The sequence below is a fragment of the Vulpes lagopus genome, chromosome 23, assembly GCF_018345385.1.
Source record: "Vulpes lagopus strain Blue_001 chromosome 23, ASM1834538v1, whole genome shotgun sequence".
NCBI lineage: Eukaryota > Metazoa > Chordata > Mammalia > Carnivora > Canidae > Vulpes > Vulpes lagopus.
In genome coordinates this window covers 13,415,193-13,703,550 of record NC_054846.1, presented here as the reverse complement: position 1 = coordinate 13,703,550, position 288,358 = coordinate 13,415,193, and the positions used below count along the sequence as shown (strand labels likewise).

The window sequence follows — 288,358 nt, the reverse complement described above, 5'->3', positions numbered from 1 at the left end:
TCTCTTCATAGTTATCTTTGCATTTTAGCTGAGACTTCCCTTTCCTAGACCAAATAGTCTAATTTGTTAGTTTGGGGAGCTGTAGATGAGAGCTGTAGATCCTTGTATTTATAGAGTTTCATCTACTACCTGCCACACATGCTTGTGATAATTTTCTTAAAAATACAACTAAGTCCCACAGGGAAAGATGGAAGTGGTGAAACACTGTGGGGCCCCTGGATTGAGAATAAAAGGTCTGAGACGCCAGTCTTAGTTCCTTCGCTAAATGGACTCTCTGGGCCTCATCTGCTTCATCTCTAAAACAGTAGAGTTGACTAGATGCCCTCTCAAGTCCCAGCTCTCATAGTCTAGGAGGCTACGGATTCCTTTGGAGGCAGGCAGGCTCACAGAAGTATTTTCAGAGGAGAGCTGGACCTCTGATTCCAGAGACAGCACCTGCTGACCAACAACCCAGTCCAGTTCTCGAGACCTTCCTTCACCACCGAGGTTCGGAAGCGCAAGTGTGTATTTACAGCCACGTAGCAGGGCTGGGCTGGATAGAGGTGGAGGGCAGGGGACCGGCAGGAATCCCAACAACTGAGTGTCACTGAGGGCGACAGGGCAGCTAGAAACAGGGTGGCTTGGAGAGGCATGACAGTTGTGCCAGGGGGCGGGGGGACAGGAACAAGCCGGTGAGGGCGCTAAGACAGGATGGGTCTCCTTCACCCGGCATAAAGCTGCAGGCTCAAAGCTTATTTGAGGCTGGGGACAAAAGCCCTCAAAGCCTGCGGTTATGATGATTTCAGCTCCAACCACACAGGAGCACAGGGCACGGGTGTCAATACCACGTGCCAGTACCCAAAGGTCAGCTACAGCTCCACTGCCAGGAAGAGGTCACTTGCTTGTGTAACTCATTGTTAGGGTCTCTCTTTGTGAAAAACAGCAATGCCTTATAACAGTTTGGATCGCAGTTCCCAGAGCTTTATGCTTTCTCTGAATTGCATCAATTACATCATGCCCGGGACGCCTGGGTGGCTCCGTGGTTGAACGTCTGCCTTCGGCTCAGGGCGTGATCCCTGGGTCCTGGGATCGAGTCCTGCATTGGATTCCCTGCAGGGAGCCTGCTTCTCCCTCTGCCTGTCTCTGCCTCTCTCTGTGTGTCTCTCATGAAGAAATAAATAAAATCTTAAAAAAAATTATATCCATGCCCTTCTTGGCAGTTCTGTCTACTGAAATAGGCAGAGATTATTTCCCTGCCTTAATGATGTTGGGCCAGGCCACGTATCCCTTGCTCTGACCAAGGAGATATTGGGAGGGAAGAGGTAGGATGCCAGGTACAAGCAAATTCTTTAAGAGCCATCGCGTAATCTAGCTTGCCTTCCTGCATTTCTGTGATCTTGCATTTCTGTGATCTGAGATCATGAGCCCCATAATGTGAAGCAGGCCTCAAGAAGGTCAGAAGCCTGGAATCCAGCCCAGCTCAGCCAAACCTCAGCTGACTTAAAGACCCAAGGGCATGAACATGAAGGCTTATGATTATAAGGTATGGAGAGATTTAGGACTGTTTTTTATATAGCGTTAGCGCAGCTATAGCTGACTCATGCATCCCTTAAGATTCTTCATTCACAAGTTGCAAACCCGAATGGAGAAAATCAGAGAAGAAAATAGAGCTGTTTTTGGCAAAGCTGTGAGGTTTTGCATAATGCGGCTGTCACACCAGACTGTAGACAGTAATGAGATAGGGCTTGTAAAGATAGGGCTGTTCGCACCTAACTCGCCACTGTCCTCGTCTTCCCTCCCACTGCAAGGGCCACTGCTCAGTCCAGAGCCAGCAAACATATATGCCTGAATCATGCTATGTTACCATTCCTAATATGCCTGGATCTCTGAGTTCCTGAACAGTTGTGCTAGAAACACTGTTCGTGGCAGTGATTAGTGGAGAGGAAGTATAGTGACAGCACCTGCAGCCTTTTAGCTCACTCATGACCTTTATCACAACAGATTTAGATTTTATAATTTAGACAATCTCTTTCTGTCCTAATTGACCGTGGGCTTCTGGAAAGCAGGAATCATGTCTGAGTTAACTTAAGACTTCCTCTAGCTCAAAGCTCTGTGCCACAAGAGAGCCTAAAACCAATTAATACATGTTGAACGAACAAAGGAATTAAAGATTCTAAAAACAGCCCTTATTTAAATGGGATTTTTAAAAATCTCTTTATTGCCTTTATAGATGGTCACAGGTTACCAAATCAGAAACAAAATAATCCTGTTCCCCACAGGAGTTTAGATTCACAGAACCTTTGCAAGGGAGAACGTATACTCCCCAATGCATACTCTGCCTAAATTTTCCTCGTCTGGTGTAGTTGTTTTTCCCATTGCATTAAACTGTCTGTCCTCCATCTTCAGGGTTTTGTTTTGTTTGCAAAACACATTGCCTCTTTTTTTTTTTTTTTAAATAAATCAAACACAATAGAATGGAGGTTTTACTCTTTGGGGGTTTGGATACGAATACCTGAAAGTGTTCACATGGTGATTCCTGGAGATTTGCTTGGGCTGATCTGAAGGTGACTGGCTTGCTCATGCGGTTGGAAAGTGGAGTGTAAGGTTGGAAAGGAAGGCAAAGCCAAGGTTCTAGAGGAATGGAACTGGATTCCATCACCAGTGCAGTAGCAATATGGTTCGACTGGCATTCTAGTTGAGCCCACCCCATGAAGAACATTTTCTTTTAAATAACATTTATTCCCCTGCCCATGTTCCAAAATAGGTTGCTTTTAAAAGCATTGCATTTGATCTTGGTGGGTTTTCACTGAAGACTGGGTGGTTTGCTACAATTTGGATAAACAAGTTAGGGACGAATTGGAGGCAGATAAAAATAGCATCGTGCACAGCTGTCCTTTTGGGTGCAATCTAAATACACAGCAAGTGAAGTCATAGCACAAATACTCAGAAGTAGCCATCATCTGACGCTTACCCAAATGGTTTATTACCACAATTCTAAATCCAAATGAATCAAAATAGGCGACAGTGTGTTCCCAAGGTATCTAGTGTCATTTACATGTGCTAACTCTGGAATGGAGCTAATCACCTTCAAAAGCATTAGAAAAGAAAGCACTTATTTACTCATGGCACCACACTGGGCACTATACCAAATAAATTCCTTTATTTTCCTCTTACTTAGTTACAGTTTATACATTAATGTAACATTTTAATATATATTTTTTAAGGATTTTACTTATTCATTTGAGAGAGAAGAAGAAAAAGAAAACACGAGCAAGAGGAAGGGCAGAGGGAGAGGAAGAAGAAGATTCCCCACTGAGCAGGGAGCACCCAGGACCCTGGGATCATGACCTGAGCCAAAGGCAGATGCTTAACAGCTGAGCACACAGGAGCCCCAACATTTTAATATTTTTGAAGTGATATATGGTCACTGTAGAAACATTAGAAAATGCAGATCAGTAGATGGCAGAAAGTAAAAGCATCACCCACTATTTCTTTCCAGAGTTTTTTTTCAAATTAATAATGAAAAATTATCATTTTTTTCAAAGAATAATTCTGAAATCACACTTGTGTTTTTCTATTTAGAAATTTTTAAATTTCCTGGAAAACAGTCTGGAGGTTCCTCAAAAAGCTAGAAATAGAATTATCCTACAATCCTGCAATTGCACTACTAGATATTTACCCAAAGGATATAAAAATACTAATTTGAAGGAACACATGCATCCCGATGTTTATACCAGCATTGTCAACAATAGCCAAATTATGGAAAGAGCTCAAATGTCCATCAACTGATGAGTGGATAAGGAAGATGTAGTATAAATATAATGGAATATCATTCAGCCTCAAAAAGAATAAAATCTTGCTATTTACAACAATGTGGATGGAGATAGGGTGTATTATGGAGATAAGGGTGTATTAAGTGACATATCAGTCAGAGACAAATACCATATGATTTCACTCATGTGAAATTTAAGACAAACGGATGAATGTGGTGGAGGAGGGGGAAGAGAGGAGAGAAACATACCATAAAACAGATTCTTAACTACAGAGAACAAACAGGGTTGCTGGAGGGGAGGTGGGCAGTGGGATGGGCTAGATGGGTGATGGGACTAAGGAGGGCACTTGTTATAATGAAAACAAGGTGCTGTAAGGAAGCGATGAATTGCTAAATTCTACATCTGAACCTAATATTACACTGCATGTTAACTGTAATTTAAATAAAATGAAAACAAGAAAAAATAGAAATTTTCCATTTCATCAGTGCCTGGGTGGCTCAGTCAGTTAAGTGGCCAACTCTGATTTCAGCTCAGACGATGATCTCAAGGTCCTGGGATCAAGCTCTGAGTGGGGCTCCATGCTCAGCAGGGAGTCTGCTTGAGGATTCTCTCTCTCCCTGTCCCTTCCCCCGCTCAAACCCTCTCTCACTAAAATAAAAATAAACACATCATTTAAAAAAAAATGTTTTTCCCATTTAAGTCCAGGAACCTTATCTATCCTCCAGGTAACTCTTTTTTATTCTTGGTGAAGTTGATGCCAGTATGATAACCTCTTGCTCTGGGAATATAATTACATGTACAATAATATTTGGCTGTCAGGAAAAGCAACTCCAACAGTGCCTCATATACTGTCTTTTATCCTAACAAGCTATTTTAATATTTCTAAATATTGTTAGTCTTTTAGAAATTATGACACTGTGGACTGATGGTTTGTTTCAACAGAGCACATTTTTATTTTAGCCCTGATAACTTAGTTTCCATATACTTTCCCCAAAACAAGTTAAGAATCATTACTGGGACGCCTGGATGGCTCAGCGGTTAAGCTCTGTTTTCATGATCAGGGCGTGATCCTGGAGTTCAGGGATCAAGTCCCACATCAGGCTCCCTGAGGGGAGCCTGCTTCTCCCTCTGCCTATGTCTCTGCCTCTCTCTCTCTCTCTCTCTCTCTCTCTGTCTCTCATGAATAAATAAATAAAATCTTTTAAAAAATCATTACTAATTTTTTTTTAAAGATTTCTTTATTTGGGGCACCTGGTGGCTCAGTGGTTGAGCATCCAGGTGGTTGACCTGACCTTTGGCTCAGGTCAAGATCCCATGGTCCTGGGATCAAGTCCTGCAACAGGCTTCCCCCAGGGAGCCTGCTTCTCCCTCTGCCTATGTCTCTGCCTCTCTCTGTGTATCTCTCATGAATAAACAAATACAATCTTTTTTAAAAAAAAGATTTCTTTATTTATTCAAGAGAGAGAGAGAGCCACACATGAATGGGGAGGAGGGGCAGAGGGAGAGAATCCCAAGCAGACTCCCCTCTGAGTGCAAAGCCCAATGTGATGCTCAATCCTACGTCTCTGAGATCATGACCTGAGCCCAAATCAAGAGCCTGACACTTAACTGACTGAGCCACACAGGCATCCCAATAATCATTGCTAATTTTAAAAGAGAGATGTAGATTCTGTTTTACTCCATTCTTTTGATCTGAGGAGGTAGAGATCATTAAAAGCACTCCACGACATGGCAAACAGCTAGCACAGTGAAGGTGTTGCAACAGCGACTAAGGATACTAGTTCTGGAGTTGTTTTCTAAATAAGCCTTTTAAACCCTTTAAACACGCTAATAATGGTACTTTTCATTCCTCACTTCCTCTTAGAGTTTGGGTACATCAGAGTATGTTATTGTCTTGAGGTAGTCATTGGCTGACCAAAGATGGTACTTGACCCAAAGCGGTCCAGTGATCATGAAGTGCTGGGCCTGAGAGCTTTTTCCCGTAAAGATTATAATATACTAGTATAAGATAAACTTGTCCCTCTGAAACCTGAAAGAATTGTTGCCCCTGTGGCCAGTCGGTTGGTGGAAAGAGAAGGCTAGAACTCACAAAAATAAAAGGAGAGGCCCATGTGGGTCTGATAAGCCAGAGGCAGGGAGAGGACAGGCTCAGGACTCTGAGATGTGAGAGGTCTATCCACACACATCCTCACAATAACTCCTCTGTCTCTAAAGGTGGTCAGATGTCCCGTGTTTGTTTTAAACAACCAAAAGCTGTATGTGCATATTTTCATTTTAGTGTTCCAAGTGATGAGCATAAGCTTGAGACAAAGTAAATCTTTAAATCTATGGAAAAGAAATAATTATGGCAATGAAATAATTAATTTGTTCTCTCAAACTATGTTGTATTTGAGACTGTGAAAAACTTCTGCATAAAATGTCATGAATACAACAGACAATACTAAGAGAGTTGGAAGACTGGGAAAAATATTTGCAAAAGACACATCTGAAAAAGGACTATTATCCAAAATATATAAAGAACTCACAAAATCCACAACAAGAAAACAGCCTGTTCGAACGATGGACCAAAGACCTTAACAGACCCTCACCAAAGAAGATATCCAGATGGCAGATAAGAATGTGAAAAGAAGCTCCACATCATTTGTCATCAGGGAAATGCATATTAAAACAACAGTGAGGGGCAGCCCCTGTGGCGCAGCGGTTTAGCGCCGCCTGCAGCCCGGGGTGTGATCCTGGAGACCCAGGATGGAGTCCCACGTCGGGCTCCCTGCATGGAGCCTGCTTCTCCCTCTGCCTGTGTCTCTGCCTCTCTCTCTCTCTCTGAATAAATAAATAAATAAATCTTTAAAAAAAATAAAATAAAAAAATAAAACAACAGTGAGATACTACCACATACCTATTAGAATGGCACAAATCTGAACCATTTGACAACCCCAAACACTGGTGAGGATGTGGAACAATAGAAATTTTTACTTATTGCTGATGGGAATGCAAAATGATGCAGTCATTTTTGAAGACAGTTTGGCTATTTCTTAGAAAATGAAATAATATCTTACCATATGATCTAGCAAACATGCTCCTTGGTATTTACCCTCCAAAATTGAAAATTAATGTCCACACAGAAACTTCCTGCACACAAATGTTGATAGCAGCTTTGCTCATAATTGCCAAAACTTGAAGCAATCAAGATGTCTTTCAATATAGATGAGTAGATAAATAAATGAACAATAGTGCCCCCAGACAATGGAATAGTATTCAATGCTAAAAAGAAATGAGCTATTAAGCCATGAAAAGACGTGGAGGAATCTTAAGTGCATATTACTAACTGAAAGAAGTCAATCTGAGAAGGCTACAGATTTTCCATTCTGGAAAAGGCAAAACAGTAAAAAGATTAGTAGTTGCCAGTGGTTGGGCGGTGGAGGGATGAATAGGCAGCGCATAGAGGATTTTTTAAGGCAGTGAAATTACTTTGTACGATACCGCCATGGTGAATTTATGTTATTATACATCCCTCCACACAACACCAAAAGGGAACCCTAATGTAAACTACAGTCTTTTAGATATCAGTGTAGATTCCTCAATTGCCACAAATGCACCACTTGAGTGGAAGAAGTTTTAATGGGGAAGGCTATATATATGTGGGGGCAGGGATTATACGGTTAATCTCTGCATTGTCTTAATTTTGCTGTGAGTCTAAAATTACTCTTTAAAAAAATGCATTTTGGAGCACCTGGCTGGTTCAGTCAGGAGGAGCATGCAACTCTTGATCTCGAGGTTGTAGGTTTGAGCCCACGTTGGGTGTTAAAGATCACTTAAAAAGGAAATCTTAAAAAAAAAAAAATGAAGCATTTTTTTAAATACAAAAAAAAAATCGTGATTCCTGATCTCAAGAAATTTAAGATCCATACACAAATATCTGCAGACAAAGAAAAATATAATAATATTCAGATGGCTAAAATAACATACCATTTAGGATGCTTTTGGCTCCAAGAAACAGAAGACTTAACTTAAAATACCTTAAAAAAAAGAGAATCTCACATAACCAAAAGTCTGGAAATAAAGTGGGTCCAGGGTTTGTTAGCTCAGTGGCTCAAGGACATCATCAAGGACCTGGTTTCCTTCCACCTTTCTGCTCTGCCATCTTCAGGGGATTGACTTTGCTCCTGAGGCTTGATCCCTCATAGATGCCAGATGGCTATTTCTTCTCTCAGGATCAAACCCGCACGCAACAGTCTGAAGCCTGGCACGCAGAATGTTCTTGATTCCTGTTCTAAGAAAAACTTTCCCAGGGACCACAGGCTGACTTCCCTTCACATTTCCATTTTTATGCTAGTTGCCGACAAGGAAGTGGAATTATCTTTATTGGTTTAGTCTAATTAAAAGTCACCCCTGATAACACTGTATGGTATAACTGAAATTCGCTAAGAGCGTAGAACTCAAATGTTCTCACACACAAAAGATAAACTTGTGAGCTGATGGATGTGTTAATTAACCTGATGGGAAGAACCCTTTCACAGCGCACACGTACATCAATGTATCATGATGCACACTCAAGTATCTTACAATATAGTTTGCCAAATACATCTCAATAAAGCTGAAAAAAAGATCACCCTTGAGAATTTAGAGGCTCTCATGAGGCACATGACTACTCACTTTTAAACAAAATTGGATGCTGGTTAACAGGAAAGGGGGATATAAAATGACCCTTGAAAATAAATAAATAAATAAATAAAATGACCCTTGAATGGGCAACTAACAGTCCGTTACATGGGCCAAGAGGACAAAATTTTAAAATATTGATAAAATAAAATGGAGTATAAATTAGCATCAAAGGTAGTAAGAAAAATCTAGATAAACTATAAACTAAGGGGCACCTGAGGAGCCCAGTCAAAGATATGACTTTGGCTCAGATCCTGTATCTGGCCAGTACCCGGGCTCTGTGCTCAATGGGGAGCCCGGCCTGCTTGTCCCTCTGCCCCTTGCCTCACTTGTACACACACACACACACACTCTCTCTCTCTCAAATGAATAAATAAAATCATTTTAAAAATACCTATAAATTAAGAAAAAATATAGCATAGTTTAATGGGAAGAAGAAAACAACAGCTGAGGAAAATCAAGATCTAACTGAAATACTAAATCCAGAGAACTAAAATACTAAAAGGATGAAATGACAAAATCAGACCAGCAGTTCTCCAAGTGTGGTTCTTGGAGAGGCAGCGCCAGTGTAACCCCGGGGAATTATCAGAGATGCAAAAAATTGGGCCCCACCTCCAAGCTCCTGAATCACAAATTCTGGGAGTGGGGCCCAGCAATCTATTTTAACAAGTTTTCCTGGTGATTCTGATGTGGCTAAAATTTGAGGATCCAGGGATGCCCGGGTGGCTCAGCAGTTTAGCGCCTGCCTTTAGCCCAGGGCGTGATCCTGGGGTCCCGAGATCGAGTCCCACTTCAGGCTCCCTGCAGGGAGCCTGCTTCTCCCTCTGCCTCTCTCTCTCTCTCTCTCTCTCTCTCTCTCTGTCGCGTGAACAAATAAATAAAATCTTACAAAAAAAATTTGAGGATCCAAAAGGAAAATAGATATCTTAACCCATTAAGACTTGCAAAACTTTAAAAATCGATAGGCAAAAAGGGCAAAACAGAAACCAGTGCCTGGACCAGTTCCAAGGTTACCACCCTTGTGCTGGGCAAACAGGTCCTCTGAGCCTCTTTACTCCCCACCCCGTCCCTCTTCCTCTCCTAACTGACCACCTATTTGGTTGCCTCACCAAAGGTAAAGTCAGTGGTTGTCACCCCAGGTACACTTCAGAATAACCTGGAGAATATTTCAATAATGTGGCTGTCATAAATAAACCAAATAAGCTGGAATCCCTAAAGGTGGGGGCCTGGCATTTGTATTTTTAAGAAATCCTCATGTGATTCTACTGTGTACAACCATAGCTTTGAACCACTGGTTTAGCGGCTCTGGGTTAAGAGCTGAAGGTCAGAGGGGCCACTTACACTTTGTGGCTCCCTTCACTTCCTCACATTTGCTGCTCATATCCCACACAGCCTGGCTGAGAACGATTAGAAAAAAATGAAGCCAACATGTGAGCAGCTCATTTCTTTTCTCTAGTAAGTTTACATATACCTACCCTACTGACACACATCTAACCCTCAAATAAAACCACCCAGCATGGGAAAGCATAGGCCAAGGCTGAAATCCTTGACTGATGTCTTGTGTTTTCTAAACACCTGCTGGGAACACAAGGTCCTTCCTCACTTTCAGCCAGGGCTGGTTCCCTGGCTCGCCAGCAACCTCCCCATGCTGTCAGAGCAGGGCAGCTGCTTTGGATGCCACAGCATGGGCCCCACAGAGGCTGGGCATGGCCATTAAAAGCAAACCATGGTGGTCAATAACTCAGCCAAGCACTCCCTTCAAAAGTGACCCTACCTACGCTCATCTGCTACTTTGCTTTCTCACCAAAAATGGGCAACCCTTTTTTTTTTCAATCTTGGTCATGTGTTTTAGCGAGTTTTCCTTCCTGGCCCATTTTCATCCTCTCCCTGACATGCATGATCACTTATCCCTTAATCTAATGCAGTGGACTCCAGTGGCCCATGGCCCATTCCACTGACTCTTTATTGAATCACCAGTGCCTACAGGGTAAGGCACTTCCCATTGGCTTGGAGAAATGTTTCTGGAGTCCTGAACATTAAAGGACCAGAATCCAGGCCACTGGTCTTGAGCCATTTCCTTGACTTACATGTCTCTACAGACAGATTCCTTCTCCTCTGCATGCCTTATTGCCTACCTGCCCTTACCCACTCTGTGGATAGGACCTGCGGATTCATGTCCCCAGTGTGTCCTTCAGCTCCCTTCACCTCCCAAGGTCCTCCCATCTTAAATGTCTGTATCAGTGGTGATCAATCATAACCTGAGATTAGGTAGATAGACCATGCTTTGTAGTAACGTTTCTTAAGAGGGTGAGGGCAGAGAAGAAACAAAGAAGGCTATAAGAAGGTAACTTAAGGAAATATATATAGAATACATAAATAATGTATAAAGGGATCTATATTAACATATTATTACATATAATATGTAAGCTCATACACATATAAAGGAATTTATGTATAGAACAATTATATATAAATTCCTTTATTTTATGTAATGATAATATCTATATATATGAATTCCTTAAAAATGTATTATATATAATTTTATGTTTTGTATATTATATGTAACAATATAGCTAGTATATTACATAATATATGATATTAATTATATATGTAAAATATACATACAATTACATATTACATGTAATTGTATTATATACAAATTCCTTTAGATATTACATGTAATTATGATATTATGATATTTGACATAATCTAATTATGAAATTAGACATATGTATGAATTCCTTTATATATATCCTTAGGAAATTATATATATGCACAATATAATTACACATATAAAGAAATTTATAGAAAGTGTGTAATATATGTTAATTACATATGATTACATACTATGTTATTACAATATATAAAATTCGTTTATGCAAACTTTCACGTGTAAAAACATACATAAATCCCTTATATACCACTGAGCACCATTAACAGCTCTCTTAGGAACATTGGCTCTTCCCCTGAACCTTTATCTTTTCATCATGTCCCAAAGGCTTTGCTCTCACTCGCTGCCTGGGGAGTGAGCACAGTTCAATGGCCTCTTCACATCTGCCCTCTACTTTTAAGTCTCACTTGAACCAACAGACACAAATGATGCTCCTGAGGCTCCTTCCTGTCCTTGAGCCTCAACTGAGCTGAATCTCCCCAGCAAAGGCAGAGCTGGATACAGGAGAAGAGGATCATAGAAAGACCAGAAGGTGGCCATGGTAGATCAAGTGAGAAGAAGAAGATGGAGAGGACAGGGAGGTGGGTGACCAGCTGACCTGATTTGCCAAGTTTCCGTGCTAAAACTGGGACAGTCTTGGACAAACCAGTCTTATGGCCAAGCATGGCTTTGTATTCTTCTGGAATGGAACCTCGGGTGTGGCAGTGAGACCTTACTTAACGCAAGCATTTCCTATTTGTTGCCCTGTGAGCACGCAGGGAGTTAATTTCCCAATTTTATTTTTTGCTTTCTAAAAAATTAAGCAACTGAAAAAAAATTAAACAACTGGTGCATCAGTCATAGAAAATTTAAATATTCAGAGAAGCAAGAAGAAAACAAATGTCATTGCTTGTAATCTCACTTCCCAAAGAAAGCTGTTTTTATGATTCTGGTGTTTCTCCTTCCAATTTTCTCCCGCACATACATTCTAATTTTCTGTATATATGTAAATATGCTAAATTTATTGTTTTTATTAGAGAAATCAAAGGTGTCAGGGGAGTAGCAGAATCATTGGGCACAAATAAAAGTTGGCATGCTAAGGGAAATGAAAAATAAAACATGAATGATTAGGTAAACTAGCATAAAAATGAAGAGCAACTGAGCTGTGTTGGGGGCCATGGCCTTGTTCTGATTCATCAGCGGAGCCCTGTGCTTGTGGAGGCAGGTGTTCTAGAACCATGCAGCCACGCTCCTAGCACTCTCTGGTGGTGACCTGGGTTCTATGTCCATTCCTGCACTCCAGAACTCAAGATGCCTGGGCAGCACATTCATGAGAGGCTGTCTCATGGAAAGAGCTCAGAGAACTTAAGCGAAGGTGACTAATTGGGAGTACAGAAAGGCCTTGGGGCAGGGCGGGGGGTGGTGGGAGGAGAAAGCAGAACTATTCATCCGGAAAAGCCAGAAGATCTGAAGGACAACTTTTTTTTTTTAATATTTTATTTATTTATTCATGAGAGACACAGACCGAGAGAGAGAGAGAGAGAGAGAGAGAGAGAGAGAGAGAGGCAGAGACACAGGCAGAAAGGAGAAGCAGGCTCCATGCAGGGAGCCCGATGTGGGACTCGATCCCAGGACTCCGGGATCACGCCCTGGACCGAAGGCAAGCGCTAAACCGCTGAGCCACTCAGGGATCTCCTGAAGGACATCTTAATAATGCTCTTCAGGTAGATGAAAAGGCGGCAGCCACAGGGCAGTGACCCACTGTTCCCCATTTTCCCCAAAGTCTGAGAAAGGAGAACGAATAACATAACATAACAAATGTTACCTCTCTTGCGGACTTTTTACTTTGCCACAAAATTTTCATGCCCATTGGATGATCTCATCATCAGAACATCTTTGAGACACCAGAGGTGCATGCACAAGTTGATTTTGATCAACACAAGAGAAAACATTGTGAGGGTTATGAAAGCTTCCAAGATTTTTCATGAAGGACACAGACTCTTCTTTGCATGGTCAATAAAAAATAGAACCATTTTTCTTTAAACGGGGATGCTTTCTACAGTGCCCTGCCTGAGGACAGGGAATAATAAGTATACCTTCCATTTATATAATACATTATCTGAATAGCTTTCATCCTCCTAAATTCATTGTCTTTGAAACAGTCATTTGAGATGGCAGGGATATATTTTTTCCCCATTTTCTAGATGAGAAAATGTAGCATTAAAGAAATAAAGAGATGATGAAATGAGTACTGGGTGTTATAAGTTGGCAAACTGAATTTAAATAAAATATTTTTTTAAAGGAAAAAAGAAAGAAAGAAAGAAAGAAAGAGAAGAAAGAAAGAAAGAAAGAAAGAAAGAAAGAAAGAAAGAAAGAAAGAGGTAAAGTGACTTGCTGAAGATCCCACAGTGAACTGGAGAGCTAGGGTATATACTTGACCTAGGAGTCTCAGTTCCCAGGACTCTTGCAACACTAGCTATTCAGCCATTAGCACACACTGAAATCACCTACAGGACTGGTGAAAACACAGATTGCTGGATCCACCCCCAGATTTTCTGATGCGGTAAATCTGAGGTGGGGCCTGAGAATTTGCATTTCTAAAAAGTTCCCAGGCAATGTTGCTGCAGCTGTCTGGGAACCACACCCTGAGAACCACCATGTTACACCATGCCCGCCAACTAGACTGGCAACGGAGAAAAATTTCTTAAAAGCCACAGGCCCATAAAAGTTGCATTTAACTTGAAAAATCTCCTCCATGGAACTCACTAACTTCCGACCACCTTTACAAACATCTGGCAGCTGTGTTACCAGAGCAACACAGCACATGCATCTGCTCCCAGGTAGGGGGCCAACTCTTCTCAGTTTCCCATCACACAACACAGAAGTGGAGCAAGAAGTTAAGAAATATTGAACACATATTCTACTCTATGACAGGCTTTCTTTAAGGTATTTTATAACACCCTATTTTGTGTTCCTAGTTACTCCTTGATATAGAAACAGTTATTTGCATTTTACAGATTAAGAAACCGAGACTCAAAAGGTTATGCACCTTGAAAAAAGGAAAGAGAAGAATACCCAGCTTCAAAACAATGTTTTTCTTTGACATCATTAATTATTTAGATCCATTACCTGATGTCCATTATACTCATCCTAATTTTTGTTAGGTCCTCAGCACGTTAGTCAATGTGTCTTTCCCCTGCCCTACATAGTTATTCTCTCCCCAGCCTGTGGCCTTATATCTAACTTCTTCCTAACTCATAAAGATCTTTTCTGAACTTTGGTGCCAGAATCAGTTAGAACTTGTTAGTTGACCAATTCATTCGATGTGAAAGACCTACTTAAGAAGGAATTAGTTGGGTAAATTTTGGTTCTCATGATGCTGTTTCAGTACATACCGAAGGATGTGATTGAAGGATTGTGATAACAGAATCAAAATTTTTTTTTATAAAAAGCAAGTTACAAAGGCAAATACCATATGACTTCACTCATGTGTGGAATTTAAGAAACAAAACAAGTGAACAAAGGGGAAATAAAAGAGAGAGAGAGAGAAACCAAGAAACAGACTCTTGAGTGAACAAACTGATGGTTAGCCGAGGGGAGAGGGGTGAGGGGTTGGGTGAAATAGGTGATGGGGATTAAGGAGTGCTCTTGTTGTGACCAGAACCCAGTATTGTATGGAGTCTTGAATCATTATATTGTTCACCTGAAACTAATATCACGCTGTATGTTAACTAACTGGAATTAAAAAACTTAAAATATAAAATTTTAAGAGCAAGTTGAAAAACATGAAAGGTATACCTTTTTTGGTAAAAATAAAATCCTGTAAACACACATGTACACACGTAAATGCACAGACTCACATTTCAACACTCTCAGGAAGAGGATACATCAAAGATATTCACAGTGATTATCTCAGAACCGGAGGCTGAGATATGGTGACTTTTTTATCTTCTACAATTTGCTTTTCTAAAGCTTATCATTTTTCTTCCACGGGTATGTATTATTTTGTGTTAAGAAGGCTTTCTTTGCCAATCCTTAAAATCTCCCTCTTCACACTAAGTTCCTTTTTTTTTTTTTTTCACACTAAGTTCTTTACATTTTCCTAGTGTTTCTCCTCTTAATTAACTCTTCGGCTCTATCTTCCTCTCTATGCCAGAAAATAAGAGTTCTTTGGGAACAGAAAGGGGGAAAAAATCCAGCATGCCACTTACGTACAGTTCAAGGAGAAAACAGGACAGCCACCAAACCTCCCTGGGCTCACATTTTATCTGCGCAGTGAGAGCACTATTCAAGGGCATCTAAGAACTGAACATATATAATAATTATTTCTTCAGGACTCTTGGGCTCTGCAGGGTATGATCAAGAAGGGACTACACCAATTCATAAATCTAGACGATTTATAACAAGAGCGAAGTTACTCTAATAAATACTTAGGGAAATCAATGGACAAAACTTCTATGTTGTCGCAGTGAGTAAACAACATGCAAAAATTAATAGCTGAAGCTTGAAGCCCTCGATAGAGTAGTAAATTCTCTAGCAATTCTCTGCCCCATTGAATCTGCTTGAGGCTCTGGGACGGCAGGACTCAAAGCTGTGCAAGTTTGAAGAAAGATCGTGCTGCGTGAAGCCAGCGCCCTCTGGGGAGCGAGCCTCGGGGCCAGGCCTCTTCCGGTCAAGACCTTTTGCCAGTGAAACAGGAACCACCGGGTGATGCCCCGGGTTCCGATGAACTCGCTCAGTCACACCCGGGTGCCCTGAGTCAAACCACCACCCACTTAAAGGGAGTGAGTGGCTGTCCTCTGTCCCCAAGAACAGAACCACCTCTGTCCTCTACGGACATTCAAGGCAGGAAGGGAAGGAATATGTCTTCTTTCATACGAGTTCATGGGAAGGATGGAGGGGGCGGGAGTCATTCACTGAGCAAAGAGAAGTACTTGAAGCTGGAACATCTCGGAGCCTGCAGATAAACATCTCTACGCCTTCAGAATAAGATCACGAAAGTGAAGGCAACGTCTGGCCCCAAGTGCTTCACCCAGACGACCCTCCTGAGGAAAGGAGAGGAGCCACCCCTCCTGAGGCCTAGCGGGTCTGGCCTGAAGGCCGGTCGCTTAAAGGGATGATTGTTTTCTAAAGAGCCTCAGGGAGAGCCAAGTAATGAAACCCCTTCATGTTTCCTATCCCGAGCCTTGGGCCCTGGCATTCTGGCTGCTTCTCCCCAGCCTCGCCCATCACTGTCAGCATCACACCTGCCGGGTGGGAGCGGGGAAAGCAGAAAAGCCACTTCCCAGCCCTTGCCCTGAGCTTAGGGCGCATGGTGACTACTGGGACACCGGAGGGCCAAGGGCCAGGCACCACGTTGCTGCATCTCCACTGGAGATGGTGTCCGGGGTGTCTCTCCTCGGCCCCGTGGCTGGAATAACTGTATCCCACACTCACGTCCGCTTTGAAGTGATGTTTTGGGGCGTGTGCGTGTGCGTGCAAGGCTCCTGCTGCCTCCCCAGCCTGCCTTCCAGCCCTGGGCTCCAGCCACGCCACCAGCCACCAGGGCGCCGACCATCGTCCTTCTCCTCCCGCCAGCACTCCCCAGGCCCCAGGGAGACCGAGGGGCAGCACCTCGCACACCAAGCCCCGGGCACCGGCACCCTGAGGACGCTTCCTGACCAACCTGAGGTAAACGCTGAGCGGGGCGGCCTCGGCCTCAGCAGGGCCCCAGGCCCGCACCTCGCACCCGCAGAGGGGAGCAGGTTCCTGGAAAGATCCCTTCGGAACCTTGACCAGAAGCTAAATTCATGAGGCGCAAAGTGGGTCTGTGGCCACAGTCTCGCATCCACAGCCACGCCTGTGTGTGAGGTGCCTATCGGCCCTCGCCTCCCACTTCTCCAGAGAGGCCCCGGGAAGCACCACCTCACCGAGCCGGCTTCTAGAAGAGCGGGCCGGTTCTCCCCTCCCCACGCTGGAGGTAGCGTGCCTTTGGCCCCCCTGCAAGAGGGCCAGGCCTTCCTTCCCCCTTCCCGTCCTCCTCAGGGCTGCAGAGCCAGGTGACGAAACACTTACTCTGCCCACCCCCCCCCTTAAATATTTTATTTATTTATACATGAGAGACAGAGAGGCAGACTCCCCACAGGGAGCCCGATGTGGGACTCGATCCCAGACCCTGGGGATCAGGCCCTGAGCCAAAGGCAGACGCTCAGCCGCTGAGCCCCCCAGGCCTCCCTCACTCTGCCTTCCTACAACGGACTGACACACCCTCTCTTTTGGCAGCATTACGCTGATTTGGGGGTTTATTTGTTTGTTTTAAGATTTTATCTATTTATTTATTTGACACAGAGGGCACGAGCAGGGGGAGGAACAGAGGGAGAAGCAGGCTCCCCGCCGAACAGGGAGTCCGATGCAGGACTCGATCCAGGGACCCTGGGATCATGACCTGAGCCAAAGGCAGACGCTTAACAAACTGAGCCCCGCAGGCGCCCCTGCACTGATCTTTGTTATCCACTCTTCCCCCCCCCCCCCAGTTTCTCAGGGGGCACTGTTTCCCCCCAAGTTTCTAAAGCTACTTGTGGAGGCAGATGCAAGGGGAACAGCCTGGTGTCTGAGGAGCTTCAGCCTCACTACAGCAAGTGTAGCTAGAGCCAAACATTTGAAAAGGTCACCTGATAAGCAAGGTGGATGGCACACAGGCCCATGGAAAACTGCTCAGCATCATCTGTTATTAGAGAAATGCAAATTAAAGCCACAGCGAGGTACCACCACACACCTATTAGAATGGCTTTAAGAACAAGGGGCATCTGGGTGACTCTGCGGTTGAGCGTCTGCCTTTGGCTCAGGTCGTGACCCTGGGGTCCTGAGATCGAGTCCCACATCGGGCTCCCTCTGCCTGTGTCTCTGCCTCTCTCTGTGTGTCTATATGAATAAATCTCTACGGAGGGGCCCAACGAGGCAGGCCACCGTCCTACTGTGGGGGCTGGAGGGTACCAGAATCCGCCTTACCTCTGGTTTCTGCCTCGCCCTGGCTCCAGGCCTCCCTCTGTCCATAATTCTTCTCATCAGTCTTTCCTGGCTCTTGGTTACCCTGACCAGCAGCCTCCCCCCAGTGTTACTGATGTATGACTGAAGCACCATAAGCCACATATTCTCAAGTATACAATTGGGTAGATTTTGACACGTACATACATTCAGGAAACCATCACGAAAATCAAGATAGAAAACGTGTCTATCACCCCAAAAACTTTCCTCATGCTCACTTTGTAATCCCACTCTCCTGCCCTTGCTTGCTCACCCCTCATTCTCAGGATCCACTGATCAGCTGTCACCATAGACTACATCACAGTTTTTAGAGTTTTATATAAATGCAATTGTACGAGTATCTCTTTCCCTCTCTCTCCATCTCTCTCTCTCTCTGCTTTCAGAACAATTATTTTGAGATTTATCCATGTTGCTGCATTTATCAAGAATTCATTCCTTTTTATTGCCAAGTAGTATCCTCTCATATGGCTATACCACAATTTGTTTGCTCCACCATTCATTTGCTAGTGGATATTTCGATTGTTTCCAGGTTTGAGGCCACCTTTCTCTTAAGCCAGCTGGGCTGGCAGTTCTTTAGGAAACATCCAGGCTTCTAAGGCTTCTAGATGCTCTGACCTCTCTGGCCATGGTGGGAGTGGTGGGAGTCAATCCACAGAGTATGGGCATAATTGTGGGGAGAACTGGCCTCTCCATAGACCCTTCAACTTCTCCCCTTCTTCCCCACCACCTCCATGCCAGCAGCCTCTTAAATCACAATAGTCCCTTGATTTGAGCCAGGAAGGGCGGTGACCATAGGTGTACTGGGAGGAATGGACAGTTTGATAACAACATCTTCCACGGTGATACCCCCCACCATTTCAACCCTTTCAGAAAAAGGCAAGTGAGTCTCTGCAGTATGGTAGGTGGCTGACAGCTTTTATAATTCTGGCTCTTAGAACATGTTTTTAAGAGGCCAGTATAAAATACCTATGGCAGTGCTTCTTAAACTTTGATGTGGACCCAAATCATGACAGGATCATACTAAATTGCAGATTCTGATGCAGTAGACCTAAAACGGGGACCTCAGGTTCTAGATTTCCAGCAAGATCCTGGAAATGTGATGCCACTGCTCTTCAGACCACACTCTTGGAAGGGTATGTAATCCCTCACAGGTATGTAATCCCTCACAGGTATGCAATCAGTTAATAATTGCTTTTTAACAAGTGTTTAATCACTACCTATAAAACTCCACTAAATATAGGTTAATTCTAGTCCTCCCATCTCCTGAAGATCCCTGCAGCTATTCTGAATTGGCCAGGGCCTCTGACCGAATGCCTCTAATGCTCTCTGGAATCGATGCCTGGCATTTGAGCTAGGTGGAATCAAAATATCTGATGCTTATCTTGTTTTCTTCTTTATCCCTTAGTTTCTGAGAAATACTAAGTTCTGGAGCTAAGATGTTACAGAAATGGGTTATGGGATAGGCTGAGAGACTGAAAAAGAGAAAAGAAACAAGGGTACAAACAGGAAAGAAAGGAACTCCTAATTACGTTCCCAAGGCTGTTCCAGCTAGGGGCCCAAGGACTGGATGGTGGTGAATCTGAGCCATGCGCGAAGTTTCAAGTTGAGCCTAGATCTCCAGAAAAACTCCACATGGGTCTCACCTGGTCCTCTGTTCCCACAAAATACCCCTACCCTTCCTTTCATTGGCCCTCAATAATTCCCATGTTCAAGGAATGGCTCGTTCATTAATTTGACTTATCTTTTTAAAGATTTTATTTATTTATTCATGAGAGACACACAGAGAGAGGCAGAGACACAGGCAGAGGGAGAAGCAGGCTCCCTGCAGGCAGCCCGATGTGGGACTCGACCCCAGGACCCTGGGATCACAACCTGAGCTGAAGGCAGGTGCTCAACCACTGAGCCATCCAGGTGCCCCAATTGGACTCATTTTTTAGGCTGTATACGCTTCCCCAGAGCCTAACTCTAATGCAATCTCTTTTTCTGTAGGGACCAAGTATCACGGACTTCACTAGAGTGGAAATGAGCTGGTGATGGTCACTGTGGAGATCACAGATCTCTTGAGCACAAAGTTTTGATAAGGTGATTCATTCAGTCATGCAAATGAATATCCCCTAAAATGTGCAAAAGTTCTAGGGCTACTGCCCCGTCCATCAAGGGAGGATGAGACAGAAACTGAAATATCAACTCTCACTCGTGTTGGGAGGCACAAATTAAACGTTTGAGGAGATCAAGGAAGTGTCACTTCTAGCCGCAGGAAATAGGAGAAGGCAGCCTGCAGCAGGTGGCTCCTACCTGGGTGATTGCTGGGAACTTGTTAGGGGGAAAGTCAGGATGCTCCAAGTGAAAGGCGCAGAGGTGGGAATGCCTGCTGTCTTTAGGGAAAGGAGGTCACCCAGTCTTTGTGTTGGGAGGAATGGAACAGGAAGACGGGAAGGGAGGCCAGAGGCCCACCCTGACTCTATTACTCCCTGAATTCTATTAGGGGTTAATTGAGGATGCAGAAGTAACAGAACAAAAATGGAGCTCTCGGGTTGACTTGGCCCCCACATGCTCTGATGAAGCAGAGTGAGGTCAGTTGCGAGGTAAGGAGTCCAATTAGGAGGCCACCCTATCAGTCTGGGTAGGAGGGCCTTGGCCAGCAGGGAATAGAAAAGGCAGGTTAGATAAAGGAGTAGGGAAGTAGGATAGCCCAGAATTGGAGGCTCTGAATGTCAGGGACGATGGACGATGGAGAGAAGGCAGTGGTCACATTGTGACTTTGAGTCTCTCTGGGAGAATGACAATCCTGAACCACGAGTTTGGTTTTAGTTAAACTGAGACATTACATGAAATTGTCCAGCAGGCAGTTAGGAACGTAAATCTGTAGCTTTGAAAGCAAAGGCCTTCTGAAAACACACATTTTGGTTATGCAGAGGCCCTTCTAGAGACAAGCAAACAAAAACATGAGAACTGGAACTCCACACAGTGCTACTCACTGGGGCTGAAAAAGTAACAAAGACGAGGTCTTTGCCTTGTGCAGTTTTCAGACCCATGGGGGAAACAGGCCCCTCCTGCCATAACAGATTTCAGTGCCTGGGATGCGGGAGGTGCCGCAGTAGGGGGGCATTCGGGGTGCTGCCCAGGAGGAAACCCCCGGAGTGGATAAGAATTCTGAGGAGGCAGGGGCATGAGGAAGCAAGCTCTTCTCCCACTGGCTACATTTGGGGGGGGGCGGGGTGCTTACAATGTGCCAGGCACGATGTATAGACTTGTGACCACTGTGCCACACTGTCCTACTAAGTAATGTCTGCACTCTGCAGGGAGAGGAGAGAAATTATTTATTTAATTATTTTTTTAATTGGAGTTCAATTTGCCAACATATAGCATATGACCCAGTGCTCATCCTGTCAAGTGCCCCCCCCTCAGTGCCCATCACCTAGTCACCCCAACCCCCCGCCCACCTCCCTTTCCACTACCCTTTGTTTGTGTGAGAGGAGAGAAGTTAGAGGACGTGGAGGAGAAATCGAGATACCAAAATGCCCCCGAAGTAAAAAAAGAAAACAGTTTCAATGATAGCAGTGGTCATCGGTGTTAAATGCTACCAAAAAGTCAAGAAGGATAAGGACTGAGCAGAGATGGGCTGCCTGGGTGGCTCAGTCGGTTAAGGTCTGACCCTTGATTTTGGCTCAGCTCATGATCCCGGGGTCATGGGATGGAGCCCCGTGTTGGGCCTGTGCTGGGCATGGAGCCTGCTTGGGACTCTCTCTCTCTCTCTCTCTCTCTTGCCCTCTGCCCCTCACTACCCCTGCTCCCACATGTGCTCTCACTCTCCCTCTTAAAAAAAAAAAAAAAAAAGAACTGAGCAGAGATGACTGATTTGGGGACTTAGAAGGCATGGTGACCTTGGGTGGTAATTTCAGTAAAGAAGCATCAGAGGAAGTTATATTCTAAAAATTTAAGGAATGAGCTAGTTAACAGGAAGTGGAGGACACTGAGTAGAGAGGTCTTTTTTGAGAATTTTGGTAATCAAAGAGGAAATTGAGTGCTGGTAGTTCAAGGTGAGAGCAATTTCAGATGTGTTTTTTTTTTTTTTTTTTTTAATTTTATGGTAAGAGAGCCTGGGGCATGTTGGTACTCAGAGGAAGAGGGAACCAGTGGAGGGGGAATGTTTAAAGATTGGGGAGATAATAATGACCTAGATCCCCGCAGGAGGGGATCTCAGCTGCTGGCCTCTGAGGCCTCTGCCCTGCACCTGGAATCACCCAGGTGGTGGTAGCCCTTGGTGGGGAGAATGGGGCCCCCCGTCGGTTGGACCCTCAGTCCTTCTGGAACCAGCCTGCCCTGAGCAGTGGTTTCTCCCTTGTGCTCCATTCCCCTGAGGCTGGGTTAGTGCTCTGACACCCAGTTGCTTCTGCCTCTCATCTGTAAATAAACTCTTGACCAGTCGCAAAGATCTCCAGAAACTGGTTTCCCTAGTCCTAAGCACCAGGTTACCCCTGGTATCCAATGACAGCTCCTCACCATTCGTCTAGATTTCTATGAACCCCAGCTTTATTTACACCAACACCCAGGATTTGGGACTTGCTTTGGAAATTTGGCTAGTTGCCCTTCTCCCAGAGACTTGACCGGGAAAACACCTTTTTAACCCATAGGTATTAACAACCTGCCTTATTTGGACCAAATAACTGGCGTTCAGCTGCCTCCAGATTAGCTGAGCCTGCTGTTGGCTCAGCTTCGGTGTCGAGAGCGGGAGAAATTGTGACAAGAGCCTTGGGACTGCGAGAGGGGCTGCATGCCTCCCTTCCAGCAAGTTTAGAGGAGGGAGAAGAGGAAGGAGTTCAGGGGTCTGCCTCCAGCTCCCGGGTCTGCAGCAGATCCACCGTCCACCTGCTCATTCCTTTCCTCATCCCCTCAACCACTTGTTTAGCTGTTTACCAGTCAGCAAGGTTCGTGAAGCACCCACAGTTTTGCCAGGTTCCAGAAACCATAGGCAAAAAACACCAAGAAGCCTCAGGAAAGACTGAAACCAAGCCCATTGGTGACTCAGAGACCTAGACTCACCCAAATTTGCCTTGCTTTCAGCCAAGGAGAAAGGGAAAAACCTGTTTTATGTGTTCATCCTGCGGCCTCCCTTAACCAATTAGGATTTCAGGCCTCTCTCACCTGCCATTCCCCCCTGGGAGGTGTGAACAAAGCCATCATTTGGCAATTCGGGGCCACCCAGCAAGCACAGGGTGCCAAATCATTTAAAGACCTTGCCCTGGTTGCCAAAGCTAGAGGTGGGGATGAATGCTACCTGCCTAATGCATCTTGCTGTTCACCAAGGCAAGGGGAAAATGGGTGTTTTCAACATTTGAAACTCAAATGTAACACCAGGCTCTGCTCCAGCAGAAGCCCCTACAGCCTTCTCAGACTTCCACCGCATAGCGTGCAGAAACCAGTGGTGGCCCCAGTCCCCATTCCCACCCTAAAGATACCTGCTTCCAGCTCCCCTTCCTTCCCACGTGGGACCCAGAATCCTGCCAGCCTTAGGGGCTCCTCCAGGACCAGAAAGGAGCCCAGACTTGGGCCAGGGAAAGGAAGAGGCGAGGCTACCAGCTGCAAGGTGGGGTGAAACTCAAGACTTTAACAAAGGAGCAGGAAGGGTGTTCCACCCCACCCCGGCCCTGTCAGACAAGGGAGTGTGCAACAGGCCTACATCCGAACGTGCTTGTTTAAACATGGATTTGTATTTGTTTTTAAATTTCGGATTAAAAGCAAAAGTATTGTTATGGTGGAAATTTGTAGGATATTGAAAACGATTAAGAAGAAATAAAAGTCACCCAGAAATCAGCACCGTTCACATTTGGTCTGTTTGGTGTGCTTTCTTTGCCTATATACACGCGAATTAGGTATTTACAAAGTTGTCTACAACATAGTTAATGGCCGTGTGGTATCACGGAAAGAAAAGTAATGATAACAGCAGCTGGCCCATAGAGTAAGCAGGCTTACACAAGAGCAACCCATTTAATTCCGGGACTTAATGAGGCAGATGCTATAAAATTATCCTCAGTTTACCAGTAAGGGGAAACTGAGGCACAGAGAAGTTACTGAGTGAGGAGCAAGGATATGAATGCGCTCAGCCACTTACTTGTCATACCACAGTGTAATTTACTGAACCCAATCCCAGTCGGTGCTTCATTATCATCCACAATCCTGTGTCGAACATCCTCGAATGCACACTTTTGTAAATATGCCAATTATTTCTTTATGGTAATTCCTAGGCCAAAGGGAAAATTTACTTTTAAGCCTTTTGATACGTATTGCCAAATTTCAGGAACCTACCAGGTTATATTCTGCATATATGAAAATACTGCGCTTTTTTTATGAATGCTTACCAATGCTAGTAATTTTTTTCTTTGTGGCTTATTTGGTGAAAATGTTCCTTATGGTTGTTTTAATGTACATTTACTTGTTTACTTGTTGTTTCTTTTTAACTTTTTATTTATTTATTTGTTTGAGAGAGAGAAAGAGGGAAGGAGAGGCAGAGGGAGAGAGGAAAAAATCTCAATCAGGCTTCATGCCAGCACGTGAGCCCTAAGCAGGGCTCAATCTCATGACCCTGAGATTATGACCTGAGCCAAAATCAAGAGTCAGATGCTTAACTGATAGAGCCACCCAGGTGCCCTTTGTTTACCAGTTTTATAGAATTTTTTTTCATAAAATTATTTATTTGAATTTTTCTTTTATAAATAGCAGATTTGTTTATTTACATATTATTTCCTATTAGAGTCTTCTTTTATTTTATCTATATATTAAGATTTTAAATCTCATATCTGCAAGGTATGTTGGAAACATTATTCAAGGTGGCCATTCGCTTTTTAATGTTATTTAGAGGGTTTTTAAAAATATACACAGACATTTTTTAGTTTTTACTGTGTCAAATCACTGATCTTTTTCCTTATGTTCTATTTTAATGACATATTTAGAAAGAATTTCTCTATCTCAAGAGTGGGTGAATATTCACTTATATTCTCCTGCAGTTCTTTCTAAACAATGTCCATTCATGACTTTATGGTCCAGTGAGGAAAAGTGCAGAAAATCAGAACAACATATCCCGTGACTTGATTGATTGTCCAGCTCAATATCTACTTTGCTGCCATTTTGTAAATGTTCCTCTCGGGAAAGACAGGACTCAGAGCCGTTTTGTGGGTCTCCTGGGAGCAGCCTATCATTCTGACTCAGCTTATATTCCTCATTCTTACGAGGCTTCATTTCCTATCTCAGAGGTGGCCTGCTTGAGTCCAGATGATTTCTTGCTGCTGTTGATGGGAGCTGTGGGTTTACCATCTGTGTGCACTTGGACCACTTTTCTTTCCTCTCCAGGCTTCTCCAAAGAATATGTTTAAGAAAAACAAATACTTAGAGCTTCCAAAGGCGTTGGAAAACTGGTCCAAGGACTCCATTTCCTTTCTTAAAAAGGAACAAAGAGAGAGAGAGAGAGAATTGCCTTTGTAAATGCTTGGTAAACCTTGTTCCTGCACAAGCAGTTCCACCCGGGGAACTGCCCCTCTACCTGGCTGTGATCCTCACAATAAGGTTTTCCAAGTCCCACCAGGCATTCTTGCTGAGTGATAGGAAGACTCGGTGTATTGAGCTGCATCTTCTCAGCAGCCACTGGAAGTAAGAAAAAGATAATTTAGGTTCATAAGAGTCCCACGCTGTTGGCAGAGACTATCTTGCTAGACAAACATTACCAAGTGCAGAATGAACAAGTTACATCTGAAATGCCTGAGCAAAAAGCTAGCAGTCAAGCAAATGGACCCATTTGTGGGTAAAGAGCCTGCAAATTCAGCCTTTCTCTCTCTCTCTCTCTCTGTCTCTCTTTCACTCTCTCTTTTTCAAGTCTCACAGTTTATTTGACAAAGGGATCAACTGTATATCCCAAGAGTTTTCCAGTCTGGATTTTGCAGACAGCATTCCTGGGATGTGGTTCAGTATTCCTCTGGCCTCTGTAGTTCCTTTAAATTGGTGGTTGGATCCAGAATGATTAGCAGTTTTTAAAGCAGACATCAATTGTCAGTAAATGATGAAACAGAAGTTATCTTTACCTGTTAGTGTGACCAAGGATGGAGATGCTGGTCCGGGCAGAGCCACATTCAAGCCTTTTACCAGTGTTGCCTTGAGGTGGGTAAGTGCTATGGGCCTTCAGAACCTCGTCCTTGCCTGAAGCAGCCTGAAGAATGCCTGCCAGCCATTGCAAAGTGCTATCATACTCACTTAGCACACTCTAATAACAGAATCCCCATAGAATTCAGATTCAAAGAAATCTGCATAGATCTAAATCTCCCATTTCTGAGAATTTTTTAAAGTTCTTGAGGTTCTTTATAAGTAGCTGCTGATACTATTAGTTTCTTAACTGTTAAAATTCCTGTGACCTGTGATCAGAAACAGCTACATAATAGGTATGAAGCCCAGGTATGAAGACATGGGGTCCCTCATTCAAAGTTATTAAGAATTTCAAGGTGGCAATAGCAGAGCATGAAGCTGAGCATCAGATCCCTCTGATGTCAGAGCCTATGTGACTGTGTGGCCTGGGCAGCCAGTCCCACCTGTGATGTTCAAGAGTTATATGGGAAGATGGCTACTTATGTTCATCCCTTATACAGGCGAAGGAAAGGTGTCTCTACAGAACAGAGCACTGCCAACCCCAGAACTCACTGACTTCTTTGTGGAACACCATGGGACACAGACACATTACATCCCTCCACAACAAACCTCTCCTCTTCTGACTCTTGGACACCCAGATGCAGTACTGCAAAGACCTTGGCTATGCATCCGGAGCATTCTAGAACTATTTCACAGCTGCTTGCACTGCATGGCACCAGAGGGGTTCAGGTTCCAAGACCATTATTCCCAGGATCCCTACTTGGTTACATGGAGAAATTGTCTTGTTCTGAAGAGATACGTGCTTAAGTATTTTGGGGTAGACCATCAGAATGCTTGTGATTTATTTTCAGATAGTTCAGATGTGTGTGTGTGTGCATACAATATATTACTATACACATAGGGATATGTGAGCTTAATTATGCACCAGGTATGTGGAAATGTGGGCCAAGAGCATTCTGAGACAGGGAACCACAGGAGGAAAGCCTTGAACCAGCGTGCCTAGCCAGGCAGCCAAGGCAACAGAGCTAAAAGCCTAAATTTCGGGTTCCAAACCCAGGGTACCCTTTACAGATCCCACTTTAAGCCATCATAGCAGAATTTACCACTATATGAACTTACCCTGTCCTTTAATTTGTTTGCTTCTCCCCCAAATAGGATGTAAACTCATTAGAGTAGGGACCCATATTTTCTCATTCACCCCACAGCCCTGTACCCCAGCACCTAGAACAGTGCAACTAGAGTAGAAACTCACCAGGTATTTGTTGACCGAGTGACAACATGTGAGCAAATGATCAAAATGATCGTTTGCCTCAAGAACGTCAAGGGCCCAGTGCTCCATGGTTCCGCAGCTGCTGCCCTGGAAAGGCGTGAAGGAATCAGTGATGTCGGTCATACAGATGGTCAAATGTCCTGCTGCTGCTTCTCAGGAGCATGAGACATTTCAAAGAAAGCCAAGCGAGAGGCTAGCGCTGTTGCTAGAACGGCAAACATCAGTGGAGGAGGTGGTCGCAGGGGGTGGAGTAGGATGAAAGAGGGGAGCTTTCCTGCTTATCCAATCATTCCAGATCAATGGCATTTGGGGTTCACCCTTCCTTTCCCTGGGTGGGCCCTCCTACATGTGTGTGGGAGGGGAGGCTGCAGGAATTGCTGGCGTGGGGGGATGTAATCAGCAGCACTCTCTCATCAGAAACAGGAATTCAAAGATCCGAAGGTTAAAATGCCACGAAGACCCCTCACCAAGCTCCCCAGGGGGCTTCACAACCTGTTGGAATTAATCGCCTAAGGTTTAGCCATAACCCGCTGCCTGATTTTATTATTAAAGTTCTTCACTCTGAAATGCACAGGACATTTGCACTGCCCTGCCTAGAGTGCTGATGATTTAGCAGGACACAGAGGAATCCGGGGCCACATTCTTTCATCATTTTTAGCCTATTCTGGCGCCAAGAAAAAAAGGGAAAGAAAAAACCTGTCTGGGAGATCAAATAAAATGATAATTTTAATTCTTAAAAACCGGAGTTGGATCCATGCCATGGGGCTGAGCACTCCCGTCAAACACGTTTTAGGAACAGCAGGTTTCTTAAGCACAGCACCACATGCGGTGTTGGCAAACCTGCGAGGCTGCTTCCCCGCCTTGTGAAATGTGTGCATTTATTCATCTTAAACCACATTGAGGTTGTCAAATATTTAAAGTAAAAATAGGACATGTCGTGTCATATAAATAGGATTTATGAACCAAATATGATTTGGATGTCAGAGAGCACACACTGGAAGTATCTAGGGAACTAGCTAGAAGCTTGCAAGTCTAAAGGGTTTTTTTATATATATCGTTCCCCAAAGCCAGGAAAATAAAATAAAAATTATGCCAAATTATTCCAATGTTTCTCTCTGGTAGTGAGTTTGAAATCTTTTTAGGGAACAGTCCATCTGTTTAGAGAAAAAGAACAATCCCTTGGCCTTGACACAGGTAAAGCTTCTTAAGAGAGTTGGCCCTTTGCCTCAGGTAAAAACTAGGCATGCCAAGTGCACAGACGCATCAGAAATGGAGGTGATTGCCTTCCAGGAACAAATATCAGTCTAGTTATTTGGCAAATGACTGAGTAAGTGTCCTGTTGGCAGATAGATAAAACTGAAACAAACAGACAACCTAAAAGTTTCTGTAGCTTCTCTCAGAATCAAAGAAACAGAAAGTTAGTTCTATCAACCGGCCCACTATGGACTAGAAAAACAGGCTTTCGATAACCAAGTGCAGCAGAGCCCATGTCACACAATGACCAATGTCACCAATCTAAACACATCCAACAATAGACACCTGCTTCAGAAGAACCGTCATCTAGCTTTCATCAGAAGTCATTGTAAGTTTTAAGAACAAACTTAAAAACTACTAGCAAGATTAAGCAGATTGCTTTAGACGGTAAGCGAGGATCTAGAAAGCACGTAGGAAACTTAAGGCTGAATTCACTGGGTTCTTCTTCTTTGGGTCATTACTTCTGTCTCTTTTGCTTTCAGGTTGGGACAAGTCCTTTCTTAAGAAACTGAACAGGTAAGAACAGATGTGTAACATATGCTGTCAAGATGGTTTCTAAAACACGTGATTTAAATGATAACAATATTTCCAAAAATAGTTTGAAATCTAAAACTATTTTCTAAGACCTATGTTCAGGTATTAGTCATTACTTTTTCAAAGACCAGGCTTTCACTAATTCACTTGGAGGGGGGGGAAAGTGTTTGTTACATATGTAGGTTGGAAGCAAATAACACCTTTAAATTTTAATCCCTTTCCTTAATTTATGAAAATGAAGTGGTAATTTCTTTTTTAATTTTTTTAAAAGATTTTATTTATTCATGAGAGACACAGAGAGAGAGGCAGAGACACAGGCAGAGGGAGAAGCAGGGAGCCCGATGTGGGACTGGATCCCGGGACTCCAGTGTCACGCCCTGAGCCAAAGGCAGACGCTCAACCACTGAGCCACCCAGGTGCCCCTGAAATGGTATTTTCTATCTCATTGTTGCTGCTGGATAGAAAAAATGCCCCACACAAAGATTCTCAGCAAAGAGGGCTGATGGCATTGCAGTTCTGGTTTCTTGTGCTTGTAGTATACACCATTCATCCTCTGACTATTTACAAAACCTACTATGTGCAAAGGAATGAAATAAAGGCTTCTGTGCACAGAGAGAGGGCTCTCCTGTGGATCATTTTGCATGGGATGTCTATGATAAGGAGCACACAGGAATGGGGAGACTTGGAACAGGAAACTGAGTTCCAGTCCCGGCTCTGCCACCAGCTATGTGACTGTGTCACTCTTGTCAAATCACTTCACCCCTGGAGGCCTCACTATAATCCCCTATCAAATGGCAAAGAAACTGTATCAATAATTCTTAACCTGGGGTCCAAGACCCCCCCAAGGCTTTCAAAGGGAATATTTGGGGTCTATAAACTCGTATGGGGGAAAATATTGCATTTAGTTTCCAGTAATCCTTAAAAGAAAATGGGCATTTTCTGTCATTGTGAACGTAGGCAACAAACCACAGTAGTGTTTGCCTTCTATTAACTGTGCTTTGTCACCAACAGAAACCATAGGTATAATGGGGTGCCCGGGAGGCCCAGTTGGTTAAACACCTGCCTTAGGCTCACGGTCCTAGGATTGAGCCCCTCATTGGGCTCCTTGCTCAGTGGGGAGCCTGCTTCTCCCTCTCCCTCTGCCTCCCACTCCCCCTGCTTGTGCATGCTGTCTCTCTCTCTCTGTCAGATAAATAAATAAAACCTTAAAAAAAAAAAAGAAACCATAGGTATCTTCAAATTATATGGCAATTGTTGCAGGTATCTTGAAATATTTCTTGGGCTCATTGTTACTTTGAAAGTCTATGATAATTGTTAGACTTTTTTCGAGTGTTTAATATTAATATGTTAATGAACAGCATATATTCATTACTATACAACACATTTTTTAAAAGATTTTATTTATTTATTCATGAGAGACACAGAGAGAGAAGCAGAGACACAGGCAGAGAGAGAAGCAGGCTCCATGCAGGGAGCCCAATGCGGGACTTGATCCTGGGACTCCAGGATCACGCCCTGAGCTGAAGGCAGATGCCCAACCGCTGAGCTACCCAGGCAACCCACAAATCTGTTTTTAAAAATATGTTGAAAACTCCATCTTATACCCATTACGATGGCTATTATTTAACAAAAACAGGGGGTCTGGATGGCTCAGTGGTTGAGCATCTGCCTTTGGCTCAGGGTGTGATCCTGGGGTCCTGGGATCGAGTCCCACATCGGGCTTCCTGCATGGAGCCTGCTTCTCCCTCTGCCTGTGTCTCTGCCTCTCTCTCTGTGTCTCTCATGAATAAATAAATAAAATCTTTAAAACAACAACAACAAAAAATAAGTGTGGCAAGGATGTGGAAAAATCAGAATCCCTGTGCACTGTTGGTGAGAATGTAAAATGCTGCAGCTGCTATGGAAAACAGTACGGTAGATCCAGTTAAAAGAATTACTGTATGATCCAGCAACTTTACTTTAGGGTATATACCTAAAAGTATTGAAAGCAGGGACTCAAACAGGTGTGTGTACACCCGTGTTCCGAGCAGCATTACTCACAGTATCCAAGAAGTGGAAAAAACCCAAATGTTCATCAACAAATGAATGGGGACACCTGGGTGGCTCAGTGGTTGAGCATCTGCCTTCAGCCCAGGGCATGACCCCGCGGTTTCAGGATCGAGTCCCAAGTCGGGCTCCCTGCATGGGCCTGCTTCTCCCTCTGCCTATGTCTCTGCCTCTCTCTCTCTCCCTCTCTGTGTGCGTCTCTCATGAATAAATAAACAAAATCTTTTTAAAAACAAAACAAATGAATGGTAAGCAAAATGGAATATTATTCAAGCATAAAAAGGAGGGAAATTCTGACCCATGCTACATACAACATGGAGCCTGCTTCTCCCTCTGCCTCTGCTTCTCTCTCTCTCTCTCTCTCTCTCTCATGAATAAATAAATAAAATCTTTTAAAAAAATTATTCTGGAAGGGATCACAAGAATGCCAAAGGGACCCATGATATAAAAAGATTGAAAACTTGGGACACCTGGGTGGCTTAGCAGTTGAGCGTCTCTTTCACTCAAGGTGTGATCCTGGGGTTCCAGGATTGAGTCCTGCATTGGGCTCCCTGCGGGGAGTCTGCTTCTCCCTCTGCCCATGTCTCTGCCCCTCTCTCTTTTTCTCATTAATAAGTAAATAAAATCTTAAAAAAAAAAAAAGATTGAAAACTTAAAAACTTCAAAAGCATTTTTCAGTTTCGAAATTCTAAAATTCTCTGCAATGGAAAAAGAAGAGAAAAAAATCGTTGTTTTAGAAAATGGATGAATGCAGCTATATGTAGAAATAGTTAAACCTCTACTATACATTAATATCTTTTTTCCTAATAAAAATTTTAAGCTGGATTCAGAAATATTAAAAATGTCTTTAAGTCCCAAGAAAGGGCAATCATAAGCTGCCTTTTTCTTCAAAATGCCCACCTTGGGAGTCTGATCAGGTGCTCTATGAACTATGTTAATTACTTATTATAACTAATAAAGTCAGGGTTTTTAACAACATTTAACAAGATACAGTAGCAAGCTAAGAACAGGACTTTTACATCATTCTGCATATAGAAGAAAAGATCACCTCCTACTTTTTTTAGTATCTTGACTTCAAATGGTAAGAGGAAAGCGTCTCAAATCCTGAAGGCATTTTATCTGCTCTGACACTACTCAATACAGGAACTGGGTATGCTTGGTCCAGCCTCCCATCTCCTGCCCCAAATGATCCTGTCACAGGAGGCAGGGGCAGAGTAGGCAAAAGGTCAGAAGAATTTCCTTCCTCAAGGAGAGGCAAAGGCCTCTCTGTCAATTCTGTTTCCCTTACCTGACCCCTGAGGTTTAGGTCTAATTACCTAAAGCTGCAAGTAGGTCATTCTTGGTTGTAAAGGATTTGTATGTAAACTGTTAGATAGTATGTCATTTGTATAGGCTCATAAACCTTATCTCAGTGGTCTTAACCAGTGTGATTTTGTCCTCCACAGGAGACATTTTTGGGTGTTAGGACTGGAAGGTAGGAGCATGCTGGTGGCATTTAGTAGATAGAGGTTATGGCCAGGGATGCTGCTAAGCTCGCTACGACGCACAAAATAGCTCCCCACAATGCAGAATTAGGCAGCTTAGGGTCTCAATAATAACAGGGTGGAGAAACCCTGCTTTATTTGGTTTTGTTAAGAACAAAATGATTCCTGGATATCTCTCAAGAGCCATCTTGGATGAGGGAAGGTGGCAAGGGAGGAGAGCATAAAATCATACTGAGCACTTTAGGCTTTATCATGAGCACTTTAGGCTTTACTCATGAGCACTTTAAAAAATATGTCTTATTTTTAAGTAATCTCTATACCCAACGTGGGGCTTCAACTCACAACCTCGAGATTAAGAGTCACATGCTCTCTTGACTGAGCCAGCTGGGCACCCTTACCTCTGAGTACTCAGTGCTCACAACCATGTGTCTTAGGTATTTTCTCCATTTGTACAAGCAAAGAACTCGGCTCCGCAAACAATCACTTATTTGGGTCATAATGTGACAGAACTAGAATGAACTGGCCTGGTCTGGCTCTGAAGCCTATATGCTGTCTGCTATTTGAGTTGTAAGTACTGAAAATTCAGCTGGAGTGTGATAGAATGGACCTAGTCTTTATTCAGGCCTACCATGCTGTGGATGGAGCTTAGGCAATGTGCATCCTAGCCTAACTCTTTGTCGCTAAAGCAGCATACAGAAGCATGATTAGATTACACTGGGGAGCAGAAATGAATGGAGAAGGAAAAAATGAATCTACATGAAGCTACTGAATAATACCACAATTTATTACAGCACAGTATATTGAATTGAAATAATAGCACAGTATATTGACAAGTGTTGAATTGCTTGGCATCAGCAGTGAGTGCTATGGGAGTTGACAAGGGGACTGTCAGTATGTATTGGAGTGGACAGTGAGGCTTCATGAAGGAACTGAGAACTGAACTTTCAGAGAACACAAGGGTTGAGGACGGAGTTAAATTCAGGAGAGTCAGGCAAGGTATTATCGTGATGAGCGTGGGGTGCTCGGGAATCAGATTCCCAGGTTTAAATCCTACCTCTAGCACTCATAAGTGGTGTGACCTTCGGCGAAGCAGTTAGCCTGTTTGTGTTTGTTTGTTCATGTGCAGAATCCAGATATTACATTTTCCATTAGGTTGTTATGAGAATTAAATAAGTCATGCGCGGAAAGTCTTAGCATAGTGCTCACCCCATGGTTCAATGTTAGTTTTTTAAAAAAAGCAAGATGTGTTTGTGTGTGTGTGTGTGTGTGTGTGTGTGTCAGGGTTCTTAACAGCAACAAAAATCTAGTTAATTTAAGCAGGAAATAATTGTGTCGGAAGGATACAAGGTAATTTGAAGAATTGACAAACAGGAAGACCAGGATCAAGAAACTAAGAACAGCTGGGTCACTAAATAGACAATCAAATCACGTGGTGATGCGCAGGGTCCTGCCTTCTACAAGACTCACATAATGAGGAGGTTTCTTTTTCTTTTTTAAGATTTTATTTCTTTATTCATGAGACACACAGAGAGAGGCAGAGACATAGGCAGAGGGAGAAGCAAGCTCCTCGCAGGAAGCCTGATGTGGGACTCGATCCCATAACTCCAGGATCATGACCTGAGCAGATGCTCAACCACTGAGCCACCCAGGCATCCCTGAGGACGTTTCCAATTAGGAAAGGGATTAAGATGTTAGGTTATCTTAGGTTAGGTGCCTGGGTGGCTCAGTCAGTTTGGCCTCTGGCCTGTGATTTTGGCCCAGGTCATGATGTTGGGGTGGTGAGATCAAGTCCTGGGTCCAGTGAGTGTGGAGTCTGCTTGAGATTCTCTCCCTCTCCTGCCCCCCCACTCTCTCCCACACATTCTCTCTCTCTCATAAATAAATAAATAAATAAATAAATAAATAAATAAATAAATAATTTTTAAAAAGATGTTAGGTTATCTTAGATTAGCAAACACCTCCTTAAGTGGGTGTTGTTTGGGGGAAATAAGAATGGAATCTAGGGGTTTGAACTTGATGGTGAGGATAATAGGAGAAAGCCTCGATTACTGAATGGGCACAGGTTCAGTGGGGAGGTGTTTGGGCGTCCAGACAGAGCCTCCCAATGGTGCTTATGTGAACAAGAAAAATGAAAAGTGGCATGAGTGGAAGGTAGACCTTCTAAATCTTCCACTAAGGCAGCTCAACCAGCAGCCAGAAGAGAATGACCTCTCGCCTCTGAGGGACCAGAAGAAGAAGCCCAGAGGGACCGGCCACACGCTCAGAATTTCTAATAAGCATCCTGTTTATTCTTTAAAGTTCTTGTGAATTTCATATTCTTTTTTTTTTTTAAGATTTTATTTACTTATTCATGAGAGACACACAGAGAGAGACAGAGGGAGAGGCAGAGACACAGGCAGAGGGAGAAGCAGGCTCCATGCAAGGAGCCAGACATGGGACTCGATCCTGGGACTCCAGGATCATGCCCCGGGCCGAAGGCAGGCACCAAACCACTGAGCCACCCAGGGATCCCAATGAATTTCTTATTCTTGTTCACAATGTGTTTGTTTTAATATATTATTTAGGTTACATACTCATTAGATTCTTTAATATTTTCCCTCTCAAAGTTTCAAGTAAAATGTGTGACTTCACACATCCTCACCCAAATTAGCCTTGTACTCTCCAGAGGAATGTGCAAATTTTCAAGCATTCATTCAGGAAATGTTGATGACACACCTCCTATGAACCAGATGCTAGGTACAGAGACGTGAGTAACAACCCTTCTCCCTCATGGAGTGGTAGTCTGTATCCAGTCTAAAGAGCGTAAATCCTAGAGGGCTGTGCACAAATGTGGGTTAGGAAATATGGATGGAGTCAATTTAACTCAACAATCACTAGGCCTCAAAGGGAAAACAGAGGGATGCCTGGATGGCTCAGTGGTTGGCTGGGGTCACCATCCTGGGGTCCCGGGATTGAGTCCCGTATCGGGCTCCCCACAGGGAGCCTGCTTCTCCCTCTGCCTGAGTCTCTGCCTCTCTCTGTGTGTCTCTCATGAATAAATAAAATCATAAAGAGAGAGAGAGAGAAAAAACAGAGTTTGCACCAAGTAAGAGAGGCAGACAGGAAGAGGAGAAAATCAGACTCAAAAAGTGGGCAGAAAACACATAAAGACAGATAATACGTACGATGTAGCTCCTAAAGGATGTATGTCTAAGAGAGAGAGAAAGAGCACAAGGGAGGTAATAATCGACTCCACAGGGGAGGAGATGTTGCCCCGAAGAGGATTTTAAGGGATGACGAGGAGCTGACGAGGCAGCCGAGAAGGGAAGGGAAGGGAAGGGCAGGGCAGAGAGACTCAGCGTTGAGAAGCAGCGTGGTGTGCTGTGTTTCTTAAGTAAGGAGGGAGTGGAGGAAGAGGCCTGGAGAGATGAGCATGTGCCACATGTGGCCCCTTTGTCTGTGACATCAGTACCAGGACTTTATCTGAATGCAGTGGAGAGTCACCAAAACATTTTTAAACAGAGGAATGAAAGAAATCGAATTTGTTTTCAGGAAGCATAACTCTGGAAACAGTGGGTAGGTTGGTCTCAAGGTGGCTGGAAGACAACTCTGGAGACCAGCGAGCTAGTCAGGCAAGAGATAGTGAGAGTCTGAGGGGACAGCTGCAGGGATGAAGAAGATGACGGTTACAGCAATAAAAATACCAGTGAAGATTCATAAAACTATTGCTATATGCCAGGCACAGTTCTAAGAGCATGATGTGGATTATTTTATTAATTTACTCAGTAAATATTTGAGTACCTACTATATCCCAGACAGAGATCCAAATACAGCAGTGATAAAACCCACAAAAATCCTTGCTCTCATAGAGCTTACATTCTACCGGGGGAGACAGACAATATACAGGCTAAATAAATAAAATTTAGTAGCATGTTAGATAGTGCTAAGAGCTAAGGAGGGAAAAAAAATGCTACAGGAAAAGAAACACAGTGCTGAAGAGGGGTGTGAAAAATTTAGATGGCAGAGCCAGGAGAGGCCTCAATAAAAGGTGAGATTTGAATAGACTTGAAGAAATGAGGGGCCGAGCCACAGAGATCTCGGGGAAGAGCCTCCATGCAGAGTGAATAGCACGTGCAAAGTCCCAGAGGCAGGAGCATATATATATATGGTCATTTCCAGTAGCAGAGGGAAGGTTGGTCTGGCAAGTCTCAAGTGAAGGAAGGAAAGATAAATTAAAGACTTGGTAAAATCAATAATAGGGCCCTAATCTCATTGGACCGTGAAAGCTATAATTAGGACTTTGGAGCATCCTGAGCAGAAGAGTGACATGATGGAACTCAAATGTTACCAGGATCATCCCAGATTGCAGGGGACAAGGGCAGGATCAGAGAAATCACCAGTGCTGGGATCCAGGAGAGAGAGGACGACGGCTGAGAACAAAGCAGTTGCAATGAAAGTGGTGAGAGGCAATCAGTTTCTGGTTATAATTTGGGCATCTAGGTGGCTCAGTCGGTTAAGCATCTGACTTCGGCTCAAGTCATGATCCCGGAATCCCCAGATCGAGCCCCAAGTCGGGCTCCCTGCTCAGCGGGCAGTCTGGTTCTCTCTCTCCCTCTGCCCCTCCTCCCAACTCCTGCTCTCTCTCTCTCTCTCTCAAATAATAAATAAAATCTTAAAAAAATAGTTTGAAGATAAAGTCAATAAAAATTGCTGATGGATCAGGTACAGTGTGTGTGTAACATATATATGATCCATGGAGAGAGAGAGAGAAGGCCAAAGATATTTCTAATGATTTTGGCTGAGCAGCTGAAAAATAAATGGAATTGCCCTTAACTGACATGGAGAACACTTTAGGAAGAGCAAGTGACTTTTGCAGGGAGGTGGATATCAGGAGTTCAGTTTGGGACCTGTTAGGTTAGAGATGTCAAGCTGGCATTTAGATAATTTGGGCTGGACTTCAGAGGAGTGGTCTGCATTGGAGAGAAAAACGCAAGGATGATCAGAATGTAGGTGATGTCCAAAGCTATGAGACTAGGTGAGATCAGCTAAGGAGTGAATAATAGAAAAAAGAAGAAGTCCAAGGACAAAACCTTGGGCATGCTGATATTCAGAGGTTGTAGAGTTGAGGAAGAAGAAACTATTATAGGAGATGAAGATGGAGCAGCCAGCAAGGTGGGAAGACAACCAGGCAAGTGTGCTGTCCCGGAACCAAGTGAAGAAAGTGTTCCAAGGAAGAGTGTCAAGCAAGCCTACAATGCTGCTGATCATTAAGTTAGATGAGGACTGGGAAATAATTACTGGGTTTAGCAAATGGGGTCACAGGTACTGTGTTAAGAGCAGTTTCTGAGTGGAGATTTAAGCAATCACAAGAGGAAAGAAGTTGATGTCTGTGAGTGTGGATCATTTTCTCAAGGAGTTTTGCGCTAAAGAATGAGGGGAATACAAAGTGCCAGATGTAGAGCTGGGGTCAAGAGAGATTTTTCTTAAAATGGGAGAAATAACAGCATGTTTGCAGGTTGATGGAAATGACCTTGTAGAAATGGAAAAACTGATGAAGAAAGGAGGGAGAATTTAGTAGTGAGAGGGGTGGGCTCTAAGGCGCTAGGGGTGAGTTGGCCTTAGCTAGGAGCCAACTTCAGGGATACAAGCAGGAGAGCACAAGAACACAAGCACAGAGAGTTGCTTTACATTTAAATTAGTTCAACATTAAATAAAATTTAAAATTTGTTTTCTTCAGTTGCACTAGTCACATTTTGAGTATTCAGTAACCACTTGTGACTGAGGCCCTATCAGAAAGAGTAGAGAAAACATTTCTGTGTTTTCTTGGCAGGAGTTCTCTTGGACACTGCTTGTCTAGGGTAAGGCCATGGGAATGAGTAGCTGAGGTCAGGTGGGTAGAGGACAGGGTCATTGGAAGAGAAGTCAAGGTGCTGGAAAGCTGATGCATGGGTCCTTGGAGATAGCTAAGACTCAAGATGGGGTAATACTGGGAAAGTGAAGGTGAGACAGATTAAAATAATCAAAATGTGGTCACAATAACTGGAGATTGTTACAGTCTGTTGATAAGATCATCAAAGCTGAGTGAGTGTGGTCTAGAGGCAGCAAGGAGGAACAAGAGGAGCCCCATCCCCCCATCTCAGCCCCAGGGGAGAGATCCAGCCACCACTGCACAGGGCCATGGGGAAAGCAGCGTCCCTAGGGGACAGAGCCAAGTTTCAGTTGGGGAGGTGAGAGGAACACTCAGAGAAGCGATAGAGGGAAAGGAAGATTTTGCTGATGACTGACCCAAGTTCCAGAGGGCAGAGGTTGGAGAGGAACACCGGGTGAGGAATGCCAGATGAGGTCAGGAAACAGGGTGGGCGGGGGAGAGGGGGTGCACCCTGGGTGGCACAGGGGTTGAGTGTCTGCCTTTGGCTCAGGTCATGATCCCAGCGTCCTAGAATCGAGTTCCACATTGGGTTCCCCGCAGGGAGCCTGCTTCTCCCTCTGCCTATGTCTCTGCCTCTCTCTCTGTGTCTCTCATGAATAAATAAATACAACCTTTTAAAAGAGAAAGGAAATAGGGTAGGGACTAGACTCTTGAGGATGAGAGGTCACTTGAGAGTCCTGGGTCTTAGAGGATAGAGGACATGGTGAGTCAGTCCTGAGGCTCACATGGCAGATTGGCAGGGACCAAGGGATCTTGACAGGAGCTGGACAGGTTCTGGGATCCCCCTAGATGGCTGCTGGGGAAGGTGTGATAGTGGCACAGGGGTAGCCTAAGACTGGGCATTCTCCTGGCTGCTGCCTCACAGTAGCCTTATTTATCCCCACAGCACTATGAAAAGTATACAGTTGTTATCCCGATTGTACAGAAGAAGACATATTCAGAAGGCAGGTAGGATATAAAATGAACAGGACTTGGTGGATGGAGGGCCTTAATTTGAAGACTGAATCTGGCCTTAATCACTGGTGAGAAAGTTGAGAAGGGAATCTCTTTGGATGTGAAATTGGAGGAGACAGAGGGTCTGGGAAGCGGATTCCCAGATTCCTGTTGAACAGGTTTGGAGTGGCAGGTGCAAGCAGGGGGTGTTGACAAATGGAAATGAGTTGAAGATGCTCACAAATACACAAGTAGACCTGGCTCTTGTGTCAGGGCAGGAGAGGTTGATTTGGAAGTCAGCAGTTCAAGCCAGAGCAGAGTTCTCAGTCTCAGGTCTTCCCAGGTAGAGGTCTTACTACCACAGGGAAAGCGGAATTGTTTTCTAAGGGTGAGAAACAAGAAGAGATTAGAAGTGGATTTCAATTTAGGAACTTGACAAAATTCCAGCTGCTGCCCTCGAACTATCCATATAATCGTGCTCTGAAGGATTCTATCTCAATTTTATTGCTGATGCAAGGCTTATGCTTTTGAAATATTGCTTTAACAGTGACCTCTAGTGTTATAAAGAGATCTCTGCTAACAGACTGAGGCAGGCTGAAAAAAAAATTTCTTAACCTAAGAATCATTGCAGAGATTCATTTTGCCAGAAGGTACCTTAATAAATTATTCAGCCCAGCTTTCTCCCTTTAGGGAGGACATCACTTGGACAATTCCAGGTCACTTCCCTTCAAGGCAGATGTAATGGAGTTTGAGAAAGTTCAGAGAATGGTAACTAGAGTAAACAAGGAGGGAGATGTATTTTCTTGCAAGAATACATTTTTTTTAAGATGAAAAGGAATACACCACAGACTAGAAAGCTGTTGCATCTAAAACTCCAAGCTAATAGAACAAACGGATCTCCAAGTGCAAGATCTAAAAGGCACCCCTTTGAAACTGAGGAGGTTGCTTTAGCATAATATTGGCTACAACTTTGGGCCATTTATTTTGTACCAGGTACGCTGACAGCCACCCCTAAGGTAAGAACTTTTATTATCTCCATTTTACAGATAAGGAAACCAATGTAGAGCAATCAGTTAATTAACCAAAGCAGCACAGCTGGAAGAGGGCAAAATCCAGAAGGGAACCCAGGCTCTTCCATTCCAAGTTTGTGCTTCTAACCTATAAATGCAACAACCCTTTAATAACAAGAATTCTAGTTTAGAAATAGGATACACGTGAATTAGTAAATTGGCAAAAGCTAAAAACATAAATTTGTTCAAGAAAAGTGTGGATGTGAACATGGCAGTTTGGGAATGCAGAGGATCTTTTCTGGCATGGGAAGGGGGCTCTCTTTCTTTTCCTACCCAGAGTTCCTTGGTCCTAGCAAACTCCTGATCTGACCCCATGTGCTGGTTCTCATGTCCTTTTTAAGTACCACATCTATGGGCCTTCAGAGAGGAGACTCCATGCAGACTGAGCCCTGCACTCAATGTTTAAGAATCCTCACTCGCAGAAAAAGATTTTATGTCTACTGGAAATCCCCCTTGTTGATGCTCATTTTCTTTTATTCTGTCATCAGTGAAGATGGAAAGAGTTGACCGTAATCCTGTCTAGCCTTTTCTATAGGTGAGCACCATTGTTAAGTCACTCTCCAGCCTTCTGGTCTATCTGCCTTTGAAATACATAATCCTCATCCTTTTGAATATGACCACAGGTATCATTGTCTACCTTGAGGCTTGGATGCCTCCTACAGGAGTATTTCCAATCTTAAAGAGATGCTTGTACTTATGGACTTAATAAACTATAAAATGTCTTCCTCCATAATGTTTATACGACGCCTCTTATTTTTAGAGGACTTCTATATACCTTACCTGGCTTGATTCTCACTTGTGTGTCCCTGTTTAACAGAAAAGAAAGTGAGGCTCCAGAAAGTGAAGTGATTTGCCCAAGGTCCCCTAAGGGGATAGTGGTAAAAATAACAAGGTTGTCAAGAAAAGATGGTGCATGGTGTCTGATGACTCAGAAAACTAGGGACAACTTTTAGAAGGCATGTAAGGTTGAAAATAATATCTTTGCCTTTTCTGTTTATTTTGGTAGCGATCAGCATCTAGCCATATAAATATCCATTAACCCAAAGCAAACCAAAGTACAGCCTCCCTATCTGCTCATCCTCAGTACCTTCATCTTGAGACTAGAGCCTAGAGCCTTTCCTTCAACTTCTAGGAGAAGTGGGATCAGAACTGTGGGGAAAAAAAAAAAAAAAGAACTGTGAGACAAGACACCCAGCCATAGCAGACCAGGAAAGTCATTAGCTGCCAACTCAGGGCCAACTCAATAGCTGCCAACTCAGAGCCGCCTAATGGTTATTATGGTGCCCGTCACTGTTTCGATCACTCTACATGTATTGACTCATGTCAATGTAATCTTCACAAGGACCCTACGAGGTGGGGGCTAGTTCTACCTCTTGTTTACAGATGAGAAAGCAAGCATAGAAACATTAAATAATTTGCTCAAGATCATTCGGATGGCCCTGGTAAATATAAAGGCAAAGTTTAAGTAAAAGTCATCTAAGTTCTGCTGTTAAGCAGTATTCATTATGGACTATGACCTATTAGGACGATGTAGGGAGGCAGGACAGATATGCTTCCTTTGACACATGAGAAATTTGGATCTCAGCGAGGTTCAGTTATTCAGCGTTGGCTGCACAGTGAGGTGGGGCTGGTATCCATCAGCACCCATCAGTGTGGCCATATCAATCATTAAAAAGATAAATGTTTCTCTACAGGTTAGCAATGGCTGCTGCCCCAGCTCCTTCAGAATCCCACATCACCCCTACTTGGGACCACCCTCCCTGCCAGCCCTCCAGATCTGCCTGTATCCTGGCAACTCTAGGGGTCCCCACACTAGTGGTGGCTGGCTCAGCCCTGGCAGGCTGCTCTGCTGGGAACTGGTGTGGAATGGGGGTGGTGTGCAGAGGCAGGGCAGGAGGCCAGAGAGGACAGCCCAGGACAGGAGGCCTTAAGGTGTGTCTGCTGCATAGCTGGTTGGAATTAGTATCCAAAAGACAAAAATAGGGCTCGGGTACAGCAGAGAACATATTTTCTCCTCTGTTTTTACATTAGCTGGAGGAACTCCAGTGTCTAAGCAAGGAAACAGCTCTGTTTGTGGTGTGATGATACCCTGAGGAATTTAGAGGGCCAGCATTTGGGGAGAGCCAGAGGGCTGGAAAGGAAGACTAAGGGATTTCCCTCCTTTCTAGTGGTGGATACATGATGATTTGTACTCATGAAACCCTCCAGTGCAGTGCTGGGCCCTTACCTGGTGCTTAGTAAGTATGTGTGTACTTTCTTGACTGATTAAAGTATGATGTGAGCTGTTTTAAAAAGAGCAGTGAGAGTCTGCCTTCAGCCTTAAATTTAGTAGGGGATTACTATAGCTCCAGAGCAGACATACAGGGGCCAGGGTCACCAAATAAGGAGACATTGTTTTGGTTAAAAAGAGAGAGAGTCAAAAAAAAAAAAAAAAAAAAAAAAGAGAGAGAGTCTCTGAAGTGGGCCAGTAATTATATATACCGGTGGCAAATGCCTATATACTGATATAAGAGGATGAAAATTAAGAGCGTAAATGTCTTAGAAAAAGACCTGAACATAACTGATTCATCCAAACATAAACCCACTGAGCCGGTTCTGAGCCTCCTCAGGCATTACATGTGGGAAAGAGCAGCAGACAGGGCACCCATGTGCCTGTACAAACACACTCCTGCTAGTTGTCAGGCCACAAGGAAGCAAACCGAAGCAAAAAGCAGGACGAATCGCCCAGGGTGAGAGAAGTCAAGATGATGAAGAATGACCCACAGATGGAGCCTGAAAACCAGTAAGGGGGTTGGTCAACAAAGAGATTAAAGTGTCACTTGGTCAACAAAGAGATTCCACACAGAATCTCTTGCTTAATGTAACAACCTGGTTCCCCGCAAAGGCTATTGAAGACAGAGAATTGAGTCATAAAAAGCAAAAGATGTTTGGATGACTTTCCTGGTCTGCTATGCCTGGGTGACTTAAACACAACAAAAATGTCTTGTCTCACAGTTCTGGGGGCCAGAAGTCCAAAATCAAAGTGAGTGGAGGCTCCCAGGGCCTCCAGCTGCCCAGCCTCAGCTAAGAGTCACTGGATAGGAGTTCCTTTTAGGTACCTAGATCCCACCCCACAGATTCTTTAGGACCCAGGAATAAGGACAGCATCAGAGCTCAGTAAACAGGCTTCAGTTTACACAGAATATTCCATATTGAGGGAAATTCCATTAAAAGCATTATTCCAGTTTTGTTGACAAATCTGTGAGAAACAGAGTTTAATAGAAAATGATAAAGGTAAAATATGAAAATAAATTGAACATTTATATTCTACTTTGTGGTAGCCCATTGAATATATAACCACAAGCATCAAACTAATGATTATATGCAATGTCATCCTGTAAAATAAGATTTCAGGTTGCAATTCTTCTAAATGCAAAAGTGTTGTGTATATTTGTAAAAAAAATATATTTCATCTGTGTTTGTTGTCAGGCTACCAAGTGTCCTTTAGGCTATGCCCTTTTTACTATTTAGATGTCAAATTCTTATTTCCTTTATGGAATAATAGTTAAAATAAATTTCTACCTCACAAAATATAAAGGGGGAACCTTTCTGTTGGATCTGTACTTGAAAAAAATATTCATTGAATATATCTTATATTTCAATGATTTATTAATCGATTGCCTAGAAACAGAACAATCTCAGAAATACGTTTTAGAATATAAAGGTATTTATTTCACTCTAAGAAAATCTGCCATTTTTAAAAAGTCAGACTCAAAGAATACATTCATTACATTATTTATTTAAATAATTTAAAAGTCAAACTTAAAGAATACGTTCATTACAATATTATCACCTGTATTGTTTTTCTTTTTTCTTTTTTTTTTTTTTTTATTTACTTATGATAGTCACAGAGAGAGAGAGAGAGAGGCAGAGACACAGGCGGAGGGAGAAGCAGGCTCCATGCACCGGGAGCCTGATAGGGGATTCGATCCCGGGTCTCCAGGATCGCGCCCTGGGCCAAAGGCAGGCGCCAAACCGCTGCGCCACCCAGGGATCCCATGTATTGTTTTTCTTTAAGGTTAAGAGTTTGCACTTGGAGAAATACACCATAGATGTCCTTTTATACAACAAACTTCGAAAGTGCATTTATAATATGATTTCATCTTATACTTAAATCCAAAATTTCAAGAATATAGACATTTTGCAAATCAAATCCTACCCCTTTTTCCCCAGAGGCAGCTGTCAGTAGGCGAGCTATCCCAAAGGCACTTTAAGATCAGGCGAATAGGGTGGCTGGAGAGGTGGGAGCCATACGCAGACTGGACAAGGTCATTCTGCCCAGGACATTGGCTTTTCCTTTTCCTAGGCCTTTACTCTGACTGACAGCCATGTGACAACAGCTGAGAGCAACGTCAGGGTCACTAGATCCTTATTACAATAGCCTTTGAATGACAGAAGACTTGTCTTGCTTCAGATGGAAACTCTCAGCTCTGTCATTTAAAGGAAGTATTGAGTCCCTACTCTGTCCAAGTTGCTCCAAGGGGAATAGCATACAGTCTAATAGTATGCTTTATCTTCACTACCTCCTTGATGCTTCTCTTGTGCAATTATTTCTGTGCTTCCTTCCCTGTATGCTTAGGGAAAAAAAGATAAAAGTTTCAGATGCCTTACTAAGAACTGGTTTTGTCAGCTGCTTAGAATTAGAAAAGCACTATGTCATGTTTTCTTCTTCTTCTTCTTTTTTGTCGAGCTTTTAGAAATCACGGTCTTATTCATTGTATTTAAAATGTTTTGAATGATAACCTGAGGCCTTGTTTACCAATAACCCAGTATAAAGTCATATTCTTAGAAATACATATGTAACATATCTGATTTTCTTTCTAGTCGGCTCTCACGGAAAGTTAACTGTGCACTGACATATGGGGGTGCAGGTATATGCATATCTCTGGCTGATTCCCAATGGCATTTTTTATCTGCCTCCATGGAGAGACACAGTTTAATATCATGCATCAAACTGCTTGAGTCCTGCATCCCAGAGAAGGAGTTGGCACAGACACAAGGATGGCAAGAGTCTAAGAAGATGAAAACACCAGTTTCTTTTTGGTCTTTCTTGTGCTTCTGCAGTTCATACACAAAATGTATTACGTCCTTGGAAACGTCCTTTTCCCCCTCTCCCCTCCTACCATCGTGTCAGAGTCTAATATATCATACTGTAAGCCAGATATAGGCATCCTTTTGGATTGAGCTGGCCAGTAAATTAACTTATGCTAAACGGCTGTCTGCCCATGACTGTCAGCCCTATCATCCTTGTCTTCTTTTCCCTTTCCCAGACATTGCATTTCACTGTGGATGACATTTCATTTCATTCTCAATACTATTTCATCTCCTAGCAATGTATGAAATTCTTCAGTGAACGGAATACTCATTGACCCTTCTGAAACTGACAAGGATACTTGCGCACTCCAAATAGGTTCATGATACAACACTGTTGGGCTTCTTTTCCAGTCTCTTCCAAGCTAGTCTACACTTCAGAGTTCCTAAAAAGGATCACCTGTCCTACCTGTGCTTGACTTTCAAACTGAACTTAAGCCTTCATTACAGACACCCACCTTCAAGGTTTAGTGGTCACAGGAAGGACCTTTGCGGGCTAGTGAGCAGAGGTCATCTAGGAATGAGAAATCAATAGATATTTCCTAAGGACTTGCAGTGTGACCTTGGATGTTGGGCGGATCGCATAACCACCTTAGGAGCATGTGATTTCTTCCTGCCTTATGAGAAGAGATCCGTATTCTTAGCATAGCAACTTTCTGGAAGTCTTCTACAAATATACTAGGGTTCTAAGTTCTCCTTATCTCTTTAGTTCCAGATACAGAATCACTTTTTCACACAACTCTTTATTGAGGTCCTACTAAGTGCCTGAATATCTGTTAAGTGCTGAGAATACAATGCTGAAAAGGTAGGTATGGCTGGTGATCTGGTTGATGTTTCTTTAGTGCAATTGCTTTCACACTTCTCAGAGCTGGTGGTCTGGTTGAGGAGCTGGATAGAGAAAACTATCAAGAAAAGGGGATGGAAAGAAAGTACAGAACGCTGTGGGAGCACACAGAATAAGCCCTTATATGGGTCTTGGGAATTAGGAAAGTCTTTTGGAGGAAGCAATATCCGAGCTGAGACCTGAGGTAAGCAGGATTTAGATTAGGGGATGTGAGGGACCATGTTAAACTCTTCTGTGGATTACTCACTCACTCACACATACCCGCATGGTTCTCTAAGTATAACTGACATCCTACTATTTCATGCTCTCCTGAAATCTGAGATGCAGGGACTGGGTCCATCGCCCAGTCTCTACAGCTCAAGCCTGTCCTCATCCACTCCTGGCATTATAGATCAGGAGCTCCTCTGAGAAGAAACAGCTATGTCTTTTGTAGAGCAGCAGTTGGCAAAATGCCAAGAACAAACACTTGTAATAGTTTCTAATCTGATGTATGACTCATTTCATTGGATCCTGGCAATTTATTACCCTCATTTAATAGATAAAGAAACTGAGGCTCAGAGAAGTTCACTGACTTGACCATAGTCTCATAGTTTATAAATGGAAAATTGGGACTCAAATCAGGAGTCAGAAGTTAAGAGGGGTTGGTATTTGTAAAATGCTTTGAATAGTGTCTGTATCATAGTAGGTGATACATGGGGAGGGGTTAAGGAAATCATGAAAAATGTTAATAAAATAGGCTTCCTGACTCCAATAACAAAGCTTTTTCTCTTGATCACAATGGTTTCTCTTGTATCCTGTGGAGTAGTAGAGTTCTTTGGGGGCTTATTAGGAGTCACTTTAGGGACTTTGGGAGAAGACAGAGACATTGGGCTTGAAATCCATCCTACTCTACCCCATGCCCCCAGCCCGAATAGTTCCCAGAATAGTTTATTTGCTTGAAGACTTTCCTGTGGGGAGGAAGGGAGCAGCCTCACCAGTAATATAACGTGCATATATTCTATGATTACTATCTGAGGGTGATGGTGGAGTTATTGGGAAATTGCAACCTAAATATGAGAAAGAGAATGAAGAGCTTCTAATTTCCAAATGCATTAAGTCCCATGGGGAAGAATAGGTGCTATCAGGTGGATCACAGACAGAAGTAACCTTATTTCCTGTAAGAGAGAGACCTGGAACTTTTAAATTCGAGAGAATTATATTTTAGCCTTAAGCCTTTCACCAGCTGTGTGAACCCCAGTTTTGTCATTGGCAATAATGGAGCTTACAAATCATTTTTACAGGATTATTATGATGAGGCCCTTGTTTTCAGTGAATATCCCCAATGCCTAGAACAGTACCTGGCATATAGTAGGCGTTCAGTAAATATTTTTTGAATGAATGAAATGGCAATTATAATACTTTCTAGCCCAGCATCTGGCTCATGGAAGATGCTTTATTTTCTTTCTGGGAAGATGAATCAACTGGATAAAATTGAGAATTTGAGGGAGGTGAGCAGTAGAAATAGTAATAAATAACATTTGCTCTGTGTACTAGCTATGACTACATATTCATATTAATTCTGTGCCCTAAAGAATGTTATTTAACTTCTCTCTGCCTCAGTTTGCACATCTACAAAGTGGAAATAATACTAGCTCTGACCCCATAGCTTTGTTGTGATCATGAAATCAGTTAATCCACACATAATTATTGGAACAATTCCTTGTACATAGTAAGTACTCAGTGTGCTGTAACTGTGATCAGGTTGTGAAATCTCAAGTCCTCCATGTTTAACTAATGTGCTGTTCTTCTGAGTTCAACAAATAGATGCTTTATGAGTTCTATGATGAGATCAGTATAGGCAGTAGGAGTATTTACCAGAGGACACAGGATTTAAGCTGGGCCTTCGCTAAATTTGGTTGGGCAGAGTGGAGTGGGAAGGCATTCCAGGGAGGAGGGAGATACATACCTGGGAATGGGGTTAGAATTATCCTCTAACTTTATGCTTAAATTCTAGTTTGAATGTTCACTGGTTTCCCCACCTGTAAAATCATGATACTATCTGCCCAGGGTAATTGCTATTCTGATGTTTATGAACATAAAGTGCTTAGCACAGTTCCAGGCACACCATAAGCACCCAGGATAGTATATCATCATCATCATCATCATCATCATCATCATCATCATCATCTCATCATCATCTTCTTCTTCATGATAAAAGAAATGGAAGGGCAGAGATTGAAGTTTGTGAGACAGTGAGAAAACCAGCTGATTCCATCCAAGAATTCAGCTAGCCCTGACTCCTCAGAATCTATCATTAACTTAGAGATTTTTCACCTACATCAGACCTTATTAATAGCACAAATTTTCTTTAAGTGGAACCTCAAGTCTTAGTGGCTTGCATTTGGGGCAGGGGAGTGGGAAGTGGGTTTGAGTATACTACTTAGGATAAATGTTGTACTTAAATTGGTAAATATTAAAGTTACTGTGAAACTGAATTATTGGAAAGTAAGCCAAATAGTGAGTTTAGTGGAGAGGTGGTTTGTTCTTTCTTCACACCCTTTCCTGCAGGCAGAGTTGTGCTGCTTTGAAGTCACTTGTGGCTGCTGGGGCAGGCAGCAAGGAGAAACATGAGCCACATTACTTTCCAGCCACTCCTTGACATGCTTGATATAAACTTCTAGCTCCCAAAATAATTTTCTTGACCTCAGTGCTCTCTGGGACTCTGGTGTTCCTCACTTGATCCTTTCATGCTAGCTATCTGAGATATTTTACATTCGAAAGCATGAGTCGAGGACTGACTTTCTTTTTATGTCTATGGCAGGAATTGATATTTTAATTATTTGTAAAGTTTCAAGGATTATATGCACATTCAGAAAGGAAAAGCATTTAGAATGGAAGGGCAATTGGAGCTTTATGTAATCAAGGATGGAAGTTGGTGGCTTTATCTACAACCTGCACCAGCCCTAGGAGAATCAAGAGACTCATCTTCCACAATCTACATTTGGAAGCCTTGTAAATGGACTTTCTTTATATCTGACACAGAAAATATCCAACTAAAAATCTTTGGTAATTCTTCCAGCCTGGATTGATTACCCTGCACTTCACCTAAGCTCACACCATGCTCTTCCCGCACTCTGGGAATTCTGTTGTCACAGGGATTGGACACTTAGCATATAATGGCTTGCATCAGCTGGTGTGTTTATTCTGTATTCCCACCTGGATGGCAAAATCCAAGGGTGGAGACCAGGTCTTTAACTCCTCTACCTCACTCCCCACAACCTAAGGCAAGACTGCAGAGAAGGCTCTCAAAATATTTTACCCCTATGTGACATTCTTCCTCCCGGTTCTGAAATAGCTCTGCTAATAATGCTTGTATGACTGAATCATTATTTTCTTTGCTCTGAAAATAGAACACAAGTCATTCCTGGGATGTTAGCTTGGAGTCTGTAACTCTCAGTGATTAAAGCTTGTTGTTTCTGATGCTTCAGTAGAGGACACTGTCAGAGAGTGTCGCAATGAGCCAGCCCTGGCTCTAGAGGTTCAGCCTGGTACACATTCTGGACTCTGTGTTCACCTTCTAGAGAGTACAAGTCCTCAGACTGTCCTATTTATTAGTTGGATTTGGCAAAGGGAGTTAATTCCTTGTAAAAAATACACAAACAAGCTATTAAAATTAACATTCAAAGAAGATAGCTAAAAAATAATGTGCAAAAGAAGAGGAAATTGCTTAACTCAAATGCAAGTTTAGAAAAAGAATTCTATTAAAATGTCTTTAGGTATTGACTGGAAACATTGAAGTGTTTAAAAAAAACAAGAGTCAGATGTGGGATGTGAGCTCAATCTCCTCAGAGACTGAGTTTTTTTCTTTTTAAAGAAAAGAAATATATATATTTCTTTAAGAAGAATATATACATATAATATGTATAGCTTTTAGTGATGAAGACTATATATGATGGGAAGGTGAAGCAGGGTTTCTTAATAGTGAATCTTCTGACATTTTAAGAAAATTTTACATACATGTCCTTTTTTCTGGAGAAAATCCAGTTTTATTTGGATTCTCAAAGGGGGCTATTAATCAGAAGAGATCTAAAAGCATGGGTGTTTTTCCTATCCATTACTCTGAGCTTAACAGGAAGGATGAAGACCCTTCCAAATTACCTTTATTCCAAGTACATCTCAAGTCTTGATGCATTTCTCATCTATTTCCAAGTAAATTTTAAAAACCTCTAACAGTCTCAAAATGAAAAAGAAAAAAAATCCATCGGTGGTATTTATTCAGAGGCTAAAACATGTACCAATCCCATGGGCCTACGGAGCATGACAAGGATTTCTGAAGTTGCTCTTGAGAGCTTTGAACATCTGGAGCCCTTGTAGAAGTGGGACTGCTAAGTTGTCAAAAAAGTGTTAGCTTTTTAGCTTGCCTGATTAAAAATGTAGTATCATTGCCCCTATGTCCCACAGAAATCACTAGAACTACTTAATAGATTCCCATATGGTGAAACCATTCTCTGGGCAGTTAATTAGGAACTGTGCCTTTCCTAGATTCAAAGAAGGTTTCAAACTGCTCAGCACAATATGTCTATTACACACATTATTGAAAGTTAAATTTTTTTTTACCTAAACTTGTGGGAAAAATTCTTAAAGAAAAAAAATCAAAAGACCATCCTCCAACCGAGGCATCATGTGAAATAAATTTAGTTTTTAAGAAGTCTGGTTTCTTGTTAATTAGATATATTGGAAGTAAAGCGCTGTGAGAAAAGTATGTTTTCAGTGGAAGTGATTTTAAAGATTCCTACTCCTGTTAATGTGTTCATCATAAAGCAGCGAATGACACTTCTGGCTGAGAATAGTGGTCACTCCAGTGACAAGAGTATTTGGAGAGGTCAGCAAATCATTCTAAAAATATTTTCTCTATCTTTTATGCTAAGGATAGCTGAAGAATAGGATTAAAATGCCAAAGAAAATATGCCCAAATAAAAAATTAGAGGAAAGAACCTTGCCTGTGATGACTTACCTATGCTAAAACATACTTTTTACTCTTCCTTCTCGACTCCTGAACCGTCTGTTGTATAGAATAGCATATCTTGGTACTACACTAGACAAGAAAAAAAAAAAAGAAGGGGTAAATCATTTATTAGAGAATCCTTTTTTAAAAATAAACATTTATTTTGTCTTTTGTCATTTTTTTTCTCTTTATGTGTTTTTAAATCCCCCTTTTGAGGGTAGAACCTTAAAATATACAGCTTTTAGGTGGATTACTTATTTTTCTTTTAATAGTGCTGAAGATGTGTTATTCTATGTGAGATGTTAATTGCCCGTGAAGCTGTCTGAGAGCATTGGCCCAAATATAACTCAAGCTGTCCCATGAAAAATCACACCTCAAGACAGAGAGTTAGGGAAACCCTGGCTATTATTCTAACTGTGCTTCTTTATTATGCATTATAGTTAAACGTATCTATAGAGAAGTGGCAGAAAGGGAATCAAGAATGTCATGAGAGACTCTTGAAATCAATTGTTTTTGTAAGGATATATGTCTTATAGTATGACCTCACCTCTTTGTTGCATATATTTATTCTTTACTTCTCAGTTGTAATTTATATTATTAGCACAAAGGAAACGGCATCACTATTTCACCATCTCTAGAGGGACTAAAACTGGCATCATCCCTGCAAGGTGATCACCAAGCAAAGTATTGGCCTCTGCTGTCAGAGGAAGGAAGACTTCCCTGAGCAGGTGTGAGAAGGGAGGACAGCAAACATAAGCCCTAGGCCCAGGCAATGGACATTGCCCATTCTGGTGCTCATTCCAGTGGGGTCTGCACGGTCTGCAAAGCCAACTCAGCTCTCATTGTTCTTGACCTTCAAAGAATGTCCCTCCCAGTGATCTTGGCTGTCACCTTCCTCATTATCTTGTGGTCGTGTTGATGTCTCTGCTCTCAGGCTTTTATCTCTTTTCTCCCTGTGGCAGGGACTGCTTTTTATCTTGAGACTCCACTTCCTTCAAATTCCATTTTCTTGCTAACATTTTGAGTATGTTCTAAGTCTCACTACTCTGCTTTGGCCTAGGCTTCGGAAGACCAAGACGGAAGATGTCTTTTCCTTCTACATTTTTTCTATAAATGCTTACCCAGCCCCGACTATAGGACAGTCCCTGCAAGTCCTGGTCTCTACCTACCTCACCACAATTTTCTTCACTCTAGATTCTTTCAATTCCTTAACCCATTCGGACTCCTTCTCTTTCAGAGCCGTTGTCCAGAATGGTCTTCTCCTCTCCTCTCCTTTGCCTAGTGAACTCCTACATAACATTCAAATCTTGGGTCTCAGCTCCTGACACTTCTTCAGTGACTCCTCCCTGACCTTAAGACTACATCGAATTCCCATGTTATATGATTTTAGAGAAACAGGCACTGCCCCTTCAGAGTATTTATTGCATTCGCAATTTTATGGTTGTATCATTTTTTTAAAAGATTTTCATTTATTTATTCATGAGAGACACAGAGAGAGAGGCAGAGACACAGGCAGAGGGAGAAGCAGGCTCCACGCAGGGAGTCTGATGTGGGACTGGATCCCAGGACCTGGGATCACACCCTGAGCCAAAGGCAGACTCTCAACTGCTGAGCCACCCAGGCATCCCTGTATCATTATTTAATAGTGTCTGCCTCCACCACTGATTCCATAATGGCAGGGAATTTTTTTCAGTCTCACCATTAAATCCTCAGTGCCTAGCCTAAGGACTGTGATAGGTTCTTGTGGGATAAACAGTCATTTATCCCTTACTAGAGTATCTTTAGAGTCACTAGGATTGAATCAATTTTATTTGGAAAACTCCTAGAGCAACTATATTAATTAGGTAAAATTAACCTGGATTTCCTAGGATTTTGTATGATTTCTCTAACAGAATGAATGTGACACGACAATGATCAGATTTGGAAGAAAAAGTCTCAGAGTTGAAGTTCTACAGCCTAAGTATAAGTAGATGATATAAAAGATTGTTAGCCTTGTAGTAGATTTAAATTGTATACCCTACAGCTCAGGAATGCAAAAATAAATTTTCAAAAATATAAGCTTTGAGGGGCACCTGGGTGGCTCTGTCGGTTAAGCATCTGCCTTTGGCTCAGGTCATGATCTGGGGTCCTGGGATCAAGCCCTGCATTGGGCATTCTGCTCAGCAGGGAGGCTGCTTCTTCCTCCCCCTCTGCCTGCCACTCTCCCTGGCTATACTTGCTCTCATATACTCTATCTCTCCCTCTCTCTCTGTCAAATAAAATCTTAAAAAAAAAAAAAAAAAAAAAAAGCTTTGATGGACACCTGGTGACTCGGTTGAGTGTCCAATTCTTGATTTTGGCTCAGACCACAATATCAGGGTCATGGGATGAGCCCCATGTCAGTCTCTACGCTCAGTGTAGAGTCCCTCTCCCTCTGCTTCTTGTCCTGCTCGCGCTCTCTCTCTCTCTCTCTCTCACACACATAAATAAATAAAATCTAAATAAATAAATAAATAAATAAATAAATAAATAAATAAATAAAAAGCTTCAGTGTGCCTGGGTGGGTTGGTGGGTTGAGTGATCAACTCTTGATTTCGGCTCAGGTCATGATCTCAGGGTCATGAGATGGAGCCCCAGGTAGGGCTCATCACTGAACATGAAGCTTGCTTGGTATTCTCTATCTCCCTCTTCCTCTCTCATTCCCCCACTCCCTGTTCCCAGGGGGGCAAGTGTGCCTAATCTCTCATTAAAAAAAAAACAAAAAACAAAAAACAAAAACCCTTAGTTTCCCACAAGTCCCCATTTCCATTCAGCAGCAAAAAAACAACAGATTTCATCTTTTCATGTAAATACAACTTTCTTTTGGTTTAAGACTTCATTTCTTAGAACTGATTCAGACATCATAAGATTTAAACTCTTCCCCAGAATTATCTCTTGATGCAGGTGCAAGAAGTTGTTATGAATAGCAAAGGTATTACAAAAAATTAAACTAGTCAATACATAAGAGGGCTTTCCCCTTAGGAAAAAATATGATTAGATCCTTGCCTCTACCATACATAAAATGAATTTAAACATGAAAACAAAACTTGTAAGCTAGTAGAAGAAAATATAAGAATATTTCATGGCTTTCAGGAAGGAACAAGAAAAATAAAATTAGTATAAAGAAAGAAAAATTAAGTGATTTCTATTTATAAACGATAATGAAAAGATCTGACTGGAAAACAGACTTGAATTTATAAGAAACTTTGGTAGTGTAACTACATATAAAGCAGTCAAAAATCATTCACTTTTTTTAGTAGTAATCAGAAAATTGAAAGGAAAATATTCCATTTGCAGTAGCAACTAAAGTATAAAATACTTAGGAATAAATTAAGAAAGTAAAGCATGTATATGGTAATCTGAAGTAAACATGATAATGTTAATTATGTAAATTGGTAGATATTTGTAGTATATGTACTTTTCTGTACTTTTTAAAAAATTTAGAGTATGGGGACGCCTGGGTGGCTCAGCAGTTGAGCATCTGCCTTCGGCCAGGGCCTGACCGCCGGAGTTCTGGGATCGAGTCCCACATCCGGCTCCTTGCAGGGAGCCTGCTTCTCGCTCTCATGTCTCTGCCTTCTCTCTGTGTCTCTCATGAATAAATAAAATCTTAAAAAAAAAAAAAAAGAGTTTTAGAGGATGTCAAATTAATGATTAACACTCTTGTGATATCATACATGAGGTTTTTTCCCTAAGTTTATTGTTGGCTGACTTTACATTTATGTAAGAAATTAACGTAAGCATAAGCCATTGCATAAGTCTGAGTCTTGTCATTATTTCCTTTATTTCGTTTTCTTTTTCAGTAACTAATTTGTTGGTTTAATTGAATTTAGTAATTAACTGTTCATTACATGAATAATACGAAATTCTCTTACTCACTTTTGAGTGTACAAGTGAGGCAATCATTTCTGCAAGAGTTAAGAAACATCACCATTCTAGAGCTTTTTGGGAGAATGGTTCCTCAACTAGGCAGGTAGTGACATGAAAGTGGCTCTTATCTCTATGCTGAGTTACCTATTTTGCAACGTAGAAAATAAGGCTTGGTATCAGCCAATAACACAGGCAGTGACTTTGCATTAACAAAGAGAGTTCAGTGGCATACAAAAAGGAAGTTAGGGAGAAACAAAACAAACAAAACAAAAACCCAATCTTTGTTAACAAATACAGGAAACAAGACTATCTGTAACTTTGCATTTAGTTCTCCAATTGAGCAAATATTTATGTATCAATAGCCTGTTTGTATTTAATAGGTACTGTTGGGAAGATATATGTAAAGTGATTATACAACAGCCCCACCTTAAAAACAAAACAAAACATGATTTTATTGGGTTTGATAACTAAGAAAAAATAAGTAAAAATGGAATGAAGTGGGGCTCTTGTCCTTTCAATTTTTCCCCAACGTATTGGCTAAGAGTTCTCTGAACAAGGAAGCTGACTTCTTTGAACTTAAATTGGGCTAATGCATGGAGATGAACATGTAATCTATAGTACATTAAACCAGTAAATCTAGTTTTCACCAATTCAATACTATGCTATAGATCCTGTTTCACTTGGCAAAAAAATTTCTAGCCTGGCAGTGACGGTAAGATGTTCAACAAGGAGAATCAGAGGAACAGGAGATTTTCATTACAGAATTTATTTGCAAGTCAAATTTAGAAAAAAATCCTGTTCAGGCAAGCAAATTTGCATATACATGCAAGTAAAAGAAGTTAAAAAAAGTTTGGACCTTGACATTATAGTTAATATTACATGTATATTTAACAAGTTTTCTACTAAATAACAAATAGTTTTCAGCCTTTTTAAAAAAGATTTATTTATTTGAGGGGATGATGAGGAGGGGCAGAAGGAGAGGGAGAGAGAATCTCAAGCAGACTCCCCTCTGAGCACGAAGCCCTACACAGGGCTTGATCTCACAACCCTGCAATCATGACCTGAGTTGAAATCAAGAGTTGAAAAAAAAAAAAAAAAGAAATCAAGAGTTGGTTGCTCAATGGACTAAGCCATCCAGGCACTCCTCAAATAGTTTTTAGTCTTTTGTTTTTGTTTTAAGCTACTATAGGACCAAATCTTTTATCTGCATTTTGAAACATGAAGAGTTATTCTGAAAACCTGTTTGTAATTCATTTGATGACAAAAGCTGACCTGATATAAACTCATTTGGCAATAAAAACGATGAAGCTATTAAGCAATTTATTTTTTTTTTTAATTTTTACTTATTTATGATAGTCACAGAGAGAGAGAGAGAGGCAGAGACACAGGCAGAGGGAGAAGCAGGCTCCATGCGCTGGGAGCCCGATGTGTGATTCGATCCCAGGTCTCCAGGATCGCGCCCTGGGCCAAAGGCAGGCGCCAAACCGCTGCGCCACCCAGGGATCCCTATTAAGCAATTTATAATCTTTATATACCTGACTTCATATGAATATGTTTCACTGCAAAATTATTAATGTTTGACAGTGGGATGCTACCCTAGTATCTTCCAAGGGTGTTATATTACATAAAGTATATGCTTGTATATATCATCTCTTTCAAATCTGATAAATTCTTAATTCTGAAACATTTATGTTCCCTGGGTTTTGGATAAGGGACAATGGGCCTGTATACACTGCAACAAACATCCTTAGTATTTTTATTGTGTTAGGATAAATTTATATCATGTACAACATATTTTTAAGTCAATTTTTTTGGGTTTGAATCCTAGTTTTGTTATTTATTAGCTATAGCTATACTTAAATTTTCTTAGCATTGAAATGGGGATGATATAGCTAGAGTTATTCTGAGTTTAACCAGCATAGGCTAAGTACTTTGAAGTCTGGAAATTAATAAGTATTTAATACACACCAACTATAATAATTAAATGTACCAATTTATGTTTCCCACACCAGTGCAGCCATTTCTCTAAGCTCTTGCCTACATTTAGTATTATCATTCTTTATAATCTTGTCTTGTGATAGCCCCCCCAAAAGATGTCCCATTTTTTTGCTTGCATTTCTTTGATTCCTAGTAATGTTGACATATTTCCCTACTTTTTTTTTTTTTTTAAGATTTTATTTATTCATTCATGAGAGACACAGAGAGGTGCAGAGACACAGGCAGAGAGAGAAGCAGGCTGCTGATGTGCGACTCAATCTTGAGACTCCAGGATCATGCCCTGGGCCAAAAGGGAGGCGCTCAACTGCTGAGCCACCCGGGCATCCCTATTTCCATACTTTATTAGTATTTTTATACTTAACTATTCTTGAGTGTCATACCTTTTAAAAGATTTTTAATTTGGGCAGCCCTGGTGGCACAGCAGTTTAGCACTGTCTGTAGCCTGGGGTGTGATCCTGGGGACCGGGTATGGAGTCCTACGTCAGGCTCCCTGCGTGGAGCCTGCTTCTCCCTCTGCCTACGTCTCTACCTCTCTCTCTCTCTCTCTCTCTGAATAAATAAATATATTTTTTTTAAAGTTTAATTTAATATTTTCCTTTCCTCCCTTCTTTCCTTTCTTCATTTTTTTCCTTCTTTCCTTCTTTCATTTCTTTTAGAGTTTAATTCTTTTAGGATTCATTTTGATGTATGATATTTTTAATCCTATATGGTTAGCCATTTGCCCTAATATCAGTTATTAAATAATCCATCTATTTCATCACTGATTAGAAGACATTCCTGGGGATCCCTGGGTGGCTCAGCGGTTTAGCGCCTGCCTTTGGCCCAGGGCGCGAGTCCCGCACCGGGCTCCCGGCATGGAGCCTACTTCTCCCTCCTCCTGTGTCTCTACCTCTCTCTCTATGTCTATCATGAATAAATAAATAAATAAATAAATCTTTTTAAAAAATTAAAAAAAGACATTCCTATCATATGCAAATTCTTTTTCTAGATATTATATATTATACTTTTGATTGACTTATTCTCTTGCCCACACAATATTGTTTAAAATTCTGGTATAGATAAAATATTCCTTATGTTTTTTCAAAATTTTCTGATATACTGATACATATTTATTCTTACAAAAATCTGAATCTTTTGTTTGTTTGTTTTTTAAAGATTTTATTTATTCATGATAGACACAGAGACAGAGAGAGAGAGAGAAAGAGAAAGAGACACAGAGACACAAGCAGAGGGAGAAGCAGTCTCCATGCAGGGAGCCTGACATGGGACTCAATCCCAGGTCTCCAGGATCAGGCCCTGGGCTGCAGGAGGCACTAAACCACTGGGTCACCAGGGCTGCCCAAAAATCTGAATTATTTTACAAAATTTTTGACAAATCTGCATTGGGATTTTGACTGGGATTAACATGGAAGAAATGAATTTACATTTCAATATTGAGTTTTTCCATTTATTCAAGGCCATGAAAAATGTCGTCATGTCTTCTTAAGGTTTTATAAACTTTCAGGACCTTGCTAATAGCTATAGCTGATTAACAAGTTCTGAAATACATGTACTCTTTTAGTTTATAGCAAGTTGAAGACCGATTGATAGAGCACAACACAGATTGATAATATGTGAATTTTGAGAGAGAGAGAGAGAGAAAGAGAGAATGAGCAAGGAGAAAGGCAGAGGGAGAGAGAATCTCAGGCAGACTCCACACTGCACATGATTCTGGATGTGGGGCTTGATCTCATGACACTGAGATCATGACTTGAGACAAAACCAAGAGTCAGACAGTTAACTGACTGAGCCACCCATGTGCCCCATATCTTTATTAGCACTAAGTGGTTATTATGGGTTGAATGTTTGTCACCCTCCAAATTCATATGTGGAAGCCCTAACTGTGATGATGCTTGGAGATGGGGTGGGGGGAGGTTATTAGGGTTAGATGAAATCATGAAGATGGGCTCCCCGTGATGGGATCAGTGCGTTTATAAGAAGAGATGGAAGAAATCTCCTCCTCCTCTGCCCCCAACTCCCTGCGATGGCACAGACAGGTCATGTGAGCATATGGTGAGCAGATGACTATCTGCAATATTTTGCAGAAGCTCTGCACAAGGAAAACTGAAGGTTTCTTTTTTTTTTTTTTTTAATTTTTATTTATTTATGATAGGAACACAGTGAGAGAGAGAGGCAGAGACACAGGCAGAGGGAGAAGCAGGCTCCATGCACCGGGAGCCTGACGTGGGATTCGATTCCCGGATCTCCAGGATCGCCCCCTGGGCCAAAGGCAGGCGCCAAACCGCTGCGCCACCCAGGGATCCCGGAAAACTGAAGGTTTCTAAGTCACTTTTTTACTCCTTCATTCAAAATGAAAATATTTTAGTTCTATAGATAAATTGCATATTTCTAGAAATGTTGACTTCTCTATTTTATCGTATAGAAGAATGCCAATGAGGAAATTGTCATTGATGTTTAGTGATCACCAGGCTATTACCTGGGCATATCTGGAAGTAGTAGCATGGAGGTGCCTTTCTAGTCATTCTTTATAGGCAAGGAACACTTTAGAGCTTGCTAAATGCTTTTGCATGAGAAATTTTCTTTCATCCTCAAGATAAACTCAAATGAAGTGTCAGTCTTATTTTATGGGTAGTACAAACTGATATTTAGACAAATGAAATATCTTTTGCAAGGTAGCATAGAACTAGGGCTAGATTAAATTTATTCCATTGAATGATTTTTTTTTTTTTCTGAGAATTTACTCTATGCCAGCTATGGTCCCCCCATCTAGGCCCCTCTCTCCTCTAGTAGTAGGAATTCTCAGCAATTGGTATAGCTTCTTGGCTTCCTTATGCCACACTGCACCTAGCTAGGTAGCTCTATGTTCCCCCAAAGATCCAGCCCACCATTGGACTCTGAACCTGTTGGCAGATGCGGGGTGCTACCTCCTTTAAGAGCCAAATCTCTCTCTGCCAGTCTCTACTGAGTCCTTACTGAGCCAATGATTGAAAAGGGCTTCTCCTGAGATCTGAGGTGTTTACTTGGGAAGCACTCCTTCAACTCTCCCTCCCCTATTCTTTGCCTCTCAATTCTTCTGCTTTGTATACAGTAAATGGGAGGTTTTACATTTGACCTTAGGTCCCAAATGAGAAGCCAGGCAGGCAACATAAGACCCACAGGCCTTGGTTTACTCATTGTCCTACTTTATCCAGAACCAAACCTTTCACTAGTGAAGTGAAACAATGTCCCAAATTCAATATAAGATTTGTTATTTGGTGAAGTAGACTGAAGGGGAAACATTGTTGCAACAGTAGAAATTTATAAAGCAAGAATGAAAATAACACACCTAACTGAAAAGCAGGTGAATTAAGTGAAGTTCTTTTCCGAAAAGACAAGTGACATTTAGTCTGAACTTTGCATTAACTGTGTATGGAGATGGTAAATCAGGAGTGAGGTATGCCATGATTGTCTGTTCTAGGAAAAGTGAATTTAAAGAAATTTTGTTTTGAAAATTGTTTAAATTTATATAGCTTGTAAATTACACAGAATAGTATATACAACATTAACAACTTAAAGTTTATCTCTGAATTTAAATAAGCAGGCATCTTTTTCTTATTCTCTATAGGAGCCTTGCCTAATTTTATCACCTTTAGATTTATTATGCCCCATTTTTATTTTAATAAAAAACGAATCATGTCATAGAAGAAAAAGAATAGTAAGTACTTTCAGCACTTTGAGCATATTAAAGTTGTTTCAAGTATTTGCCTTAGAACCGCACTGGAACCTCTGTGTTAAGAGTTGTACAGAATTACCAACCCAGAAAGTGTGAGTGTTGCATTAGTAACAGTGTTCTCAGGAGACATCTTGTGAACAGAGCTATCAACATAGATTCAGCAAATTCTTTGAAATATTTCATCCTTCGGGCCCTAAACTCAAGGGAAAAAACAACAGAATTTCTTTTGGGCCCTAAACTCAAGGGAAAAAACAACAGAATTTCTTTTATGGAGTATAGAAAAGCAGCATTGTGGTATAGAGTTAGAGGAACATAGGATAGGTGATAGGGAACTACTGCATTTTGGTTTTGTTTCTGAGATTTTAACCAAATTATTTTTTTTAGATTTCAATTTCCTCATCTATAAAAATGGAGGTAATAATTCTTATGTCATAGAATACTGGAATGATTAAATAAAAATTTGGTATCAAAATGGTATAAAGTAGAGAAACAAAGAGAAAACAATTATTGAACAAAACTCAATATATGCCAGGTGTTCTAGTTATAGAGAGGGCTCTTAAGAGAGATTAAGGTCCATGATTTAGGTTCACAGTTCCAATTATGCTGAAATTTTAAATCAAATCATTAATTAAAATGATTTCAATTAAGTTTAAGTAATCTATATTTTGCTCTACAAGAAGTTTTCTTAATTTAAAATTTTTTTAATGAATATATTTTTAAAGCTTGCTATTACTAACTCTCAAAAGCAGAGTAAATCAACAATGGACAATAAAAATACTTTCTATAAATATTTCCTTCCAAATATGTCTTTTGTTGGCAGACTAATAATGATTCCTAAAATAAAAATAATATGTATAACATTTTACATTTTTTCAAAATACTTTTCAAAAGGTACCCTAAACCATGTATGTTAAATAAGTATGGCATTTAAAATTTGACAACAGAAAAGTCAGACACATTATATTTTTATACTTTCAAAAACTATTTTATGGACAGAGAGTAAATAATTTCATACAATATTTTAATAGTCTGTAGACAAAACTTCTCCAAACAAATTTAATTCAATATGTTAGCCATTGAATTTAAAAAAAAAATGATTAAATATATCAAAATATACTGAAAAGACACTCAGCTTTTCCTGAAAATTCAGTAAAACCAGGAAAATAATGATAGATTAAAAGTTTCAACTTTAAAATTAGAAAACTATCTAAGAACCACGTAAGACACTTTTTCTCATAACTGCATATATATCTTCATATAGCTTTTCAAGAGTTGTCTTATTAAAATAGAAATTATGAGTTCACAAATGTTTAAGTAATGTATTTTTCTATTAAACACATATATACATACAAATATTTAGGAAGAATCCATATCATCTTCCAGTTGTAGATGACAAAAAGTATCTGATAAGGTCATACTCTTTCAAATGACTTTCTACAGAAATAACTGGAAAGTAGTGAGACATATATTTTTAATCACTTTCGTGTAGAATTGGGTCAGACTTTATTTTCAGTACTTTTTCATAATTTCTTCTTAGCAAGATAAGCTAGTTACAAGAAAAATAATTTAAAATTAAACTTGCTACAAGGCTAGAATATATGCCTTTACAAAAATAAATATCTAAGGAATAGATATTTCATTTCTGATATGAGGTAGATGAATTAAAATATTCTAGAACATGATCTGCCTTAAAAAAAAAGTAAATAGCAATCACCAATTCAACCTGTATAATCAAATAGCTGGAGAGTTTTTGATTTTTGACATTTATATCACATATTTCAAGTACAAGGCCTCCAAATATATTTTCTACTCCCCCAAATCTTGCTATATTAAAATTCACACTTTTCATTTACTTACTCATTATTATCATTATTATTATTATTTTTTTACTTACTCATAATTTAATTTACCTAGGGAACTTTGCTGTTCAGGTCAAAGACATATGCAATTAAACCAAAGGTTGGGTTTTTTTTTAAATTTTTTATGTTTCAGTGGTATTTTCCCTTTTATATACCTTATATAATAAAATACATTAAGAAAAGCTATTACTCTTCATTTGTTGTACCACAAATAATTACTTAGATGATGAATTAATAAAAATTTCAAGGTCTGCTAAAGAGTTATGAAGCTCGTCACTCATATCTTGACTTCTAAGAAAATTTTTAAGAGTTTCTAAAGCAGTTATTGCCTCCGTTTTTGATGGTAAAGGGAGTTCAGTGTCTAGAGATCCACCATCATCCTCTTCATCAGAAGTATAAAATCCGGTTTCCTCAGATTTATTTTCTTCGGGCCTTTCTGAATCACCTTTTGGTGCAGCTTCACAAGTTTCCAAATCATCATCGAGAGCAGCATACTCTTCTATAGATAAGCCTTCAGGAAATTCCACGCCTGCTGCCTGAGCATGGGCAACCAAATCAAGACTAGTGTCTGTCTCTGCATTTGTCCTGTCACTTTCTTCCTTTTGAGATTTGAATCCTGCCTCTTCATAGCTCTTGACAATAGTCTCTGGGGTTACAGCCCTCCAACAAAGGTGCAAAGTATCAACTGCATCTAGTAGGGAAAATGTAAATTCTTTGCTGCCTTCAACAGAGCTTAAGAATTTCTTGATAAGGCAATGTCGGTATTTGATTTTAAGGCTTTTAATAACACCTTGTTTCATAGCTATAAATTTGGAAGATAAGCATGATGGAAAGAACGCTAACTCAATGGACTTTAGGTTCTTTACCTCTGGATGTGAAGGAAAAGAATCAACAAAAATCACCACTCTTCGTTGCTGGGCTTGAAACTTCTCATCAAGCTTCCGCATCCATCGTTCAAATACATCTGAGGTCATCCACGCCATTCTGTTAGCTTCATAGCACACAGGCAATGATTTAATACCTTTGAAACAATGTGGAGTTTTGTTTTTTCCAATGACAAGCAAAGGAAGTTTCTCTGAGCCATCCATGTTTGTCCCAACCACCAGAGTTATTCTGTCTTTGCATAACTGTCCGATGGAGCATGTTTCTCCTTTAAATGCAAATGTATTTGTAGGTAACATTCGATAAAGCAGCCCAGTCTCTTTTATATTAAAAACATTTTTAGGGTGATAATCATTTAAATAATAAGGAAGTACATTTTGGTGCCAGACGGCTGAAGGGTCTACTGACACAGCTGTAGCTTCTACAGGTTGAGCTCTGAATACTAAGCCATACCTGGATTTAAAGCGATCCAGCCAACCATTGCTGCACTTAAAGTCATTATGTCCCAGTTTCTGGGCAAAATCATTAGCTTTGAGACGCAACATTGGACCATTAACTGGTACATTTAGACACTGAGCAATTCGATACCACCTCATTAATGCCTCTTCTAGATCTGTGTAAAAAGCAGTTCTCAGTCTTTTTCTCTTCGGATCAAATCTCAGAGATTCAAAGGCTTCTAGAACTTTGTCTTTATTCTTCATAATAGAAGACAAGGAATTTTTCTTTATTCCATATTCAGCTGCAATTTCTGCCTTTTTCTTGCCACTTTCTACTGCGTTTATGATGTCGATCTTTTCTTCAATGGATAAACTTTTCTTTTTCTTCACTGTCACAGGCAGAGCTGAGGCATCCTCAGAAGCCTCTGCCATCTCCACCAGCGCTTACGTAGAGATTGCTTGTCTTTCTGGTGGCTGTTTCTTTAAATTTCTTTTCCAAAATGATACAAATTGTAGCTTTCTGTCCTGCTTCATATATTAAAAGTTGGTAAGTGTCTACTGGTCCTATTTTTCGGGAAATTGATAAGTAAATATCTTTTTTCAAAGGTTCTGAATAAGAAAAATGTTATACGCAGTTATACTCAGCTAGAATATCGTAGAAGAGAAACTTCCTTCCCAGGACGTGCGCGGCTCAGTTTATAGTTTATTCAGTGTTCCAGAAGTCAAGCTAAAATAGAAATCTCATTATGTCAAACCTGTCCAGTCCTGCTGATATATTTTTGGAACTTCAATCCTTTAAGATGATCCATTTTATCCATGCGCGCATTCAACCTCCTATTAATTCTCCGCAGAAGGCCGCCGAGATAAGAAGGAAAAGCGTTCAGCAATTTTCATGCAAAATGTTACCCGTTAATTTCCAAGTCTCTTCAGGGCGGAAAAGAAAGTGGTATAATCCTTCTAGGACTTGATGGTGTATCTTCTGCTTCTTGAAAAGAGAAAAAAAAAGAAAGAAAGAAAGAAAGAAAGAAAGAAAGAAAGAAAGCAAGCTACTTTAGCAATGATGTGTCAATTGAATATCAAAAAGAATATTTATACTAATTAGTTATGCTTTTAATAATAATGAAAAGAATGAGAACATGTTTCTGAAAATATAATAACCAAAGCTCCTAGGAGAAATGCTTACCTCCTAAAGGGCCTCTGTAAAAAGCCCTCTAGCTCTGCTCTGTGCATTTGAATTCTCACTTGCTTTGAATGCTTTGTAATATATACTTCTGAAATAATTCAGGCAAATTTAATCTGTTTTAAAAATGGGCGCTTACCAAAATTAAAGAACTAAAATTGATGCTGGATAGACCTTTGGTGGCTATTTCTCACATGAAGTCACAGACTGCCCCCTTTGACTTCTCTAAAAGAAAAACACAGTCAGACAGTAGTCACAAGGTTTAACTTTTAATAGCACATGGGAAACAGTGTCCCCTTCGTCGGAGTCTGATAGAAAAGGCTTCACTAAAAATCAAATTAAGTGATTCCATTACAAATTTTAAAAATCTAAATCTTATTTTATCTAAATGCTTACAAACCTAGTAACTTTTTATCAACTTGACACATTAGCCAAATGCACAGAGGCCAGAAATAATTGAAAAAATGCATAGGAGTAAGCAAATTACTAAGAGGATATAATAATGCAGTAATAGACCTAGACTAAGACTAAGAAGGAAAGTGACCATGGGCCTTAATGTCTCAGGACCTCCACTTCCTTATCTGTAAGGTAAAGGGCTTATTATAGTGCAAGGATATGGGCTTTGGTGCCAGACACACCTGAGTTGACAAGTGATTCTGCTGTTTACAACTTATGTGATCCTGGGTAGTTTACTTAGCCATTTGAAGCTTCAGCTTCTCACAGGGTTATTGCACATTCAAGAAGATTCAAACGAGTGTAAAGCACTCAGTATAGCATTTAGCACCTTACAAAATGCTCAATAAATGTTTGGTGATGATCTCATCATCATTATCCTCGCTCTAATGTCCCTTCAGCTGTGTCAATCTTTATAATTTAAAGATTTACAAAATTCTACTTGCAAACAGAAGCAAGAATCCCACCTGAAATATATACTGAAAGCAGAGATCCTCTTAAACCAAACACTACTGTAAGAACAGTCACACAGACCTAGATGGGCTTGCACGTACCTTCCCACGTGATACTCATCCTACCAAAATCTACAGGCTTGGGGCCTACTGCAGGCCAAAGTAAAAAGCTAATTTGATGAGCAGGTATTACTACTGTGTGAAATAGTGTGGGCACGATATCCCTCTAATTTTTCTCTCTGTCCTCCCAGGTTTCAAGATGTCATATGAATTTTTTGCACAAAATTTTTTGACAAGACTTTTTGTCAAAATTCCTCTGCCTTTGTTGTCTAAAAGAAGTAATTTTTATCATAGGAATTACAACCAGTAAAGGAGGCTTTTTTGTTATGTTACTGAAAAAAAGTCTTAATAATAATTATGATAGCCCAGGGCTTTAGTTTCCAAACACCTTCACTTCCTGTATTCCAAACAACTCAAGAAGAAGATAAAACTGAATTTCAAAGCTTATATAGTTATAATGCAGTTGAATGCAGTCCAGTATCCAGGCTTCCTAATGTAAAGACTACTATTCTTTTCACTATATTACAGTGTCTTTGAATCACACTGCTGTGGCCTCCTCTGATAATATGCACTCTATGTCCCCAGCACCAAACCAAACCAAGGCGGCGTTTTCAATGCCTATCTGAACCTAACCAAAACAAAAAAGCACTATCAAGCCTCCATGGAAGAGCAGAAGAATAGGCCTTTATGAATTCTGCGAACATGAATAGCAACTCTATCCCACTGTTAAGGTGGGCTGACCTTTCTAAGTAAATAAGCTTTGACCGTTCAATTAAAAAACAAACAAGCAAAAACCCTTGCTTATATATGGGACCTCCCTGCACATTTTTCTGCAATTTCCTATAAATCTAGTATTACTTCAAAATAAGCATTTTTAAATATCTTGCTCTTATGGGGAAGATACAAACCTTCAGAAATTGTGGTAGCAAGAACCAATTTTTTAAGACAAAAATCACACAAAACTACGCCCCAAGAGAAAAAGGGACTCTCCGAACTTTTCTCTTCCTCTGTCTTCTGTTCTTTCTCTGCTGGAGGAACAGCCAACCCATACCCGCCTGTGCTATAGAGGAGCAGGCCTGGCAGCTGCCTGGGACACTCAACCTACTGCCCGACTCTGCAGTGTTTTATGTTTAAAGGTCACATATCCTCAGTCACCCAACCTTCAGGTGCCTTCTACTCCCCAGTACCGAAGCAGCACCACTGGGGTTTCCCACTGCAGGAACTGGGGGCTGGGAATAGCAAGAGGGATAGAAGTCAGGGGGCCTTGGGAGGGGGAGCACTCCTTAGTCTCCCACCTTTGGGCCCACTGAGCTGCAGTGGGATCCCTCACTCGGCCCCTTACTTTCAGGCAAATAACATAGCAGAACCACGTGGGTATTTTAGTACTTTTTTTCTTAATCTATTAAAATAATTCTAATTTGAAAAAAAATTTTTCAGTTGTCAGAAATAAACCCTATCATCTCAAATAAAAAGGATTACAGAAAAAGTCACTTGAATTTCCTCCCATACTCCCTCCCAAATAAAGCAATATAATATACACAGAGATTGGTGATTATCTGGATCAAACTGAAAATAATATGTTTATTTAGGAAGATATTAGTTGTTTTCTGAGCGTTAACAGTATATATTTCCTTCTAAAACAGTAGTGAAATCTACAATTTTCCATGGTAATATACAATACATCTTTATTCCTGAAACAACCACATGTCTAATGTCAATCCAGACAAGCCAGACTTTTTCCCTAGAAAAGAACAAGGCACCAATATCACTTAATCAATGAAGCTAACATTTTCCACTCTCCACAGTATAATGTCTGGGATATTTCTTGCAAGGAGTAATGGCAGGAGTAGTATATCTCAAAAGTACCCATTCTCTTGATTAAGCTCATTAATCATTCCACTCCTTGAAAATATTACAGCAGAAAAATACTGTACTACGTGTTAGATGCTATTTTCTCTATATCAGTGGTCAAGCTAACTAAAGAATAGGCAAGTCACTAAAAAAGACTTACCAACTGAACTCCAAGAAAATAATAGTCAATTCTCCTGGTAACAAGAGAAATGTAAATCTTTTTTCAAAACAGGAGATACCTTTTTGTTTTTTGTTTTTGCCTATCAGAATGACAGTATCTAGTTTTTGCCAGAATGTGATAACATAGGTTGTGAGGAGGTAAATAAATTAGTACAAAGCTTATGAAGGGCAAATTAGTAATATTATACAAAAACCTTAAAAATGTGCACAACTTTTACCCAGGAAGTCCATACCTAGGATGTTAGCCCAAAGAATAATTATACATATAAAAATAACCTAGCTTACAAATGTATCCATTATCTATTGCTGCATTTAATAGCTTAAAACAATACCCATTTATTATTTAACAGTTCTGTAGGCCAGAAGTCCAGGTCAGCTCAACTGGATCCTTTGCTTAGGATCTCACAAGGCAGAAATCAAGATGTTAGTCAAACGGGACTCTTATCTGGAGGCTCTGGGGAAGAATCTGCTTGCGAGTTCATTCAGGTTATTTGCAGAATTCAACTTCCTGTGGTTGTAGGACTGATGTCCCTGAGTTTTTTTGCTGGCCATCAGCAGAGACTGCTCCCAGCTCCTCGAGGCCTCCTTCAGGTCCTTGACTGTGGCCCTTTCCATTTCAGCACTAGAGAACCTTCCTCCAAATCTTTCTCATGCTTTGAATCTCTCTGCCTTCTCTGTTGCAACCAGCAGGAGAAAACTCCCTGCTCTTAAAAGGCTCCCATAATCAGTTTAGGCCCATCCAGGTTATCTCCCCTTTGATTAATTTAAAAGTCAGTTGACTACATCTGCAAAATCCCTTGCACATGTAATATAACATGTGAGAATGATGTCCTATCATGTTCATATTGGAGGGAAATTACACAGTGAGAATCATTGAAAGTCATCTTAGAATTTTACCATACAACAATATTCCTTATATTGTTGTTTTATAATTACAGGCAAAACAGGAAAGAACCTAAATGTGTAAAAAGGATTAAGTAAATAATTTAAGAAATATATATGCTAAAATACTACTGAGCCACTGAAGGAGAATATTTAATGATATGAAGAAAATTCCATAATATATTAAGTGAAAAAAGCAAAATACAAAACTGTATGCCAACAAAACCAATATACACTGAAAGTTACATGAGGGCAGAGGCTCATGGCTATTCCTACAGTGCTTAGTGCCCAGCAAACAGTAGGTTCTAAATAACAATTTCTTAAATAAATGTAGAAAAATATATATGCATAGAAAAAAGATGACAAAATGCTGAATGTTAATTCTAGATAATGGAATGGAAAAAACTTCAGTTTTTTTCTCTTTGTAGTTAAAACAATTTCTACTCTTATGTTCTACTCAAACTACTATTCACGGGCTTCTTTAAATGTTCCACTTATCAGTATCCTATAACAAAGGATTTGTTTCCAAAAAATGACACTGTGCAATCATTAACTAAATATGTCTCCATGAAAAGGGAACCGATGTTGGAGAGTGATAAAACTATTGTGACATTACCAGAATTCCCCTAGAAAGGATGTAAATGTAGCACCTTTTTCTTTCTCTTGAGGAAATCATATTTATAAGCAGCATACAGTATTCAACATCTAAAGCAAAGAAAAAAGGTTGTGTGTACATTTAATTCACTAAGAAGAGAATAAAATAATATTCTTTAACTTTTGGGCCCCTTTCCTTCCTGGTCAATAAATGAAATATAGGCATCAGAGTTCCCACAAGCCAAGTGAACAAATGGCACCTGATTTTTCAAAAGCTGAATAATAACTAATAGCAGTACAAAGGTAAATTGGTAGATAATCCCCATGTCGTAACCATACATGGCAGACAACTATTACCTTTTTTCTTACCTCTCCAAACACAGATGCCAAGTTTTTAGAGAAAAGCAGTAATCTTCTATTCTTCCTAAAGAGAATGGGCAGGAGGAACTCCCCAAACTCTAGGGCAAAGAAAAAAAGAGAGAGAGAGAGGGGAGAAAGGAGAGAAGGCAAGAAGGAAGGGAGGGAGGGAAGAAAGGTAGGTAGGTCTCCATCTAAGCAGGGTTAGATTTTAAAGAAGGTCTTTCTGTCAGCATCAAAAATTTCCCCCAAATTAGAAAAATACCAGCTACTGCTTCCTTTTTCCAAAATAAATCACATAGAGTTTCACTGTCTTCCATCACCAGCTGAAGTAGCTGCCAGTGTTTCCTTCAAGTGAACTTTACGTTCTAAGTTTCCTTGGAGCAGCAGAAATCATGGGAAGACGAATCCTGTGTGTAGCCCTTGCACAGGTATGAGGACTCAGCATGTGCAGTACCAGAATCACACTAGACTGTAGTGCCTAACATGATAAACGGCACCTCCCGCAAACAGAAATTAGCACGAGTTCCAAGCAGTTCTGAATCCATCAGAATCTCTATCAAAAAACATCAGCAGCTGCAAAGGAAACCATCCAGCTAAGGACAAATGATTAATGCAAGTGTCCACCTTTCCAATGTAAGAAACACCTCTGAGTCTACCAATTTAATAGACTGACTCTAATAACGCTAAGCATCCCCAAACTCAAGAGACACCTGGCAGGAATCCTAAAGGTGCCAGCCAACTCAACCAGTTAAGTATGGATCTTTTAAGCACCACTGAGCACTGCCATGCACCTCCTTCCAACTACCCTTCAGAAACCAAGAATACTTGTATTTGGCTACTAAGTTCCATTCTGTTCCCCCACAGGAAGAGCAGTAATTATTCTAGATTGGGATCCTTTTCTTATAACTGAGAAGATTAACAGGATGGCTTTGAACAGAAAAGTCCACAGAAGACTACAGTCCTGAAGTTATAATTTAAGTGAACTGGCACATACATTTGCTCTTTTGGTTAAGGACAGAGCCCCTTAAGATGAGGGTCCTCTCTACACAGATTCATGCGTTGAGACTTCAGTACTGTTTTTGTCAGAGGAAGTGTGAGAGCTCACACTTGGAGAGCTCAGCAGATAAATATTGTTATTTACTTTTGAAACGTTTGTGTCCTCACGGGTGTTTACCGTTCACGGACATGGGGGAAGGTATCTGTCCAGGGATGCATGATTCATTATGCTGAAACTCCCTAGAATTTGTAAAGGTCTCATTACTTGTAAGACAAAAGCAGATCTTCTTTAGCAGATCTAAAGAAGAGTCAATGCCACGGGATGCACAGTTACCCTTCGCACTTCTCCAAGTGAAATGGCTGCAAAAGTGAGCATGCAAGGCCGTCGAAGGAAGGGCGGTCCGGGACCTTGATGAGAGATGTACGTGGATGCAGCAACTGTAGGTTCTGTGTGCAAATGAGCTTCAGGTCTGTGTAGCCCCCGTGCCCAGCCGCACATTCCCTCACTCAGGGCCGGGGATCCACAGCGCAGTGGGGGGCTCAACTTAGCAAACTACAAAAGGGCTCAGAGGGAGAGGCCTGTCCCGCGGTTTCCGTACCCGGGGCAGCGATCTACTTAAGAAGAAACGGGGCTGAGCAAACCAAGAATAAGAAAACAGGAGCAGGAAGGAGAAGTATCGGGGATCCAGCGGCGCAGAGCGACCCCAGAGGCAGCGAGAGCTCAGGGATGCCGCGCCGGGGGGTCGGGTCCTCCCGAGCAGGGTGGGCTGCAAGACGTGGCCGCAGCGGGGCGCTCCCGGCACTGGCGAAGCGAGGGTCGGGCGCCCGCACCCCGCATTCCCGCCATCCTCCCCCCACCCCCACCCCCACCCTCACCCCCCACGGGGCTGGAAAAACTTTCCACTTGCTCTCCGGAGGCTGAGGAAGCTGCTTGGCTCTCCTGCGATGTGCGTGGCGGCGAGCTACGTGCACCTCCACCCTCCCGCCACCGGCTCACCGTCTGCTGGGGGGACGCCCAACGCGTGAAGCTGGGGTGCATGAGTGAGAAGGAAGGGATGCTGAGGGCTCCGGGAGACCTCCGACCTCTCAAGCCCAGGCCCGCGCGCCCTTCCGCAGGCTCCCGGATCCCGCAGGTGCATCAGGAGCCGGGCGCACGCCCCTCTGCGATCCGGCCGCAGCCAGCCCATTACCCGGGCAACAGCGCCCGCGGAGCCCCGGATGTGGTTGCTAGGGCCGCGGCGGGGGGCGGGGCCGGCTCCGGAGGGGGCGGGGGAGGCCCCGAGGGAGGCGCGCTGGCACCATCGAGACGTGGCGGGGCCGCGCCGGACGGAGGGAGAGAGAGGCCGGCCGGGGCCCAGGACAACGCTACTTCCGGCCTCCTCACTTCCGGCTCCGCTGCTCTCGGCGCTGGGGCTGCGGGCCGGGTCGGGAGGCGGCGGGTCCGGGTGTCCTCGCGGTTGGTCGGCGAGAGGCTGTGACAGCTGCCGTGGCTCCCCGCCCCCGCGGATCGAGGTGCGTGGGGGGAGGGGCGGAAGGGAAAGGCCCAGGCCGCGTTTCCGCTCGCTTCTTGCCTGGCGTGAGCGGCCGCAGGGATAAGCCTCGACGGGCGAGCTGCCGGGTGCCCCGCAGACAGGTGAGGGCGGGGCGGGCCCGCGGGGAAGCGGGGGGGGGGGGGCGGGGGGCGGACCTGCGCTAGGCACCCCGGCCCGGGTCTGTGCCGTTGGGCCCGACCCTCGGCGTCCCGCGGCAGCCGGCGCACGGGGAGGCTGGCCTCGCGGGCTGCGCTGCCCCCTCGTTGCGAGCGCTGGAGGGCAGGTCTCGGGCGGGCCGCCGTGGGTCCGGGCCCAGTCCCCACCTGTGCGCCCCGCGCTCTGCGGCCCCTGCTTCCTCTCGGCCGCAGCGGGAGGAGCGGGGGTGCGACGGTCCCGCGGGCGGCTCCCGGGCGGCGGCGCAGGGAGGAGCCCCGCGGAGCGCCCCGGCCTGGCTGCCCGGGGCCGGCGGGGAGGCTGGAGCTGGGGAGGGAAGTCGCGCAGCCTCTGCTCCTCCGTTCCTTCTTGCCAAGTTACTGTTTACGTGTCTAGGAAATGGAAATGCACAGAGTTTTTTTTTTTTCTTTAAAGGAGTTTCTAGACGCTTTTCCCTTTTTACTTTATTGCTTCCTTTTTTTTAAAAATTAAATTTCCTTCTTGAACCCTTTGATCTCAAAAAGTTTATAGTTTACACTTCCTTCTAATCCTTAAGCCACCCCCCCCCCCTTTAGCATTTCTAACTTCTCTTTGTTTTCTCCTGGATTAAAAGAACGTAATTTCTCTAACTCGGTTCTTATTTTTGTTTTGTTTTGTTTTCTTTGCTCAACATGAGCAACACCCTCTCCTGACCACCACGTCTAACCTTCATTATCTGAGAAAATAGAAAATATTTCCAGTTTTTCTTTTTTGAATGAACATCTCTGCCTCAGTTACTGGTATTCCTTTTCAAATTAATAAATTTGTTTGCCTTAATCCTGGGTTATGCCTTGGGCTCCACAGTCATGAGGGGTCTTCTCATCCCACCCCTGAAATTGTGTGCAGAATTTTGAGTGCGTTGGGGGGAGAATGTCCATTTAAAGAAAAAAAAAATCACATTCTCAAAGGAGACAATACAATCTCCAGATAGATTAAAAACCATTTCTCAGCGGCTTGTTCATGTTCATGACACCTTTTTTTGTGTTGCTATTATTTTTTACAAACTGTAGATAGTTTGTGTTGGGAGAGTAGAATGCAGAGATTCTAGCTTTACACTGAAATCTCTTAACTACTTCAAAACGTCAGTGTTTCTAAATTCCATCCTAGACCTAGAGAAGGAAGTGAGAGTGCCAGCTTATTAGTTCCTGATTTGTGGTTTTGAGGTTTCTTTTTAGGGATAGCTGTTTGTGGCCAATGCTGTGGAGATCCAATGGGTTTATAAATTAATGCATTTATATTATTACTTAATACATATTAAATATCACCACGCTAGTAGGTACAGTTCAGATTTTAAAACTTTAATTTTAGTTGTCCTTTGCTTTCATTTTCCTGTTTTATCACTTGAGATTTTGGCTTTGCTAGAAATGGCAAATAAGATGCTTCAGTAGTGTAGTTCTTCAACTTTTGATATGTTACTGCTTGTCATCCCCTTTCCTTCTCTATATTAGGTATTTTAATGATTGTTCTTTCATGTAAATAAGTTAGCATCCCTCCCAATTTACTGTGAGATTAGAGTATGTACTTGAACTTACTTATTTGGTTGCAAAATGTTTATGGGTTGAGGGCTGAAGTTCTAAAGGTTTGGCACTTGTTCCATAGAATGTAAGAACTTGAAGAGACCTATACAGCTTATAGGGTGACCAGATTCTTCTCACAAAATCAAAACATTTTCCTGATGTCTAGGATCCTCACTTGGGGAAGCAGAAAATGTAACTTTATGAAGAGTAGATTATCCTGAATTAGTTTCTTTCTAAGGTAATGACAAAGTCAGCACATAGGTTATATTTGACGCCATACCAACAGTTAACATTTGTTTGCTTATCGTGTGCCAGGCATTATGCTAAGTGCTTTATGTGATTATCTCGTCTAATCCTCGCAGCAACTTTAAAAGGTCGCTAAAATCTCCATTTTTATAGATGAAGAAGCTAAAACTAAGTGATTAACTGAAGCCAAAGTAATCTGCTCAGAGGCACACTGGTGGAGCCAGGATTGAACGTAGGTTGTTTGACTCCAGACTGAGCTCTTAACTACTCTAGACGGCTTCTACCATATTTCCTTTACTTTATTTTTGGCATAAATTGCGGGTATCTTGGCTTACTTCCTATCAGCTATTATGTAGAGTTTTCCCCTTATTAATCTTCAGTAGATGAACACTTTGTTGAATGTCATATCTAAAAGTCATGACAAAAAGAAATGAACTTGACGAAAGTCTATGGAGTGTTTATTTGGTAGAGTTTTCCCATGGGGATGGATATAAAATCTGTGTGTATGTAGAGTGTGTGGGTGTATTATGACATGAGAAGTGGAAAGTGAGAAAAAGGTTTTAAGTAATAAACTTGACTTTGTAGGAGTCTGGAGATATAAATACATCCAAGAATGATGAATTTGGAATGGAGTAAGGAATTCAGGATGAAGGAAGGAATAAATTCAACAGGGAATTTTTTTTTTTTTTTTTTAAGATTCATTTATTTATTTTGAGAGAGAGTGAGAAAACAAGAGGGAGGGATAGAGGGAGAGGGAGGGAGGATCCTAAGAAGACTCCACATTGGGTGTGGAATCTGACTCAGGGCTCCATTTCACGACCCTGAGATCATGACCTGAGTGGAAACCAAACAGTCAGATGCTTAACTGGCTGCACCCCCCCACCTGGCACCCCTCAATAGGGAATTTAAGATAATATGGCTATGGATGAAAAAACTAACAATATATGTACAGACTGGAAAGAGCAGTTGCACATAATATGAAAGATGATGACTTAGGGACCATGAGAGTCTGAAAGTCAGATATGCACCAGCATTAGTTCTAGGATGTATGAAAAAAGACTATAAAACAAAAGAATCTGAAAGTAATTTTGCTATGTTTGGTCTACTAGCGTCAGGCAGCCATGGAAGCCACTGAACAGCTCTTGCAGATTCTCAGCTATTGTCTACAAAAGTATTATGTTTTCTTTTTCTCTTTTATTCCTTTTCGCTTTTTTCTTCCTTCTCTTATTCTCCTCTTCATAATTTTTAAACCTTTGTCTTAGGGTGGTTATAGGCAGCTGTTGCTGGAAATAGCTCAAATCTTTTGTGAAAATATGGCAGTATCTTTGCTATATTCTCATCTAAAAGTGTTTTTTGTTTTTTGGCTTTTTTTTGTTTTTTGTTTTGTATGTCTGTGATAGCATTGGACTAACAGCTCCGTAATGTTTAGGCTTCCCTTCCTTTAGGGAGCTCTGATGCACTGTTTTTGAAGCAGGATCATAAGAACAGAGGAGTTGGTAATAAGGCCTAAATATCCAGAGAGAGGGTCAGTTGGCCAACTCCAGTTTCTGCTAGGATGAGATAGTATTTTAGGCAAGGTTTCCAGACTTTTCTGCATCATGGCACACATAGAAAATTATATACTTGTATGCCAGAGTATAGCCTGGCTCTCCCTGGCTCCCTGAAGGCTGAGGGAGGGGTCAGTATTTTAGCAAATATATAATTCACTCTTGGCACACTGGTGGGAAACCTTTGCCTTAGAGAAGAGGAATATGTTACTCTTTGTTTAATACCTTCTGTTTATTTAGTGTATAATAATTTACAAAGCACATTTCCTTTTAGTTTTACTCCAGCTATATCAAGTGGGCGGCAAAAAAAATATTACCATGTTAGAAATGAAGAAATTAAGGTTTTTAGATAGTGATTTGTATAAGGTCATGTACCTAATAAGGGATGGATCAGGAATTCAAATCCCAGGTGGAAAGAGTCCCTGGGGGTTAAGTCAGTGGCATGTAATCTCCAGGATGGCCATGACCCAATCTGTTGAGTTTGAGTGCTACCTTCAGGGCATCTAGGATAGTGATAGGTACAGAGAAGTCCATGATAGTTGTCATTTATTAAGTGCTATTCTGGCCAGGCACTGTGCTTTATAGATGCTATATATTAGATATTCTTATTTCCTATTAACAAATAAAGAAACAGGTATAGTAGTAATTAGTCACCCAACCTGTAAAAGGAGGAGAGCCACAGACTCACAGCCAAAGTTGCTCTACTCCAGAGCTTGTACTCTTTTCACTATAGTGATAAATGATTTCTGACATTTTAGGATAGAGATTGGGTTCCAGTTACAGTGTGTGACATTGGTGGCAAAAGGTGATACTGATAGTGGTAAGGGGAAGTAGGCAAGTGGACTATTAAGTGTCTATTTTTGGTAGTTTTGAGCTTAAGTTGTAGACATGGTGGCTGTCTTTGTATTTTGTTTTATTTTTTATAGATTTTATTTATTTATTCATGAGAGACACAGGGGAGGGGGGCAGAGACACAGGCAGAGGGAGAAGCAGGCTCCACGCAGGGAACCTGTTGTGGGACTCGATCCCCAGTCTCCGGGATCACACCATGGGCAGAAGGCAAACACTAAACCACTGAGCCACCTGGGCTGCCCAGTGGCTGTCTTTTTAAAAGGACCCCCCCCCCCCAAAAAAAGGAAGGATTTCCAAGGTGTTTGGAGATGCAGGTGGGATAGAAGAGTGAAGTAATAAGACTCAGTTTTTTATTGGGCCGTTGGTGCTATACGTCCTTTTAACAAAAGGGTTAAAAATATAACCCTCTTCATATCTGACTAAGCATTAAGTATAGATTGTTTCTTAAAGGTTTACAAATTATTTTTATTTGTTCTTCTGTATTTCCTAATTTATATGGCATATTAATGACTTTTAAAATAAAAAATATTTTAATTACACAAGTACTACATATTCTTGAAATTAAAATTCAAATAATATCATAAGCAGATGGAATGAAAGTTCCTAGTGCTCTAATCCCTCTATCATCCATACCCACTGTCAGTTAATTCGCAGGGTAACTGCTGGGGATTAGATGGAATAGATGAGGAAGCTCTAAACCAGCTCTGATACCATAGCCACTGGCCACATGTGGCTATTTAAGTTAGTTACAATAGGATTAAAAATTCAGTTCCTCAGTCACATTTCAGGTGCTCAGCCAGCCACGTGTGGCTAAGTGGCTACTTTACTGGATAGCACAGGTATAAAACGTTCCCAACATTGGCCAGCCCTGCTAAAACTTTAAAATATTATATAATTAGTGACATAATTGCTGTACTATTGAACCAAGATTTTAAAAATCTCTGTATTCCCCATGGTGCCTAACAGTTTTTGTTTTAGCTGATGGAAAACATTACTGCCATATTCTCTCATGGCTTTTTGTTTTAACTAAATCCAGATGGTCAAAGTCTAATGTTTTTCGAGGATACTTGGGGATTATAGTTAGCTGCTTTTCTAGGATAAAGATGATAGCTTTTCTGAGGGTATGTTTTCTATCTCCTCTGAGCTCTAGACCTGTATATCTTGCTTTCTAGTTGGTGCCCTCTCTTGAGTGTATTAAAAGTATCTTAAATACAACATGTCTAAAACTAAATTGATTTCCCCTTCATGCCCCCCCCCCAAAAGTTCATCCTCTTTCTTTGTTCCTTATTTCATTGAGTGTCTCCATTATCTTTGCAGTTGTAAAATCCAGAAACTAGATCATTCTTAATAACTCCCTCTCCTGATTACATCCAGTCTGTCAACAAGTTTTATTAATCTTACTTTCCTAATATCTTTTGAATCTGTTTACTTCTTCCCATTTCCACTACCACCACTTTAGTTTGTTACCATCATCTTGCTTGAATTTCTACAATTGCCCATTCTTGTCTGCCCACTTCTATTCTGGCCCCTCTCTAATCCATTAACCATCCTGAAGGCTGGTTTATTTTGAAACACACATCTGAATGTCAGTCTTCTCTCCTCCTCCCCAATCTTTCAATGGCCTCCTGTTGCTTCTCAGGTAAAAATAAAACCCCTTAACAATGTTTAACTCATCCTCATCCTCCAGCCTCATCTTTTACTGTGTTCTGCTTACCTCTCCACTACAACTATGCTGGCCACCTTTTTAGTCCTTTGTACTTGTCTTGCTCTTTGCCTTTACAGAACCTTTGCACGTGCTTTTTTTTCTCCGTGTCTGGATCACTTCTTTATATTTCACTTTTTATTAGCTCCTACTTATACTTCACACTTCAGCAGCAGTTTTGTTTCCTGAGGGAATACTGTATAACCTCTCAGATTAGATACTCTAACCTCCCAGGTCATACATTTACCACAGTTACAATTTACATTTTGTGTGTGACTATATGATTCTCTTTCTCTTCCATTGCCTTCAAACTCCATGAAGATAGGGGTCAAATCTTATTTTCTTTTTTGGCTCATCTTAAATCCCTATGACCTAGCCTCAGTACCTGATACCTAATTTTTTTTTTTTTAAGATTTCATTTATTTATTCATGAGACAGAGAGAGGGAGGGAGAGAGGCAGAGACACAGGAGAGGGAGAAGCAGGCTCCATGCAGGGAGCCTGACGTGGGACTGGATCCCTGGTCTCCAGGATCTGGCCCCAGACTGAAAGTGGCGCTAAACCGCTAAGCTACCGGGGCTGCCCCTAATACCTAAATATTGATTGAATTTCGAAGTAGATGTCAATTCATGAAGTTTTATAATACAGGATTTTGAATATGAATATATATAAATATAGTAGTTAAAATAGTTAAATTGATAGTTATACTGTTCTGTAAGTGCATGAAAAAATTATCATATATGATAACTTATATAATAATATAAAATATAGCACAGGACTCTTAGATTATATTATAATAGTTTTAGATTTCTAGAATTATTTTAGAATAGTTTTAGATTTTTAGAATTATTGCAGGGCAGCCCCAGTGGCTCAGAGGTTTAGCTTTGCCTTCAGTCCAGGGCGTGATCCCAGAGACCCGGGATTGAGTCCCACGTCGGGCTCCCTGCATGGAGCCTACTTCTCCCTCTGCGTGGGTCTCTGCCTCTCTCTCTCTGTGTCCCTATGAATAAATAAATAAAATCTTAAAAAAAAAAAGAATTATTGCAGATAGTGCAGAGATTCCTGTATATCCCCTGCCAGTTTCTCCTATTATTAACATATGCATTAGTATGGTACATTTGTCACAACTCATGAACTAGTATTCATACATACTAATCTGTGTTCAAATTCCATCAGTTTTCTCCTAATGAACTTTTTCTGTTCTTAGATACCAAATTAGATTTAGTGTCATGTGCCATCTTGGTTTTGACTGGTTCTCAGACTTTGATTTTGATTCAGGTTGATAGTTTTGAGAATTACTGGTCGGGTACTTTGTAAACTTTCCCTTAATTGAGATTTATCTGATGCTGTTCTTAGGATTAGACTGGGTAATGTGTTTTGGGGAGGAAAACCCACAGAGGTAAAGGGACATATTCATCATCCATAAAGAGTGAATACTCAGAGTGCCTTACCACTGTTGCTGTTAACCTTGGTCACCTAGCTTGAGATGTGACCTCTATAAAGTTTATCAGGTTTGTCCTCTATAAAGTTACTCCTCCCCCCACTTTTCCATATTGTACTTTCTAGAAGAAAGGCACTATTATAAGAAGTATTACATGGTTAATAAGTAGTAGTAGTTGTATTCTCTATCTCCTTAATAGTGGAGTTTATGTGTGAATTTTTTGGAATTCTTCTGCAAGGGAAATTCATCTTCTTCATTTATTAACTGAGTCAATCATTTGTTTATTTTTTTTTTAATTTTTATTTATTTATGATAGTCACAGAGAGAGAGAGGCAGAGACACAGGCGGAGGAAGAAGCAGGCCCCATGCACCGGGGGGATTCGATCCCGGGTCTCCAGGATCGCACCCTGGGCCAAAGGCAGGCGCCAAACCACTGCGCCAGCCAGGGATCCCATTTGTTTATTTTTTAAAAAAATATTTATTCATGAGAGACAGAGAAAGAGGCAGAGACACAGGCAGAGGGAGAAGCAGTGGACCCTGACATGCAGGGAGCCTGACATGGGACTCTTTCCTGGGGCTCCAGGATCACGCCCCCGGCCAAAGGCGGGCCCTAAACTGCTGAGCCACCCAGTTGTCCCTAATTTGCTTATATAAATATTGACTCCTGGGTATTTACTTTACACTTTGACTTATAATCCAATACAACTTTTTTTTTTCTTTTTCCCCACAGATTGCTTCAGCTTTGGGGAGCTCTTTCAGTTGGTTTTTATATTCCTTTGACATATCCACATCATTGTTAGGATTTTGTTGTTTTGTTTGGTTTGTTGTTGGTGGGGTTTGTTTTTGTTTTTGTTTTTGTTTCTATTTTAGCACATCTTTTACTTTCTGGCACTGTAAGATGTTCCAGGCTCATCTATATTTCCTGCCCCAGCCCTAGACTCAGCCATTTCTCCAAGGAGTGCTGGTTCCCTTTATTGGAGAATGGTATAAGAAATCAATATCTGGGAACTGTGTGTGCTCATTCTTGTTGCTGTTGCTTCTAAAAAATATACACCAACTCACGTAAATGCATATATTTATAAATATTTTATATGTAACAATCTGTATCTATGTTTAAGCTGTATTCTTAGATTATTTACTCTGAACTTTTTTCCACTGAAAAATATTACCTGTGAACATTGAGGGGCTTATTTTATATAGTTTTGGAATTTAGGAACAGAATTAAAGTACTCCAATTCTTTTGGTTCTTGGTTGGCCTTACTGCTAATATTCTGGAACTCAACTAGTCATCTATGAAGAATGAGGCTGCAATACATTAAATAATTGAGGTTTTATTTACACCCAGTTTTCTTTTCAGAGATTAGTTTTGAGAATCCTACCATTTTACTTCTCATTAGTTTCTCTGTAACACAATCTGAATGGGAAAATAAGACTTTTAATTTTATTACTTGATTAAAAATTAGTAATGATGGTAGAGATGGGAATAGTTGAATATTGATTTTTTTAAGTTTATTAATTTTTTTTAGTAATCTTTACACCCAGGATGGGGCTTGAACTCATGACCCCAATGAACAGTTGCATGCTCTTCCAAATAAGCCAGCCAGGCACCCCGAATGTTGATTTTTAAATTGTTTCCCATTATTACATGTAATTGAGAATTAACTATATTTTATCAAAGCTTTCTGTTTTTGAATTATCTAGACTGATGTGTTTATCCTTTAGTGTTAGACTTCTAGTCTTTCACTCATTGGCATCATGAAAACTAAATGCAGTGTTTCTTTTCTGGTATCCACAAAATCTTTTGTTTCTACTTCCAGTATCCTGACAAATCTAGTATAGTACCTTCTGGCTTCTCTTTCTTGGTTCCTAGGAAGAATCTAAATGCATTTAAGTATTGTAGGGTATAGAATTCTTCCTAGTTAAATTCCAGTTAAAGTTCTTATGTAATTTCCCTCTGCATAGATCTAGTTTATTCAGTTTATGGAAATTAAAATGTGATTTTATTAGTTTATGGAAATTAAAATGTGATTTTAATAATAAAATCAAAAACAACCCCAAACAGTTGGATGAATTATAAACTTTAGGTGATATTATTTATGCACTTTTTACAAATACTAATTAATAATTAACTTTATAGGTCATTTGTTCTTACACTCATTAGTTAATGAATACCTCTGGCTGATTTATAGAAGTAGAGCCCCAGAGATGACTTGAGGCATTTTTGGCCTGCAGTACAAGTTGGCTTATGAGACCTGAGCATTAATGATAGTTTTGTAATAGTGATTTATCATTCTGTTTCGAAAAGTTTTATTTTATTTTATTTATTCATTTGAGAGAGAGAAAGGGTGCAAGGGGGGGCAGAGAAAGGGGGAAATAGAGGTTCCCCACTGAGCAGGGAGCCTGAAGACACAGGGCTCCATCCCGGGACCCTAGGATCATGACCGGAGTGGAAGGCAGATGCTTAACCGACCAAATCACCCAGGTGCCCCTTTTTTGAAAACAGTTTTTAAAGATAACTGAATTTATGTAAAGATCAAAAAACACACTACTGGGCACCTAGGTGGCTTAGTGGTTGAGCGTCTGCCTTTGGTTCAGGTCATGATCTTGAGGTCCTGGGATCGAGTCCCACATTGGGCTCGAGTCCCACGGGGAGCCTGTTTCTCCCTCTGCCTATGTCTCTGCCTCTCCGTGTCTCTCATGAATAAATACATCCATTAAAAAAAAAATACTACTTAAAAAGTACAAGTTACAAGTCATTAACTTTTTAAATCTTTTTGTTCCTGTGTATATTAGTTATGAAAGTTGCGAACAAACTTTGAAAAAAAAATGTGAAGAAGGTCAGAGCATTTCAAGAATATGATTAAAACACAGATTTAGTACCTATCTTTGTAATTCTCAGAAATTTGATTTCCTGTTTTCCCTACATGCCTGGGGTTATTTGGCCTTTTCTTGAGCTGAATGATAATGATATATTTTCCTATTTGGTGCTGCTGATAAGCACAAGGGAGCAGATAACAACTCCTATTTCTTAAGAAAGTAGAAGACAGCAAAAGTGAATTGCCTTAACTTTCTTCTGTTTTCCATTCCACTCTACTATCTCCAGGGGTTCCTTCCTCCTCTCATTCTTCCCTCAGTGGAAGAGATTTCCTCCTTTTATCTGAGGGCAGTTCTTCTGCCTTTATTCATAATTTCTTCCTGTTTTTAAAAAACTTTAATTTTGATCTCATTTTAGACTTGCAAAAATAGTATAGTTTCTTTATACTCTTTATCTCACTTTCCTGAATGCTAGCATTTTACATGACTATAATTATCAAGAATAGGTAACTAACGTTGTGATATTACTAACTAAACTACAGACCTTATTAGACTTTCACCAAATTTTCTACTGCCCTTTTTTCTGTTCCAGGATCCTACCTAGGAAACATGACATTTTTAAAGAATATGAATTATTTTGTGAAACATACAATACATGTTTGTGTTAGTCCAATATTTTCTCATGATAGGACTGAGCTTATGCATTTTTGGCAAGTATATCAGAAAAACGAAGTAGTGTCCTTCTCAGTGCAGTGTTTCAAGGGAATTATGATGTTTTGTGATTACTTGGTTAAGTTAGATCTGTTGAGTTTCTTCACTATGAGCTGTAAGTTCCTTCATTTTATTATCTTTCCTTTTTCAGTTCATAAGTACCTTGTGAGTGATATTTGGGAATTAAGTAAATCTTGTTTCTCCTCAAACTTTTGCCCTCTAATCTTTGCATCTATAGTGGATCTTGTCTGCAACATTTATTACTGTGATATTTGCCATATGGTGATTCGGTTTCCCTCTTTTCTGTTTATTAATTGAAATTCTCTTGTATGAAGTATTGTCTCTTTATCCTTGTTTACTTATTTATTTGGCTATTTGTTTATATCAGTATGGACTCCTTTGTTTTAATCTATGGATCTAAATCCAGTAATATCATTTATTTTGTTGCTCAGTTTATTCCAGAATTGGCCATTAGGGAATCCTTCAGGTTGGCTCCTGTGTTCTTTTGATAGACTCTCATGTTTTGTTTTATTTTGTTTTTTTAACTTCTTACTTTCTGACACCAGAAGTAGCTTCAGGCTCATCTTGTATTTTCCCTGCCCCAGCCTTAGAATCAACCACTTCTCCCAAAGAACTGGGGTTCCTTTATTGGAGAATGGTGTTTAGAGACCAAGATCCAAGCACCAGGTATACTCATTGTTGCTGGGTATCAGTCTTTCTAGGCCTTCTTATTGATTAAAGCCTGGAAACCTATAGCACACACTACACAAACATACATGCATGCTAACACACACATACGCACATTAAAAACCATGAGTTTATACTTATAACTCCAATTCCAGTCCAACACCACAAGGTTCATTTTAGCATTTCTCTCTTCTTTGTTTATAACTTTTCTCCAACAGTGAGAAACCTAGCTCTCAGTATCTATGTTCTTTTTACTTATTTGTTCAAAAAAAATTTTTTTAAGGGGAAGAGAGAGAAAGATTGGTGGGGAAAGAGAATCCTGAGTCTCAAGCAGGCCCCTTGCCCAGCAAAGAGCCCAACATGAGGCTCAATCTCACAACCCCAAGATCACAGCCTGAGCCAAAATCAAGAGTCAGATGCTGAACCGACTAAGCCACCCAGACACTCCTTATTTGTTCAGTTCTGGTATACACATAATATCAGAATTATTAACCCATAGTCTTGTGAGAAACCAGATCACTAAAAAAAAAAAAAAGAAAAAAAAAAAAAAAGAAACCAGATCACTCACTAGATTAACGGCATTTAAATATGATTGTTTTTGCCTTTAGCCTAAAGGTATCTAGTCAAGATACTCTTTCCTCCTTCCCTGGCTCCTCCCTTTCTCTTTACCCCTTACATCTTCCCTTCCCATAGTTATTCATTTATACTACTGTTAGGTTCATTTGTTGGTGTGTTTATACTATTTTGAGTTCCCTTCAAATCCTGGTTGGTTTTAATTATTTTTTTAATGATGGGTATGTGAAATTATTACTATGGTCCTAAGAATGAGAATTATTTGCAAATATGTATTCAGAGAAGTGTCATTCCCTCCTTATCCCTGGGACTTATTTCCATTTCCTACTTTATTTCACTCCTTTCCTACTTAATCCCTGTAGGAAACCTATCTCCTTAGTGTTTGGTCTATCCTTGTATTTCTTTTGTTCTAATGAGCAGAAACGTGTACTTTAATATATCCCTTTGTTATTACATGAACTAAGAACAAAAGAGTTATATGAAGTATTTTTGGATTTTACTTTTTTCACTTAACAAAATGTCCTGAAAATCACTGCATATCATAGAGATCTTCCTATTTTTTTTTACAGTTGCATAGTACTCCACTCTTTGGATGTACCATAGTTTATTTGATCATTTTTCTATGTACAGGCATTTAGGGTGTTTCCAACATTTTACATTTATGAAGAGTAATGTTTATGTATTTTTGTATTGTTGGAGGTATATTTGCAGGGTACATTCCTAGAAATGAGATTACTGGGTCCAACAATAAATCCATATATGATATTCTTAGGCATCACCAAAATTCCCTCCAGGATGTTTGTACCAATATGTATTCCTATCAGCAATATATGATAGTGTCTGTTTTACCTTACTTCCTCACTAACAATGTTTTTGTTATATTTTAAATATAATATTTTTTTTGCCAGTCTAATAGGTGAGAAATGGTATCTTGGTGTTGTTTTAACTTGTACTTTGTCTAATTATGTATGAATTTGAACATTTTTATATTTTGGAGGGCAATTTTAATATTTTTTGTGTGTATGTGAATTTTCTGTTCATGACTTTTTTCTGCTCTCAATCTGCTTTTTATATTTTTTTCTTTAACGGTTCTTTAAAGTAGTCTCCCCTTATCTGTGGGGAGTACATTCCAAAACCACCAGTGGATGCCTGAAACTGGATAGTACCAAACCCTGTATATACTATGTTTTTTCCTACATGGACATACCTATGATAAAGTTTAATTTATAAATTAGACTCATTAAGAGTTAACAATAATAAAGGAGAACAATTATAACACTTTTCTATAATAAAAGTTATGTGAATATGGTCTCTTTCTCTCTCTCTTAAAATATCTTATATGGTACTCACCTTTCTTCCTGTGGTGATGTAGATGATAAAATACCCATGTGATTGATGAAGTTGTGATGAATTGTAAAATTGTTCTCTGCAGTATATTTCAAAAGTAAAAATGTGTTTCTTTGCATTATAGTACCGAACATGGTGTCTTGTAATTATGTCTCCCTGACTAGATTCAGAGTACTCATAGAATGTGAATTAGGTTTTATTCTTCTTTCTCCTTCGTGCCTAGCAGAGTTCATATATAGTTGGTATTCTCTAAATGGTGTTGAATAAGTTAGAAGCAAAAATAGCTCATTAAACTTTTTTTTCTAATTAAAATTTTATTTAATAAAATCTTGGTATAGTGTTTCACTTAGAGAATGAACACTCATATCAAAGTTTCGAAGAAGCACTGGCCAGGGAAGTAGAAGAGGTCTGAGTTCTGGTCTAAAACTTTGTGTTTATGTAGGCTATGAATAATATTTTCGCTTCAGATATCTTTGGATATGAGTTTGATCTGTCAAATCAAGTTGACCCTTTGATCTTTTAATACTATTTCATATCTAAAATGATTTTACATAAAAAAAAATAAAAATAAAATGATTTTACAGAATTATTTCTTAGTCAGTTGAGGTCTGTATTTTTACATTCTGCGTAAATACTTTTTTTGGATTTTTGCTTTTTTAGAATTGTTACCTGTTATAATTAGTAGATACTCATGTGATTGTAGATCACTTTGCAAAGCACATTCTGACTGCAAATAGATTAGTATGTTACAGAATATTTGTAAGAATATTGGTGAGATTATACAACTTTTTTAACTAAATTATTTAATATGTGCTTAACACATTTTACTTTTAGGTATGTCTGACTGCAGCAATGATACTACAACTCTTGGTGCATCTAAACCAGGCACAGAAGAAGTCAAGTCTAATTCTGAGGTGATTGGGTGGTATTTCTATGTATTTCTATGAAATCAGCCCACTTCAATCAAAGTTTTAGACTGCCAAACTAACTCAGTTGATCTAAACATGTGCCATTCTGAGTAAATTCTTTTATACACATAGACACAGGAAAGGAGTAAGAAGAGAGATTTCTTCATAATGGGAAGTAAGTTACTCTTTGCCTTTGGGCATCTGCAATTCTAAAATACATTTGTCACATAAAGATGTATGTAAAAGTTTGGGTCAAGCTATAGCTTTTAATTTAAACATGAAATGAGGTTTCTGTTGAAATAGTACAGTAATAGGTTCATATTTGAGCTTCTCTCCCTGTATACTGCATTTAGGTATGCATCAGAATCCAAGTGTAGAGTTTTTTTAAAAAAAAAACCTGAATTCTGGACTTTGCTTTTGACTCACTAAATCTGAAGCTGCAGTGATAGGCACTGGACCATGTAGAGATTTGTTTTTTCCTTCCTTCCTCCCTTCCTCCCTCATTTCCTCCCTCCCTTCCTTCCTTCCTTTCCTTTCCTTCCTCCTTCTTTTTCTTTTCTTTTTTTTTTTTTCGAAGTTCTGCAAGTGGTTCTAACTGCTTCTTTGATGGTTCTGTGAACCCCTAGTTCATTAAAGAGTAAGATATGAAAAAATTAATTTTCTATGAAATTCAAGTTTTCAGAGGCACCTGGGTGGCTCAGTGGTTGAGCATCTGCTTTTGGCTCAGGTCATGATCCCAGGGTCCTGGGATTGAGTTCCCCATCAGGCTCCCTGCTGGAGCCTGCTTCTGCCTATGTCTCTGCCTCTCTGTGTGTTTCTTGTGAATAAATAACCAAAAAATTTAAAATAAATTAAAATAAATAAATAAATTCAAGTTATCAGATGTTTTTGAATACCCAATACTAGTAAAACCTCTCATTTTTATAGTGCTTAATAATTTACAGAGTAGCACTTTCATATTGTTCCTCTTTGAACCTTAGAACAATTTGGTATCATTCAGCAACTGTTATTTTCCCCATTATTTGTTGAACATACTTAACTTTTAGAGATAGTGACTGGCTTAGAGGAATTGGCAAGGCTGGAACACCACGTGGGGTCTTCTGACTCCTGCTGCAGTGTTTCTGAACCAGGTTGCTGTCAATATATATGCACAGTGCCAGGCGCAGTATTTCTTCGACTAAGCCAAGACCCTGTGAATCTGTGTGAAAGCTTTAATATGGGATTTAGAGCTAGATAATTTAATTTTAGTCCAAAAGTCAAAGGTGAGTTCTGGTTGACAAAATATGTATTACCTGTAGAGGAGTCAGGATTCTTTGTGATTTAAAATATTTTGATTATTTGCTATTTGTCAAAGCATTGTTTTAATTATAGTCGTTCAGAGAAGCAGGGAATTATGTGTACTGTATTTATCTTTACTCATGGGTTTGTTTTTTTATGATCAGATTTCTGAATCTGTACTGTTGAAAGATGATCAGACGAAGTTTGATGCATGTGTGCTACAGGAAGGATCAGCAGCCAAGGCAATTACAAGATTCATAATAAATGAAAGTATCGTGTTTGTGGTTTACCACTGTGAGTTCTGGCTATGTGAATGTCACATAGATGCTAAACAAGAAATTTCTTTTTTTTTTTTTTTTTTAAGATTTTATTTATTTATTCTCAAGAGACACACAGAGAGACACAGACAGAGGGAGAAGCAGGCTCCATGCAGGGAGCCCGACATGGGACTCGATCTTGGGACTCCAGGATCACGCCCTGGGCCAGAGGCAGGCACTAAACCACTGAGCCACCCAGGGATTCCCCACTAAACAAGAAATGTCTTGCTTAATAGAGAGTTAAACCTGAGTGGTGATGATTTTCAAGGAAATCACTGCCAAGGAATCATTGTGAAAATTTCTATGTATATTAACATTAAAATACATGTTAAGCATTCCCTGCATTTTTAGCCATACCCAGTGTACAGTGTTCACAGGAAATATTATAATTTGTCTAAAAAAAAAAAAAAACCAGCTGCATAGGTATAGTCTGAATTTATGTGCAAATTTAAAAGTACTGTATGAGTTTATAGTTAACCAAAGTAAGATTTAGGGATATTTTGTGACTAAAATTTCCCATTTATGTTGTGCCTAGGTGGCATAGTCAGTTAAGCGTCCAGACTTGGTTTTATCTCAGATTGTGATCTTGGGGTTGTGAGATCAAGCCCTGCATCAGGCTCCATGCTAAGCATAGAGTCCACTTAGGACTCTTTCTCCCTCTGCCCCTCCCCCCTGCACACTCTCTCTCTTAAATAAATAAATAAATCTTTAAAATTCTCAGTTCATTGGTATTCTAATTTAAATCTGTTCTTTTTCAGAATTCATGATGAAAACATTTTTGGGGAGGTGAGATTTGCTTACAAGAATTTTTCTTGGGGATCCCTGGGTGGCGCAGCGGTTTGGCGCCTGCCTTTGGCCCAGGGCGCGATCCTGGAGACCCGGGATCGGGTCCCGCGTCGGGCTCCCGGTGCATGGAGCCTGCTTCTCCCTCTGCCTGTGTCTCTGCCTCTCTCTCTCTCTCTCTCTCTGTGTGACTATCATAAATGAATAAAAATTAAAAAAAAAAAAAAAAGAATTTTTCTTGAATACATCTCTATGTATTATGGCTGTTAACTTCTTAAGTGTTCCATGTATCAGACTTTTCAGTAATTCAGACTAATCTTTGAGCTTGGTGCATCACTGGTGGCCAGTTTGGTGAATGAATTAATTCTCACTCTACTAATATAAAGGATATATGGTTATTGGTTTCTTAGGAATAGAATATGAGAACATGGGTGATAGTTTTGATTTCTTTAAAAGCAAAACCAAACAACATCAAGGAGCACCTGGGTGGCTCAGTCAGTTTTGTGTCTTACTCTTGGTTTTGGCTTAGGTCATGATCTCACTGTTCTGGGATGGAGCCCCTCGTTGGGCTTCACACTAAATATGGAACCTGCTTCAGATTCTTTCTTCCTCCCTCCTCTGCAGAGCTCTCCCCACCCCCCCTTGCGGGTGTGCACATGCATGCTCTCAAATAAATAAAATCTTTAAAAACAAGCAAAGAAAAAACAAAGCAAAAACTCCAAGCCAAAAACACTGTTAACCCTAAACAAGAAGAGTTTGTTTAGGGTCTCTTGAGGTGAATTGCCTTGCTCATGATTACTCAGCTAGTTTATTGTAGTACCTAGGGTAGTTTTCTAACTCTTAACCAAATGATGTTTCTGTTAAAATATCCTTCTCGTCAGTGTCCACAAAAATGCTTTCTTCTTTTATGTGGTGGTTTTTTTTTTTTTAATGACATCAGGTTTTTTTTCTTTTTAAATTAAAAAAAAAAAAGAAAGAAAACATGAGCGTGGCTTGCTTTGTATTCTAGTCCAGTCTTAATTAGAGCAAATGAAGATGAATTTTGTTCTTTGTGTTTTTAATATTCAAACTTTATACCTTGAAATTTGTTTAAACTGCTGATTCTGTATCTGTAGAAGAAATAATAGGTTAATAGGCACCATTCACAGAGAGTCTATTAGGTGCTAGACACTGCACTGGGTTTTACCTATATATTATCTCATTTATTAGTATAATAACCCTGTTTGCATTTGAGATATTCTCCCTCATTTTACAGAGTAGGCAACAAAGACCTGAAAAGGCTAAAATAGCTAATGAAAAACAGAGCTGTGATTTGAACCCAGATAAAAGTGGAAGATATAAATGAATTTAAGGAACTAAGTAGGAGGGCCGCCTGGCTCAGCGGTTGAGCATCTGCCTTCGGCCCAGGGCATGATCCTGGAAACCCGGGATCAAGTCCCCCATCGGGCTCCCTGCATGGAGCCTGCTTCTCCCTCTGCCTATGTCTCATGTAGGCCTCTAGAAAAAGGGCTTCTTTAATAAAGGATAATATTCAAATGGTCAGTAAGAATATGAAAATTTGCTCAACGTCATTAGTCATTAGAGAAACACATATGAAAACCACAATGAGATACCATTATGCTTCCATAAGGATGGCTAAAATTAAAAGGTATTAGAATACTGGGACACCTGGGTGGCTCAGTGGTTAAAAGCATCTGCCTCGGCTCAGGGTGTGATCCTAGAGTCCTGGGATGGAGTCCCACGTCAGGCTCCCTGCATGGAGCCTGCTTCTCCCTCTGCCTCTCTCTCTCTGTGTCTCTCATGAAAAAATAAAATCTTAAAAAAAAAAAAAAAAAAGAAAAAGTAGGAAAAATTATTTAAAAGTAGAAACAAGGATATTGGGGAAAAAAGCAAATAAGGTATATTTTTAACAACAAAAAGGGAAAGAAAGAAAAGTAGGTTGTTAGGTATTTATTAGCATGTTCTAGGATTATTGCCTGAATTCTTCTTTTCTGTCTGTCCTTCAATATAGTAACACTAATACTAATATAAATTCCTAATATCCAAAAAATATATACAAATATTCACTTTATTATTTTATGATGTTCTAAAAGAATGCAGACCCTGCATTTGAGATATAGGTTGATTAATAGAGGAAATTTTATTTTTTTAAAAAAGATTTTATTTATTTATTCATGAGAGACACAGAAATGCAGAGACATAGCAGAGGGAGCCTGATGAGGAACCTGGGATCACCACCTGAGCCAAAGGCAGATGCTCAACCACTGAGCCACCCAGGTGCCCCAATAGAGGAAATTTTAAAACAAATAAAATGTAGAGTAATAATGTTTTTAGAGTGGTACAAATAAAAATTGTGGCAGTTCAGAGGAGTGTCAGCCGGGAATATCAGTGTAGGTGGCATTTTAAACTGAGTCTTAGAGTGTGAGTAGAATTTGAGCATATGAGTGATGATGGTCACTGATGGAGCAAAGGCATAGAGAAAGGGAATTGAGAGACGTGTATGAGAAAGTGTGAATAATTTTTTATTTAATAGGGTACCTGAAGAAGCATAATTAATTGGTGGAAAGAAGATAGTCCAAGTCATGGAAGGATTTTGAGTGTCCAGAGGAATTAACTTTTATGTTGTAAACATTGGGGAGGAAGACAGAGATGTTAAACATATACATAAAAGGGGTGCCTGGGTGGCTCAGTTGGTTAACCGTCTGCCTTCAGCTCAGGTCATGATCTCCATGTTGGGGCTCCCTGCTCAGCAGGGAGTCTCCTTCTCTCTCTCCTCTGCCCCTCCCCCCTGCTCTCTCTCACTCTTGGTCTCAAAATTTTTTTAAAAACATAAATAATTTTGGGATCCCTGGGTGGCGCAGCGGTTTGGCGCCTGCCTTTGGCCCAGGGCGCGATCCTGGAGATCCGGGATCGAATCCCACATCAGGCTCCCGGCGCATGGAGCCTGCTTCTCCTTCTGCCTGTGTCTCTGCCTCTCTCTCTTTCTCTCTGTATGACTATCATAAATAAATAAAATTAAAAAAAAAAAAAACATAAATAATTTTATAATATAATGTAATCTTTACTGCTATAAAGCAGGATAAGAGGCTGAGGAGTAATGAAAACTGCTGATTTGCCTTGGTTGATCAAGAAAGGCCCCTCTTAGATGATGTTTTAATTTTTTTTTTTTTTTTTTTTTTTTTTTTTATGATAGTCACATAGAGAGAGAGGCAGAGACACAGGCAGAGGGAGAAGCAGGCTCCATGCACCGGGAGCCTGACGTGGGATTCGATCCCGGGTCTCCAGGATCGCGCCCTGGGCCAAAGGCAGGCGCCAAACCGCTGCGCCACCCAGGGATCCCTTAGATGATGTTTTAGCAAAAACCTGAATGAGATGAGGGAGAGAGTCACGTGAAAATCTGGGAGTATGAACTTTCCAGAAAGAGGAAACAAGGGCAAAAATAAGATTGGTGTGTTTGAGGAACAGTGGTGAGGGCTCTGTAGCTACAGCTGAGTGTCAGTGAGGAAAGACTGGAAGGAAATGTGGTTGTAGTGGTAGCTGGCAGATGAGATTGGCTTGATATAGAAATGAGATTAACAGGATGAGAAAGTTGGGGGAAGATTGGAAATGCAGTGTTCAGGTAGCACCTGGTTGAAAATATAAGACAGATTAGGTGTAAATACACCCAATTTAATATATTAAGCCATTTTTAAGGGAAACTTGAAACATAAAATAAAGGTTAAATAAGAAATGAACTCCCATATACTCAGCATCCAGATTCAATAGTGATCTAGATTTTACCACATTTGTTTTAGCCGTCTCTTTATAATAGGTTTTGAGTCATCTTCCTTTTAAAACCACGAAGTTGCCAAGATAGATAGAATAAAATAAAAAAGAACAGGGATCCCTGGGTGGCGCAGCGGTTTGGCGCCTGCCTTTGGCCCAGGGCGCGATCCTGGAGACCCGGGATCGAGTCCCACATCAGGCTCCCGGTGCATGGAGCCTGCTTCGCCCTCTGCCTGTGTCTCTGCCTCTCTCTCTCTCTCCCTCTGTGACTATCATAAATAAATAAAAATTAATAAAAAAAATTAAAATAAAAAATAAAAAAAATAAAAAAGAACAAAGCTACAAACAATAACATTTGGATACAGTTTCAACTCTCCTGATATTCGTCTGTTTTAGAAAAGTGTAGTGAGGATACCCATAGTGAAAAAGTCAGCAGGGGTAGCTGTGCTGGTATGTATTAGTGTTGATGGACCTACTCCAATATTTGTCCTGTTGGAGCTGAGCTGAAACCAGTGTGCTATAATTATGATATCTTTATGCAATATGGTATTTTCAGTTTTCCAAGCAATTTTGTATTTGATTTTTACGATATATAGGTTAATAATCTGATTTTATAAAAAGGAAATTGAAACTTAGGAAAATAAGGTGACTTTTATAAACGTATAAAAAGGGCAAAGCTGGTCCTTAAATCCATGTTTCCTGATATGTTGCTTAGTTCTCCTGAGACTTCATGCAGGAGGTTTATTCACCTAACACTTTTGAATCATGCAAACACTTTATAATAATACAGTAAGCATCTTTTAAAGGTTTTATTTTTACTAATGCAGAAGGAAATTTCAAAGACTGAATTATGAGTTTAATATAATTGCTTTCTCTTTTTGTAGGCAAACAAAAATGTAAATAATTTCATCTGACACAGAAGGCATTTGTGCTTTTTGGTATTGGAACAAAGTATGGTCTCTGTTGACATGCATAGTCCACTAAACACTGGGACCTTCATTGTTTGAAACCATAACTAGAACAATTAGAGTTAAATATTTTTGGCTACTTTCTCTTCTTTTTTGACACTCTTTACTTTCTTTATTACTCTTTAGTCTCAGATTGCCTGAAATTAACAATTTAATCCTTTAAATTAGCAGAAAATGTAGCTACATGAAAGAACAATATACCTACTGAGTATATGCAGCCAGTGAGCTGAGCTGGATATTTCACAGTTTGGTTGTTTTTTGTTTTTGTTTTTGTTTTTGTTTTTAAGATTTTATTTACTTGAGAGAGGGAGAGCTAAGGAGATAAAAAGTGCATGAGTGGGGGGAGGTGTAAAGGGAGAAAGAGAGAAGCAAACTCCTCACTGAGCGGGGAGCCCGATGCGAGATTTTTTTTTTTAAGATTTATTTATTTATTTATGATATACAGAGAGAGAAAGAGAGAGAGAGAGGCAGAGACACAGGAGGAGGGAGAAGCATGCTCCATGCCGGGAGCCCGACATGGGACTCGATCCCGGGACTCCAGGTTCGCTCCCTGGGCCAAAGGCAGGCGCTAAACTGCTGAGCCACCCAGGGATCCCCCCGATGCGAGATTTAATGCCAGAACCCTCAAATCATGACCTGAGCCGAAGGCAGACACTTAACTGACTGAGCCACCCAGGTGACCTTTGCAGTACTTTTCAATGAATTTTCAAGTAACTTATTAAATGGTAGATTTAGGAAAGAATTGGAAAAACTTCAAGTTTATTGTTATAGCACTTTATTTTTGCTTGCTCAGTGGTAAACTGTAGTAAAGAACAATGTTTAAATGTGTGTGTTTTAGGAGATACAGTGCCTTGTATAGTTGCAGAAGTCTAAGGTGACAAATTCTTTTACATCTCTTCTAGAAAATTTCTACCTTGTTTCTAAGCATTGTGGAAATTAGGTTTTACCATTATAATGTAATAAATTTATAACAGCGAGAAATGTATTTCCAATATGCCTTCTCTCTCATTATTAAGATAGATTTTTGGTCTGGGTGAATTTTTGTTAATGTTGTATCTTATTTTCCATGAGATGTTCACCTATAAATGCTGATTGTCATATGTAAAGTCTTTTTAAAGGTTAATGGCAAAGTATATTTTGAATTAGAATTTGAAAGCATCAGTTGTGCCAGAAAAAAATTACAGGAGCTTGCTCACTTGCTTTTTTTTTTTTTTTTTTTTAAGATTTTATTTATTTGAGAGAAAGAGCATGAGTTGAGGGAAAGGCAGAGGGAGGAACATGCTCCCTATTGAGCAGGGAGCCCAGCACAGGGCTGGATCCCAGCACCCCAGGATCATGAGCAGGGCCACCCAGGCTCCCCAGGAGCTTTTTTCTTTTAGCCTAGGTCTTCAGTAACTACAGAAAAGACTATAGACTAGGAGTTGAATAGACAAGGAGGAGAGTTACTGTGCATCCTGAAAGTGAAGGTGAAGTTAATAGATATTTGGTTGCCTAATTGGCCAAGTTGGAGAGAGAGGAGAGAATGGTATGAGAAGCAGCTGGAGGAATAGCTAGGGGCCAGACTTATGAGCCATGTTATAGCTCTTGTTATGTTGAAAAACTTTGCTGGGGTGATGGACAGTGTTAAGTAGCTTGCCAGAGGAGTGCATGGGGGGAGAATTACTCCCCCCACAATGCAGTTGGTCTCGTGCTTTGGAATGGGTTATCTCTATGACATTAAAGTCAGTAAGTATAAAGACTTATGGGATCCACTAGTGTAAGAAGCAGGTTATAGCATCAAGCTATTTACAGTCTTTCAGCCTTGCCACTGTGACATATTTGGCTAGATGGTTTTTTGTTGTGGGGCATTATCCTGTGCATTGTAGGATGTCTGGTAACATCCCTGTCCTGTCCTTTCAGGATGCCAATAACACACCATGCCCACCATAAGAACCAGAAATGTCTTCAGACATTGATAAATGTTTGGGGGAGGGTGTGTGCAAGATCAGCCCTGGATGAAAACCATTGATAACATAACCATCAGGCTCATTGATAACACATATTTTCTGGCAGTTGATGCCATTTGCAATAATAGACTTAGTATCCTGAAGCTCCTGAGTCACACATGTCCTAGCTTAATTCTGCATTTGCCCACTTTGGGGAGTAGAAAGTTCTGGGATACAGCTGTCTCTAGCACTCTGGGGTTAACAGAGTGGTATAATTGGAGGCCGATGCTTCATTCTCAGTTGTTGGAAATGAGAGATAAAGACAATACTACTATTTAATTGTGCACAATGATGTGGAAATAGAAGAAACAACAATAAGTTGTCAACATTAAGAAAGCAAAATTTGACTCAAATATCTGAATGCACATATATTGGTTGGTATGGCCCAGTGATATATTTCAGTCACCTTTGGAAAAGCAGTATAATGTAGAGGTTAAAAATGGGGTCTCTGAAGCCAGACTGCCAGATTTGAATCCTAGTTCATCACTTGCTAGCTGCATGTCATTAAGCAAATTTCATAGTCTGTTTTCTTACCTGTAAAACAGGAATAATAATGGTACGTACGTTAGAGAGTTGTGGGTTAAATGAGACAATGTACACAGAACAATTAGAACTAAATAAATTTTTAAAAATTTTTTAAAATTAAAAAAAAGGAACTAAATAAATTAATATATGAAAAATAGGTCAGCCCCGGTGACCCAGCTGTTTAGTGCCACCTTCAGCCCAAGGCGTGATCCTGGAGACCTGGGATTGAGTCCCACATCAGGCTCCTTACGTGGAACCTGCCTCTCCCTCTGCATCTCTGCCTCTCTCTCTCTCTCTCTCTCTTTCTCTCTCTCATGAATTTATTTATTTAATAAATAAAATCTTTGAAAAAGAAAAACAGAATAGTGCCTGATACATGGTAAGTACTCATTAAATGTTAGGTCTTAATACATTTGGAAGGATACACTATCTAAATTATTTAAATTCTTTAACCTTCGTAGTCCTCAGTTTCCTCATCTGTAAAATTGGGAAAATCCCATCTACCTCACAGGGCACCTGTGAGGGTTAAATGAAATAATTAATATGACATGCTTAACACAGTGCCTGGCATGTAGAAAGCAGTCGATAAAGATCAGGTTTTCAGTTATTGTCGTATTAGATTTGGGAACCATGAAGCTGTCAAACAAGTTTCATAGCATTCTAACATTCTGAAAAGTTTCTAGGCCATTTCATAGTTTTCCCTTGATACTCAGAAACATTCATAAGACAGTTTTCCATTTATTCACTTTTTATAGCTCTTATGTCAGGGTCTTAGGTTGCAAGCAGTGAAACCAACTCCATCTCACTTACATGGAAAAGACATTTACTAGGAGGATATAAGGTAGCTTACAGAATTGTCAGAAAGATTAGAAAACTAGAATCCAGGCTTTATACCTAGAACTATGCCCAAAATCATGGTTCAGCACTGTTTCAGTGAGGGTACCATGCTGCATTGCCTAGCACCAGATGAAGCAGCCAGCACTGCCCGTACCCCTGTCTGTGGTGCCTAGGTGCCACCACTAGTGCTGTGTGGCCACTTCTGACCCAGAATTTGATCTTGCTGCAAGTTATGGCTGCTCTAGAGTGAGATCCCGTCGTCCCTCTTTCCTTCTTATCACTGGTTTCTGATTCCAGGTCTGGGGCAAGTGCCTTTTATTTGACAGAACCCAGATCATATGGCAGTTTCCCCAGAGCTTGGAGAACAAATAGTAGTAACTCATATAGTTCTTCTTATAAGTCAGGCACTTATAAGTCAGGGATTGAACCCAAGTAATCTGGCTCCAGATATTTACTTAATTATCTGGCATTTTGAGCTTTTATATAATAAGACACAGGCACTTTCCCCAGCCTTACCATGTGGAGGCTTTCCCCACTATTGGAGGGGACTGTGGCTGGGCAGCCAAAAGAATGAGATATATATCATATTTGACTAAAATCTGATTTGGCAAACCAGTTATTGCCTCTACTGCTGTTTTTTTTTTTTTTTTTTTTTTTTTAAATTAGGAGAAGGGACACTGGATATGGGAAACAGGGATTTTTTTTTTTTAATGCTCTGACATTTTTTTAGATATTCTTTTAGAAGGCAAGTGCGTATGATTTTCAGACTGGCTTAAACAGGGAATTTAAGTCTGTAAGTGACATTTAGGACTCTGCAGTGATTTTTATAGTGAGAGGTTATTAGTCTAATATATTTTTGTCATGGAGACATATGTTTTGGAAAATGACAAACTTTATTTGCTACTAGGTTGTAGAGCTGCGAGTCAGTCCTTCTTTATAGATAGGTACTATAATCAGGCCATAAGGCTCCCCCTACCATCTTGGGCTTTCTGGGTGGATTTGGGGCTAACAGGAGAAATGGATCCTCTAACATTAGAGAGGACAGAATAGAATTTTCCACTTTCTTAAAAAAGAAAATCAACAGTTTATTGAGATAAAATCTTCATGTGATAAAATGCACCTGTTTTAAATATGAGTTTTGACAAATGTATAAACTTGGGAAACCATAATGATAATCAAGATACAGATTGTTTCCGTCATCCTAAAGTGTCTGTGTCCCTTTGCAGTCAATCCTTACCCCCACCCCTGCCCACCCTCTCCCTGTTTCTCAAGGAAACATCTGATCTGTCTTAATAAGTTTTGTATGTGCTAGAGTTCTATATACATGGTTTTGTATGTGCTAGAGTCACATATATAAATGTGCTAGAGTTCATTTACTATGTATTCTTTTGTGTTGGGCTTTTTTTGGCTCAGCATAATGTTTTGAGATTATAATAGTTACTGCATACATCAGGAACTCATTTCTTTCTATTGCTAAGGAATATTACATTATGTGTACATTCCACAGTTTATCCATTAACCTATCTTTTTTAATCCATTAACCTATTGGTGGGCATTTTTTCCTAGTTGGGGCTCTTATGAATAAAAGCCACCATGAAGATGCTTATAAAAGTCTGTTCTGGACATTTGTTTTAATATCTGTGGTGAATGGTTAGGTATAGAATGGCTGAGTCATATGGTCAGATGTGTATTTACTTTTTTTTTTTTTTTAAGATTTTATTTATTTATTCATGAGAGACACACAGAGAGAGAAGTGGGGACATAGGCAAAGGGAGAAGCAGACAACCCCCCCCCCCCCCCCCCGGGAGCCTGATGTGGGACTCAATCCCGGATCCTGGGATCACACCCTGAGCTGAAGGCAGATAGATGCTCAACCGCTGAGCCACCCAGGCATCCCAACACTGCTTGAATTTTTAAGAGTGAGGAAGATTGCTGGAGGTCACTGAAAAGACATGATGACAGCCGCTGACCCATAAGCTGGACCTGGGCATTCAGAGGCTCCCTACCCCCTTTCTCCATCCTTGGAATGTGGGTTCTGCTTGACTTTCGAGCTCCCAGAGGCTGCTCCAAGAACATATCCTTGAAATAGTGATCCGGTGTTGAAAACACCTGCATGGTATACATATTTAAGGCCTCTTCATAAAATTTTAAGATTTGTCAGATGGGCATGGGAACCTATTCATCTTGCTGCCGCTCAGGATAAGCCTCGTAGGGAAGTTCCCTTTGCTTATTAAAACTTCCACCTACCAACCTCTAGTGGCCTGCTGCTTTCTTCAGCTCTCCCTGTCCTCCAGGTATTTGAAGGGAGGGGGAATTTCAGATTACATCAGGGAAGCAAAACAGCAAGGACACAGGGCAAAATGATGCCTTCAAAACTGAAGGCAGGTGAATATAAAGTCATGGCTTACCACAACAAAATCTCACTAGTAGAAATCATCCTGGGAACTAGTGCTGGGGTAGGAAAACCTGAATTGTAACCAACAAATTATAGAAAGCTCACTGTGGAGAACAGAGAGATAAAAATTCCAGGGTGACCCAGTCATTAAGAGATAATTTGCCCAACAAATTGTGAATTTTACCTCCAAGACCTGGACCAGGTTACCATGATAAATATTGGAGAAAAATCCCCTCATGCTTCCAGTAGGGAGAGATATGGAACCATTTGAAATATACCGGACCAACCACATTGTTCTTCTTTTTAAAGATTTTATTTATTTGAGAGAGGGAAAGAGAGAGAGAGCATGAGCGTGTGCACAAGCAGGGGAAGTGGAGGAGGGAGAAGCAGGTTCCCTGCTGAGCAGGGAGCCCAATGCAGTGCTCAATCCCAGGACCCTAGGATCATGACCTGAGCCGAATATAGACATTTAACTGACTAGCCACCCAGGTGCTTTTCATTCATTCATTTATTTGAGAGAGAAAGTATGCAAGCAGGGAGGGGGAAGAGAGAAAGGGAGAAGGAGGAAGCTGACTTCCACTGAGTGGGAAACTGAACACAGGGCTTGATCTCAAGACCCTGAGATCATGACTGAGCCAAAACCAAGAGTCGGACACTTAATGGACTGAGCCCCACCACTCTTCTTCTTAACAAGGCCTACCCTCAGGAGAAACCAGAACCTAATCTGCTTGGGTATAATCAGCTCCTAACTGACCTCAGGAAGGGAAATAACCAAATCTAGCACACTTTAGCTATCTTGTCCCACCTAAGCGAGAGAAAAACTGAGCCACACTTGTGAAGTTCACAGTCTGGAAGCACGGGCTCACTAAAAGACTGCGACCTAACCATGGTGGTATATAATGCTGCTTCCCTTCTCCCACACTCTACCACCATATTGCTAAAGACCTATTAAGAGCAGTTCCTAAAAAATAAAAAAATAAAAATTAAAAAAAAAAGCAGTTCCTTTTACATCCTGATTATCAAGAAAAAATTATAAGACCTACCAAAAGGCAAAAAATGCAACGAAGAAACAGCAAGCATCACAACTAGATATGGCAAGGATGTGGGAATTATCAGACTGGGAATTTGACAACTATGACTAATATGCTAAGGGCTATAATGGACAAGTAGACAGCATGCATGAACAGATGGGCAATATAAGCAGAGATACCGAAATCGTTGGAAAGAACCAAAAAGAAGTGCCAAAGATCAAAATCACTGTAACAGAAATGGGCTTACTAGACTAAATAATGATCTTGAGTAGGCAAATATTTCTTAGGACACAAAAACCATCAAATAATAAAAGAGAAACGCTGATAACCTGGGCTTCATCAAAATTAAAAACCATTGGAAAAAAAAAAAAATTAAAAACCATTGGAAAAAAAAAAAGAAAAGGCGGGCAGCTCGGGTGGCTCAGCAGTTTGCGCCGCCTTCAGCCCAGGGCCTGATCCTGGAGACCTGGGATGGAGTCCCATGTCGGGCTCCCTGCATGGAGCCTGTGTCCCTGCCTCTCTCTCTGTCTCTCTCATGAATAAATAAGTAAAATCTTTAAAAAGAAAAAAAAAAAGAAAAGAAAAGGCAAGCCACAGACTGGAAGAGAATAGATGTAATACACATATCTGACAAATGACTGGTATTCAAATATATAAATATGTATATAATAATATATGAGCCTTGCAACTTAGTAATAACAACTCAAATAAAATATGGCCAAAATTTTAACAGGCACTTTACAAAGGAAAATATATGAAAGGTAAGTATATAAAAAGGTGTTCAACGTCACTGATCATCAAGGAAATGAAATTTAAACCCACATTAAGATACAAGTACATACCCACTATAATGGGCTGAAGTTTAAAAAAACTGACAAATGTTGGCAAAGAGTAGCTGGAATTTGCATACAATGCTGGAGGGAATGTAATAAAGTGCTTCACTTGGAGAAATGTTTAGCAAATTCTTATAAAAGTAAATACACATTTGGGATGCCTGGGTGGCTCAGTAGTAGAATTGCTGAGTCCTAGGAGAGGTATATATTTAAATTTAATAGCACTGCCAAATAGTTTTCCAAAGTAATTTTTACCAATTTTTACTTGCACCAACAGTGTAGAAGAGTCTAGTTGCTCTACATACTTGCTTAACACTGGTTTTGTCATTGTTTCTAATTTTGGCCATTTCAACAAGTGAATGATTGTATCTGATTTATGGTTTTAATCTAGATGACAAGTTGAACTGAAGGACTTCTAGATCCTTCCCTCTGCTAAAGTTGTGTGTGTGTATTTGTTTAGAGTCTAGGGCATCAGATCAGTGATTCTTTTTTTTTTTTTTTTTTTTCAAGTTTTATTTCAGTAATCTCGGCTCAAACTTAGAACTCCAAGATCAGGAATTGCATGATGCCCCCACTGAGCCAGCCAGGCACCCTGGCCAGTAAGCTTTTAAAATAGATTTATTTATTTATTTATTTATTTATTTATTTATTTATTATTTTTATTTTTTTAATTTTATTTATTTATTCATTAGAGACACAGAGAGAGAGGCAGAGACACAGGCAGAGGGAGAAGATTGTGTCTTGTTATAGTCTTTGTTTAAAAGTTTGTTTTGTCTGATATAAGTACTGTTATCCTGGCTTTCTTTCGACATCCATTTGCATGATAAATGTTTCTTCATCCCCTCAGTCAACTTGTAGGTTGTCTTTAGGTCTGAAATGAGTCTCTTGTAGGCAGCATATAGATGGGACTTATTTTCTTTTGGGGATTTTTTTTTTTTTTTTTAGTAAGAGAAAGAAAGGAGATATCACAAGCAGTGGGGTGGGGGAAGCAGAGGGAGAAAGAAAGAATCTTAAGGAGGCTTTATGCCCATCATGGAGCCTGTTGTGGGCTTGATCTCATGACTCTGAGATCATGACCTGGGCTGATCATGATTGGGGGGATTGGATCAAGGGTTGGATGCTTAACCAACTCAGCCATCTGGTCACCCCTGCATCTTGAGTTTGTTTGTTTTTTTTTTTTTTTAAATCTGTGACCCTATGTCTTTTGACATAGCATATTTAATCTATATTCAAAGTATTATTGATAGATATGTATTTATTGCCATTTTGTTACTTGTCTTTTTTTTTTTTTTTTTGATGCTTACTTTTTCATGGTTTGCTGGTTTTCTTTAGTGATATACTTAGATTCCTTACACTTTATTTTTTGTATATCCTTCACTGTTCTTTACTTTGTGGATACCGGGACCCCTGGGTGGCGCAGCGGTTTGGCGCCTGCCTTTGGCCCAGGGCGCGATCCTGGAGACCCAGGATCGAATCCCACGTCGGGCTCCCGGTGCATGGAGCCTGCTTCTCCCTCTGCCTGTGTCTGTGTCTCTGCCTCTCTCTCTCTCTCTCTCTGTGTGACTATCATAAATAAATAAAAATAAATAAAAAAATACTTTGTGGATACCATTCAATTTGTATATATCTTCTGCATATAGCAGTCAGTATTAAGCTGATGGTTGCTTAAATTTGAACTCATTCTTCTCTCTCCTCCCATGTTTTAGATATTTGGTATCATATTTTACATTTTTTCATTTTGTGCTTGTGATTTTTATACTTTTTCTTTTCTTTCGTGCTTCCTATTTTTCTCACATTTCTGTTGTTTGTTTTCCACTCACAGAGTCCCCTGTAACTTTTCTTGTAGGGCTGATTTAGTGGTCATGAGTTCTTTTAACTTTTGTTTGTCAGAAAAACTCTCTCTCATTCTGTTCTGAATGATAGCCTTTCTGGATAAAGTATTCTTCACTGCAGATTTTTTTTCCTTTGAGCACTTTGAATGTATCATGGCACTCTCTCCTGACTTAAGTTTCTGGGGAAAAATCAGCTCATAGCTTTATGGAATTTCCTTTATATGTTACTCTCTCCTTTTCTCTGGCAGACTTTTAAATTCTTTCATTATCACTATTTTTTGCTGTTTTAGTTACAATATGCATTTGGTGGGGACCTCCTTGAGTTAAATTTATTTGGAGATCTCTGTGATTTCTGAATATATATTTCTGTTTCCCTCTTTAGATTTGGGAAGTCTTCAGCTGTTATTTCTTCAAATACATTTTCTGCCCCCCCCCCCCTTTCTCTTCTCCTTCTGGGATTCCTGTAATGCAAATATTATTATTATGCTTGATGGAGTCACAGAATTCTGTAAGTCTGTTCTCATTATATAGTATTTGTTTGTCTCCACCTGTTCAACTTGATTGCTTTCCATTACTCTATCCTCCAGGTCACTGATAACATTTCTCTGCTTCCTGTAGCCTACTACTTATTCCATCTATTGTATTTTTAATTTCATTTATTGAGTTCTTCAACTGTGGTATGTTATTTTTTTAATTTTTTTCGTCAGAGGTCTCTCATGTCCTCACAGCCTTTTCTGAAGTCTTCTATGATCATTACTTTAAATTCTGTATCAGGCATATTACTTATTTCTGTTTCACTTAGTTCTCCTGTTGAGAATTTTGTCCTATTCTTTCATTTGGGATGTATTTCTCTGTCTCTTCATTTTTTTCTACTTGTGTTCTCTGTGTTAGGAAAGTCAGCTCTTGAAAGTAGTGACTTTATGAAGAAGAGATTTTGTAGTGCCCTGCAGCACAGTGTCCCCTGTTCACCAGAATCTGGCATTTCAGGGGAGCCTCCTCTGTGTGTTTCTGGCATCCTGCTATTGTGTCTGTTGCTTTTCATTTTAGTTCAGACATCTTCCCTGACTCCCTGCCTGTTGTGGGGTGTGCTTGCTGTCTGTGATGTTAGTGAGACCCAGGCAACTGGCTCTAGGGAGGCAGAACCATAGAGGGGCTTCGGGTCAGAACCATGGTGTTAGCAAAGTTTGCATCAAACCACTTGTCCTAGGCAGGATCCCTGGGGGTGCAGCAGTGCACTGCAGCTGCAGTGGCTAGTGGTGTGGCATCTGTGCATACAGTGCCCAGTTACAATATCTGTGCATGCCACATTAGCATAATTTGCACTGCGCTCAGGGTCCAGGCCAACAAGTATGGAGTGGGTATGTCTCTGGAAAACTTGTTGAAAACACACTGCTAACAGGTTAGGTAGCAAGTGTCTGTGCAGCACCCCCTCCCTCAAGGTGGCTCTGTGTTTATGCTGGGGGCAGAGGAGGAAAATGACACCTGCCAACTCCTTTGTGCCCAAAAAAGTCCCCCAGCACACTCCCTTCAAGTTTGCCCAGGGCAAAGTCAGCTGACTGTTAAAGTTCCAGGCTCCCAAGTCCTATGGCTATACAAACTCATGGAATTAAGCCTCTCTGGTTTTCAATTGAGCTTTCTGACATTTCCCCCTCTCCAAGCTGGCAGCTCCAGACCACTGTTTCTGTCCTTTTTAACCTCTCCAATATGGTTCCTCTACATTTAGTTGTGGAATTTGTTATGCCAGTCTTCAGATGGGTCTCCAGTTTATTTACTTGCATGTAAGTGATACCTAGTTTTAAATGTGGTACAAGATGATTTTAGGATCCTCCTACTCCACCAATTTCCCAAGCCTCTCTGCTCTGTGGTGGTATTTTTTAAAAAGCTCTCACCTTAGTTCTAAGATGGAGAGAAGGTTGAGAATCATTGGCATATATGAATGAAACTTTTCAGGGTTTTGCTGTATACCTTTTAGGGATGAAACACTCAACTATAAAATCTTTATTAGGGACGTCTGCCTGTATGGCTCGTTGGTTGAGTGTCTGCCTTCGGCTCAGGACGTGATCTCAGAGTCCTGGTATCGAATCCCACATTGGGCTCCCTGGAGGGAGCTTGCTTCTCCCTCTGCCTATGTCTCTACCTCTTTGTATCTCTCATGAATAAATAAAATCTTTGTTAGATATATGCTATGTTAATTTATCCCCAGTTTGATCCACTGAAAAGACTTAAGAAGCTAGTATCCAGTTGCATGTTTTTGGTTGTAGAATATATTAACTCTCAGGGTGAGTTCTGGACTCGTTATTTTGGTTTTGCATTTCTCTTCATGTTACAAGGCTAATTCTGCTTTTAAAGTGCATTCTAGTACATGTGAGTCAAGAAAATCATTTACTGTAAAAATAAATGCACTTTTACTGTCAGCACACAAAGCAGTATCCCAGTCATGTGTAGTATTTGCTCAGCTTTGCTCTCCTTAATTATCATATGAATTTAGAATGTATCATATGAATTTAGAACGTCGGAAGAGGGCGGCCCAGGTGGCTCAGCGGTTTGGCGGCTGCCTGCAGCCCAGGGTGTAATCCTGGAGACCCGGGGTCGAGTCCCACGTTGGACTCCCTGCATGGAGCCTGCTTCTCCTTCTGCCTGTGTCTCTGCCTCTCTCTCTGTGTCTCATTAATAAATAAATAAAATCTTAAAAAAAAAAAAGTAGGAAGAAAAGGCATGACTTTGTTGTTGCTTTATAAAATAAAAAGTGTGAATAAAATGTGTTCACCTTTTTGTTAATGAATATCGTAGTAAATCTGATCTGTAGATACATAGGTCTGCCACATGAGGATGGTTTTAGATCATCTCCAAACAAATAACACTATAATCAGGAGTATGATATCCATATATTGGATTTTTAAAAATTCTTTAAATTTTATATCTTAGCATTGTTTCCAGAGATTGAACTGTATAATATGTGTGCCCAGTACTTATTTTCTGACTTGGAGATAATACAGTAAGGACGGATCAGATATGTACTGACCTGTTTGTTAGATTCCTACTGACCTGTTTGTTAAATTTCTGAGAACTTTATAAGCCAGTTCTTAAATACAGGCATTATCTGAAAATAAAGATTTATAAATTTATAGTAAAGATATATGTTAAAAACAGTAAATAACTCAAAACTTGTCAGTTCCTAAATATTTTACTGTACTTCACACTATTAGCTGTGCTCTTGAGATTGTGTTTATGGTGTTTCTCTAATGGAAATACTGTATAATGATGTGCTAGTGCACATCTCTTCCCATCTCTAGACATGTTAGAAGCTTGAAATTGCCATAGGGGAGTATTGACTCCCTGAAAATTAATATAGGAAACCTCACTAAAATGGAGGTGGGAGGCCAGAGTGAGAGCTCTTATGCCCTACCATTCATCATCAGTTGTAGACCCCAGCAAAAAGGGAGAGAGTACTTTGTATTCCTGATAGGAAGAGCCTGTACATTATTACGCCAGCAGGAGAAGCAGAGGGAGAAGGAGAGAGCAAGTCTTAAGCAGGCTTGGAGCCCAAAACAGGGCTTCATCTCACAACTCTGAGATCACAACCTGACCCAAAATCAAGAGTTGGATGCTTAAGCAACTGAGCTACCCAGGCACCCCTAAAACTTATTATTTTTAATTTGGAAAACTGGTTGTTAAACATTTACTGGCACAGTATTAGAAGCATCTTCAGTGAATGCTTGCTATGGGCTAGGTACTCTTTATAAGTGCTTTGAATACATCCTCCCTCAAGCATTATCTGAGATTTGTATTTTTTTTTTAATTTGTATGCATAAGAAAAATAAGATTAAGTAACAAAGATCACAAAATAACTACCATATTGTAGATCTGGTATTTTAACTTAAGTCTCATTTCGAAGTCCTTATCCTTCTCATTATATCGTGCTGTCTTTCCAAGGCTCTGGAATAAGTTTTTAAAGAGCTAACATTTGAGTCTTAAATTATGGGCAAGATGTTATTAGATATGAAGATGGAAGAACATTTTAAACATTGGAAACCATTTGAACAAATGTTCACAAAAGCAGAGTGCATTTCATTCCAGAAACTGCAAGCAGATTTAGTAGATCTTTATAAGGGTCAATGTTATGAGACGTGAAGCCTGAAAAGTTGATTGGACCCTATTGTGAAGGACTTTGTCTTACTCTGTTCTGGCTACTATACCAAAACACTGATAGGGTGGCTTATAAACAACAGAAATTTATTTCTCACAGTTCTGAATGTTGGGAGTTTAAGATCAGATACCAGCAAAATCAGGTTCTGGTGAAAGCCCTCTTCTAAAGAGTTCTTTTGGGTCTCTAAGAACACTAATCCCATTCATGAGGACTCTAACCACCTTGACCCAAGCAGCTCCTATCAGACCCACCTCCTAATACCATCACATTGGGCATTAGGATTTTAACATGTGAATTTGAGGAGTGGGGGATACAAACAATCTGACCATAACAAACCTTAAATAACAGGAATCTTAGAACAGAAGAGAGTCTAATTTTATTTCTAAAGGTCATAATTATTCCCCAAAGCCTTTTGTATAATTATTTTGAGTGTTTAATTTAAATTCAAATTCAATTTCAATTTAAAGCATGAGTGAAATACTATGAATGGTTTTTGTTCAGGGAGATGACATGGAGTTTTTGATTTTGAGCCCTGTTCTACCAACTTGTGTATTAGTTATTAATTTTCACTTCTATAAGGTTTAGTAAATGATGTTTCTAAAAATAGGTCATTCTTTGTGGATAAGAAAGTGAACAGGTAATAACCAGAATATTTGTATATCTTTTGGCAAATGAATATTCCTGTTACCTGCTTTATGGCATAAAGTGGTATTAGTTTATCATACTTTTCATTTTCAGAGCATGTTATAAACTAAAACAATACATAGTTTTACTGTTATAATTTTCTCTGCTGTGTCTGCATCATGAACTCTTTTACCCTCTTCTTCATCTCTTTTGCATTACCCTCTACCCCTTAATATTCCATTGGATGCTTCTCTTCAGTTTCTCTTCTCCCTCTTATCAGTCCATGCCATCCTACATCCCTGTATTGATAACTCCCAGACCTAATGTGTTCAGACCTGCATTTTGAAATTCCCGATGTGCTAGTGGACTTGCATACCCCACAAACATTCTCAAATTCAGAATGTCTACAACACAAACTCATTTTTTGACCTTCTCAAAGCCAAATAAACCTCTCCTTTTCCCACTTTGGTGAATGACATATTTGTCTTTCTAATTGTCCAAACCACAAATTGGGTATGGGGTAGGAAAAGGCATAAATCATCCTAGATGGTTTTTACTTTTTTGTCTTCCACAATCCAGTCACTCTGTCTCTTCTTCCCCCCTTTTTTTTTAAGATTTTTTTTTTTTTTAAGAGAGAAAGAGAATGCACACAAGCAGGAGGGGCAGAAGGAAAGGGAGACAGAATCTCAAGCAGACTCCACACTGAGCCCAGAGCACAGCTCGGGGCTTGATCTCCCGATCTCACTCTGAGATCATGACCTGAGCCAAAATCAAGAGTCGGATGCTCAACTGACTGAGTCACATAGGCACCCCTCTTTTTAAATAACTCTTGAATCCACCTTTTTCTATTAACCACAATCTTAATTTAGATCATTATTAGTTCTTATTCGAACTGTAAAGTAGTGTCTTAATTAGATTTTTTTTTTTTAAGATTTTATTTATTTATTCATGAGAGACACAAAGAGAGACAGAGACAGAGGGAGAGGGAGAAGCAGGCTCCATGCAGAAGCCCGACGTGGGACTCCATCCCGGAACTCCTAAGGCAAGAGCTAAACCGCTGAGCCACCCAGGGATCCCCCTTAATTAGTTTTTCTATGTGGAGTCTTTCCTTCTTTCCCCTCAGTCTAATCTCCCATGAGACTATTCTCTAAAATAAATGATCAGGCTCTCTTGCTGCTTTCTTCTTAATCCTTTTCAAAATGAAGTCCACACTTATCTGGCAGTATGAAGCCCGTTATGATAGCGTGCTGCATATTTTTATAGCTTCCTTGTTGCTTTTATTTTAAAAGCTTTTGATAAGATACTATACTGAAAGCTTTAACTCTTCATTTAGATTCACCAACTGTTGTTTTGTCCCATTTACTTGAACAGTCTCTCTCTCTGTAAATACAACTTCCTTTTTGAGAGTACAACTCTCATATTTGAGAGTGATTTACAAATATTTGTCCCTTTTTTCCTAAGAACAAGGATTTTCTCTTACATAACTTCAGTATGTTTATCAAAATTATATAATTAGAAAATTGACACAGTGCTATTGTTTAACCCACAATTGTTCCAATAATGTCCTCTGCATCTCTCGTTCTCCTTGTTTGTGAACTAATCATATTGTACATGTACTTACCTGTCATTGAAATCTCCTCTTCCATGCAAGATTTCATCTCTTCGTTTCTCATGAGCTTAAGCTTATTGAAGTATTAGGCCAGTTTTTGTACTATTTCCTTGATTTTTGGTGTTTATTTCCTTTTTATTTCCTTCATACTGCTTACTTTGAGTTTAATTTGCTCTTTTTTTTGTTTTGTTTTCTTAACGTGCATCCTTATATCCTTGGATTAAGATTTCTTGTTAAAATATCAGCATTTAAAGCTAATTTCTTCTTTGTCCCATTATTTAGATGTGTTATTTAATTTCCAAATTTTGGTGATGTGGTCATGGATATCTTATGATTGATAGTAATTTAATTCTGTGGTCAAAGTACATATACTATATGGTTTTAGTATTTTAAAATTTATTGAAGCTTATTTTATGCTCTAAATATCTGTTTTGCTAAATGTGTCATATTTGTGTGAAAATGATATGTATCCTAACATTACTGAGTTTACTGTTCTATAAAAGTCAAGGTGGCTGATAGTGTTCAGATCTTCTATGTCTATGCAAATTTTCTTTGTCTAGTTCTTTCAATTGCTATGAGATTGGTGGTAAAATCTGTGATTATGGACTTCTGTGTTTCTCCCTTTTAATTCTGTCATTGTTTCATTTATTTTGAAATTCTATTATTGGGACAAACATACATATATCTGGTTATTATATATTCCTGATGAATTGATCCTTTTATCATTATGAAATGTTCCTCTTAGCTATGTTAATGAAGCTTTGACTAAAACAGATATCAATAAAGCTGCGTTGACTTTCTAGGTCACCATCATCTCTTGATTAGATTATTGTTAGCCTCCTGCTTATTCTCTTTGCTGCTGCCTTTGTCCACTTATAGTTTAATTCAATGCAGCAGGAAAAGAGTGTTCCTTTTAAAACGTAAGTCTGATCATTTCATTCTTATGTTCAGAACCCTCAAGTGGTTTATATCACTGAAAATAAAATATGGGTTCTTATGATGGTCTCTAAAGCCACACATGTTCTTGCCCCTGGCTGTCTCTTGACATTTCCTTTCTTCTTCCCTTATCCTCCCCTCAAGCCACATGGCTTAATGTCTTTGCCTGAAAAGCTGAGCTTCTTTTCACCTTTTTGTCTTTGTATTTACTATTCCCTCGCCTAGAATGTTGTACTCCCAAATATTTGCATGACTTACTCCCTCACTTTATTCAGGTCTTACAAAAATATTAATAACTTCTGATGTTCCCCTAACCTTTTTAAAACCGCACATGCATGAACATATGTGTACATATACATGCCCATTAACACTTATGATTGTATGACAGGCATATTTATTTGTTTTTTCACCAACAAGAATGTAAGCTCTATGAGGATCTGTTTTGTTCACCACTCTGTTCTGTGTGTCTGAACTTGTGCCTGGCACATTAAAGTGCTCAGTAAATTAGTTGAACCAGTGAGTATATGAATGGGTAATCACCATTCAGCCAAGTTGCTTTACTTGCAATTTCTAGAATATACCAAACTCTTTTCCTACTATGCTGCTATTATTCCTTCTTTTAGAATCTTCCCTTTTCTGTGTCCCAATCTGTTATCCTAAAAGATTCAGCTTAAATACCATTGCTTATTAAATTTTCCCTCTTAGTGCTCACCGCTTGGTGCTGGGGATCCCTGGGTGGCTCAGCAGTTTAGTGCCTGCCTTCGGCCCAGGGCATAATCCTGGAGTCCCAGGATCGAGTCCCACATTGGGCTCCCTGCATGAAGCCTGCTCCTCCCTCTGCCTGTGTCTCTGCCTCTGTGTATGTGTGTTTGTCTCTCATGAATAAATGAATAAAATAAATAAATAAATAAATGAATGAATGAATGAATAAATAAAACCGTTGGTAAGTGCTTCCCTCTGGTGTTCACCCCCACTGTATTATAATTATTTTTTTGTCTACAGTACACTTTAAGTTTATGTAAGCCTAAGACCTGATTTCTATTTTTGTTTTATCCTATGTACATTGCCTAGAAGATAGTAAACACCTGTTGAATCACCTGCTGTTTTTAGGAAGAAGAAAGTAAGAATATATCTTACAGGACACCTGGGTGGCTCAGCAGTTTGGTGCCTTTCTTTGGCCTAGAGCATGATCCTGGAGTCCCAGGATCAAGTCCCACATCAAGCTCCCTGCATGGAGCCTGCTTCTCCCTCTGCCTGTGTCTCTGCCTCTCTCTCTGTGTCTCTCATGAATAAATAAATAAAATCTTTAAAAAAAAAAAAGAATATATCTTACGGTTTAAAAGAGTGATGATTATTTAGATAGCGAACTCAGTCTTCCAGATTGAATTAGAGACCAAATAACTAGTGTCTCTTATTTGCAAGAAGCAGACACTTAATTCCAACAGCCACAAGTAATCTGGGTATATTGTAAGAATGCAGTAGCAATGAGGAAAGTAGGAATCTCAAAAGAATCCAAGATGCCAAGAACATTCAATGGAAAAAGGAAAGTATTCAATAATAGATGGTGCTGGGAAACTGAATTACCCACATGCAAAGAATGAATTTGGACCCTTATATACGAAATCAGCTCAGAAAGGATCAGAGATCTAAATATAAGACCTAAAACTATAAACATTTTAGAAGAAGATACAGGGGGAAACTATCATGACTTTGGATTTGGCAAAGAATTCCTAAATAAGATACCAGAAGCACTGGAAACAAAAGTAAAAATAGACAAATTGAACTACATCAAAATTGAAAATGTCTGTGCATCAAAGGACACAATCAACAGAGCGGAAAGGCAGCCTATGGAATGGGAGAAAATATTGGCAAGCCATATTTCCAATATGGTTAATATCCAGAATATAGAAATTCAGTTTCCTCCTATGATTCAATGATAAAAAACACAACCCAATTTAGAAAATGGTCAAAGGATTTCAATAGACAATTCTCCAGAGATGATATACACATGGCCAACAGGCATATAAAAAGGTGCTCAGGGGACGCCTGGGTGGCTCGGTTGAGCATCTGTCTTCAGCTCGGCGTGATCCCGCAGTCCAGGGATCAAGTCTCACATCAGGCTTCCTGCATGGAGCCTGCTTCTCCCTCTGCCTGTCTCTGCCTGCCTCTCTCTCTGTGTCTCTCATGAATAAATAAATAAAATCTTTTAAAAAAATAAAAAGGTGCTCAGTATCACTAATCATCAGAGAAATCTAAGTGAAAACCACAATGAGGTATTATTCTTACCTTTTACAATAGTTAGTAACAGGGCATCCCAGGTGGCTCAGCAGTTTCACGCCACCTTCAGCCCAGGGCGTGATCCTGGAGACCCGGGATCAAGTCCCACGTCCGGCTCCCTGCATGGAGCCTGCTTCTCCCTCTGCCTGTGTCTCTGCCTCTCTCTCTCTATCTCTCTCTCTCTCTGTGTGTGTGTGTCTCTCTCATGAATAAATAAAATCTTTAAATAAAAAAATAGTTACAAAAAACAGTAAATAATGTTGGTGAGTATATGAAGAAATTGGTACCTTTGTGCAGTGTTGGTGGGAATATAAAAAGATGCAATAATTATGGAAAATAGTGTGCTGTTTCTTCCAGAATTTAAAAATAGTTATCATATGATCTAGCAATCCCACTTCTGGGTATATTTCCAAAACAATTAAAAACAGAATCTTGAAGAGAGAGCTGCATACCTGTGTTTATAGAAGCATTATTCACAGTAGCCAAGAAGTAGAAGCAATCCAAGTGTCCATTGTTGGATGAATGATTAAATAAAATGTGTATATTCATACGGTGGAATATTACTCAGCCTTAAAAAGGAAAAATTCTGATATATGTTGCAACATGGATGAATCTTGAGGACATTATGCTAAGTGAAATAAGCCAGTCACAAAGTCAAATATTATATGATTCCACTGATAAGGTATCCAAAATAGTCATATTCATAGAAACAGAAAGTAGGATGATGCTTGCCAAGGGCTTGGGGGAGAGGGAAATGCAGAGTTGTTGTTTAATGTATGTGGAGTTTCAGTTTTGTAAGATGAAAAAGTTCTGGAGAGTCTACAGTAGTGTGACTATATTTAATACTACTGAACTGTACACTTAGAAGTGATTAAAATGGGGGCGCCTGGGTGGGTCAATCAGTTAAGCATCTGCCCTCAGCTGAGGTCGTGATTGAGCTCCCTGCTCAGCAGGGAGTCTGCTTTTCCCTCTTTCCCCTGCATGTGCTCTTTTTCGCTATCTCTCTCATAATCTCTATCTCCCTCTCTCAGATCTTTTAAAAAAATGATTAAGATGATAAATTGTATGTTATGCGTTTTTTACCACAATTTTTTAAAAATCCAAGAACAGAAGATTTTTATAAGGTCATAATTCAGAAAGGAAGAACCAGACACAGATAACACTGTCAAAACTTTGATAAGTTTGATTAACATTTCTTTACTAGAGTTTGTGAATTTTTAAGCTGTGACCTGTCATCAACATAACTCTTTCTCTTCTGCTCTCATTTGTCTTCCAATACCCCAGGTGACTAATTCTCTGAGCATCCCTAATTTTTTTTTTAAGATTTTATTTATTTATTCATGAGAGAGACAGAGAGGCAGAGACACAGGCAGAGGGAGAAGCAGGCTCCATGCAGGGAGCCTGGTGTGGGACTAGATCCCTGGACTCCAGGATCACACCCTAGGCTGAAGGCGGCCCTAAACCACTGAGCCACCCGGGCTGCCCTGAGCATTCCTAATTTACACTTCAAAATGAGTCTGATTAGCTCAGGAAATTTCTCTTTCTTCTGCTGGGCAATACTTTTCTGACCTGGTCTTTTAGGTTGTGTGAACTGTGGATCAGCCAGCCTAGTGTCAGTGGTTCTCTGGTTCAGTTAGTGGCCATTCCTGTAACTGGGGACTATAAAAGTGTTTCTCTAGTAGAGATCAGTGAATTTCTGTAAATTTATGCATAAAGTAGATATCCTCTAAAAAAGACATTTCAGGTTCTTTTAAAACAGATAACTACTTTAGGGGGGCCTGGGTGGCTCAGTCAGTTGAGCAACCAACTCATTTCGGCTCAGGTCATGATCTTAGATTGAGCGTGGTGTCAGGCTTTGAGGGCTTTGGTCCCAGAGGGAGTAACTAAGCCACTCAACGCAGCATCCACTTATATCTTCTTTATTACTAATGATTGATTAATTGGGGGAGCAGGGCAGAAAAAGAGACCATGCATGCAGTGGGGGAGCAGAGGGAGAGGGACAACCAGTCTCCAGAAGCTCTGAAACACAGCTTAAAAAAAAAATCATCAAAAAAAAAAGATCAGTATTTTTATGATCTATTTAGGAATGCAAGGAAAGGGCAGCCCCAGTGGCGCAGCAGTTTAGCGCCGCCTGCAGCCCAGGGCATGATCCTGGAGATCCGGGATCGAGTCCCACGGCGGGCTCCCTGCATGGAGCCTGCTTCTCCCTCTGCCTGTGTCTCTGCCTCTCTCTCTCCTGCTCTGTATCTCTCATGAGTAAATAAAATAAAATCTTAAAAAAAAAAAAAAAAAAAGGAATGCAAGGAAATAAGTAAGTGTTCTGTGAAATGTTTTAAGTGATATTAGCAGGATTTTACATTATTTTGAAAGTTCTTTTTTCATTGGCCTAACCAATTTCAATTTGACATCTTTAAAATGGATTAATAAATACTTTTAAAATTTATAACATTACTCTATAATACAGTAAAGATTGATAGATATAACCCACATAAATAAACGCTTTTGGGGAGTACTTGATGATTTTTAAGAATGTAAAGGGGTCCTGAGACCAAAAAGTTTGAGCATTGCTGGTCCGTAGTACTATGAATAGAGTACTTTAAGTCCTGCCTTCATATACTTGACAATATCTTCTGTCTCACATACTTAATGATATAAACACCATATGAAAAATATTGTTAGGTATCATTCAATATATTAATAAGACTTTTTGTTTCATCAAAGTAAAGACTAGGCCACAAACCTATTTGCATTAGTGCTTGCTTTTAGTAGTATGACTTACTCTAATAGAATTCCCTAAATTACAAAGTATAGTGCAGGTTTTTTTTAAAGGTTCTTGGCCTTGATCCTGTCCTTAACTCCTTAAAAACAAAATGAGTAATGCATAAGCTAAGTATGACAGCACTTAATTATTTTAATCTTTAAAAAAATTCTTCTAGAGAAAATCAAAGAACCTCTTAATACTCTTGGCAGTAGATTCAAGTCTAGATTAAACACACACACATACACACTTTTTTTTTTTTTTTTTTTTTTAATTTGACAGAGCACAAGCAGGGGAAGCATCAGGCAGAGGGGGAGAGAAAAGCAAGCTCCCACTGAGCCGGGATTCCCAGGTAGGGCTCCATCTCAGGACCCTGGGATCATGACCTGAGCCCAAAGGCAGATGCTTACCCCATGGAGGCAGCCAGGCACCCACACACACATATATTTTAGTTTGGTTTAGTTTTGGTAATTCTGTACAGTGCAGATTCAGAGGTAGCAGCTGGATTCAGGTTTGAACATTAGAACACGTACTGTTAAATATCAATTGTGTTTCTAACATACTCTGTCAAAGTCTTTATTTTAGTGGGCACTATTGTTAAAAGTGTGTGGAAGTGTGTGTCTGACTAACACTTCTAAAGCCATTATTGGTTTAAAAGGGAGGGGGGCTGGGAGTAGAGTAGAGAATGGCACCTGTTCTCTGTGAAAAGTGAAATAAATGGTTTAGCTATTTACTCTGAACTTTTTTAATTTTTAGAATGAGGAAAAGTAGATCATTTTTAAAATCCTTTACCAGAAAAAAAAATCCTTTACCAGTATAAAATTCTCATTTTAACTTGTAGCCACATATGCTTTTTACAAGCATGTGCAGTTGGAACAAGGAGAGATTTTACCAACGAGAATTAACTTTCACTCCTAACTCTGGGAAATGAACTAGGGGTGGTAGAAGGGGAGGAGGGCGGGGGATGGGGGTGAATGGGTGATGGGCACTGAGGGGGGATCAGTGACGGGATGAGCACTGGCTGTTATTCTGTATGTTGGTAAATTGAACACCAATAAAAAAAAATTTATTATAAAAATAAAATAAAAGAGAATTAACTTTCTGTTGCTGATTAACCATATTAAGTTTCTGAAATAAATTTACATTTTATAGAAAATAATGGTTATAAAATTAAGGAGTTTATTTTTAAACATTATTTTTAAAATTTTATTTATTAGAGCTTGAGCAGGGGGGAGGCACAGAGAGAGAGGAAGAAGCAGATTCCCCTCTAAGAGGGAGCCGATGTGGGGCTTGATCCCGGGACCCTGAGATCATGACCTGAGCTGAAAGCAGATGCCTAATCAACTGAACTACCCAGGCACCCCAAACATTATTTGACTTTTAGAACAGTAAAACCAGAGTGTAAGACTAGTATAGAGATTGAAAAGTTTTTGTTCTATCAGGGAAACTGTAGAAAAGCTGACCTAGAATCCCATTTTGTACAACAGGATAAGTAGAGTTGCTATCGTGGAATTAAAAATCAAGTTTGGCTTTTTGTGATACTTTTTTTCAATTGTAGCTGGTAGTCTATCATAACACTATTTGTGAGGCAAGGCTCTTGCCCACTGGGATCTACAAGTAACTTATTTTTAAACAAGAAATTTTAAGTTGATTGCAGTTTTAAAGGGCAGATGCTTTTTTTATTAGATTAGTGTCATGTTTATTACGTGTTAGATAGGTTGTAATTATTTTTTTAAATGCTATAATAGTGGCTTTTAAGTGCTATAAGCATGAATAGTCTTGAATATTTGCCTTTATGATTTAGTGTTATTTACAGCTGTTTCTAATCTTTCTTTTCTTCTTCCTTTTTTTCAGGAGTCTAGCATGGCTCAAGAATCTCCCAAAAATTCAGCAGCAGAAATTCCAGTGACTAGTAATGGAGAAGTTGATGACTCTCGTGAACATGGCTTTAATAGGGTAATACTTTTCTTTCTCTTAATACGAAGAATCATGCTAAGGCCTTAAATGTTAAGAAGAAAGTAATAGCATTTAATATAGGAATATTTTCTGAGATTGGCTGAAGTGTCAAGAATCTATTGTTACCATGTAGGGATAACTAGGTGGGTCATGTTAGTGATTTGTTAAGATTAATCCCTCAGCCAGTAAGCATTTAGGCTTTAATGTTCTCATTAGTAATTCTTTTTATGACCAGAGCAAGAGTGTATCTGATGACTTTGGCATATAACTTTATAAAACTATTTAGTTTTATTTGTGATAAGAAAAAATATTAACTTTAGATAATCCTTTCAAAAATTGGCACTGTTTTCTATGTGTCCTTAGTATGTAATTCCTAAACAGGCTTCTCCTGAATTTGCTGTTTACTTTCTAAAGTGGCATATTGACTCAGTGGAAAATGAATCTTGAGATGCTTTTAATTTTGATTTGCTTCTCATTTGAAATTAAAATTTAGTGTATTGGGCAGCCCCGGTGGCCCAGCGGTTTAGCGCTGCCTTCAGACTGGGACGTGATCCTGGAGACCTGGGGTCGAGTCCCACGTCAGGGTCCCTGCATGGAGCCTGCTTCTCCCTCTGCCTGTATCTCTGCCTCTCTCTGTGTGTGTATCTCATGAATAAATAAAATCTTAAAAAAAAAAAAAAAAAAGAGGGAATCCCTGGGTGGCTCAGCGGTTTGGCGCCTGCCTTCGGCCCGGGGCGTGATCCTGGAGTCCCGGGATCGAGTCCCACATCGGGCTCCCTGCATGGAGCCTGCTTCCTCTCTGCCTGTGTCTCTGCCTCTCTCTCTATGTCTTTCATGAATAAATAAATAAAATATTTTTTAAAAAAGAAAGAAAGAAAAATTTAGTGTATCATATGGAAACACTATGGGTTTGGAGATAATCTGGGTGCAAATTTACACTATGCCATTTCTAGCAGTGTAACCCTAGGCAAGTATTTATTTAATCTCTTCTAGTTTTTGTTTCTAATCATTATAAATGAGAATCTTACTTTCATGGGGCTATTGATATTAAATGAAATAAAGTAAGCGATATGCCTAGGATAGTCCTAGAAATGATAGTGATGGTTATTATCTCTGGAGATATTTACATTAAATATCCCTTTATATTACATTTGATACATATGTACAACTTTATTTTTTTCCAAAGTGGGACTTGAACTCATGATCCTGAGACCAATAGTTGGACACTTAACCAACTGAGTCACCCAGGTGCTTCTATACAACTTTAACTTTAAAAATATAGTGTTTGGGATCCCTGGGTGGCTCAGCAGTTTGGCACCTGCCTTTGGCCCAGGGCATGATCCTGGAGACTCGGGATCAGGTCCCACGTCGGGCTCCCTGCATGGAGCCTGCTTCTCCCTTGCCTGTGTCTCTGCCCTTCTCTCTCTCTGTCTCTCATGAGTAAATAAATAAAGTATTTAAAAAAAATTAAAAAATAGAGTGTTCATATTTTTGAAAAAGTGATAGTTGAAAGAAATTTGAATTAGTTTATAGTTTAAATAGGACTCTTTAGTTCATATGCTTAAAAACAAAATCCTTTATTTTTAAAAATTTTTTATTTTAATGTGATATTTTAGATCATGATTTCTCAATCTCAGCACTGACATTTTGGGCTGGATAAATTCCTTGTTGTAGAGGGTTGACCTCTGCATATAGGATGGTTAACAGCATCCCTGGCCTGATCCTATTAGATGCCAGTAGCACTCTCTCACAAACAAAAATGTCTCTAGACATTATCAAATGACCCCTAGGGTTGAGGAGAAACCAGTTTTAGGTAGATTGTTTCAATTGATTTTAGTAAATTCACTGGATTTCAATTATTTTTGCCTCAGCAATTTTTTGGGAAGCAATCAGTGTTTCTTCAAAGTTGAGGTTTATTTTAATTGCACGTGTTTTAACTTGGTTTTTAAGCCCCTGTGGCCTAATATAGAATGATTCATATAAGGAAGAGACCTTAAAATATGAGTACACAAAGGAAATTTTCACTTCTGGTTTTAGTCTTCTTGTGTTTGAAAGTACTAAGACAAACCTGCATAATAAGCTAATTCATGCTACCATCATTAGATTCTAGCAATCACTTTATAAACTTCTGTTAAATCAGATAATTCATTATACCAATATTTTAGTTAATGATTGCTTCAATTTACTTTTGGGAACAGCTCATTTTGCAAACTTACTCTGCATTTTTATTTTTTTATTTTTATTTTTATTTTATTCTGCATTTTTAAAATGTTTTTATTTATTAGAGAGAAAGCACAAATGAAGGTGGGGGAGAGGCAGAGTTAGAGGGAGAAGCAAGCTCCTCACTGAGGAGGGAGGACCTTGAGATCATGACCTGAGCCAAAGGCAGACGTTTAACCAACTGAGCCACCCAGGCGCCCCTTGTTCTTCAAATATTTATGGAGTATCTGTTTTATACCTTGCATGGAGATATAGTAGTAAATAAAAATGACAAAAATACCTGCCATCAGGGAGTTGATTCTAATAGCCTAATGACTTTTGTCCAAGAAAAATGCAGTACATACAAAATGTTGTATTGTTTTGGAGATTCACCTGCCACCGAAAGCCTGTTCTTTTTCTTATATTGCTGTTTTAGTTTTGTTTTAAGCTATAGCTATTATACACAGTAAAAAGCACAAACGAATGTGCTCAGTCTGTTGAGTGTCCAACTCTTGATTTCAGCTCAGATCATGATCTCAGGGTTGTGAGATCACATCCCATTAGGCTCCATGATCAGTGAGAAGTCAGCTTCTCCCCTCTGCCCCACCCCCTGCACACATGTGTGTGCACTTGCCTGGTCTCTCTCTCTCTCTTTCTCTCGCTTTCTCTCTCTCTCAAGTAAGTAAATCTTAAAAAAAAAAAAAAAAAAAAAAAAACAACCCGTAGGATCATAAATTAAAAAAAACCAAGCACAAAGTGGAACCACCACCCACATCTAGCTGTAGAACATTTCCAGGACTTTAACTAGGTCTCTCTTGCCCTCTTCTAGACAATATACAACCCTCCTTCCCAGGCTACTCACTGCTACTCTGACTTTATATGGTAGATTGCTTTTGACTATTCCTGAACTACAAATAAATGGAATTATACAGTATGCATTCTTTTTTGCCTGGCTTTGCTCAACATTACTTCTGTGACATTTATTTATTTATTTATTTATTTATTTATTTTGTGTGTGTGTGACATTTATTCATACTGTTGCTTATGGCAGTATTTAATTCCTTTTCATTGTAATGTAGTTTTCCATTGTGTTAATATACCACAATTTATATATCCATTCTTCAGTTGATGGATACCTAGGTTGTTTCCAGTCTGTGGCTATTATGAATGAAACTGTTGTGACCTTTCTAGTACAGGTCTTTTTGTGTACATGATCACCTATTTCTATTGGGCATATACCCTAGAATAGAGTTGCCAGATACATGATGTTTGGCTCTGGTAGACATTAACTAATTTTCCACAGTGGTTGGACCAGTTGAGAATCCTACCAGCAATGAGTGAGAGTTTTGGTGGTTAAACATCCTTACCAAATCTTAATATTCTCATACTTTTTTTTTTTTTTTTAAAGATTTTATTTTTTCATGAGAGACACAGAGAGAGAGAGGCAGAGACACAGGCAGAGGGAGAAGCAGGCTCCATGCAGGGAGCCTGACGTGGGACTCCCTCCCAGGACTCTAGGATCACACCCTGAGCCGAAGGCAGATGCTTTTAACCACTGAGCCACCCAGGTGTCCCAGTATTCTCATACCTTTTAATTTTAGCCATTCTGATGGAAGCATAATGGTATCTCATTGTGGTTTTCTATGTGTTTCTCTAATGACTAATGACATTGAGCATATTTTCATAATCTTATTGACCATTTGAATATTATCTTTTATTAAAGAAGCCCTTTTTCTAGAGGCCTGGGTGGCTCAGTGGTTTAGTGCCTGCCTTTGGCCCAGGGCGTGATTCTGGAGTCCCAGGATCGAATTCCACATTGGGCTCCCTACATGGAGGCTGCTTCTCCTCTGCCTGTGTCTCTGCCTCTCTTTCTGTGTCTCTCATGAATAAATAAATAAAATATTTAAAATAAATAAATAATAAGCCCTTTTTCAAGTTTTTCGCCCATTTTTCTATTGCCTTTTTCTAGTTTATTTGTAGAAATTATTTACTCTAAGTCATTTGTTTGGATATGTGTATTTCAGATATTTTCTTTCAGTCTGCAACTTGCTTTTTCACTCTGCTAATGGTATCTTTTGATGAACAAAAGTTGGTAATTTTTAATGAAGTCCAATTTATCAGTGTTTCCTTTTAGTGACTTTGACCATTTTGAGAAATCTTTGTGTATCCTAGCATTATGAAGATACTGTTTTCTTCTAAATGTCTTTTTGTTTTGCTTCTCACCCTTAACTCTGTGATTCTTGTTGAATTAATTTTTGTGTGTAGTGTGATGTAGGAGTCAGGGTTCATTTTTTTCCCTCATATTACTATCTAATTGCCATTCACTGTTTTTTTAAAAAGACTATCCTTTCTGCACTGGGACCTTCTGCTATTAATCAGGTAGTCAGATATGTATTGTTCTATTTCTGACTCTGTTTTATTCCTTGGTCTTTTATTCTTATCCTTGTAATAATACCACACTGTTATTTAATTACTACATTAAAAAAGGTATTATCTTTAACCTTAATACCTGGTAGTTAATTCCTCTGCCTCTATTCTTTTTCTGGGTTGTCGTAAACTTATTCATGTCTCTTTACTTAAGAACCTTTATTTGCCTTTGGGTTCCCTGGGTGGCTCAGTCAGTTAAGTGTTCGACTCTTGGTTTCAGCTCAGGTCGTGATCTCAGGGCCCTTAGATCAGCCTTGCATAGGGTTCTGTGTTGAGTGTGGAGTTAGCTTGAGATTCTCTCTCCCTCCCCCTTTGCCCTTTCTCCATTCACATGTGCACACATACATGCTCACGTGCCTGCTCTCTCTCACTCTCTCATAAATAAATAATCTTTTAAAAGGGGACACGGGGGGGGGGGGGGTCACAGTAAGTTAAGTGTCCAAATCTCGATTTCAACGGAAGGTCATGATCTCAGGGTCATGGGATTAAGCCTCACCTCAGGCTCCATGCTGAGCGATGAGTCTGCTTGTCCCTCTCCCTCTCCCCTCACTTGCTCTCTCTTGTGCTCTTTCCCCCAAATAAAATCTTAAAAAAAAAAAAAAGACTTAAGAGACAAAAAACCTTTATATGCCTTTGAATGACACTGAAAAAAGTTGTTTTTATCCTTTCAGATGTTAACTTCAGAATCATGTCTTATTAGAGTGAAGTGAATTAAACCATAACTTATCTGTATAAGCTCTTGGCTTACAGTCAAAGCCAGCTAACTTGCTTTGTAAGTTTGCACATTGGTTAATGTCAAATTATCTTTTTGGACATTCCTCTGCAGTGTTATTTCACTTCTATTGGGCAGTAAGAGAAGGAAAAAGGATGTTCTTCTGGAGGTCTCCTTTTATTGGATGTGAACTTTACCTGTGGGAAAGGGTTCCTTAAGAAGCACTAATCTACTTCAAATAGTACACCCCACTTCACCTCCCTGAAGAAATTCAACATCATAAAACTTGTTTCTGTTTGTACCTGCTCTTATTAAGAATATATTAATCATGAGAGTCTCTTACATAGTTAATAACCTTGAATTAAAATAAAATTGGCTGTTTGATTCCTTTAGCCATGAATGAAAACAATATTTCAAAAGCATCTTTCGACCATTTTGAATAGATTATACTCAAGATCTTTTAGGCATATATTTACCTCAATTTTGTCATACTTTCCATCCTTTATTTTCCTGAGCAATAAAAGGAAAATTGCATTTAATCTCATGTCCCTGTTGATATTTTAATATTGATAAAAGTTTATATAGAAAATAAGTATGAAAATGTATTTTTTAGCATTAATTGTAAAGAACATCTTTACAAATCTGTAAAATTGGAGCATAAAAGAGTTTTCTGAGGTATTTCACTTATCTTCCTTTATACCTGTTTGTTGTTTAAAATCATATAATGGTGTGCCTTTGGCTCAGCTCAGGTCATGATCTCAGGATTCTGGGATTGAACCCTGCATCAGGGTCTCTGCTCAGTGGAGAAACTGCTTCTCCCTCTGCCCCTCTCCCCACACTTGTTCTCTCTCTCTCAAATGAATAAATAAAATCTTTTTAAAAAATAAAATCACATGGGTTTTATTTAAAGCATACTACATAATACACTTTAAAAAATACAGTCTTGAATATAATTGTTCATTAAGTTGTCATATCTTGACTGGCCAGTTGGTGTCACTGTGGCACAGGCAGTGAAATTGTAAATGTTTCTGTCCAGGTTTTTCTGTCTCATTGCAGATGTTTCATTCTTCATTTGGCTTCTCCTCTTAGTCTGTCCTGCAGAAGGCCCTGGTTAGAGTCTAACTCAACATTCACATTCTGTTAGAGATTGTAATGTAAAAGCTAGTCCTAGAAATCCATTGGTAGCATATGTTAATATTTTGTTAAACATATGTTAATATTTTGAGGTTTGTTACTCTTAAGATGAGGGATTTAAGATGAGGGATTTTTTTTTAAATTTTTTTTTATTTATTTATGATAGTCACAGAGAGAGAGAGAGAGAGGCAGAGACACAGGCAGAGGGAGAAACAGGCTCCATGCACCGGGAGCCTGACGTGGGATTCGATCCTGGGTCTCCAGAATCGCGCCCTGGGTCAAAGGCAGGCGCCAAACCGCTGCGCCACCCAGGGATCCCAAGATGAGGGATTTATATAGAGGATAGAATAATGGCCTTAGTATTATCACAATTTTTTACGGCAAAAAAATATTTCTTTCTAAATAAAAATTCTTATTTTTTTTTTTACTTTTTTTTTTTTTTAAATTTTTATTTATTTATGATAGTCACAGAGAGAGAGAGAGAGAGAGAGCGGCAGAGACATAGGCAGAGGGAGAAGCAGGCTCCATGCACCGGGAGCCCGATGTGGGATTTGATCCCTGGTCTCCAGGATCGCGCCCTGGGCCAAAGGCAGGCGCCAAACCGCTGCGCCACCCAGGGATCCCAAAATTCTTATTTTTTAAAGATTAGTAAAGTTCAGTCTCAAAGAATACAGGTTATTCTTTGATTTGTAAGCCACATTTTATTTTTAATTTATTCTTTAAAGTGCTGGTCAAAGTATTAGATTAAAACATGCAATTCATGCCATGAATTAAAGAGAAGCAAATATAAGCTCCAAATAGTTGATACTTTTTGTTAATTATGTTTATATTTGACAGATTTAGCAAAGTTATCTTAGTAGATATGGGTAAAACAAAATTTTTTCTGTGGTAGGCCCAAAACTAAAATCCATAATTTAGTTTTTCCACCTGTGGATCTTTTTTCTAGATAAATGTACATATACACAAAACTACCAAATTTTACATTCAGTTTTAAGGGAGTTTAGGACTCGCTGAACCCTGCCTATGGCTCCTTAGTTTCCTGGGTCTTAAAAACGTCTGGTCCACAAGTTTAGATTTTGAGTTAAATCACAGGATTTTAGTTCAGTAGGAGTATTTTAGAGATCTCTGAGTTCCACTGCTTTGTTTTACAGTTGAGAAAAAGGGCCCCTTAGGTTGTGATGGCATTACGCATATTAGCTGGCTATACCTAGAGCTTATGTGACTTGATTATAAGTAAAGTGAGGACAAAAATGCTTCCTTCATTCATTACCTTATCTATAGTGCTGCCATATATAGATAAAGCTTTCATTAAATGTTTGGTGAATAAATGAGTGAATGCAAACACATGTTTAAGTCAGGACTAGAAACACATTTCTAGATTTCTGTGGATCAACAGGAAGATGTATTCTTAGAGTTGATACATCCATCTATATCTTTAATTTCCCAGCATGTATCATCATTGTTGTTGTTATTGAAATTTTGTGTATGTGGTCTTTGTTGTTACTGTTCTTTAAAGGCTTTTAGTAAGCTAAATAGTTTCTCCATTCCCCTGTGTTTATCAGTCTGGATTGTAAACTCTAGCAGTCTGGAGAAGATTTGGGAAGGAACATAAGAATAGAAATTGTCAGAAAACTGATTTTGGGGCAGCCCGGGTGGCTCAGTGGTTTAATGCCTGCCTTCAGCCCAGGGTGTGATCCTGGAGACCTGGGATCGAGTCCCACATCAGGTTCCCTGCATGGAGCCTGCTTCTCCCTCAACCTGTGTCTCTGCCTCTCTTTCTCTCTGTGTCTCTTATGAATAAATAAATAAAATTTTAAAAAAGAAAAAAGAAAAAGAAAACTGATTTTGGATATACTTCCTCCCCTCACCTCAGTGTTGTAATTGTCTATTTACTTATCTGCCTTTCCCAAGAGATTGAAATCACTTTGAGGGCAGAAACAGTGTGTTCACACAGCACAATTTATGATTTCATAGTAATTGCTCAATAAAAAAATGAATTCCAACATAAGAACTTAAAATTTTTTTTTAATTTTTATTTATTTATGATAGAGAGAGAGAGAGAGAGGCAGAGACACAGGCAGAGGGAGAAGCAGGCTCCATGCACTGGGAGCCCGACGTGGGATTCAATCCCGGGTCTCTAGGATCGCGCCCTGGGCCAAAGGCAGGCGCCAAACTGCTGCGCTACCCAGGGATCCCAAGAACTTAAAAATTTTAACATGTTTTCTCCTTCACCCATCCTGTCCTAGAGTTTGAATAGCATGTGATGACAGTTTGTCACCATACTATATATTATTCAATATCACATTTCTGTATTACATCTGAAAAATTTAGTAACTCCATCAGTGGCAACATTGATTTGACAGGGACTTTTTCCAAAGGCCAGTTTTTGCCAACTGTATATCTTGGACCCTTTCAGAGATAATGGCAAATGTTTTTCAAGGATTGCTTAACTCTTGCAAATGTAGATCCATTTTAATATTTACTTTTCAAAGAAAGAATATATTCTTAGTACTATTACCACAAATTAAGTTTTTAGATATATGTGCTTATTATATATACATCTTTTAAATTAATTCTGGATTGGAATTTCTGTTGAAAAATGTGAATAAAATTTTTACTGAGGAGCAGAAGCCTCATCTATGTTAAGATATTGTGCCTATAAGGTAGATGGTAGATTCTCCCTTTACTTATAAACAAACTCTAGCAAGAATAATTTTTTTTTATATCTAATAGGAATTGTTTTGAATGTAGATACATACAAATGTTCCCACAGTGATAAGTCTTTGAATAAATTCAGCATTCCCTTGATGGAGATTGGTACATGATTTCATTCTTAGTGAATTTCAGTACTATTTAGAATCTAGATGAAAGGGGCATGGGGGTTGGAGTGAGGTCTAGAGGGTAGGCAGTAAACCATCAAAAGATAGTGATTCTATCTAAATGTTTGTTGAATGAGGGAGAGAGAGGAGGGAGAGAGAGAGAGAGGAGACTGAGATTTTGCATGTGTGCTGATAAAATAGAGAAAATAGATAAGTCAGATTTGCTAACTTGATCAAGTGGAATAACAGATACAGGAGGCTGTGACCACAAAGTGAGTTATTAGGCTTAACTAAATTCCAGAATTGTTGCTTCCCGAGGGATAACAGGATCCCAAAGCATGGCCATGGGAGTTCCAGTGGCTCAAGTAGAACGGGGCATGAAAGATGAAAGGGTTAATGAAATCTGAGACCAAAGTATAGATTGGATTGTACTTCATTAGTGTAGTATATCTTTTATCTGCCCTCACAATTTTTTGGGACCATTGTCCAACTATAAATTACCAAGCCTGTATCAAACTACCAACTTTGAGCTTCCTACAAGTATATTAAGGAGGAAAAAAAAATCATACACCTTTACAGATTGTTATAACTACAACGCATCATTCTGTATCAACATAGGTAGGCAAGCTCATGCAATAGATTTTATTTCATTTTAAGTATTTCATGGTTTGTATTTTTAAAAAGGAGGGGGGGTACGCCTGGGTGGCTCACTGGTTGAGCATCTGCCTTCGGCTCAGGGTGTGATCCCGGAGTCCCGGGATCAAGTCCCCCATCGGGCTCCCTGCGAGGAGCCTGCTTCTCTCTCTGCCTGTGTCTCTGCCTCTCTCTCTCTCTCTCTCTCTCTCTCTCTCTCTCTCTGTGTGTCTCTCATGGATAAATACATAAAATCTTAATTAAAAAAAAAAAAGCAACAAACTACATACCATGCCATTATAGACTATGTTTTTAATGAGCTTTGAAAACTCATCTTGGACCTTACATATCAGTTAAAAAGGAATTGCAAACTGAACATAGAATCATTTCAATCTCTGAAAGTGTGCCCAAGAGCATGCAAAAGGTTAATGACACCTAGAATAATGGTAAGAGTTGAGGATGTGGCAAAGCCCTCAATAAATACTTAGGATTGACTAGAAAGAAGGTAGATAACCATGTTAAGGTGGAGAAGATGGCAGTGAAGTCCTGTGGCCCACAATGAAATGCGGGATGGGAGTCAATATTGTACAAGTATGGAAAAACAGCTCTACAACAGAGTTCCTTAAAATGTAGGCACAGGATTATCTGCATCAGAATCACCTGGCTTATTTGTTTGAAATTCTGCCTCCTAGGCGTCACACTCCCAACTTAATGAGATCATCATGGACAGCTGAGAAGAATCTGAATTTTTATAGGTTCTCAGGAGGTTCTTACCCAAACTAAAGTTTGAGCCTGGTAATTTAGACCTACCAGTGGAGAGCTGAGAAAATGTTGAGCATGCCTTTTATTCGCTGATAAGTAGAATGTTGGAGAATAATCATCTTTGACTTGAGGTAATTATGGAGGGGCAGAAAGGCCACCACAAGGAAGCTAGGATGTTGCAGTAGTTTACGGTAGGATTGGGGATATGAAGATCTGTTAGAAAAACAGCTTTGCTTCTAGCAGATATTCCTTATATGCAGCTAACTGTTGAAACAACAGGGGGATTTTTAAAAAGATTTTATTCATTTATTTGAGAGAGTATGAGGGAGAGGGAAGGGTAAGAAGCAGAGAAAGGGGAGAGTAGACTCCCCACTGAGGGAGAAACCCACTGTGTGGCTTAATCCCAGAACCCTGGGATCATGACCTGAGCCAGAGGCAGACGCTTAACCAACTAAGCCGCTATGTACCCCAACAAAGGGGATTTTAAATTACCAAAATTCATAGAACATTTAACAGAAATTTTCAGTTTATTTCCTTAAAAATTATGTAAATATTTTGGAAGGTTTTATCCATTTTGAGGAAGGAGATAAAATGTTTAAATGATAAAATTGCTAGTAAATGAAGTATTAGTATTATATCTACTAGACACTAGGAATGAATACCAAAGGGGAACAAGGTAGATAAGCAACCTGGTCTTAGCTTTTACAGTATGCAAGAAGAGAGAATATAGAAATTAATTTATAAATTAATTTTAATATTACATGAAAAGTAATATACTAGGCCAAATGTAGCATGGTGTGAGTACTGGTATGAAGAGTATGGAAAGATTACCTGAGGAATTACCTAGCAAATTGAATCTCAAGGATGAGCTGGCCAAATTAATAAGGGTAAGGGATGTTCCCATCAGAGGCAATTATAGGAGCTGAAGAAGGTGTAAGACTATAGAATTGAAAATTCACTGTTGTTGGCGGTGCCTGGATGACTCAGTTGGTTAAACCGTTAAGTGTCTACCTTCAGCTTAGGTCATGATTCTGGGGTCCTGGGATTGACCCCCCGAGTTGCATTGGGTTCCCTGCTCAGTGGGGACTCTGCCTCTACCCCACAGTTGTGTGCATGTTTGTGCTCGCACTCTCTCTCTCTCTCTCTCAAATAAGTAAAATCTTTTAAAAGATTTTAAATTCACTATTGTTAGTGGAGAATGTGGGGCAGATGTGTGAGAAATGAGGCTAGCGAGATAAGTAGGGGCCAGATCCTGCAAAACCTTAAAGTCATGTTGAGGAGTTTGGGATTTTACCTATAAGGTAAAGGTAAAGGTGAAGGGGTTGGGGGCACTAAATAATGTAAAAATGAAATCAGATCCACATTTTAGAAAGTTCTGCCTGCCTACAGTTTGAAGAATGAATTTCAGGGGTGACAAGTCTAGAGATACCAGAGATGGATCAGTTAGATTGCCAAGGGAAATAGGGAAGTGAGAGTTAAGATTTTTCTCTTGTAGAGAACCTAAACCAGTAAAGAACAGCAGACCATTTTAAAAGATGAAGGTAAGAGGAAAACAGGGAGAACATAGGGTAAGGAAACTGAGAAGAGAGTTGATGTGATATATAGAGTACTTGGAGAATCCTTACAGATTGTTGCTGGTTACAAGACACATTTTGAGAATCACTCTAATTCAAGACTTCTCTCATGGGCAGCCCTGTGGCTCAGCGGTTTAGCGCCGCCTTCAGTCCAAGGCCTGATCCTGGAGATGGAGTCCCACATCAGGCTCCCTGCATGGAGCCTGCTTTTCCCTCTGCCTGTCTCTGCCTCTCTCTCTGTCTCTGTGTCTCTCATGAATAAATAAATAATTTTTTTAAAAAATAAATAAATAAAACATTAAATGCTGAGTGTTAACCTAATGCTTGAATAGAAAGTTAACTTTAGTTTTATTCCATGTTATTGTATAATTGTTAAGCACGACTTTGCTAAGTTCTAAACTTTGAATTGAATGTCATGACATAAAATGCAAATTAGAGATTTTATGTTGTTGGTTATAGTGGGCTCATTGTCTCTGCAATACATTCTGGAAACCATAGGGGTAAATGCAGTAACAGTTATTTAAAAAGTTACTAAGCTAAGCCCAGCCTTATAACTGAAAAACTTTAAAAAAAGAAATTGATCATGTAAAGGCATATTTTAGACTTTTGTGAATTATGCTAAATTATATTACTCAGAGAATGTGTATGTATTTTACAAAAAACAAAAACAGCCAACAGGCTCACAAAATACTGAATGTTATCTTACAAGTTCTACATTCCTGTCACAAAACCCATATCACTTTGTGTTGCACTCAGCTGCTAGACAACTATCAAAATGATAATTCTGTTTAGAATCTGAATGGACCCATTTGTACCACTTTTGGTTAGGCTCCTTCTGTTGGTGACAGTTTAGACATAGAAAGGCCTTAGTGCTTTTCAGATTTCACAGCTGTTTTACATAAAGGACTTTTTTTCCTGGAAGAACTTTTGTTTGTTGAGTAAAGGACCCCTGGGAGATCATTAAGAGGGGTCTGAGGGGATGTAATATCCTCAGACAAGTAGTTGTTTCTTCTAGAGGCCATGCAAGAGAAGGTGGAAAGCATCCCTGTAACTTCTTGAAAACTTAGGTATTCAGAGATATCCATCATGTTTACTATGTAACCTCTTACCAACTACTACTACTTTATCTCCTTTCTGGGAATTTACACAATACTTTGTGATACGACAGATGATTCAAATGAGTTATATTCTTTTCAGATAAGTTTCAAGAATACAGCAAACAAAACTGCCCTGGACCTTTATGTCATTTTTATTTTGTTTGTGTGTGCTTTTTTGTCCTCATATTTTGAGAGGTATCTTTGATAGTTATTTTCTTGGGGAGAGCTAAAAATGTTGTCAAGACTGAGCAAGGCAACATTCAAAGAAACCATTCCAAAAATAGTTAATTTTAATGACCAGACACGCAAAGTTTAAAAAATGTCTTGGTAGTTTGGCAGTATTTATTTTGTGAGTGATATGTCTCTCAGAGAGAAAAGATTATCTGTTTTTAATGCAAATATGAATAAGAAGATTAATATTTAAAACTAGAAATCACTGACTTAGTATATTAAAAAATAAACTAGAGGAGATCCCTGATGGCTCAGAGGTTTGGCGCCTGCCTTCGGCCCAGGGCGTGGTCCTGGAGGCCTGGGATCGAGTCCCACGTTGGGCTCCCTGTGTGGAGCCTGCTTCTTCCTCTGCCTGTGTCTCTGCCTCTCTGTGTGTGTGTGTGTCTCTCATGAATAAATAAATAAAATCTTTTTAAAAAATTATTAAAAAAATAAAATAGAAAGGTAAAGATCATTTATTCTGTGAAATGAACAGACCCAGAGATTTGGTTTTAAAAAAAGAAGTAAATAAAACTTAATGTAATGATTTTTGTTTTTAATTCTAAGTTCTCTTCAAAACAATATTCAAATGAAAAGAATGTTGTCCTGTGACAAGCGGTCTTAAGTGACCCTAGGAACTAAGTGAAAAGGAAAGAAAGAATTAATTGCTTTTGTATTATTAGGAAATAAGTTGAGAATGTATTTGTGTTAGTGTTTAAACTTCAGCAGATTCTGAAGTAATGATTTTTAAAAGGTATTTCTTTAAATTTTTTAGAAAACATAGAAACTAAAATAAATTCCAAGTCTCTAAAAAACTACTTGTAGCTGTTTACATTTACCATACACTACAGTTAATACTGTGTTTTTAAAGCCTAGTCCTAACTATATTACTAGTTAGTGACTAAGTGATACATTTTTGTGTCCTAGTTTTTTCATCTGTAAAGCAGTAGTGATAATACCACTTAGTATTATTGTCAAGATTAAAGAGAGACTATACAGGCGGTTCTTGTTTTGTATAGATTCAATATGCATTAATTTCAGTTACCACAGTTTAATTAAATGATGCCAGTCTCCCGACAGCACATCTCAGATTTAAGTCTCCATGGTGTATTAACTTTAATTGAATAAAGAACAAACTTCACTGCTAGCACTGAAGTCCATAAATCACTATGTGAATAACAGAGGTGAATCATTATTATTGACTAATCATGTCACTTCTTTCACAGTCTCTTGGTGATTGGTCACTGCATATGTGTTATTCAGCTCATACAGACAGCAAACCCTGTGGTAGTATTACCCTCTTGTCTCTGGGTCATAAATCCATGTGACATTTTCTAAAAGTGGATGATCAAAAGAGAATGAATGAATAAAGATGGGAGTGCAGGAAAGAAATGAAAAATGATAACACTGGAAAAAGTGAAATTCAAATCAAACCTAAATGGAGTTTTGGAAGAAATAGCTGACTGTAGGGATGTTGACGCTGCTACTGTTGGAGAGACCCTAGATTTGTTCTGGAAGAACTTAGTGAAGCCTCATTGAATAACATAAACAAAGAGCTTTAGCTGTGACAAGAATTTTTAAAGGTCATGGAATAATCAATATTTTCCATGAATCACTTTATACAGTTTCAGCTTACTTGATCATTTTTACAGTTCTGATCTGTAATGCAGAGTGAGGGCTGCCTGTACATACGTTCATTAAAGTGCTTAAAACAATTCCTAGCATGTAATAATTGTCCAAGAAATGTCTTTCACAGTAATTATTAGCAACAGCATTGATTAGTTGTAACACCAATTGTAGTAAAGGAGAGGGATGCCTAACATTAACGGGTGCTGAAAAATACATATTGGGTGCTTTGCCTAGCTCATTTGGTTTTCATAGATTTTATAGAACTCTGAATTAATTTTTAGCCTCTCTTTACTGCTGAGCAAACATGGGTTAAGCAAGTTTTTAAGTATTTGTCCAGGATCACACAGCCACTAACTAGGAAAGCTGGTATCCAAATTAGGTCTGTCTAAATTATCTTTCCAGGTCTTCGTGTTCTTAGTAATAGTTGATTCTTTTTTTTTTTTTTTTTTTTTTTTTTTTATGATAGTCACAGAGAGAGAGAGAGAGGCAGAGACACAGGCGGAGGGAGAAGCAGGCTCCATGCACCGGGAGCCTGATGTGGGATTCGATCCCGGGTCTCCAGGATCGCGCCCTGGGCCAAAGGCAGGCGCCAAACCGCTGCGCCACCCAGGGATCCCGTAATAGTTGATTCTTGATTAGATTATGATACTCTTAAAAAATGATTTGAGTTTTTGCTATTAATAAACATCTTTAAAATATGCCATAAGAAATTCAGAAGGTAATTCCATAAGAAATTCTAATTAGGATGAAGAAAGCAAGAATAAATATTTGTAGCTTAGTTGTGTTTATTATTTTATGTTTATTAATTTTTTTGTCCCCATAATGATTAGCAGTAAGACTTAAAATTTAAAAAAAAAATTGTTATAGCTTTGCTTGGATAACACATTGGAGTAGGTATCTTTTTTTAAGGCCAATTTGAAGAGATGTCCTTGGTAAAACTAATGTTAATTGGTTTTCTGTTTTGGTGTAGACCTGTCACCTCCATTCAATTTTACAGCAGTTTCTTTTGGTTTTGCAAATGAATAACTCTGCATATTACATATGCATTGATTTTACCACTATTTTTTAATGTTTTTGTTAAATATTAGATATAAAAGAGTATTGACACAAAATGTATAAGATATAAAGAATAACAATACAAATGAAAGGCATCAGGATTGGAAGAGATAAAACTTTCTGCGTGTAAACAGCGTGGTCTTGTATATAGAAAATCCTAAGGAATACACACGCACAAAAAAAAAAAAAACGTATTAGAACTGATAAGTTCAGCAGAGTTATGAAATGCAAGAGCATTATGCAGAATCCAGTTTATTTTTAGGGAATAAATAATGCAAAAAAATTGAGGGGGAAAAATCCACTACTCAGGATTATGTGCAAGACTTGGACACTAAAAGCTGTAGAACATTGTTGGAAAAAATTAAAGATCTAAGTAAATGGAAGGATGACATCTCATGTTTACGGATCAGAAGACTTAACTCATTAAAGTGGCAGTGCTCCCCAAATTGATCATATTCAACATAATCTCTATCAAATTCTCTTTTTTGTAGAAATTGACAAACTGGCCATATGTAAAATCATTATATCCAGAATAGCCGAAAAATCTTGAAAAAGATGAACAGTTTTAGGACTCACTGATTTTAAAACTTACTACAGAGCTATAGCAATCAAACAATATGGTACTAGCATAAGGAAGACATAGGCCAGTGGAGCAAAATTAAGAGTCTAGAAATAGACCCTTACATTTGTGGTCAGTTGAGTTTCACCAAGGGTACCAGGAGTTTTCAATGAGGAAAGGATAGTCTTTTCAACAAATGGTACTGGGACAACTGGATATCCATATGCAAAGAATGAAATTAGATGCAGACCTCACATCACGCTCAAAAATTAACTCAAGGGGCACCTGACTGTCTCGGTCAATGGAGCATGTAACTCTTGATCTTGGGGTTGTGAGTCAGAACCCCACATTGGGTGTAGAGATAGCTTAAAAACAAAATCCTAGGGGATCCCTGGGTGGGGCAGCGGTTTAGCACCTGCCTTTGGCCAGGGGCGTGATCCTGGAGACCCGGGATCGAATCCCACATCGGGCTCCCAGTGCATGGAGCCTGCTTCTCCCTCCGTCTATGTCTCTGCCTCTCTCTCTCTCTCTCTCTCTCTCTCTCTCTGTGACTATCATAAATAAATAAATAAAATTTAAAAAAAAAATCCTAAAACAATTAACTCAAAATCTATCAAAGATTTAAATGTAAGAGCTACAACTATAAAATTCTTAGAACAAAAAACAGGTATAAATCTTCATGTCTTTGGATTAAGCACTTTAGTTTCTTAGGTAAAACACCGAAAGCATAAGCAACTAAAGATAAAGAAAAAAATAAATTGGAGTTCATCAGAATTTAAAACTTTTATGCTTCAAAGAATGCCACGAAGAAAGGTAAAAGGCAGCTCCTAGAATGGGGAAAAATATTTGCAAATCACTTATCTGATAAGGGAATTGTGTCTTAAAACTCACTTGGCTCACTCCCTCACACTGCTTTCAGGAATCTGCCCACCCAAAGTAGCACTTTTTGCTGGTCACTCTATATCTCTTGTATCCCACCTTAAGAAAACAAATTTATTTACCGTTTGTTACTTACAGTATTTATTACCTGCCTTATATTTGTGTACTATCAGGCTGCTCCTCCTTTCTTCCTCAGTGTGAGTCTAATTTGGGCAGAGACCCTTTGCTACACTGTTCCATCTGTAGTGTCTAGAGCAGTGGCTGTCATTGGTGTTCATTGAATGTTGGCATAATGAATAAATAAATCCTTCATGTTCCACAGCTCAAGCAGTACCTGCTCTTGTCATATTTGGTTTTCATAGATTAAGTCCCTGTTCTGAATTCCTCTGATACCTATTGTCTTTACTTTGGCAACAAGTTCTACTTTTACATTAATATTTGTATATCTTGTCTCTCCACTGAGGCAAGAACTGTACCTTACCTTTTTCTTTGCTTAGAAAGTCTAACACAGAGGGAGTCAGCAAATACTCATTAAATTTAAAGATAAATTTATTGCTATAGCAGCTTCTTAATGCATATGGTATTGAATCATAAGTCCTTTAGTTCATTCAATAAATTCATTTATTCATTCAACACATATTTATGATATCTACTATATCTCAGGCACTATTTCAGGTGCTAAACATATAGCTAAAACAAAATAGGCAACTTCCCTGCACTCATGAAGCTTACGGTATAAAGGAGAGCAGATAAAAATAAACACAAATACTGAGTGATATCTGCTATGAAAAGAATAAAACAGAGTAAGCGGACTAAGGAGTTCTAGTGTGAGACTATAAGAGTTGGTATTTTATTTTTTTTTTAAGATTTATTTATTTTGGGGAGAGAGGGGAGGGGTGGAGGGAGAGAATTTCAAGCAGATTCCCTGCTGAGCATGGACCCCCCCAATGAAGGGCTCAATCCTATGACCCTGAGATCATGACCGGAGCCAAAAAGAAAAGTTCAACACTTAACCAGCTGAGCCACCCAGTTGCCCTGAGAGTTGCTATTTTATATGTTGTCCTGGGAAAGTCTCTCTGGCAAAAGAGAGACTTTTTTTTGTTGTTGTTGTTATTATATTATTTTTATCTTTATTATTCCCTGCTGTCTTGGAACTGGTGATTTAGTTGAGCAGACTGAGGCCAGGCCACTCCCTTAGCCATCTGAGGTATTTGGCTCCTCTCAGAAGGGCCTTCTGAAGCCCAATCCCACTTGGAGAAGCCTCTGGTTTGTCTTTTATAGTCCAGGTGGTTAGACAGAAAGTCCTCAGGAACCGAGATGATTGCTGGCCTGTTTCCATTGGGAAGGCTCAGTGGACAGGATGGGCTGAGGGGATGAACGGAGTAGAGGGCAGGATTTTACCCCATCCACGCCCTTCCAATTCCTTTCTCACTCTCAAGGCTGGAGGTAGAGGTGGGGGTGGGGGACGGGTGTAGCTTTACTTCCATTCCCTGAATGTTGGTCTCCTCTAGGGTCCATGTCTTGCTCACTCGGGATGAGTGTCCTAGATCCCCAGGTACAGGGGCAGGGAAGGAGGGACGCCTGGGCCCTCCGCGGGCTGCAGGCCCAGTCTGCGCCCCCCTTCCCCGGCCCTCTCGCCGGGCTCCAGCTGCGGCTGCGGAGCGGTCCCGGCTCGGCTCCAGCTCCTCAATGGCCCTGCTCCTCCATTACAAAAAGGGGCAAAAGAAACAAGCCCTGTAGATGACAGGTAGAAAAGCATTCAGGAAAAAAGAAAACCCAGGAAATACAAGTCTCTGAAACAAAGACAGCTTTATTGTTTTTGAAGGAACTGCATGGCTGTAACGCTGAGGCTGGTAGGAGATAAATCATGTAAATACCTTGAGAACATTTAACAGTCTGGGCTTTCTTTTTTCTTTTTTTTTTTTTTTTTTTAAGATTTTATTTATTTATTCATGAGAGACACAGACAGAGGGAGAAGCAGGCTCCATGCGGGGAGCCTGATGTGGGACTCGATCCCAGGACTCCAGAACCATGCCCTGGGCTGAAGGCAGACGCTCAGCCACTGAGCCACCCAGGCGTTCCTGGGCTTTCTTCAAATGAGATGGGAAGCTATTGGAGAGCTTTTGCAAACAGGATAATTTTGGTTGATGTGTAGATTTAGAGGTGTGTGTCTTGGATAGAAGCAAGGAGACCAATTAAGAGGCTCTTGGAGTAATCCTGTCAAAATATGACAGCTTAGCTTAGATCATAGTGGTAGCTGTGGAAGTGGTGAGAATTGGTTTCATCTTGGATATATTTTGAAAGTGGATCTGATAGAATCTGCGAATGGTTTGATGTGATGTAAGAGAAGAAGAATCAAAGGTAACTCCTAAGATTTGGACTAAGTTTGGTAGTGGAGATGCTGTTAACAGAGAGGAGTGAAAACATAGGTGGTATTATTTTGTTTTGTCTGTTGGGAATTGTGGATTTACTGTAGAACCAGTTAGTTTTGGACACATTAAGTTTGAGATGCAAATTTAATATCCAAGTTGAAATAATAAGTAATGTGACCAGATATACTGGAGTTAAAGAGGGAGGCCTAGGTCAGACACCTAAGTTTGGAAGTTGTCAATGTATAGATGGTTTTTAAAGCCCTAAGAATCAATTAGATCTTTCAAGAAGTGACTGTAGGGGGCACCTGGGTGGCTCAGTGCTTGAGCGTCTGCCTTTGGCTCAGGTCATGATCCCAGGGTCCTACATCGGGCTCCCTGCATGGAGCCTGCTTCTCCCTCTGCCTATGTCTCTGACTCTCTCTCTCTCTCTGTGTCTCTCATGAATAAATAAAATCTTAAAAAAAAAAAAATGATTGTAGGAAAAAAGTCCTCTGACTGAACCCTGGGGCACTCCAGAATTTGGAGGTTGGGGAGATGAGAAATCAGCAAAGGAGAATATAGTAGAATATAAAAGATGATGTAAGAGGAAAGTCAGGAGCATCTGAAGTTAGCTGGAGTATTTAAAGTACAAGGAGAGAACAATTACCTGTGTCAAATACTGTTTGATAAGTCAGTTTGATAAGATGAGAATTAACCTCATTAGTTATTAATTCAGGGTCCACCATACCAATCAAATAATTGCCTAAGACAAAATTAATGAGCTCCTTGAGAAAAATCCTTCTCTACACTTGCCAGTATGTATCTGTTAAATTTAGACTTTGCCAGGGTGCCTGGGTGGCTCAGTCAGTTAAGTGTCTGACTCTTAATTTTGGCTCAGATCATGATTTCAGGATCATGAGATCAAACCCTGTGTCAGGTTCCGTGCAGAGTCTGCTTAAGATTCTCTCTTCCTCTTCCTCTTCCTCTGTCCCTCCTCCTGTGTACACTCTTTCTCAAATAAATAAATGAATAAAACCTTTTTAAAAAATTTAGACTTTGCCAATTAGAAAATTTTAAGTGTTCTGAGTTTTCGAATTGTAACTGTACATTATATGTGATGTGGTACCATATTAAAGGATTTCAAAGAAATATTTTTGTTTCAGTGCATCATTTGTCATTATTGTGGGAAACCAGTAGAATCCATTCATAGATGCTGATTATGAAAATTGGGTAATTCCTCATATCCAAGCCAGAGGAAGGAAAGGACTTTTGGAAATCTGTGTTTCTTGGCTTTCTCTCTATATATATTTTTTAAACCATTTAAACCATAAGACTGAATGTGGAATATTATATTTATTATAGCTAAGTTCCAATTATAAGCTAATTTGCAATTGGGTTGACTAATATCAGTGTTTAACATAAATCTAAATAGCAGAAAATTTCCTTTATTTCACCCTAATGAAATCAAAGGAAAAGTAATATTGCAAGTGAATGACTTGTTTATACTGACCGTTAGCCAGGTTCATCATGATTGTATTAGACATCAGTTTTTACACAATAGACATCTTAATTCTGTTCTTTAAAATGATTTTTCTGATGCATCAATAGCTTAGGAATTTGAAAATTGGATTTTTATATCTGCTTGCTGCTTAGTTCTAGAATAGTGGAAGTATTTTGTATTTAACATACACCATAACCTCTTAATAACAAGTCTTGTGGAGTTTGTTGCTGTTTACATATTATAGAATGTATATAGAATTCCATTACACAATGCCACAACAGCATTCTCTATATAGTAGAGAAAAATATAGTTTAAGATGGGAATAAAAGGACACCATCATGCTGAATTGCTATGTGGTGTGAGAGTTTTTTACAAAGATTTTCTCTTTTATTCAAATGTTGCCAAGGATTTGAAGCGTTCATTACCAGCTGGACTTGGTCTCTCAGAAACCCAAATTACATCTCATGGCTTTGACAGTACCAAAGAGGGGGTTATTGAAGCAGGAGCATTACAAGGTAAGAGCCCACCTATTTTTAAAAATGGCTGGGATGGAGGATGGGAGAAATGCATCAAAAGCTACCTTTATTAATAAAGCATAATGAAGTCCTTTGATTCTGTGATAAAATGCTGATTTTGTAAGCATAATCTTTTTTCTCTTCAATTTAAATAATTTTAATTGTTTTAGTAATCTTCTTTATGTAAATCATTATGTATTTATACATTTATTTGTATATATTTATATGTAATTTATTTCTATAAATACAGCAGAATTTCACTGATTTGGTTTTAAAATACTAAAGTAAAAAATAAAATGCTAAACTAAAAATTAAAACACTATATCAAAAATACAAATTTAAATTATTTTAGCTTTTATTTTTTATTTTAGCTTTTAACTACAAATTATGTAAGTCAATATTGTTTTGTATAAATACATATTTCCTATTTCAAAGCAATTAGAAAAATTGCTTTTATTTTTCCTATTATACATTCCATATAAGAGGTCTCCCAAGACCACCCTCAGATTCAGTAATTTGCTGTGAGTACTCACAGGATTCAGTTTATAGTCATACTCATGGTGATGATTATTACTGGGAAAGTATACCAAACACAGTTAGCAAGAGCAAAGGATGCCTGAGGGAGCCTGGTAAACTGGGCATACTTGAAAGGGTCTTCTCCCAGTGCAGTCACACAGGACATTAGACGGCAGTTGTTAATTATGCTTAATTCCCCCAGCGGACTATGACAACATGTATGAATTATTGCAAACCAGGGAAGCTCATTAGAGCCTCAGTGCCCAGGGTGTTTATTGGAGATTGCTCGAATAGGCACCCTCTGCCTAGCATGTACCAACATTCCAGGCTCCCAGGTGAAAAACAGGCACTTAGCATAAACCACATTGTTTGTATAAACATTCAGGCATAATGAGCCAGTCTTAACCATTCCAAGAATAGAGGGAATCTTCTCAAAATTTAACTTTCCAGATGCCAACCAAAGGCCAGTTGTGTAGGCTGGTCCCTTTAAGGATAAACAGATGTGCTATGTTAATTCTTTTCTGCACACATTTCATATATAGGTCTATTTTTAATATAAAGGAAAAAGTTGCATCCTTTCAATATCCTTGCATTTAGTAACCTTTTTCAAGTGTTTTTTCATTTTCATGTGAATGAAAGTAAAACCATGAAAACAAAACAAAAAATCATGTAAACATTTGGATGTAAAAAGGAATTGTTTTGACAGAGCAATAGTTAAAATAGTTACTATATTTGATGTTCAGTGAAGTATATTAATTTTTAACACTTCATTATAATTTCATAAAATGAAAAAATCTCTGCTTTGCAATCCTTAGCCCTCTTGTAGATAATAGTATTCTGTATTTTTATTATACTAATAGCCAATACTTTATTCAAAAACAACTTCTATTTTGAAATATATTCTTTCCTAAATAGGTCCTGCAAATAAGCATTTAGGATAATCCAGAATAACAATCTCTACTCTAGGCTATAAAATAAATAAGCTACCTAGGGACATCATTTTTTTTTACCTTTTTCATCCTTATGTTCGGAAAAATAAAACCATAGAAAGGTAGCATATGTGTCAATATCTTAGTAGTCATTATATAGCATTCTGGCATTCTTATCTAGGGGATAACTTTAACTTTGAAAGGGTTGACTGAGTGCTTAAAGAATAAAAGGCATATTTTGCATGATGTGACACCATTTTTGGACCAGTCACCAGTTTCCAAATTTAAATGTCAATAGAGAATTAAAAAATGCTTTTACCGTTGAGATGTTTTAAGCATTCTCAGTGAAATTATTTAACTGACATTTGGTTTAATCTTTTTTCCCTTAGGTAGTATAGTATTATACAATGATTAAAATCAACTGACCATTATAAACTGTTGTGCATAAGCATGGAAATGCTGATGAGTTTCACTTGCTAGTTTCACATCCTAGTTCTTCAAAGTGAAATAAAAAATATGTTTCATAATAATGGCAGTAATTTATGTTTCTTTGAATTGACTTCATGTAACATTTTTTAACAGGATATTGTTGATCAGTATATTAAAAAGATAATCATTCTGCCATATGCAGATTAGTTAAGCATTTATTAGAAAGTTGGGGGTGGTTCTTTTTTTTTTTTTAAGATTTTATTTATTTATTCATGAGAAACACAGAGAGAGAGACATAAGCAGAGGGAGAAGCAGGCTCCTTGCAGGGAGCCTATGTAGAACTTGATCCCAGGACTCTAGGATCATGACCTGAGCCAAAGGCAGATGCTCAACTGCTGAGCCACCTAAGCGTCTGGAAAGTTGGTTTTTTTGTTGTTGTTTTTTTTTTTAGAAAGTTGTAGTTGTTTTTGTTTTTTAAAGATTTTATTAATTTATTCATGAGAGACACAGAGGCAGAGACACACAGGCAGAGGGAGAAGCAGGCTCCTCGCAGGGAGCCCGACGTGGGACCCGATCCCAGGTCTCCAGGATCACGCCCTGGGCTGAAGGCAGGCGCTAAACCATTGAGCCACCTGGGCTGCCCAAGATTTTAGATTTTTAAGAATTATTTTTTTATTGGATATTAGTGAATGATTTTAGTAACTAGTTTAGTCTAAATTAGTGGGTTTTGTAAAGGGTTGAAGATATAGAGAAGTGATAATATTTCCCTTGAAAGGAAAAGGAAAAGGCTGAAGTACCCAGTTACCAGGGTACTACGTCTTCTGCTGTTTTAGTTTGGAAAATTCTGTATCATTTGTTACATATATTATACACATCTCCCTCTGTGTCATTGAATTATTTCTTATGCAGGACTAATAAAGTAATAACCAGAACAACAGAGCTCTGTTTCTGGGATCATCAAGAAATGGAATTATAGTAGTTGTCTTTGTTTTTTTTTTTTTAAACATTTGCTCATATAACAGAAACCCTTGTGCCTTAGATTGTAGAGATAGTCTTTGTTTAAAATGGTGATTTGGTGATTGGGGGATGTCTGGGTGGCTCAGCGGTTTAACGCCTGCCTTCCACCTGGGGCATGATCCTGGAGTCCTGGGATCGAGTCCCACATCGGGCTCTCCGCGTGGAGCCTGCTTCTCCTTCTGCCTGTGTCTCTGCCTCTTTCTCTCTCTGTGTCTCTCATGAATAATTAAATAAAATCTTTTTAAAAATAAAATAAAATAAAATAAAATGGTAATTGGATTGGATAACCTTTTAAAATGCCTTCCAACTCAATAAGTAACTTATGGATTGGTATTTTTTTGTATTGAATTTAATAATGGAGATTTTAGGATATGAATTCAGAGCATCTGAGTCTGATAAGCTGTCTTAACCCCTCTGGGTTTAGTTTCTCTTGTAGTTTGTCAGACTTAGTTAATTTCTGTCATCCTTTCTAGTTTTAAATTTTATAGTTAAACAGATTTAAAGAGATAAATATCTCACTTTGGAAGGTAGTGCCAATCTATTTTGGTCTAGTGTATGTTTGGATTTTAATGTTAGATCTAGTTCAAATTAAGGTTTTCATATTATTAAAACTAGTGACTTTCTCCATCAGAACTGAGTATATCTGGGATATAACCAGTTATTCCAAACTCTAAGTAAAGAACTTTGATCTTGATTTCTGTCCTATTAGAACATTTTAATTTTAAATTTGATTCATTATATGATTTCTAGGGAACTGGGAGAGTGTAGTTGAAATAAAAGTACCAGACATTAAAATATTCTTAGCTGACTGTGGAATGACATTTCAAGTGCAGAGTTAATTTAAAATTTAATGGTGTTTCATTGAAAATTTTTTTTCCTTTGGGACACCTGGATGGCTCAGTGGTTGAGCATCTGCCTTCAACTCAAGGCATGATCCCTGGATCAAGTCCCATGTCAGGCTCCCTCTGCCTATGTCTCTGCCTCACTCTCTGTGTCTCTCATGAATAAATAAATAAGTCTTAAAAAAAATTTTTTTCCTTTGATTCTCAAACTTAGTTGTATTTGACAGTAATCTGAGTGGCTTTTTAAAAAACTACAGATGCCTAATGAACAGCATGTAACTAGAGTTAATACTGTATTATATACTTGAAATTTACTAATAAAATAGAGCTCAAATAACCACAGAAAAGTAACCAAAAGTAGTGCTGGATATATTAGTTTGTGGCAATCATTTCACAGTATATACATATATCAAAATATCACATTGTACATCTTAAATATATACAGATATTTTGTTTAATAAATAAAAATAATTCAATAAAAAATGTAAAACTGTAATTAAAAAAAAAAAGCCACCCTACAGATACCCACTGATGATCAGTAGATCTTGTGGAGTGTCCCAGGTATATTTTAAGAGTTCCGTTCTTATGATTAATTAGAATAGAACTCTACCTCAGGACTTCCAAACTTCAGAATACAGACAAATCACCCAAGGATCTTTGTGAAAATGCAGGTTCTAGTTCACTGGGTCCAGGGCAGGGCTTGAGTTTTTGCATTTTTAATGAGCTCTCAGGTCAAATACTTGATGTGGGTTCCTTGCATCTGCACTATGAATAGCAGTGATCTATACTATGTGCTATTGGGTTTGTGATGTGAAATTTTAGACTACAATTCCCGTAAAGGTTGTGACTCATTCACATTTTTGTGGATTTTAATTATAATTTTGATACATTATTACATACCTTTGTTTACTTAAGGAGCTTTCCTTTGAATGTAGAAGAAGCAGGTTATAAAATATTTACTTAAGCTTCAAATTGTTCAACTATGGAGTTTGAATCACATTCTCTTAATTGGTTTGGAAATAGAGTCCAGGTAAAGTCCTGTTTAGACGTGTTCTTGCCAAGTTTCTTCTTATAGTTAATGTGTTTTGTTTGGTTTCAACAGTTCATGAAAAGTTTCTACAAGAACTCTGCCTGAGTAGCATCCATTTATTTTTAGTCCATTCCTGCAAGAAAGCAAATATATTAAAGTTTTGAATCCTAGTTTTTGAATATTTTAAGGGAGATATCAGTAAACTGATATTCAAAACGTGCAATATGTGGAGGAGGAAAAGGATTTTCATAGTTAAATGTCTACCCTTTCCAGGTTCCCCAGCACCACCATTGCCATCTGTTATGTCTCCCAGCAGGGTTGCAGCTAGTCGACTGGCTCAACAAGGAAGTGATTTAATTGTTCCTGCAGGTATTCACTGCACTGATTGGATAAAACCCTTGCTACTTCTGAAACTAAACCAATTTGCTTAGTTTCATAATCCCTTACTTTTATATTCCTAGGTGTGGGTAATATGGCTTTGTCTTTTGGTGGCTGCTTCTTTCTTTTTTTAACAATAATGAAAATAATATTTCTAGCCATACCTATCTTTCTGGCTTTTCAGAGCTATTAACTATATATCTTAAACCTGAAATTTATTTCACTTTAAGATTAAAAAACATTGTAAGATTGGATTCATTTTAAATCATGCTTTCTTTACTCTGGAAAATATATATTCACTTACATGAGCCTCTCAGCTTTGCAGCTCTGCTCTCTGTCTGTTTTCAGTTAAAAAAGGAGCCTTCAACAATTGGGTTGTTCATTATTTGGAATGGGTCAAGTGGAAAATGTTGTATCTTCCTACTTTCAGCCACAGCTTACAGATAGCTTGCAAATTGCAACAAAACGATATATAATTTACCAGTTATGCCCAATGAAAAATATTGGGGAAAATACATTTCTTTACATTGAATTCCCTCTATGCTTTAATATTGCAGGACAATAAAACAGGAAAAAGCTGAACTATCTATTTCTTTTAACATGAAGTGTTAACATTCTGTATTTTGTTTCGATGAGAATTTTTTAAATCTTAAATGTTTTTTACTTTATATACGGTTTTTTATCTTATGTAGTGGTAAAGTTGTGGCAAAAGCTGATCTGACTGTAGGAATGAGAAAATAAGTTTTTGCTCTGACTTTAAAAACCATTTTTTTAGAGATTTTTCTCTTCTCTTTTATTGTTTTTTTTTTTAATCATTATATAGTTTTTGTTATAAGTCAGTAGTATCATAAGCATTTAACTATTTTCTCCTATGAAAAATATTTTACTATAGAAACTCTGTAAGTGTAGAGTTGCTTTTACATCACAATTTCTTAATTGTTGGAGCAATGCACTGTCAGGGCTTTATACTGCCCTTATTAATTATGGCTTTTTGCAGGAGGGTGGGTGGTCTCTTGAGGAAACAAGGAAATACAATGTAGGTCTTGTTTTAGCCTAGCCTTTCATACTTCTGGTTGAATATTTATTTTAATGACTTTGAAATTTGAATTATATTTTTAAATCCTCCAAAATTATAGTAACCTCTGTTGTTGCTCTGTTCTACATCGTATGATGAAAGGAGATCACTGTGAAGAGTACATAACCTTGCCAGATTTTTACTGACACAGTTTTTTTAGGTTCATTAGGTTATATGATTAATTGTGGAAAATTTGTTTGATAGAAGTAAAAATCTTATTTGGAAAAGAAGGCAACCTGGTTGCAGCATTTTCTTTTTTTAAGATGACAGTCAAACCACATAACATTTGTGTTGGGTGGGCAGAAATATTTTTTAAGTATGTAGAAATTGTCCTCAGTGATCCAGTAAGTTGTAGTCTTTCACTTGCATAAGTAGTTTAATTTGGAGTTTTTGGGGAGTTTTTGTTTTTTAAGATTTTATTTACTCATTTGACAGAGAGGCAAAACAGGAGGAGAGACAGGCAGAGTCAGAGGGAGAAGCAGGCTCCCCACTGAGCAGGGAGCCCTGAAGTGGGGCTTGATCCTAGGACCCTGGAATCATGATCTGAGCCAAAGGCAGATGCTTAACCAACTGAGCCACCAGGCATAAGTAGTGCATAAGTAGTTTAATTTGAACAGAATCAATGGTTTGGTTTTTTTCCCCTACTTGTCTTTATCTAGTTTTTGTTTTGTTTTTTGTTATGATCATGCAGGTGTCCAGAGAACACAGACCAAAAGTGGACCAGTTATTCTAGCAGATGAAGTAAAAAATCCTGCAATGGAAAAGTTAGAGCTTGTTAGAAAATGGAGTCTAAACACCTACAAGGTTTGTATTTTATTTTTAATGTTTCCACCCTAACTGGCTCTAAGAATTTTCATTTGTATGTTATTCAAATTATTATTTGCAATTATATAAATATATAGGAGAGAATACCACATAAACATAAAAAATACAATTAGAAAATTAAGTATTTTGTTTTCTTGAGCTTTATATAAATGTAGTTTAAAAAGTCAGTAGCAAAAGAGTAAAAAAAAGCTACAGGAATGCTTATTAATTGATAGCACATAATTGAAGAAGAATCATATTGCCTTGGAACACGTTTACTTGTAGAACTGCTATAGACCTATCTGTCCCTACCTCCTGTTTTTGATGCTTTATAACAGGAAAATGTCAAAGAAGTATATTCATTTTTCAGAATTAGAATTCTCTGATCTTATTGTAATACCTAAGCATTAACTGTACAGACAGTACTACGCTGACAAATGAGTTGGACTTCAAAAATTTATTGTTGTTAGTTTCATTGCATCAGAGTAATTGGCAGCTATTTTTTTGTGTGTGTGGCCTCTGTAAAACAAATAAGCAAATTATTGACTCTGTAGTATATTTGATGTATTAGAAATAGCTCAAGCCACAAATCCACTTAGTACCTTTGAATCCTAACAGGGACAAGACAGTAGAATTTAAAGAACAGTTGGGGGGGACACCTGGGTGGCTCAGAGGTTGAGTGTCTGCCTTTGGCTCAGGGCGTGATTCCAGGTCTGGGGATCGAGTACCACATCAGGCTCCCTGCATGGAGCCTGCTTCTCCCTCTGCCTATGTCTCTGTCTCTGTCTCTCTGTGTCTCTTATGAATAAATAAATAAAATTAAAAAAAAAAAAAAGAACAGTTAGGGGCACTTGGGTGGCTTAGTCAATTAAGTGGCTGACTCTTGATTTCAGCTCAGGTCATGATCTCAGCATGATGAGATCAAGCCCCTCATTGGGCTACGTGCTCAGTGCACAGTCAGCTTGAAGTTCTCTTTTTTTCTCCCTCTGCCCCTCCCCTGCTTATTTTCATGCTCACTCATTCTCTCTCTCAAATAAATAATCTTTTTAAAAATTAGTTTTAGGGATCCCTGGGTGGCGCAACGGTTTGGCGCCTGCCTTTGGCCCAGGGCGCGATCCTGGAGACCCGAGATCGAATCCCACATCAGGCTCCCGGTGCATGGAGCCTGCTTCTCCCTCTGCCTGTGTCTCTGCCTCTCTCTCTCTGTCTGTGACTATCATAAATATAAATAAATAAATAAATAATTATTTTAAAAAAATTAGTTTTAATAACAGTTAAGTGGAAGAAAACCTTAGTTGCTCAAGTTAGAGCATTGGCCATGATACACTTTATATTTGTGAATTGTTTGTGGCTGTAGTGGTTTGTAAGTCAGAAATTGTTTATATTTTTTATACAGAGCCCATGTCTCTTTATGTCTTCTCAAGAGTAATACAGAAGTGAATTTTATTCTTTCAATTAATACTTTTAAAATATGATCTGAAGTAATCTACAAAAGTACAGGTTTTCTTAAGATAATAAAAATGCCCTGAAACGTGCTCATGAATCTTTCCAAAAATTATTTACCTCATGCTAGTATAGCCCTGAGAAGTGCCAGTTATAGTTGTCAAAAATTGATGCCAGCATAAACTGTTCTCATTTAGAACATTGTATTTAATTATTGCTCCTTTTGTTATCAAGGATGTGGAAGGATGTGGATTCTCTTTTTTGGGGGGATTCTCTTATTCTATATATTGTTTCTCATTTTGTATTCTTGTATCACAACAGTTCACCCAGATATTCAAATTTCTACTTCACCTTCTCATTGATGCCACATATCTGTTGTCATTAAATGGACTCTGCCTCCTTAATATTGTTTGACTTTATCCCTTTTTTCTCCATTCCAGCTTTCACAACCATAGTCCATATCTTTGTTACTCTCACATTACTGAAATAGCTTCTTGACAAAATCTGTTAGACTACATTTTCTACACTGCCTAAAATGGTTCTTTCTTGCTTGAATTTGTTCAGTTGATCGCATTGTCTTTAGAATGGCATAGATCTGACCCATCTACCTTCCCAACTTTATCCCCTGTTGCTCCTCTCTCCCACCCTTGAATCCAGTGATCCAACCAAATTCTCCAGAGATTTCCTAAATTGTGCTTTCTCACATGTCTATAACTTTGTTCATGAGACTGTATTTACCTATTGCTTAGAATTCTTCTTTTTGCTTCCTTTCATTTCACTTATGTGTCTTTCATACCAAACTGAGCTTCATTCATTTATTTATTAAATTTATTTGTTCTGCCATTCCTTTGTTCATTTATTCATGAAATTTGCTTCTATCTAGTAACATTCTATGACCACACAATGAAACCTAAAGAATACAAGCCTTAGTGGTACCTGGCTGGCTCAGTTGGTAGAACATGCAACTCTTGATCTTAGGGCCATGAGTTCGACACAACATTGGCTGTAGATTACTTTAAAAAAAAAAAAATTAGGGGCACGTGAGTGGCTCAGTCAGTTAAGCGTCTGCCTTAGGCTCAGGTCATGATCTCAGGGTCCTGGGATTGAGCCCCGCATTGGGCTCCATGTTCAGCAGGGAATCTGCTTCTCTTTCCCTCTTCCCCTACTCATTTTCTTTCTCTCTCTCTCTAATAAATAAAGTCTTTTTAAAAAATTAATCAATTTAACTAATAAAAATAACTATCACCTTAAAAAAAATGCATGTCTTATTTCTGAACCAAGTTGCAGTAATTCCAAATTACAAAATTCAAGATTTTCTTCATTTGAATCTTCTTCTCTTGTGTCCTTTAGTTTATGGTTTCCTGTTTTTTTTTGTTATTGTTTTTTTGGTTTTTTTTTATATATATATATGCTTTTTATCTGTTTCCTGTTTTTTTGTCTTCTACAATAATCTGAGTTGAATCCTTAGGATTCCATATTTATCTTTTATATTAACATACCACATTGAGCCTTTTTAAAAGTTTGTGTTCTTGCTGCTGTGGACTGTGGGCTGCCAGGATCAGTGGAGGATCTCAAGATGCCTGGGCGAAAACTTGCTCTAAAAACCGTTGACTGGGTAGCTTTTGGGGAGATCATACCCCGAAACCAGAAGGCCATCGTCAACTCCCTGAAATCCTGGAATGAGATACTTACCTCCAAGTTGACTACTCTTCCTGAGAAACCACCTGCTATGGACTGGGCTTACTACAAGGCCAATGTGGCAAAGGTTGGCTTGGTAGATGACTTTGAGAAGTTTAATGCCCTGAAGGTTCCTGTGTCAGAGGATAAATACACTGTCCAGGTGGATACTGAGGAAAAAAAAGATCTGAAAAGCTGTGCTGAGTTTTTCTCTCTCAAAGGCCAGAATTGAAGAATATGAAAAAGAGCTGAAGAAGATGAAGAACATAATTCCATTTGATCAGATGACCACTGAGGACCTAAATGAAGTTTTCCCAGAAACCAAATTAGACAAGAAGTATCCCCCACCCACCCACCAAAAAAAAGAAGAAATATCCTTCTTGGCTTCACAAGCCAATCGAAAATTTATAAACTTGAGTTGGGGAGAAAGCCCTGGCCCTCATATTATAAACATTGGAGATTAAAAATAAATAAATGAATGAGTGAATGAATGGTTTGTGTTAATGAAATTGACCAGCATTTAAAATGTTGTACACATGGCATAATGCTATATGAAGGAATTACTGTTCTTCTCAGAATGATTATTTTTAACTGAAAATGTTTTTCATCAAAACTTAAATCAGAATATTACAGCCTAAATCAGAAGAGAGGGGTACCTGGCTGGCTCAGCAGAGCATGCAACCCTTGATCTTGGAGTGGAGAGTTCAGGCCCTATGTTGGACCTAGAGTTTACTTTAAAAAAAAATTAGGCATGCCTGGGTGGCTCAGTTGGTTGTGTGGCCAGCTATTGATTTTGGCTCAGGTCATGATCTTGGGTCCTGAGATTGGGCCCTGTGTCAGGCTCTTCACTCAGCAAGGAGTTGGTTTGAGGCTTCTCTCTCTCCCGTCCTTCTGCCCCTTCTCCCACCATGCATGCTCTCTTTCCTCCTTTCTCTCTCTCAAATAAATAAATCTTTTTTAAAATTTTTAAAATTATTTTTATACTTAAAATACGTATAAACAGAAGAGAAAAAGAACATTCTAACTTTATGATTTTAATGGAGTTTGTAGCCAATGTGCCTGGGCTGGCATAGGCTTCTTAACTTAAAGAAGCTCAAAGTATAATAACCTTATTGGGTCCCCTTGACTGCATTCTTGTGGCTTTTTTACCTTTTCATTCCAAACTGTGAGCTATGTAGGGCATTCATTATCATTTGAATAATCCTTCAAGTATAGATTTTGATTTGGTTAATTTAGAACTGTACTTATTACCCATTTTATTGTTGAGCGACTTGATATTAGCTACAACTTTGATCTTTTTCTTGGACTTCAGTTCCTGCATGGTTTTCTGCCTTTAATCTCTGTTTCTGTTCTCTAACAATTAACACTAAATAATTTTTGGGAAGATTCATGAGCATGTTTCAGGACACTTTTATCATCTTAAGAAAACCTATACTTTTGTAGATGATTTCAGGTCATATTTTTAAAGTATTAATTGAAAGAATAAATTGACTGCTGTATTACTCTTAAGAGTTATGGGCTCTGTATAAACAATTTCTGATTTACACACCACTACAGCCACAAACAATTCACAAAACAGAGAGTGTTATGGCCGCTGCTCTGACTTGAACAGCTAGGGTTTTCATCCACTTAACTGTTCTTTAAATTCTACTGTCTTGTGCCTGTTAAGATTCAAAGGTACTAAGTGGATTTGTGGCTTGAGTTATTTGTAATACATCAGTCACTTAAAGGCTTTTCCTCACAGAGACTATTTAGTACTTCTTTATTGGTTGTTAATTTTGGTTCTAAGAACAGGCTGGTGATTTAAACCAAATATATAATGGGAACAATTTTAAGTTCAGGCTCTGATATATAAGTAAGTATTCTTAGGGGTGCCAATGAGGCACCCCTAAAAATCAAATAATTTTTTTAAAGATTTTATTTATTTATTCATGAGAGACACACAGAGAGAGAGGCAGAGATACAGGCAGAGGGAAAAGCAGGCTCCATGCAGGGAGCCCGATGTGGGACTCAATCCCGAGACTCCAGGATCACGCCCTGGGCCAAAGTCAGGTGCTAAACGAGTCACTCAGGGATCCCCTCAAATTTTTTAAAAAGAATACAGTAGGGGTACCTGGCTGACTCAGTGGAATTTGCAACTCTTGATCTCTGGGTTGTAAGTTTGAGCCCCATGTTGGGTATAGAGATTATTTAAAAATAAAAAAGTTAAATAAAAAAAAGAAAAAAGAATACAGTACTTTTAGAAGTCCATCCTATTATTTTATTTAAGAATAATCTCAGGGCAGCCCCGGTGGCGCAGCAGTTTAGTGCCACCTGCAGCCCCAGGCGTGATCCTGGAGACCCTGGATCGAGTCCCACGTCAGGCTCTCTGCATGGTGCCTGCTTCTCCCTCTGCCTGTGTCTCTGCCTCTCTCTCTCTCTCTCTCTCTCTGTGTGTGTCTCTATGAATAAATAAATTAAAAATCTTTAAAAAAAAAAAAAAGAGAGAGAATAATCTCAGTTTCAGCATTCAGAGCTGTTTGACATGTCTCCCAAACATTAAATATTTTTTTTAAATGTTTGAGAATTTGCCATCAGTATTCACACCTTATCAAACTAATCTTTGTTGCTTTTAAGCCAATATCTTTAAATTTTCATTCCGTTTTTCTTATCCTAATGCCTTATTCATTTATGATTGACCTATTCCCCTCATTCAATTTCTAGTATTTTCTTTTATGCTCCCTTCTTTCCTATCCTTCACTCTTCATAACTCTTTCATCTATCAGCTTTTGCCATGAAATTATCCTTTTTCTTGTACTTAAGTGTTTTTTTGTTCACTTTTTGGTATTACAGAAAAAGTTCTTGGTACTATTTAAATACTCAGAGTACACAGTGACTATCTTATAAACTCATGACCTGTACGATGGTGATTCATAGTTTTTTCTACAGTGTTTATCACTTTATTACATCCACCCTCCCCGAGTAAGAGATCTACATAGAGTAGTAATTTACTTTTGCTTCTTCCTGTCCCTTTAACCTTGCTCCATTTGTCTTATCTTCAAAATAGATTCTTAATTTGTAAGTATAGAATACTGAATAGGACTTCCAGCTCATTGTAAGTCATCTGCATTTTCAGCAAAGTAGGCATTCTGGAGACTCTCACTTCCAGATTACATAGATTGTCCTTAGAATTGTACATTACCTATATTGGAATACAAGGTTGGAAAGGCCCGTTTCAACGCTTGTTTCCAGCATCAAGTTTTTAATATGCTTCATAATCACTGTTGCCTTATGCTGCTTACTACTTTGGCTTCCTGGAAACAAAAAACATTTCCTCATTTAACCTTTGACCATGCTGTCTGCTTGTACCCATTATTTCTGGGAACAAATGGCCACTTAGACAACGGTAGGCATTTCTTTCATTTTACTTAGTCTGTCAAGCTTCTTCAGTGAATTCTAGCCTCTTGACTTGCAACAGACTATTTTATCTGGGTTGCTATGAAAGGTACCATATGCTTTGGCGTTCAGATGGAGTAAATCTCTGATGGAGTAAATCTCTGATAATATTGCAGAGGGAAAGTCTTGGTGTGGATGAGAAGTGGCATATCTCCTTTATCTTGTTACCATTTCAGATATTATTTCTTGCTGATGTTTTCCTCATTAAAATTACAAAGTCCTTCAGTTAAGCTTTTTTCCTGATGTGATTTTCATCTCCTAAGAGTGTATATGTTTGTATGTTTTCCATAGGAATAGTTTTATCTCTCTTCTGTGAGTTTAGCCTCTCACCTTTCCTGTCATTTTCTATATAGTTAATTTCTCTACCTTTTAAAAAAAGGAACTTTATTTTTAAGTATTTACTCACAAAGATCCTTAATTGATGAAAATAGAGAATGTGTCAGGGAATTCATTTTAGTTCTTAATAGAAAAACATGAGTAGTATATGAATTTGATGTACTAGCATTAGAAGAATAAATAAAGATTTATATGTATTGACAAGGAAAAATCTCAAGATATTTTGTCATAGGAAAAATACTCAGGATATTATGTATAGCATAATCCGGTCTCATTTTTACTTGAATAATATTATATATGTGAGTTTATTTTTATTTATTTTGTTTTTAAAGATTTTATTTATTCATAGAGACACAGAGAGAGAGAGAAAGAGAGAGGCAGAGACACAGGCAGAGGGCAGAAGCAGGCACCATGCAGAGAGCCTGACGTGGGACTCGATCCAGGGTCTCCAGGATCACGCCTGGGGCTGCAGGCGGCACTAAACCTCTGCACCACTGGGGCTGCCCTATATGTGAGTTTAGAGGTTTAAAGAAGAGTCTAGACTATCCATCAAACTATTAATAGTAGTTTTCTGTTATTTAGTGGTATTAAAGGAAAGAAGAGGAAATTCACCTTTTATTTCATTCATTATTTTAAACTTTGGAATAGATATCAATTGTGTAATCAAAACTATGAAAGAAAAGATAAAAGAGCAAATTTTCAAATTTTATTTTTTATTTTATTTTATATATTCATGAGAAACACAGAGAGAGGCAGAGACTGAGGCAGAGGGAGAAGTAGGCTCCCTGCAGGAGCCTGATGCGGGACTCGATCCCAGGACCAGGGGGATCATGCCCTGAGCTAAATAAAGGCAGACGCTCAACTGCTGAGCCACCCAGGCATCCCCAAATTTTTTAAATTATAATATTTATGTATTACTTTTTAAGAATATTTTTGTTAAAAAATTTTTTTGTTAACTTTAAATGATGAAGAGTATATTAATGCCCTATATGGTTACTCTCAAAACATATTAAGTAATGAAGTTTTTTATAACTTTTTACTGCTAACAGAAATTTCCCTTATCATTATTTCTGGGGCAAGACAGAATAGCATAATTTAATACCATTCCTTCCGGACAGAAGTAAAAGAATTCAGGAATGTCTAATCTCTACCTCTTTCTCTTCTTTCTTCTTCCCTCCTCTCTCTTCCCTTCTTCCCCTTCCTCTCTCTGCACCCTTCCCCACCTCCTCCTCTTACCTGTTTCTCCTTCCTTTCTTCCCTTCATTCCTCCTATTCACACACATACACACAATTACTTAAGAGGAAGATAGAAGGAAAAAAAATATTTGAAACCAACAGGAGAATAGAATTTTGGTGTGCTTATTATTTCGATATTACAGCCCGCTAATCTTAAATCAATGCCAAGTATCTCAGTTGTTGTAAATAATCTAGTCAAGTTGATAAGCCTGAAATTTGATTATGTGAGGGAGTTCATCTAGAAATAGATAAATTAGCTAAGTCTTTAAACGTCCTCTGATTAGTAATAGTCATTGGAGATGTCTAGTAATTTTGTTTTGAATCTTGATAAACTTCTAAGTGAGCTGACAATTTTCAGTTTTTTAGGGGTAGTTTGTCTGAAGCCAAAAATGGTATATGCCAAATACATTTGTACTTTGGATTGCTATATTATTCCTTTCTCTTTTGTTCTTTTTTTTTTTCTTCCTAAACAAAGTGCATCTTTCCACTTTTAGTGCACTCGACAAATTATCTCTGAGAAGCTAGGCCGTGGATCAAGAACTGTGGACCTTGAACTTGAAGCTCAGATTGATATATTAAGAGATAACAAGAAAAAATACGAAAATATCTTAAGACTGGCTCAGACATTGTCAACCCAGCTTTTCCAGATGGTGCATACTCAAAGGCAACTTGGAGATGCATTTGCTGACCTGAGTTTGAAGTCACTAGAACTCCATGTAAGATTATTTTAAATAACTATTGGAGTATGGAGGAAGAGAATGGCAATAATATTCTAAGATATAATTTGTTACATTTCTGATTTGCTTAACTCTTAATAAAATTGGAATTGATGTTCTTTTAAGATATTTCATGTAATTTTTAAGAAGGCCCAGATGACTAGAGATGTCAGCTAGAGGTTTCAGGAGAAGGGAACTTGGTTAGGGGAAAGGAAAAGGAAAGTACTCAGCTTGCCTGAGTCTAGAAAAAAAATCATAGCTCTGTGTATGTAAGCTTGGGTAAAAAGCAAATTCAGATACCTACTGAAAATCTCCTACCTATTCTCCAAATGTCTTGAACAAATAGTAACTTGCTTGACTGGATTCATGATCTACTTTTACCTAAATCCTTAATATAAATTGTGAGTTTTAGAAATTAAGAATTTTAGAATAATTATTAAATTACATCTCTACCATATCTCTATAAGTATTCAGCAAAGCATTCCTAAGAATTTATGTCTTAAGTGACTTCTTTGATGTCTTTTTTTTTTCCCCTCACCTGAAGCCAAAAGGTATAGAAATCCCTTACCTACGGACTTCTAACTTAAAGAGTTAGATAATTTAGAGCATTAAGTTATGTGATAATATCTAGAATCTTGAAAAAGAAAGTTTGGCTAGAGATGACAATATTATTTCATAATACTGAGATTCAATTCTGAGTCACTAGATAGACGAACTAATCTAATATTTGGGAAGCTAATCAATCGTGTAATAGCTGCAGTTGAGTGTAAAGGGCTGGGTTCTTTATAACCATTATGTTTAATAATTTATCTAACCCAACACTAGAAGAAATGTTATCCCCATTTTATAGATGAGGAAACTGAAGCCAGGAGAGGTCAGGTAATTTTTATCACAAAACAAATAAAAGATAGAGAGCTGTGGGGCACGTGGGTAGCTCAGTAGGTTGAGGATCTGACTCTTGCTTTTGGCTCAGGTCATAATCTCAAGAGTTGTGGAATTAAGATGGTGAAGCTTGTGTCAGGCTCTACACTCAGGGAGAAATCTACTTGTCCCTCTCCCTCCCTGTTTGCCCCTCCCCCTGCTCATGCATACAGCTGTGCCTACTCTCTCTCTCATAAAATCTTTTTTAAGAAGAGGTAGAGCTGAAAGTTCTATATATTTTATGTATATAATTTATGTTTTGTATATATGAACATATACATACTTATTTTGTTTTCAAGCCAAGGACATGTACCAACAGGCCAGAAGGAGGCAGCTCTAGGTGGGGCTCACCTTTGCATGTACATGGGGAGGCCATAACTATGTCTGTTTCTCCATGATCTCTTGCTATGTCTTTTAAATGGGATCTTTAGAGGGTCTGTGATCCAGAGAAAACCCCACAGTATGGAAAGAGGTAGCCCGGGTATAGGGTCTGAGGAAGTGTTGTAGCAGTGTTATCAGCAATGCTGCACTCAATAGACCCTGTTAATTATAATAGTTAATACAGATTGGGGGTTTACTATATGCCAGATATTGTTCTACATGATTTATGTATGTATTAGCTCATTTAATGCTCAGTCTTAGCTAGTAGGTACTTCTGTTATCTTTTCTCGGTGTCAAATCCTTTTTTTTTTTTTTTTTAACAGAACTGAGAGTTTAATCTTCAGTATTCAAGTCCATTAGACCTAGTTTTAATTTTTGAGTTTCTTATTTGAACATCTCTAACCTTTTGTAAGGATTAATAATTCATGAGTTTTATTCCAATGAGAAATGTACTTGTTTTTATTAGCAGAATACAACTTTTTTTTTAAAGATTTTATTTATTTATTCATGAGAAGCACACAGAGGAGGCAGAGACATAGGCAGAGGGGGAAGCAGGCTCCCTGCAGGAAGCCTGAAGTGTGACTTGATCCCAGAACCCAGAGATCATGCCCTGAGCAAAAGACAGACACTCAACCACTGAGCCACCCAGGTGCCCCCAGATGATACAACTTTTTTAAAAAGATTATTTACTTAGTTGAGAGACCAAAGCAAGCTAGAGAACATGAATTAGAAGGAGGGGTAGAGGGATAGGGAGAAGCCAGCTCCCTGCTAAACAGGGAGCCTGTCTTAGGCCTTGATCCCAGAACCCCAGGATCATGACCTGAGCGGAAGGCAGGCACCTCCAGAATACAACTTTTTATCTTGCAACTGCCATACAGGTCCATTGGAAGTAAAAGACACAGTATGGGATGTGATTGATCTTAAAACACTTAACTATTTTATCATCTTGGGAATTATTTCATCATTATTCATCCATTATTTCCAATGTTAAAAATTACTAAGATAATAAAAGAATGATGGCATCACCTTTAAAAATGATGTAATACTCTTTTTTTTTTTTTTAAGATTTTTATTTTTTTATTCATGAGAGACACAGAGAGACAGGCAGAGAGACAGGCAGAGAGGGAGAAGCAGGCCTCATGCAGGCAGCCCGATGCAGAACTTGATCCCGGGACTCCAGGATCACACCCTGGGCCAAAAAAGGCAGGCACTAAACTGCTGAGCCAGCCAGGGATCCCCTGTACTACTACTCTTTGTAGTCTTTTTTTTTTTTTTCTCATGTTTATGCAACATAGTTGAAAATTTAGAATTTTTCATTTTTTGCCTGTAATGGCAAAGAGAAGACAACACCAAAGGAAGATATTTCACAGTTATTAGACAAAATCAGAAGAGAACTGCAGAGAGACAGCAGCATTGACTCAATGATGATGGCAAAATAGATAATATGAGTGAAATCCCAGTTTGTAAGTCTTCTGATGATATCCCAGATAAATTTTCTTAAATTCAAGAGTCACTGAATTTTTAAGGACAAAAAGGAAATGTGGTACTGTATTAGTCCAGTTCTGTAGACAAACAGGACCAACAGGATAAGTAGATATATAGAGAAATGTATTTTAAAAGATTGGTTCACAGGATTTGGAGTCTTGATACATGTAAAACCTGTAGGGTAGGCTGGCAGACTAGAGAGAGACTCAAGGAAGAGTTGCAGTTTGAGTGCAAAGGCAATCTGTTAGCAGAATTCCTTCTTGCTACAGGGAATTCAGTCTTTGTTCTATTAAGGTCTTCAGTTGATTGGATGTGGCAGGCCTACCTCTCTTGTGGAGGGTGGTCTCAGCCTTCTTTCATCACACTCCACCAATTTAAATATTAATCTCATTAAAAAAAACACCTTCACTGAAATTGCCAGAATGTTTGACCAAGATCTATCTGGACATCGTGGCCCAGCCAAGTTGGCATAAAAAATTAATCATCACAGGTATTTTTATCTATCTAGTTAGTTGTTCAACAGGCATGAGTCTATCATGCAACATTTTTTTTTTTAAGATTTTATTTATCCATTCATTTTAGAAAGAGGATGCATGTGCACACATACACACAGGTGAGCAGAGGGTGGGGCAGAGGGAGAGGGACAAGTAGACTCCATGCTCAGTGCAGAGCCTCACTCCATGCTCTATCCCACCACCCTGAGATCATGACCTGAGCCAAAAATCAAGAGTCAGACACAACCAATTAAGCCACCTAGGTACCCCCATGCAACATTTTTCAACAAGAAATTGAACTATTCTATTTTGCTAAAAGGACATGCTATATTCTTCTTTTATGATGGCTTATGCACCAAAATATACTTGATATGATTTGTTAGTGAACAAATACTAAAGGCAAATATGTACACAGAAGTGATTTAAAGGAAATAAACAGGGGATCCCTGGGTGGCGCAGCGGTTTGGCGCCTGCCTTTGGCCCAGGGCGCGATCCTGGAGACCCGGGATCGAATCCCACATCAGGCTCCCGGTGCATGGAGCCTGCTTCTCCCTCTGCCTGTGTCTCTGCCCCTCTCTCTCTCTCACTATCATAAATAAATAAAATAAATAAATAAATAAAGGAAATAAACAATAAAGAAATAGAAAATTTACTGAACTTTCTTTTTTTTTTTTTTTTTTTTTGTGATTTACTGAACTTTCTAATTAGTATTTATAAATATGAAAATAGTGGTAAACTGGAAACTATTAGAGACTATTTGAAATTCAGAATCAGTATTTATAGATGGGTGTTTTTTATTAGGATTTTCCAATGAAATAAAACCAATAGGAGGTATGTAGATAATACACAGAGATTTATTTTAAGAAATTTGCTCCCATAAAAAAAAAAAAAATTTGCTCCCATAGTTGTGGGGCTTGGCAAATCTGAAATACGAAGGGTAGGTTAGTAGTTTAGAAACCAAGGCCAGATTTCTAGTCTTAAGGCAGAATTCTTCTCTGGGAAACCTGTATTTTTGTTCTAAAGGTCTTCAACTAATTGATTGAAGTCCACCCACATTCTGGAAGATAATCTCTTTAAGGTCAACTTTAAATGTTATTTATAGGGGATGCCTGGATGGCTCAGTGGTTTAGTGCCTGCCTTCTGCCCAGGGTGTGTCCTGGAGTCCTGGGATCAAGTCCCACATCAGGCTCCCTGCATGGAGCCTGCTTCTCTCTCTGCTTATGTCTCTGCCTCTCTCTGTGTGTGTCTCTCATGAATAAATAAATAAAATATTTTTAAAAGGTGTTATTTGTAATGTTTATCATTGCAAATGTTAATCACATCTACAAAATCTGTACCTTCATGGTGACATCTAGACTAGTGTTTGACCAAACAACTGGCAAACAACTGGCTAATTTAAGTTGACACATTAAATTAACATCATCACAGTCTACCCTTCATCAGGCTAGCGACAATTATACATATATCCTTAAACCATACTTAATCTCCAAGTAAAGGCAGTAAGAGAGCCTTACTTTCACCTAATATGATATGACTATCCTGCATACTATCAAAGACAGACTAACCTTTTCCCCACAAGAGGGGAAAAGTTAGCAGAGTCCTTGAGTGATGTTCACTTTTTTCCTTGATATCCTGTTAGTTAAATACTATGATGTAAAGTTAATAATACATCTTACGTTGTATGCTAAGGGCATATGAGTGGGAAGAAAACGAAGTTATCTGCTTTATACATACATGCACATAACAAAATAAGGAAGAAATACAATAATTATAGTCTTCATTTCTACAGATAGTCATGAAGTGTTAGCTTCCACTGAAGTCATTCCGTATTATATTGGCTCTTGGTTCACACCTCATTCAGTCAGTTCTTTGCCTGGTGGGGTGACCCAAACCTTCCTTCCTGAAGGGTCCAGGCCATTAGTAGTCCTGACTGAAATGTGGTGGTGTTGTTTTCTATTGACATTAATCACAGAGCAAGATAGTAGTACTAAGAGATGCCTTAAGAGGTTGCCTGTATTCCAGGCATACTCTTCCTTAGCAGTCCAGTTTCCTTTCCCTTGGTCATCAGGATCAATCACGAAAGTCATCGAAGTAACTCTGTTGATTCTTTTTGAGAAAAAAATTTATAGCGCAGTGATGAAGAGCTGGTGTCCACTTCCTCCTACCTTATGATGTATTAACTGAGACTCCTTGACAATAATTAGCACACGTATGGCACATAGTGGCACTGGATAAATTATGATGGTTATGATAGCTGTTTTGGGATTGGGGCATTTGGAAGTTGAAGAATTTAAAGATTAGTTCAGTTCTTTTTTTTTTTTTAATTTTTTTTATTTATTTATGATAGTCACAGAGAGAGAGAGAGAGAGAGAGGCAGAGACACAGGCAGAGGTTCTGAGAATCAGTCTCCGTGCACCGGGAGCCCGACGTGGGACTCGATCCTGGGTCTCCAGGATCGCGCCCTGGGCCAAAGGCAGGCGCCAAACCGCTGCGACACCCAGGGATCCCTTTTTTTTTTTTTTTTTAAGATTTTATTTATCTATTCATGAGAGAAACACAAAGAGAGGCAGAGACACAGGCAGAGGGAGAAGCAGGCTCCATGCAGGCAGCCCGATGCGGGACTCGATCCCAGGACTCCAGGACACACCCTGGGCAGAAGGCAGGCACTAAACCACTGAGCCATCCAGGCATCCCAAGATTAGTTCAGTTCTTTCGTGTTCTAGAGAAACAAGCAGTATCCAGTAGAAGAAAAAGCAAATCTCCTGAACTTTTTGAATGCCTGTCATCTATCAGAAACTTTATGCAGGTTATCTCATCACACTTCCTATCAAACTTGTAAGAGAATTATCTTCATATTATTACTGAGAAATGGACACACAAAAAATTTAACAAAATAGATAAATCCAGTCAGTAGCAGAATCAAGATATGAACTTCCAAACTAGATTTTTACCATTTTATCACATGCCTCTGACCCCCAGTTCTGTTATGCCATGGCACTTCAACACATTAAAATTTATTTTTTTCCTCAATTTAGAAAGTAGCATATACTTCAAGATTTGAAAAGTTCACATGGGGCAGCCCTGGTGGCTCAGTGGTTTAGCGTCGCCCTTCAGCCCAGGATGTGATCCTGGAGACGTAGGATCGAGTCCCACATAAGACTTCCTGCATGGAGCCTGCTTCTCCCTCTGCCTGTGTCTCTGCCTCTCCCTCTCTCTGTGTCTCTCATGAATAAATAAATAAAATCTTTAAAAAAAAAAAAGTTCACATAATCCATATTATTATTGATTATCAACTAGTACCTGTCAGTAGTGTTCTCTGTATTCCTTAATTGCCATGTGTTTTTTAAATTAACCCACTTGTTATTAATTAGGTAATAATTGATAGCACTAAAATTGGATGTTTTAGATCCAGTCAGATGTTTCCGTTATTTAGTCCTGATGTATAAGTTTAAGGGGAGACAGTTGTCATTTATATCTGATAAACATTGTAAATGATGTAGAAGCTGCTAAAGAGAAAAAATTTTCAAATATTTTGAAGCTTTGTTCTCTCTCTCTATAAAGGAAGCAGATATTGAGATTAAGGAATTATATTGGCTTTCCCTGTTCAGTGGCAGATTAGAACCACAGCCCTGTTCATAAAATGACTTTAGGTTTAGTTTATTTGTAATTGTTAAGGCAATTTATAATAATGTATAAAATGTCCCTGTCCAACCGAAAATACTAAAACAACTTATTAACTAAATGAAGTTTATGAATCATGTTTTACTTATTTTCAATGCTAAAAAGCATATTTAACTATTTTTGTGTTTCTTATAATACATATATATATGTATATTCCTTTCTTTCTAGTGCCCCAGTTTATATCTTTTGCTACTATACTATGTCTCATACCTTACTATTTAAAAAAAGCTTTTTTATTCTAGCCAGTTAACTTTCAACTTAAAATCTTAAGTTTTATATTTTCTTCTTTTTTTTTTCTTTTTTTAAAGTTTTATATTTTCTTCACGGAATTACAGGTGGGATTTACATTTATGAAACAGAACAATGGCAGTTCACTCTTCCTTTCTGCTTTGAATATAGGCCTGTTTCTTTATTATAAATATAGTATCCAAATTCTGCTATACAACTTTTCAGTCTGCTGCTATTTCATCTTACTCTGCTCCAGGGTATTTTGTTTGTTTTTAGTAAAAGAGTAGCCTTCTAGGTTGTATAAGTCTCTCTCTGGCTAAATTAGGATTTGTGGCATTCTTAATGTTAATTCTGTGAAATTCTGGGTATTGAGAATTTTTAGAAATGAACAGGGTTGGGGCAGCTGGTTGGTGCTCAGTCAGTTGAGCATCCAACTCTTGATTTTGGTGCAGGTCATGATAGGGTCCTAGGATGGATCTCCAGGTCAGGTTCCGCACTCAGGGGGCAGTCTGCTTGAGATTCTCTCTCTCCTTCTCTCTCTGCCCATCCCCTGACTTGTATGCACGCATATGCATGCTCCTTCTCTCTCTCAAATACATAAATCTTTTTTCAAAAAAAAAAAAAAGAGTTACTTGGATCTCTCTTAAATGGATCTCTCTCTTTATTTCTCTCTTAAATAGTTTTAGCACAAGATAATTTTACTCTCCTGCTATTTATTAATTATTGGCTATTTTATGACCTAGAAATTTAATTATATCTATAGCACTAGCATTCAACTTGCATTTTCTAAGATTTTATTTAATTTCATATTACTTTTTTACAGCTTAAATTAAAAAGTGTTTTATAACAAACTTCAGAATTCTTAAGTTGAAGAATAAATCTTACAATAAGCTATGATCAGATTTTTTTTATTTGTCCAGATGTGTCCTGATAATCTGTTAAAGTTTTCCAGTCTTTCAACTACTGAAAATTTAGTTAGTACTTGCCATATCTGAAGGAGTCGTATGTAATGTTTTCTAAGCCAAAACTCAGTTTATTCAGAGAGAACGAACTCAAACTGGTGTTGAGTGATCCTTCCCCAGCTGTGCACCTACGTAGACCTGAGCTGGGGAGTCAACTAGTCCCTGAGTTTACAAGAAATGTGCATTGTTAATATTTATACACCGAAGAGATTATGTCAAAACACAGAAATTGCAATGTGTCTATGTCTGAAAGTTTTAGTCAATTGTTAACCTAATTTGGTTGTGAAAGTTATGGTTTCTCTGATTAATAATCTGCTATATTTTTCTTCTTAACAGCTGTGCTTACAGTATAATAGAAACAAAACATGGAAATGAAAATATTCTTTCTAGTACAAAGTAGTTTAACTTTTTAAAATTATTTGATTCTAGCTATACATCTGAGCTGATGACAATTTTGGTTTACAAAACTTTTCTGGTAATTATATAGCTAGCTGTGATTTAGATTTGTTTATTTAAACATTAAAAGAAGAAAACTTCTATAGCTAAATATTTTAAATCAGATATTCTCTAAATCAAATATTTTCCCATTAGTGATATGTTTAAGACTTCTTTGCCACATTCACTAATAAGTGGATATGTTAAGGTGATTTTCTTGTTGTAGGAAGAATTTGGCTATAATGCAGATACCCAGAAGCTACTGGCTAAAAATGGGGAGACTCTTCTTGGAGCCATTAATTTTTTTATTGCCAGTGTGAACACTTTGGTGAATAAAACAATTGAAGATACATTAATGACTGTGAAACAATATGAAAGTGCCAGGTAGGTGTAAATTTTCATTATATGGTCTGCTTACATATGGTATATAATTCAGGTGAGGTTTTAGGTTATATATGTTAGAAATCAGCTTTGGCTAATACAGGCAGGAAAAGAATGCAGTAGATAGAACTAAGAGAAAGGCAGAAGAGCAGATTCTAGAAACAAGCAGGAATCAAAATTCCTCAGAATTCCTGCCTCAGAAGAATCTAATTAGGACCCTGATGCTGGGTACCTCTGGTATTTGATGTTGCCATGGCCACCATAAGTCATTTCCAAAAGGCCCCTCAATATTTTGATTCATTGTCTAGAGAATATCTGATTGAGCCTTGGTTATGTGCCGAAACCTGCCTGTTAGAGAATAGAGAGATGGAGGATCTCCTAGTTCCAGCTTCCTTAGAAGAGGATAGGGCCTTGTGTTCTACTAGGTAGATCCTAGGTGCCCTCTATAATCTGGCCTTAAGCCTCTCTTTTCATTCTTATTACTGCTGCTTCCCAGTAGAAGCAGTGCAATAGCCAGATTTACAGTTTCACTTTCTCTTCATTAAAGAAGCTCATTTCTGCTTCCATGATTTTATGTTGTGGATACCAACTTCCTAGCCTTCCACTTACCTAGGTTATAATTAGCTTCAAACTCTTATGTATTTTCATAGCTGTTTATAATGCAGTGTTTTCAGACATTTTATAAACATACACAGATACACTCATTATTAATTCCCTATCTCATAACCATCCTGTTAGGTAAGCTAAGTACATTTTAGCAGATCAGCAATAGCATTTTTCAACTTTTGATTCCAGGCACTATTTTTCTCCCCTTCATTTTATTCTGATTTACTTTGAATTTTTTTCCTCTGAACATTTGAAATCCTTACTTCCTATCCCATTTTTTTTATAGCATAGTTGAGGTTAAGTGCAAACTATAACTTTTGGAAGTATAAATTTATGTTTTGGCCCCTTACCATAGTTTAATAATATGAGAAATGGCTATGAAAACTCTAAACTCATCTAGTTTTTGAGTGCTTATTCTTATATATATTTCCTTATGCTTCACATAACTGAAAGCCCAAAATCCTTGGAAAATTAACTTTTAATCTTTTCACAAGAGATGCTTCTATGTTATTTTGTGTTTGTAATTTTAGGTTTAGTATTAACATGTGGTTTTTAATGACTTGGAAATGAAGGTCAAGATAAATAGCTGTGGTTGTTTGGTAGGAGAAGGGTAGAGATTTGGTCTGTGTCCTATTTAGATCATGGACTTGGTTTTTTGCTTTTCCCTATTTTAATTATTTGCTAACACAGTATTAAAATCAGAAAGTGGTGGGATGCCTGGGTGGCTCAGTTGGCCAAGTGTCTGCCTTCTGCTCAGGTCCTGATCTCCGTCCTGGGATTAAGCCCTGCATCAGGCTCCCTGCTCAGTGGGGAATCTGCTGCTCCTTTTCCCTCTGTCCTTCCTCTCACTTGTTCACATGCTCTCTGTCTCTCTTTAAAATAAATAAAATCTAAAAAAAAAAATCCAAGATGGAAAAAATAAATGGAAGGAATCCATCAATAGGATATCCCTCAATAGGGCAGCCCGGGTGGCTCAGTGATTTAGCACCGCCTTCAGCCCAGGGCGTGATCCTAGAGACCCAGGATTGAGTCCCGCATCAGGCTCCCTGCATGGAGCCTGCTTCTCCCTCGGCCTGTCTCTACCTCTCTCTGTGTGTGTCTCTCATTAATAAATAAATAAATAAAATTTTTTAAAAAAGGATATCCCTCAATAACACTGAAGGAATTTCTCAGGAATTTCTCCTACCCTTCAATAGGAGTCCCTTTAGTAACACTCTTAGTAACTGATTCTCCAGTCTCTATTTAAATCTTTTTGTGGACATTGTATTTTTCAAAAGAATATTCTGTATATTTTTTATTTTTATAAATTTTATTTGGTTCTTTTCCAAATCTGTTCCTTACTTGTGATGTCCTGCTTTGTTCATAATGAATACCCTTTTCCTTTTATCTCTTTAATTCTTTTAAGAATTCTTATTTTCTAGCCTTTCAGATTAATATTTGTGGGGTTTTTTTTAATTTTTAAAGATTTTATTTATTTATTCATAGAGACAGAGAGAGAGACGCAGAGGAGAAGCAGGCATCATACAGAGAAAGCCTGATGTGGGACTCGATCCAGGGTCTCCAGGACCACACCCTGGGCTGCAGGCAGCGCTAAACTGCTGTGCCACCAGGGCTGCCCTATTTGTGGGTTTTGAAGATGAAAATTCTTTGGTTCTAAAACTACCCTCTTCTACCTTCTAGTCAAGAACTACTTGAATCTGACTTCTGTTTCTGTACTTTGTCCACTTATCCTGAAAATACTTTTAGTACCTAAAGTGTATTTTTGTTTAGTATATTTTAAAATACGTTTTGTTTTAAGGATATAATATCTTTCTCTTTGGCCATTATTTTAAGATGCTTTTAAAAACATTAGCCCCCCCCCCCAAAAAAAAATTAGCCCATATTATGGGGTGACTGACTGGCTGGCTCAGTCAGTAGAGCATGCGACTCTTAATCTTGGGATTGTGAGTTCAAAGCTCCATGTTGGGCATATAGCTTAATTTAAAATTTTTTTTAGTTTTTTTTTTTCAAATATTAACCCATAGTAAAGAAAGAAAAATTCATTAGATCATTAGATGAGTCACTGAACAGTACACAAGTTATTTTTTAATTTGTAGAAGAGAAAAATAAGCCTCTAGAGGTTAAAAGGTTTGCTTGCTCACTTGGAGCCAATTTCAAAGCCAAAATGAGAGCCTGTTTGCTTTCTTCCTTTTACTTTTAATCATTCAGTCTCAAATATAAACTAGATTTATCTCAAATTTCATATCTATTTTAAAAATTATGATGTGGGGATCCCTGGGTGGCTTAGCAGTTTAGTGCCTGCCTTAGGCCCAGAGCATGATCCTGGAGTCCCAGTATCGAGTCCCGCATTGGGCTCCCTGCATGGAGCCTGCTTCTCCCTCTGCCTGTGTCTCTGCCTCTCTCCCTCTCTCTCTCTGTCTCTCATGAATAAATAAATAAAATCTTTTTAAAAAATAATAAAAATTATGATGTGTCAGGCTGGCTCAGTTGATGGAATGTGTGACTTGGGATCTCAGGGTTGTGAGTTGGAGTCCCATGTTGGATGTAGAGATTACTTAAAAATAAAATCTTTAATAATAATTTTCAAATAATAATAATTTTCACATCTCTTTTTTTTAATAATTTTTTATTTATTTATGATAGTCACACAGAGAGAGAGAGAGAGGCAGAGACACAGGCAGAGGGAGAAGCAGGCTCCATGCACCGGGAGCCCAACGTGGGATTCGATCCCGGGTCTCCAGGATCGCGCCCTGGGCCAAAGGCAGGCGCCAAACCGCTGCGCCACCCAGGGATCCCTAATTTTCACATCTTATATTGAGTTGTCTGACTTAAAGTAGAGTGTGATAAAAAGATCTTAATCTAGGGGTGCTTGGGTGACTCATTGGTTGAGTGTCCTTGATTTGGGCTCAGGTCATGATCTCTGGGTCGTGAGATCGAGCCCTCCATCAGGCTCTGTGCTCAGCCAGGAATCTGCTTGAGGTTCTCTTCTTCCTCTGCCGTTTCTGCTGCTTATATACACACTCCCTCTCTTATCTCTCAAATAAATAAAATCTCTTTTAAAAATCTCAATCTAATATATGGGTTTATTTGAAACTTCTGAACAGGATTATAAATCAGGTTATATGTATTTGATAGCTGGTTATCAGGAAACCTTTAACGACTTCTCTGTGTAATTTAAAACTAACAACAGGGACGCCTGGGTGGCTCAGTGGTTGAGCGTTTGCCTTCAGCTCAGGGCTTGATCCCAGTCTGAGAATCAAGTCCCACATCAGGCTCCCTGCAGAGAGTCTGCTTCTCCCTCTGCCTGTGTCTCTGCCTCTCTTTCTGTGTCTCTCATGAATGAATGAATGAATGAATGAATGAATGAATGAATGAATGAATAAATAAATAAATAAATAAAATCTTAAAAAAAAAACTAACAACAACAATGACCTCACCCCATAATTTATTCTTGTTTTATTGAAATTACAGTGTGATTTTATTGAAGTAACTGAGGAATTCACTAGTTGTAATAGTAAAATGTGCCCCACAGGGATAACATTTAAAAATAACCCCAGATTAAAAGTTTCTCAGTAGCTGAATTTTCTTCTCTGTCAGAACCAAAATTTACTGGCTTATAGGGCATGGATTAGCTATTTGATCAGCACAAAAAGTGGCAATTTAGGCAAAAGTCTGGGTGGCCTTTTAATGCTCCCTATTATGCATTGTGTACAAGTATTTCCTAGCCCTCTGGTGCTCCGTGTATAGAAAATCTTGTAACAGCCCATTCAGCACTTCTCCACAGCAGCACCAACAAGGGAATCAATTATGGTCAAGACTTTTCAGATGTGGACACCTGTTCTCTACAAGTTTTATGTAAAATAAGTCATATAGTAACCAACCATCACTAACTTTATTGATATGGATTCAATTGAGACTGGCAACCTTGAAGAGTTGCATTTTGAAAATTTAGTGTACTTCTCTTCCTGGTGGTAATGAGCACTGTTAGAGAAGCTCTTATGGAAAGTTTTACTTTGATACCATCAACAAACTCTGGATGTAAAAATTAAGGGATATAAGGTCAGTATCACAACTTTGATTATATTTATATTAATCTTGTTTAGAAGTGTGCTCCGAGGTTAATGAAGGACATTTGTCCTCACATTAAGTCATCATATATCACTATTTTTGTTCTACTTTTTTTCCGTCACTTTTTATTGTTTTTAATTTATCTATTTCTGGCTAGACCTCTTCTAATTTGACCATTATAATAAGCACTCTAAAGATACTAGTTATTACCAGGTATATCCTAAGTACTCTATATTTTTTGTGGAAATTACTAATCTCACTTATAGATGAAAAACTGAAAACAAAAAGAAATAAAATAACTAGATTAAGACATTAGAGCCAGCAAAGGTCAGAGTGAATCTGGCTGAAGGACCCATGGAATTTAACTTAACATTACTAAGTCAGTCTTGCCTCCTAAATCTTTATATCTGCCTCCCCTTCTTAGCCCCACTGCCATTGTCCTGATCCAGTGACTAATTTTCCTTTGCCCATGGTCTTCTAATTGGTTTCCTTGTTTGTTTCTTAATCCACTCCAGTCCATCTTCCATTTCTTACCACTAGGGCCGTCTTTCTATGCTGAATAAGTAGAACATGTTACTTTCTAGATCAGAGTTCTTTTTTTTTTTTAAGATTTTATTTATTCATTCTTTTTTTTTTTTTTTTTTAATTTTTGTTTATGATAGTCACACAGAGAGAGGCAGAGACATAGGCAGAGGGAGAAGCAGGCTCCATGCACCGGGAGCCCGACGTGGGATTTGATCCCGGGTCTCCAGGATCACGCCCTGGGCCAAAGGCAGGCGCCAAACCGCTGAGCCATCCGGGGATCCTTATTTATTCATTCTTGAGAGACAAAGATAGAGGCAGAGACATAGGCAGAGGGTGAAATAGGCTCCCTGAGGGGAGCCTAATGTGCAACTTGATCCCAGGACCTCAGGATCACAACCTAAACCAAAGGCAGATGCTCAACCACTGAACTACCCAGATGCCCCCATAGATCAGAATTCTTAAATGGCTTCCCACCCCTTGACCTACCAGATTAAATCTGATCCCTTTAATGTGGCCTGTATATGCTACTTAATGTCAGTTTGCCTGCTAGTCTGACTTTAATTTCTTCCATTATCATTTCCAACCTGAGGTTCTAACATACTGAATTACTTCCCAAATGTATCATGGTATCTTACGAATCTGTGCTTTTATTTATGCTTGTCTCTTCCTGGATTGCTTTATTTCCCTCCACAGTTCACCTCAGAAGCTTTTATCATCCTTTAAATTTTAATTCTAGTGTTTTAATTCTGTTCGAAGATACCTGATTAGGCAATTCTTTTGACTTCCTCTGTACCTTATTCTCCCTCCCTCATGGCAGTTACCATTATCTCATTTTGTTTTAGTTGTTCAAGAGCTTCTCTCCCCCTAGACTGCAAGTTTCTTTGAGATAAACTTTATCTACTCATCTTTATAGCTCTGGTTTTTAATATAGTGCCTGGAACATAGAAGGGGCTCACTTAATATTTGTTGAATGATTCAATGTATCAGTGAATGAATAAATGATTCTTTTTGACCCTAAAATGTTAAGTTTGTTAAATTCAGTACAAGATAAAAATAAATCCTCAAGGCACATTGGAATATAGTTGATGTTGTTTAAAATATTCTTAAAGGGCACATGGGCAGCTCAGTCAGTTGAGTATCTGACTCTTGGTTTCAGCTCAAGTCATGATCCTTGGGTTGTGAGATTGAGCCCTGCCTGCATTAGGCTCTGCACTCAACCAGGAGTCTGCTTGCCTTTCTCTTCCTCTGCCTCTCCCCAACCCTCCACATGTGTGCAATCTCTCTAAAATAAATAAATAAATCTTTAAAATATTCTTAATTGCCAGAATAAGAGGAGTAGATTGTACTCTAGATATTGAATAAAGAGCTTTAGTTCTAGGACATAAGCTTTGTGATGCTGATTTTGACTAAATCAGAGGTCACGTTCTTTTTTTTTTTTTTTAAGATTTTGGCTCCATGCACCGGGAGCCCGACGTGGGATTTGATCCCGGGTCTCCAGGATCACGCCCTGGGCCAAAGGCAGGCGCCAAACCGCTGAGCCATCCGGGGATCCTTATTTATTCATTCTTGAGAGACAAAGATAGAGGCAGAGACATAGGCAGAGGGTGAAATAGGCTCCCTGAGGGGAGCCTAATGTGCAACTTGATCCCAGGACCTCAGGATCACAACCTAAACCAAAGGCAGATGCTCAACCACTGAACTACCCAGATGCCCCATAGATCAGAATTCTTAAATGGCTTCCCACCCCTTGACCTACCAGATTAAATCTGATCCCTTTAATGTGGCCTGTATATGCTACTTAATGTCAGTTTGCCTGCTAGTCTGACTTTAATTTCTTCCATTATCATTTCCAACCTGAGGTTCTAACATACTGAATTACTTCCCAAATGTATCATGGTATCTTACGAATCTGTGCTTTTATTTATGCTTGTCTCTTCCTGGATTGCTTTATTTCCCTCCACAGTTCACCTCAGAAGCTTTTATCATCCTTTAAATTTTAATTCTAGTGTTTTAATTCTGTTCGAAGATACCTGATTAGGCAATTCTTTTGACTTCCTCTGTACCTTATTCTCCCTCCCTCATGGCAGTTACCATTATCTCATTTTGTTTTAGTTGTTCAAGAGCTTCTCTCCCCCTAGACTGCAAGTTTCTTTGAGATAAACTTTATCTACTCATCTTTATAGCTCTGGTTTTTAATATAGTGCCTGGAACATAGAAGGGGCTCACTTAATATTTGTTGAATGATTCAATGTATCAGTGAATGAATAAATGATTCTTTTTGACCCTAAAATGTTAAGTTTGTTAAATTCAGTACAAGATAAAAATAAATCCTCAAGGCACATTGGAATATAGTTGATGTTGTTTAAAATATTCTTAAAGGGCACATGGGCAGCTCAGTCAGTTGAGTATCTGACTCTTGGTTTCAGCTCAAGTCATGATCCTTGGGTTGTGAGATTGAGCCCTGCCTGCATTAGGCTCTGCACTCAACCAGGAGTCTGCTTGCCTTTCTCTTCCTCTGCCTCTCCCCAACCCTCCACATGTGTGCAATCTCTCTAAAATAAATAAATAAATCTTTAAAATATTCTTAATTGCCAGAATAAGAGGAGTAGATTGTACTCTAGATATTGAATAAAGAGCTTTAGTTCTAGGACATAAGCTTTGTGATGCTGATTTTGACTAAATCAGAGGTCACGTTCTTTTTTTTTTTTTTTAAGATTTTGTTTATTCATGAGAGACACAGAGAGAGAGAGAGGCAGAGACACAGCCAGAGGAAGAAGCAGGCTCCATGTAGGGAGCCCGACATGGGACTAGATCCCGGGACTCTAGGATCACGCCCTGGGCTGAAGGCAGGCGCTAAACCACTGAGCCAGCCAGGGATCCCTCACATTGTTCTTCTTAGCTGAGTACTGAATAATAGAGACTGCTGGATAAATCACTGATAAGCAAGTCCCCAAGTACTGTACTTACATAGGTGCCGTGACAGAGGCATTATGAGATACAGTGTGATCATGGAGTGGTGGTGGTGGGTTAACTATTTCAGTTAGTAGTAGGAAAATATTAATGGGAAGGCACCTAAAGGATCACCAGGTGGTAAGTGCTCTGTAATAGATGCCATTGTCATTTTCTAAATACTAATGTTATGGAAATCCATCCAGAGTTGCTCTGTTTCATATGGTAGCCACTAGCCATATGTGTCTGTCGAGCCCTTGAAAGGTAGTTAGCCTAAATTGAAATGAGATAGGTGTGTAATATATACAGTGGATTTCAAAGACTCATTACGACCTCCAAAAAAGTAAAATAGTTCATTAACAAGCTTTTTACATTGATTACATGTTGCAGTGATAATATTGTAGGTATATTGGGTGAAATAAAATATATTGTTTAAAGGGTGAAATTAATTTTTATTATTTTAATGGCACTACTAGAAAATTTTAAGTTACATATGTGACTTGCATTATATTTCTTTTGTACCTTGCTGGCTAGACTATAGACTATACTTTAAGGACTGCTGACCCTCAGTATAACTTCCTTTTACTAGTTAAAGTGTGTCATCCTGAAGTCTGTGATCTTTCTATGCTTTACCTTATCAGCATTACCATTTTTCCATGAAAAATAGATCACTTGATCTTGTTAGCATTAGATTTTGACATCTGTCTTTTTAAACTGGTTTTTAAATTTTAGAAATTCTACTTGTCAGTTAATACTGTACTTTGGGAGGAATAGTTAATAAGACTAATAGGCAGCTTCCCCCCACACACGCTTATATTAATAGCTCTTTGTATTAAAAAATACATGATTTTAAAAGTGTAAGGCATAATATATGTATGAGAATTGTCTATCAATGTATAATATAAGACTGTCATATATTTCCAACTCACCTCCTGAACTTACTTCACTCTGTTTTTGTAATGTGCATCACTTACTCTGTTCTTTCCAGGATTGAATATGATGCATATCGCACTGATTTGGAAGAACTGAATCTTGGACCACGTGATGCAAACACTCTGCCAAAGATTGAGCAGTCACAGCATCTGTTTCAAGCACATAAGGAAAAATATGATAAAATGCGTAATGATGTTTCTATCAAATTGAAATTTCTAGAAGAAAATAAGGTAAATTTAGTCTTTACCTTCTGAAATAAATTTTTATGGACTTTAAAATAATGTCACCCCAAAGAGAGCTAAATAGAAAGTTTTTTGTTTCTATTAACTCTCTTTCATTACCATTGCATAATGAAATTCCAGCTAGAATCAGTGGTTACGTTTTTAGAAGAACAAAAAATATATTTATCTTTCTGTCATAAAAGTCATCATCAACCCTACTGTCACAGTATTTCACATGTAACAGTTGGCAAAAAATATTAGATGTCCAACTATTGATCTTCAGATTGGAGTTGATATCAAATGCTTTAAAAAATTACATAATTGGGGCACCTGGATGGTTCAGTCAGTGAAGCGTTGGACTCTTGATCTCAGGGTCATAAGTTCAAACCCGTACAGGGTGTAGAGATTACTTAAAAAAAAATTAAATCTAAATATATTTTTTAAAAAAATAAGTAAATAAATAAATAATAAAAAATAAAAAGTTACATAATGATAGATTCTGCTTTGAATATCTTGAGACCTTTTTATTAATGAAAGGCCACAGATTTCAGGAAGAGAAGAACTTTCTTCTTAGTAACTAATAAATGAGGAATACTAAAAGGTGCAGCTTAGAGCTGCAGTTAGTATAATCTAGAAGAAATAAGCCAAGAAATCAATTTTCCACATTATTTTTGTATAACATGAGTCCATCCAAGAACTAGAACAGAAAAATGAGAGCTGAGGTGGATCTCCTATAGCAGATACAGCTTCACTTGGAGATGAATCCATATGATAACAGGCTCCTGAGTTTTGGTAAAGGACAGTTTCTTGTTTTTACCTTTTCTTTTTTTAAGATTTATTTATCTGAGAGAGAGTGTGCATGCTTGAGGTACACAAGTCGGGAGGGAGAGGGAGAAAGAGAGAATCTCAAGCAGATTCTCCACTGAGCAGGGAGCCCAAAACAGGGCTCAATCTCATGACTCTGAGATCTCGACCCAAGCTGAAATCAAGATGCCCAACCAACTGAGCCACCCAGGTGCCCTTATGTTAAATATTTTTAACATGACATGCATACTCAGTTTTGTAAGAGAGATTGCATTCTTGAAACAGGAAAGCCAATAGTGGGCACAGCACAGAGTAGGTGGAATGGATCAGCCTTGTAGAGATGGGGTCTTTCTACTGCGTATTGTAGTCTTCTTGTGCTTTTCAAGTCACAATAAGTCTTCAAATCTACTTTCTTTAAGTACCCTCTTAAAATTATTCTTCACTTGCTATTGTCTGTTGATATCTTCTTGTTTTCCTTAACATTTTTTTAGAAACTCTTCTGGCTACCATAAAAGCTGCAGAATAACACATTCCTTGGGATCTACCAAGTCCTGCACTATCACTCACTTTTTTTAGCTACAGTGGGTGAAAAGTATTCACCAGAAACCATTACAATGGCAGTAAAGGAAACTTCAGCAGAGTTATCAGACAGATTGCCCAGCATCATTCCAACAAGAACGCAGTGCAGCCTTTCAGCATTCGTTAGCTGAGCACGTAAGATGGCATTCCTTTTAGTCCATTCATATATATCTATGTAGATATATCTCTCTATAGGTATATATGTAGAGAGGGATAGATCAGTTACATGGCTTAACATTTTAATAGATAGGAATATATCAATACTTATATATAGATGTTTATTTTTAAATATAAAAATATTTTTCATATACTCCCCTATAATCAGCACTCTCAGGATAGTGCTAAGTGAGGTATGCTAGCTAGGATTTGAGAGGCTCTATCTAAAGCTAACTTGAAATGAAAGAAAGGAATTCACCTAATTTGGGGGTTCAGGACCTCTGCAAATAGAGAAATTTATTTTAGGAAGTCTATAAAATGGTAATGGTGTTCTTTGGGAATCTAATGGTGTGTGCTATTCTCTGGATAGTGATATTATGGGTAATTTTTGTTTTCTACATATTTTTCTATATTTTAAATGATATGTTGTCTTTATAAAAAAAAAAAGAGAGAGAGAGAGAGTGGGGTACGTAGGTAGCTTAGTTGGTTTAAGTATCTGGCTCTTCAACTCAGGTCATGATGTCAGGGTGATGACCAGTTTGCATTCCGCACTGGGTGTTGAACCTGTTTAAGATTCTCTCTCTCCAGGCTGCCCAGTTGGCTCAGCGGTTTAGCGCCGCCTTCAGCCTAGGGCATGATCCTGGAGACCCGGGATCGAGTCCCACGCCAGGCTCCCTGCATGGAGCCTGCATCTCCCTCTGCCTGTGTCTCTGCCTGCCTCTCTCTCTCTCTCTCTCTCTCTCTCTCTCTCTTTCTTTCTCTCTCTCATGAACAAATAAAATCTTTAAAAAAGAAAAGATTCTCTCTCTCCATCTCCCTCTTCCCCTCCCCACCAAAAGAAAAAAAGAAGAGAAAATAATTTGGAAAGAATCAGTATCCCAAAGCACTATGCTTATATAGTCCTTGCAAAACTAAATAAAAATAGGAAATTGGGGATCCCTGGATGGCTTAGTGGTTTAGCATCTGCCTTCGGCCTAGGGCGTGGTCTTGGAGTCTCAGGATCTAGTCCCACGTCGGACTCCCTGTGTGGAGCTTCTTCTCCCTCTACCTGTGTCTCTGCCTCTGTGTGTGTGTGTCTCTCTCTCTCTCATGAATAAATAAATAAAATCTTTAAAAAAAAAAAAAAAAGAAATTTACACAAGGATAAGCAATGGCCATGTGACTGCTACTTGTCCTGCTGTAACTACTTTTGAAACTTAGGAAATACCCAGATATAGACATGAATCAGAGAAGGTACTTCTTATTTGTCAGTTACTATGCATTTTACATATTCTCTCACTTAATCCTACAACAATCTTCATACTTTAATTCTTTCAATAAATATTACTGAATACTTTATATACTGGGAATATGTCAGTGAACAGAAAAGAACAAAATCTCTGTCCTTTTGAGGCTTATATCTTTATCCATCAGATACTCTCATCATCCATATTTCACAGATGAGTGAATTCGTTTTATATCACCTCATGATCATATCTGCCTGTTCTTTCTGATCTTTTGGACCTCTGTCTCCCTGATCTGCCCACTATAAAGTTGCTCCTCATTTATTAGGAAGAGTTGCATGATATACCCAGGCTCTTCCCTTTCATGTGTCCAGGAGAAGTTCCAGATTCTGGGAACCTCAAATCAATATTTGAGCTGTAGAAAGTAGACTGGAAAGAAAAAAAAAAAGGAAAAAAATAGACTGAAGAAATGATTTGAAGCCTGTCTACATCTAGTGTCATTACTGCCTAGGTATTCCTGTGTTGTATCTGAAAAACAGCTCTTGTGCTAATGTGAGAAATAGAAAGGAGGTACAGAGGCAGCAGGTAGAAAAGAAATTGTGTACTTTCTCCTCCGCCCTTGCTCTCCCTCATTTGTTTATCGCTGTGCTCTGCTCTAGCGTTGAGCAGCATAAGCTAATGAATAGGCAAGGTGGACTGTGTCCTTTACAAAAAATTCCAGATTAAGAATGTGAAAAACCTGGGCTCCAAGACCCACTTCTGCCAACTGCTAACTTCATGATCTTGGTTGAATCTCCAATCCTCTGTATTTTTCTCTGGAAAATGAAGATAAATCATGGCTTGTGTTAAGTGAGTGAAAAAGTCCTCTGTAAAGTACTGTTCACCAGTATTTGTAGTATTCTTACTGTATGCTAGGCCCATTGCTAAGTGAAGGGATGAAGGAGAAGGAAAGTAAATTTTATGATCTTAGGGAGTTACAAAAGCATGAGATGGGTTTGTTTTCTACAAGTTATCACCTTCACACCTTCCCCAGGTGGCTTTTAAACTTAACCTGTATCCTGCCTACTTTGTCTTTTTTGCTGATATAAGAAGAAATTGACATTAGGAAAGATGTGGCAGGAGTCATGAACTGTATTTCAGCATATTAATTTGAAATATTAAGTTTATATCATTTGGTACTAGGTAAACAATATTTTCTTAGTAGTAAGTAAGAATAATGAATTGACCAGAAGAGAAATTTTCAAGATCCATAGATGAGATAGGTCTTAAGCCTAGCCATGAAAGATCAGGAAGACAGGCCTGAAGGAAGTGGGAGGAGAACCTGCTTGGCAAGGGCAGTGGCCCGCATGTAAGAATAGAGGAATATTGATGTTTAGTAGAGAAGTAGACTATTGTAATGGGACATAACCTTGACATGTTTTAAAGGAAGAATCAGAAAGATAATTGGAAGCCATATTGTATCAAGCCTTGATCACATAAAGATTGAATTGTGGCCTCAAAAAGGATGCGTGCTGAGCAATAAGGGACCAGCCAGGTTATCTCTGTAAAGTTTCGGTGTCTGTCAGATGCCTCTTGCATCCAACTTGATCTAGTTGGCATTAAAGAATTTGTAAAGTTAGGAGTAACGGGGAGAAAGTATGATTCAAAAATATTCTTCAGGTACTATAGATTAAAGGCAGAAAGAAAAGAGAAGCACGCAGAGCAGTGAGGAATCTTTTATAGGTGAATGTAATGATGAAGAGCCTGACCCAGGGTTGTTGCAGTAGCAGCAGAAAGGAAAGAATCAGTGATTTCAAGGCTGCGTGGCAGGGGTTGGAAATCAACAGAGGAAGCTAGTTTGGCCCGAAGTTTGTAATGGATGAGGGATTGGTATTTGTTCCATTTACCCCAGTGTTTAGTTTGAGACGATGTCAAAATATTCACATGGAACACTTGGTAGGAAGTTAATGATGTGAGTTTGGAGTTTGGATGCGCAGGGTCAAGGCTTCAGAGATAAAGCTTGGAAGTCATTGCCTTTGAGAGTAAAATTGTTGTCACATCTTCTTTTGACCTTTCTTACTATAATTTTTTTTTTTTTAATTTGCCTTTAGGGGCACCTAGGTAGCTCAGTGGTTGAGCATCTGCCTTTGGCTCAGGTTGTGATCCCAGGATCTGGGATTGAGTCCCACATGTGCTCTCCACAGGGAGCCTGCTTCTCCCTCTGCCAATGTCTCTGCTTCTCTCTGTATGTCTCTCATGAATAATAAATAAAATAAAATGTTTAAATAAATAAAATTTGCCTTTATTCTCAAGGATTTATGTTTTTAGAGGGTCTAAGGGTAGTCTTTGTTCTCTTTTTATTCCTTTAAGATTTTATTTATTTATTCATGAGAGATACAGAGAGAGAGGCAGAGACACAGGCAGAGGGAGAAGCAGGCTCCATGCAGAGAGCCTTATGCGGAACTCGATTCCAGGACCCCAGGATCACGCCCTGAGCCAAAAGCAGACGCTCAACCACTGAGCCGCCAGGCATCCCGGTAGTCTTTGTTTTCAGCTTTCCACAGTTGTCATTAACCTAAGTTTTAATTTGAACTCTGTAATCAGAGGTGTCTAAAATAAAATCTTTAAAGAGGGACACCCAGCAGTTGAGCATCTGCCTTCGGCTCAGGGCATAATCCCGTGATCCTGGGATCAAGTTCCACATCGGGCTCCCTGCATGGATGGAGCCTGCTTCTCCCTCTGCCTATGTTTCTGCCTCTCTCTCTTTCTCTGTGTCTCTCATGAATAAATAAATAAAACCTTTAAAAAAATAAACACTTTAAAGAGAGAATATTAATCTCTATTATTTTAAGCAATCAATAGCTGTAATTTGGGTGAAGACTAAAATTTATGAGAAAACTTTTTTTTATTGTTGAGCTACTCTTACCCTTTTATTTTTATCTTTTTTTAAAAAATCTTATTACTAATAAAAAAGCATGTGTCCAAAAAAAAAAAATCTTATTAATTTATTCATGAGACAGACACAGAGAAAGAGAGAGGCAGAGACATAGGCAGAAGGAGACGCAGGTTCCATGCAAGGAGCCTGATATGGGACTCGATCCCAGGACCTCGGGATCACATCCTGAGCCAAAGGCAGACGTTCAACCACTGAGCCACCCAGGTGTCCCACACTTTTATTGTTTAATAGCTCTAACAAAGGGAGGAAAAAGCAAGCTTTTAGGCCTAGAAACTGTCTGTCATCCCTGTTTGCTTTCTTGACAGTGTGTAATGCCTCAAATCCTGTTTTTTTCTTCTTTTGTTAAACTACAACTGAATTCGTACCTTTATATCTCTTATACGTAGTTGTCAGATAATCTCCTTAGCACTTCAATTTTAACAAAATATAATATACTTTCCCTATTTCTTAAATTATGTATATTAAGTTTTAGTGTTTTAAAACATAAGTTATTTGATACATTATTGAGTGTGCTGTTTTGTAATTTGACAATTTCCTAAATGCTACTTCTTTTTTTTTAAAGCTGTTTTTGCAGTTTTAGGGGGAAGGAGACTTTCTCTGGGTTCTTATTTCATGGCTTTTGAAGTGTCTTTCCATAGCAACACTTCTCTTCTAAAATGAGAGGCCAGATAATCAAACAACTAAAATGGTACATAAAGTAAAGGCAGGGGATCCCTGGGTGGCGCAGCGGTTTGGCACCTGCCTTTGGCCCACGCACGATCCTGGAGACCCGGGATCGAGTCCCACGTCAGGCTCCCGGTGCATGGAGCCTGCTTCTCCCTCTGCCTGTGTCTCTGCCTCTCTCTCTCTCACTGTGTGCCTATCATAAATAAATAAAATAAAATAATTTAAAGTAAAGGCAAATAATCACTGAGTAAAGGGCTAAGAACCATTCCTGTGACGGGACTGTTGTAATAAATTTTTGTAGCCAAACATTGTGAGAATGTTTTGTTTCATTCTTACAACTTAAAAAAAAAAATCTTTTTTGAGATGGATTGAAAGGTCGAGTCTTAGCTATATTTTAGAATATTGAATGTTACATTTCCTTAGTCTAGCCTTCCTTCTTTCTGGCAAAATAGAGGAAATAGGTGTGTGAAATACACACATTCTTGTGTTTGTATATGCATTTATGCTGAGTGATAGGTGCATGTATCTCTTGTCATTTACTCTTAATGGAGAAACTTGAACTCTTCTGCTATGTAAAATCCGTACTTTCCATCCACCCACTCCTAAAATATATTGTTTACCTTTAACCTAAACAACTCTTATTAATCTCTGATATTCTCTTTCTTGTTTTACCAAAAAATTGGTTGCATCTCAGTAAGGACAAAGTTAATTAGGCTCTTCTAATGTTTCTTTTTTCATCATTATTTCTCCTTTTCCAGACCTTTGAGTAATGTAACATGAGTTATTTTGTGACTTAAGGCAGTTTATTTGCCTTTTATTGTTCCTTTCATGGTTCAAAACAAAATAAAGACTACTTTAGTGAGGAGAAGAAAATAGACATTTCTAATGTTTTGTAGACTTTGTGAGAAAGGTACCCTGCCTCCTTTTACAGCCCTCATGATGCCTAGCAATGATGTTAAATATATAGTAGCTATTTTAGCAAATGTGTGTTTGCATTTCTTCCCAGAATTAGAGGTACACTGCAGGGAAGAGAAAGAGATGGAAGGAAATAGAGTCAGCCACAACAGGATAGAAGGGCAAATCCTGGTTACTTCATTCTTTGCTTTCATGAGGGCAGAGCATACTGTCACAGAAATGCTACTGCTGTCCGCAGTGTATATACTGTTGCATGGAAAGAGGAAGCAAAATATAAGAGAAAAAATATGCACATCAGTGTGAGGAATTGATGTTTACTTTTTAAAAACAGCTTTTTATATGGTTTAGAATCACATAAAACATGAAAAAAGTAGTTTAAGATTAATATTTCCTTTAAGATAGCTATAATTTAACTTGGGAGTGGTAAATCTCTTTTCAGGGCTACCAATGTATTGAGGGGGAAATCATGAATGTATCAAAAGATTCAACAACAACAAAAAAAGATTCAACAAAGCAGCTTAGGATATAAATAAGTGTGAATCTTATTAATTTTATTATATTCTTATTTTAAGAAAGATAAAATATACTCTTACTTTAAGGTGATGTCAGTTAATTGGCTATAACCATTAAATGCAGAGTTTTATCCTTTGTTATAGTTCAGTGACTTAAGGATGGCAGTGGAAACAGAAAAAGATGAGCAGACTTGGGATGTATCCTGAACACATATTTGATTAATATAGTTAGAATCTATACTGGACACCTGTTTGATTAATATACTTCATTTGAATACCTTTTTAAACAACCATAGTTGGGCAGCCCCGGTGGCGCAGTGGTTTAGCGCTGCCTACAGCCCAGGGTGTGATCCTGGGGACCTGGGGTCGAGTCCCGCATCGGGCTCCTTGCATGGAGCCTGCTCCTCCCTCTGCCTGTGTCTGCCTGCCTCTTTCTTTCTCTCTCTCTCTCTGTGTTTCTCATGAATAAATAAATAAATCTTTTAAAAAAAAAAAATAAACAACCATAGTCATTCTGACTCTTAGGTTGATGAAAAGATTTTTGTTTTTACTCAACACCATGTTTCATATCTAATCATACTATAATAATCTTCCTGTATATTAGGACTTGTCTTCTAATATAATTAGTACATTATTTTTTCTAATATGTTATAAACTTATTTCATATGTATCTTATAATGAATTTAACTTTTCAGAGAAAAATCCATGAACTAAAATCAGAAGCAGGAGAAAGAGGGAATACACAGAGAATAAAACACCAAAAACAAAGTAAACATACTTAGGTAATATGAGCCAGCCATATATGTAGTTGTGATGATTCAGTGTCTATGCAAATACACACTGTAATTGGAAATACTTGAAACCTAGTATGTTTTTGTAAAAATAGGCTATAAATGTTTGCAAAAACTTGGAAGACAAAGATATTCTTTGTTTGCTAAAACTTCTCTTTGAGAAGAAAAGAAGTAAACCTCTGAATTTTAAAAATGGACATTTCTTGCCAAATTTTAAGAAGCATGTTAATTATTACTTAATATGTACAAGCCCACACATTCCTGAAATCTTTTTCTCCATTGCCAAAGAAAAAACCCATAACTTCTTACTCTTGATCCTTTTTAAATATTCATGCTAATGACTTATTGTCATCTTTATTTCTATAACTGGAGGTACAAACAGTTCTCTTGGTATTTGCTCATAGGTCAAGTGAAATTAAGTTTCACAGGAAAAAGAACCCTACTGGTTCTAAATAAAAAATAAACATTTATGGACTGAAATGTGTAAGTATGTATAATAAGCAACCTTAACACTATGCCAAATATGATTACCTACATTTAGATTTTTCTCTTACTCATGCACCTTTACTTCAGATTTCATTCCTGAGTTTATTTCATCATATAATTTCATGTTATTGTTCTTTTTTTCATTCATTTAAAACTTTTATCAGATATATACATGTGCCAGGAAGTGTTCTGGATATTGGTGATACCCAGTGAGCAAAAGCAAAAACAAATTCTGCCCTCAAAGAGCTTGTAGCCTGGGCATCCCTGGTGGCTCAGTGGGTTTGGCGCCATCTTCAGTGGGTTTGGCGTGATCCCGGGGACCTGGGATTGAGTCCCACATCCGGCTCCCTGCATGGAGCCTGCTTCTCCCTCTGCCTGTGTCTCTGCATCTCTCTCTCTCTGTGTCTCAATGAATAAATAAATAAAATGATTTTTTTAAAAATTTTTTAAAAGAGCTTGTAACCTAATAGAAATAACAATATTGATCAAACCACACCAAAACATATATGTAAAATTTTAGCTCTGACGAGTGCTCTCAAGGAGAGGTACCTGGTTCGTTAGGAGTGGTCCTGGCAGACTTCCAGGAGAAAGTGATGTTGAGCATTAACTAAGTAAAGTGAGAAGCAAAGAGTATCCAAGTAGAAGAAACAGCATGTGTAACAGCCCTGTGACAGAAGAGGGTGTGGTATATTCAAAGAATAAATAAGACTAGAATCAGTACGACTGAGCACAGAGAGAACACTGAGAGGGAAGTATTTATTTTAGTATCAGTAGGGACCCATTGAAAGAATTCTTGGCAAATGATAAGTCTAAAATATGGCAAATAGATCTTAGAACCTAAGAGTGAATATAGTAGTTTAGACAAGAAATGATGAGAGCTTGTTCAGCGTGGTGGTAATGAAAGTGGAGTGAACTGAAAGTGTCAAGAGATACTTACAAGGTAAAACAGAATACATATAAAATACTAAGAGCAGATAGATGTATAATTGGCATTCCTTTATTCATCAGATATCATTGGTTGCTATTTATGTGCCAGGCTTAAAGAGTAGAAATATAGTGGTCTTTGCCATTATAGAGCTTATGGTCAAGTAAGAGAAATAGGCATTAACCAAATAATTACATAAATACAAACTATGTAAGTGTTGTAAAGGGGAAATAGAGGAGTCATGTGAGAATACAAAGAGGACTTGGCTTGGTGTAGGATATTGTGGAAGGCTAGAGAAAGTGACAATGGGGCTAAGCTTCAGAAGGATGTAAAGGAGGGACGCCTGGGTGGCTCAGGAGTTGAGCGTCTGCCTTCGGCTCAGGGCCTGATCCTGGAGTCCCGGGATCGAGTCCCACATCAGGCTTCTTGCATGGAGCCTGCTTCTCCCTCTGCCTGTGTCTCTGCCTCTCTGTCTCTGTGTCTCTAATGAATAAATAAATAAAATCTTTAAAAAAAAAAAAAGAAAAGGAGGGATCCCTGGGTGGCGCAGCGGTTTGGCGCCTGCCTTTGGCCCAGGGCACGATCCTGGAGACCCGGGATTGAATCCCACGTCGGGCTCCCGGTGCATGGAGCCTGCTTCTCCCTCTGCCTATGTCTCTGCCTCTCTCTCTGTGTGACTATCATAAAAAAAAAAAAAGAAAGAAAGAAAAAGAAAAAGAAAGAAAGAAAAGGATGTAAAGGAGCTGACTAAAGGTATGTAGAGGAAGCGGATTTTCAGTGGAAGGAATAGAATATGCAAAAGCCAACTGAAGGTCAGTAAGGTCCGTGAGGCCAGAGCATAATGGGGATGGCGGCAGAACAGCTCTAGTAGATGAAGCTGGACAGGTAGGTAGGGCCTAAACAAGGAAGAAGTGGCATGTATAGAAGGTTATTCGGTATAGCACCATTTACTATCAAAAGATGAGGAACAACCCAACAGTTCATCATTACAGGACTAGTTGAGTAAACTGTGGTTCATTTATAGAATGGGTTACTTTGCAGCTGCTAAAAAAAGAATAGGGATGCTCTTGGTAGAATGATCCTCAGGATATACTGTTAATTGAAAAGAGCTAGGTGCAAAGTAGTCTATGGTACAATAGCTTTTGTGTGAGAAAGGAAGGAAATAAGAATGTATAGTCTTTAGCATAAAGATTTGTGCTTAATAAGAAAACCTGGAAGAATTAACTAAATTAATTAAAATCTGTTACCTATAAGGGGCTGAGTGGTAAGAGACAGGAGTGAAAGTGAGACTTCTCATTATATACTTTCTATATCCTTTCAGTTTTGATCCTACTTATTGCAATAAGATTTAACTTTTAAAAGAAAGGAAAATAAGAACAGCTAGAAAATGTTTGTTTTTTAAGTAGTATATATACCTTATCTTTTTCCAAAATGAGACTCAACTAGATTTCTATTTTTCAGACATGGTCTAATATATATATATATATATCCTATAATTTTAGCTTAAAATCAAATGATCAATTTTGTATTAGAGAGAATAGAAAAAACGGTAACTTGCCAGGATATGAGTTCCTACTTTACCTTATATGACAGATTTAAAAAGGTGTATATAGTACTTTTTATTTATATCAAAATATTTTCATGTACAGTACCATGTGCTGTTACCGGTTTGGCTTCCAGATCCCTTTAAAAATTTTGCTAGATCCACACAAAGGAAGAAAAAAATTGTGGTTTGCATTGCCTCCTTTCTTTAGAAAAGAGGCAGAAGGGATCCCTGGGTGGCTCAGCGGTTTGGCGCCTGCCTTTGGCCCAGGGCATGATCCTGGAGTCCCAGGATCTGGTCCCATGTCGGGCTCCGGGCATGGAGCCTGCTTCTCCCTCTGCCTGTGTCTCTGCCTCTCTCTCTCTCTCTGTGTCTATCATGAATAAATAAATAAATCTTAAAAAAAAAAGAAAAGAAAAGAGGCAGAAGTTAACTATCTTTATATAAACCGTGCAACCAAAAAGAATTGTGAATTGTGGGTTGCTTTTGATTAGCATCACCTAAGGCATACCTATCCAGAATCAGTCTGAAATTTGTAATCATCAACTGGTGAATGCAAGAGAAAAAGCACACCTAGTCTCTCTGTCATGTAGTCTGTCAGTTGTGCTGAGATTTTCCAGCATCCAGTTTTTGTGAAGAAAGTATTTTGTACACAAAACTTAAAAGCCTTCCAGAAGGGATAGCTTTATAATCATGAACTGCTGTTTTTATTTAATTTGGTTCTCTCTCTTTGGCAATTATAAGATATTTATGTTTTGATCAGAAATGATCAGTTCATTTGGAGGACAGAGTTTGTGTTTCATTTTTCTTGTGTGTGTGTTAGAAGGGAATGGATTGTTCGGTCAATTTAAGATTCAAACAGATCAGTAGTAATCTGCACTGGTTTTGGTGGCAGTGGCATTTCTGTACTTTTTTTTAGTTCTCAGTAGTTAGAGTCTCTTTGATTTACTTAAAAATAAACCTTTAATTGGTGTTTCTGAGTAAAATTGCAGAAGACACTAGCAGTATTTGAGAATTTGATTTTGCATTGTTCTTTTTAACCTTTACTTTAAGTCCTCTTAATAATGACTCAACACTTTGTTTTTGACCATATTCCTTCTATGATTCATTTGCTTTGTTAGATTAAAAAAATCATTTGATAACTAGGTTTTTTCCTTTAAACATCACACTTTTTTTTAAGAGAGCGAACAGGGGGTGGGATGTGGGGAGAGGGAGAGACTCAAGCAGCACCCTGAGATCATGATCTGAGCCTAAATCAAGAGTTTGCCACTTAACTTACTAAGCCACCCAGGCGCCCCTAGATTTATTCCTTATTCCTCTTATTCTTCAAAACATTCTGGCTTTCTTCTATCTATTTCTTCCTTTAAATTTTCAAAAAATGCACTTTTCAAAAATTATTCAGTAAGTTAAAAAACTTACTATTTTGGGCTATTGTAATGCCTAACCCTAAAGAAATACTGTGTAAGGGTTGTGACAGACTTCTTGCTAATAAGCAGTATACAGTATAATGGATGATATTTAGTAAAATCTGTTATATACAAAATGCTGAGTTCAACATGAGAAAAAAGAAAGAATTTGAAGAAGAACATTAGTGTGGATTCTTGGAAGTACCTGCTAGGCCAGGTGGCATGACCTGAACAGAATGAGTAATGTGAGCATTGGTGGGAAAGAACAGGGGGAAAAAAATCTTTTTTTTTTTTTTTTAAGATTTTATTTATTTATTCATGAGAGACACAGAGAGAGAGGCAGAGACATAGGGAGAGAGAGAGAAGCAGGCTCCCCACAGGGAGCCCGATGTAGGACTCGATTCCAGGATCACGACCTGAGCTGAAGGCACACACTCACCGCTGAGCCACCCAGTTGTCCCAGAAAAAAAATTCTTGGAGAAACCCAGGAACATAGGGGTACCTGGATGGCTCAGTTGGTTGAGCTCCTGACTTTTGATTTAGGCTCAGGCCATGATCTAGAGTTGTGGGATCCAGCTCTGCCTCCAGCTTCACACTTAGCAGGGAAGCTGCTTGAGATTCTCTACCCACACCTTCTCCCCGCCCCTCCACTCTACACTCACTCACACCTCACTCAAATAAATAAATCTTTAAAAAAGGAAAGAAAAAAAAAAGAAAATAAAAAAGGAAAGAAACCCTGGAATGTATGTTTAAGTTATCTGTAAAGTTTTATTAAATGTTCTGTTCTTTTAAAAGTGTATTATAACTGTGTATGGATTTTTTTAAAAGAAAAATAATGGTTCTATCATAAATTTTGATAAAGCTTTTCTATTAAAGTTTATAATCAGTTCTTAGGTACACAGAACCAGAATTTTTATAAGTTGTATAAGAGATTGAATTCTGAATCTTAAAGAAAAAAGTTAGTTTTCCAAGGTACAATACAAAAACCATACTTTGACAGAAAACTATTTTATCAATGTAAAGATGAGTGTGAACAGGGCATTGGTTTAACTGTAGGTTTTTGTTGCCTGGTGTCCAAAGGCCAGTAAGAACAGTTACCTAATAGATGAAAAGAAATATTCAGTTCCTTAACTACTCTTCTGCACCAAAATTAACTTTTTACTTTATTTCTTTAAAGATTTCACATATTTATTTGAGAAAGAGCATGAGGGGAAGGGGCAAAAGGAGAGGGAGAAAGAGTCTTAGGCAGACTCTGCACTGAGCACAGACTCCACTCGGCTTGATCTCAGGACCCTGAGATCACAACCTGAGCCAAAACTAAGAGTCAGAACACTTAACTCACTGTACCACCTGGGTATCCCTGTACCTAAATAAATTTTTATCTAGGAGCTCAAATGTTATCTTGAATGATTTATGGTACATAATATGACCCCTAGCAACTTGAAAGTTTCTTTCTTCCCCTTTGTGTATTACCCTCCTACCCAGAGCTTTCTCCAGTAAAGCACATACCTAGCATACTGTGCTATGAATGTATATTAGTCTGGTTTTTTTTCCCTAGAGGTTAGCTCTGTGTATACGTATCTGTAGAGCATTCATTCCCTTTCTCCAGTAAGTAAATTGGCGGACACTGATCTTTGAGTAATCTGTATATAGAGGAAGAAAACCTGTGCATTGAACATTTTACTGAACTATTGGATAAAGAATTATAGGACCTTAGCACAGGTCTGAAACCTATCATACCTAGAGCTTGTGTTTCATCAGTTATCTGCTTTTCAAAACAGGACTGCCCTTTTTTCCCTCTCAGAAGCTTTTTTTTTAACCTGCTTGTCCATGATTTATTGAAACCTATCCCAATGAGTCAGAAAAATAAAATCTGTTCTTCCACCTCCACTTGTAGTTCATATTTGTCTTTCCTTCTCTTGCTCCCTTCCCAATGCCCACACCCATATTTTTGATAGTGCCTTTTTCTCAGCTGGTAATTGCTTTGACATGACAGGCATTTCCAAAGCTATTACAAAGTAATAAAATTATACTTCACAAACCTAATAAAAAGCCAAGACAGATACACTTTTCTGTTTGTTATTTTTCTGGTTTCTTACTGGAAAAAAAATCAGTGATGGGCAGAGAAAGTATATAATTATACATTTTTAAATAATTGGGGGTAAAGAAAGAAGTTAATTCTTTACCTGTTAGTGGTTGGAGACTTCTTACTAAAGGATGATTTTAAGGGCATCTGACTGGCTTAGTTGGTGGAGCATGTTACTATTGATCTTGGGGTTATAAGTTCAAGCCCCACATTGGGTGTAAAGATTACTTAAAAGTAAAATCTTTAAAAAAAAAATAAAATCTTTTTCAAAAAGAATGATTTTGCTTCAGTTTTTCCTCACATGTTTAAGCCAAGCTACTACCCCAATATTGTTGTTTACTTAATATAAACCCTTATTTTATAGAATTATTGGGAGAGCCAATAATTGCTTTGAAGAAACTTATAAATATATTAAAACTAGTAATTTTTATTTGAACTAGAAATTGCCTCTTTTAATCACTTCAGTGTCTCTGATAAAAACGTGTGTAAGTAATCTGGGGCACCTCCATGGCTCAGTTGGTTGAGCATCTGACTCTTGATTTGGCTCAGGTCATGACCTCAGGGTCCTGAGATTGAGCCCAAGTCAGGCACTGTGCTCCGCGGGAAGTCTGCTAGAAATCCTCCCTCTCCCTCTGCCCCTACCCTGCTAAAATAAATAAATAAATATTTTTTAAAAGAAAGTATGTAATTAATCTAAATTTGATTTGGAAGAAAAGTTCATTTGATAGAAATAAAGTGCCTTTTATGGCTTTGATGCCTATGAAGTAATACTTTAAATTTTTCAGTCAGTAAACCTTATAAATGGTATTTATCTTCTATTGATATATGCTGTGTAGGCAGGAGAAAAGTTTTCCGTGTAATCCACTTGGCATCAGCTCTCAGCCTGCTTTTAAATTTCTCTTACCCAGTTTCTATTTAAAACCTCAGCTTGAAAAAAAAAAAAAAAAAAAAAACCTCAGCTTGTCTCTGCCTTAGTAGTCAGTGTTGAAGTTTGTTTTGCCCTTTAACAATTAAAGTATTGTATGGCATATTTTAGGTCATTCACCAGATGTTGCTGTAGTGGTTTTGCTTATGTCTGAACTGGGTTGCTCATTGTTTGGCAGATCTTTATGAAAGTTCTTTGTAATTGAGTTCACAATGATTTAGTGTATTTCTAAATTGCTGTAATTGTTTCTGATGTTAGGTTTTGAAAATTTGTCAAATTTGTCATCATCCCATTTCTGCCTGGAGTTGTTATCTCTATCTTCTTTTGCTCCTTTTTTAAATCTCTGCTTTTCTGTTGTATTTCACTTATCCTTATTAGCACTATAAATCTTTTCTAAGTTAGGACATACGTAAATAGTTCAATATAGATTTTTTTACTGGCTCTGTAAGTATGGAAAGAATGTTTCAAAGTTTAATATTGGATTATTTTAAAAAGAATTAACTTTTATTTCTCTTATCTGCTCCAACCCGTTGTGTTAGATACTTGTCCCAGTGATATTTAAGTGTAACATTAGAGCCAACAGCAAAATTAGGAAGGTGGCTGAAGCATATCTTCTGTATATTTCTCCCCTTCCAGTGTTCCTCCATACCTTTTTTCTGTTTGTTTCAAACTTCATTTAAAAGCTTTCCAAAATGTGTATTGTCTTATGAATAAAGAGGTTAGAATAGGTGAGGTGAAAGAACGTGGACCTGTCTTAGGATAAGACATTCCACATCCCAGCCCATCTGCTTCCTAACTATCTAACCTTAGGCAAGTAACTTTCTGAGTATTTTATTAACCGTAACACAGATAGAACAGAAGCCCTGCAAAGAAGATATAAGGGTAACATATTCTCTGTCACACAGAAAGTGCTTCCTAGGGCTCCTGGGTGGCTCAGTCCATTAAAACCTCTGCCTTAGGTTCAGGTCATGATTTCAGTGGAGAGCCTGCTTATCCATCTTCCTCTGCACCCCCCACCTTCGTGCTTTCTCTCTCTCAAATAAATAAATAAAATCTTAAAAAAAAAGTGCTTCATAAAAATGAGTGTCACCTACCATATCAAAGAATAATCTGCCAAAAATGTTTGGCTGGTTTTTTTTATTTTTTTATTTTTTTTAAGATTTTATTTTATTTACTCATGAGAGATACAGAGCGAGCGAGAGAGAGGCAGAGGGAGAAGCAGGCTCCACGCAGGGAACCCGATGCAGGACTCGATCCTGGGTCTCCAGAATCAGGCCCTGGACTGCAGGCGGCACTAAACCGCTGTGCCACCGGGGCTGCCCGGCTGGTTTTTTTTAATTCCGTGTGCTTATTATCATTTCTCATTATCTGATTGTATAAATATAAACAAATGGAAGTTGAAAAAGTATAATTTCCTCAAACATTTTTGGCTTTTTTCACCATCTTCTAAAAGTACAGTTTGACCATTCCCCCACCTTACTTTCTTCATCTCTCTTCCTAAGCCAATTTTGTTTGAGAAACCAGAATCTTTCCTAGATTGACCTTCACAAGGCCAAGTAATCTAGTAAAGTGAACCTGATAAATAAGCCAAGTGACTTAAAATAACACTTTTAAGTCTCATTAAAACTACTTCTCTATAGTGACAACAGCACAGTCATTACCAAGATTACAAAATTAGTTATCTTTAAAATTGGATTTGCAATAAAAAAAAAATCGGATTTGCAAAAACTAAAAATAAAATTGGATTTGCAACTGTTTTTCTAATGTTACTTAATTGTTCTTAAACATCCTAATGGGGCAGCCCTGGTGGCGCAGCGGTTTGGCGCCGCCTGCAGCCTGGGGTGTGATCCTGGAGACCCGGGATTGAGTCCCACATCGGGCTCCCTGCATGGAGCCTGCTTCTCCCTCTCCCTGTGTCTCTGCCTCTGTGTGTGTCTATGAATAAACAAATAAAATCTTTAAAAAAAAAAAAAAAAAACACCCTAATGGCTAGGGATGCCTGGATGGCTCAGGGGATTCCTGGGTAGCTCAGTGGTTGAGTGTGTGCCTTTGGCTCAGGCCATGATCCCAGAGTCCTGGGATTGATTCCTGCATCGGGCTCCCTGCTCAGTGGGGAGTCTGCTTCTCTCTCTATCCCTACCCCCTGCTCGTGCTCTCTCTCTGTCTCTCTCAAATTAAAAAAAAAAAAAAAAAAAAAAGATCTTAAAATAAGGTTATCTATTTTGGCATAAAAAGGCTTCTGAGATTAAAATAACAAAATTGTATACTTTATTTCCATAATTATAATTGAAAAGCTGTGAATCCCCAAAGGCTCTCTCTATACCAGAAGAAGTATATACTCTGAAGTGTGTATTTTTAAAGGCTTACACATCAACCTTCTCACAATTACTGTAAGAATGTTTTTGTGAAAATGGGTATTGTGTCATTTTGTTGTGAAAACTAGAATTCAGTCTTAAAAAGCACCCCCTTTCCTTGATTTCCCACGGGTTAAGTTTGATCAGTGTTGGGGAACATTTAGCATACAGGTAGTACACTGAGCTTGAGGCTTTGTTAGTGGGCTACCAACCTACCTTAGCTACAAGAAGATGTGTGTCTCTGTGTTGGGTTTGTCAGCTACCTCAGGGGGTGAAAAACTACTCTTCAGTTGACATATGTGACATTTGTGTTGACATTTGTAGGGTTAGCTAAAAGTGGTGTGATGCTTTCCCACTTGTTTTCTGGCTATAACTTTTAGACTGTTGTAACAGAATCAGAGTTGTGTTCCCCCTCTCGTCCTTTTATTCTGAAACATTGGGGATTGAAATGCAGGTCAAAAATTCTTATGACCCAGGGGCACCTGGGTGGCTCAGTCAGTTGGGTGTCTGCCTTCAGCTCAGGTCATGATCCCGGGGTCCTGGGATCGAGTCTCACATTGAGCTCCCTGCATGGAGCCTGCTTCTCCCTCTGCCTGTGTCTCTGCCTTTCTCTGTGTGTGTCTGTCATGAATAAATATGTCACCTACCAGATCAAAGAATAATCTGCCAAAAATGTTTGGCTGGTTTTTGAGTGTCTGTCATGAATAAATAAATAAAAATCTTTAATAAAAATAAAAATACAGAAACCCCCTAGTTGCTCTGTAACTCCAGGAGCCAAGGATCATCCAGAATTTTAAAAATAAAAAACAAGAAAGGTTAACTCATGCTTAGCAGGACCAAGTGGAAAATTACTTTGTCACCTAGGTATGTTACTAGTGCAAAAAGCCTTAAAAACAAAACAAAAAAAAAAAAAAAAAACACCTCTAGGGGCACTTGGGTAGCTCAGTCAGTTAGGCATCTGCCTTCAACTTAGGTCATGATTCCTGGGTCCTGGGATCAAGTCCTGCATCGGGCTCCCTGCTCCGTGGGGAACCTGCTTCTCCCTCTTCCTCTGCCTGCACTCCCCCTGCTTGTGTATGCTTGCTCTCTCTCTCTCTCTCTCAAATAAATAATCTTTTTTTTAAAAATACCTCTAAGTAGGGAGTATTTAGTTAATGGGCTGGTTCATGAACTTGTACATAAACTTCCAGTTGAATTTCACAAATCTCTAAAAGAGAAGCTAGTTTTTGTCCTTAATAGTAAATAGAATCAATGTTTTTCTATTGAAAGCCTTTCCAACTGAAAAGCTTTTTGAGAGCCATTTGAGTTTCCAAATATATATATATATATACACCTATATTTAGAAAGCAAGTTTCTCAAATTTTAGAAGAAAGGAACCATAAAGATTGTATCTGACTCCGTTTCTTCACTATACTGCTATCCTGAAATCTGCCCAGTCTCAAAAATAGTTACTTAGAGTTTCTATGTGTCTGCCTGCAAGCCATGCCACATCTGGCCCATACCGAGCTCTCGATGATGTCCTTTCCCTCTGCACTTGACACCCTCTCACAGCCTTTGCCGTATCAGTGTATGGTAGCTTCATGCTTTCAGTTGCTCAGGGCAGAAGTCTTGGCATCCTTGTGCTTGATCTCTCATGCCCACAGCTTGGTCTGTGGGCTCCACCTTCACAGTCTATTGAAGATGCTGCATCCTCTCACCACCTCCTCTGTTACCACCAGTATCTCATCCAGGCCACCAGTATCTCACTGGCTTCTCGCCGTGGTATTCTAATAGGTCTCCCTACTTCTACCCTTGCATGTTTATGAAAGTAAATCAGATATTGTCATTTTTCTGCTCAGGATCTTCCTATGCCTTCTCTTCTCACTAAGAAATGTAAACCCCAGTCTCTGTGATGATATCTGAAGCCCTGCATCCTCTAGCCCCCCATTACCTGTCTGACCACATCTTGTACCAGACCCCTACGACTCTGCCCCAGCCACATTGGCCTCCTTGCTGTTTCTCGAACACACCAAGCACAGCACCCGCCTCAGGACCCTTGTACTTGGCTGTTTCCTCCATCTAGAATTGTTCTTCCAACCTCACTGGAAAACTTAAAGCATCTTTAAAGCTCATTCCCTCACTTCTTTTGGGTCTTTATTCACATGTCACCTTAAACCAAAGCTAGACCAACTCTAGTCTTCCTATTTACATCACCATGCCCTCTCCTATATATGAATCCCATATTCCCCATTACTGCTTAATTTTTCTGTGTAAAACATGCCATCATCTAACATACTGTATGTTTCACTTACCTTGTTTCTCTTTCTTCTCTCAATAGAACATAAGCTTCTTGAGAGCAGAGTTGTCTTTTTGTTGATTGCTTGCATTGCAGCCTCTAGACTAGTGCCTGACACCAGCAGACCCTTGGTAGTATTTATTGAATAAATGAATGTAAGTAACATTTTAGGTCTGTTTTTATTTTTTCTCAGAATGTAAAGTGGGGATAGCTGTAGTTCATTAGAACACTGAATAATGCAGATCCTCAACGAAGTTATGATATAGACAGGCTTATCTTTCATAACCTTTCCTTTTTTAATAGTGTAAAACTGTTAAGTATATTCAAAAGAATGTTTAACACAGAGGCAAAATATAAAGAATAACGACAACAAAAAATAGCCATGTTCCCACCACCCAGGTTAAAAAACAAAACCATCAGTATTTTTGAAGCCTCCTCTGTGCTTTCCCTCACCTCATCCTCCCTCTTCTCCCTGCAGAACTCCTATTCTGAATTGTGTTTATTGGTTCCTGTTGGTTTTCTTTATAGTTTTGTCACATGTGAATGTATTCACTCAATTAGGCATAGTTTTGAACTTTATATAAATGGAATCCTACGGCGGGTGTTCTTCTGCAGGTTGCTGCTTTGCTCTGATGTTTCTGACATTCATCCATGTTGACGCATGCAGCTGCAATTCATTTATTCTCACTCCTATATAATATCCCCATTGTGTGAAGAGGCTGCAGTTTATTTATACATTCTCCTGTAAATACAAGTTTTGAGTTGTTTCCTTGTTTGTTTGTTTGTTTGTTTTGTATTTTTTTTCTAAGATTTTATTTATTTATTCATGAGAGACACAGAGCAAGAAGCAGAAACCTAGGCAGAGGGAGAAGCAGGCTCCATGCAGGGAACCCGATGTGGGACTCAATCCTGGGACTCCGGGATCACGCCCTGAGCCAAAGTCAGACGCTCAACCACTGGGCCACCCAGGCGTCCCAGTTTCCTTGTTTTTTAATGCTAAAAACAGTTCTGCTATTAACGTAATTGTACCTGTCGCATAAAACACACGTGCAAGTTTCTCTATGGTGTATTTTTAGGAGTCAAGATGCTGTTCAGGGACGTGTATGCATCCTTCATTTTATTGATTAATGCCAAATCATTTTCAAACATACTTGTACAAATATATATAACAATCAACTGAAAGCCTTTCCAACTGAAAGTGCACAAGAGTTTTAATTGTTCTCAGTTTTCTTAATGTAGAGGATATAAAATGGCATCCCATTATAGCCAGGGCCGAGAGCTGCAAGAAATGCAAAGGCATAGAGACAAGTAATGGTGAAAGAAGAAAAGAATTTATTTCACTGAGTCCAACACCGGGAGAAAACATCTCAAAGACTGTCTCCAAAGTGCTGAAAATACTTCTCGGTTTTATATAAGGAAAATGTGGGACAGAGGTTGGGTGGGTACGTGCCAGTGGGCAGTAAAGGTCAAGTCAATCATTGTCTTGGGGTCAGTCACGTGGGATGTTGCTGGATGTTGCAGTCCTTTTTGCCTGAGGGGTAGTTTCGGTTCCATCACGGGATGCTTTGCCCCACAGGGTATTTTGCCTGAGTTAAGAGATAAGCCCTGAAAGAACTTAATCAATGAGAAATTTTGAGGTCACAATGGAGGTAGTTGAAGTCTGCTTTCATCAAGTTAGTTTTAATTTGCATTTTCCTGTTTTCTAATAAGGCAGCCTATCTTTTCAGATTTAATTGGCCATTCCTGTTTCCTCCTCTGTGAGTGAAATACCTATCCATGTTATTTGCTCTTTTTAACTGGATTGCTTCTGGTTTGTTGGAGTTCTTCACATTTTCCAGATACATACCCTTTGTCAGTACATGTAATGCAGATATGTTTCCTCAGTATTTCACTATCTTTGGATGAATAGAAACTAAATTTTAATGAAGTTAATTTCTCAATCTTTTCCCTTAAGAAGTTTTATCTTGAAAAGTTCTTTCCTACCTAAGGTCATCTGGGAACTTTTCCACCCTCTGTCAAAATATACTGCTCTCAGACCAGTCCTTTGACCAATCCCTGACAGCCAGAACTCCAGAAGTTCTCAAACTCAATCACACAGATACAGGTGACTGAGAAGAGCTCAGTTTCAGAAAACACTTTTACATAAATAGGAATCAAATGAAAGCTAACTCGCAGTGTTTTATTTTACTTCTTTTTTGCTAATTATAATTTTAATTGACCAGTATATTGCAAGAAAGAGATCTGTGGGGGCACCTGGCTGGCTCAGTCAGAAAAGCATAGGACTTTGATCTCAGAGTTGTGAACCCACATTGGGTATAGAGGTTACTGAAATAAATAAAACTTTATTTTTTTAAAGATTTATTTATTCATGAGAAACACACACAGAAAGAGAGAGACAGAGACACAGGCAGAGGCAGAAGCAGGCTCCATGCAGGGACCCCGACAGCGGCTTAGCTAAACCGCTGAGCTACCAGGATGCCCAATAAATAATTTTTTTTTTAATTTTAAAAAAGAAAGATTTGGTCCTGAAATCAAACTCCACTCATGTAAGGTGAACCCGGGTTATAACCTTAATTAAAATAATCTGACCTTTTCTTAGTAGATACTAAGGCAGATGTCAGTGCTTCATTTTAAAGCTTGTTTTGAAAGTGATTGCAATGTAAAACTTTTCTGTCTAGACATAGAGGGAGGTCAATATGAATTAGTAGAATTAGTAGAAGTCTGTATTAAGAATGTTTTGAACAGGGCAGCTGCGGTGGTGCAGCGGTTTAGCGCCGCCTTCAGCCCAGGGCATGATCCTGGAGACCTGGGAGATCCTGGAGACCTGGGAGTCCCACGTCGGACTCCCTGCATGGAGCCTGCTTCTCTCTCTGTCTCTCTCTCTCTCTCTCTGTCTGTCTCTTTGTGTGTCTCTCATGAATAAATAAAATCTTTAAAAAAAAATGTTTTGAATAAATTTTATATGTGATACTACTAACTTGAATGGTGCTAATCAGTGAATAATTGGAAGAAGTGCCTCTATGGTGCTTGAAAATGTGTTTATTTTAGAAGCAGAGAATCATGAGGTTATAAAGCGATGCTTAAAAGTTCTTAGTTGCGGCGCCTGGCTGGCTCAGTCGAAGCATGCAACTCTTGATCTCAGGGTTGTAAGTTCAAGCCTCATGTTGGGTATAGAAATTACTTAAAAATAAAATCTTAAAAAAAAAAAAAGAAAAAGTTCCTCTGAGGTGATCTGTCAAGCAGAGGAATTCCTTCTGCAGCATCCCATGCTGTCTTCTGCCCTTGGATTTAAGGCCCTGTGAAGGCAGTCAGTGTTGATAAGCCACCTGTACCCCTGCATCTTTTCAACACAGTTTGCTTAGCACACACCTTTTTTTTTTTTTTTTCATTGTGCTAAGGTAAACTTCACAGCAATTTCTGCCTTTGAAAAGGAGAAAACTGTCTCTTCTTTTACACTCAGTACTTTTCAAACACTCCTGACACCAGATGTGTGGAGTTTTTCCCACACCAACTGGTTCTTGATCCTGGACACCAGCTGGGTATTCTACAATTCAGTTCAGTTCTGACACTGCCCCCACCCTCTGCACCTTCTGACATCAATCACTAGTCAGGTTGTCACCTGTGCTTCTGACCATACATGGAAGGTTAGCACAGCGCCCTCCTCAACTTGGATTGCATGCTGGAGTGTCTCATAGAACTCAGGAAAACCGTTCACTTACTAGCTTACCAGTTTATTACAAGGACTATTGGAGGACACAAATCAACAGCCAGATGAAGAAGTGCATAGGGGTCAAGGTCTGTAAAGTTCTTGAGCAGAAGAGCCTCTGTCCCCATGAAGTTGGGATACTCCGCTTTGCTAGCGTGTGGATGCGTTCACCAACCCAGGAGCTCTCCAAATCTTGCACTTCACAGGTTTTTAGGAGGCTTCATTACATAGGCATCATTGATGAAATCATTGGCCCATGGTGAATTATTCAACCTGCAGCCACTATTTCCTCCCCAGAGGTTGACAGGTGGAGCTTGAAATTCCCACCCTGTAATCACAATTTTGTTCCCCTGACTAGCTCTTACTCCTGGTTTTCTAGGAACTTTCCAGAAATCTCATTAACATAAAGTCAGGTGTGGTTGAAAAGAGCTTTTTATGAACAGAAGTCATTTCACTTGTATAGGGCTAGGGCTATTTCAAGAACAGGACAAGACGCTAAATATGATAACAAAAGGTACTCCCTTCATTGGTCACTTAGGAAATTGCAAGGGTTTTAGGTGCTTTGTGCCAGAAATGAAGACAAAGACCAAGCATGTATTTGTTATTATAAATCACATTATCACAGTCTTCTTACAAGTTCCAAATCATTTTCTAAATAAATGAAATTTTATTTTACCAAGAAAAGTCAGTGTGGTTTGACTGTCCAACAGGTAAACTTAGATTCCACTGAAATTGACTGAGTACTTACTTTGTGTCAGACAGTGTGCAAGGTAGTATCTCATTTCACTTAACCCTTACAATGATACTACGTATTCAGTTTGGTAATGGCATCCCTGATAAACAGATAAAGACCTTGGCCCGTGAAGTTAGAAGTAACCTGTACCTGATATCACAAAGAAAACTGGGAAGTGGTACAACTAAGATTGGCATGCATGCCTCCTGATTCCAAAGCTCTTTCTGGCAATTGCTGTAAAGGAGCAATACTAATAATGGGGATATTTTACTGATGACCTAAGTGAATAACAAAAACAAATTTAGAGAGGCTGTGACCAGTATCAAACTATGCCTAATGCAATTGTTAGGTCTTCCTAGAACATTGGAAGTAAAAGTCTGGAGAGATACTGTATTATATTTACTCCAAAAATGCAGTTAGATCTTGGGCCTAATTAGTAGCATTTGCCTCTCGTGTTTGAATCTCTGTTCCCTAACTGCTTTTCCTCTCCATTTCTTTCATCTCGCAACCACCCCTAACTCCCAACCTCCCCGAGCACTTTCTTCATTTTCTTTATCACCCAGCTTAGCCTACCTCTTTCTAATAAGCCTGTCCTCCCCCTTTTGATTTTCCTCCTTTTCACTTTCTAAAACCGTTACTCATTTCTAGTAAACTTTGGCTGCTCATTTATACTGTCATTTTCTGCTGCCCTGTGGTTTGTATTCTTATATCCCTAGTTATAGTGCCTAACACATGGTGTTTAATGTTTCATGGTTGTCCTTATTGCACCTGGTACCAAAGATTTTCATTTAGAAAGGTTGCGGGCCTTAAATGGCCAGGTAAATTCAAGATATACCTCTTTTGGTTTATACAGACATTTTTTAGTTTTCATGCTATGTGGTCCTCTTAAACTGTATCCCTGCTAGAATTTTTGTTTTTTTATCTTTATTAGAAGACGAGAAAAAGTTTCTTTTGTTTTTTTTGTTTGTTTGTTTGTTTGTTTTGTTTGTTTGTTTCTTTTGTTTTAAACAACTTTTAGGTAAATCAGCAATGTCAGATGCCCTTAAAGGTCTGTGAATTAGCCCAACCTCTTCTCAAGGCTTAGGATACTAATTTCCTGCGATGTCAATATTATTTTTATTTCTGGCCTCCCTTCTCTCTTTCCCCACCCCCTAAGGATAGAAGCTCATGAGGGAAGGGATTTGTTCCTATTTTCCTAAAACCTAGAACAGTGTGTGGCACATAGAAGGTACTTAATACTAGTTGAATGAATAAATGAATGGAATAAAAAATATCTAAGATATTTTGAGAAAACAGCATTACTGGAAGTATGCTTAGTGTAGTCCCTTTGTGTTTTTAAATATTATGTATATGCCCAGAAAAATTCTCAAAGGAAACACAATAAAATGTTAGTAGTGATTTTCGGTGGCCAGGGAGGGGAGTGCAAAAAGTATGGATCAGGAGGTTTTACTTTGTAATCCTGGAGTGTGTTATTTTTATAATATTTTATTAAATTTTAAAATAAAGACTTTACAAATAAAAAATATCCAGTATAAATGTTTGTGTTGTTTCCTTTAGAGGTGGATGAATGGAGAAAAGGCTAGAGAGACTGTGTGTTCACGTGTATATAATAAAATGAATGGAAATGTCATACCATATATAAAATACCATGTCCTGTTTTTCCCTTAGCATAATATGTCAGATATTTTTACATCACTAAAAACTCTTAAAGCTCAATTTTAATAAATATTGCAGTAGATGGATAAGTCAGTATATTTTATACTGTATCATATTGAACTCTTGCAGTTATAAATGAGAGCTCAGGAAATAACTTTATTCATAAATCTTTGCAGTGCTTTGCTGACTTTAATAAAGATTTACAGAAGTAGCGTTACTTGGTTAAAACATACCTTGTTATCACTAGAAGTGCTAAGTATTTAAAACAGAGTCGTATGAACTTTAAGTAAATTGCTTTCTGGGCAACACTTCCTGCCACTTGGCTTGATTCTTTGCAGAGAACTGCTGCTTTTTCACAGTATCTGGCCCACTCTGTTTCACACAAAGTTTAGCCTTAATGATGTCCATTTTTGGTATATAGCATATACTGTATAATAATTATTTGTATATAATTTTCCCTCTTTAATATTTGATTTTGAATATACTCAGTTTGAAGGGGAATTTAGTGATATTTTTAATGAATGCCACAAGTGTTTGAATATGGTTAACAGAATATCCAGCTTTGTAAGCTGACCTATTGCCCTTAGGAAAATTTAAAAGTCATCAAAGGCCCAGTGACCCTTACAAAGTAATGTGCAGTCTGTGAGTGTGTGAAATACTTGGTTGTTATTAAAACCGCTTTTCCCGATGAGAGATACACTATTTAATGAGGACTGTGATAAGTCACCTTGCATTTCGCTGCCACTGGTGTTAACGCTTTCTCTTATGGCTCTGCCCGGTCCACAGGTAAAAGTGCTGCACAATCAGCTGGTCCTTTTCCACAACGCCATTGCTGCTTACTTTGCCGGGAATCAGAAGCAGCTTGAACAGACACTTAAGCAGTTCCATATCAAGTTGAAAACCCCTGGAGTGGATGCCCCATCTTGGCTTGAAGAACAGTAAAATCACACGGGGGGGGGGGGGGGGGGGGGGGGGGGGGGGGGGGGGGGGTAAAAAGTCACGTTGTTATATTTCTAAACAAACCTAATAAGAATTAAGCAGAGTTGGGTTAAGATTAGGGAAGCGGTGACCACAACCATTGTAGTGATTCTTGCACAAATAGCTTTAATTTCTCCCTTTTTCATACTTTAACAACTGAACTGTTAAATTTGATGGGAAGGTGGGTGATTTTAATGTAAACATAATTTCTATAATCTGAACACAATAATTTTCCTTTTTGAGAAATCCTTTTGTATTGTGAGGGTTGATGGCTATTTCTGTAGTTTGAAAACATCTAATATAGATTTGCACTGACCAGATAGAAATTCAAGATTTTTGGTCCTGGAAATGAGGGCCAGTTGTAACTTTTCCAAAGGGAGGTTTACATAATTTGTATCAACATCAGATATTTTATATATGAATATATTAAACATCTTTAAGAGATTCATTTTCATGTATTGTCTTAAAGAAAAAAACTATTTTGCAGAGTAAAATTATATGGTGTTCCTGCAGCATCCATGCAGAGGCGGCAGCTCTAACGAATGACTGATTGGCTTGTGGAGTTGTGGCAAACACCTTTTTAAAAATGATTCTGTACTATTGTAATTTTGTTTAGACTTTTTTTTTTTTTTTTTTTTTTAAGACGCAGGAAATCACACTGTCATTTCTGTGAGGCTTTTGAGCTTAAGAGTTTGCATCCCCCAAAGTCACTGGGCATTTAGGTTAGCAATTTTTTTTTTGATTCATAATGAAACCTGCTTAAGAATTTTTTTTGCAGGTGGACTTGGGAGTTGAAATTCTTGATGGTTTCTATGTACTTAGCAAGTTTTGGGGTAAATTCCATTTTGACAGAAGTGAATTCCTAGACAGCTTTCATTGACTTCCATGTGTAACAATACCGGTTAAGCCTTAAATCACAGATATGTGCCTTCTCAGATACAGTAATTCTTATTCAACCAATGTACATAATCCATAAAGAAACCCCTTTCAGATAATGTTTGACGTATCTGTTCCTTCCTTAGAAAGGAACACTGTGTATCAGTGTTGGGTTTCTTTGTATTCGTTAAACCGCATTTAAGGTTTATAGTAAAATCAACTTTTGAATTTGCTGTTTGGTTTTTCTTCATTCCTTTCATGGAATGAGAAGACAGAGGAATTTTTTTTCATTTGAGTAATGGAAAGGTAGTATGGGACAGTGTGGTGGTAACAAGAAGAAAGGGGATTGGAAAGGCCAGTACTGTTTTAGTTGTTCAGCACTGTTGGTTTCGTGTTATGTGGTTGACCTGTCCGCTGTGTGGTTCTATCAGTCATGTAAGCCTTTGAAATATAAGTTCTCTTGATTTTTGTTGTAGACATAAATTAATATGTCTTCATTTCTTTTGTGTTGAAATGAAGTACTTAAAAAATTACTGTTATACATGAACTTTGTGGACTGTAAGATTTGTTATATATGTTCAGATGCCTTTTAGCTGGCTTTTTAATTAATATGCCTGTTTTCAGTGCTTAATATGTACAATGTAATGTGACTGTAAATCATAAACCTATTTTAAATCATTCCTTCCTGTATATTTGTACTCTGACAGAGCCTTATTTTATTCTTCAGCAGAATTACTACTTGTGATAGTTCTTTACATTCCCCAGAATGTGCCTCTGGTGTGAATTTTGTATTCTTATTAAAAGTGTTTGCTGCACTATCTTCTTTCTCTGGGTCTTCATACTTTAAGAAGCAACTGTTTGGACATTCTGAGGACAAATTTGTCTTTTTCTGACTTTAAGAACAATAACCAAAAAAATGGTGCTTCTGTCATTTATAATTGCTTTTTCTCAATAACTTAATTCTTTTTCTCAGTTGGAGTCTCTTTTGGAAGCAGAACATGTCCACTCTTACACATTTTGGTAACAACTTCAGTAGGTAAGGAATTAAACAGTTTTAAAGACTAATGATTTTTTTTTAAGATTTTTTTTTTTTTTTTAATATTTTATTTACTCATTCATGATAGAGAGAGAGGCAGAGACACAGGCAGGAGAAGAAGCAGGCTCCATGCAGGGAGCCCGACGCGGGACTCAATCCCAGGTATCCAGGATCATACCCTGGGCCAAAGGCAGACACCAAACCGCTGAGCCACCCAGGGATCCCAAGATTTATTTATTTATTCATGAGAGACACAGACTCAGAGAGAGAGGCAAAGACATAGGCAGAGAGAGAAGCAGCTCTTCACAGGAGCCCGATTCAGGACTCAATCCCGGATCCCGGGACCACAAACTGAGCCAAAGGCAGCCACCAGGTGCTGGGACTGATGATTTTTTTTAGAATAAACTAAAAATATCAGTGATTCTGAGTAGTGGGTACATGTACAAAAGAAATAATTAACATATTAGCCAGTGGTATATTTACTTTGTTAGGAAAGTAATTTATATTCATCATAGAAAAAAATCAGAAGATAATGTCAAAAAATTGAAGATAAAATAACTTCCCATGTCACTAAGTACTACATGGAACCACCTAACTCCCCTGAAGTTAGATCTTCTGGATACCGATAATATTTATATTACAAGATCTAGTTTGAATATCCTTTAACATGCACCCATTCAACTTTATATTCTTACCTAGTCATTTCCTTAGGTTAGATTCTTAGAAATGAAAATGAGCCCTCAAAGTATATATACACTTTCAAGACTTTGTTAAGTAGGGCTGGTGGCTTTCGAGAAAGATTTTCTCGAAAATCTCGAAAATCAGCCTGCCTGACTGGCTCAATTGGTAGTACAGGTGACTCATGATCTCAGGGTTGTGAGTTCAAGCCCCACATTGGGCCTGCTAAAAAGAAAAACAAGAGTTTATTTGAACAAAAATGGACTCAAATCAGGCAATGCCTAATTAGAAATGATTAAGATCTCTCCACCAACAGGAGCTGGGGGGAGACTTTAGAGAAGTGGAAGCAAAGTGAGGAAATTATGACCTCCTTGTTTGATTAACCCCAAAGCTTCCAAATCTTAGGGCCCAGGAAGGACTGGGGCTTACAGAAGCAATTCAGCTGAAATCTGCTAGACTTTAAGAACCATCGTTTCCATATTCAAAGAACACCACACTGATGGTGTTAACCAAAACTAGGGAAGCCTGGGTGGCTGAGTGGTTGAGCATCTGCCTTAGGCTTGGGTTGTGATCCCACAGTCTTGGGGTGGAGTCCTGCATCTGGCTCCCTGCAGGGAGCCTGCTTCTCCCTCTCCTGCCTCTGTCTCTGCTGCTTTCTATGTCTCTCATGAATAAATAAATAAAATCTTAAAAAAAAAAAAAAGTGTGAAACTAGAAGCTTCCTTAGAGATAAACTGTTGAAGGTCCTTTTTTTTTTACAGGTAAAGACATGAAGGTCCAAAAATATATTAAACTGGCTTAGCCAACCCCAATTACCAAATATAATGTCAGGTAAGTTACTTGCAACTAAATTTATTACATCCCCTTTAAATCCTGCCATTTCAGCTGTACAATTAAATGTGTCAAAAGTGTCATTTCTTCTCCTAAAGTACAATGTGTATTAAAATGTCTTTTCAGTTGAAAAAATAATCCATTCAGCCCTAAATGGATTCGTAGTAGGTATATTTCAAATATATATGATATACTTCCAATTTACTGTTCTTATTCTGAAAACGAAATGTGAACCTGGAAAGTGAGATATCAAGTAAAATAAGCATATTGGAAAAGCTAAAGATAAGTGTCTTTTAATCATGGCACTGTTAATTTAAAGAATAATTTATCTACCTCAAAATGTGTCCGGTCTCCTTCCTTCACTGGATGTGAAAAATAAAAGCAAATTATCTAAATCAATAGTTCAGTGTAACATCTGTATATAATTTGAACTAATCTTTGTGAAATACCAAAAATGCCTGTATTTTGTGGTATTTCAAAGTCTCTTTTGCCAGGTGGCTTTTCTTTTGAAACTTTCAGTTGCCTGGGAGACTTGAGACCCTGTGAGATCCTTCATCACTCAATTTTTTTTTTTTTAATTTTATTTATTTATTCAGAAGAGACACAGAGAGAGAGAGAGAAAGGCAGAGACACAGGCAGAGGGAGAAGCAGGCTCCATGCAGGGAGCTCAACATGGGACGCGATCCCAGGACTCCAGGACCATTCCCTGGTCCGAAGGCAGAGGCTCAACCGCTGAGACACCCAGGCATCCCTATCACTCAATTCTAACCAAATTTAGGCATTTAAGAAATCTGATTTCCCGTTAGATTGCAAATTTTTATATTGGCTCAGAATGTCCAGTTGTGAATAAGCTATTTTCTGATCAAAAGGCCAGTTATGATTTGCATTGGTTCACAGCTTTTCAGAGACACTGAATTCTCCAGAAACCAATATTGCATTGTATGTTTAAAATTTAAATTAAAAAGTGGGAGGGGGAGCATCTATCTGTCTTAGTCACTTAAACACCTGACTCGATTTCAGCTCAGGTCATGATCTGGGGGTTGTAGGATGGAGCCCCTCTACCCTCCACCCTCAGGCTCTGCTCTCAGTGGTGCAGAAGTCAGCTTATCCCTCTCCCCCTGCCACTCTCTTTCAAATGAATAAATAAAATCTTTAAAAAAAAAAAAAAAAAAAGCTTTCGCAAGGGCTACAGGCCTTTTACTACTGTTAAAAATAGCAAGACCTATGAAAATAGAATGGCGATGCAAACAACTTTCCTCTTTTGAGGACTTTCATTAAGTTCTGTGTTCCCACTTGAAGGTTTCCTGCTCAACAGGTTTCCTGGCATAAATGGGCCTTTATAATAAATTGCCAAGTGGTTGTCCTATTATACAGAAAACTATGAAGTTCAGCTTTGTGTGGTGAAATAAAAGTTAACTCTTAATAGTTTCTGTAAATTAAACAAGAACCATTTGTTATTCTAGTGTTAACTCTGATGTGGGAGGAGAAACTATCAATATGAGGAAGGGAAATTAGACCATTCCGAGAACTGGGACGCTAACTGTGCAGTTAAATTGGATTCATATTTTATCAGAGCCCAGAATTTCAAGGAGATTTTTATAAATGAAACTCCAGAGAAGAGATGCTTGGGTGGCTCAGCGGTTGAGCGTCTGCCTTTGGCTCAGGGTGTGATCCCGCGGTTCCGGGATCGAGTCCCACGTCACGCTCCCTGCATGGAGCCTGCTTCTCCCTCTTCCTGTGTCTCTGCCTCTCTCAGGAATAAATAAAATACTTTTTTTAAAAAAAGAAAAGAAAAAAAAAAAAGAAAAGAAAGAAAAAGAGACTTCCATAGAAAAACAAAACCTTTTTTTGTTTGTTTGGACCCAATCTAGGCTTTGCCATAAGTATTCTCTGTCCAAAAATGTGAATTTGCTGCAACTGTAGATTATCATGAATTGTTGATTCATAAGAACAATGAAAGGGACAAGATACCGTTTCATTGATCTTAGACAAAAGTAACTTTCTGTAATTTAGTTTCATATCACTTTGGTTATGTAAAGCAAAAGTTGTGTATGTTTATATAAATACCTTAGGGATGAAATCTACAATGCTGGCACGGGGGTACATAAGAAAAATGTAAACCATATTAGTCTTCACATTATTTTGGAGCTTTAATTATAAAAATTCTTTTTTAAGATTTTATTTATTTATTCATGGGAGACACAGAGAGGCAGAGACACAGGCAGAGGGAGAAGCAGGCTCCATGCCGGGAGCCCGATGCGGGACTCAATCCCAGGACCCCAGGATCACGCTCTGGGCCTAAGGCAGGGGCTAAACTGCTGAGCCACCCAGGGATCCCCAATTATAGAAGTTCTACGTTCTAAAGAAAATGCAAACTCTCACTGTAAAAAAATTTTTTTTCAATGAGTGGTAGTTTTTCTGGGGTAAGGAGATGGAAATGTAACTTTAACCCTGTTGGCCTTGCTGAAAAGTTTTAAAATCATGAAATTTTTAGAATAACAACATGCTCAGGTTATTTATATAATATGACTTGACTTCTGTCCTCCTCATAAATGATTTCTAGTTTATATTAGGAAGGTCTTTATGAAAAACTACCTTAAGTTTTAGGCAGATAATTACTATTGCTTCCCTTTGAAGAGTGTATACTTAGTTTGGCTAGTCTCTAAGCTCTTGAGGAAGACACAGTGCATGCTTTTATATTCACCCTATATCCCCCCCAACTCCATGCATAGTTTTTGAGAGGAGCCATGTAATAAAAATTTATTCCGTTTTTTTTTTTTTATTACAAAATTCAAACACAAAAGCAGTTGGTGGTTGCACTGCCATTTCGTTTGAGTTAACAAAGGCAGTACACTTATAACTTACTCTAAATAAATGTCAGGGGATCCCTGGGTGGCGTTGCGGTTTGGCGCCTGCCTTTGGCCCGGGGCGCGATCCTGGAGACCCGGGATCGAATCCCACGTCGGGCTCCCGGTGCATGGAGCCTGCTTCTCCCTCTGCCTGTGTCTCTGCCTCTCTCTCTCTCTGTGTGTGACTATCATGAATAAATAAATAAAATCTTTAAAAAAAAAAAATAAATGTCAGGCTGTTACTTTAGACACTAGTATTATTTATAGAAGTATGGCTAGTTAAAAAGTATAGAAAGATTGGCAAAATTAGAAAAATCACCATTTTGCAGGCCCCACTGAAATATTGATTCACACAGGGATTACCAGTGGATGCTAAAATCATTAGAGATTGCAGGAAAACAGATTATGTCATAATACTAAAGTATGACCTTACATATTAGTTTGAAAAGGGAAAATGTTGGGATGCCTGGGTGGCTTCAGGGTGTGTTCCCAGGTCCTGGTTTCCAGTCCCGCATGGGTCTCCCCACAAGGAGCCTGCTTCTCCCTCTGCCTATGTCTCTGCTTCTCTCTGTGTCTCTCATAAATAAATAAAATCTTAAAAAAAAAAAAAAAAAAAAAGGAAGAAAAGAAAAGGGAAAAAGTACCATTAACACAAGACTTGGGCTGAGGCACCTGGCTGGTTCAGTGGGTACAGTATACAATTCTTGATCGTGAGGTTGTAAATTCAAGCCCCACGTTGGGTGTAAGGATTACTTAAAATCTTAAAAAAAAAAAAAAAAAAAAAGATTTGTGCTTACTGTCCCAACTCAAATGATCAAAGTTAGGATTACTAATAACCTGATGATCATGTGCCTCCGGATACAAAGTAATATAAATTATACAACCTCACTCATGAGATACTGCTGCTGGAATACTCCTGTTGATCCTGAATCTGCTCAAGCTGTTTGTCCTTTCTTTCTAGTGTAGAAAACAAAGAGGGTTAAAATACAAGTTTAAATGACACCATGAAGAATCAGTTGGACAACTCCAGAATCTGGGACATTCTCCAAGATAATTAGCTCGGTTTCTTCAAAAAGTCAACCACAAAAAAAAAACTATTTTAGAAATACTGTTATAAAATAAAAGAGACTTTAGACGACAGTTCAAAAAATAACTTTAGAAAAAAAATAACTATAGAAAAACATCTGGGGAACAACTGAACAATTTGAGTGTGTGTTTGTTGATAATAGGGACTTTTTGTTAGTTTTTTTAGCTGTTATTATATTGTGGTAATGTAGGCAAATGGCCTCACAGGAGATGCGTGCCTAAAGTCAGAGGTGAAGTGGCATGATGCCTCCAATTTATTTTTAAATGGTTCAGCAGGGACCCCTGGGTGGCTCAGCGGTTGAGCATCTGCCTTTGGCTCAGGGTGTAATCCCTGTTCCGGGATCAAGTCCCACATCAGGCTCCCTGCATGGAGCCTGCTTCCCCCTCTGCCTATGTCTTTGCCTCTCTCTTTGTATCTCTCATGAATAAATACATAAAATCTTTAAAAAATAAAAAAATATAAAATAAAAAAAAATAAAAAATGGTTCAGCAAAAATAGATACATTCATATATATTCACATATATGGAAAGAAAGCTGGAGAGAAAAGGAAGATGAGAGACCTGTCTTGAATATGAGAAAGAGATGTCTTAAATATGGCATTATGTTAGCAATGGAAATGGGTAGGTGTGTGTGGTTTATTTGTACTCGTCTTTTAACTCTTACCTTTTTAAATTTTTCATAATAAAAAAATTTTTGTTAGGATATTTTGACCAGAAAGGCTTTCCTTCTTGCACCTGAGTGGTAATCGGTATTTTTGGTAGAGCCAGTGACACCAGTGGCCTTACTACTGCAAATAACAGAATCCCTTGTCCAGCATGTGAAAGAAACTGGTTTATATTTGGAAACACAGAGATGCAAGAAAGTATAAAGTTGAACAATTTTCTGTTAGTAAGAATTATAGAAACAGGGCAACTGAAGAAGCAGAACTAGTTTAAAATATAAAACTAGTTAGAAAAAGGGGCACGCGGGTGGCTCAGCGGTTGAGCATCTGCCTTTGGCTCAGGTCATGATCCCGCTCTGGGGATTGAGTCCCACATTGGGCTCCAGGCAGGGAGCCTGCTTCTCCCTCTGCCTGTGTCTCTGCCTCTCTGTGTGTCTCTCACAAAGAAATAAAATATTTTTTAAAAAGTTTTAACTAGTTAGACTAAGAAATCATATAGGAAAATACACATTTCACTAAACTAGATTAGTTTCACTCCTTTTTCTCCTCAACTTTCTTTTTTTTTTTTTTTTAATTTATTTATGATAGTCACAGAGAGAGAGAGAGAGAGAGAGAGAGGCAGAGACACAGGCAGAGGGAGAAGCAGGCTCCATGCACCGGGAGCCTGATGTAGGATTCGATCCCGGGTCTCGAGGATCGCGCCCTGGGCCAAAGGCAGGCGCCAAACCGCTGCGCCACCTAGGGATCCCTCTCCTCAACTTTCTAAATAGCTACTTGAAGCTGTAAGAGAAGTTAAGCTCCCAGATGACACACTTATTTTAGCTTAATATCAATGATTTTTTCTGTCTCAGTTTTTCCCCCTCTTCTCATAAATAAGCATATACTACTCTATTCCATACTACTAGTCTGGATTTCTTAAATCTTAGCTGCTTATAGTTCATCTAGTGTAACCACTTAGACTGCTTAAAATAAATTGTACATTGGTAATTTTGAATAACTTATTTTTTTAAGATTTTATTTATTTATTCATGAGAGACACAGAGAGAGGTAGAGACAGAAGCAGAGGGAGAAGCAGGCTCCATGCGGGGAGCCCAATGCGGAACTCAATCCCAGGACCCCCAGGATCACGACCTGAGCCAAAGGCAGACAGAGACTCAACTGCTGAGCCACCAGGCGTCCCTAATAACTTATTTTTAATCTGAAAAGATATTTTATGAGCGGCCAAATTTTCCCTAATGCACACTTCCTAAAATAATAAAATAGCTTAAGTCTTTAAAGAATTCCCCCAAATAAATCATAGATGCTGACATTGTTGTCAAATTCTGTTTCCTGCTTCCTCACCCCTGCCTTAGGTCAGAACAAGGAAAATGTTGTGGATTAAAATTTTCTAACTAGGGACTCCTGGGTAGCTCAGTGGTTAAGCATCTGCCTCCCGCTCAGGGCGTGATCCCAGGGTGCTGGAATTGAGTCCCGCATCGGGCTCCCCACATGGAGCCTGCTTCTCCCTCTGCCTGTGTCTCTGCCTCTCTCTGTGTGTCTCTCATGAATAAAGTCTTAAAAAAAATTAAATAAATACATAAATCTCTTAAAAAAATAGATTTCCTATGGGGTGGTCTTTAAAAAAAATGTTTTTGTATTCTCTAAACTTTATTTATCTAAAAAGTCTCCCTCTATTTTTTTTTTTTTTTGAAGATTTTATTTATTCATTCACGAGAGACAGAGAGACAGAGAGAGAGAGAGGCAAAGACACAGGCAGAGGGAGAAGCAGGCTCCATGCAGGGAGCCCCATGTGGGACTCAATCCGGGGACTCCAGGATCAGGCCCGGGGCTGAAGGCGGTGCTAAACCACTGAGCCACCTGGGCTGCCCCTCCCTCTATTATCTTTGTAAAGTTCAGTTAGCCTTTTCCTTCAGTTAAGGGAGTCACAAACTGAGAGAAATTAGAAATTGCAAATGAATAGCTGCAAGCCTACTTATATACATATATATACATACATACATATATATACACAAGTGTTTGCACGTGTGTGTGTGTGTGTGTGTGTGTGTGTGTGTGTGTGTTTAGAGAGATCGAGGCTTTGCCCAACTCCCCAGGAAAGGGAAAATGTAAAAGCTTCATAGCAGCCTCTGGTCTTAACTGGCAGCCTTAAGAAAAAAAAAATAGGGATCCCTGGGTGGCGCAGCGGTTTGGCGCCTGCCTTTGGCCCGGGGCGCGATCCTGGAGACCCGGGATCGAATCCCACATCAGGCTCCCGGTGCATGGAGCCTGCTTCTCCCTCTGCCTGTGTCTCTGCCTCTCTCTCTCTCTGTATGACTACCATAAAAAAAAAAAAAAAGAAAAAAAAATACAGTGACATAATAAGAGGTCGTTGTGCTGTCTTTGGCTTTTCAAGCTTTTGGAGTCGTTATGCTCATGATGAGAGCAATGAAAACAAGTCTTTTTTCCCCAAGACACAAGTTTCTTCAGTTCAATCCACTCCAGACTTCCTTGCCAGTGACCTCAACGCTGACCTTGACTTCTTCTAGGAAGAGCTCTTTTTGTTCAGTCCTGTTAGCTCATTTTTATGTGAATTTCTGTTCACTCGCTGTAGACCAAGATCACCCAATTAATTAAGAAAAACTTCATGATTGGGCAGCCCGGGTGGCTCAGTGGATTAGCACCGCCTTCAACCCAGGGTGTGATTCTGGAGTCCCAGGATCGAGTCCCACATCGGGCTCCCTGCATGGAGCCTGCTTCTCCCTCTGCCTGTGTCTCTGCCTCTCTCTCTCTCTCTCTCTCTCTCTGTGTGTGTCTCTCATGAATAAATAAATAAAATATTTTTTAAAAAAGAAAAGAAAAACTTCATGATTAATTAAATTGCTAGTGTGCTGACCATCATTTTAGCCCGTCTTTTCCTTACAGCAGCCTCTTGGGACCCTTGTGCACCCACCCACAGAAGCGGCTTCCCCAGGCAGTGACAGCCAGACAGCCGGCTTCCCGGGCAGGCTTAGTCTCCTGTCTTTTGAAATGGGGAATCTAAAAAATAAGAAAAGAAAAGAAAAAAGAAAAAGAAAAAGAAAAAGAAAAGAAAAGAAAGAAAAAAGAAAAGAAAAGAAAAGAAAAAAAATAAAGAAAAAAAAGAAGAAAAGAAATGGGGCATCAGCATCTCTTTGGTGCAGCCCTGAGAGGAGCAGAGGACCCAAGCCCATAGCTGATTCTCCATCCTCTGTATCAAATTCCCGAAGCGAGGGCCTGGTCCCCACCAGCCTTCTTCCCACGTCAAAGCTGGAGGCGCTCTCCGCCGGCCGCCGGCGCCTGGCTTCGGTGGCCCGTCAGCCTGTCTCTGAAAGGGCGCGCTCGACTGGCCTGTGCAGGCCTCCACTTCTTCAGGTGACAGACACCGGGCCGCTCCCCTCAGGGGTCTTCCCTCTGCCTCCAAGAGTGGAGTCTCCTCCGGGGATTCGCTCCTGGATTACAGAAGCCTCTTGAGGGCAGGACTGGCCCGAACTGTGCCTTGTCACCGACGGCCTTGAGGACGGTCAGCGATGAGGGCTGGCGCTGCTGGGGCCTCCAGCTTTGAAGGGTGAGGCCCACCGGTGCCCTTGGCTGGTGACGAGGAGCAAGCTTAGCTGCGGACCGTGCCTAACCACCGTCAGAGTCCTCAGGGTACACACCATGAGGTAGGAAGATCAGTAAAACAGCCCTGCCCTCACACTTTCTGATCTTCTGATCAGATCCGGATCTGGAGAAAGTCTATGCAGATCCTGGGACCGAATGGTGGGGGGTGGGGGGAGGGGGCAGTAGGCCCAACATGCAGGTGGGTGTGCAAGCAGCCAGCCTTCAGCCCTAAATTGGAATGTCACCTGTGCGTTTCTGTGGGTCTTAACACTTTTTTTTTTTTTTTTTAAGATTTAATTTACTTACTCATGAGAGACACACAGAGAGAGGCAGAGACACAGGCAGAGGGAGAAGCAGGGAGCCCAACGCAGGACTCGATCCCTGTTCTCTAGGATCAGGCCCTGGGCTGAAGGCAGTGCTAAACCGCTGAGCCACCCGGGCTGCCCCACTTTTTTATTTTCTTTTAAGATTTTATTTATTTATTTGAGAGAGTGAGAGCATGAACAGGGAGCTTGATGTGGGGCTGGATCCCAAGATCCTGGATCCACGCCCCAAGCTGAGGGCAGACGCTTTACCAACTGAACCACCCAGGTGTCCCAAATCTTCACACTTCTTTTCCCTACCAGTCATTTAAAAGAAAGCTTGACTCCCTCTTACCGACTAGCACTGGAGTGTATTTGGACAAAAGGGCAGAATTTATCTGTATCTTCCAGGCTATCAGGGGAGAATTGTTGGCCAGAAGATTTAGCAGCTTATTGTGTGACCTTATGGTCTGACCATCTGGGAGACCACCTGTGCGCTCTCATTTTTGAGAAGGAAAAGAATCGACAAATTAATAACTAGTTACCTGGCGCTCAAATGTGTGGGTTATATGTAGGCACACAAGGCCCGGGGCGCCGTGAGCGTTTCATGGTCACAGGAGTGGGGGGCAGAGGGGTTGAATCAGCAAGAGTGGCTCTCTGGGAACTTGAGTACGATCCTGGTGACCTTGTTTATTGCAGTTTCAATTATCACAGCCTGATGAAGAGGCAGTCAGCTCATTTTGACAGGCAAAAAATGCCTTTGTTGGCAATCTCAGGGGCTTTGGCTAAAGAGGAACAGGTGACTTGTTAAGAACCTTGATGCCGGGGCACCTGGCTGGCTCAGTCAGTGGAGCTTGCGACTCTTGATCTTGGGGTCGTGAGTTCGAGCCCCACGTTGGGTGCAGAAGTAACTTTAAAATTTATTTCTTAAAAAAATATTAAAAATCTAGATGCCAATAAAAATTTGGGAGTGAGTCATGATCCTTATTGCTCCCCCCGTCATCCCCTTTTGCCCCCACCCCCGTCCCTGCTCTAGCCTTCTGAATTTGCCCCTCTGGTTTCTTTATGGTGACTCTACCCAGCCTGTCATACAGGACAAAGGTCTTTGAGCCATCAAGTGACTTCTGTAGACTCTGTACCATGAGCAGAAGGATCACAGGGGCCCCCTTTTTTATGAGCTCCTGTTCCATGAAGCTGCCGGGGAGATTTCCTTCCTCTGCCTTCCACTCCAGTAGACAAGATTTAACCTGGTTATGCCCAGCAGCCAAATAGGTGCCCTTGGAAGTAGTCTCCTTACTGGGACCGACTGGGAAGAGGGCATGCTCGTCACGGAGAGAATGCAAAGCTAGAAAAGATGTTCAAATCTTTGATAAGGGGTAGGAGGAAGGGGGAGAAACAAAGATATGTGAACATCTAGAATTTTCTCTGCTTTCCCTTATTCATACTCCCTTTAAAATTACAAATGTGGGCACCTGGGTGGCTCAGCGGTTGAGCATCTGCCTTCGGCCCAGGGCATGATCACTGGGTCCTGGGATCGAGTCCTGCATCGGGCTCCTTGCATGGAGCCTGCTTCTCCCTCTGCCTGTGTCCCTGCCTGTGTCCCTGTCTTTCATGAATAAATGCATTCTTTAAAAAATAAATAAAATAAAATTACAAATGTGATGTGTCTTTGTGACTCCAAACTTGGGGTAAATAAGAATCCATAGTGATGATTTTCAATCACCCTGGGAAAGAGAAATAGTCCTTTTTGGGTGGGGTTGGGGGGGAATTTCCAGCATAAAGATAATCCCATCATACACTGTAAATTAAAGTCCTGTGTTCAGTGGCGTGTTTGCCCTACATCCCCTCTCCCCCTGTGTAAGACGGACACCGGGAGAGACACTGCTGGCTGTCACTCCACAGGAAGCAAGACACAATTCAAACCTCAAAAATTCAGAAATTCCCTGCACCTGTGCCTTCAACAAAGGAGTGCCGTGGAAAGAGAGCCCAGGGTTTTACCTCGGAAATCAGCAACATTTCAAGAAAAATTAAAAGTAATTTGCTCTTTTCTGGAGCCTAGTCCTGAGAAGTCACCACCTATAGAAAAATCCTTTGTGTAGATGTTCTATTCCATTTTATGGCTTAATATCCAATTTGACACACAAGAGGTAATCACATGTACAAAAACACCAGATAAAGAGGAACTTAGAAATGTGAGGGTAATGTCTTTTTTGTTTATTTTAAACTACAACTGGCTGAATGTTTAATATCACCTCTCTGAGGTAGACTGAATACAGTAGCCTCTTTCTTCTGGAAGGAGCCAGCAGTTAGGAGTGAAGACGAAAAGAGAAGTTCGGGGTTTAACCCCAAAGCAGCCTGGTGCCGGGTTAGCCGGATCAGGCCCACAAAGGGGTGCAAAATGTGAGCTAATTGTGATGCGAAGTGTTTTGGCAGGGATCCCCTCTGTGGCTGAGGTCAAAACTTGAATAATAATGGTATTTCCACCAGAAGGCTTACCTACCCTCTTTCTCCAAAACGGTCCATTTGAATTATTTCTATGTATCTGGCTCGAGAAATACTAAGATGCTAATTGCTGTGGGCTAGCTTTATTTGCTATCATACCCAAAGTATTTGCCTTCTTATTAAAAATAGAAGCTTCGTGCAAAAGTATTTGTTCGTAACTGGTCCCTACACTAAGTACAAACTCGATTTTCAAGAGGGGTAAAAAGGGCTTTACACATCGCTAAGTCACCAACTTGTTCTTCTGCCCTACAAAGTCTTGTACAAGATGTGCACATATTATTCCCCGAGGGGAAACCCCCCCCACCCCCCACACCACCCCCCACACCCACTGTCACCACTACCACCACCACCACCACCACCACATACCAATATTGTTGATTCACTGGGTTTGTTTGCGGACTGCCTGTACTGTGAGTGTTATGGTTTCGAATTACTGTTTGCTCCTCTACCTTTTTCAAAGGGTAAACAATCTGAAACAGTTAAAACCAGGAGCAAAAGAATTGGCATCTGACATCCTCTTCAACTTAATTCCTCTTACTGAGACTCACGTGCTTTTTTTTGGTGATGGGTGGTGGAGAGAAGGGATGCACTTTCATGTTACATATTTTTTTAAGATTTTATTAGTTTGAGAGAGAGAGAGAGAGAGAGAGAGCAAGCATGGGACAGCACAAGCCAGGGGGGCAGGCAGAGGGAGAAGCCGACTCCCGGCTGAGCAGGGAGCTGGATGCAGAGGCATACTGGATCCCAGGACCCCAGGATCCTGACCTGAGCCCAAGGCAGACGCTTAACCGACAGAGCCACCCAGGTGCCCCTCATGCTATATTTTAAAGGTATCATTCTTCTCAAAATTTGCATGTTGACATTTATAATTCATATTCATCAGTTGTCTAAGCACTGTATCAATTATAAACTATTAAAAAATAAAAAAGCCTAGCTGAGGATTTCTGGGTGAGAACCTCAGCAATGTACACGGTGTATCTCTTACCTTAGTCTCCACATACATTCCTGCCTCCAACACACACACACATACACACACGCACACACACATCTTAAAAGGGAGCGAATGAACAGTGGGCTCTAAGGAAACAGGAGGAGAAAGAGGTCTTCAGTAGTCTAATTACCTCATTCTTACCAGTTGGTAAGGATTGTCTATAATCTCTCTTGCCCTCAAACAAATCAGGCACTGTTGCTGACGAAGTACCTGTATTTACTTCTGGCCAGGAAAATACTTTGTTGATGCTACCACGGATAATCAGCATCACATGCATCCCATGTGAAAGTATTTTCTTTCTTTTTTTTTTCTTTGTTTTGTTTTGTTTTGTTTTGTTTTGTTTTGTTTTGTTTAGGTAGGCTCCACACTGGGTGTGGAGGCACGGGCTTGAACTCATAACCCTGAGATCAAGACCTGAGCTGAGATCAAGAGTCAGACTCCTGACTGAGCCAGCCAGGTGCCCCTACCCGTGAAAGCATTTTCTACTTAAAATTTTCAGAAATTACAACTTAGCACCCAGAAAAAAAAGTTTCTCCCCCTTAATGATCAGAGCCTAGTCATTGTGTACTATACTTCAAGGCAATTTACTATTTACATTTCTTAGCCTGCAAAAAAGAAAACATAATTTTCTCAGTATAAAGTTGTTTAGAAAACAAGAGCAATCCAGTGTCTGCATTTTGTCAGATACTTGATGCGAATTTGCATTCATAGTGACAACAGCAATTCTGTTGATTTTGTTGATTTTATTGATTTTATGCTTTTTAACCTTTGAAGGGAACAAGGAGGTCTAGCAATTTCTTTTAGAAATGGCTGTCATTGGGGGATCCTTGGGTGGCTCAGCGGTTTAGCGCCTGCCTTGGGCCCAGGAATTTTGGGGTCTTGGGATCGAGTCCCACATCAGGCCCCCTGCTTGTGTCTCTGCCTCTCTCTCTCTTTCTCATGAATAAATAAAATCTTTTTTTTTAGATTTTTAAAAAATTTATTTATGATAGACATAGAGAGAGAGAAAGAGGCAGAGACACAGGCAGAGGGAGAAGCAGGCTCCATGCCAGGAGCCCAACGTGGAACTCAATCCCGGGACTCCAGGATTGCGCCCTGGGCCAAAGGCAGGCACCAAACCACTAAGCCACCAGGGATCCCCATTTTTTTTAAAGATTTTTTTAAATTTAAAATAAAATCTTTATTTTTAAAAATATTTTATTTAGGGGATCCCTGGGTGGCGCAGCGGTTTGGCGCCTGCCTTTGGCCCAGGGCGCGATCCTGGAGACCCGGGATCGAATCCCACATCAGGCTCCCGGTGCATGGAGCCTGCTTCTCCCTCTGCCTGTGTCTCTGCCTCTCTCTCTCTCTCTGTGACTATCATAAATAAATTAAAAATTAAAAAAAAAAAGAAAAAAATATTTTATTTATTTATTCATGAGAGACACAAAGAGAGAGAGAGAGAGAGGCAGAGAGAGAAGCAGGCTCCATGCAGGGAGCCCGACGTGGGCCTCGATCTCGGGTCTCCAGGATCACACCCTGGGCTAAAGTTGGCACTAAACCGCTGAGCCACCCGGGCTGCCCCAAAATAAAAACAAACAAAAAAAAGAAATGGCTGTCATTAGAAGTCGTGGTGCGTCTTTGCGTTTGTCTGCAAACCTGTTTATAAAGTTGGTATAGTTTCTTTTGCAGTTTCCAATTTTAAGAGCAAAGATACAGCTTATAATCTAAATACTGAACAACTGATCTCATCAGATATGTTTTAACAAGATACGTTTTGGGACGCCTGGGTGGCTGAGCGGTTGAGTGCCTGCCTTCAGCCCAGGGCGTGATCCTGGAATCCCGGATCGAGTCCCACATCGGGCTCCCTGCATGGAGCCTGTTTCTCTCTCTGCCTATGTCTCTGCCCACCCCGCCCCATGTGTGTCTCTCATGAATAAATAAATAAAATATTTTTTTAAAAAAGATACGTTTTAACAAGAACAAAGAGTAAGAAGTTTCAGTCTGCATCACCGAGAGAAAGAGATTTAAAAATCAGTTGGATGCCTCAATCCTGTGCCAGACGGGACTTATTTCTGTGGGTGCATTGTGGTTCCTTAGAGGGCCCATGAAGTCAGCTCACGCCTTAAACCTATTCCTTAAGCAAATAAGTCTGTTTTAGAACTGTGAGGTATTTTTTAGGATGGATTCTGAAATTTGACTTATTTTGGTTTGAAGCTTTTGTTTAGTAGCTCCGAATGACAGATTCGAATACAAAATCCTTGATGTAGAAGATACTAAAAGCTTCTCGGGGCTGAAGAAGTGAAGCCAGAAGAGAGAAGATGAACTGGGCAAAGGAAAAGGAACAATCTGGCAAGGACAGTCTGGGAAGAGGGAAGACAAGCTGCAGACGGAGAAGTTCTTTGGCAGGGGTTGGCGCTGGCACCCGTGGGGCCCATGGCCTAGGCCACACAAAGATACAAACGCACTCCCAAGAGGTTCGGCTGGCTTGGAAAAGTGCACACTGGCCACACTGGCTGCTGCTCAGGCACCCCTGGGGTCCCAGCAGCAGCTTCCTCTAGGTCACAGATTCCAGGGGCTTGGCTGACTTTGGGCACACTTGGCTTGAGGCGTCCTGCTGGCCTTCCTCCCAGACAGAGCTGCTGGTATTTCCCGGACACAGACAAGCAGGGGACCTTAAGTCCCAAGCACAAACTCAGGTGAGATGGGGGGGGGGGGGGTAACCAATCAGCGTATTAAAAGTTGAAGAACAAAGTGTCCTTTCGATTTACAGCCTTAGATTCAGATCCGTAGAGACACTGACTCTATTTGAGAGCTGTGCTCTGCGCCTCTCAACTACTTTTTGGCCACCTAAGGTGGTAACATGCAGCCAGTGTCAGGCTGAAGATTGCCACTTTCTTCCTGTAGGCACGTATCTGCGCTTATGGATGCTTTGAACAGGTAGGTAATGTGATGAAATCAGAATTTTTTTTCTTTAAAGATTTTATGTATTCATGAGAGACACAGAAAGAGAGGCAGAGACACAGGCAGAGGGAGAAGCAGGCTCCCTGTGGGGAGCCCCATGTGGGACTCCATCCCAGGACCCAGGGATCTCAACCTGGGCCAAAGGCAGATGCTCAACCACTGAGCCCACCAGGTGCCCTGAAATCAGACTTTCAAAAACCCTGGTCTGATAGCAGAGTCAGGGAGGAAAGAGGAGGAGACAGTAGACACAGAGGTCCAACTGAACTGTTCTAACCTAGAAAATATAGAATGGTGGGTTTCTAGGGTTGGTGTGAGAATCAAATGTGATGCCTGACACAGGACCAACAGCAAGTAATTATCAGCTCCCCCTTCCTCTAATTGAGGTGAATGGATGTGGATATAAAGCAGAGATGTAAGAGACAGGACTTGTGGAAAGAGCAACGAGTTTGGTGAATACTTAGATATAAGGAACTCAGAGAAAAAGAACTGGAGGAAAGCTGGGATTTCAAATTTTATTTTTTTTTATTTTTTAAATTTTTATTTATTTATGATAGTCACACACAGAGAGAGAGAGAGACAGAGACACAAGCAGAGGGAGAAGCAGGCTCCATGCACCAGGAGCCCTACGTGGGATTCGATCCCGGGTCCCCAGGATCGTGCCCTGGGCCAAAGGCAGGCGCCAAACCGCTGCACCACCCAGGGATCCCTGGGATTTCAAATTTTAAAACTCAGGTCTTAAATAAGAGGTGTGGGTAGGAAAAGTGCTAGTTTTTTTTTTTTTTATTGTATTTATTAATTTATTCATGAGAGACACAGAGAGAGTGAGGCAGAGACACAGGCAGAGGGAGAAGTAGGCTCCATGCAAGGAGCCTGATGTGGGACTTGATCCCGGAACCCCAGGATCACGCCCTGGGCTGAAGGCAGGCACTCAACCGCTGAGCCACCCAGGGATCCCAGAAAAGGGCTTGTTTGAAGAGATGAGTTGACGCTTGGATATTGAATTTGGACCAGAGACCATATGGATTTAAGAGTTGCTGTCCTAGGGACCCCTGGGTGGCTCAGTGGTCCTGGGATCAAGTCCCACATTGGGCTCTCTGCAGGGAGCCTGCTTCTCCCTCTGCCTCTCTCTGTGTGTCTCTCATGAAAAAATGGATAAAATCTTAAAAAAAAAAAAAAAAAAAGTCGCTGACCTAGAGGTAAAATCAGAAGTGGATTTGCCTGGCAGCTCAAGTTTTCTTGCCCCTCACTCTCCTGGACAAGTAAGTCCAAAGACACACATCTAGCGTTGTGTTTGTAAGTTATTGTTTTTCTTTAAAAAGCTCCCTCAAGAGTTCTATAAGCTTCAGGCCCTATAAGATCTGGACCCTTCCCGGTTCAAATCAGAAGGCAGAACCCATGGGATAATGGGAGATAGAGTTGGAAGAACCCAGTTACTGTCCTCTGAAGGACCAAAGGGGTCAGCAGAGGATGCCAGAGGGACAGAGGGAAGGCCTGTAGGTCAGGATGCTGCATGGAGATCAAAAAGACTCACAAAGACTCGGGGTTGAGGAAGGGTCACTGGATTTGACTCTTCAAAAAAGTGGCTGATTTGAAAGTGCATACTTTGTACAGTGTGGGGGAAGCCTAGATGGGGGGTGGGTGTTGAAGAGCAAGAAGTGTGCAGCGGGTGTAGACCTTTCATCTAGCCAGGCCTACACAGAAGGAGAGGATACCCTGCTACTCCTCAATTTTGAAATTCCTTTTTTTTTTTTTTTGTAAGATTTTATTTACTTATTCATGAGAGACCCAGAGAGATAGAGACACAGGCAGAGGGAGAAGCAGGCTCCATGCAGGGAGCCCGACGTGGGACTCGATCCTGGGACCCCAGAATCACATCCTGGGCCAAAGGCAAGCGCCAAACCGCTGAGCCACCCAGGGATCCCCTCGAAATTCCTTAATTAAACTTCTGCCCGTGTGGGCCATATTCCTTTGGAATTAATATGAACTCCCTGAGCATGGAGCGTTCTCTTTTACTACATTTCCCACTCCTTGAGGTTTTCTGTGGTCTCGGTGGGATCTGGTCCTCATTGCTGCACAAGCCTGTTCAACGGCTACTCAACGGGCTGTTGGCTGGCACGGATTTTGGTTTTTGTTTACTGTGTTTTTGTTTTTGCTTCGCTTTTTCCATCTCCTTGGAGGACCAGTTGTGGGAGTTCAGGGGTTGAAGACCAGGGTGGAGAGACAAGAGTCATAGGCACCGGAGGCTGGAAAACTGTGGTCTGTTATCTGCTAACCGAGTCAAAGGTAAGGATGACTTCATCCCCGCGCAGGGCGCCTCCCCGCCCCTGCAGCTGACTTCCCATAGGCTGCCTGGCCCAGGGAAGGCCCTTCTTTGCCTCCGTTTCTCACCCGCTGCCTTCACAAGTCCTCGGAGGAAAGATGCGGCTGCGCTCCTCTCCGCCCGGAGGACTGTTTCGCAGGCAGCGTCGGTTCACGCGCTCGGGCTTCCGCTGGACTTTGTGCTTTGCTTCACGATAACCGAGAGGTTCCCGTTAGCCATCCTCACCGAGGGGATTTACAACAAACCAAAGTAAGTAACAAACCTACAGGTTGGCAGCACCCAGGCAGGAGCCGCCGTCTTGGGGAGCGCCCCGCTCGGCCGGGACTCGGCTTCTAGGGACCGGGCCGGGCCCCCGAACGCTGCCCGGGGCGACGCCAGCGTGGGGCGCAGGGGGCCAGGCGCGCGCCTGTGTGTGCGCGTGCCCGAGTGTGCGCGGTGGGTGCGTGCCCGAGTGTGCGCGCGGAGGGGGGATGCGTGCCCGGGTGCGCGCGGTGGGTGCGTGCCCGAGTGGGCGCGCGGTGTGTGTGCACGTGTCCGAGTGTGCGCGCCGGAGTGTGCGCGCGGAGGGGGATGCGTGCCCGGGTGCGCGCCCGAGTGTGCACGCGGGGTGTGTGTACGTGTCCGAGTGTGCACGCGGGGTGTGTGCACGTGTCCGAGTGTGCGCGCGGGGGTATGTGTGCACGTGCCCGAGTGTGCGCGCGGAGGGGGGATGCGTGCCCGAGTGTGCGCGCGGAGGGGGTGCGCACGTGCCCGAGTGTGCGCGCGGGGGTATGTGTGCACGTGCCCGAGTGTGCGCGCGGAGGGGGTGCGCGTGCCCGAGTGTGCGCGCGGGGGTGTGCACGTGCCTGAGTGTGCGCGCGGAGGGGGTGTGCGTGCCCGAGTGTGCGCGCGGAGGGGGTGTGCCCGAGTGTGCGTGTGCGCGGGGAAGGGCGGCGGGGAGGTTGCGGAGAGGCCGCCAGGTGGGAAGCACCTGCGGGCTCCGGCGCGGCGCGTGCCCGCGCTGCTGGCACGAGGACACCTGGTCTCCTCCACACACGTACCTGTCGGGTTCCCGCCGCCCCTGCCGCCCTCGGGGCCTCCGGGTGCGGGGAGCGGCGTGCGGGCGGCGGCTTCGGGCCCCCGGGCCCCGGTGGGCGCAGGTGAGCGCCGCCGCGCCGCCGCGCTCGGAGGCCGGAGGGGGAAGGGGGCAGGGGCCGGGCAGGGAAGGGCGTGCTGCCCTTGGCGGGCGCCGGCAGCGGCGGGAGCGGGCGGGTCCGCCGCATTGTTACCTGCGGCCGCGGCCGAGCCCCGCCCCGCGTCGCCCTGCCCCCTCGCGGTCCCGAGCCGCCGCGGCTGCGGACGCCGGGAGCCGGCGCCGGGGAGCGGGGAGCGGGGAGCGCGCGGAGCGCCGGCCGCGGTGAGTGGGCCCGAGCGGGCACCCCGGGGGGCGGGGGCGGGGCGGGGCGGGGGCTGCGGCGCCGCGGGCGAGGCTGGGGCGGCCCGCGCGCTCCCTCCGCTCCCCCCCGCCCCCCCAGCGGCTTGGGTGCCTGCGCGGCGCAGGCTGCGAGGACGGCGAGCGGTGCCCGGAGGCCGAGCCCGCGGGTGTGGACCCGCGTCGGGAGGACGAGCTGGGTCACGGGGCGCGCCGCGACTTGCCGCTCCGGAAAGTGGGTGCGGGGTTGGCGGGGACGCGTCCGGGCGATGCGGGCCGAGGACCCGGCGGCCCTTGCCCCTGCACACTCGGCCGGGCCGGGCGAGCCGACTAGAAGCGGCGCCCTCGGCTGCGGGGCCCGGGAGGAGGCGGGGCCGCGGGGCCGCGAGCTCGGGGACTGCGGGCTCTCGCTTTCATCCTCCCACCAAACACCACGAGTCTCTCCTCGACTTTTTTTTTTTTTTTTTTTGCCGGCTCGGCCCCTCCTCGGCTGAGCCGCAGTGCGGCCGTGAGGCTGCCTCTCCCGTCCCCCGCGCCCGGGACCCAGAGCCGGGACCTGGGTAGGTGCCGCCGCCGAGGCTCCAGGGCGGGGCGGAGCCCGGCTGGGCGGACCGCGACAGCCCCGCGTCGGCCGCCAGCACCGGGACCCGTTCCCCGCCGGCCTCGGGACTCCGCGCGGCTGCGGGGCGGGGGCGGGCCGTGAGCCGGTCCTCCGGGCGGCGGGGCGGGGCGGGGCCGGGCGACCCCCCTCCCCCCGGCCCGCCCCGAGCGGCCGCCCCGAGGGGCCCCGGGGGGGCGGGCGCGCCGCGGCTCTGCCCGAGGCCGGGTGGGCGCTCGGCGCTCCGGGGCGCGGAGGCTCGCTGGTTCCCGCCCGGCCCGGAGCGCGCCCTGCCCCGCCGCCGCCGAGCCCGCCGGCCGTGAGGGCGCCTATCTCGGCCGCTCCCGCCGCGGCGCAGATTAGGACGCGCGGCGGGGGGACCTCGCGCCCGCGCCCGCGCCCGCCCCCGCCCCCGCCCCCGCCCCCGCGGCGCCTCGGAAGCCCGCGCGCTCCCTGCGATCCCGGCGGACGCGGCGCCCGAGCCTCCTGCACCGCCAGCCGCGGCCGTGGGGTGAGTGGCGGGGGGGGGGGGGACCCCGGACCCGGGGGCATCGCTCGCCGGTGCAGAGACCTAGGAGACTACGGTGTGTCCCTCGCCCGGCTTCTTCAGGCCCGGGGGTGCGTGCGCTGCGCTCCGCCTGCACAGAGGTTGCCCTGGTGCTCGGCCGTCTGCGACCCTGCGCTGACCCTCGGTTGCCGTCCTGGAAGGAGTAGCGAGCGCTTCCTCCCCGCTCTCTCGAGCATCCTTTGGCGCTCGTTTGCTTTTTTTTTTTCTTTTTTTTTTCCCCTCGGTTTGGGGACCTTGGGAGCGACTGAGCGTGCACGTTCAAAGCCGCGCGTGCTTCTCCCTGCGCCCCGGGCGTTGCGCTCGGCCGTGGGGGGGGGGGGCTGCGGGTCCGCACCCGGGCCCGTGGGGCCGCGGGGCCGAGCGTCTGTGCCGAATGGTCGGGAGCGGCCTTGGAAGCTGCGTGGTCGGGGACTGGACTTTCCCAGTGAATTAGAGGAGAGCAAGAATTCCATTTTAGGCTCGCCTGCACTCTCCTCACCCTGATTTCTCCCCAAACCCGGCTTGCTCTGCCCCCGCCCCCCATTGTCGTCAGCAGGGTGGGGGCCAGCTCTTGGGCTCCCACCTCATCCCTGACACAAGTCAGAAATGAAGGGGAAAAAGCTTTCTGGAGGGTTTTCCTTGACGTTTACTTTTGGTTATTGTTGGCCTAGAGCGTGAGTGACCAGCTGAGCAACAGGGTCCCACGAACCCTCTTTCAGGAAAATCCCGAGCACTGAACTGACTTTCAGGAACATGTTTTCCTCCGAAATACACGTTGAAATGAAACCTATATATTCTCTCTTCTTCCCTCCCACCCGCTCCCTTCTAGGGAGCCAGAGAGCTTCAGGCTTCTGACCCCTGGAGCAAAGCAGTGCTGGCAGTTGAGGCCAGAGGGCTTCTTTGAAGACCCTTAGGAACATTTGCATTCTAAGACTTTCTGCTTGCTGATCGGCTCAAGGCCAAAGACCTGGTCCCAGCACCCTCTTAGTAAAAATTCACATGGTTAAAAAGATGCTTAGTTGAGCTACAGCTTCCCTAAAGGGTCCATCACTTAGACACACCCCTGGTAGGTCATGATTAGCACTCCGGGACTTGAAAAGTTCTCATCTTGAGAGCCTTCCAGTGACAGCTCTACATTTTACTTAGGGCTGGGCATTTGTCAGCCTTCATGGCTGTCCTCCCTGTCGCTGAGGTCCCCAACCTATAGGTGAGATGTTAAATACAAACCTGTCTCTGTCTGCCGTGGAGAGATTGATGGGACGCTTGACATTTTCCAGACAGAGCCAAGGCTAATTCCATTGTTCCTGCTGGCAGTCAGCAGCTGTGAGAAACAGCGTTTTTAGGGCTGCAATGTTGTTTTTAGGGCTGTGGCACTACCTGTGTTCTAGTACGTTGGAGAGTATGCGTTTGCATCTTTACTGGGGCCCGGACCCTTAGTAAATCAAATGTTCTTTATGTATCCTCTGTTTTAACATGTTATAAGACTGTGGAAAGGGTTAGAATGTCTGTCTGCACTCTCTTTTTCCTGTCTGTTTGACATTGGAAATCCTGGCCAGAGGGAAAGCCCTATCAAAGCCCTATTGAAGCCAGTAGTAAAAGCATTAGCATCTTAGCTAATCATTGCTGGAGGATTTATTCATTAGAAGCTGTTGGGGGCCTGGGATCCTTATTTGTTACCCTGGGAAAAAATTAGCCAGACAACATACCAGTAACAGTGTTGTAAATTTTATTTTGTTCTTCTAACTTTTAAAAATAACATTCTTTCTCAAGATGGGGCAGTGGTTAGAATTACACGGCAGCACGTAACTTAACACATGTCACTTTTTTACTTTGACAAGCTTTTATCTGGTACTTTGGTGCAATGCCCAATACTCAAAAGTGTTAGTGTTAGAAACTAGTGCTCGTGTACAACCTGAGGTATAGTCTTTCTCACTCTTTTTAGTGTCTCTGTATTTGCTCGGTGAGGTTTAATGGCACATCCGTGCATATACTTAGGCAGCACTGAGTGAGTTACTGCTTTCTAGGATGGGACTTTGTAAGGTTATTGCCATTCTTAACAGGAATAATCTATACGAGTCAGCATATCTGCAGTTAGAGGTGAATTGGAGGATTAGCAGCTCTTCAATACATGAGATATTTTATGTACAGAAGTGTTTTAAACTATGTAAGGATAAACTGCCAAGATTTCCTGTGCAGTCTTGAAAAAAGAAGAGTTCAAATGTAACTATAAACTGTAATTGACAATGAGTCATTGCTCAAGGGGTGCCAACTATGAAAACAGCCTAGTTATGCCCCTAATGGTAATTATGAAAACTCCTTTTAAAAGTCAGTTGCATCTCCAGTGAGCTGTAAGTTGACTTGGATAAATAATTTCAGTTTTACTTTCTAAAAAATTTTCCAGTGGTGATGGCTACACGACGCTGCGGGTGTTCGTAATGTCACTGATAAACACTTCTACATGGCTAAAAAGATAAAAAAAAAAAAAAAATTCCAGTTAGTAGCTGGCAGTGCTATCTTCTACCCATATATAGTTTTCGAAAGTATTCAGATGTTTCATAAAAACAGTTGTTTAAGGATTTTATTTATTTATTCATGAGAGATACAGGCAGAGATACGGGCAGAGACATAGGCAGAGGGAGAAGCAGACTCCCCACAGGGAGCCCCATGGGGGACTTGATCCTGGACCCCAGGATCACACCCTGAGCCGAAGGCAGACACTCAATGGCTGAGCCACCCAGGTGTCCCTAATAAAAATATTTGTATTTGCAATTTATTATTCATTTACTATGGGGGGGGGGAGGGGCAGAGAGAGACTCTTAAGCTGGCTGGACCATGCCCAGTGGGGAGCCCGATGCAGGGCTCGATCTCTGAACCCTGAAATTGTGACCTGAGCCAAAATCAAAAATTGGACACTTAACTGACTGAACAACCCAGGCACCCCTGTTCTTGTAATTTAGAGATAAAATAATAACATAGTCACTGAGTACTGAAAAAAGGACAAAACTAGTAAAGAATGGAACTATTAAGGGGATTTTTCTAGCAGCCCGGAGTAACTTAGCATTTTATCCATAAACGCAATACATATGTATGTTTTTTAAAGATTTTATTTATTTATTCATGAGAGACGGAGAGAGAGAGAGATGCAGAGACATAGGCAGAGGGAGATTGTGGGACTCCAGGATCATGCCCTGGGCCAAAGGCAGGCGCTAAACTGCTGAGCCACCCAGGTGTCCCAACCCAATATATATTTTAAAGAAAATGTAATACCTGTGAAAGTAAAGAGAAATCCTATGTATATATGACACTGGTTATTGTTAATAATGAACTACGTACTAGGCATCTTAGTACATGTATTAGCTCGTTCATTCTTATGCAAACCAATGAAACAATATATCTTTATATTATAGATGAGGATGCTGAGACATAGGTTCAACAGCCTACTTCACCTCAGGTTGCACATCTAAAAAGTAGCAGAACTGAGATTTGAGGAAAAAACAGCCTATTTCTGGAGTCTCCACTTTTTATTCCCAAGGCAGTCTTGCCTTTTATACGTGGTTCTGTGTAAAGAATTTCACTGTATTTGAATTAGTGCTATCAGACGGTTTACTCCTGCGTAATCTAGTATTGTTTGACCAATGTGTGTTGGTTAAGTGAGCTTTGACAGTGATGCTATAAAAGGGTAATTATGTGCAGAAGTCCAGTCTAAAAAAATCTGGCCCCTTTATGTCCTGGAGGAAACCGTCTACATGTCCACATAGTTGGGGTGCTGACTTCATAGCCTGCATGGGCTCCCTTTTCCCACATCCTTCATTAACCTGTCCTTATATTTGAAGAAATCTAGTTGTTTTGACCTCTGTTTTCACTTCAAGTCCCTAACAACTCAATACTGGAAGAAACATTTAAAGGCCAGTGAAAACACAAGCCACCAAAATAACTCAATGACTGTGTGGATAAGGGGTAGACAAGTGGCAGGTATGATATGGGCAGCATATCATTGTGTGTGTCTCCTCTGCTAATAGTGTCACAGAAGAGGTAGGCATGAAGTTCTGATTGTTTCTGAAAGAGTGGCTTAACTAGAATCTAAAATGATAGCGTTGGGAGCACTGAGAGAAGTCATGGAATGGATCCCAACCTCCTAGTTTTACAAATGACAAAACTGAAGTCTTGTGAGGTGAAGTGACTTGTCTAAAATGTAAGCAGTAAAGCTGGATTTAGAGCTACAGCCTTTAATCTTCACATCTAGTGTTCTTTCATTTGCAGGGAAGCCACGTGACCAGAGGGAGCAGGAACATGGTGGCCCTGACTCTGGGGGAATGAGTTTGGTCACTATTTTATCATTTCCAAATGCCCTATTACATGCAAGGCAGAGGATGCCCTTTGACCAAGTGATTGGTAGGGGACATGTCCATACTGGAGAAAGGCAGGGTCGTACACTAATACCTAATACTTCAGCCATTTGGGTAATTTCCCTGGGGGTTGAGTATCCATTGCCCAAAGAAAATGAGCCAGTTAATGAACAAGTAGTTTATTCATGAAGTGAGCCATACTTGCTGAACTTATAGCAGGTTCTCAATAAATATGTGTTTTATTGATTAATGGAAGGTTTCCAAGTTTGAGTTTGTTGCTGTTGCTTTGCCAGCATTTCCAGGCAGTAAAATTTGTTGGGTTCATGTTTAGAAAAGTATTAGTCCCTTTTTATGCTCTTTTGGATGTGTTGCCTCTCACTGATTGTAATACCCAGCCGCTCGAGGGGGACTGGCACTAGGCTTGGAAGGGAATAGCTAATATTCAGATACTTTCCTGGCCCGGTTTAAAATTGTTTTATCTCTGTAGGTTTGGAAGATGACACACAACACGGTTGGCTTTTTCTCTGGCAGCGGACCAGCGAGTGAAAAAGTATGACACGAGTTTGATGTTTGTGTCTGCTTCCCCAAGGCCAAGAAATTATCTCCTTAGAAGGCAACAGTACTATGCATGTTATGAATTGTGTCTCCTTGGTCAGCGATAAAGAAAATGGGACTATTGGCCCAGGAGCTGGATTCATGATTGGGCAGACACCACCGCCGCCCCCTCCTCCTCCTCCACCCCCTCCACCTCCACCATGTCTGCATTCAGGGGAGGGGTTTCCTCCCTCTCCTCCTCCTCCCCCCCCACCTCCACTCCCTGGGGGGCCTCCGCCCCCACCTCCCCCTCCGGGACTACCCCCAGCCTCTCACATGAACGGCTACAGCCACCTTGGGAAGAAAAGGCGGATGAGAAGCTTTTTTTGGAAAACCATTCCAGAGGAGCAAGTTCGTGGCAAAACCAATATCTGGACTTTGGCTGCCAGGCAGCAGCATGACTACCAGATTGATACAAAGACCATTGAGGAACTCTTTGGGCAGCAAGAAGATACTACCAAGTCTTCCCTTTCTAGGAGAGGAGGAACTTTAAATTCATCCTTCCGGGATGCTAGGGAAGAGGTAAGAACGGATCGATCGTGGAGGGATGATCCTCTGCATGCTGCGTTGTTGTATGTTTGGAAGGGTGTGTGCATTTCACAAGTTGCTCAGTCACTAAGACATAAGATCATGCAAGTAAATGTGCTCTGGAAATGATAGAAAAGGGCCTCATATGATGAGCTTGAGCTGACTAGCAAAAAAGCGTAAGAAGCATGCATGCCACATCCTCCCAGACATCCCGGTGGATTATGAGCTCACGCTGAGAACATGCTATGTGGGGCCATCGTTCTTTGGCCTCTCAGCACTGCCCTGTCTCCAGCACATCTGCTGCGGTTTCCCCTGGTGGAGCAGTTCTGCCGAAGTCCACATTATTAGTCTCTGTCTAAACAAAAACCTGAGTTCCTGAACTCAGCTAAACTGAGATTAACTGGAACTTTTGGAGACAAAATGGCCTTTGTTAAATGCACCATTAACTAATACGCATCCTTAAGATTTTACCCGTGTTTTTCCCTCTAGTTTTCCCTTCCCTAAGTGTTATGAGATAGCCTTCATTCCTCAGAGCTCTGAATTGAACTGTGGCCATTGTGGAATAGAGATTCCAGAGAGTTCAAAACCTAAGGCTAGCTTTAGGTGGATTTTCTAGGAAGCATATTCCCAGTTAGCAATAAATGTCTTACACTGAGAACTAAGGAGAGCTAACAGATTGTAAGAAGTTCACGGAAAGCATAGCTTGAGAGCTCCCAATCACTGTCTATATTATAGAGTTAAAAATTGCATTTGAAAGTACTCTGTTTAGAAACAATAAATTGAGAGGCCTCTGCTTATTAGCAGAAGTACTTAGGAAACTAGAGATGGGAAGGAAAGAGCGTTGCCCACCAAAAAGGAAAAGGGGGAGCAACAAATGTATCATTTTTAAAATCTGTTGTACAGGAGCAGAGAAAATAGGTCAAAGATGGAGTGGATCAGGTAAGAAAGTGGGCAGGGCTCTGGGATGAAGTAGCGCCTCTCTGCATAATTGATTTGTCAAGCTGACAGTATTGACCTCTTTTCTCTGGCTCAGGAACACGTTAACTACTTCTCTCCATGACTTCACTTGGGGGTCCTTGAAATTGGTGGTTGAAATAGTCGAGAGTCTATTAACTATAAAATGTAGAGAATGCTGGGATTAGGATCAAGCATGAACTGTGAAATAAAATTGAGCGGAAGTCTTCAGGACAGTCCCTCGTGCCCTCCCCTGCTGAACTCGGGCTTTCCCTGCTCTTCCCTTTATGCAAGGTCCTTTTATTTCTTAGCGTGCATCCTTTCAGTATTGGAAGGAGCAAGAAGTCATTTCCTTAGTACCCTGGCCTTTGCCCCAGCTTCCAGCAGAGATTCCCTGTACAGTAGGGCATTTCTCACCATTGTTTCCTAGCTCCACTTACTGAATTTCAAGAATGTCGAAGGGAAGGGTGGCTGGGTACGGTGGGACATAGAGCGCAAGTCTCAGGAAAACCCCTGGAACAGACAGGGGCCTAGCTCACCATGCTGCTGGGGAGGCAGCTACCAGGTTAGAACGGGTGGCATCCTTTATAAATTGGAGACATTTATTTTGGCAAATGATAGTTCAAGGGCCTACTAGGAACTTGTAGCTTCATGTCTGCTAATTCAAGGGAGGTTCAGCAGCACTCTGAGAAGGAGCGAAGTAGCAGGGAGTGTGGCATCTTTCCCTGTGTACAGCCGAAGCAGAAATGTCCATTTCTAGGCCACATCTAAATTTCAGGAATAAAAAGTCTTCCTCTCATCTCTCTCTCTCTCCCCTCCTCTCCCCTCCCCAGATACATCTTCACCTTTTTTTCCTTTCCCTTAAAAAATACCTGAAATCAAGTAATAATTTTTAATTGTGATAAAATACACATTCCGTTTGCCATCTTAACCATTTATAAATGTTCTGTTCAGCGTCATTAAATGCATTCACATGGTTGTACAGCCATCCCTACCACACTTCCCCGGAACTCTTCCCATCTTGCAGAATTGCAGCATTGTGTCCATGAAATCGCCCCACTCCCTCCTCCCTGCAGCCCCTTCTACTTTGACTCTGAGAATTTGACCACTCTACGTGGCCTTATAGAAGTGGAATCAGGCAGTATGTGTCTTTGTGACTGGAGTATTTCACCTTGCATAATGTCCCTAACATTCAACCGTGTCGTAGTGTGTGTCAGAATTTTAAGGCTGAATGATATTCCATTGTATGTATATACCACATTTTGTTTATCTAGTTATCCATCAATGGATATTTGGGTTGCCTCCACCTTTTAGCTATTGTGAATCTGCTGCTATGAATATGGGTGTGCAAATATTTTTACTTTTAACACTTGAGGTTCTAATCTGAGAGACAGCTACTAGATAGGAAAATTAAATCACCGTGACCTTGTGTCATAAGATAATTTAACTTCAACTCTTTAACATTCAGGTAGGATAAGTGGTTTAGGTGGATGGATTTAAGTGTGTGTTGGGTAATATTGTCACATAACAGGGTTATCCAGATTATTTTCAGTTTTTCATGCTATTTCCCAACATGGCTAGAAGTATTATATACTTTTTTTTTTTCCTGCAGTAAAAGAATGCAGTACATGCTATTTTCTTCCCTCATTAGACTTTCGTCTAAGGAAATTACAACTCCGCAGAGTGATAGTTTCACAAGATCCAGTAATAAATCTTCCGATTTACTCGGTAGTAAATGGAATCCAGGGTTGAAAGTACTGGTTCTCACCACCTGTGCACATTGAGTGGAGAATACTCTGTTTGGCAGAGTGACCCGTCCTGAGCCTGGAAACATGGCATCCCAACCTGCTACCCCACAGGCCATAATTCCAGAGGTTCAAACATGTCGGGGATCGGATAATGTCCCCTGGAACTATAATAACCTCTTACAGAAATGACCTGCCATTATGTGGTTGGCTCCTACTTTAAAGGGCTTATAAAGCATTGCAAATAAGTTTCATTATACTCCAAAGAAAGAAGTTGCTGGAAGATAAAAAAGAGCTGGGTTCAGGAATGGGTAATTGAGGAAGAACAACACTCAAAATATAGCAAGTTAGAACATATAGTTAAGGGGGAAAGGTTATCAAATATGACTATCCTTGTGTTTTTGATACCTAAAAATCAACTGGAGGAGACCACAAGTGTGACAATAATAATTAAACTGCAATAAAATAATTAGAAGTAACAAAAATATATTACTGGGGATAATAATAAAAAGAGCTCAAACTCCACCTTCTTTTTGGAGTTCATTGATCTCATCCCTGAGAAGTTCCCTGTCTATGTGCTCCCCACTGCTCCCCAGTCCCCTTAGAGCATCATCGGCACTCATACTGGTTAGTGGGGTCTGTGCTTGTTTCCCTCTAGAATCTGAAATGCTCTTAGAGGAAGGCACAGTCTTAGCTGATTGGTATCCTCCAAAGGAAATTAAAAGTTAACAGCTGGCAGAACTGAACCAAGGGAGCAAAGGGAGTATTTATCAATATGAGATCAATATGATCAAAATTGGGATTGACAAAACACAATATGAACGAGGCCTGAGGCTATAATATAAAACATGGTGACCACAGTTGATAACACTGTTGTAGAATTGAAATTTGCTAAGAGTAGAATTTTATTTTACTTTTATAGATTTTATCTATTTATTCATGAAAGACACACAGGCAGAGGGAGAAGCAGGCTCCATGCAGGGAGCCTGATGTGGGACTTGATCCCAGGACCCCGGGGTCATGACCTGAGCCAAAGGCGGACACTCAACCACTGAGCCACCCAAGTGCCCCAAGAGAGTAGAATTTTAAGTGCTGTCAGTGAAAAGGAGGACAAAAAGATCACCGGGAGGTGATGGATGTGGTAATTAACTAGATGGGAATCCGTCCACCATGTTTACATATGTCAAATAACATGATATATACCTTAAATATCTTACAATTTTATTTGCTAATTTACCTTAATAAAAGTGAAATAAAAAAAGGAAAAAAGCCACAAATGTTGGAACATGTGAGATCATTCAATATGGTATCTGTAGTAATGTTTACAATTTACAATAATACCATGTAAGAAATAACTAAAATTGCTTATTAGAAAAAGAGAGAGGAAGGAAGGATGGAAGGTAGATTTTTTTTTTTTTTAATTTCTGGGAAGTAGCATCTTACTCTTCCATGCTAATTCAGGTTATTGGTTATTCTTTCTCAACTTTTCCCCCAAACCCAGGCTGGGACATATCCCAATTGGCAGCCAACCAAAAATAAAAAGAAAATGAAAACAAACAAACAAAAAAAGCCACATCGGAAACCAAAAGCTATGTCTTATATAAGAGGATATGGGAAGATTCTTTTTTTTTAATTTTGCTTTTCTGAATTTGATGTAGCATTGAAATAACCACTACTCAGTGGTACTTAAGTAGTCAAGGAAGCCCTCTTTGACATATTGAAACAAAAGTAGGTTAAAAATTTCTTCTTCTACCTTGAGGACGTTACACTAAGTGAAATAAACCCATCACAAAAGGACAAACATAATATGATTCCACTTATGTGACATTACTAAGAATAGTCAAATTCTTTGCAACAGAAAGTAGAAGGGTGGTTGCCAGGAGCTGAAGGAAGGAGGGAACGGGGAGTTACGATTTAAGGGGTTTCAATTCTGCAAGGTGGGAAGGGTTCTGTAGATGCGTGTACCGGGGGGATGTGGGGATGGTTGTACTGAACAATGTGGATGCACTTAATGCCACCGACCATTTAAAAATGGTTAAGGAGGGGGACACCTGGCTGGCTCAGTCGACCCTTGACCTTGGAATCATGAGTTTGAGCCCTCTGTTGGGTGTAGAGATGACTTCAAAAAGTAAAAATGGTTAAGACGGGAGATGTTCTGTATATTTTACCGCAGCTAAAACACAAGAGCTGTTTCTTCCCTTAAGGAATATGGGAGGCAGACTGGTGACTCCTTAGGAGAGGAGCGAACAGAAATTGTAGGAGACACTAGGCCCGCTTATTTGGAGGCTGGACCAAAGGAGTGGTATAGCCCAGCACACCCTTGACCGGGTGCTGTGGCCTCAGGGCTTCAGGGGGAGGCACAGCAAGCCTGGCCACCCTGGCAGTCTGCGGGGAGACTGCTTCTGTCGCAGGGCCCCCTCACATCCTGCTGGGAAGTCCTCAGGATGGCGTGAGTTGAGCATATGACCTTATATTCTTCTTTCGCTAGGGATGGCGTGTACCTCTGCAGTGGCCCGTGACGGGAAAGCCCGTGAGTCCGTAGTGCCCCGACTCTACCTGCTGTGACAGGCCCTGAACTTCAGTGGGGGTCCTGCCTCCCTTTCCTGCGGTGTCCAGAAACGTGGGTTTCTGTTGATTGGACCTGCGGGCAGGGGGAGAGCCGGGTTGGTTCATGCTTTTCCCTGGGGCTGTCTGTCTCCCCCCTGCGCAGCCAGCACATGCAGAGGCCACTGCTCTGGATGATTCCCAAACACCACCTGGGGGCACTTGGGGGGCCTAGTTGGTTGGGCGTCTGCCTCCAGCCAGGTCATGGTCTGGGGGTGTTGGGATCGAGCCCTGCCTGAGGCTCTGCTGAGCCTCCCTCTCCCCTCTGCTGCTCCCTCTCTCCTATCTCTCTCTCTCTCTCTCTCTCTCTCTCTCTCTCTCTCTCTCTATCAAAACATATAAATAAAATCTTAAGAAGACAAAACAGAACACCACCTGGTCCCACATCCAGGGGTTCCTGAATTGCCCAGCTTTGAGATGGCAAGCATTTGGGGAGTAAGATAAGCTAATTTACACGTGAAACGATAACCCGCTTTAAAGGGCTTGAACAAGCACTTGTGCAACACCGCTTTGGAAGGTTCGAGTGGGGGAGCCTGGGAGGAAGAGCCGCCCGGGCACTAGGCAGACCTGAGGACGTGGGGAGAGAGGGACTGTCCCCGGATCGCCATTAGTAGTCTCGTCTTCCTGGTGGTAGGATGAGGCTTTGTTCGCCCTGTCAGGTGCCCAGCGACGGCCAGCCCAGGTTTTCCCTTAGGATTATTGCTGAATCCTCGTAAACTGGTGACCAGTTTCTGAAGCTCTGCCTAAGCGTTGGAGGCAGCTGCTGCCCAAGCCTGACAGCAGCTCGTCGAGGCTGTCTTCACCGGGAGAAACGATTTCTACCCACCGTCCCGCACACACAGCCCTGGGCCCCCAGAGGCCTTGGCCGGGCCCCATGGATGGTGTCTACACAGCTGCCCCCATTCCCGGAGAAGCGCATGGGTGTGGATACCAGTCCACGGCTGGTGGGGGAACAGTGCCACTGCTCTGTGCTCCTGTATCCTCAGCGACATGGAAACTCCCAGGAACCAGACAGAAGGAACCAGAAAGACCCAGGCTAGCATTTGTGTTCTCACGTTACTCTGGGGAAGGTATAAAACACGACGAGGCATAAAACATGATGCGTCGAGGCTCGGTTTCCTTATCTGTCAAACAGGGGACAGGTGTCAAATAGGTGGTGATTTAATGAGCCGAGTAGCAAATACGTTTTTTTCTTCATTCTGGGTAGACGTGAGTCCCGAGGAAGTGCTTTGGATCAGTATGTCTCTATATCAGTATACGTGTTCTTACTTGCGGCTTTTTAATTGATGAATTACAATAATACACATAGTTTTCTGTCTCACTAAATGTAGGTTCCTCTGTCTCATGTGGGCTTTCCTCGTTAAAAGGTGTTGGGTGTGACAGGTTTTGATTCTCCCCCTCCCTTCACCCTAAACTTGAACTGGGTAGGATTCCAGTAAGGAGCCTGCCCTGTTCACTCGGGAGTTTATTTTATGGCTGGCAGGTGATTGCAGGAACATGAGATGAAGCCCTAGGATAGTAAATAACGTGATTGTTTAAGATTAGCCTTCAAAAGAAGGCAGCCATAGTCCTGTGACAATTTAACCTTATAGTCAGGAAGTGCCATTAAGTTTGGTTAACAGTTCATGCTGCTGCTTATAAACTTCGAAGGCCTGGAGAACAGGAATTTAATTTGAAACCCGATTCTCTTTTGTTCACAAATGAATCACATCCATTTGGAAAGGAAGAGAATCATAACATTCCTGTTTTAGCTAGTCTCCCTTCACCAAAAAATGGGTGAAAACAAAACAAAAAAACACACTGTGGCAGTTTTTAGGTGATCTTTCCTCCCTGCATCTTGGATATTTCCTTCCAGAGAAAAGAAATGGCTTCTGCGTTTAATAATAACATCCTCCTCACCCCCTGCCAAAAAAGGTTCTAATTTCCAGACTGATAAAATCCTGTCCAGTTACTAATTTTGAACAGCTAAAACCTGTTGCAGCCCCAATCTGGGTTTGGCCGGTACATTAGAATGGCACCATATTTCCTTAAATCAAAGATGCATCCTGATTCTGGAGATGTTAACAAGCGTCTTAGACTTGGTGAAATACAGCACAAGAGTTTTCCTTTTTAAATTCTGAGTAAATAAAATATAGGAGACTTTCTTACCTCCCCCTAAAGGGCATAAATATTCTTTCTCAATGGAAAGAAATTTTTGTTTTAGAAAAAAATTAATTTTATTACATTTCCGAAATAATAGTATTGGTCCTCTTATATCCCTAAATCAGGGTTGGGACTCTGCAATATCTTGAGTTATTTATTTACTTTCTTAGTTCAAATCCCATATGATCTGGCTATGACTAAGACCCTTGTTTTTCAAATTTGGACTTTACACAAAGGCTATGTTATTCTAAGAGGAAACTGCTAAATTAAAAAAAATAATATACATTGTTCATTAAAAATTATATAAGGTTGGGGCACCTAGGTGGCTCAGTCAGTTAAGCATCTTTTTTTTTTTGAAGATTTTATGTATTTATTTGACAGCGTAATGACTTTTTTTTTTTTTTTTGAAGATTTTATGTATTTATTTGACAGAGAGCGTAAGTAGGGGGAGCAGCAGACAGAGGCAGAGGGAGCAGACTCCCCACTAAATAGGGAGCCCAACATGGGGCTCGATTGCAGGACCTTGGGATCATGACCTGAGCTGAAGGCAGATGCCTAACCTACTGAGCCGTGCAGGTGCCCCACGACTGATTCTTGATTTCGGCTCAGGTTGTGATCTCAGGGTTTTGAAATCAAGCCCTGGCCAGGCCCTGCACTGAGTGTGAAGCCTGCTTGGGATTCTCTCTCCCTCTTCCTCTGCCCCTCCCCCAGTTTATGCACATACATATTCTCTCTCTCACTCTCTCAAAAAAAAGTTATATAAGATTAAAATAGACCTGTATAGCTATTATAGCTAAGGAAATAGATAATTGCAGTAAGTTTGGGAAAATGATATTTTAATATTTGCAAAACTATATTAGATGTATTGACTAATAATCAGATTTACATATTTCTCTTCTAAAATAGTGTTTTTTTTAATAGTGTTTTTTTTTGATAGGTTATAATTCTCTCCTTCCATCCAGCTCTTCTAATTTGTACTTTAATAGTCTTACATGTATCTGTTTTTTTCCAGATTACTATCGTGGATGCAAAACGGAGCATGAACATTGGGATATTTCTTAAGCAATTTAAGAAGTAAGGTTTTTTGCACGCATTTGCAACTTTAGTCACATCCATGCTGTCAGCATCAGTCTATGGGTGTGGCTGAGCTGAAAATTCAGCTTCTAATATGAGCGAAAGTCATTCTGCAAACCTACATATCCTCCTTAGACACATGGTGTGATGAGTATGCAAGTGCCTGTCACTCTCTGCTGTTTCCCTGCATGAAAACATAACCTGGTGGCTTGAAGTACAGGCAGTTGCCTGAGGGGATCTGCTCAAGCCTGTCATGCCAGGGAATTTATAAATTCATCTGTAGTGTTGCCCCTCAGCAAAGGTTGGACTTGTTGGTTGGCAGTGGTTAAATGCCAGTATTCTAGGGGCACCTGGAGGGCTCAGTGGTTGAGCATCCGCCTATGTCTCTGCCTCTCTCTCTCTGTGTGTTTGTGTGTGTGTGTGTGTGTCTCTCTCTCTTTTTTTTTTTTAAGATTTTACTTATTTATTGATGAGAGACATAGTTAGAGGGAGAAGCAGGCTCCTCGCAGGGAGCCCGATGTAGGACTCTATCCCAGAACCGAGATCACGCCCTGAGCCGAAGGCAGATGCTCAATCACTGAACCACCCAGGTGTCCTTCTCTCTGTGTCTCTCATGAATAAATCAATAAAATCTTTAAAAAAAAAAAAAAAAGAAAAAGAAAAAGTGCCAGTATTCTAAAGTGGAAAGGAGAGGCTCCACAGGTTTCCACGTGACCACAGGGGATGGCTTTTCTTCTCCCAGTAAGACTCTCAGTGGTTGCTATCACATTTAGCTTTTCTGGAATGCCCGAGGATGGGCTTCTGGGTAAAGGGGCCCCTGGGTGGTGTGTCAGGATCCCCGCTTCCCCTGGCAGTGGGGCTCCTGTGATCACTTACACAGCCGGTCACATCCCTCAGACTGGAAAGAAGGGTTGGGTGGAAAAAGGATAGAGGTGATTTGTTTTAATTTCTACTGACTTGTGTTTCTTCGGCCCTCCAACAAACGTGAAATGGAATCTGATTATTGCCTCTTCAAGGTCTCCTCAGTCCATTGTAGAAGATATTCATCAAGGAAAGAGCGAGCATTATGGATCAGAGACATTGCGAGAATTTCTGAAGCTTCTGCCGGAGTCAGAGGAGGTAAGGAATTTGGCACATGAGTTTTAGATATTAGGGGTGTGATAAAAGCTGAATATTTTTCAGGGTGTCAGAACTCACATGGGAAGGTCACTCTGCTACCCAGAGCCAGAGTTTTCTCACATAAAAGTAAAAAGTGACCTAGCAGAGAGAACATTTGTTGCCGAGTTAGGGAGTCGATGCTTAAAACTGCACCTGTACCCTTGCTTGGGCCAATTTCCTAACTCCAGTGAACTTAGTTTCTGCGCCCTTGCAGCGAGGATGATGGTGCCTGCCTCACTGAATTGCCAGGATGCTGAAACCCTAGCCATGCATCGAACGTGGCTCTTGGCACATGAGACCTCAGTAAACTTTGGTTTCCCTTTTTTTTTTTTTTTTTTTAATTTTTTTTTTTTAATTTTTTTATTTATTTATGATAGTCACAGAGAGAGAGAGAGAGAGGCAGAGACACAGGCAGAGGGAGAAGCAGGCTCCATGCACCGGGAGCCTGATGTGGGATTCGATCCCGGGTCTCCAGGATCGCGCCCTGGGCCAAAGGCAGGCGCCAAACCGCTCTGCCACCCAGGGATCCCTGGTTTCCTTTTCCATCACCAGTGATGGGTTTTGCCTAAGCTGTACCCAGGTTATTTTATAAATATGTGTACTTTTTATACAAAAAAATGAGAGGGAACCACTTTTGAATAAAGATGCTCTAAAATTTTGGAGAGATAGGTAAACTGTTAATAAATATTGTCTCTGTAATTGACTGAAAGGTAAAATTGTTTTGATAGCAATGTAGTACCGCAATATAAAGTTACTGATTTTTTTTTTTTTTTTTTGGACTGAATTAACTAAACTGTTGAATGGTTAGGAGCTTCATAGAAAAAACAGAAACAAAAAAAAACAAACCAGAATGTTGCCTTTTTTTTTCTGAAGAAGGAGACCCTGAAAAAATTCAGTAAGAAATGACATGAATACCTGTGCTTACAAACATTTGAATAATGTAGACTCTTACAAAGTAAAAAGTCTAAGTTCTCCTTTTACCCATATTGCTGGTTCCTCTCTCTCCCATCCCACTCCTCTTCCCACACATAATTTATGGAATTTGATTTTAGTGCCAGAAATGACAAGAGGAGTATATATCTGAACTTTCTCTTCCACATCAATCAGTGATAAACTCACAGTGCCAGCTCAAGGGTCTTACTAGGTAACTGGGTGTCCTAGGTATATTTGATAATCTGAACCTCTCTCTGTGTCAGGTTTTCTGTTTGCAAATTAAGTGTAATTTACCTAAGCCAAGATTAACTACCAGCATTTATTAATGATAATAAAGGATCTTAAAGTCTTGAGAGAAAGGTACATCAAATTATAATTTACCCTGGATCTTAGATACTTAACAGTCTTTAGTCTTTTTTTTTTTTTTCTAATGTAGAGAATGAGAGTTTCAAAAGTCTTTAATTAGGATAAATAGGGTTTAATTCATTGGAATTTTAAAAACATTGAGTGGTTCTCGAAACCTTATTCCTGCTTGGGCTTTTCTCATGCCCCTTCCTTAGGGCTTGCTCTGGTGCCCACTCCTGACTGCCCTCCTCTCTCCTTTAAGTGACGATCAGATGTGATTGTGATAATACGTGGGAGCGTGCTCCGAAAGGCTCTTAGAAATTTCTAACTGAAGGGAGGTTAGGCGTGAGGGAGGCTGCCAGCTTCGTGCCATGAAGAGGTGGGCGATCAAATACGGTTTCCCTAACATCTTCCTTTCTAATTTTAAATTCAGAGGTGATTAGAGAAGGTGCAGGCTTCGGGAGACTCAGGGATATTTCAAAGCAGCTTAGCTGTGGAGCCTCCCAGGTTTACAAAAGCTCTGAGTTGTGTGTATTGGGGGGGTGGGGGGGGCGTAAGTCAAAGAGGAGATGTCTCGTGGTGGGCAAGGTGACTAAACCCCCCCAGGCGCGCTGCCCAGAGTCCTGGGCCTGTCCCTGACCCCCCCCAGCCCGCGGCCTGCTGGGCTGGAACTGCCCCGGGATCAGGAACTGGCTCCCCCTCCGAACCAGGCCGCAGCTGCTTCTCCTGTCACCCTCCTGCCGGCGGGGTCATCTTCGCTCTGAATATCCGACAAACTTGGTCACACTTCTTGTTTACATTACTGCCTCTTGGCTTCAGTTCACCACACCCTCCACACTCAGCTGGGAGCTTCCTTCAGCAGGAACACCCTGACAGGCCCGGCAGGCGCGCCCCTCCCTAAGCCGCCCAGCGGTGCTGGCAGACAGGCTGGGGGGCCCATGCCCTGGCCTTGCCGCGAACCCCGAGGGGCCCTTGGGACCCCCCCCACAGGGGCCAGCCCCAGGGGCTTGGGGAGAGGGTGGAGCCTGGGGAAGAGGCCGAGATGTCCAGGGCGCAGGGGGAGAGAGGTCCAGGAACGGGGCAGCAGTGTGTTAATACGTGCACAAGTGTCTGCGTAGCTCGTGTTGCTGAGCCTTGTGTAACATCCTGCGCTCACTTTTAGCACAAGAAGGGACTAAACATTTATCGAGGCTGTCCCCGTGTCCCAGCCACTGGGCAGGGCACAATCCAGCCGAGCGAGAGGATGTGTCCCAGCGCGTGGCCCGTGGGAAGCCACCAAGTCGTCGCTCTGATGGTCTTGCGCCCCTTCTGCGCTGACTCCGTGCAGCGACAGCGCAGATGCTGGTCACTTTGCAGCCGGGAAACTGAGGCTCGCACCGCTTAGCTAGAAGTGCTCCAGCGTCGCATGGCCGGTGGGCCGGAGAGGGAGGTGGGCTTGCGCGTGACTCGTGTGACCCCAGAGCGGTTCGCTCGAGGAAGGAAGGGCAGAGGTTCTCCGAGCCCCGCCTCGCGCCGCCCCCCCGCCTTGTCATCGCCCCTCGGGTGATCCCTAATCTTATCTGCGTGTTGGAAAAGGAGCGGAAACAGCCCTCTGCGGCCGCGCTCTCCGCTGACAAGCCGGCAGAAGGTTAATTTGTTTTCAGGATTTCTCCGCCCTGCACCACAGATCTTCTCTCTGGCGTGTTGGTTCACCTTGCCTTCTGCTCACGCTCACGGTGGCGCCTGCCTTCGCCCGGGGCGTGATCCTGGGGTCCCGGGATCGAGTCCTACCTCGGCCTCGGGCTCCCTGCATGGAGCCTGCTCCTCCCTCCGCCTGTGTCTCTGCCTCTCTCTCTCTCTGTGTCTCTCATGAATAAGTAAATAAAATCTTAAAAAAAAAAAAAAAAAACTTGCAGAGGAAGAAGGTAGACCCAGAAATAAAAGTCCTGGGAATGGGTTCGTTGTCCTGAGTAAGTATTCCTGTCCCCAGAAAGGGGACAAGGAGGAGTCTGGAGTAGGAGCTGGGTGGATGGTGGAAGGGAGCCCGCACGCAGCCTGCCGGCCCTTCCCTCCGCTGGGGCCCGTGCCCCATCCTTGCATCGCTGTCAGGGACAACAGGCAGGGCTGGAAGGTGGTAGAAAATTTCTGTTCTCTCCGGCAACAGTTTGGTTGCCTCCTCGGACATTTTCATCAGCTCATCTCTACCTTCTTTGCTGACTCTGCCCCTGAGGGGAGAATGTTAGGGAAGAGGGCCCCCAGGGTCTTCTCTCGGGTGAGTCCACTGGTGGGAAATCTTGCTATTTCAAGGCCATGTGAGTGGAATTAGATGGGATGAAGGAAGTCTGCACTTTGGAATGTGTGAGGCTCCAGGAGCATGCTGCGTGCTATTAGGACAGAAACCGAGCACAGCCAGGTCATAATGAGAGTCACTTGGCTCAGCCAACAAAATTATGCCTAACAATGTTTGATAAATGCTTTTTGATGATGACGAGAATGCACAATAATTATAGGGTTTGTTCACCTCTCTCTTTTACCTCCCTACCACTGTGAAGGTACAGTAATCCCTCTTAATGAACATAAGTCTCATTTTGAAATGGAATTAAGAACTGTATACATGGCATTTAAATTAAATACTATCTTTCCATCACCATTCTCTTGAAATCCATAAACATTGTTAGCTCTTTATATAAGTGAAGGAGATTAATCATTGTTCAGTTACAGTTGAGCACATGTTTAATAGAAATATCTACCAAGTTTATTTAGCATGACCTAGTCTTATGCTTTAGACAGAAAATTGTGCTGTTATTTTCGGAAGCTTTGCACATGCTGCATAGATGGGTCTTATGAAAGGTACAACCTCACTCTGCCCCTGCCCATATATAGTGAATTGCTAAACTCTAGTTCACAAGGGATCAGGATTCATCCTATGGCTTTTTCAGTTCAGCAGCGAGGCACTGATTTGGGTTTAGCTAAACCAGAAATTCCATCTGCCCTTACATTGAGAATGGCTAAAAATGGTAAAAATCAGTTTGGGGCCCTAAAAGTAGAGGAAGTAATGCAGTTCTATAAATGGTTATTTTCTGCCCATTTGGGTGAGGGGGGGACCTGTAGTCTTCAGCACCAGAGTTAAGTCTAGGGTGTGCATCTGCACTGTTAAATTTTGTATTTTCAGGTAGTTGACGTAGATACTTCCGTTGGAGAATCTTTGCAGATATTCCCTCCTCTCTGCTTCTGATTGTCATTTCCTGTCTTTCAAGACACTGAAAAGTTGTGTTATTTTTGTGGGCACCCGCCATGATCCAGGGGATGGAAGAGAGTACAGAGAGCATTGGAAGGTGGTCAGGGCTAACTGGCAGCAGTCAGCTGCAGAGATAAGCGGTCTGGTTGACTCATAGTCCCAAGATTCTGTTTACCATAAAATATTTTTGTCAGAAGACCCTCTACTATGGCAGACGTAGAAAAGTTTCTGCCGCCTGGTTGGTCCAGGTTTCTGCGTGAGGGAGGCACTGACTTGCTCTGATGATGGCAGTTTGAGGACTTTCTCTTTGCTTCCATCCCCACCTGCTAGCTGTTTGGCTGTATTCCTGTGTCAGAAGTCTTTTGTTTTTCTTTGCTACGGTTGAAAGAATCCCTTTTAGTTGAGTTTAATTTTTTACAAGAGTAACGCATGATCATTGTAGACATTTTAGGAAATAAAAACGAGCAGCAGTAGAAAATAATAGTCCCTGTAATCCTGTCACCTCGTTTAGGCGGGTCCTTCTAGTCTTTTCCCCACGCCTGTGGTGTGTGCATGGAGCGTGGACGGGACGGGGGCATAGTGGATGCTTCTTAAAAATTTCTAGAATGACATCTGACTGTCCATCCTGTTTTATTACCTGATCTTTTTCATAGGGGAAGTCTTGACATTAACCCCTCAGCTACTTAAGCCACCTCTTTCTCTCTTTCTCTTGCTGCTGGAGAGCCATGTGTACCCTCCTCAGCACACAGTAGCCCCTTCTTATAAAGCTGTTCTGCGTGTGTGGCAGGGGGACTTGGCCCCAGAAAGGTCTATTAGCCCTCACCCAGTCTGGAGTATTCTGTAGCCAAAATATTTTTATTTTAAAGATTTTATTTATTTATTCATGATAGTCTCACACACACACACACACACACACACACACACACACACAGGCAGAGACAAGGCAGAGGGAGAAGCAGGCTCCATGCAGGGAGTCCGACGCGGGATTCGATCCTGGGTCTCCAGGATTGCGCCCTGGGCCAAAGGCAGGCGCCAAACCGCTGCGCCAACCAGGGATCCCCTGTAGCCAAAATATTCATTAAGGACCTAGAGGACCCAGTTATAATGACGACCCAGTCTCTTCTTTCTTCTCCCAGTGATCTCCCTTCCAGATTATAATTTACAGAAAATTTTCAACCTTAGAACTGACCCTTTAGTAACTTCACTGAGGATTCCTGTGGCTCTGGTTCTTGGGATCGTTTACACTTAGCCACATGATGCAGCACTTCTCCTTCTAATTTGTTTGGTTTCTCCTCATCCAACATAGTGGATGTGATGATTTCCTTTTCCATCTCTCCTTAGGTCTACGTTTTTATTAATTTGAATTTAGCACCGAAATCTTATTTTCTTACAGGAATTCTAAGATGAAATCTAAAATAATGTTACATTTTAATCACAAGTTATTTTCTTCTGTACCCTTTTTTCTGTTTGTCTTTTAGATAAAGAAATTAAAAACATTTAGTGGAGATGTGTCCAAGTTGTCCCTGGCGGACTCCTTTCTGCACTACCTGATTCAGGTGCCAAAGTAAGGATCATCTGTCACTGTTCTTTACAGAGCAAGGTTTTAAAATTAATGACATCAAATTCTACAGTTTTGCTTTTTATTTTCCAGCTATTCACTTCGGATTGAAGCCATGGTGCTAAAGAAGGAATTTTTACCTTCTTGTTCTTCTCTATACACAGACATAACAATTCTAAAAACTGCTACAAAAGGTATGTGAACACATGATGTTTGTTTGTTTGTTTTTTAAGATTTTATTTATTTATTCATGAGAGACACAGAGAGAGAGAGAGGCAGAGACACAGGCAGAGGGAGAAGCAGGCTCCATGCTGGGAGCCCCATGTGGGACTCGATCCTGGGACCCCAGGATCATACCTGGGCCTTTAAAGGCCGGCACTAAACTGCTGAGCCACCCAGGGATCCCTCACATGATGCTTCATGTAATTTGTTTTTATTAATTTTGGTGATAGCACTTTATTTTAGGTTTTATTCTTTTTAGTAAGCAGTCTTCTAATTTTTTTAAAGATTTTATTTATGTATTTATTTATTTATTTATAGAGCAAGAGCAAGCACAAGCAGGGGGGGGGGGTGGAGCAGAGGGAGAGGGAGAAGCAGACTCTACCCTGAGCAGGGAGCCCAGTGTGGTGCTCAGTCCTGGGACCCTGGGATCATGACCTGAGCCAAAGTCAGCTGCTTAACCGACTGAGCCACCCGGGCTGCCTGCATTATACCCTTTAGAGCCATCCCTGTTGTTACAAATGGCAAGATTTTATTCTTTCTGATGGCTGAGTATTATTCCATTGTAAGTATATACACTATATCTTCCTTATCCATCCATCTATTGATGGACACTTGGGTTGCTTCCATATTTTGGCTGTTGTAAATAATGCCCCAATAAATATAGGGATGCATGTATCCCTTTGAGTTACTGTTTTCAGTCTTTGGAGTAAATACTCAGTACTGGAATTACTAGATCATGTGGTAGTTCTATTTTTCGTTTTTTGAGGCACCTCCATACTATTTTCCACAGTGGCTACACCAGTTTGGTAGCAGGTTTTTTTTTTTTTTTTTTTTTAAGATTTTATTTATCTATGCATGAGAGACACAGAGGGAGAGGCCGAGACACAGGCAGAGGGAGAAGCAGGCTCCACGCAGGGAAGCCCAACATGGGACTTGATCCCTGGTCTCCATGATCAGGCCCTGGGCTGAAGGCGGTGCTAAACTGCTGAGCCACCGGGGCTGCCCTGGTAGCAGTTTGTTTTAAAAAACTATTCAGTTGAAATGAGAAATGCAAATTCCTAATTCTGATACACCATAAAAAGGAAAATAAGATATTACCTGGAATAACAATTAAGGTTTATTGCCATTTACTTTCCTCCCTGATTAATTGACCAATTAATTAATTAGCATATTCTTCTCCCATAAAAGATTTCTTTCATCCCAAGCTTTAGAGTAAACCCCTGGTTGCAGCTGGCCCCTGTTGTTCTCCTAGGTCAGTTTTCTGTGTGTGTGCAGTGTGTGTAGTATATGTGAGTGTGCTCCAAGCCCGGGCACTTAGGCCAGCCGCACGCTGCCTCCCATCCTCTGGCTTCTGGTGCCTAGGACTTCCTTTTCCAGAAGCATACCTCCTTTCCTCCTGACTCCTTCTGGACATCTCCAGTGTGACTTTTCTGCAGGTACCTAGTGGTTCTGCTCTGTGTCTTCTCCCACCTGATTCCTCTTACTACTCTAACACCTTATGGGCTATTTACATTTGAGAGGGGCAAGGGGTCATTCTCATTTCTTTGCCAACTTGCTTACCGAGCTTGGGTAGACTCCTTGCGGTTGCTCTCCTGTCTCACTCCATAGTGATGGAGTTTTGCCCTCTGGCATTTATGACACTGAGCAAACAGGCCAAGTACATGTGTGGGCATTCCTCATCTCCAAGACAAATCTCTGGGGCTCCTTAATCTTCACATTTTCCAGTGTGTCCAGTGCCAGCCTGAGTTCCTCTGGGTGGTTTTCTGGATTTCTAGTCATTATAGAACTGTTGATTCCTATTCAGTTTTCCTGTTTAATTGCTCTGGCCTGTGTGGAGACAAAGTTTGCTCTTCAGCCCATCGTATTTTCTTCAGTTTAGAGAGGAGACTAAGAATTAAGGGCAGTTTTTCTTCTTGCAATAGGGAGGCCTTTTAAAATTTCTTCTGTACACACCAGGGCTATTGCAGTCACTTTGGAAGGGCTGTTCCTCTCGTTCACAACGAGATGGAATAGTTTTCATATTGAGCCATGCAAATTTGCGGGCATGGTGGAAACGTTTCTTATCTGGTTAACCTTCAAATACTGGCTTTCTTAGATAACATAATGCAGGCAGTGATCCAAGTATACTTTTTTGCAAGTAATACCACACTTAATGGAGCATATAAAAAATTCATAGGTGACTTTTTATTATCTATGTATACTGTTATTTTAATAATCACCAAACTTAGCTTTTTAAATACCTTAACAATTTTTAATATTGTTAATTTGCATACATGTGTGTACAAAAGCTTCTGTGTTTAAAGAACTAGTTTATGGGACGCCTGAGTGGCTCAGCAGTTGAGTGTCTGCCTTCAGCTCGGTGTGTGATCCTGGAGTCCTCGATCAAGTCACACATCGGGCTCCTTGCATGGGGCCTGCTTCTCTCTCTGCCTGTGTCTCTGCCTCTCCCTGTGTCTCTCATGAATAAATAAATAAAGTCTTAAAAAAAAAAGAACTAGTTTAAAGATATATTACACTGATAAGCTCTTTTATAATCTTTAAGTCAATCCAAATGAAATGTATAGTTTTGAATAAAATAGACTCTCTGGGTGCCTGGCCCCTAAGGGTTATAGTGCTTTGCAAGTTATTTACATGTCATCCCAGCCTGTTTATTTTTTATCTCCTCATGGCTCGTGGACTAAGCAAAATGTTGCTCTCTGTTAGTTTTCATATTCTGTAAATATAATCTCAAAGGCTGGTGGATATGAAGGGAAAAAGTATTGCTGAGAAAAAGGTTGCTCCTATAACGACAGTGTGCTGCTTTTCATAAGGCCTTTGCACTTTCCACTACTTGAAAAATCTTGTTGAAGTATTTTATGATGTTGAAATATCTCATAGATATTTGATTCTCAGTTAAACACTAGGCCATGGATTACCAGTAGCAAATGGTATGTTAGATACACCACAGACTGTGCTGCTTGATTTGCTTTTTTCCAGTGTTTATACACAGTGTGGGTCAGAGCTTGCTTCAGGCCCGCTTGAACTCGGGTAGGGTGGCTGTCTTTGTGCATTTAAGCTGAAGGTACTGTGGCGTGTTCTTTTTTGACAGAACTGATGTCATGTGAGGAGCTACATTCAATATTACACTTGGTGCTACAGGCAGGCAATATCATGAATGCAGTAAGTAAAATTCCAAAAAATTAAAATACTGTGTTTTATTTGTCCATCCGAAGGTATACGTATATTTTTTTTTCTTTTGATTTGTCTTCTTTAGGGAGGGTATGCTGGCAATGCAGTAGGATTTAAACTGTCTTCTTTGCTCAAATTGGCAGACACAAAAGCAAACAAACCTGGGATGAATCTTCTGCACTTTGTTGCACAGGTAGGAAGTGGTGAGTTCAGAGAGACAATGAGTACGAATCCTCCCTGGAGGTGGGGAGGTTTTTCCCAGGTATTAAGGTGGCATCACACAGGAAAGGATGTAGTGGGCTCCAAGAAGGTTCTGTTTGCAAAAGCTCTCTGCAGATTCCTGAGCTGAGCTGTGCCTAGGGTTGTAGGTTAGGAGGGAAGTGGAGGGGTTGGGGGAGGCCGGGGTCAGGGTTGGTGAAGCCCGATTATGAAGGATTAACATCCTAAACACCTAGGAATTTGGGTTCATGCTTTAGCAATGGTGAGCCAGTGGACGTTTATGCATAGAATAATGGCATGCCCAGGTTGGCTTTGTTTTTAGGAAAATAAGGTGGTATGGAGGATGGGCTGGAGTGGAGAGAGAAACTAGAAATGGGACACCTTTTGGCCAAAATTGGCTCTGATCGTTTGGCGAGAGCTGAGAATCAGTCATGGCCACAGGGATGGAGAGCAGATGCCTGGGTGTTGAGACCTTCCCGGGGTTGGGTTGACTAGGTTTGTGACCAGTTATGTGTAGGGAGGGAGGGAGCCAGAGCAATGAAAAAGATCACTTGCATTTGTTTCCCTTTGTGAACCGTGAGTGAGTGTGCCTTGCCACAAGCACAGGGTTCGCACCCCATCCATCACCTCCATCTCTGACTGGGTCTTTGTGAGACCAAAACAATCAGTTACAGGGTGAAAACTCAGTTATCGACAGTCATCTGTGTCTGTCGTTAAATTATCTCAAATTACGAACTGTGCTGATTTGTTTTTCCTTCATTGGATCACCTTTGTTGTTTTGACAGCAGTCACGCAGATCTAGCTTTTAAGCTGGGGAGGAAGCCGGGCTTGTTTCTAGTGTGAGCTTCAGAACAGGACAGAACTAGGATTCTGACTTGCCCTTTATTAGCTGTAATTCCTCAGACAAGTGACTTACACACTAAGACCCTCAATTTCTTCATCTAATCATGGGGCTAGTGATACTTCAAAACAGGTACCAAGAAGGCTGAGGGGGCGATTCCATAAAGTGCTTGCTTCAGTGTTGGGCACATAGGAAGCTCTGCATAAATAATACACACAGTTACCACTCCATTCCTCAGAAGACAGAGGACATGTTGAACTCAGGACGAATTTAAAAGTTAGCTTTCAGGGCATTAAAACCAGAAAATGTGTTCCTTAGCCTGTGTGCCTTGCCGGTAGTCTGGTGGTCCTTTTAGATCCATGTATCCAGGGGCTCCGTGTACCTTGGTCCTTCCCCGTCGGGGGACGTTTCCACAGTTGGAGATTGCGCCCTTCCTTGTATCCCCTGAACTGGTAAAGAATCCACAAACACTTCCATGGCTTGTGCACCTTCTGATTAACTCAGTTTGCAAACTGGTTTAGCAGCTGAAAGCATCTGGGTCATTTAAAGGCATACTCATCGGTATGGGTGGTATTTAAGCAGGATATATTGGATTCTCTTCGAAACAATGGGCCCTGCTAAGCCACCACCCACTTCCATTGAGTATGTGTGCACGTGGAATTGTATTTCACGTTGGGATTGATTGTTCTGGGACGTTAAATCTACTTTGAGAGTAGGGGAGATCTGGTAAATCTTACTAAGAATATCATAGTTCATGTTCCAGTGAATTGCTTTAAGTACATCAAGCATTAAAAACAAGAACTTTAGGGTTCCTTTAAGCCTCGGGATAATTGTTTCCTTCCAATTTTATACATATAGTGAGAGAAAACTCTTGCTTTTTTTTCCAGGAAGCCCAAAAGAAAGATGCTGTTCTTTTAAACTTTTCCGAAAAATTGCATCACGTTCAGGAGGCTGCTAGGTGAGCAAAGAAGACTGGAAATCAATGCTGAGAATTCAGTTTTGGCTTTTTAAAACTACTTTTTAGATTTATTTATTTGAAAGAGAGAGAGTGAGCACGAGCAGGGGCTGGGGGGAGACAGAGGGCGAAGCTGACTCCCCACTGAGCAGGGAGCCTGATGCAGGGCTCCATCCCAGGACCCTGGGGTCATGACCTGAGCTAAAGGTAGGTGCTTAACCCACCGAGCCACCCAGGTGCTCCTAAACTACTTTTGAATGAAAACTGGTGACTATTTTATAACTTTATGATATTTTATAACTTTAAAAAGTTTTGTCTTGTTGAATTTTCAGACCTTCCTTTTGTTTGCTTACAGAGGTGTGTGTGCACCTTTGGAATTTGGGGGTTTTGAAAAATTAATCTTTATTTTTCATCTAAAAAACATATTGCAGTCTTTTCTAATGAATATCATCAGTGTAAAAACAGTATGGATTAAGAACTTCAAATCCCTTCACACCCAAAAGATAGAACTCAAACAAACATAGCCAATTACCTTGGGAGTTGGTATATACCAGTCAAACTTCCAGGGCCATTTCCTTGTAGAATCTAACATGGTACATTTATTTTCTATTGCACTAGAAGAAGTTGGAACCATATCAAGGGTTATGAAAGGATTTAGTTTTAAATTAGTCACTCAACCTTACAGAGAAAGTATCTACCAAACATAAGCTGTGTTTACATCACCTTAATTTGCTTCTGATCCCAGTATAGATGTGTATTTTAACGTAGCTAAAATCTGTGTATAGGAGCTATTTTTGAGTTCTCTGTTTTTAAATTTACAAAACATACCCATGTATCCAATGGTACATGTTTGATAACCAGCTTTTACTGAAAGAAATCCTGATTTGTAGCATTTGCTGAGTTCCATGGTGTAAATACTGCTACCATGGCAGATTTGAAGCTACCAGTGTGGCCTCACTGAGGGAGGAGTCAGGAGAGGCGCCCACACCCACGGTGGCCTCTTGCGAACTGGCTGCGATGCACCACTTCAAGTTGTGCATTTGCTCTTTGAGTGACTATATCCAGTTAGGATAGCTGTGAACCCTGTGCATAGATACATGAACGATAGTTTTTCTTTCAAGCTAAGCCCTGTCATAGGCCAGTGTCTCAGTATTATTGACTGTGAGCATCTAGGCACAGATGACATGTCTTTCCCAAAGTGACATTATCAGTCCAAAGTTGTGAATAGCTCATAGTTCATGTTTACAGATTTTCAGATTACACCCCCCCCCAACCCCAGTGAATGAGCATCATTTATAAGATATAAGCTATTCTGGTTTTAAATTTTTAAAAGAAATTTGTGCAGGAATATTTTTCCCTCCAACTAGTATAGAAATGTTACTAAGAGGTATATATAGAGAAATAACCTTTATATTTTTGAGCTGACACTTCTGATAAGAGTTAGATGGGGAAGTTTAGCTAGATACTGTCTTAGAAAAAACTTTGTAAAGTTTGTTTATTTGAAATGGAAGGTGAAGTACAAACAGATCATAGGTGGGTGCCAGTGGCCAATGAAGGTGGGAAACTATTGCATAAAGAAAAGTTAGAATTCACAATGGAAGTATGAAAGCATCCTAGTTTATGAGTTTGCTAAGTGAATTCCACCTGGATTTTACGTTTCACCTGTTCACTTTACCAGATGGCAGAAACATCGCTCGTGCTCTCCTAGTCCTGATTTGACAGAAGTAACAAAAGCTTTGCAATCAGTCCCGCCATTTCTTTGCAGAACTGTTAGCCACCTGTTAGTTCTCTCTGAAATACCCAGAGTCACTCTGGCTCTTGGTGGCAACATGACATCTGTTTAGTATCTCCTTGTTGCCCTTGATGTGTACACTGCCTTACTGGGCTTGAGTCGGAGCTTTTTGTATTTGTGCCAGAGAAAAGTGGAAGTATCTGAGTTCTGTTTCTGTTTTTTTATGCTGCTTGCATAAAGGTGTTCAGACCAACTTTATGAACAGCTCTACGAGTCTCATGGTTTTGTTATCTCACCAACAAGGACAAAGTTATAGCCTTCTGTCTTTGAACCAATGTGTCTCAAGGAAGAAATGGACTCTTAAAAAAACAGGCGGAAACTCTAAATACAGGAGTGGTAAATGTCATTGTGACCCCTCTGCCTTCTGCTTCTAGGTTTGACCAGCAGTTGGTCTTGTTTACTGTCCCATGACACATGGCTTCCCTGTGGCAACTGCCCACTCTCCCCTTTCTTCTTTCAGATTATCTCTGGATAACACAGAGGCCGAGCTGCACTCGCTCTTTATCAGGACCAGATCTCTGAGGGAAAACATTCAGCGGGATGGTGAACTTTGTCAGCAGATGGAAGATTTCCTTCAGGTTTGTGGGTGATTCGAGTCCACCTGTCTCGATCTGGCTTCCAGCAGCACCTGCCGGGGCTGGTAAAATCTGTCTGCATGGCTTTGGGGAAGTAGCAGGTTCCCATTCCTATTCTTCCCCCCTGAGTCAGTAAAAGGAACTTCGTGTTTCAGTGCCCATCCTTTGCTGGGTTGGTTTCCTAGCAGGGGATGCTGAATGTGCTTTGAACCTAAGGCGTTGGTTGCGGGCTGGCCTCCGTTTATCCCGCTTGATTTACATCATCACACCACGCACGCCATAGTGCATTGGTATCAGCGTACCTTGCTAGCACTTGGCAGCTTGTGCCCGGCAACTCACGTTTTGCTTCTCAACCATGGTGTGGGAGTTTCTGCCTCCTAATCAAACTTCTGGACAACAGAACAAAGTTCTACAGAAACCGTAGACACCTGAGAACTTGGGCTGTTGTTCCTTCACTTGTTTTTATTGAAGAAACAAGCTCCGTTTTGGCATGTTTTATAATGAGAGCGGGAGCACACATGATAGCTGTGCCTATCAACACGCCAAATACATCAGCCCCACAGGGTGTGTCAGGAGCTGCTCTGAATAACATCAACAAAAACCAGCAGAGTGGACATGTTTGTGACAGCTCACTGTGACTCACTAATCACATAGTCTGACATACTTCTTTTATCTTCCTTATTTAAAAAAAAAAAAAAGTGGCGGTTTTTCATGCATTCAATCTTAGGGAAGTGGTGTGCTACCTTAAATATCAGTGCTTGGAGCCTTGGAAGGTGGAGTTTGCATGGAAGGGCTGCCCTTGGTGCCAGGAACAGTGTGCTCCAGATGTTGTACCAACCTAAGCTCTTGCTTGTTTTACGTGTAATTAAGCTACCGCAAAAATTGTAAGGTTCAGCTCCCATCAGCAAACGTTTCATTTGGCTCTGCTGGGAGTTTTACTATTAAACATGTGTTCTGTATTTTCTTTCAAATATAACCAAACGAATATTCTCTTTAAAATGCATAGATTTCTCTCACTTTGAGAGAAAGTACCTAGCAGTAGGTAAGAAAGTACGCAGCAGTAAGCACATGCCGACAAACGAGGGAAAGTCAGAAACTGAGGGAGAAGGCACATCCCACAGTGAGCTGAGAATTCTGGATGTCTCCTTCCCTGGCTCCTAAATGAAATGTTAATATTTTATGCTACGTAGTAGTACAGAAAGGCTTGTGATGAAAAACGGCTCTGTCTCAGCTGCTCTTTAAAGGCAACCTTGTTTTTTTTTTATTTTTTATTTTTTATTTATTTATGATAGTCTCACAGAGAGAGAGAGAGAGAGAGAGAGAGAGGCAGAGACACAGGCAGAGTGAGAAGCAGGCTCCATGCACCGGGAGCCTGACATGGGATTCAATCCTGGGTCTCCAGGATCGCGCCCTGGGCCAAAGGCAGGCGCCAAACCGCTGCACCACCCAGGGATCCCAAGGCAACCCTGTTTTAACTGTAAATGCTTCTTTCTAGTACTCATTTGTATCTGTATAAATAGAATGTTCCCACACACTATTTTTCTTTTTTTATGTTCAATTGCTTTTAAAATAGAGGGAGGCGGGGATCCCTGGGTGGCGCAGCGGTTTGGCGCCTGCCTTTGGCCCAGGGCGCGATCCTGGAGGCCCAGGATCGAGTCCCACATCGGGCTCCCGGTGCATGGAGCCTGCTTCTCCCTCTGCCTGTGTCTCTGCCTCTCTCTCTCTCTCTCTGTGACTATCATAAATAAATAAAAATTAAAAAAAAAAAAATAAAAATAAAAAAATAAAAAAAATAAATAAAAAAATAAAATAGAGGGAGGCGGTATAATTTTGTAAGGTAGGGTAGGGTCAGTACATGCAGGGCTCTGAACGCCAATCTGAAAACTTTGAACTTTGTGCTCTTAGCCAATGGGGAAACATTGAAGTTTCTTGAACAGAAAAAAAAAAAAAGATAAGAACACAGTTTTGCAAATCTGTTTCAGGGTTTTGACCCTCTGGGCAAGAAGCAACGAATAAATTGGTTTGGAACGTGGGTCTGGAGCAGGCAAGTTAGAAAGTTGAATTTGCTAGGACAACTGCTCATCTCTTGTCGATCACACTTGGCCAGTGTAGTTTAGGACACAGTCAGGAGACTGTGTAGAAAACTAACTCTCGGCCAAAAAACCCTCTGAGCTTGGTGTTCACACACATATTCGGAATGTTTCTCTTTCCCAAGTCCTAAGGGCGACAGCAGTGCATGTGAGTTTTTCCTTCCTGGTTCTCTCTCGATCCCCACCGGATCTAGTGATGAGCCACAGGAGGCGGAGCTTAAGCTCCCATGTAGATTCTTGTCAAGAGTCCTATTTTTCTGCAGTTGAGTTATTTTTGGCTGGAATCCACCTTTCCCCCTGTGGAAGAATGACAGGCAAAGATTTATCCTTTCATTAATACCCTTCTCTCCGTAAAGAATAATAGAGCATGAATGCACACACTGCCTTGGGCTACTGACTCAGATGGTTACTTTCTCTGGTATTCAGTTTCCTCAGTGGTTTGGGTTTCTTACTACCTCTTGAATGTATTTGGTGTAAGAAAAGGACTTTTAAGGGGGAAAATCTGTTGGGGTGGGTGGGAGGTCATGAGTCGTCTCAGAGTTGCTCTTCACTCTTCAAGTATGGCTTAGCAGCAGTTCCACTCCTTGAGGGTGGGCAGTTTGTATCTTCACATTTCCGACACCTGCCCCTCCACTCCAAGGAAGTTTCTCAAATATAAGACTTTTTAAAAACATGGTAAATGTGATTTATAAAGTTATATGCCTTGTGCGTTCCTTCTTCACGTAAGCCTTGTTGCCCAGTAAAACAGAAAGATGTGAGTGTAATCCCAAATACTCAGTCCCCTTGGGACTGTGGCTCCTCTAAGGAGCTGCTACCTCCTTTCAGCGTAAATGTCACGCGCTGCTGTCAGGGAAGGGTGCTTGTGCACCTGATAGATCCCATCCTGAAAAAGGCTGGGCGCTCACTGGAAGAAAGCAAACCTCTTTCATTTATCTTTCATCGTGGTGGCGGTACCTGAATCTAATTTATTTTTTTTAAGATTTTATTTATTAGAGAGCATGAGCAGGGGGAGACGCAGAGGGAGAGGCAGACATCCTGCTGAGCGGGGAGCCCAATGCAGGGTTCGATCCCAGGACCCCAGGATCATGACCTGGGCCACCCAGGCATCCCTGATGCCAGAATCTGGAGGCACCAGAGACTCTGTTCTGGAAGGATTAGGAGAAAGTGAAGATGTGAAGAGGATGGGTTTGTGTAGGGCAGTGGTTATTAACCACGAAGACTCTTCAGAATCTCCTGGGGAGTTGTAACAAAATGTTAGTGGTAGTTAACACAGCAGAAGTCCTGAATCGAATGGGTGGGGTGCAAGCATGGACTGTCAACTGTGCTTCTGAGCTAACCGGAATAAACACCACGGTTAAGAAGCCTTGACTGGGGAGTTTGTCTGGGCAAGGGGGCCTCCGGTCCATGGAGGTGACACTGACCCTAATACAGATCATTTGAGATTAGATTTAAACTCCCTTTCAGGTACCTGGGTGGCTCAGTGGTTAAGCATCTGCCTTCAGCTCAGGTTGTGATCCTCAGGTCCTGGGATTGAGTCCCGCATTGGGCTCCCCATGGGGAACCTGCTTCTCCCTCTGCCTGTGTCTCTGCCTCTCTCTCTCTCTCTCTCTCTCTCTCTCCATCAGTACAAGAGACTTCTGACACCCTGAACTCAACCCTTGGCCAGTATAAGATTTATTTATTTATTTATTTATTTATTATAAACAAACATTTATATTTGTATATTTATATTTGTATATATGTTTTATAAGTAAACATTTATTTATTAATAAACATTTTCCTTTTGGCTCTGAGGGCGCTGGACTTGCCATAAGCCTTCCGTTTGCCGAAGCCCGGAGTTGAACCCAGGGGCACGGGCTCCCTGGGCTCCGGCGGGCGCAGACGCCGCCTCGGCTGCCGTTGGCTCCAGCGTGTGCTGGTCTGTTTTCCCGCAGTTTGCCTTGGAAAAGCTGACGGAACTAGAGCACTGGAAGCAGGAGCTCCAGGACGAGGCCCACACCCTTATAGATTTCTTCTGCGAAGACCAAGAAACCATGAAACTGGACGAGTGCCTTCAGATCTTTCGAGACTTCTGTGTCAAATTCAACAAAGCAGTTAAGGTATGGCTGCCGGCGTGGCCGTGCTCCCCGAGCTGGGTGGATTTTTATTTTCCCTCTTCCAGACCCAGCCCGCCGCCCTTGGCGGAAAGATGGTTCAGCGTTTCCAGGGTGTCAGGAAAGTGGTGCGGGCAGCAGCCGCCGCCAGGCTCCGGGCAAGCGGCCCTGGCACCCCAGGCCCGGGCGCCTCCATCGCCGGAGCCCAGCCCTGGCCTCCTCGGCCGCCGGGCCGCTGCCACCGACACTTGCTCCGATGGCCTGGCAGCACTGTGCCCGGAAAGGTCATTTATGGGGCAGCCCTGACACACATTCCTTCGAAGGTCCTGGGTGTCTTCCTCGCCCCCTCTCCCCGGGCAAGAACGTGCTCTCCTAGGCAGTGCTTGCTCGCGGTGGGAGGATCGGAGGGCCTCCTCTCCCCTGTTTCAGGCACCATGGCCATTGCCAGACGGTTGGCCAGAGCCGGCTTCGAAATTCTCAAGTAGTCAGGAGTCTGCTGCCGTCTGAGCAGCACCGCTGCGTTCCTTGCCCTCAGCGTCCGGTTCCAGTAATCTCTGAGTTCAGTAGAGGAGCCAGAGGAGGCTGGGTTGCTTGGCTTTGCAATTGCAACTTCCATCTGTCAGTTGAAAACAAAAACAACATCCCTCCACTTCAGACCGTGATGAGGAACTAAATACTTGGGCGTTAGACCTCTCCCTGTATTTAAATGCAGGTTTGTCTGCAGCTGAATTCCTTTGAGGGACTGATTTCCCTCCAGCCCTGAGTAGGCCAGAGTGACTTGAGTTCTCAACCCCTCCTTCTCTCTCCCGCTGAGAGGAGGCTAAGCCTGTGGCCACGTTTCCTCTCCCTTGTCCAAGCAGTGAGCTCAGCAGTGGGAGGTGATAGTGGGTGGTGGAGGCCAAATTGGCTTTTTCTGAGTTTCTTAGTCCCTGTCAGAATGCTGCAGACCAAGGGGCCACCTGTGTGGTTCTCTCACCCACCTGTCCTGAGCACCAGGAGCTGGCCCTGCCCCGACTCCAGGCAGCCTTGGAGGAGAGGGCCTGGGGGGACCTGGGACACTGGAGAGGCCAGGCCAGAACTGCAGGAGGGGCCACGCATCCCCAGCCAGAGCGTCACAGAAACATGGAAGGGAAATCCACCATTTGAGAAAATTGATTTTCAAGTAAAAAGTGCTGTCAATGACAGATTTGGGTTGGGAGAGCCACACATCTAGGAGACGTCTATATTTTTTTAAGATTTTATTTATTTATTCATGAGAGACACAGGCAGAGGGAGAGGCAGGCTCCATGCAGGGAGCCAGATGTGGGACTCGATCCCCAGTCTCCAGGATCACACCCAGGGCTGAAGGCGGTGCTAAACCGCTGAGCCGCCTGGGCTGCCTGACAAATATATATTTTATAAAATATGTTTTACTTCTTTATGTAAGGGAAAGCACGAGCAGGGGGAAGGGCCGAGGGAGAAAGAGAAGCAGACTCACTGCCGAGTGGGGAGCCCGATGTGGGGCTCGATCCCAGGACCCTGAGATCATGACCTGAGCCAAAGGCCAACGCTTAACTGACTGAGCCACTCAAGGCGCCCCACAAATATAGTTAAAGTGCACAGCCGGGTGGTGAAGTGTGCTTTACGATGTGCATTTGTTCTGGTTTGGTTTTGTTGGGGCAGGGCTGGGCACTTGGAGCAGGGTGGAGGGTGGTGGAAGGCTTTGTAAAGCAGATCCTCTTGTCTGGTTGTAGGAAGGGGGTGGGGCATGAGGGCAGAGCCACCGTGGCACCTCTGGTGTTGCCTTACCAGGGAGTGTTCAGAGAACAGATTTGAAAGGCATCTCTTAGTAGCCTGGGTGTACTTTGACGCATTCAGATCGTGGTTAAGCACAATGTGCTGCACGTGCGTGCACCTGTGTAGGCGTCCTCTGCACAGATGCAGCTGGGAGGTATGATCTCAGGCTCCTCCTGTTTTCTCTCTGCCATCGATTTGGTAGCCCTTTCCCGGAAGTCCTTTCTGTCTCGCCCGCTTAGAAGCCATGCTGGGTTCCTTTGGAGTCGAGGGGCTGGCATGTGTGGAATCACAGTGCCTTGGCTGCCGAGCTGGAAATTGGGCCCAGGGATCTGATGATAGCCGTAGACGGGCTGGTGGGCTGGTGGCGTCCGCAGCCAGCTTGGGGAGAACTAGCCCTCGCCACACCCTCCTGCCTGCAAACCGACAGCATCTCTCTTGGTGACGCTTAGGAGCCAGGTGCCCCCCATGCACGTAGCTCTCGCTGGGTCTTAAGGCAGGTGGCTGTGGAATTGCACGCAGGTCCCTTGTGTCTCATGTGTCTTCGGGCTTCTCTCCACCCCTCCCTCAGGACAACCACGACCGGGCTGTGCAGGAGCTGAGGCGGCTGCAGCGGCTGAAGGAGCTGGAGCAGAAGCGTCGCTCCTGGGCAGCTGGAGAGCTTGGGGGATTTTGCCGGAGCAGCAGTGAGAATGACGTGGAACAGCTGACCAAGAAGGGCACGGAGGACCTGCCCCCCTTCCTGCAACCCAGGCCCGTCAGCCCTTCGTACCGACCTCCTAACACGCGCCGCTCCCGCCTTTCCCTGGGTGCTTTCGCTGACCGGGAGCTGCTGACCTTCCTGGAAAGTTCTACCGGCAGCCTTGAGGAGCCCAGCAAGTCCAACAGCTTGCCCCGGAACAGTCCTCGGCAGGCCCGGCCCACGCTGGCCTGGATGGAGCCTGGGGACCCAAAGGCCCAGGACCCCGGCCAGGCACATAGACCTCAGGCCTCAGGAGGCCGAAAGGAGGACCCCGAGCCGCCCTCATCACCTTGCCAGAGCCAGCTGTCCGCCCTCCGGCCTGAGGACCCTACGCCCGCCTTCCCCCGAGTTCGGCGCAGTGGGGTGAGCATCCTTCGAAAGAGGAATAGCGAGCCCGTGGGCCTGAGCCCGGCCCGGTCCCCTCCGCTCTCGCCGTTGGCTCTGGGGATTAAGGAGCACGAGCTGGTGACAGGGCTGGCTCAGTTCGACATGCAGGGACCCAAGGGCCCAGAGGAGGTGCCCAGGTTGACCGTGAATGACCTCAGCTCCAGGGCGCCCGTGTCTCCGGGGGATGGGAGCGAGCCGTCGCTCAGTGCCAGCCACAGCGGCCTGAGGCCTGTGGGCACAGGTGCCCCCGGCGGTCTCGGCCCAGCCCTGGAGGGGGAGGGGGACCCGGCTGCCCCCGACGAACCCAGTGGCAAGGCTCTAGCATCTGTGGGCAGCAGCGACCCTGAGAGCAAAGACCCGGGGCCTGTGTTCTACATCTCGGACGCCACCGACTGCTCGCTGACCCTGGACTGCTCGGAGCCTGGGGAGGCGGGCGGGGGGGACGGCTCCCTGTCCTCGGGGGCCGGGGAGCCAGGCAGCCAGGTCTCCTCTCACCCCACCTCCAGCCCCGTCGGGGAGGCCTCGGCTCCAGGGTCCGAGGAGAGCCCCCCCGCCCGCAGGGACAGCCTCCCCGGGGACAGGCCCGCCAAGGGGAAGGATGCGGCGGCCGCCAAGAGGAGCTCGGTCAGGGAAGCGCCCCAGGGCGCCCCCAAGGCCAGCCCTGCCCGGCGCAGCCAGCCGGCGGCCCCCAAGGCGGTGCGCACCCTGACGGCCTCGGAGAGCGAGAGCATGCGCAAGGTCGTGCCCATCTCCAGGGCCGGCCGCGCCCCCGGCCCCGCGGGCTGGAGGCGGCCCCCGCGGGAGGCGCCGGGCGGCCGGGGGCCCTCGGACGAGTCTCCGCGGGCCTCGGCGGGGGCGGGGGCCGGGGCCGGGGCGGGGGCGGGGAGGGAGCCCCCCCTGCAGCCGCGGGGCTCGCTCAGGAAGCCCAGCGCCAAGCCCCTGCGGAACGTCCCCAGGCAGAAGCCCGAGGAGAACAAGATGTGCCGCTCCGGCCCGCAGGGCCCCGACGGCCCCGGCCCCAGCCCCGAGGAGGAGCCCCCGGCCCCGCCCGCCCCCAGCGCGCCCCGCGCCCCGCCGCCCGTGCCCAGCTTCGCCCGCAACACGGTGGCCTCCTCGTCCCGCTCGCTGCGCGCCGACCCCCCGCCCGGGGCCCGAGCGCCCGGCGTCTCCCGGGCGTCGTCCCAGCGGCAGCCGAGGCCGAAGGGCGGCCCGGAGGAGGCGGCCCCCAGGGACGGCGGCGCCCTGCGGAGGGCCAGCAGCGCCCGGGCCCCCAGGAGGTGGCCGGAGGCGGGGGCGGGGGCGGGGGCCGAGGCCCCTCCGAGGGCCCGGGCGCCGGGGGACCGCGGGGACCGCGCCTCCCTGCGGCTGAAGCACGCGGAGCGGGCCGCGCTGGGGAGGATGCTCGAGCCCTTGCGCAAGTGACGGCGCCTGCCGCCGAGGGTGCAGCCGCCGAGGCCCGGGGACCCCCCTCGCGTGCACGGGGGAGATGCCGTTCTTACCCACGGAGTGGAAAGGAAAGAAAATCCCGGCCAGTTTTTATACGTCAGACTTATTTTTTAATATCGCAAAAGTATTTTAGTTCCTTTTGCAAAATGCAATGCCTCCTAGGGGAAGAAGCAAACAAACAAACAAACAAACAAAAAAAGACAAAACCCTCAATATGAAGACCTGATTCTCCCGCGTCCCCGGGCCTGGGGGTTCCGCGTCCCGCTCGCCGTCCGCTGCTGCCAACCGGACTCTCCGCAAGCCCCGGGGGTCGGGGTTGGCACCGCCTCCCCGAAGGCGCTCGCCTGGCTCAGCTGGTGTGACTTGGGGTGAGGGTTGCGTGGGAGCAGGAGCGACAGAGCCCGGCCCAGGGACATCACTGCGTGCAGATGGGGTGCTCCCGTGCGTTCAGGATGCTGGGTCTTCCTGCACTTGCAAGTCCATATTTTAATGGAAAGGCATCAGGGGCTCCTGAGCGGAGCACGTCTTCCCCTTCGTGTTTTCCCGTTTATGTATCTGTCCTAAAACTGAGTGAAGGCTGCTAAGACTTGGGTTCACTCTCGTTTCGGGGAAGAATGAACCCTTCCGTCCCTGTCCTCTCCCTCCCTCCTCTCTGCCTGCAGCCAGCCCTCCCTTCTCTTGCCAACCCCACTTGGAGCCTGGAGAGTGTAGATCTGCGTCCCGGATGATACTTGTTAATGTTGACATCTCTTCTTTGGTACAGTGGTTTTTAAATCCTGAGAAAAACCAAACCAAGTTTTTAAAAACAGACCAAAAACAGAAGAAAAACTGCTTTTAGGAGAATTTAGATTATCTGGACATTTTTTTTGGAGGGGGGGGGAAGGCTTTATTCAAAAGAAAGGAGAGGAAAAAAAACATTTACTGTTCCTACTCACTGCCCATTTCACTACTTCCTTTTGAGACTAATTAGGAAATGAGGGGATTCTTGAAACTTTCTTGTTATTTAAAGTTACTCCCTGCCCTTTTCCACTTTTGGTCACTTAGTGAAACCTTAGTGAAACCTTACTTTAGATCCAACGGTGGTAGATGGATTTCAGCAAATCCATGTGGTTGATGTTCCAGTCTTCCTCCTCAAGAATGTTGCCTCCCATCCAAATTAATTGGAAACTTTGAGCTTCCATAAGTCAGCTAGATTGAAACGGTAAGCTTTATGGCTAAATAAGTAAGGCACCTGATCACAAAACCTTATAAAAATGGCCTTGAGTAGATATTTCCTTGGCCCCACAAAAATGGTTATGGAAATCCTGCACTGCTTTTCATCATCTCAAAAAGTCTAAGAAACCATATATTTAACCACGCAGACAACAACATTCAAAACATAGGGCCCATGGGTGGCTGGAAATGGATGAAAGAGGTCAAAAGTTGGTAGATAGTGGGGTGCCTGGATGGCCTGGTCGGTTAAGCATCCGACTCATGATTTTGGCTCCGGTCATGATCTCAGGGTCATGGGATTGAGGCCTGTGTTAGGCTCCTAGCTTAGCACGGAATCTGTTTGGGGTTTTCTCTCCTTCTGCCCCTCCCCCAACTAATGTGCATTCTCTCCCCCTCCTCCCTAAAATTAAAAAAAAAAAAAAAATTGTGGATAGTGGTGGGGTCAGGACCTCCAGGTAGGATCCTGGCAACTGGGGTCCCAGTCCCTGCTCTGTTGCTAATGCTATGTGACTTTGGCAAATCTCTCCCTCTCCCTAAGCCTCTGCTTCCCAGCCAGAGAAGTGGGAACATGGCCTCAGTGATGGTTTCTAGAGGTTCCTCTAGCTCCAAGAGTCCAAGTTACTACAGACAACCAAGGACCCATCTACCCCAGGACCAGCTTCTCCGAACTGACCGCCAGCACCTCCATAGCAGAGGCCTCATGTCAAAGGCCTGCTCAGAAGGAAGCACCTTCAGAACATTGTTGCTTTGAAACCTAATAAGCTGAGTTTCTTGAGAAGCGGGGTTTTACTTACCCTTGTGGAGCTTCTGTGTATGCATCTGTATGAGCAGGTGATCATTCTATTACCTTTTATCGGTAGTAAGCTTTGAAAAATAATTTAAGTATATAATGGAGAAATGTAAATAAGTTTCTATATAAGTTGTTTAAGATGAACTGAATGTATTTAAAGGTCCATTTATATGTTCTTTTATGTAACATGTAGCTTAATAAAGTTCCTGTTTATGGGAGTTGTGGTTTATCTCGACTTACTGTGTTGATGGGTGTGTGTGTGTTTGTGTGTGTGTGTGTGTGTGTGTGTGTGAACCTTGTGGAATAGTATATAATTTCCTGCACACAGAAAAGCCCGGATGCAGGAGGTTTGGGATACAGCGATCTTGTCCTCAAAAGGCTCAAGAGTCAAATTGGGCTGTTGGTGTGTGTCTTCTCTGTGGCCCAGAAACTTTAACTGAAGGCCCAGAGAGCGGGCCTGGCGCCAGACCTGTGGGAATGCAAGCATGCATCTGACATGCAGGCCGCGGGTGGAATGTTCAGCACCTCGTACATGCTCGCATTATTCCATGTTTTGGGCCAAGCTTTGTGTAATCTCTGTGGGGCCAGCAAGTCTGGATCTGCCCCTATGTGTCCTCATGCATTTTGGCTCAGGACACTATTGGGAAATCACAGCTCACTTCTGCGGCTGCCTCCGGAATGAGCAGAGGGAGGGAGGGGTGGTTTGATTTGAATGTACTGCTGGTGCTTAATATGAGAAGAAAGGGCAATTGTTTGGAAGATGCACCTCAAACCTCAGGGGTTCATGTCAGGTGTTAGTCCCAGCTACTCTCTGGCTTTGTCTGAAGTGGTTTAGAGCATGATCCCTGGGTCAGGCACCACCAGAAGAGTAGATGAGGGGCGCCTGCTTGGCGCAGTTGGTTCAGCACCCAACTCTTGCTTTTGGCTCCGATCTTGATCTCAGGATTGTGAACCCAATTCCCACGTGGGGCTCTGCTCAGTAGCTCAGTGCGGAGTCTGCTTCAGATTCTCTCTTCCTCTCCTTCGACTCCTCCCACCCCTGCCCCTGCTCATGCTCTCTATCTTAAATAAATAAATCTTTAAAAATAAAAAAAAAAGTAGATGATGTCCTTATGAGTTGCTATCTGCTCCGTGGACTCTCAGAGCCTGATTTTGCCTGTTAAAAGCTGGTCGGGCTGCTGGACTCCCTACTATATGTTCAACCTGTTAAACCAGGGGTTGCATCAACCAAAAAAAGACTCTTATAGTGGATCTCAAGTAGTTTTCTTTGTACCTTTTTATTTTGTGGCTTTCACGAGGAATCTGTTCCAGTCCTCTTGAAGATGTATGTTGAGTTTGTTTATTTTATTTTTTTTAAGATTTTATTTATTTATTCATGAGAGACACAGAGAAAGAGGCAGAGGGAGAAGCAGGCTCCATGCAGGGAGCCCGATGCGGGACTCGATCCCAGGACTCCAGGATCATGCCCTGGGCCAAAGGCAGATACTCAACCACTGAGCCACCCAGGCATCCCGAGTTTGTTTATTTTTAAAAGATTTTATTTATTCATGAGAGACACAGAGAAGCAGAGACACAGGCAGAGGGAGAAGCAGGCTCCTTGCAGGGAGCCCGACGCGGGACTCCATCCTGGAACTCCAGGATCACATCCTGAGCCGAAAGCAGACACTCAACGACTGAGCCACCCAGGTGCCCCTATATGTTGAGTTTAAAGGGGCCACAGTTGTTCATTCAAGATTCTGCTTGTTTATGTATTATTGTGGGAGGTCCCAGAATAGTCAGATGGAAGTGTTAATTCAACCCTCCAGGGCATACAAGTTCACAAACTTCTGCCTCTAAGGGTACAATATCCTACTGCCTCCCACCTGGAGATATTGATATTTTGCAATTCCACAGAATTTTCTGTTGAAACTTAAACTTTATTCTCAATTCTTACACTTTAAAAAATTTTTTTTTAATTTTTTTAAGATTTTATTCACGAGAGACACACACCCACACAGAGAGAGAGAGAGAGAGAGAGAGAGAGAGAGAGAGAGGCAGAGACACAGGCAGAGGGAGAAGCAAGCTCTATGCAGGGAGCCTGATGAGGGACTTGATCCTGGGACCCTGGGATCACACCCTGGGCTGAAGGCAGGCGGTAAGCCACTGAGCCACCCAGGGATCCCTCTTTTGATTTTTTTTTTTTTTTAAAGCAAGCTCTATTCTTAATGCGGGGTTCAAACTCAGAACCTCAAAATCAAGAGTCTCATGCTTTACTAGACTGTGCCAGCCGGGTGCCCCTCAATTCTTATACTTTTGATTCACATTCCAGTCCTGCGCCCCAATGAAAAAATGAAGAGTTGTTTTGTTTTTTTGGTTTGTGTTCTCAAACAGATATAAGCATCAAACATATAAACTAAATTAGAATAAGGTACTAAGTTTTTGTTTTTGTTTTTTAAGATTTTATTTATGGGCAGCCTGGGTGGCTCAGTGGTTTAGCGCTGCCTTTGGCCCAGGGCTTGATCCTGGACACCCGGGATCGGGTCCCACATCAGGCTCCCTGCATGGAGCCTGCTTCTCCCTCTGCCTGTCTCTCTGCCTCTCTCTCTCTCTGTGTGTCTCTCATGAATAAATAAATAATTTTTTTTAAAAGATTTTATTTATTTTAGAGAGAACAGGGGAGGAGCAGAGTGGTTAAAGAATCTCAAGCAGACTCCGCTGAGCACGGAGCCTGACTCCAGGCTCCATCTCACAACCCTGAGATCATGACCCTGAGATCATGACCTGAGCCAAAACCAAGAGTCGGACGCTTTACTGACTGAGCCACACAGGCACCCCATTCACTAAATGCTTCTTAAAATTATTTGGGCTGTGAACACACAAAAATGGAGGACAGTGGGTCTGCCGGGTCACTTCTCAGTGTCTGTGGAGTAACCTTGCAGAGTTGGACTTAATCTGTGGCAGGGTTGAAAATAACCCAGAGCAGGCTCTCCCTGGCGGCTTTTTCATCTGCAAGTATCTTCCAGTAAAGTGCCTTATGGCTCACTGGATCACCTCAGTGAAAATAAAAGTAACATTCTTACAGTTGAAGAAAATGGCTTTTCTGTCTTCCAGGCCACAGCACTGCATTGAAGCTTTTGGCTTCCTGGTTGGTAGGTAGGACAATTGGACCCCGCTGCAGGAGAGGTCATAGCCACAGGCAGCACTCACAGGCCAGTCATTCATGGGCCTTAGACCCAGAGCCCACCAGGAGCCTGGCACAAGCTGACCATCAGCCTGGGGGATGAAGGTGCCTGAGTCTTTCAATGAGGATCTGCTTGAGGTCTCTATTGGTGCATTCATGCCAGGCCTTTGGAACCAGGCCTGGGTTTGCCCCCAGCCTTCTTGGAAACATTCAAGGGCTGAGTCATAAGCCGATGATATTCCGACAAGGAGTTTGCTTGCCAATTAGATGATGAGGAGTTGAAGAGTTGAGAATGCACTTTCCCAGAGCAACTGTCATGCACCATAGGTAGGTGCCTAGGCCAGCCCATGAAAAACCTACTTAACCCATCCATGGGTGGACCATGGCATCGACGTTTCTATACAAGAGACATCACTCGTAACAGAGTTCCTACAGATCAGTGAAGTGCCGGGGTGCCAGGAACATCCCTCCCCAGCTTTGTGACAGGGAGCAGAGATTAAGGCACAGCAACTTGAGGGCACCAGTAATGTTCACTCTCCACTGCTCCAGAAGAAAAGTCCTCTCCACTCCGGAGGTCAGACACAGAGGCTCCCATCTCCCAGGCTGACTCCAGCAAATGTGGGCCATTTCTGTGTCTGAGACTACCTTTTGCTTGCTCTTCCTAAAAGGGCACAAATAAGCCCAGCGGAAACATGTTCATCTGCTTTCAATTTTCCAGGAGGGAGGCTGGATTCAACCACATGCCCTTGCCTTCTGTTAATCAATGGGAAGATGGCAGGGGTTGTGGGAGGTCACCTGTGTGGCTAAGGACAGTGGGTAGCTGGGCAAGTGGGTCATTCAGGGAGGGCCAGATGTTTGCTGCAGGTGGTGAACTCTCTGTGGTGTCTCCAGACCCCTGACAGTATCTGAGCAGCCAGTGGCCCACAGTCTCACACGCCGTGGAGTGCTTCAGGTGTAGCAGAATCACCTAGGGCTGGGCGAGTGATTCCTGGTTCCACTCTAGGTCAGAATCATTCTGGTGGGGTCCCCAAATTTGCATTTTAACTCCCCAGTGATCCATTTCCCCCCCTGTTGTTGAGAACCAGTGGGTTGGAGAGAGGCCAGAGACTAGGGGTCCTGATTAGGGGCTGATGAGCTGTTCTCTGGGCTGGGCCCCTCTCCGAGGCTCTGTCAGCCAATGCAGGTGCTTTTCTCCCAAACAAGCGATGCAGAAAATTTATTCTGAGCTCAGCGCCCGGTTAGGAGGAGAGCCTTATAGGATCCTGAGGGTTGGTCTAATTTGGATCTTAAGACAGAAGCACCTTCAATCATACTCTTGGCCATTCCTTTGAGTCTGGAGCTCTCAGTGATGTAATATCGGAGCTTCTGGAATGATGGCTCCAGAGGAACATAGGAAGTGACGCGTCCCTCAAGTCTTGCAATGGCAGCCCTTTAGGAAGATTGTAATTTGGTGTCTGCTAAGCGATTTGCTAATACACGCCGAATGATGCCACACCCATATGAGTGCCCACGGTGAGATTAAAAATAAAAATAAAAATAATGTCAGTTTATTTATTTATTTAAGATTTTATTTCTTTATTCACGAGAGACACACAGAGAGGCAGAGACACAGGCAGAGGGAGGGAGAAGCGGGCTCCTCGCAGGAAGCCCGACCTGGGACTCTAACCCAGGACCTGGGATCATGCCCTGAGCTGAAGGCAGACGCTCAACTGCTCAACACTCAAACCGCAGAAAACCCAATCTGAGCCCCCCGGGCGTCCCCCAACGGTGAGATTTTGTCTGCAAACATGCTCTTTGGAACCCTGTTCCCTGTGCTTCTTGGGTTCTGGAGCTTTCCACAGCCTTCAGGGGTGTTACTTTAACTCAGCTCTTGGGAGCTTTGCCCAGTGGCTGCAGTTGCCGCTCCCCCTGGGGGGGGGGGCAGCATCTGTGCTGACCTCACTGGTCAGGGAGGGGCGGGGCAGCTCTCCAGGGTGCTGACTCAGTGTGCGCTGGGAGCCTGGCGCTCGCGTGCGGCCTCAGCAGGCAAGCAGAAGGGGCGTGGGAAAGCAGCTCCCCACCCTGTTGTGGAGTGTGAAGCTCACCCTGGGAGGAGCCCTGGGCTCTGGTTCCTTCCACAGCAGAATAAGTTACCTCTCACCACTTCTTGCTATAAATGGCTCCCCATCAGTCCGAGGCGTTTGCTGGGAGACCAGACAGCCTTGGCACTTTCGGGGACAGCCACTTTGCCAGTTTGGGCAGATGCAGTAGAGCAGTTTGAGTTATGTTTGGATTAAAACGGCAGTTCAGCGCTGGAGGTTGCCTCAACAGAAAGAACAGTACCTGCATTCAGCTGTGGCTGAGTGGAGAGACGTCAGCCTTGCTGGTCAGCTGTATTGTCTCCTTTCCCAGGCCATCAGTGCTTCCCACCTGCTGATTCATCCCCAGGGAGGAGAGAGAGGAGGTGGGCTGTCCGCAGGGCAGGCTTCTTGCCACTGCTGAGAGGCAGCAAAACGGCCTTCCCGCCCCCACAGGGCCTCCTCCTCCCAAGTTCAGATTTGACTCCAGTACAATAGAAAGAAGTCACTAGATAAGCACCTGGCTAAGTTGCCTGATGCTCTCAGCCCTTTCCCAAGCCCCGGCTTTCCTCAACCAGCTCATAATGGATCGAAGTCTGGCTAGCAACTTTTCTCCCCAGAAGCTCACAGCTTTGCGCAGTTACTCACGCACCCACTGTTCCCATGATCCAGTGGGAGGTGGAACTTGTCATTCCCACATTTTGGTAGAGGAATTCATTCTGGGAGAGATGAAAGGGGAGTGCGCGGGCAGCCCGGTGTGGGGGTGGGGGGCTCAGCGGTTTAGCGCTGCCTTGGGCCTGGGGCCTGATCCTGGAGACCCGAGATCCAGTCCCACATCGGGTTCCCTGCACGGAGCCTGCTTCTCCCTCTGCCTGTGTCTCTGCCTCTCTCTCTCTCTCTCTCTCTCTTTCTCTGTCTCTCATGAATAAATAAATAAAATTTCTAAAAAAAAAAAAAAAAAAGTAAGGGGAGTGTGTGAGTCAGGGGTCTCACATGGTTACCCAAACCCCCATCTTTGATCACATTCATGGAATGATAGCTCCCAGCATGAGGTCCAGCTGTTCAGGTCAGTCCACATCTGTCCCCAGTCCTGGGACACCACCTTTCAGGAGGAATCTTGGTGAGCTGGAGTATGAGAGAAGAGAATGACTGGGACAGCCAAGGGTTGGACACCATGCTCAAGGATGAGCCACGAAGACTGTTTAAACTGAAAAAGGATAATAAGAACCTGGTAGTGGGATTAATCTTGTGTTGTTCCAAAACAAAATGAAGATACATCTTCAGGTACAGGAGGAGGTCATGCCAAAGCCACATGTCCACCACCCCTGGCTGGAGGCCCTCCACGTCTCTTCCACCTGGAAGACTCCGAGTCTGTGAAATGATTGCCTCAGATTCTGTAGCTGAGTAGATCCAGGGGCACCTGAGAGCACTATCCCCTCGCAGGCCAGCTGTACCTTATTGTGTCATGAGGAGAAGCATCATGACAGGCAACCTCCTTACTGCCTGAAAGAATTTATCGAATGTCTCTGGGTGTAGGGCCCACTGGGCAGCATCTGTTTATTCTTCTTAGATTTGTCCATATGGCAGGGCTCTGGGGTACAAGGGCCATCACCTTACAACAGATTCTCAGTGTGAATTAAAGAAAAGTTTGTGATTCTGGAAAGCTCTGTGGCTCACAGTGTTCCCACAACAGGGGGCCTGGGATCATGTTATTCAGTGGCTTCTCAGAAAACCCAACCTCCCCCAAATCCAGATGGAATACATCATTCCCTCTATCAACTCTCTTGTGACCCCTGACTTTGGGAATTGATCTTTCCCTCCCCTGATCTCTCATAGCACTTGGGGTGATGATGCCAAACCCCACCTGTCTTATAGAACAGTTGGTTATATTTGTCTGACTCCTGAATGAGGCTATGACCTCGTTGGTGTGTTGTGTAGAGTGGGGAGGGTGAAGGTGTTTGTTTCTTCATCTGTGGAGCCCTCCAAGACCCAGCAAGGGCTGGCACAAAAGTAGGTGCTCAGCATGTGGGGGCTGGAACTCAAAGGGTGGGGGGAAGGCTCGGGGACCCGTGCCCTCGAGCTACCTAGGGGCACCACTGCCCAGCACCCTTCTCTTACCAGCAGGTCTCTGTACCTGCCCAGGCTTGGTTTGGATAGGTAAAGGTGTGGTACTCAGGTACTTCCTCCGGCTGAAGGCCCCATGGCGGGTGAGCTTCTGGGAGAAGAGGGTCCTTAGATGCTGGAAAAGGGACAAAAGCAAAAGACAAGTGTTGAGTGCTCCAGGCACTAGGTCTGTGCTTGACATTGAGAGGAATGGGAACCTCAAGGCCACCCTACAATCCCTCAGGCCTGTTAGAGGGCAGCTCCCCCTCAGGGGGCCAAAGCCCCACTGCAGGGCCACCTGCTTCCACCCTGAATGCCCCTAAGCCACATCATGGGACCCTGAAAGCAGATAGAAGCAGCCCCCAGGCATTTCAAACATGACCCCCTCATCTTTATGTAATAAGAGCCCTGGAACATTTCTGGAGATGGAAGAGATGGGGTGCCCGCCTTCCACTGGCAGCTAGGCCACTGCCTCTTCTGCTATTTATTTATTGATTTATTTGTGAGAGACCCAGAGAGAGAGGCAGAGACATAGGCAGAGGGAGAAGCAGGCTCCCTTCGAGGAGCCTGATGCCGGGCTCGATCCCAGGACCCCAGGATCTCGACCTGAGCCAAAGGCAGATGCTCAACCACTGAGCCACCCAGGTGCCCCCATCTGCTCTGCTATTTAATAGCTGTGTGACCTTGGGCAAGTCGCTTAACATCTATGCTTGAGAATCAGCCTTGTGCAACTAACTGCACAGCACCCCAGAGGGTTAAATGGCTCACTATGTTAAGACAGTCCAAGTGTTTGCCATTATCACTGTTTTAGGTAAAGGCCACGCCTGGCAACCCCTCAGGGCCTCCAGTGATGTGGGCTGGCTCACCAGGGATGCCTTAGAGACCCATGTGAGTCAGGCAGGGAGGCCAGCACATTCCCCAGTAGCCTGCTGACTTGATGCAGCAGGTCCTCACCCGGACTCTGTCCCTATCTGGCTGATGACCTTGGGCAGGTCACTAAACCCAAGTTTGCCTCTCGTTCGGCTTCCTCCTCCAGCAGAGTAAGCAAGGCAGGGCTCCAGGACACCTGACAGCACCTCAACAGCCTGGTTGTATCTATTTTATTGGATCTATAAAATGCATTAGCTTCCAAGGCCCATGACTTCATCCTTGAGGACAAAGTCTTCAGGGGATTCCTTCCCACCTGGGACTCCTGGTGTCCCTTCTCTGGGAAAATGCCCATTGATTACAGGTCCACATCACAGCAGGCAGGTGTTGGTTCAGGGAAGGGCCAAGGGATTACGCCATGCCTGGAATCTCCTTCAAATCAACAAAGCCCTGGAAGCAGGAGGAACCAGAGGCTCCCTCTCCACAGCCCAGCACACTCCTTTCTGATTCTGAAGCAGGATCACTTGCTGCCCTGTGGCCACCTGGGCAGGTGTGTCCTCCATCCACATGAAACCTGCCACCCTGGTTGCCAAGAAGGCAAGACAGAAAGATGTCCAGTGCCCTAGCGTCAGCAGACACTGGCCAAAAAGAGACCACCACACATTGCGGAAAGAGCAGAGACCTGAAGTCATGCTTCTTCCTCATCCTGCTCTGGATGACCCTGGGCCAGTTGCACATCCTCTTTAAATGTCTGTTTCCTTAGGGATTCCTCTAGCAAAGGCGGAGCTCCGTGCTCTCCAAGTTCCCATCAGGGCTCAGGGTCTTTTTTTTTTAATCAAAAAATTAAAAAAAAATTTTTTTTAAGAATTTATTTATTTTTTCACAAGAGACACACACACAGAGAGAGAGAGAGAGAGAGAGAGACAGAGACATAGGCAGAGGGAGAAGCAGGCTCCATGCAGGGAACCTGATGTGGGACTCGATCCCGGGTTTCCAGGATCAGGCCCTGGGCTGAAGGTAGGGCTAAACCGCTGAGCCATGTGGGCTGCCCAGGGGCTCTGATTTTAATACTGTGGTTCTTGTGAGTGTGAGGGACATTGGGGCCACATTGTAGCCTATCTCTCTGCTCCATTTGCCTCCAGTGGTCTCCTCTATATCCTCAGAAGGGTTCAAAGGCTCACTCATCGCTGGTCTTGTGGTTGACCGTCCCCACTGCCACCCCAGGAACCTGTGAAGACCGACAAGGGAACGTGTGCTTTGTTTGGTTCTAGACAGACCTGATTCAAATCCCAACTTTGCTAGTCCTAACTGGGTTAGCTTGGGGAAGCCACTTAACCATCCGAGGCTCCCAGTTCCTCTTCTTTTTTTTTTTTTTTTTTTAAAGAAGTTTTTTTTTTTTTTAAATTTTTATTTATTTATGATAGTCACAGAGAGAGAGAGAGAGAGAGAGGCAGAGACACAGGCAGAGAGAGAAGCAGGCTCCATGCACTGGGAGCCCGATGTGGGATTCGATCCCGGGTCTCCAGGATCGTGCCCTGGGCCAAAGGCAGGCGCCAAACCGCTGCGCCACCCAGGGATCCCCCCCAGTTCCTCTTCTGTAAAATGGGAAAAATGATCTTTGGGGGCTGTCATTAAAGTGGGAAGTATATCCTGATACATAGAGGGTGCTCAGTAAATGGCAAACGGGATTATTAGGGAAGCCTATTTTGTGGATATGTCCTGTATGCCCCGTGAGTGACAATTGGCTGGGGCTCTGTTGTCTGGTGGCACACGTATGAAAAATGGTGGGTCGTCAAACACACTTATCTTTCATCATAAAGATGACACAACCACGAGATAAGAGAACTGTGGCTTATCTATCTGGCTTCAAAGGAATTTCTAAAAGAAATTCTAAGAGTGATTTGAGCATACCAGGCCATTGCTTTCCACACATGCCTCAGTGTTTGGCTGTTTTCCGCAATCTAATGCATCTTTGAGGCTTTGAGGTCTGTCACCATCGAGGCCTCTTGGAGGATAGTGCCAGAAGCTTGTCCCAGGCGCCTATTTCACATCTCAAACCTGTGTGCCCTCCCAGCAGAGCCCAGGTGGCTCAGCAAAGAGCTGCAGCTTGTGGCATGATGCCCACGGAGGTCAGGTGGTGCAGAGAAGCTGGGAGCCGGCCAGGGGCTCTGGCTGAAAGGTCAGGTTTCTGCTGACTTATCCTAGGACTCTGTGACTAAGCACGTCGGCTGTGCCTTGGTAGCCACCAGGATGGGCACACTGACTGCCCCTTGCCTATCTCACTGGTGAACCATGGGGTCAAGTATTAGCAAGGGAACTAATACTTGAAAAGGATTTTAATCAACCAGCACACGATTATTTTTTTATTTTATTTATTTATTTTTCCCCCCTTAAATAGTTGTTTATTGGTAGTGGGCTGGAAAGAGCAACGGAGTTAGCATGTACAGACAACACCACACACCAATGTCACATGGGAGGCCAAAGTGATGGGAAAGAGCAGCCTGGAGCCCCAGGTGAGGCCCTCTCTTCAAGAGTGAGTGTGGGAGGGGGCGGGGCTGGAGTGTTGAGGGGGCAGCCTTAGAACACCTCGGCTTAGTAGGCAGGGTTAGGGATGAAGAGGGACTCGCTGGCTGCAGCCCCGGCCTGACCACTTGGGGTGTACTTGCCTTGCCAGGCGAGGCTGTTGGCCAGGGCTCGCTGATACACAACTCCTGGGCAGCCTTCAGGTTCTCCTTCTTTCCACCCTGGGCCTTCAGGGCAGAAGCCTGAGGGGCTGGGCCATAGGAGAAGGTCAGGGCCCATGGCTTCAGCCGGGGGTGGGGGGGTGGGGGTGGGGTTAGGGGGCCACTTGTGGATGTCCCTGAGGTTGATGGATGCCTCCTCCTCACTCTGGCCTCCAGATAGGAAGGTGATCCCAGTAACAGTGACAGTGCTGTGACAGTTGCCATGGCAATCTCCTCGTGAGAATATTTATGGGTGCAGGCGTGGCCTGGGGTTACCACATTGGGCTTCAGCAAGGTGCCTTCCTAGATGTGGTGGTCACTCAGGGCCTTGTAGACAGCAGCCAGACCTTCTCGGTTCCGTACTGACCGCTTCAAGTCATGGTCCGCATCAGGGAGGATCTCAGGCTCCACAAGGGGCACGATGCCATTCTGCTGGCAGATGCTGGCAGAACGGCCCGGACGCTGGCGTTTTCCATGATGGCAAGGCCTGAGGGGGTGTGTTCCCCACTCTTCAGCACACAGCCCACTTGGCACAGTCAGCCCCGTCCTTCCTGTACTGGGCACAGCGCTCAGCCCATCCAGCCCTTGGGGGTAGTCTGGCCGTTCGATCCTGCGGGGAGGCACCCCACCCTGGTCCCCCTTGATGCCTAGGACACCGCCCTTGGATTTGATGACTTGGGGGAAGGGACGACTGCAGCGCTCATGGAATAGGATGGCCCCAAGGCAGCGCAGCTCCGCCCTCCTCCGTGTTCTCTGCAGCGAGGATGCCCTTGCCCGGGGCGGTGCCGCAAGCCACGCCGGAGAGCTCCTCCAGGGCAGCCCAGGGGCCGGCGGTTTAGCACCACCTGCAGCCCAGGGCCTGATCTTGGGGTCCCGGGATGGAGTCCCGCGTCCGGCTCTTTGCATAGGGCCAGCTTCTCCCACTGCCTGGGTCTCTGCCTCTCTCTGTCTCTCATGAATAAATAAATAATCTTTTTTTTTAATAAATAAATAATCTTAAAAAAAAAAAACCTCCTTCTGCTCCAGGGTCAGCGCTGGATGGGTGGGGGGGAGGGCATGTTGCAGCCAGTCCGATTTTTTTTTTTTTAAGATTTCTTATTTATTCATTTCAGTGAGAGACAGAGAGAGCACAAGCAGGGGGAGAGACAGAGGGGAGGGAGGAGCAGATTCCCCGCTGAGCTGGGAGCCCGACATGTGCTCTATCACAAATAAATAAATAAATCTTTAAAAAAAATTCATATAGATATGTCTCCCTCTCCCTCTGCCTGCTGCTCCGCTTACTTTCTCTCTCTCTCTCTTTAAAGATTTTATTTATTTATTCATGAGAGACAGAGAGAGAGAGAGAGAGGCAGAGACACAGGCAGAGGGAGAAGCAGGCTCCCTGTGGGGAGCCCGATGTGGGACCCGATCCCAGACCCCGGGATCATGCCCTGAGTCGAAGGCAGACGCTCAACCACTGAGTGACCCAGGTGTCCCTCTCTCTCTTTTTAAAAAAGATTTTATATATTTATTTGAGAGGGAGAGAGATAGCATGAGTGGAGAGAGAGATAGAGGCAGAGGGAGAAGCAGACTCTCTGCTGAGCAGGGGGCCCAATGTGGGGCTCCATCCCAGGACCTCAGGATTGTGACCCGAGCCGAAGGCAACCGCTTAGTTGACTGAGCCACCCAGGCGCCCCTATGTTATGCTTTAGTAATTGAACTGGGCCAAGTGCGAGTTGGGGCTATGAGTGATCTAAGCCCCTCTCAAAGGCTGCTCCTCAGGGAGGCTCTCTGAGACTTCCTGTTCACGCCCCCCTCTCAGGACACTTACTGTCCTAAACCTCCACCCACCGCCCACGTTAACACCTTGTTCTTGTTAGCAGCTTTATGGATCTGTGGGTTCCAGCAAAACTGTTGACATCAACACATCGTACCCACATTGTGCAGGGGCTTCTGGACGTGCCAGGGGCAGAGCGAATGCTGAACAGGCTGTGGGAAAGATGAGCCCTTTAAAGGTGTTCCTGTCCCCCCTACCCCGCCCAGCACACCGTGACATCATTTCCTCCAAACACGATGCACTCCCACTAAAGCACTGTCCAGGTTCTGCACTTACCTGCCCAGGTGAGTCGATGAGCTCATCTGTGCTTTGAGGCAGTTGTCCTGGAAAGAGAAAAAAACACTAAACAACAAAGTGAAATAGAACGTGAGCCTCCCAGCTCCCAGTGAGGTTTTCACCTTGACCTCTACTCAGGAAGGGCCAGTTAGCGCCAGTGAATGACTTCAGACAGGGCGCCCGTGTGCTAAGATAAACATGGCCAAGCCCTTTAAACAAACACTGTGGGGAGGTTGGGCTGAGCGGTCAGAACATGCAACCAGACAGAGAGTGAGGCACAGAGTCCCCGGGAGGGGCTTGAATCTGCATCAGTCTTCATCTTGCCACCGGGAGCTGTGCAACTAGGGCGACTGATATGCCCTCTCTGGGCCTCAGGTTCCCTAAGCCTGAAGAGGGAATTGGGAATTTGGTGGGAGTAATTCCTATGACCCCTGAGAGGAACGGAATGAAATCACCATGCCCATGTAAGGTGTCCTGAGTCAGGGTTTTACGGGTGGGCTGATTGGTTTTGTTTTGCTCTGTGTTGGGCCACAGGAGCGGAGAACAGAGCTAACCACACTCAGTTGTTGGCACACAATTATCATCCACCTGGGCAAAGCCCTTTCATGCTGGACATTATTATTATTATTTTATTTATTCATGAGAGACACAGAGATTGAGAGGCAGAGACACAGGCAGAGGGAGAAGCAGGCTCCACGCAGGGAGCCCGACGTGGGACTCGATGCAGGGACTCCAGGATCACCTGGGCCAAAGGCAGACGCTCAACCGCTGGGCCACCCAGGCGCCCCTGGACATCATTTTACTTCCCTGCACCTCTACACTTTCAATCCCCTTCTCCTCAGTGGGCACCCACCACAATGCACTTGATATCTGTTCTTAGATGTGTGTGCGTGTAGACGTGTGCGTACCTACATGTCGACATGGAGACATATCCTTGTACAACATGTAGCATTGTTAGGATGCGGATTTTGAATTTACGTAAGTTAGAGCGTTACTGTGAATCCCGCTCTGTTTCTTCATCCTACACCCTGTTTTTTACGATCTCTCCATGTGGCCGTGTGCACCTGTAGCTTGTTAATTCTTACTGCTGCTGCACAAATTCTTGAGTCTGTGACCACCGCATTGTTCTCTGCCTTTGCTCTGTTGATGGACACCTGGTGACTCACACGTTGTGTTACCACACACAGCACCGCAGCGAACATTTTCACACACATCTACTTCAGAAGCCCAGAGAGAGTTTCTCAGGAACTGCTGCCTCAGACGGTCTAGGTAACAGTCGCTGTCACTAGGGGTGGGGACAGAGCAGACAACTGCAGGGTGCTGGAGAGCCGGAGCCCAGGCCGGGGCCTGCTGAACCGCAGCGCTGCTTGGCTCCTTGTCTGGCGCGGGCTCCAGATCCCGTTGTCCGGGGAAGAAGGCACATCTCGCACTGATTGGCTCCAGGTTTGAGAGCCACCGTCTCCTTCCTGCACAATGGTTTGTCATTAAATGCAATTCAATTTACTGATTGATTGTCTTCCCTGGTCCTAGCCTACAAGTTCTTCAAGGGCAGGCCCGGTGCTTTCTCCCCCGTGGTTGTACTACGCCCCAGGCCTACGACAGACAGAGCGCACGCAGGAGATGCCCTGCAGACACCTGCCAGATTTACTCATCAGTGAGGGACCTCGGGCTGTAAGGAGTAGGAACCGAGCCTCGGCAAGGCCGGGACCACGGTGCAAAATTTAAAAAGACCTTGTGTCAACTGCACTCACATTAAAAAAAAGAAAATTAAATTAAAATTAGGGGTGCCTGGCTGGCTCAGTGGATGGAGCGTGTGACTTGGGATTTCAGGATTGTGATTTTCAGCCCACAATGGGTGTAGAGATTACTTAAAAATAAAAGCTTTAAGGACTTAAATTAAAATTAAAAAATTTAAGAAGGCCTTGTCCTCAGCTGTCAACCTGCATGTACACAACCTGAAATCAAGGGTCTCCCTTGCCTTGTTCTAGAGCTCACTCTGACTTTAGGCTTTTTTTTTTTTTTTTTTTTTTTTAAGATTTTTATTTGTTTAGGAGCGCCTGGGTGATTAAGTGGTTGAGCATCTGCCTTCGGCTCAGGTTGTGATCCTGGGGTCCTGGGATCGACTCCCACATAGGGCTCCCTGCTCAGTGGGGAGTCTGCTTCTCCCTCTCCCTCTGCCCCTTCCCCCACTTGTGCTCTCTTTCTCTCCCTCACTCTCTCTCAAATCAAGTCTTTTTTTTTTTTTTTTTTTTTTAAATCAGCACCTGGCAGGAATAGCATTTGTAGGAACATCCCCTGGGAACCTCTGTTCAGACTCCTAATGAGTCTGGTCTAGGTTCATCAAACTTACCCATCAGAAAGAGAGACGATGCTGTTTCAAAACCACCACCTCTTCCTCTCTGCCTATGTCTCTGCCTCTCTCTGTGTGTCTCAAGTAAATAAATAAATAAATAAATAAATAAATAAATAAATAAATAAATAAATCTTTAAAAAATTAATTAAAAAAAAAAAAAAAGAAGACTACACATTTGTACCAGTAAACACAGGGCCCTGGGGTTCCAGAGAAGAGCTGAGGCATCTGGGAAGCCAGGGTGTAGGGTCTCACTGGGGTAAATAGAAAGAACCAGAGAAATGCCTCCTTTATGGAGTAGGGGTCCCCGGCCCCATAAAGCAAACCACATCAGTGAAGTTGTTTTCCAGAAGCCAGAGAGGCCACTGGGCAAACGTCAGCCTTGCCCAGAAGATGAAAGATGTGTCCCTGCCCAACTAGACCCCAGGAAAGGCCATCCAGTCTCCCTGGTTGTCCTCATTCTTGGCAGGGAGGGGACTCGGCTGACACCTTTCCCCAGGGGCCCAGGGCAGGGGCGGCTCCCCGGCACCTCCAGGAGGTCCCTGTGCTCACCAGCCGGGATGGGAGGCTGTTTCTCTCCTCTCTCCTGAAACTGAAACCTCAGAAAAGCAGCCTTTCAGATCAGTAGGACCATCGTGACACTGCCATACCAAGGAAGCCTCATTACCCGAGAGAGAAATAATTATCTTTCTGCTTACTTCAATGTTCGCTTTGCTGGAGAGAAATTCTTGTCGTTTCCTCTCCACCCATTTTTTTTCCCAAACTGGACTTTCAGGCTCGGCGGCTCTCTGAGAAAGTTTTTTGGGGTGTCCTTCCCTTTAGGTCCTATTCTCCTCCCACAGCCCCCACCACCACCAACTCCCGTTGGTTGGTTTGTTTTCTTTGAATCTCTTCTTTGTCCCCTCACCTCAGATCCCTTGCCAGGTGGCCGAGCTGAAAACCGGTGCAGCCTCTGCTTCTGGAAGCAGCAGCAGCAGCAGGCGATGCCCGGCCAGGTCCCCTCTAAGGGCCGTGAAATCTGTCCGACCAGGAAAACCCCAGGCTACGGCCAGCTCCCCACGCTTAGAAATGGTGCCAAAAATTGGTGTGTAACGTCGTTTCAACAGTGGTGACACTCACTTTCCTCTTGCGGCCCTCTAGCGCCTTCGGGCCTGTCCTGAAGGAGGTCCAAGTGTTCCCAGTCTCCGTGCCCGCAGGACTTGTGGACGTGGTTCAGCCCAGCTTGGTTACAGGGGCACGTAGCTGTGGCTCCCCTCCTCGAGAGAGCGAAACCACCGAAAACTGTGTTTTAAGAAAAAAACAATCATAAATTCACCTTTGTTTTTGTTCAAGTAGGTTTTAAGCCCAATGTGGGGCTCGAACTCACCACCCTGGGGTCAAGAGTCACAGGCTCTACCCACAGAGACAGCCAGGTCCTCAGTTTTGGTTTTTATTATTTTTTTGCCAAAAGTTCAGCGATGACACCTATACTGATCCCCCTTCTTTTCTTCCTCCTCCTCTTCTCCCTCACTAATACTCTACTGGCCGTAGGGGGACCTCAGGAAACCTCAGTAGGATGCCAATCTTGGCAGATCTTCTGGGGAGGGGGTGAATTTGGTGCAACCCGGGGTCTGCAAAGTGCCACCCTATCATGTATTGTTAGTGCACTGTTTGCACAAGGAGCCAGCCAGGTCATTTAGACGCTAAATCTAGGCCTGTGTCTCCAGGGAGTGAAGGCCTGGGAAAGTGGGCAGAAACAAAAAAAAGGAGGCGGTTGCTTGGGGTTGGAGGGGCCATCGGTGTCCATGGAACCCAGCCAGCTATTTGGCGCCTTGGTCAGTGGCACCTCTGACCGCATTCCTCAGGGCCCTAAATACTGGAAGCCTAGACCTTCTCTGTCTTTGAATCCAGCTCTTTTGGCTACCCTTCGGGCCAGGTGTTTTTTTTTTTTTTTTTTTAAAGATTTTATTTATTTATTTATTCATGAGAGCCACACAGAGAGAGGCAGAGGCACAGGCAGAGGGAGAAGCAGGCTCCAAGCAGGGAGCCCGACGTGGGACTCGATCCCGGGTCTCCAGGATCACGACCTGAGCTGAAGGCAGACGCTCAACCACTGAGCCACCCAGGCGGCCCTGGGCCAGGTTTTTGAGTCCTGGGGTCTGCCCACAGCCCTGAGGGTAGGGTAGGAAGAGGAGATGCTGAGAAAGCAGGAGGGGACAAAATAGCTATTTGGATTCTTGGGGAGAATATATTTACTTAGTTATTGGCAGCAGTTTGTTTGTTTTAAACCTCAAACCCGCACGCTGCCCAGGTTTATACAGGGTGAAGCAGGAGTTGCCCTCCCGATCCCCCAGCCGCCAGCCAGCACACGGGCACAGGAGAGCAGGGGCGCAGGGGCACGGGGGTGCACGGGCACATGGGGCACACGGGCACACACGCACATGGGCACAGGGTCGCACAGGCACATGAGCACATGGACACTGGGGCGCAAGGGCACAGGGGCACAGGGGGACACGGGCACAGGGGTGCACAGGCACACAAGTACACCTGCACGCCCAGCGCCCCACGCAGACACAGCCAGCGCCAGCTCCAGGAGCCCTGGCGCGGGGACCTGCTCTGGCCACCGGCTGCCACCACCTCTCCCTTGTCGGCGCTGCCGCTGCCTGCTGGGCAGGTGAGTAACCCAGCGGCTTCCTGCCTCGCGCTGGGTGAGGTCACCTTCCCCGGTGCCAGAGGGAGGGAGGCGACTGATTGACGATGGCACAGGCTGTCCCTGTCTGTCCCGCGTGCCATGAGCCCGCTTCCGGCGGGAGAGGGCCGAAAAGGATGAGCGCTCTCATGACCTGAGCAAGTCTCTGCATTGGGGGTTCCTCCCAAGCACGGGGCTCGTGGGGGCTCCCGAAGGCAGATCAGAGGCCTGGAAAGGGCACTGGACTCCGAGCCCATCGATCGGCTCAGGGCCACTAATCGAGGTCCTCCTGGGTGTCACCGTTCACACACGGCGATGTGGTGGAGATGAGAGAAACGAAGTCCCAGGAGCTGGTGTGCGGGTGGACCGGTGGGCGCAGGAAAGATGGGAATGATCTTGTAAATACGGTCACAGCCAGACGGCACACAGGACAGGGTGAGCCCACGGTTCTGGAAGGGTGGCTGCGGATCAGCAGACTTGGGGCAGCTCTAGTCTCCCGGAGAAGCCACCGTGCCACCTGGGACAAGGCCCAGACGTCACTTTCTTCTATTGCACAGTGAAGGTGTCAGGCCAGGTCACCTCACGTCTCCTCTCCATAGAGACAGCACACAGGAAGTTCAAGCGGGATGTTCTATGACTAACTCTTCCCAGAATCCCTTTTCTGTGGTTACAACCTCTAGGAAGGGAGATCTTTGTTAAAATCCCTCATCAAACAATGGTCAAAGGTCTAGAGAACACGGAACAGCAGGAAGAGGAACCCAGCCTCGAAACCAATGCCTCCTGTATCACTCGAATTGGCCTTGTGCCCTCTGGGCCTCTGCTAAGAGCCCAGGTGGGAGGAAGGGCAGATGGTCCTCTAGAATTTGAGAGCCCTGGACAGCTGGGCTCACGCAGCCATAAATCATGGGGAGGGAGGGAGGAAGAACCCCAGCTGCAGCACACCTGTTGGCTGAGGAGTCCACGTGTCGTATCCCAGCTACACCAAGTAAATCCTCTTGGCATGGCTGTGCTGCAAACAGGACCAGCAGATCTGGTTTTCCGAGTGCTCTCAGGGCCGGCCCGAAAGGGGAACTGAGTTCAAATTCCACCGAGAAAATCCTGCTCTGCAGAGAGGACCAGTTTAGTCCTTGAGAACCAGAGGTGGGAGGAAGGAGTGGAGATGAGCTTTACCTTCCCCTCCCCTCAAAGTGCAGTGACTCATACAGTTTCTTTCTTTTTTTAATTTACAGGTTCACATGTCACTTAGAAAGCGGGCACAGTGCCTGGGGGTCTGGGACCCTGGGCTCCTGGGACTCCAGCAGGCGTAGCGTTGTGAAATTCAACCCATTGAGGTTTTCCTGTCTTGGCTGGATGGGAATGGCACACACCTGACAACACAGAAGTGGTAGGGCCTCTATTTTAGGGGGACGGAGGGCTCCCTGGAAACCTCCTTTCCTGTCTGATTCATGCTCATCCACAGTGCAGGAGGCTTAGGAACCGTGAATGACATATAAGCGCAGGCAAGCAAGCCGGTCAAAGAGACTCATACATCACTGCTCCTGTGACATCCAATTATTCACGCCATTGAGGCTTGTGACTCTTCTCAGGGAACCAGGACGGCTACAGACAGAGGCAGCATGTAGGGGTGCGAGTCAGGTTGAAATAAATGAAGAGGCTGACAGCATCAAACCTCACCAACTTCAGGCTCTGAACCTGGGACTTGCCATTGAAGGAAAATTCTGGATCAGATGGGTCTGCACACAAAGAGCGGGGCACTTGCTCGGAGGCTGTGGGTGAACCTTCCCCATTTTGTACTTCTTTAAGGAGGGGCGGGTGGGCAGAGTGGAAGGGGGTGGGGGCTGAGGGGAAGAAGGGACAGCACTGACCTCCAAACATCTGTCATTTTCCTGCCAGGCCAGGACTCTTGGGAATTCGCCGGACTCCCACTGATGTCAGAGCTCCCCATGGCTTCCTGTGTGTAAGCCGCACAGAGTTCTTGCCTCTGCACTTCTGCCAGAGTCATTCTCATTCCATGACAAATCCACAGCGAGGTGGGGAGGTGGGGAGGTACCAGCAGACGCACTTGCGCTCTGGGAGCTTGGCTGAGGTTTCCAGAGACAGGCAGAGAGGCCTCCTCACACTGCCTCTGCGTCCAAACCACTCTCACTTACTGTGGGAAGATAAATGGTGGGTGCTGTTCAGGCCTGGGGTGCCAGGGACATCTCAACTGCCTGTAGACTCTCACTATAACCAGAGGTGGGAGGGATCCTGGAGGGGTGGCTGGTGGGCCCTGGGACGTGTCTGGTGCTTGTATTCGGCCTGGAGGTAAGTGTGGGGGCAGGTTTATACATTGCGAAAAGTTACAAAATCAGTCCTTCCCAATTCTACCCTGAACCTCTGCTCCCGTATCTCATCTTTGCAGTTATGCCCTGTAGAGGGGCTGTAGCAAAATCCCTTCCTAAAGCTGGGGATGGAGGGATACCTGTGCGAGGGCAAATGAGGGGGAGCAGGTGAAGGGCAAATAGGACCCTTCCATTTCCATCACCTCTCACCCCAGCAGCCCAGGGTCCAGGCAAAGAAAATCACCCTGAGCTTGGAACTGGCCGGCTGCCTCCCCACTCCCCCAGCTGCCTGGAGATCTCACTCAGCCTTGAGGGCCCATTTCAAGGGTCACTGGCTCTGGGAAAGCTGACTTGACCTCCACTGAGGTGGAGGTGACCCAGCCCTCTTTCGTGGTGTTTCTCCCAGCAGCAAAATACACCTCCAGGCTCGCTGTCACTCAGATTAGACAATCTCTTTATGTGTCCCTCTTGGACTCTGTTGGCTTCTTGCACTCCTTTGTGTCCCTGGCACTTAGCTCATTGGGCACCCAGGGCTTGAGTTTGTGTGAGGAGCTTTGCAAACAAGGGTCATGGGGGAAGGGGCACCCACTTAGAGCTTGAGATCCCACAAATGTCATTCTCTGGTTGCATGACTCTGGGAGAGCCGGTGAACTTTTCAGAGCCTCACCTGTTAAGTGGAGAGATGCCCATCTGGGGATAATGATGAAAGTGAAATAGAATAATGTTAAGCACAACAATAAAACACTACCACTGAGTGCCAGCCACATGGCAGGCACTGTGACCAGTTGGAGAAATTTAATATCAAGGAAGAGGCTGGCATGGATAGAGCTCAAGGAATACACCTGCACTGGAGGGTCCCTGGCAGGTGCTTGGGATGGAGTACCATGTTCAGTGTGTGCAACCTAAAGGCGTGGGGTCTGGAGGCCAAAGCTGACCCAGGAGACCCATGAGAACTGACAGCGGGGGCGGGGGGAGGGGGAGTGGAGGAAGCTCTAAGGACCACAGCAAGCCACTAAGAGACACCTCTTTGTCTCCTCCCAATAGCTCAGGAAAGCACTTCCTTGGGATTAAAGAAAGGACTGGAGACTTTTCTATTTTATAATTATGATATTAAAGAAATGCTTTCTGGAACCTCTAGAAAGGACTAGAGATAGGTTAATCTTGCAGCTAAAAGACATTAAGAGATATTCCTGAAAGAGGCAACTGGGTGGCTCAGTTGGTTGAACGTCAGACTCTTGGTTTTGGTTTTGGGTCGTGGTCTCAGGATCATGATCTCAGTGTTGTGAGATTATGCCCCGCATCAGCCTCTGTGCTCCGTGTGGAGCCTCTTGTCCCTCTCCTTCTGCTCCTCGTCTGTCTCTCAAGTAAGTAAAAGTAAGTAAAAAAGTAAGTAAGTAAATAAATAAATAAATCTTTAATAAAGAGAGAGAGAGAGATTCCTGGGAAATTTTGGCCTGAGGTTCTGAAACGTAGCAATGCCCTAAGCCTTTGCTGGTGGCAAATTAAAAAACGTATGTTAAGGGATGCCTGGGTGGCTCAGTGGTTGAGCATCTGCCTTTGGCTCTGGGCGTCATCCCGGGATCCGGGATCGAGTCCTGCATCCGGCTCCCTGTGAGGATTCTGCTTCTCCCTCTGCCTATGTCTCTGCCTCTCTCTGTGTCTCTCATGAATAAATAAATAAAATCTTAAAAAACAAAACATACGTTAAAATAAAATAACTTCTACATCAGTCAAGCATTGATAGAGTCACAAGGAGAATGAGAAAAATATTAAAATAAAATATTTTAAATATAATATTTAATAATAATACTATTTAATAAACTGAAAAACATTACCTAGTTGGTGGTACTCAGGCTTTTCCTCTGGCCCTTAAAGAGATGTCTATGGGCCTCTAGCTTGGTTTATGTTTGAAGATGATCCCTTGCAGCTGTACCAGAGGAAGCTCAGGCTGCAAGGCACAGCGTTCCTGAAGGAGTTACCCACAGTCTCTGAAGCATGCTACCTTCGCAGCCTAGTCCTTCCCAGGGAAGAGCGGTATCAAATGAGGAGCCGTGCTCCTACGGAAGCTACGCCAGTGTTCCTGATAGATTTATAAATCTCAGAGATTCAGTGCATTTGCAAAAGCTCAAGATCCTTGGGTTTAGAAGAGCGGGGCCTTTCCCAGTGGTCCTCAGGGTGATGGGGTGGGGAATGGGTCAGAGCCTCCTGGAGAGCTTGGTAGGAAAGTGCTTGCTTCTTCCCCACCCCATTCTGAATCTCGAGGGTGGAAAGTGGAGGGGACTGGCCTTGGTCGAGGAGGGACTCACTCTCCAACTGCCTAATGACTTCCCACCATCCCCCCAAACCTGCTCCACACACACATTTATTTCTTATTTTTCAGAGAATGGGGTCTGGAGTTTGCCAGCCCTGGGTTTTAGTCTACATCCACCGCTTGCCTATGGCTCATTTTCCTCATCTCCTGACCCTTGCAGACTGGTGGGGAGGGTGGTGTGGGAGACTGTAGGAGCCCGCTTTGGAACAGCCCCCAGTGAGGGCACTGGGCCGGGGTGATGGAGAACCGTCTGGGGGGAAGTGAGCCCAGTCCCCTGGGACCCATCTGCAGTGGGGACGGAGCGCTGGGCAAGTCCTCAGATGTTAATCCTTCGTGAGCCTGGAACCTGCCTAGGGGGCCCACAGAAAACCCCCAAAGCTGGTGTGGCCCTGAAGAAGCTTTAGGGTGACCCAGGACTGAGAAGGTTCCTGGGACATGTGACTTTATTTGTTCAAAACCCGACAGTCCCAGGCAAAGCAGACAAGCTGGTCAAGGTAGCAGCTTTCTAGCAGCTTTTGTCTTACCCCATGTGGCCTGAAGAGGGGGCGGGGTCAGCCATCTAGGATAAAGAAACAGGGTTCATTAGGACATTTAAAACAGCAGATGATCCCAAATGTGACCCTGCTGCCACCAAGGGCTCACAGGGCTGGATGTGGGCAGGCTGCTGGTCTGCTTGGGGAAGGGGACACTGGGGCCTGGGAGGGAAGTTAGTTGGCCTGCTCTGGGGCACTTCTTTTCTTTCTTTCCCTCAC

The 288,358-nt window shown here is 41.7% G+C and overlaps 3 protein-coding genes and 1 pseudogene across 20 annotated transcripts; 2 read left to right on the top strand and 2 right to left on the bottom strand.

Annotated features, from left to right (window-relative positions):
* Window positions 1–62,276: 62,276 nt before the first annotated feature.
* TIGD4 (tigger transposable element derived 4) lies at window positions 62,277–72,588 on the bottom strand. 8 transcript variants are annotated; one of them, XM_041738163.1, is made up of 3 exons: window positions 72,453–72,583; window positions 65,767–65,852; window positions 62,277–65,432 (listed from the first exon to the last, which is right to left on the bottom strand). In XM_041738163.1, exon 3 carries the CDS (start codon window positions 64,877–64,879, stop codon window positions 63,344–63,346), a length of 1,536 nt encoding a protein of 511 aa, XP_041594097.1. In that variant the 5' UTR covers window positions 64,880–65,432; window positions 65,767–65,852; window positions 72,453–72,583; the 3' UTR covers window positions 62,277–63,343. The 8 variants fall into 8 exon arrangements, with proteins under 8 accessions (XP_041594097.1, XP_041594096.1, XP_041594095.1 ...); XM_041738162.1 differs by having other exon boundaries at window positions 65,767–70,557; window positions 72,453–72,568; XM_041738161.1 differs by lacking the exon at window positions 72,453–72,583 and adding an exon at window positions 70,469–72,026.
* Window positions 72,589–72,670: 82 nt separating this feature from the next.
* Window positions 72,671–203,916, top strand: ARFIP1 (ADP ribosylation factor interacting protein 1). 7 transcript variants are annotated; one of them, XM_041738167.1, is made up of 10 exons: window positions 72,836–73,088; window positions 87,449–87,528; window positions 118,277–118,378; window positions 140,327–140,435; window positions 145,472–145,567; window positions 147,343–147,455; window positions 156,077–156,298; window positions 165,112–165,269; window positions 174,403–174,577; window positions 202,031–203,916. In XM_041738167.1, the coding sequence occupies exons 2-10, from the start codon at window positions 87,451–87,453 to the stop codon at window positions 202,184–202,186; spliced, it is 1,209 nt and encodes a 402-aa protein (XP_041594101.1). In that variant the 5' UTR covers window positions 72,836–73,088; window positions 87,449–87,450; the 3' UTR covers window positions 202,187–203,916. The 7 variants fall into 7 exon arrangements, with proteins under 7 accessions (XP_041594104.1, XP_041594106.1, XP_041594100.1 ...); XM_041738169.1 differs by having other exon boundaries at window positions 72,837–72,967; XM_041738165.1 differs by lacking the exon at window positions 87,449–87,528 and having other exon boundaries at window positions 72,793–72,967.
* Window positions 203,917–222,744: 18,828 nt separating this feature from the next.
* On the top strand, window positions 222,745–265,166 carry FHDC1 (FH2 domain containing 1). 5 transcript variants are annotated; one of them, XM_041739044.1, is made up of 12 exons: window positions 222,745–223,144; window positions 230,285–230,913; window positions 239,377–239,438; window positions 240,455–240,557; window positions 246,570–246,655; window positions 246,743–246,843; window positions 249,960–250,030; window positions 250,125–250,232; window positions 251,987–252,057; window positions 254,307–254,424; window positions 258,446–258,610; window positions 260,949–265,166. In XM_041739044.1, exons 2-12 carry the CDS (start codon window positions 230,422–230,424, stop codon window positions 262,926–262,928), a joined length of 3,357 nt encoding a protein of 1,118 aa, XP_041594978.1. In that variant the 5' UTR covers window positions 222,745–223,144; window positions 230,285–230,421; the 3' UTR covers window positions 262,929–265,166. The 5 variants fall into 5 exon arrangements, with proteins under 5 accessions (XP_041594978.1, XP_041594981.1, XP_041594980.1 ...); XM_041739047.1 differs by lacking the exon at window positions 222,745–223,144 and adding an exon at window positions 224,016–224,034; XM_041739046.1 differs by lacking the exon at window positions 222,745–223,144 and adding an exon at window positions 224,247–224,291.
* Window positions 265,167–275,529: 10,363 nt separating this feature from the next.
* On the bottom strand, window positions 275,530–276,941 carry LOC121481420 (annotated as a pseudogene).
* Between the last annotated feature and the right edge of the window lie 11,417 nt (window positions 276,942–288,358).

What these genes read in the sequence shown, in the direction of transcription:
- FHDC1 (XM_041739044.1), top strand. Translation starts at nt 230,422, where the DNA reads ATGCATGTTATGAATTGTGTCTCCTTGGTCAGCGATAAAGAAAATGGG. An exon ending in TCCGGGATGCTAGGGAAGAG is followed by an intron (nt 230,914 to 239,376) that starts GTAAGAACGGAT and finishes GTTTTTTTCCAG; the next exon opens with ATTACTATCGTGGATGCAAA. An exon ending in AATTCAACAAAGCAGTTAAG is followed by an intron (nt 258,611 to 260,948) that starts GTATGGCTGCCG and finishes CCCCTCCCTCAG; the next exon opens with GACAACCACGACCGGGCTGT.
- TIGD4 (XM_041738158.1), bottom strand. Translation starts at nt 64,879, where the DNA reads ATGGCAGAGGCTTCTGAGGATGCCTCAGCTCTGCCTGTGACAGTGAAG.
- ARFIP1 (XM_041738167.1), top strand. Translation starts at nt 87,451, where the DNA reads ATGTCTGACTGCAGCAATGATACTACAACTCTTGGTGCATCTAAACCA. An exon ending in TGAAGCAGGAGCATTACAAG is followed by an intron (nt 140,436 to 145,471) that starts GTAAGAGCCCAC and finishes TACCCTTTCCAG; the next exon opens with GTTCCCCAGCACCACCATTG. An exon ending in AAACAATATGAAAGTGCCAG is followed by an intron (nt 165,270 to 174,402) that starts GTAGGTGTAAAT and finishes TGTTCTTTCCAG; the next exon opens with GATTGAATATGATGCATATC.